This window comes from Equus caballus, chromosome 15, assembly GCF_041296265.1.
Source record: "Equus caballus isolate H_3958 breed thoroughbred chromosome 15, TB-T2T, whole genome shotgun sequence".
Taxonomy (NCBI): domain Eukaryota; kingdom Metazoa; phylum Chordata; class Mammalia; order Perissodactyla; family Equidae; genus Equus; species Equus caballus.
The window spans coordinates 85,781,852-86,040,624 of record NC_091698.1 but is presented as its reverse complement, the minus strand read 5'-3'; the positions used below and the strand labels follow the sequence as shown (position 1 = coordinate 86,040,624).

The 258,773-nt window shown below is 39.8% G+C and overlaps 2 protein-coding genes and 1 long non-coding RNA gene across 7 annotated transcripts; all 3 read right to left on the bottom strand.

The window, feature by feature from the left end:
* Nucleotides 1-15,216: 15,216 nt before the first annotated feature.
* Nucleotides 15,217-176,741, bottom strand: ASXL2 (ASXL transcriptional regulator 2). 4 transcript variants are annotated; one of them, XM_005600159.4, is made up of 12 exons: nt 176,383-176,741; nt 129,553-129,635; nt 80,896-81,004; nt 77,370-77,520; nt 53,878-53,993; nt 49,084-49,210; nt 48,168-48,311; nt 39,437-39,600; nt 36,411-36,507; nt 32,103-32,208; nt 29,503-30,217; nt 15,217-26,053 (listed from the first exon to the last, which is right to left on the bottom strand). In XM_005600159.4, exons 1-12 carry the CDS (start codon nt 176,437-176,439, stop codon nt 23,600-23,602), a joined length of 4,323 nt encoding a protein of 1,440 aa, XP_005600216.3. In that variant the 5' UTR covers nt 176,440-176,741; the 3' UTR covers nt 15,217-23,599. The 4 variants fall into 4 exon arrangements, with proteins under 4 accessions (XP_005600216.3, XP_070091873.1, XP_005600218.3 ...); XM_070235772.1 differs by lacking the exons at nt 77,370-77,520; nt 129,553-129,635; nt 176,383-176,741; XM_005600161.4 differs by lacking the exons at nt 77,370-77,520; nt 80,896-81,004; nt 129,553-129,635; nt 176,383-176,741 and adding an exon at nt 74,761-74,978.
* Nucleotides 176,742-213,961: 37,220 nt separating this feature from the next.
* Nucleotides 213,962-249,795, bottom strand: KIF3C (kinesin family member 3C). 2 transcript variants are annotated; one of them, XM_005600158.4, is made up of 8 exons: nt 247,137-249,795; nt 230,301-230,402; nt 229,485-229,607; nt 228,245-228,363; nt 227,650-227,766; nt 217,012-217,117; nt 216,670-216,842; nt 213,962-216,430 (listed from the first exon to the last, which is right to left on the bottom strand). In XM_005600158.4, the coding sequence occupies exons 1-8, from the start codon at nt 248,676-248,678 to the stop codon at nt 216,337-216,339; spliced, it is 2,376 nt and encodes a 791-aa protein (XP_005600215.1). In that variant the 5' UTR covers nt 248,679-249,795; the 3' UTR covers nt 213,962-216,336. The 2 variants fall into 2 exon arrangements, with proteins under 2 accessions (XP_005600215.1, XP_001502893.1); XM_001502843.5 differs by having other exon boundaries at nt 217,012-217,120; nt 247,137-249,568.
* A 4,237-nt stretch (nt 249,796-254,032) lies between these two features.
* On the bottom strand, nt 254,033-255,951 carry LOC138917756 (uncharacterized). The gene is made up of 2 exons (XR_011426201.1): nt 255,210-255,951; nt 254,033-254,797 (listed from the first exon to the last, which is right to left on the bottom strand). It is a non-coding gene; the product is annotated as an uncharacterized lncRNA (long non-coding RNA).
* Between the last annotated feature and the right edge of the window lie 2,822 nt (nt 255,952-258,773).

The following is a 258,773-nucleotide window of genomic DNA, read 5'->3' as shown; positions in this document are numbered from 1 at the left end:
CACAAGATAATTCTCTTACAGTTCTAGAGGTCAGATGTCCAGACTGAGTTTTACAGGGCTAAGGTCAAGGTCCACAGGGCTGTTTCCTCCTGGAGGCTCCAGGAGAGAATTCATTGCTTTCACTGCTTTTAAAGGCCATCCTTGTTCCGTGGCTCAGGGGCCCACAGCACATTGCCTTTTTCCCTCTGCTTCCATCATTCCGTGCCTTCTACCCATTCTAATCCCCTGCCTCCCTCTTATGAGGACTCTTGTGACTCCATCGGGCCCACCCGGGTAATCCAGGATCATTTCCCCAGCTCCAGATCCTTAACTTAATCACACCTACAAGCCCCTTTTGTCATATAAGGTAACACTCATGGATTCCAAAGATAGGATGTGGACATCTCAGAGGGGCCATCATTCAGCCTGTTACCACATGCTAAAGGTGAAAGTCTTCACCATAACAGAAAAGCCTGCCCATCCGAAGAGCTCTCACCTGGTGTCTCCAGCCTCCTTAACCATTGCAGCAAATCAATGACACAACAGACTCATCGATCGGGTATATAATTTAGCATTGCTGGGAAAAAAATGATATGACCAACAACTGGCCCATTGAAAACATAATAGCTTAAGAGCTACATGCCACTGCTGAAAGAGCAGGAGGACGCGCATTCAGGGTTCCCATGCTACCAAGGACACAGAGGAATAGGGAGTTATAACGAGCTTCAGAATGTTGTGTAAAATAATAAATATCACAATTCGGGAAATTGTAAGGCACTGTGTTGATTTCACAGATATGGCGCTCCCTATCTGGGATCATCTTATTTCTTCACATGGATGTTTCTTTCCCCCCAGTGCTGCCCCATCAGAATGTCAATGTCACAAGAGCAGGAACCTTATATGTCTGTCCTATGCCCCTACAGGCATAAGGAAGACGGAGTGACTGAGCCCTGTGTCTCTTCCCTGAATTAAAGCATCTTGGCTTCAACCACCTGCTAGAAATGGTTATGTGTTCGGCGTCTCCAGCCAGTTGGACTCCTGGTCTGTACTGTCTGGCACCACTGACTGACACATGCCAACAACCAGACTGGTGACATATAACTGCCCAAAGCATAGCATTTTTTAAAGAATGAGAGAACTCTAAAAAAAGATATGTGTGAGGAACACTAGCTTACTCCTGTACCCAGCTAGCTTTCTTCCTCTCAAACCTTTGTATACCTGTGTAATTTAACATGCACGCTTCCCAGCATGGCAGGCTGCCAAGACTCCCAGCTTACTGATACCAGCCATCCCGCTCAGGCCTCTGGGAGGCAGTGACCCACTCAGTGGTCCTGTCTACCACAGCAGAGGTGCACGGGCTCCTGATCTGGGTTCTGCCTCACCTTGTTTAATTCTGCAATAGATGCTGCATTTTTTGCCTCTGCCTGTTCTTACCAGGCCAGTCCAGTCCTGCCTGCTCTTCATCCTGGTATGCCTGCTGCACTCCAGCTTGCCATAGCTTAGAGGCTGTTGGCTCCAAACCAGGTCCTGCTCTTCCGCCCCTCCTGAGCCCACACAATAGAGAATACGACCCCCCACCATCCCAAACCGTTCAGGGATTGTAACGCATGGCATGCAGTAATGGCAATCACCAGCTCTGCCCTGGGAGACTGTGTGTGTACTGGTTGGTACTGCCTGGCAGAGTATGGGGTCAGCCCAACCTTGCATGGCTCGAATCTTGGATTACCTCAAAGCAGCTTTGTGATTTAACAAGTCGCGAAAACTCTTAAGGCCTCAGTTTCCTCATTTGTACCATAGAGATGATCCAGTAAAACCCCACCATAACGTGATGGATGGGACAAAAAGAGGTCCACCTTGTAAAATGCACGGGTGCATTTTTGAGAGGTTAGTGAAATGACTTGGATTGCCAGGGTTCTGTCCACGTGAGTCAAATCCTTTCCAGTGTCAGTTGGGGTTTGGTGCCACCTGGGTATCATATACTCTGGTTTAAATATTGATGGGAACAAGCATGGGTCCCGCAACTGGTTAAAATTCCCGGGAGAGCAGCAATAATGCCAGGAATCCCCTGGTTACCTGGCACCCATTGTGCTTTTGGATCCAGGGAAACTTGGCTGGAAGAATAGGGAGGACACAGGGGCTCGCTCTCTGCCTCCCCACTTCCCCAGAGGGAGGTGCAGCCCTCCCCACTGCAGGTGGTAAGAACGTTAGCCCATCCCATTTTCAAACAGAGGCTGAGGGAAGGACAGAAACTGGGAGGCAAATAACAATTACGTGGTATCTGAATTTGCTTTATTGAAGAGTTTAATGCCTATCCTATTTGTGTTGCTGTGAGGATTAGGGTTCATACATGAATGTGGTCATAGTGCTTGGCATGTAGTATTTGCTCACTAAACGGTGAATTAAGTTCACAAATGTTTATTAAGCATTTGGGCACTATACTACGTCCTAGGACAATGGCAGTAAATAAGACACATGTTGTGCCTGCCCTTGTTAAGCTAATAGTTTAAAAGAAATAACAGCTTAGAACAGTGCCCTGGAAGCTATGAAGGTTAAGCTATCATCATATTTTATCTAAGACATCATCTTTCCCCAAACACCTTCAAACACTTAAGATTTTACATGTATATTTTGGAGCAGAGTATTCCATCTCTTTTCTAAAGGAGTAGTTGCCAACGGGGGTCAGTTTTGTTGCCCAGGGGATATTTGGCAATGTCTGGAGACATTTTTTTGTTGTCATAACCTGGGGGGCTGGGGACATGCCACAGGCATCTAATGGGTAGAGGCCAGAGATGCTGTTAAACATCCTACAGTGCTCAGGACAGCCCTACAACACAGACTTACCTGGCTCAAAATTTCAATACGCCAACTCTGAGAAACCGTGGTCTACAGGCAACCTGTTTAGTCCACAATCAGTTATTTTTGGCTGCAAAGGGAGAGAAACACATTTCATCCTCACAAGTCTTAGAAAAACTGGCCCTTGTGTTCTGTGCTCTATGACACTCGCCTGTGTTAGACGCGGAGAACACAGGGGTGCTTCCAGCTTCTAGTCCTGAAACACGTTCCTCTCAGGGGCAGGGAGAATTCACCCGGGAGTCTGTTTTCAGAGCATTCAGCCCTATAACTGCATTTAGTGAGTGTTATGTTTGACTGATTCTCTTACAGAAATAAGTTTTCAAACAGAAAGCTCCTGGAAAAGACTCTGTCTTTTCTACCCTTTGAAAACCCTACTGAGATATGCAAATGAGCCAAATTATCTCAAGGCCTCTGAACCCAAGTTTTCAGTTCATTTGGTTTTCTTCCTTTCTTTTAAAGTGTTTTAAAAGGTTCCTTGGGCATAATTAATCCAATTTGGTCTTTAGGGCAGCCCAAAGTGACTGGTTTTTGATCTGCTGGTTTTCTCAGATCTTACAGCAAAGCAATAAAATTTTGGACAAAGTAGAGGATGAAGAGAAGTGGTGAAAAATAAAATGAAGGCAGAAGGAGAGGGAGGGAGAGAGGGAAAGGAGTGGGAGGCTGACAAGCACAGGAAGAGTACAAACAGCCAGTCTTAACTTTCTTGGCTTCAAGAGCCCTGGTTGCCCACTTCAACTTACTTCTTTGCCTTCTACACTGCTTCCCAGAAGCATTGCCTAGGATTCTAGCCTACTTCTCTCTCTTCCAGCCTCTGGGTAGAGGTGGGAGCTCCTGTCTCATAGCTGGGTTCTGAAGCAGAATCCTTCGTTGAAGCAGCATGCCCCTCTGAGGGGAAACTAGGATGTGTATGTGAAATTCAAGACAATTTTGTCACTGCCATTCACCTCATCATGGTGGATTATTAGTAACTACGTACTGTTGTTGCTGATGAAGCGCGAATATCCATTAGTTAGTACCAGACACAGGATGTATGAATCATGTCCCCGGGTTGATGATTCAAACTATGACATGAACCCTTTGAACTCTGTATTTCACGTCCCATTGGCTGAACGAGCTACATACCTTTTCTTAGAAACGAGATTTGATTTTAAAATGTGCAGGCATCTGACCTGAAAGGTGCAAACCATTTTTCCAGTGCAGTATTTTACTTGGAACTTGCTGCAGATGTTAGATGCGCTATTATAGGTTCTTTGATATAACAATTTGTTTAAGGCCACCTGCGCACGCTGTGCCTCTTTCACAGAGTCCTCCACAACGGAAAGTAACAAATTAATCAGAGTCGTTTACAATCCTCATGGTTCACAGGATTTTGTGTTCTGCTAAGCATCCTTCTTCACTTTAAAAACTTTGTTACTGGCTGATGCCAAGTCTTGGATAGCACACCCTAATATAAACAAGAATTTAATAAAAACTTCCTGAGATGGTATTTCTCTGCTAAAATTTGCCCCTGACATATCGGCCTTCGATAATGAGATGCTTCTTTACCCCGAGACTTACTGGTAACAAGCACATGTCGACCAAATTACCTTTCTTTCTCTTGAATTTCTCTAACTTTGGGTGTGAATTCAACTCTTAGGGATTCAGTAAGAGTTTCTTCTGGTTTCCTTATAGCATGATATTTAATAAACTCCCCACATGCCTTGCGCGCAGCCTGTGCTCAGTAAGCGTTTGTTAGATGGAAGAACAAGGAGGGCTTTCCAAAATGGGTTCTCAGGATATTGCGCAACTGACTGTCAGGCCTTATTGTTCACTGAAGGCCTCTCCTTGTTCTCTGTCTCTCATCTGGGCATTTCTATGACTGAGGGATCTCTCACCAGGCCCATCTCCCTCCAGTTCTAAATAGAGTCCTTGTGCTAGAGATTCAAGCAGTATCGTCATCGCCATGGGCTTCCTCGGCAGCCCAGACATTCCTCCGTCAGCCAGCCTGTCTGCTCTGCTAGCATTTGTCTCCAGGCCGGCAGGTCAGGCCAATTACATGGAGGCCCAAGCTGGTGAGAGGAATGGAAATGATGAAGCCTGAAAATCCTTCACTCTTTGTTCTCCTGATGGGTGACAGGATAATTAGTCCAAATGAGATGCAGCCTCTCCCAGACTATATTTAGTCTAATTGCAGAGCTTTCTTCTCCCTGGAGAAGCCTGGGATTCCTCCCTGGTAGGTGGTACTGCCAGAAGGGGAACAGAATCAAGCAGGCTGGCCCTAGGCACGGCAGAGCATGCGCTTGCCTCCTCAGAAGAGAGCGGTGGTGCAGCCGTGTCCGGGATTCAGGAAATGGGGTTCCACTCCCAACTCTGCCACTGCCTAGCTGTGTGACTGAGGACTCTTGATGCCCTCTGAGCCTCAGATTTTTATACGTTAAAGAAGCACGATAATCTTGCAGAAGAGTGATGAGGATGAAATGTGGTAAGTTTTGTAAAGCATTTTATGGATTGTAGATACATAATACAAATACAGCTATGTTGCCATAAATAATAGAAGTGCCCAGATTTCCCCCTCTACAGAGGGCCAGTGCCCACTTAATCTTGACATGTGAGGCTCTATCATATTTATGAACTAAGTTTGTCATCATCTTTTCTCCCTTCCTCCTCTCGGGGCCACCATTTCCCAATCCTCAAGCTCATGGTTAATGCTCAGTAAATATTTGATTGCTAAAATTACTATCTACAATTAAAATATTAAAATCGGGAAGTATTGATTCAGCAAACAGAAGAGATACATTGCCTATTTAATTGTCTATACGTATTTGCAAATAAATTGAGGAGAGGTGATGTTTGGAAGAGCATGCTTTTCATTCTGAAGTACACTAAAGAGTACATAATATTGATAAGCCTTTGTTTATTCCTCAGCGGCACACTTTTTTGAATTTAATAGTTTTAATATACTTTGACATCAAATTATTTAATTTGAAATTAGACTATTTAATGAACTCCTCCCTCTTTCTGATAGGATTTTTTACAAACTTCCTTCTCCTTCTTGTTTTCTGTTTGTCCTATTTCCCCACCTCTCAAAAGTAAAAGAATTTTAAAATTGCAAATGAAGAAGTTTAGTTAATTCAATATACTTACTGAACAGCTACTGTGCAGAACTGAAAAAGAAGATCGAAATCTATGGGAGTTTTTTCTCCAACTCACCTCATCATGAAACTCCGGTTACAACATATCCGGGGACTTACTGTTCCACACCCTGGTCTCAGTGTTCTCAACTTTTTCTTCAACCCAATTAACACCTGTAATCCATAGTTATTGACTAATAATGTACTTTCCCTTCTCATTAGTTCATCCTTTCCCACTGATTACGTCTTTCAGACAGACTTTGACTTTGGATTGGTAGAGCAGCAATGGCTGAGGGAGGTGCCTAAGGTGGGTGGGCCTGGCGTCAGCCTCATCAGACACCATATAATCAAGAGTGGTATGGAATGGGGTTCTCAAACTTTTTGGTTTCTAGAAGGCAGACCAAGTACCTACTGAGCCTGTTCTCTAGGGTGCGGTTTTCAAATTCTTTGGTCTCAAGATCCCTTGACACTCACAAATTATTGAGGACCCCAAAGAGCTATAGTATATATAGCTACAGAGATTTACTCTATTAGAAATTAAAATTGAGAAATGTTTAAGATATTTACTTCAAAAACAAACTCATTGATATTAACAAATATTTTTATGAAAAATATTTTCCAAGGGGCTGGCTTCGCGGCCAAGTGGTTAAGTTCGCGCGTTCCGCAGCAGGCAGCCCAGTGTTTCGTTGGTTCGAATCCTTGGCACAGACATGGCACTGCTCATCAAACCATACTGAGGTGGCATCCCACATGCCACAACTAGAAGGACCCACAACAAAGAATATATAACTATGTACCAGGGGGCTTTGGGGAGAAAAAGGAAAAAAATAAAATCTTTTAAAAAAAATATTTTCCAAGAAATTTTAAATGTAGTGAGAAGAATGGCATTGTTTAATATTTTTTGCAAATCTCTCTAACATCAAGCTTAATAGAAAGCTGGATTCTTATATCTGATCCTGCAGTAAATCTGTTATGAAATATTGTTGTGGTTGAAGGATGTGGAGAAATCCAGCCTCACGCAGATGGGTAGTTGGTAAGAGGAGTGTTTTAATAGACTTCAAATAACTGTGGTGTCCCTCTTTGATACCACAGCAAAATTCAACAAGTGGTAGTTTGGTAAGGTTCGTTGCAATATAGAATCTAAAACCACATTTATCAGTAAACTTTTTGTTCTCTGTTACACTAAAATTCATTGACCTATTCTGCACTTTGGATGGGTCTTTTACCCATTAGTGATTTTGTAACATCATTGTTATTTGGAAAATATTGGTTCACCATGTTATGCAGATGTTCTAAATGTTGACACATTCACATTTCACTATACAATATCAAATATATCTATGTCTGTCTATCTATTTATATCTATCTTAGTATTTTTAATTTTTCAGAAGTCTTGAAGTGTAGGGAGGCTGTCAAGCTTATGGTGGCAGATATACATTTTCCAAAATTCTTTTACTAGAAAGTTCAAATTTTATCTTTGTCAACAAATACTGTCAATTGTTTTTCTTAAGAGACAGGCTCATTTTGTTCATTTTCAAGAAATGTTTTCAAGAAATGGTTTCAAGAAATGGTTCATTTTGGTTACTCCAAAATCTGAATAACAAGAGTTTGTCAGTCGTACTCCTAAAAGGTTTTTCTTTATTTTTTTTTTAACTTTTGACTGCTTTCACTCATTTCTTAAACATGAAAAAAGCAGCTTTCAGCTCATCACTCAAATAACTATACAAATGCTTTTCCTCAAAATAACTACTATACTTCAGAATGCAGAAGTGTTTTATATGTAAATGCCCATTTTATCACAGATACTAAAATGACAGGTACTCAAGGATCAAGATTTAAAGTGAATCATAGGCATAAATGTAAAATACAAAACTATAAAACTTCTAGAAAATAACATAGGAGACAATCTAGATGACTGGATATGGTGACAACTTTTTAGATACAACACAAAAGGCATAATTCATGAGAGAAATAATTGATTAGCTGGACTTTATTAAAATTAAAAACTTCTGTTCTGTGAAAGACACTCTCAAGAGAATGAGAAGAGAAGCCACAAACTAGGAGAAAATGTTTGCAAAAGACATATCTGGTAAAGGATTGTTATCCAAATATACAAAGAACTCTTAACTTAGCAAAAGAAAATGAACAACTTGATTAAAAAGTGGGCAAAGAAATTAACAGACACCTCACCAAAGAAGATATACAGATGGCAAATAAGCATATGAAAGCATGCGTCCTTAGGGAAATGCAAATTAAAACAACAGTAAGATACCACCACACATCTATTAGAATGGCCAAAATCCAAAAACACTGATACCACCAAATGCTGGCAGAGATGTAGAGCAAAAGGAACTCGCATGCCTTGCTGAGAGAACGCACAATGGCACAGCCATTTGGCAGCTTCTACAAAACTAAACATACTCTTACCATGCAATCTAGCAATCATGCTCCTTGCTGTTTACCCAAATGGGGTGAACATTTATGTCCACAAAAAAGTCCTGCACACTGATGTTTATAGCAGCTTTATTTACGATTGTAAAACTTGAAAGCAACCAAGATGTCCTTCAGCAGGTGAATGAATAAGATAAACTGTGGTATGTCCATACAATAGACTATTATTCAGCACTAAAAATAAAATGAGCTATCAAGCTATGAAAAGACATGCAGAAACTTAAATGCATATTTCTGAAAGAAGCCAATCTGAAAAGGTTTACATACTATATGATTCCAACTACATGACATTCTGGAAAAGGCAAAACAATGGAGACAATACAAAGCTCAGTGGTTGCCAGGGGTAATGGGGAGGGAGAGATGAATAGGTTGGAGCACAGAGGATTTTTAGGGCAGTGAAACCATTCTGTGTGATACTATAATGGTGGATACATGTCATTATACATTTCTCAAAACCCACAGAATGTACAACACTAATGCAAACTATGGACTTTGGGTGATAATGATGTGTCAAAGTAGACTCCTTGATTTTAACATATATACCACTCTGGTGTGGGATGTTGATAGGAGGGAGGTTGTGAATATATGGGGGCGGAAGGTCTATGTTAACTCTCTGTACTTTCCCTTCAATTTTTCTGTGAACCTAAAACTGCTCTACAAAGTCTACTAAAAAAAAGCATGAGTTAAAAACTGATAGAATTGCAAGGAGAGACAACTCTACCATTGTAATGGAAGATTTCAATATTCTATGCTCAGTAATTGATAGAGAAATTAGACAGAAAAATCAGTAAAAATATGGGAGAAACAAACAACTTTTGTCAACCAACTTGACCTCACTGACATTTATGGCACACTACCCCAGCAGCAGCAGAATACACATTTTTCTTTTCAAAAGCACACAGAATATTATGGGCTATAAAACATATCTTAATACATTGAGAAGGATTCAAGTCACACAAAGTATGTTCTCTAACTATAATGGAATGAAAATAGAAACCTATAAGAGAAAGATTTCTGAAAACTATTCAAATACTAGATAACACGCCTCTAAATACACAAGTCAAAGAAGAAATCAAAATCGAAATTAGAAAGTATTTTGAACTGAAGAGAAATGAAACAACAACATATCAGAATTGCTGAGATATTACTAAAGCAGTACTTAAGGAGAATTTATAGTACTAAACAATTATATCAGAAAAGAATAAAGTCCTCAAATTAGTGACATCAGCCTCCATATTAAGATATTAGACAAAGAAGAACAAATTAAACCTAAAATAAGCAAAACAAATGAAACATAGTAATAAGTATCAAAGTGGAAATCAATGAAATAGAAAACAGAAAATCAATAGAGAAAATCAATGACTCCAAAGCTGGTTTAATATTCTGAAGTCAATCAATGCAATTCATCATATTAACAAACTGAAAAAGAAAACCATATCAAATTAATAGATGCAGAAAAAGCTTTTGATAAAATCCAACATCCATTCCTGATTAAAAAAACAAAACAAAACAAAACCTTCCAACTCTCAGCAAGTAATAGCAGGGAACTTCCTCAGCTTGATGAAAGGCGTCTAGGAAAAAGCTTTAGTTAACACCATACTTAATATGAAATACTAAATGCTTTCTCGGTGAAACTAGGAACAAGGATGTCCGCTCTCACCACTTCTATTTGACGTTGTACTAGAGGTTCTAGCCAGTGCAGGGGAAAAAAATAAAAGCATCCAGAGTAAAACTTTCTGTCTTTGGAGATAACACTGTCATCTATATAGAAAATCCAACGCAATGTACAAAGAAGCCACCAAAACTAATAAGTGAGTTTAGCGAGTGATTTTAGCAAAATCAGTATAAAAATATAAATTGAATGTTTATATCCATCAATTAACACTTAGAAATTGTGTTGAATTATAAAATTGAAATTTTTAAAAATTATCACAATATTGTTAAAAGAATTTAAATGTAGGGTTAAATCTGACAAAAGATGTGAAAGATCTATTCACTGAAACCTACAAGACATTGCGGAGAGAAATTAAAGAATATGTAGATAAATGGAAAGATGGATCAATGGCAAAATAGTAACATCTCAATTCTCTCCCAATTGCTGTATTCCTTAAACACAATCCCAATCAAAATCCTGTTTTTATAAAACTTGACAACAGATTCTACAGTTCATATAGTAATCAAAAGATCTAAAATAGCTTAACCAAAGTTCGTGCACTCCACTTTGGAGGCCCAGGGTTCCACTGGTTCAGATCCTGGGTGTAGACATGGCACCGCTCATCAGGCCATGCTGAGGCAGCATCCCACATGCCACAACTAGAAGGACCTACAACTAGAATATACAACTATGTACCAGGGGGCTTTAGGGAGAAGAAGAAAAAGATTGGCAACAGATGTTAGCTTAGGTGCCAATCTTTAAAATAAATAAACTAATTAAATAGCTTAACCAACTTTGAAAATGAAGAACAAAGCTGGAGGACTAACACTACTTGATTGTAAAATATTTATAAAGCTACAGTAATTAAGACAATGTAGTACTGGTGCAAAGATACACAAATAGATCAATGAAATGCAAGAGTGTAGAAGTAGACTCCTACGTATATGGACAATTGATTTTCAATAGATGTATAGAAGTCATTCAGTGTGTCATTTAATGTGATGGAAAAATTGGATATCAATAGGGAAAGAAAAAAACTTGGATCTGTACCTCTCACCATATACAAAAATTAACTCAAAATGGATCCTTAGACCTAAATGTAAAACCTAAACCATAAAGTTCTTGAAGAAAAATAGTAGAAAATCTTTGTGACCTTGGGTTAAGTAAAAATTTTTTAGAAATGACACCAAAAGTAAAACTCATAAAAGAAGAAGTTGATAAATTTCATCAAAATTTTAAAACATCTGTTTTTCAAAAGACAGTTTAAAAAATGAAAAGACAAACCACACAGACTAGGAGAAAATATTTGCAAAGCATATATTTTATTAAGTACTGGGATCAGAATATATAAAGAACTCTCAACATTTAATAATAATAAAAACATTTGAAAAATGGGAAACAGATTTGAACTGGCACTTCATAAAAAACAGATATGAATAACAAACAAGCACATAGGAAGACGTTCAGCAACATCAGTCATTAGGGAGATACCACTACACACCCACTAAAAATGGCTGAAATGTAAAACACTGACTGAAATGTTGATGAGTGTGTGCAGGAACCAGATTTCTCATACTGTTGGTGGAAAGGTAAAATACTACAATCACTTTGGGGAATAGTTTTGCAGTTTCTTAAAAAGCTAAACATATACCTACTATATTATCCAGTCATTCTACTCCTAGGCATTTTCCCAAAAGAAATAAAAACATATGTCCATACAAAGACTTGTACCTAAGTGTTTATAGTAGCTTTATTTGTAATAGTCAAAGACTAGAAACAATTCAAATGTCCATTGATAGGTGAATGGATAAACAAACTGTGGTATATCCACACAATGGAATACTACTCAGCAATGAACAGGAATGAACTATTCATACACATGACAACACAGATGAATATCAAAGTAATTGTGCTGAGTGAAATAAGCAAGGCAATAAAAAGTACATAATGTGTTATTTCATTTGTATAAAATTCTAGAAAATGCAAACTAATTTACAGTGACAGAAAGATTGGTGGTTGCCTGGATGATGTCAGGAAGGGCTAAGAGAGATGGTGGGACTACGAAGAAAGACAGAGACTTTAGAGGTGATAGACGTGTTCATTACCTTGAATGTGGTGGTAAAACATGTCAAATCGTATCACACTGTATGCTTTAAATATGTACAGTTTGTTATATATCCATCCTACTTTAATAGAACTGCTAAAAATGAAAAAAACCCGTAAACCATAGAACAACTAGAGGGAAAAGGGGGGATTAAATGATTCTATAAGCAATGTATAAGGGTTTGTTAAGTATATTATGAGAACAAAAATCTTAAAGGAAAATGTTCAGTCACAGAAAATTTAAAAGTTTCTGTATGGCAAAACAGACTAGAAACAAAAACGGGGGACATGAAAAATTAGGAAAAATAAGTGTAACACACATTGCAAGATATTAATATCCTTATTATATGATGAACACTTATAAGTCATTAAGAAAAAAATGGAACACTCCAACAGAAAATGTGACAAAAATTCTGATGAGACAATTCACAAAGAAACAGAAATAGTTCATATAAAGATGTGTTTGATGTTGCTAAAATTTTTTTAAATGCAAATTTAAAAATGAAGTATCTTTTTGCCTCTCAGATTAGCAAAGATGTCCACCACAAGAACTCTACTCTTCACTAGAATTGCTTAACATGTGGGAGGAGGATGGTTAATGGTTTTGCTTATTTTTAAAAGGTGCTTGCTCCTTGCTGACATCAATTCCTGATATCCTGGTAATCTTCAGCTGTGATGCTACAGTCTGGATTCCTAGCTGTACTAAGATGTTGAATTTGTTTCCATTCTCAGTTGTCATTTCTTAGGTCCAAGGACACGTTTCTGAGTCCTTGCTGGAGTGGTCTCCAAGAGCTTTGCTTCTTTCAAAGACAGGTGGCTTCTTCTTAACATCATAACTGGTTTCTCTAGTGCTGCAGTTTTTCTTAACTACACTGGTGGATCCTAAGTTCTTTATTTCCTTTAACAAAAACCACTTTTAAATTAACCTTCTCAGGTTGCTCAGAAAAGAAAATGTCACATAAGTTTTATTTCTATATCCACTTTGAGTTTCCTTTTTTTAAATTGTGGTAAGATATACACAAAATTTACCATTTTTAAGTGTACTGTTCTGTAGCATTAAGTACATTCACGTTGTTGTGCAACCATCACTAACATCCATCTCCAGAACTTTAAACACAAACTCCCCATTTCTCGCTATCCCCAGTGCCTGGCAACCACCATTCTACTTTGTCTCCATGAATTTGACTACTCTAGGTAACTTGTGTAAATGGAATCATACAATATTTATTCTTTCGTATCTGGCTTATTTCACTTCACATAATGTCTTCAAGGTCCATCCACGTTGTAGCATGTGCCAATTTCACTCCTTTTTAAGGCTGAATAATATTCCATTGTATACATATACATTTTGTTTATCCATTCATCTGTTGATGGACATTTGCATTGTTTTACCTTTTAGCTGTTGTGAATAATGTTACTATGAACATTGGTGTACAAATGCCTGTTTGAGTCCCTGCTTTCATTTCTTTTTGGTACATATCCAGAAGTGGAATTGCTGGATCATATGGTATTTCTAAGAACAACCATACTGTTTTCCACAGCAGGCGCACCATTTTACGTTTCCACCAGCAATGCACAAGGGTTCCAATTTCTCTCACATCCTTGCCAACACTGTTATTTTCTTGTTTTTTGCTAGTAGTTATCCTAATGAGTGTGAAGTGTATCTCATTGTGGTGGTTGGTTTTTTCTTGGTTTTTTTGCTTGGAAAGATTTGCCCGGAGCTAACATCTGTTGCCAATCTTACTCTTTCTTTCTCCCCAAAGCCCCAGTACATAGTTATATATTCTAGTTCTAAGTCCTTCTAGTTCTTCTATGTGAACTGCCGCTGCAGTATGTCTACCGACAGATGAGAAGTGTGGTTCGTGCCCAGGAACCAAACCCTGGCTGCTGAAGCAGAGCGCCAAACTTTAACCACTAGGCCACCAGAGCTGGCTCTCATTGTGGTTTTGATTTGCATTTCCTGTGATTTGTGATACCAAGCATCTTTTCATGTGCTTATTGGCTATCTGTATGTATCTTCTTGGGAGAAATGTCTATCCAAGTCCTTTATTCTTTTTTTTGTGTGTGTGAGGAAGATTGGCCCTGAGCTAACATCTGCTGCCAATCTTCTTCTTTTTGCTTGAGTAAGATTGTTGCTGAGCTAACATCTGTGCCAATCTTCCTCTACTTTATGTGGGATGCTGCCACAGCATGGCTTGAGGAGCAGTGCTAGGTCTGCACTGGGATCCAAACTTGTGAACCCCAGGCTGCTGAAGTGGAGTGTGTGAACTTAACCACTATGCAACCCAGCCATCCCTCTTGTACTCATTTTTTAATTGGTTGTTTTGTTGCTGAGTTGTAGGAGTTCCCTATATATTCTGAATATTGATTTTTATCAGATATATTATTTGCAAACATTTTCTCCCATTCTGTGGGTTGCCTTTTCACTGTTGATAATATCCTTTGATGCACAAGTTTTAAATTTTTAATGAAACCCATATTATCTATTTTTTCTTTTGTTGCCTATGCTTTTGGCATTATATTCAAGAAATCATTATTGGACCCATTCCTCATTTTCTGAGCTTTCTATTTTCAGCTCTTTGTCTCTGATCCATTTTGAGTTAATTTTTGTATATGGTGTAGGGGAAGGATCCAATTTCACTCTCTTGCATGTGAACATCAAGTTTTCCTAACAGCATTTATTGAAAAGACTGCCCTTTCCTCATTGACTGGCCTTGGCACCCTTGTCAAAAATCATTTGACCATACATGCAAGGGTTTATTTCTGGGCTATTTTATTCTGCTGCTCTGTATGCCTGTCTTTATGCCATTACCAAACTGTTTTGATTACTGTAGCTTTGTAGTATGGGTTTCCTTTTTACTTTTGAAATACATACACTCTCTGGCTCATCTTGAGTTCTTTAACCCTCTTCGAGTGTTGCCTGAAGAGACTGGCGCACTCTGTAGTACACACATTTAGCCAGGACTCAGGGACAACTGTGCAATCAGCCACAGGGGAATGGGCAACAAGCAGGTAAGTCATTTAATAAGGTGTCTGGTTTCTTTGGAAAAGAAAGGGCACAGTCGCTAGAGTAAAACTGTATGTCTTTATTCAACATAAAATGACTCAAGGTAAAATACACTTTGTCCATGTGCAGAAACATTATTATACATTCAATTCTGAAGAAGGTAGTTTTATACGACCAATAAAAAGAACAATCTAAAAGTGAGAATAAAGACGACAGTGAGAAGGAGCTAAAAGGCAGAGTTTTATCTGTCAAAGTGCTAAGGCCTATGTGCACAAAGATTTTAAAATGAACTCCACCAACCTAAGGCCATTTCTTCCATTCTGATTTCTCTCGGTGCTGGTGAAAGTCTTAAGGGGAGATGCAATGAGTCACAGAATTAAGATGGGGTTTAAAAAATAGGTCATAGCACTTATAGTTAAGAGAAAAGTTTTTAATTTTTAGAGTTTCATTTGTCATGTACTCTAGATCATTCATGGATTCTAGAAATTTTGCAAATTCCCTAAGAACAAACTTGCCCTTCAATCAGTAATTTATCATCAGAGAACACATTATCAGGTCCTACCCAGCTCAGAACCTATCCTCTTATGCAAGAAAGGGGAAACCAAATTTGAGACTCTGGAAGAGTTTCATTAATTTAAACTTCATGTAAAGTGATTACATATGGTTCAGCTGGGACCACCACTGAAGTTTTCAAGTTGCTATTGCCTGAAAACCTAAAATGAGAAGAATTACTGACTTAGGGTCAAAGCCCAACTCCATCGCTGCCAAGCTCTAGGTATCAGAAAACATTAGACGCTAGTTTTTGCAAAGAACTTACCCAAGAGATGTAAAATTTTATGTACCACTTTCCAGAGGAAGGACATAGGCTATGTGTTAAATAATAGTTCTAAAGCATCTTGAGATATGTTGACAACATTTAGTGCATTGCTTTTTTATTGGGCTAATCTGAATTTTAAATATTTAAAAAAGACCACCTATGATTAAAGTTAATAAAATTAAGCATTAACTCAAGTTGGTTTAATAGCATTTATGAGCCAATGTTTGGGTCACTTAACAAAAATACAGATGCACAACCCTAAAACCTGATCAGCAGCAAAAGTTGGCACTAGATAGTCAATAGAAAACCATCATTTAGCCCAAGATGTCTCAAATCAAATTTCATGATACACTCATGACAATTCAACATTGTTATGTGAACCCAAAAGCTAAAAAATAAAAAATTCAGTAAAAGAGTAATAATTCAAACTCTACTTAAATTTACTTTAAATCCAATATTGGGTTTACCTTTCTTCTCCCCTAGGCATTCTCTAGGTTTTGCAGTCAAGACGAAAATCAGGATATGGTTTGAAATTTCCTTTAGCTTCTTTCGAGCCTGAAGAACCAGGAAAATTGAGTTTGAAGTTACTCTTCAGGAGGGCCCACTATCTAGCCACAGCTCACCTTCACAGCTGTTCACCTCTGGTCTCTCTTCCAGGTTCAGTCTCTCCCTTCACGCTAACGAAATCGTTCTAGGGATTGTCTTTTCAGGTTCAGACTGAGAGCTACATCAAGTACAGACACTCCTCAGTTTATACAGTCTCTAGGAAAGAAACCCAACCTTCTGTTTAAGGTTACCAAGCATTAGGAAAATACAGGATATCCACTCTCCTACTGCTTGGACAGAGCTGAGACTTCACCACATAGTGGAATACACCTAATAGCTCTTTGACTAAACAGTGAACATGGGTAGTTTGCCATATAGAATTCAAGTTGCAAATCCAATAATCCAGGTTAAAGATAAACTTTAAAGAAAATTCCAGAGTAAGCACTGACAAAATACAATGACTTATCTTTTTAAAACCTTTCTACCAGAAAGTCTTAAAAGAACTAGGATTTAGGCCACTAAAAAAGGCTAGGGTCTTGCTGAAGCCTCTTTTAATTCAAGTTCTGTGACTTAGAGAAAAAAAAGCCAATTCTATTACTAGAATATTAGAATAAAACAGAATACTAACTGTATGCATTATGAAGAAAAAACAGGGAAGCAACATCTCTTTAGATACACTTCCTTCTCACAAGACTATAAGATGAAAATCAAGTTGTTTTTTTATTCCCTTTAAGTTTCTTTTGGGTTTGAACAGTGACAGGAAAGCTGCATTATTTACCCAAGTGTTATCTGAAAGGATTAGTTGACCATAAGATAAAGCAACTTTACTGACATAAGGAGCAGAATGAATCAAAAGGGATTGCGTCGGATTCTTTCTCTTCCATTCAGATTTTTACTAAAAGATTTCCTGAAATTTCTATTGACAACTTAGATCTTCCAATGATAGTTCTCAGAAAAGGTAAATTTTACTAACAAGGCTCCTCACTTCCACATTGTTTCATCTAGGGGTAATGCCTTTCTTTCTTCATGTCTCGCCACTGTGTATCTCAAGCGCTTCTGTTTCAAAACTCATTTACTCTTAAACTTCCACGTCTTGGGAAATATGTAGCATATATTACTCCTTGAGCCCTGAACTAGACACCTGCGGTATGGTTACTACTTTAGGAAGACCTTTTACAATGTGCATGGCTGCTTTTGTTTACCCTTGCATAACCAGAACTTTAGCACAGTGCTTAGCACATGGTAGGTACTCAATAACTATTTGTAGTGAATAACATGATTTATACACAGAAACAGCTAGAAATCTTATGCAAAATCTCTGGTTGCTGAAGACTATTTGTGGTCCCATAGTGTCAAAAGCGGTGAACACAGGTTTCTAAGACTCTGCAATGAGAATAAATGAAAGTTGGGGATCCAAGTTGAAGCTGTTTGTGTTCTGGTACATTGCTCTTTCTCACTCAACTGCAGACCATCTCCAACACCTTTAGGCTCCACTGTCATTACCTGAATATGAATTTTATTTCCAGTGAGGTAGGAGACCCATTTAAATAATGATAAATATGTACTAGAAATGCGTGTGTCTTTGTGAGTGGTCATTCATGGACTGCTTCACGCACATTTAAGTATTTCACCTTCATTCCTATCTATAGATATGGGAATTAGGAGGATGCAGAAGTTCCCTGAGACTTAAGAAATTTCCTCTGGAAACAGCGTACTTTCAGCAACAATTCAGGGTGCTGTTCTCTTGGATGGCTAAACTATCTCCAATGTCTTTGGGCAACCCTGATGTTTGAAATTTCAATTTTTGAAAAATAATGTCTTTCAAAAAGCATTCTATGTATCCCTACTAATTCCAAAATATGCTATTTTAATCAGTGAAAATAACCATAACTGGGCAATTATGGGGGAAACTAGTGAACTAGAATTAAAGTCAGTTTCATGGGTCATTAAGACATTCTTGAAATTCTGACCTTATTTTCTTTCAGGTCATTAATAAATCCATATATTTTTCATTTTTAAAGAATGGGCTATATATCCTTTATTTCCAAAGACTATCTAGGTGTCATTTTTCTTCCTCAATCATACCCTAACACCAAATATTTACAAGCACAAAATTACTTCTCTTGGACAGCAGGAATCCAGATTGTCTCTAGGTATGGGACCGTGGACAACCTCTCCTAACATCTGGCTTTGTCCTCATTTCCTGGCCCTACAGAGATCAAAATTCAAGTTCTGCTAGCTCACCTCTCCAGATCAGTCAGGAAGGACATAAAACTGGCAATGAAACTCACTTCTCAGAGAACTGGGAAACAGAAAAAGTTTTCTGTTATCTTCATGAGACCATTTCTTCACATACCTCTACAGCCTGGAAGGTGGTGGCAGTGAGTGTTTGCTAATGAATTATTAACCACTGTGGAGAAAGGAAAACCTATCTTTTCCCCTGAGATATTTTCTTACCATTCTTTGTTTTAGAAGCAAACAATGGGCACATTAAAATAAAGAATGTACCATGGTTTTTTCTTCCTTACTTTCCCAGTAACATTGGGTGGTTAGGAGACAACAGTTCAAGAGTGAAAACCTAGAGATGAGCAGATTAGGAGAATTTAACATTTACTAGAGTTCTGAAAGAAATACACTACCCTGATGTATTACCAAATGCCTCATTTTACTCTTTTCTATACAATGTGTTAATCTTCCAATAACAGTATAAGGCAACAACTGAGGACCCTCACCCACACCACTCTCAAACATATGTCAGACCTCAAAATTCACCAAAAACTCCAAGGTTTTTATTTTCACTTTAATTATCTTTTACTTAATAATAAAATGAAAAATAAGAATATATGAATACATACAATCTATATACATATATTTATTGCAAATACTTAAAATTCTTATGTAAAATGATTTTCTATATTTGTGAAAAAATATGACTTTTTAAATGGTGTTGACACCAACTTCTCTGTACATACCCTCAATTCCAATGTTAACAATTCCTTTAAAAAGGCAAAAGACACAAAAGTTTATCATTTACCAAACCAGTCTGTACAAACCTTATAGCCAGAAGGAAAAAAAAAATAGCTTGTGGCAAATAAGTCAATTTTCTTTCAAAATAAAAAATAAACTCCAAAGCTATTCCCCTTATTGCATTTTTTGGAAATAATCCGAGTGTCTCTAGAGTAACTTCCTTTGAAGTAATTTGTGCCTTAACAGTGAGGTCCTACATTAAAGATACCATATACGAGAAATTAAAAGTCTTCCATTGTCAATTTTTACATAGATATTAAAATATATATTACTTAAAATATATTACTGGAAAGCTATTTTTAAAATTGATCTTTAATAGTTGTATCAAATGTAAAGCATTAAAAAAAATAAAGTAACCAAGAATCTATGAAGCTCTTACTTCAACTTTAGGAAATGTTTCACCTATTGTTCTCTTTCAATAGGTATGTAGGTATTGAAACACGGTAGGAAAGATCCCTGCCTATCATCATGTTTCTTGGAGTCTCTTTGGACTATTCTATAAATTGAGCTGAAAACTACCCTTGGCCAAGTTTTTTACTTAGCGTTGTTGTAATGCAACGGGAAGACTTTTCCCTCCTTGCTGTGAAGCGAAACCTCTAGGTCACAGAGAAAACAATCCTGGTACTGCTCATGGACAGTGAGTTCTAGCAATAAATGCGATGTAGTGACCAGAGAAGACCTCCTCATTATAACAAATCATTTCACCCAAGAGTTCTTTAAGGACTCTAAGGTGGAGAAAGGCAATAATAAGCAATTAGGATGGTAAATGTCAGGTCATTATTATGTATAAATTTACTCCTTCACCTGGAAGGCATCGAGGTCTTCCTTTGGCTATTTAAATCTGAGATAATTCCTACAACATCTACATCTGTGTGCCTTTCCAGCTCATGCAAGTATGCTTCCCCTCCCCCAAGAAAAATTTCCCATTTGCCAGATCTTACTCTTAAGAACATCACATAGAACACCACAGATGGCTTCAGTATCTTAAGCACAGGGGTTAAGGAATAGAAGTAGGGCAAACAACTCCAGGTTATTTGGCTTTATTTTCTAATTGGATGGAGAATTTTAATTAAAATTCTTTAAGACTCAAGAGAGCCTTCTCTACTAGACAACTTAGAACATTCATAAGTAAGACTGAGATGATATATTGTTAATGTGAGCTCCCCAAGGTGCCCTGCAGTGGAAGGGTCTGAAGGCTCAAGAAGCATCCCTTGGAGGCAGAAGCATCAGGCACAACGCCTCACTGGTCACTGGAAATAGTGCAATTTAATACCATAAAAATAAGCTTAGCACTTACTAGAAACATTTCAGATTGAATTGAAAGGTAAAGTATCTGAAAACCTAAGATAAAAACTGCTTTAAAGGTACTGGAGTACATACTCTAATAATTTAGAGATTTTCTTGTTTCTATTGCTCCATCTGCAAAAGAGCCAGACTAATTTTTTTTTTCCTGTTCAGCTTAGATGACTTTCTACTTATAACCATTGTTTTGAAACAAACTGATAAATGGATTGTAGTCAATTTACTACCAACCTAAGAAAATCTAACTATTCTCTTATTTGGTCAAGATTGAGGCAGTATACCTAGTTGACAACTTCTGTTTTAGGGGTATTCATAAATGCAAATATTTTATTAGCTGGGTATTATTTGTTAAGAGAATCTGGTGTATAGTAATGCTCAGAATCTATCTGCAAGAGCCTGTGTCAAGATGAAGAGGCACAACATGGTTTGCTCTCTAAATGAATTTGAAAATCCCTGATGCCTTTCTTCCTTTCCTGGTTAGTCTGTCCACCCTCAGATTAAGGGAACCATGGAGGAGAGACTTTCTATGACAGGAAAGGTGCGAAGAAGAAAAATCACTTTGATCAATCCAAACTGGTAATTAATGTCTAGCATGGGCTCAGTTCTGAACCACTCAACCACTTCCAGCACGCAGACAAGCCCTCAGCCCTGCCACCAAAGTGGGGAGTGAAGAAGCTGGGCATGGAGAGTTTTAACCAGCAATTGGTCTTTTTAACTCCTCCTTAGATTACCCAGGGTACTGAAAGCTTGGGAACAGAACCACGGTTTCTGTTTCCTACTGGTTCTTCCTATTCCTCATCCCTGGATCCATGCAGCTTTCAACACTCTTAGCTATGTGCGTGCTAGAAGAAAAAGGGCAGTTAGAAGGACATCCTATTGTCTTGGCTGAAACTAGAACACAGATATTAATCCTGTATTTGCCTTGGGCCACATAAAAAACCAGACACGAAAAATGAAAAACAGTGAAGTAATAAGCTTCTTATGGGGTTTAAAAGTATTAAGTGTTTAATGCAGAGGGTAGGGTGGGGAGGAAAGGGTAACAGAATGGGGGTAAAGCGAAGATTATTACTGCCTACTTTATCCTAATCTGGAATGTGACTTAAATTTACACTGTCCTGCATGTTGTAAATATCACATCCTGAATATTAAGTACAATGACGACTGTACCAGGTTGCAGCAATATTTTTACTTTATACACTTGAAATTAGGAAACTTGAAATCAATATGCAAATGATGCACATTGACAAAACCCGATTTTTTAATACCAAATTCTGGTAAATTGTAGATTTATTTTAATGTCCTTTAACCATGACCTAAATATATGTACTCACAAGTCCTTCAGTCACTAAAGAGAGGATTAAAAATACAACAAAAAAGGAGACAAAAAAGAATTAACAAAAGCAAACAACGACGACGAAACTTTGGAGCTAATCTCTCTTCCTTTCTAGATGTTCTCTTAGCCATTCACTTGAAGACACTTTACATTAGAAATTTCTAGTGCATAGACAGTAGTAATCCAAAATGGGGGACATATTTTCTATAACAGAAGTGTCTTTTACTGTGTGTGCATACGTGTGTGTTCAAAGTAATATGTAATAAACTACTCCATATTCCTCAGATGCCTGGGAAGTCAAAACAGGTTTGCCAGAATGGGCACATGTGCCATGAATAAGCTTTTCTACCTGCAGCAACAGTTGACTATAGAACATTAGGTAACAGGTTGGGAGAAAAGAGAAAAAAGAGAGGCTACCTTGTTTCTAGTGTTACAATCATTTCCCAAGGTTCTTTACGTTCAGTTTAACAGTTTCTGCACCTTTACCCCTGCCCCCTGCCCAAGAAAACACTTGATTCAAATCACCCCATCACTAATACTTTTCTGTTAACTTTATACTAGTATTTCAAACCTGTCTGTAAGCTCCCATGAACGACTAAGTACTTGGACATTATTGCTGGCACTGCTGCCCTGCACAGGCTATGCTAACACAGGGCCCAGAGAGGGTACTCTTCGCGGACCACGTTCACTGACTCAGCGCAGGGGAGTGGATGAGGGAACAGCAGGAATCCCCAAACTGCAAGCAGAGTGCTTGGCAAGAGTACTGGTTTATGGAAGCCAAGAACCAAGACAGTTTTCAGAGTCTGAAATACTACTTGTGAAATTAATACCTTATCAAAAATTTGAACTTAAGAAGGTTCCATCTAAGGTAAAGGGACTGAGTAAACCCTGAATTCAAATCCTGCAAAGGCTGAAGGATCTATGTAAAGCCTGAAGTCAGACTGTCAAGACATAATCAGCATGAATGGTCATTTCTCCAGACCATTCCTTCGCTCCTTCCTTTTCCTAGCCTCTTAGGAAAGGACAGAAGGGAGACAGCTTCCTTTCACCATGCACGGCATTAAACTTTTCTCAGAGTCACGTCAAATAGGACACAAATCTGAATTCAAAGTAATACATTATTACCTAAACACTTGGAAAAATAATGTTAAAACAAAATGTGACATATTTACATGATTTTGTAAGTGCAAACTTGTCACAAATTCACAAAGTCTTGCTTGACTTAGACTTACTATACAAGGTGCTCTTCCTCTAAAATGTAAGATCTGTACTCTATATTCCTGATTAAGTAACATTTGTCTCTTAAGACAACTGAAACCTACTTGTTTATTTCTGTGATTCCAAAAGGACGCAAAAAACACATCTTGTCAACCCTTCCCTTCCTGCCTCCTTTACAGTGTTCTCTTTCTAGTCTCATTTACCGAACGACAAGGCAAGAGACACACAGTTTAGAGGGGCCAATGCAATCATCGTGGCAGAAAGCTCCACACCCCTTGCACATGATCATAGCTTTCAAACGGCAGTAACATTTCGAAGGCGTGTTATCTATGCTGTTTTCTTCAGGGAAGGCCTGAACAGGAATGGTCTGGCCGTGGCTACTGGGATTCATAGCTTGGCTAGCAGGGATGGTAGTGACAGTCACTGAAAAGGACATGACATCACCTATGTTACTAGATACCTGGCTACAGTCAGGCATCCCCGGTACAGCAGAGTTATGGTCCGTGTCAGATGAGGTGGAGACATTGATCATGCCTCTGTAGCTTGGCCCGATCTGTGTGGGGCTTCCATACAGCTTTGGGGTTTGCAGTGGTGGAAGGAGGAGAGGCTGATGTGTGGGACTGTCTGTAGGTAGAGGAAGAGCAGTAGAATTGAAAAGCTCAGGGCTGCTACGCATTGTCTTACCTCTTACTGCATGAGCCATTTGCTTCTGTGCTGCCTGAATAAAATCTCTGGCTAGGGTCTTTTCATCAAACATTTGGCCTCTGGGGAAGAGGTAATTCTCCTTGCTTAAAGTGGTTTGCTCATGCACTGGTGTCTCTGCCTTCACGTTCTTTTTAGCTAAACAATCATTGGTGGATAGGTTTTCTCTACTGTGGGGTCCTGAACTTGCTTCACACTTGCCAGAACTCTGGGCAGCCTGGGGCTCCTCCTTCACCATGATAGATTCTTGCTCATCACCAGTACTTTCCTCATCAGTATCTTCTTCTTTGCTGCTGCTACTATCTCCTGTTGCATTTTTACAGTCTGTATATCCCATTTTCAAGGCCTCAGTGGGGCTACTTAGACAAAAACGGTCTTCAGGGTTTACAGAATGGGTCCTCCTAAAGCTCTCTGAACCCCGGCCATAGGTGGAAATGTTAAGTAAGTAGTGACCTGCCATTGCAGGCTTTGATGTCCTTCTGCCAGCAAAACCCAGCATGAACCTCTGGCTTATGGAGAGGTCTTCTAACTGGAAACCTGAGTGAGTGAAGTTGAACTGAGAGGGCTGCGCAAACGAGGAAACGTTTTGCCTCTGAACCCTTTGGATGAGAGTCTGAAGGATCTGCTCTTGGGTTGCTTTACTTAGTCCTTCTCGGTATGCGTGTGTGTCAATGCTAGACTCCCTCAGATCCTTACCTGAAAAGAGCTGAAGGGGCCTTGGAACCTGGGGGAGCTGCTTACTCTGCAAGGTTTTCCCCAGCTGCTGTATAGCTGGATGAGACTGCCTCTCGTTACCTTCCTCTCTGGTGCTATTTTCTGTTATGTTGGTGCCTGTGAGTGCTCCTATCCCCTTTTCCTCTTTTGTAGTCAGTGGAACAGTTTTCATTTCAACTTTGGTGAGAGGTTTAGGCAGAATTTGCTCCATGGGAACATCTTTGCCCTGGAGCAGCTGAGTGACCAGAGGATTATTAGCAGGGATACTAGAACTTGGCCTTGAAATGGGTCCATTCATATTTGAAGAAATTCCTGGAGTTTTAAGGCTAGAAGCTGCTGGCAAAGTGCTCAAGGATAGAGCTGATCCGGTAGGTGCTACAGTTACACTGACCTGGGGTACAGGAAGCTTTTCTAAAGTGGCTGTTGTTAATAAAGATGTTAAAGGGGAGGGAGTCATATCCACTGAAGCACTAGCATTTGTCTCTGCTGAGGCTGAAGGGTTTGGTGGATTCTTACTAGAAGCTGCTTTGGGCTCAGCTGTGCCATCAGCAGTAAAATGAGCAGGATCTGCTGGAGTAGAAGGTGCTTTCTCTTGCCAGCAATTACTGGGCCACGGTGGGTGGCTTAGAGAGGCCATGGTGGCTGCTGCCCTGGAGGGATTCAGTTTTTCATTATTCAATTTCACTAAAGCTGGTGGGGGTGCATTAGTGTGGGCTGGTGATGGGACACTTGTGCATGCTCCACTGATGGCAGATATTGGAGGCACTGAGGGGGTTTGCTGTAGTTGTGCTCCAGAGACACTATGAGGCTGTGCCTGGCCTGGGGTCTTGGTCTCAGATTGGGGCTGAGTGTCTGGACCAGAGGGTAAAAGCTCTCTCGTACCTCCCCTGCTTCCAGTTCCTGCCAGTTCCAGTGTGGGGCCCTTTCCAGTTTCACTGACTCTTTCTGAGTTTGGACTCCCTCCTCTAGCAGTTTTCCTTTCACCACCCTCTCCTGGACCTTGTCCACCCCCTGGGCCAGGTCCTGGAATGGTCCCTCCAACTGAGGCGGCTGCAGCAGCGGCAGCTGCAGCGGCAGCTGCTGCCCTCTGTGCTTTGACCAGCTGGGCTTTTGCTTTGATGTCTGCAAGAGTTCTGGCTCCTGTTCTGTTAGGACTAGTGATGGAGACTGGAAAACGAGCCCTGGGAGAGACCTGCGATGTAGGAAACGGCATGGGGGAGATTCTGGAGACTGGGATCTGAAAGAAATGAGATGAGGGGGCAAAAGAGAATTAGCTTTCATTTATAACAATAACAAAACTTCATTAACACTTACATTTTTAGAGTAGGGTGAATGCTACAAAACCTGTGACAAAGATGGTAGTTTTGTGGCTGAAAGACCAAACCGTGGAGAGAGTGAACAACACAACTTTGTCTCTAGAGTCCTTCTACTTCCTCTATTGGTACCAAAGACTCTCCTCCCTTGACATCCACTCCCATTCCAAATCCCCATACCACTTTCCTCAACACAACCCTCTCCTAATGTCACTACTACTCACAACTGCTTATTATTTAAGATACAGAACTTTCTATGCTATCTGCATTTTCAAACGTGTGTGTGAGAGAAGAGAGAAACAGAAAGAAAGAAGTAGCACATCATTACTGTCTTTTACTTCTTAGCTTTACTACCAAAGTCCAGGGGAAAATTCTTGCTCTCTTCTGGTACACCACCAAGCTCCCACCCCACCCCGCCCCCTGTACGCACAGCAAAGCATAAAGGCTGAATTATCTCAAGTTACAAAGGCTTCTAAATAGCACTGGAAGGAAGACAGTGTGTGATCCACAGGTGAACTCCACTCTGCCCACCTACACCAGGGAGTACGTGTATGTTTAACAGTCATTCTTAATCCTAGCTGACATTATACTTACTTGTGGAACTTTTCAAATATATATATACTCGGACTCCTATCCCAAAATTTGCAATTTACAACCTCTAGGGAAAAAATGCTTTTCTAAAAAGCTTCTTGTGAGATTCAGATGCATCATCATGTTTGAAACCACTGATTTTAGTATCATAAAATATCACATCTGAAAGGAATTTGACTTCTGTTTGAAACAATACTTTGAGAGCTACTGGAGTTAATTAGAATGCATCAAGATCTAGACCCTTCTAGTAGCTGGTAGAGTTTAAAGGAGCAAATAACTGTTACAGATGTTCTAGGCCATTTAACTGAAAAAAAAAAAAGCCACTCATCTCCAAGAAAATGCATGTCATCTTTCTGGAACTCCTTAAATTAAGAATAATAAAGTTACTAAAGATTTTTCATTATTTGCAATAACCGCTTCTCAAAAGGTCAGCAGCCCTGAAAAATGATACTCTGTCGTTCAGAAGTTAGAGCTGTGGGGTCGTGTAACAGTTGTCCGAAGTCCACATATTTCACATCATGAAATGTAGCTAATCTCTCTCTTAAAGCTGAATCTATTTTACACCCACTTGCACACAGTATTTTAGAAGCCGCTCAAAGCAAAAAAAAGAAGCAACTGTTGCCCCTTAGTACTATCATTTAGAAGAGACCACTAATAAGGGGAAAAAATAGATAAAACTAAAAACTATAAGAAAGCAAAAGCACAGTTGTTTAGAGGAATTGTACATAGGGACAGTCTCACATTAGAATAATCTTGAGAGTAACAACACATCTAGACAATAAACGATATCTATCATAATGACTAAAAATCATTAATTATATGTTGACTAAATAAGGACAATCATTAAAAGTGGCTAAAATAAAAAGTTTTAATACTTAAAAATAATGTTTCAGTTATTTATGTAAATAGCTCTACTACCTGTTTATGTGGAATAAATAAGATGTTCTAGTTTTTCTAAGCACAAAACACTCAAAGCTGTTTAGGCACTGATGACAACTGAACAATTTAACTTACTGAGAAGTCCTACCCTGGGATAGCAAAGGAATCGACTCTTTTCTTTTTAAATGTATACTGAATGGAAAATATATAATGTGTGTGAGAATTTTCCATCTCTCTCTGCACATATTATATGTTATATTATATATATATAACATATATAATTTCCATATACATATACATGTGTAACACTGTAATAAAATTCAAATTTTGTTTTTCTACTTACATTTTGTTGGAAAGGCTTTGTTTGGTTATAAATTATGCTAGGCTTTGTCTGAGAGTGGGATTTGAAAGAGAGTCTAAGGTGAGAGAGGTACGAAAGCAGCTTCCGGTAGAAAGTCTTTTGGAGGGGATGAGGAAGGAGAAGAAAAGTAAAAGGAAAAAAATTAAATAATACTAATTTGGTCACAGTGGATTTAAGTTTTCAGTGTACAGCCTGCCTCGTTGGATCAGCAGGAAGCAGACTGAATATGATGTAATTCAGTCTCTTTACAGATAAGGAAAGAGAAATGATAGGTCTGACTCGGTGTCATTTATAAAAAGTAATCTAAACTGTAACTCAGCTTTCAGGTTTGGAGGTAGGTTCTGATAAACATTCTTTAAAGAAAAGTTTCTAATACTTTTATAAAAATAGTAAATGTGATTATCATAAAAATCAGAATCTACGCCAAAGCATGAATGTGTATGTTAATGGTAGAAAAGTATAAAAAAATAAGAAAAACAAGAGAGATCCTTAAGTGCTGAAACTACAAATCTTAAAATAAAAAAGTAATGAAGAACATCATACTATTAGTAATAAGAAGCAAAATGAACGAGAGAGAAGTCACACAGTGCATGAAATGGGCCAAGTACTAGTAACTGAGTGTTTCCAAGCATATTCCTAACAGAACTAACTGCTTCATCTAAGTTAAATAAAAAAGGGAAAAAAAGTATTTCTATTTGGTTTATTTTTCTATTTATATTCTAATGTGAATAAATGATACCCAGTGCCTAGGCTCATAGTAGACACAATAGTATTAATAAATACTATTTATTAAATGAATGAGTAGACTGCAAATTGATATTAAGCACAAACCCAAATATTAATAAACCTTTAGATCAGAAGAAAAAATGCGTTTAGGTTTAAAAGGGCTCACTACTGGTTGGATGCAGTCTTTCTATACTAAGATAGAGATACTGCTATGGGAATTTGAAAGATTTGATATGCAGCAATATAAGGCTGAAATGGAAGGTAATGACATATCCTAAGCAGTAGAGCAGAGTAAGGCTATTCCATCTTGCATCGGTTACTCAATGTCCCTTGAGTAAACAGTAGTGACTCATGGCTGTCACACACATTTTCTTTAAACGGATGGAACTAAAGGTAGTTCTAGATCCACAGAAAATCAGATCAGTTACGGCAGTAGGAAAAGGGCCAAAGGTATGCTTAAATATCATGGCTCTTGGTACAAAGACATGATCTCTTGATCACATCAAAGGCGTCCTCGTGTTTATTATCATACTTATTTTGTCATGAGACAGAATTTTTCATAACTGTCTTGGGATACAAAAGTAGCCAGCAGGGGGTGGGTGGAGGTGGTTTACATTAGCTATCCAGGTATCTTACTTATTACAACACTAATAAAGATATGCAGGAATGCAGTTCTAAATGCCTGTTTATTAATATCAAATATAAATAATTGCTTCTGCATTCAGAAACACCACAAATTACTTGAAATTTAGCAGGTATGACCAAAAACTTTGTGCTCCGAGCATGTCTCTTTTTCAATTCTTCCCATTCTCTTACCTTGAGAGGTGGTACTTTTCGCACCGGGATCCTGTCCACTCTATTGAGAAAGGGCTGTGGCGAGACCTGAAATGGCTGCTGGTGGTGGCGATTCTCTGTGACACGTGGCCGCTTCTCCCAGCTCATAGGGGACTCTTCTTGGGTGAGAGAAGCTTTCCTCTTGAGGCTTTCTGGGCTGTGGTCAACCAGAGCCGACGGAAGCTCTTTCATAGTGGCCTCCTGTGGACTTGCTTCTACTATGGGCTTCATTATTGGTTTTTCCACCTCAGGACTCTTGGATTTGCTCGGAGATGTAACTAAAGCTTCCTGGCTTTCATTTTTGTTATAATTAGAGGCTGTAGTGAGATGATTCTCCTTCTCAGACTCCTGTTCAGCAGAGGCAACTGGCTTCTGCTCCAAATGATCCTCGTCCTTTGGGCACTTGATGGAAAGAACACTGCTAAGCTCATTTGCATTGCTAGCTGAGGAAAGTAGGGGCTCTGTGGATTTGGAGCTTGGCTGCACCTTATCTTGGCTTTCGTGCTCCTCTTTTCTGACTGGTGATGGCATTGGTACTTCTTCTTTAGACTCTAACTGGGGAATTACTGGGACTACACTGACAGGAGAGGCCTCTGAAGGAAGCATGGATTTTGGTTGCTCAGCTGGGGTTTTCTTTACTTTGGAATCACTGGGTGAACCCGTTAATTTCTTTGAATCCTCAAGGCTCAGGCCAGAACTAAAAGGTAGAAGAAAGAAATGTTCTAGTTGAGAAATGACCCGTGTCACTGAATGCACTATGAGATAATGGTATATGGCAATGCCTAGAAGAACCTCTGACACATAGTAAGTATTATTCGCATATTCTCTTCACGATTATTATTAGTGAAGGTTCTGGAGTCAGAGTACCTGGATTCAAATGTGGGCTCTGATACTGACTATCTCTGTGATCTTAAGTAAGTCTTCAGTACCTCAGTTTCTTCAATTGCACACTAAGGTTAATCACTTCATAGTGCTGCTATGATGATTAAGTTAATGTATGTAAAGTACTTACAACAGTACTTAGCACATAATAAGAGCTCAATAATATTAATTATTATGATTACTTCTGCTTATAAAGGGCCTACATTGTCTAGAGGCATGCATCACAGACTACCCACAAGGGAAGGCCAAGACTCATGTACCCTGCGATGGTGAGTCTGGACTGTGATCAACTCTGTTCTGCAGTAGCTGTAGAAAGGCTGGCCCAAGAAATCTAAGAAACCCTGAGGAGACAGTAGGAGAGCTGGCTGTCAATGTTATCCAGAGGTTGCGAATTATAACTCTTGGTTTTTAGAAAATCTGTTTAAATTTCACTTGGTATAGCTCTAAAATTCTGAGATCGAGTGTCTATGAGCTATGCTGGGAGCTACCCTTCAGGCCAATTGGGACTTCCACAGCATGGGCTGGCTCAGAGCGAGGCTACTCTGTAGGGTCACTAGAGACTCCTCCTAATGTTTCGGAATACTGTTTAACAGGCAAAAACAATGTAGCTCTCTTTGGTGACTTCAAATAATCAGTACTGCACCTCTGAGATGGAATGGCTAAGGATAAAACAGGATAGTAATCAAAGAGTCCTGCTATAAAAGCAGGTGAAAAGTAACAGCTGAAAAGACAGACCCAAGAACTGCTGTAATGCTCTATCTGCCTAACAATGAGGGAATGAACAATATTCATGGAATAATAGCTACCCATAATAATGGTCTAAATGTATACACCATCATTTCCATAGAAGAGCTCAAAATTTATACCAAGAATGTAGAAAAATCTGTATGAGACTCAATCTCATTAGGAATCACCTCCTAAACGACCCTGAAGGCGATCAATGAATACTACTTGGAGATAAGAAAAAAGAGCCACCACTTCTCAAGCTGTAGTTACTGAGTCTCCTTCAGGGTTGGTAGTAGGTATGCAGAAGGAAGGAAGGGAGACTAACAAACAAGTAACACTCTGGGTGTTCCATCCTATTTCAAACAATATAGCTCCACTGTCATCTATTTAAATGTCCCCAGTAAGATTTCATTTGGATTTTTTGTTAGGAAAAAAACTGATTTAGACTATGGCTCCTTGAAAACAAGGTTTGTACACAGATCCAGCTATGCATATCTATCTCCTAGAGTGCCTTCTACAGAAGAGAAGCTGTTTGATTACATGTTGGATACAAAGGTCTGTATTACAGGATTCCTTAATGATTCTGGATAAGTTATATTGTGGGATAATTAACTATTATACAAAATATACAGAACTTCAGTATTCTTATATCTTATAAAGTTACTGGAAGAAAAGTCAATCTATTCAAAGAAAAGGACTCTAATTCAAGATAAAATCTCTTTTCTTTTTCTTTTTTTTTTTAAAGAAACCACTCCACCCACAATGGTAATGTGTTAAGAGTCAAGGATTATAAGTAATCCAATTCTGTGCACCTGAGATTCATAAAAAGAAAAGATTTTCTTGGTAAAGAAGAATTGGTGAAAAAACAGAAGGAAACTGAGGACTAGATTTTCTGGAAAGGTAGTAAGATGAAGCACCACATGACAGATACGTAGGAATTAACATTTGGTTTACAGAACCTGTCTTGATATTACCTCTGACCATAGTAGCTTTCAAAGAATTGTTCTTTCCATGGCTCTACTTTTTTCTCCTTCTCAATCTCTTGTCGAATTCTCACCTGCATCTCAGGTGTAAACTCACCTGTAATGTACCAAAAAAAAAAAAAAGATATTCAACAGAAATATGCTGTTTGTAACTTTTAACTATTTGTAAATCATGGAAGATTCATGCGAGAGTCAGAATACTACGATATGAAAGTAGCAGAAATTTCCCCAAATTCCTCACTGCAAAGAAGTATCTAAATGCCATTAAGCAAAATAAAAATACTTTTACACCACTCCATGTAGTTTTCAGTACTCAGCTGAGGTCAACTGGGCCTTTTCTCTGGGTATTCCTCATACCACTTCCTCCTGCCTGCTCCAAACATCTTATTTCCTACAGATTTCTTTTATCACCAACCTTGAATTTGTGATTTCTCTTCCAACAGAAAAACAGTCATGTGCTTTCAATAAATAATGCCACTGGGCATGTTATTAAAGTTCTGTTTCTCCAAGGAAACTTGTTATTGTAGGCCTTTTAACTCTAACTGCATAATGAACAGCTATGGCCCTGCTTAAAGACAGTTGAAGTTCCAGTAAAAAGGTAGGGAGTTATTTTGGAGTTGTCAGTTTTCTAATGGTTCCAGAAATTGTACCAGTCTAGTGCCCTAGCAACAAGACACTCAACACGCAAAAGACCCAGCTGCTCTGATTATGCCACTTATTTGCATATACTATCAACTACCTCAATCTTTCTCACTCCATCAGCAGAGAAGACTGAATGTGCTTGGTAGGCGATTTTCAAACTTGTGGCTCAGAAAGGCTGTTCCCTTTTATAGTACCCAGGACCTTAGGGAATAAGAGGTGGAAATGACAGACCTGAAGTCTAAGACTTCCTGGGGCTAAGAAGAGGGAAAAGTGTTAGAGGACAGTGGGTATTATAGTTCTGGGCATACGAGTAGGAGAACAGGAATTTGGTTGTCAGAATCCGACCCAGAACTTCTGCTCTTTTGTTGATAGAATTAGGAATAAAAAGTACTGAATTCTGTTCACATGTGTACAGTGTTTAAAGATTTTGCTGCTGATAAAATATCACATGACTATAAGTATAGCAGTGACTGCTCATATGCCAAAAAAAGTAACACTAATAATAATCAAGGTATCATTGTTGATAATATCTACTTAAAAAAACTGGGGGGGGGGGGGGGGGTGGAGCCATAAATCCTTTATCAAATTATTGGTAAAGAAAAGTACTGATGAGTATATTTTAAACAGCTTATGTGATTTCAGTTCTCTCAGGAAAAAAGGAGTCCCCGTTCAAGGAAATCTTTAAGAACGAGAAAGGACGAAAGTAATCAGCAAGAGATCTCTTCTACACAGAATTTGTTCTAAAAAGCAAAACAGGAGGGGAAAAGTCAACAATTACAGTGAACAATATAGATATTAATTAGCTGACCAATTAACTCTGTTAGTGATCTGACAAAAACTAAGCAATGAACAGCATTCCTAATGTTCTCCTTATAAATGTATTTATTTTAAAGCTTCTCATACTTGTTTTAAGCTATTCCTTGGCATAACTTGACATAACTTTACAAGTGTTAGTTTGTATTCCATGTGTACTGAAAAACAAGTGTAATATTTAAAATAAAAATAATAAAAAGAAGAATAAAGCTGGAGGTATCAGACTCCCTGTTTGCAAACTATACTACAAAGTTATAGAAATCAAAACAGTATGGTACTGGCATTTAAAAAGACACATAGATCAATGGAATCAAAGAGAGAGCCCAGAAATAAAACCCACACATATATGGTCAACTAATCTATGAGAAAAGAGGCAAGAATATACAATGGGGAAGAGACAGTATCTTCAATAAATCATACTGGGAAAACTGGATAGCCACATGCAAAAAAATGAAACTGGACCACAATCTTACACCATGTACAAAAATAAATTCAAAACAGATTAAAGACTTGAATGTCAGACCTGAAACCATAAAACTCCTCAAAGAAAACACAGGCAGTCAGCTCTGACGTCAGTCTTAGCAATATTTTTTTGGACTAGTTTCCTCAGGCAAGGGCAACAAATGAAAAATAAACAAATGGAATTACATCAAACTAAAAAACTTTTGCACAGCGAAGGAAACCATCAACAAAATGAAATGGCAACCTACTGAATGGAAAAAATATTTGCAAATCATACATCTGACAAGGGGTTAATGTCCAAAATAGATAAAGAAATTACACAACTTAATATCAAACAAACAACCCAATTAAAAAATGAGCAGAGGACTTGAAAAGACATATTATCAAAAAGACAAGAAATAACAAGTGTTGGAAAGGATGTGGGGCAAAGGGAACCCTCATACACTGTTGGTGGGAATGTAAATTGGTATAGCCACTATGGAAAAGAGTATGAAAGTTCCTCCCAAAATTAAAAATAGAACTACTAGATGATCCAGTACTTATCCAAAGAAAACGAAAACACTAATTTGAAGAGACGTATGCACCTATGTTCACTACAGCATTATTTATAATAGCCAAGATATGGAAGAAACCAAAGTGCCCATTGATCGATGAGTGGATACAGAAGATGTAGTGTGTGTGAGAGAGAGAGAGAGAGAGAGAGAGAGTGTGTGTGTGTGTAATGAAATATTACTCAGAAAAAAAGAATAAAATCTTGCCATTTGTGACAACATGGATGGACCTAGAGGGTATTACGCTAAGTGAAACAAGTCAGAGAAAGAGAAATACCATACGATTTCACTTATATGTGGAATCTAAAAGACAAAACAAATGAACAAACAAAACAAAACAGAAACGGACTCATAGATTAGGAAACAAACTGGTGGATACCAGAAGGGGAAGGGGTTGGAGGGGCAAGTGAAATAAGCGAAGGGGATTGAGAAGTACAAACTTCTAGTTATAAAATACTTGGGGATATAATGTACATAGGGAATATAATCAATAATATTGTAATAACTTTGTACGGTCACAGATGGTAACTAGGCATTGTGGTGATCATTTTGTAATGTATACCAATACAAACTGCTATGATGTACACCTGAAATTAATATATTGTCCATCAATTATACTTCAATTAAAAAAATGAAATAATAATATAGCCAGTGGTTTTAATAATGGCTGCACATTAGAATCACTTGCGGAAGCTTAAAAAACAAAACAAAACACTGAAGCTCAGGCACTACTCTAGATCAATTAAAAGAAAATCATTGAGAGTGGGGCCTGGACGCCAGTATTTTTAAAAACACCACAAGTGGGGCCAGCCCCGTGGCTGAGTGGTTAAGTTCGTGCACTCTGCTTCGGTGGCCCAGGGTTCGGATCCTGGGTGCGGACATGGCACCGCTCATTAGGCCATGTTGAGGTGGCGTCCCACATGACACAACTAGAAGGACCCACAAATAAAATATACAACTATGTACCAGGGGGATTTGGGGAGAAAAAAGCAGGGGAAAAAAAAAAAAAGATTGGCAACAGCTGTTAGCTCAGGTGCCAATCTTAAAAAAAAAACAAAAAAAAACACCACAAGTGATTATAATGAGCAGTCAGGGTTAAGAACTGCTAATAGTGACTGACATTATATGCTGCGCAAATGCAATCAATCAATCGCTTTTTTATACTTTCTAATTTACCCTCAGTAAATTTGTTAGCTCAGAATTAGAAACATGGCATACCTGGCAAAACAGTGACCATGGCCAGGAATTCTTGGTCACTATCTACCTTTACTCAAATTCTCTGTCACTGAACTATACACTTCAAAGGGATGAATTTTAGAGTATGTGAAACATGTCTCAACAAAGTTGTTTGTTAAAAAGTTCTTAGTGATTCTTTTTACTATTATTTTCATTGAGGGTGAGTAGTAATAAACAGGTTATCTTGCTGCTTATCAAACCATGATTCACAGCACCATAAAATAACTCTAATTCTACACTCTGCTTAGTAGGGAGCTTATTAAAATTCCAATTCCTAGGCGTTAAACTAGAATTAACTGAATCAGAATCTTTGGGAATAGGGCCTAAAAGTCTGTAATTTTTAGTTTTCCAGGTGACTTTAAATTTTTAAAGAACCACATTGCTGGGCTCCATCCAGAGCCCTGGTTACACAGGCTCCGGATAGTAGTCTACCAACATGTTTCACACAGGATAGCTAGTTCTACCCGATGGAAACATCCTATCCTTTGCTTTCCAAAACTGCTCAGACACTTTGAGGCACAGAAGTGTCAATACGCCCTCATGGTGGCTCCAAGTGCATACATATCCTAGGAGACACATAAAGTTGAACACTTACCTTCTGAGAGTCTTTCCTTCCAGCCTTGGGCTGCTGAAGTGAAGAACTCATTGTTAAGGGCTGAGCCATTTAACTTCATCAGACCATCTGGACCAATCTGGGTCAAAAAATAAGCCAACAAAAGCTTACCAAGAAAGCCAAACACAGCATGTGGAATTTGACTTTCCTTTCTTTTTTAGAAAAGAATGCATGTACATTTAATTTTATATAAACACGAATATATCATTCCATGCTGCTTATTATGGACACTTCTATTTTATAATATAATATCATTTTTTTCTAAAAAATGTCTTTTCTGTTTACCTCTCCTCCCTTCTTCCTCTCCTTTCAATTCCATTCCCCATTGATTAATTATACTCAAAGAATCATCTGCAAACAAATAAATACATATGTAAGAGTTTTTTTTCTGAGAGGTTTATTATTTGTTTTATAAAACGGTTACCAAGTTACATATACTGCTCTGAATCTTACTTTTTTCATGTAATACACTGTGGAAGTTTCTCCTAGTCAACCGGCATAGTTTTAGCTCCTTTAAACAACTGCAAATTATTTCATTGTATGAATGTACCTTAATTCACTTAGCAATTTCCTAATCATAAACATATTGTTTACAACGTTTTTCCAAAATCAACAAAGCTGCAATAAGCATTCTGGTAAAGATGAATATACTAGTACTTTTATTTTTATCGGATAGGCTCTGAGGGCAAAGAAATATTTGTGTGTGTATAACTAGATTTTGTTAATTACTTCCCAAAAAGGCTAACAATTCAAATTTCTACTAGAAATAAATAAGCAAACCCTTTTATCTCGTGAACAACAGATGTTAACACGCTATTTAGTTTTTGCCAATCTGATGGGTTTGAAATGGTAAAAATTTCCCTTATCCTGACTGTTAAGAGTTTTGTGCATCTTTTTGCATGTTTATTGACTAGATTTGCCATCTTGTGAAATGCCAATTCCTATCATTTGCTCATTCTTTTATGAGGTTGCTTATTTTTATTATCAATTTGTGAGAATCCTTTACATATTATTCATAGTAAAGCTGTCACATGTGTTAAGCATATTTCCCCCAATCTATACGTGTCTACTGACTTGATTTGTGATGTCTTGCCAAAAGGTTTTAAGATCCTTCTTTATATTAGAGATTTTGCATTTCCTATCTTGGTTTAAAACCCTAAAATCTTACTTAAGGACATAAGACACAAGATACGAATAAGGATAGACTGCACATACTTTAGGCTTTGCAGGCCATATGGCCTCTGTTACAACTACTTAATTCTGCCATTGTAGTACAAAAGTAGCTATAGATAAAATGTAAACAAATGGGAGTGGCTGTATGCCAATAAAACTTTATTTATAAACACAGGCAGTGGGGGGCCAGCCCAGTGGCACAGCAGTGAAGTGCACATGTTCCGCTTCAGTGGCCTGGGGTTCACCAGTTCAGATCCCGGGTGCGGACATGGCACCGAATGGCAAGCCATGCTGTGGTAGGCATCCCACATATAAAGTAGAGGAAGATGGGCATGGATGTTAGCTCATGGCCAGTCTTCCTCAGTGAAAAGAGGAGTGCTGGCCACAGATGTTAGCTCAGGGCTAATCTTCCTCAAAAAAAAATAAATAAATAAAAACTAAAAAAAAAAAAACAAAACCAGGCAGGGCTGAAATTGGCCTGAGGGCTATAGTCTGCTGACTGCTGATTCGTATTCTAGAGTTTGGCAGAGGGGTAACAGCCTTCCCTATGAGAACAGGTCATCCAACCTCTGCTTGAATATGCCAGTGATGAGCAAGTTACCCCATCACAAGTCAATCCATTCCACAGCTTAACAGCTCCCACTGTTAAAAAAAAAAAAAAGTTATTTTTTCCAAATCTGCTTTCTGGAAAAACAAATAAGTTTACCTCTTTCGTATGAGAGACCTTCAAATATATCTGAAGAGGGTGTTTTAACCCACACCCTTCCCTTATTCTTTTCTTTAGTCTAAAGCTTACTTACTTACCTACCATTAACCTCTTACTATAAACTAGGGAATATATCTCTTCTCTTACTGTAAACTAGGGAAAACACCCCTCTCTCAACTTGTCTTAATAATGATTAGAAAAAGGAAGTGGCTATCAGATTGCTTAGAATATACTAAGTATTTGGAAATAATAATGAACAAAAAATCTCAAAACTGAATAAAACTTAGAAAATCAAAATGGTCCTATCTTCTTTTGCAGAGGAGGAAACAGAAGATCACGAGGGGGGGATGTCTTGTCAGTCACTCTTTCCTTGATGAAAGCCCAAGTCTCAGACCTTTACCTTACTCCTGACCAAGCTAAGTCTCTCTGGTCCCTTCCTGGACTCTTCCCAAACCTTTGGTATTTCTTCTAGCTACCTTCCCCCAACCCAAGGAAGATTTACCCTAAGTTAACATCTGTTCCAATCGTCATTTTGTATGTGGGTCACCACCACAACATGGCCACTGATGAGTGGTGTAGGTCTGCGCCTGGGAACCGAACCTGGGCTGCTGAAGCAGAGCACACGAACTTAACCACTAGGCCGTGAGGCTGGCCCCCTAGCTACCATTTTGTAAAACAGTGTAACTTATATTGGGTTTTTAAAGTTCTTTATTACAAAAGCAACAAATGTTTTAGAAAAACTTAATGAAAGAATGAAAATAATTAATATTCTTAATCCTTTCAAAAAATTCCATTCAAAACCCCCTGTTCAATGTCTTAAACGACATAACTCTTCCTCCTGAACTGTATTCTATGGATGCCTACAACCTAATATGATAGCTATGCAAATTTTATTCATGATCTTAACACTCGGATAAGAGAGTTTTTTTCCTTGATAAGCCATACAGGGACAACCTATTAAGAAAACTTATATAAAAATATTCTTACTTCTTGTTTTGTATCTTTGATACCACTTCTTTATAGATACACATAAAAAAAACTATTTAAAAAGTCTTAAGGAGTTCTAAAGGAGATGAGTGAAGGAAGCCTCTGAAGGGTTATAAAACTGCTCATGCTTGAAATAACGCACCTGTCGATCCACCTCTGGAAGTAGTAAAAGCAATCGCTGTTGGCAATCTCCAGGAAGGACTGAAAAGGTGTGTTTGTTGATCAGTGCTCGTAGATTTGTATTAACCAGAATGGAGTCTGGTGTCTCAACATCAATTTCAGCACATTTAGTTCTTTTCATTTGCCCTACAAAAATACGGAAAAGAATCATTTGGGCCTCCATCACATTCCTGTTTCTATCTAAACTAGAGCTTGCTCTGCAGTGCAAAAAACCCACAGTTGTAAGTACTTTAAATATCACACTGTGAAGAAGTTAACACTTAAGGTTCTTGGAAATTTCTTCTGAGATTAACAAAGCAAGTTTTGTTTATTCATAAAGGATAAATGAATATAATTTGTCTTCTCTGAAAAAACAGACCAAGGTCTGTAAGGGTGAACCTTTTGCCATACTAAAAGTACACTGTACGTTTGAAACTTATTGTTGAAATTGAAATTATTTCCCAAATGGAATTGAGGAAGTTTGTGATAAGTGACACACAGAATGACTAAGAAACAGAAAAATTCAAATCTATATAAATCATACTGAGGCCCTTCTTCCCTTCCCGTGAGAATTTTTTTTCATCAATTTTAATTTGCATTATCTAAAAATATTATGAATGAATAGCTTAGCAGCTTCAGGAAATCTGCAATCAGAAGGTAGTCTTTCAAAAGACTGACAGATCTGAGTACACAAAGGTTTAAAGTGTAAAGGCAAAAAAAAATTATAAACAAAAGACTAACTTGGAAAAAATATTTGCAAGCCATGACAAAAGGTTACTATTCTTCATATTAAAAGTGCACTTATAAAACAATATGAAAAAGACAAACATCACCAAGAGAAAAATGACCAAAGAGAATTAACAGACACTTCATAGTAGACTAACCATAAACAGATGCTAAGGTATTAATATTTACAGAAATGCCAATTAAACCAATGAACATTTTTTGTCTATCAAAATGGCAAATATTGCAACACAGTGATGAGACTATACAGGGAAAAAGTAAAAATCACTTTCAAATACTGCTGGTGGGGCTGAAATCAGTATAACCTTATTTGAAGAAAATTTAACACTATACAGCAAAATTTTAATGTGCATAGTAATCTAGGATCCAGAAATTCTACATTTAGAAGTACTTACACAAAGCTACACAATCCTGGATGTGGGTGACCCCTGGCTCCTGGCCAAAGCACAAGCAAAAATAATCTCTCTTTAAGAGGAAAGAATTTCCCTTAAATTAGGCCCATAGAATTCTTACAAAGTAAAATCTAGCACTACCTCACATAGATTACTCTGATAAACCAGAAGGTATGCCCCTATGACAGAGTGTCAGCAGAAACCAGAAATAAAAGATTTAGACCCAGAAGCAGTGCTATCATCGAAACTGTCACATATATAGAACATTGAATAGCTAAGTATAAAATGATTAAAGAAATAAAGAATGTAATTGTAAAGATGAAGATAATCAGGAATGAAAAGAAAGACCTGAAAAAATAAATAATACAACTACAAATGTAGAATAAAAATTGGTGAAATCAGATACTATAAATGGATTAAATATCAGTTTAGACACTGTTAAAGAGGGAATTATAACCTAGAATATATAGCCAAACAATTTACTCAGAATACAGGAAAGACAGGTAAGATACAATATTTTGAGAGCTTTAGCAGAAACATGAGTGAGAGAAGGAGAAAGTCTAATATATGTCTGATTGGAGACCCAGAAGGAGAAAATTCAGAGAATGTAAGAAAGGGCAATATTTAAAGAATCCACAGTAGAATATTTACCAGAACTGATGAAAACCACAAACCTAAAGATCTAGAAGCATAACATGTTCAAGCAGGATAAAAAAACAAACTCAGGCTTAAACACAGCTTAGTAAAATTGCTTATCAAAGACCAAGAAAATAATTTGAAAGCATCCATAAAAAGTGAAAAGAGGGGCCGGCTCTGTGGCCGAGTGGTTAAGTTCGCGTGCTCCACTGCGGCGGCCCAGGGTTCGGATCCTGGGCACGGACATGGCACTGCTCGTCAGGCCACGTTGAGGTAGCGTCTCACATCCCACAACTAGAAGGACGTGTAACTAATGATATACAACTGTGTACAGGAGGGGTTTGGGGAGATGAAGCAGGAAAAAAAAAAAGATTGGCAACAGTTGTTAGCCCCGGTGCCAATCTTAAAAAAAAAAAAAAAAAGTGAAAAGATTTCACACAAAGGAAGAACAGAATAAGAGCAAGCTTCTTAATAACAAAGGAATCCAGAACAAAGTAGATATTAACTATAAAATGTTGAGAGAAAATAACCACCAACCTATAATGGCATATATACCAAACTCTCCTTCAAGAATGAACATGAAACAAAGACGGTTATAGAGATATACAAAAATTGAGAGCATTTACTATCAAGAGACCTGTTTTAAATAAAGTTCTTAAAAAACTGTACTACAGGAAGGAAAATCATTGCAGAAGGATGGACTGGAATACAATGGGGAAAGGTAAATATGCAGACAAATCTACATCAACATTGCTTGTGTAAAACGATAGTATACCAGTGTCTGATTTGTGAGATTAAACACAAAGAAGAGAAACGTCAGATAATATTTAAGTTCAGAAAGAAAAGATCAGTGGTAAATTGTTATAAAGTATTTCCATTGTTTTGAAAGAAAATCAAGATGGTTACTTTTTTGGATAAGAGAGCAGATTTTAAAGTTCGCATGACAAGGGAAAAAATGTGTAACTACGTGAGTTGATGGATGTTAACTAACCTTGTGGTAATCATTTAGCAATATATCAAAACATCATGTTGTATACCTAAAACTAATACAATGTTATATGTAAACTAAATCTCAATAAAACTGGGGGGGGGGGGAAGATGGTTACTTTTAAGAATTAAACATGCATGGTATCATTTAAAGAATCACAACTAACAGAATAGAAATAGAATGTACCGCAGTCCCTCCTTACCACAGGGGGTTCTAGGCCCCCAGTGGATGCCTGAAGCCTAGACAGCACTGAAACCTATATATATTTTTTGCTATACGTACATACCTATGATAAAGTTTAATTTATAAATTAGGCACAGTAAGAGATTTTAACAACAGTAATTAATAAAACAATTATAACAATATACTGTAATAAAAGTTAAGTGAATGCAGTCTCTCTCTCTTAAAATATCTTATTGTACTGTACTCATCTTTCTTCTTTTCATGATGTCTGATGACACAATGCCTACGTGATGAGATGAAGTAAAGTGAATAACACAGGCATTGTGATGTAGTGTTATTTTTGAATTGCAGTTGACCATGGGGTAATGGAAACTGTGGAAAGTGAAACCACAGATAAGCAGGGAGCACCGTATACCAAACTCCGTAGAGAGAAAAAGTGGACAAGGAAATTAAAATAGAAAACGTACAAAAGCTTGGTCAAGCCCCTCCCCCCAATTTTTTAAATTAAAAAACAAATTAAGAAAGAAAACAAGAAAAGTAGAAGCAAGACAAAGATCAACAAAAAAATAATACTGTAAAAACAAGTTGAAATAGATTAACAATCACACTAAATGAAAATGGATAAAACTCACCAAATAAAAATTGTCATATTAGATTAAAAACTTTTCAAAATTCAGCTAGCAAAACGCTGTGTAGAGATATACCTAAAGCACAAAGACACAGATGTGAACAAATAAAGATACGCCGAGCAAAGACTACCCATAGGAAAGCCGGCGTACCTCTATTAACACTGAACACAAGACACTTTACATAAAAAACGTAATCAGTGATTGATAGGGAAATAAATAATGATAAAGGGTTCAATCTACCAGAAAGATTTCAAACACGAAAATATCTAAAATAAGACAGCTTCAAAATACGTTGAAATACGCTTGAAAAAAGAACTGATAGAACAGTGAGAACTAGACAAAGCCACCATCAGGATAGGAGATTTCAATACATCTCTCTCAATTATTAATAAATCAAGCATACCAAAAACAGACCAAAAAAGAAGGAAAAAAAAGGTTGAACAATTTTTCAGATTAACAAGTTTGATCCAATGAACAGAATTCTGTGTTTACCAACTAGAGTACACTTATAAAAGTCATTATCATTATTCCAAAAATGCAAACTGCTGTAAATTTCAAATAATATCAGTAGTAATAATAACAATGATCAATAACAGCAGTAGTAAACACTTATATAGGGCTTCTGAAACACCAGGCACTATTTTAGACATTGCATGTATTAACTCATTTATCTTTCATGCAGGCCTATGAAGTAGTAAAATATTATTACTCCATTTAACACATGAAGAAAGTGAGGCCCAGATATAGTAAACAACTTGCCCAAAATTATACTATTAAGTTACAGTGTAGGAATTTGACCCCAGACATTGTGGCTTCAGAGTCTGTTGTTTATCACTATACTATACAGGCACAGGTATCACAGAGTGCATGATCTCTGATCACAAGGTATTTAAGTTAAAAGTTCATAACAAAAACATAAATGAACATATTTGGAATTAAAAAAAGAAAACTTCAAAATAACTTCTGGGACAAAGGAGAAATCACAACAAAAAATTTAAAAACTTTTTAAAGTAAATGATAATAAAAACAATACCTCAGAGATAAAGGTAAATGTTGTCCCCAAAATTGGAATAGTACCAAAATATATAAAATGAAAAGTAATGGTTTCTACATTCAAACCATGACTTTCTACCAGAAATGATATTTTTAATTTGAAGAAATGAAATCACAATATACATACTAATCATATTTTTTCTTTCAATGAATATCTTGAACATCTTCCCAAACTATCCTCTACAATTCACCTCTTTCTTTTATTTTTTTATTTTTTATTTTTTTAAAGATTTAATTTTTTCCTTTTTCTCCCCAAAGCCCCCCGGTACATAGTTGTATATTCTTCGTTGTGGGGCCTTCTAGTTGTGGCATGTGGGACGCTGCCTCAGCGTGGTTTGATGAGCAGTGCCATGTCCGCACCCAGGTTTCGAACCAACGAAACACTGGGCCGCCTGCAGCGGAGTGCGCGAACTTAACCACTCGGCCACAGGGCCAGCCCCCACACCTCTTTCTTTTAAAACATCTGCACCATATTTCAAAATATATACCATAGTTAACTTAACCCAATCCCCATTGATGATCTTACAGGTGGTTACCAGTTTTTTGTTTGTATAAACAATGTTGCAATGGCTCTATAGACCAGAAAGCAACATCCTAGTTTTCCTTTCTTGTAATAACTGATGGAACGGGAGCGTCAGTATTCTCTGATTAGTTTTTATAGTTTTTGCATTCATTGTGTACCTTAAGATGTGAATCAAATTTTAGTTAAAATTTAACTTTTTAAGTGAGCCTGAGTAGTAGCTGTAAATTATTCTTATCTATGATTGATGCAATAGTGCCCTGAAGATATTTTTAAGTGACTCAGATAAAGTGGCTTACTTTTAGAATTTAAAATTTAACTTCTCTAATTTTGGTAAAGTTGATCTTACTTTCAGTTTTGGTTGCCTTATATTATATTTGAAATCTGAGCTGTGTTTATTCTTCGAATTGAATGTAGAATGTAAAAATATATGATATACTATTAATTTTATTGAAGTTAAATTATACCGTTAACCAAAAAAACTTCATGTAAATTATCTAATTTAGCTTTAACATTTATGTTTTACATAAAATGCACAGCTTCTTCCATATGTTTTGAAAATATTCATTGTGGCATATGTTGTAAAAATTGCCATATTATTTCCTTTAATGCTTATTTGCATGAAAGAAGATGAACTTTCATTTACTTCTTGGCCATTAGGTCAAACTTAAATACACTATGTCTTCTTTTTTTTATGGGTAATTTTTCTTAGTTTTGTATGAAAGTTAGAAATTCTTAGTCCATAATTTCTCAATTTTGCACATCCACATTTCTACTGCAATTGAATGAAGATAACTAAAATTGTGACTTTAACTGAATTTACGTAGAATATAGGCTCCATAAGGAAGAAATTTTGTTCTGTTCATCACCACATCTCCAGGGCCCTAAACCTGTGCTTGGTATATTAGTATACCTACTGTATACTATTCTGGATACTATATTTGTTTAATAAATACATTTTTTTAATCTCTGGCAGTAGAATTGATGATCAAAGGGCATATTCAGTTTATGGCAGATACCGTCTCCAAGAAAAATGCACCAATTTACAATCCCACCTAGAATCAAACCAGATTTCTACAAAGAAGTTGTCTTAAAATATTAATTCTATTCTATTAATAGTTTGGAAGAGTCTGGAATATATAAATGAGTATAGAATAACTTTCTCCTAGAATTTTGTCAGCATTACTGCACTATCTTTTAGCTTCTATGTTACTCCTGAGGTGTCTGCCATCCCAATTCTTGAATCTTTGGGAAGTATTTTCTCCTCTCTGGAGGCTTTTTTGGAATTTTCTCATTATCCTGGATGTTTTGAAACTTCAAAAGAAAGTGCCTTGGAATAGGTTCCTTTTTATTCCTGTTTCTTAACACCAATTATGTATTTTCAGTCAGAAATCTGTGATTTTCAATTTTACAGAATTTTCTTATATTATTCCTCCTATCTTTACCTCATTTCCAATTTCTGTTCTTTCTTTCTGATGGTCCTACTATTTAAGACATTGGACAGCCTAGATTGGTGTTCCAATCTTCTTACCTTCTCTCTCCTTTTGAATCTCTCCTCTGAACTATGTTATGGCAAATTTCTTCACCTTTAACTATTAATATTTCTATTACAATTGTTTATTTCTGCTACCGTATTATTTAATATCCTGGAACTCTTTGTTTATTTTCTGATTTTTAAAAATAGTATTCTGGGGGCCAGCTCCGTGGCTGAGTGGTTGGGTTTGTGCGCTCTGCTTTGGAGGCCCAGGATTTTTCCGGTTCGGATCCCAGGGGCAGACATGGCACCGCTCATCAGGCCATGCTGAGGTCGTGTCCCACATAGCACAAATAGAAGGACCTACAACTAGAATATACAACTATGTACTGAGGGGCTTTGGGGAAAAGAAGAAAAAGAAAAAAAGAAGATTGGCAACAGTTGTTAGCTCAGGCGCCAATCTTAAAAAAAAAAAAAATAGTACTCTGTCCTTTGATGGATGCAATATCATCTTTTATTTCTTTTTGTGGATATTATTGTTTTTAAAGTTATTTGTTTTAAATTTTCTCCTTCCCGAATTGTCTGTTTCTTCTTAGCCTGTATTTTAGATTCTGTTTCTCATGGTGGAGGTTTTCCTCAAAGGTGATCCTTAGTAATCATAAGTAAAAGAGAGGCACTAAAAGGGCTGACTGGAAATTTTGGGTGCATGGGTAGGTCTTGTAGACTGGTAAGCTACACAGAAGTGTGATCAAGATGATCTCTGTTTAGTTGGGGATCTATAAATGTGCCTGCAGATTTTTTTCTGAGGCCATTCATTGTCTTCGAATGTTCAGCCAGCCCTTCTGGTCTAGTGGTTAAGATTCAATGCTCTTACCGCCGTGGCCTGGGTTTGTTTCTCAGTACCATCTGTCGGTTGTCATGCTGTGGCAGCTGCATGTTGCTGTGATGCCGAAAGCTATGCCACCAGTATTTCAGATACCAGTAGGGTCACTCATGGTGGATAGATTTCAGTGGAACTTTTAGACTAAGAGGGACTAGGAGAAAGACCTGGCCACCAACTTTTGGAAAAACTGGCTGTGAAAACCCTATGAACAGCAGCAGAGCATTGTCTGATATAGCACTAGAAGGTGAGAGGATGGCACAAAAAGACCACGCAGGGTCTGCTCTGCTCTCCACAGGGTCACTAGGAGTCAGAATTGACTCGATGGCAGTAACATTCAATTTCTTTAGATACCAATCAACCAATTTCCTGCTGGATCATAGGTGAGGAAGAGAAAGGAAGCAGTGGTGGTAGAAGTATGCCTCATTACTACTATTCCAGAAGCCAAGCAGTAGGATCACTATTCAGTATTTATATTTTACTTGATTTCCCTGATTTCAGTATACTGCCTCATTATCTGACCTCAGCTACGTGTGGTATCGCTGAATTTGAAGTCTGTAAGCTTTAATTTCACCTCAGAATAAAATCCCTATCTCCTGCTAAGGTGAGGCATCAAATTGCTTCTTATTAACTTTCAAAGAAAGCTTTTCTTTTCAACCCTATGCATTATCCTTCTCTACTATGACACATGAAATCTTCAATTCCTGCACCTTTCCGGTGTTCTGCAGCCTTAGCTGGCTTGTTTATTACTGGCATCTGCTCCTCAGCTCTGTGAAAAACTCCATCCAGTTTTCATCTTTCAAAATTTGTTGACATTGCCTGCCCCATCAGTCGTCTCGTTTTTTTTTTCACCCTCATGGATTTAATCTGTTGTATTTCCATATTCTAATTTTGGTGGGATTTCAGAGGGAGCAGAAAAAAAAGGTACAGTTTGCCATGTTTAATTATAAACCTTCCAACTTTCTATACACAGAAATAAAATGTAAATAATGCTGGACAAAGCAATCTATTATCAGAATGAGAAATAAATCCCAAAATGGCTGATAACAGATCTTATTCTGAAATAAAGTTTGATAATGGCAGGACAGGAAGAACATGCAGATAGTCAAGAGCTCATAAGTGAACAGGAAGTAACAAGTAAGCCAGCTGAGGGATTTCAAACACAGAGTTGACAAACTGAGGCATCAGAACTGAAGTCTCTGTAAATTAACTTACTTGTGTGGAGCCTGTCAGACCTCTGGAATGACTTCTTCCCCAAGCTTAGCAAAGGATTTTCCACTTTAACTGAAGAAGCAAAGCTAGAATTTGAGTTCTGAGGGCTGCTTGACTGTCCATCAGATTGCTTTCCTTCCCACATTGCTAGGGGAAAAAATATATAAAAGACTGGTGACACTGAGGTTGCAGACAGAAATCAATCAAACAATTAAATCATTCAATGCTAACCAAAAAGCAGTTATATATGAAGCAATGCGACCCTGCACATATGTTTTGAGTCTGAGAATTAAGTGTTAAAAGTAAAATAAAACCCCTTCTTTCCCAACACAATTATTTGCTTTTGGTGGTAAATTTCCTTCCTAACAAAAATGAAAACTTCTGTAAGACACAGTTTAAATCTGGCAGGCCCATATATTCAGCTGGCATGAAAGTGAATTGTGTAACAAAACGCAAAGTCTGTATCTAGACCAGTTTAGATTAAAAACAAAACAAGCAACAACAAAAAATCCACAGGCCCATGGATATATCCAGTGGAAACAAAGGTAGCATGTGTTCTTAGGAAAATCTTTCATTTTTAAAGGAGAGAACTGGTGACAAGTTCAATCTGTGTGTCACAGAAGCATCAGCTTTATAAGATTAGAGGCTTCAAAATATTATTAGGTTAGACATCTTGGAAGTTCGTCATTGATCTCATTCTAACATGGAAATCCCAGTGATGTATTTTTTAATAAATGCATGATTATTTTGCAAAAATATTCCCTTTTACCCTGGAAGGATTTATATTGGTGATTTGGCAGTACAAGAATTATATAAATATAGTAACTTAAACATAAATAATATAGTATACAAATTGGGAAAACCAAGATAAAAATACTGGGAAAAGAAACTTCCATTAAAAGACAGCCAGTCTGCCTACCAGGTTTGGCAGGTACGGAGTCACTGGCTGCTTTGACAGTCTTCAGAGACAGATGCTGGTTGGACGAGATGGACATGCTTGGCCTGCATTGCTGCTGCTGCTTCTTCTGTTGTTGCTGTTTTAGAGCCTATAAAGAGAATACCGACTTTAAGAAATAAAATAAATCAGTTTTCAGTATTAACAAAAAGTCAATGACTTCTTTTCATGTGGTGAGGAGCATGCTGACCATCCAATTTCTTTGAAATCTATCAAAGTAAACAAAAATCTAAATTAAAGCAATTAAACACGAGGCCTAAAAGAGCCTTAAGAGTTTGGATATTCTTTGCCAGTCTCACTCCCTCATACAAATATGAAAAATACTCATGAACACTTTCTAGAACTTAAAAATCTCCAGTAAGCCATGGACATCCCATACTTGTGGTAGCAGAGAATTAGATGTTTTCAATTATTTCTGGAAATAGAATTCTAAGCCCTACACCAAGAGTCCCATTTGCATCAACTCTATGTAGAAAAGTAAATATTTAGCTCACATATGTTTCAGAGGTGCTCCATTTGAACAAAAGGTTATAAATAACTACTTGAGTTTTATCTTGTGTAAGAGGAATAAGATTTGACCCAATGACCAGATCTCAGCAATTTACAGCAATGCAGTAAACAAAAGGGAAGGAAGATTAGAAAATACTGCTTCTAAGAACAGTGTGGTTCTTCCTGGCTATTTCAGAATATTTTTATTTCTATGATATTCTTAAGTTTATAGAAAACACTACACCAAACTATTTAGAATGAACAAAAAGACAATAACTTCCCAGATTTTAATCATGAAGAAATATGAAGGCAACTATTTTTCTTAATTTTAATTTTTATTATCTTTTTTTTGAGGAAGATTGGCCCTGAGCTAACATCCATGCCCATCTTCCTCTACTTTATATGTGGGATGCCTACCACAGCATGGCTTGCCAAGCGGTACCATGTCCGCACCCTGGATCCAAACTGGCAAACCCCGGGCCGCCGACAAGCAGAACGTGCGCACTTAACTGCTGCGCCACCGGGCTGGCCCCTGAAGGCAACTCTTTAACCCAAGGTTTAAAAAAACAAAAGACAAAAAAACTAAGAAAGCAAAGCTACATTTCAGGAAAAAGCTGAAAATCTATGCCCTTGCTAAATTGCCAATTTAAGCTTTAAACTTCAAGACTATCATGCAGAAAAATGTGGAATAACTGGCTACTCGTTTCCTATTCCCTCTTCACAATATAGTTTTCTCCCGCTTCACATCCACACATACCTCGGGCTATGCTACTCAGGCACAGTGGCAACAACTGATCTCCTTGATCTAAGCTGTCAATGGAGAAAAGCAACTGAGAGAGTCAGATATCTGACTGAGATTCACCTACAACGTTTATAATAGGTGAGGCAGAAGCGCAACGTGTAAAAAATATCAGTGTTGTCTGCTCACTGATTATTGCTTCTCTCTCATTCTCTGCAACCAAGAACAGAAAATGTTCATAGGCTTCCTGGGTGGCAGCCACTAGTATTCATCCCTTGCTACTCACTCTGTCCTGGTCATTCTAGGTTAACACAAAATTTATTAGAACTATTTGCTCTCATCCATTTCTGCTGTGATCATGTAAATTCAGACACTTGATGGAAACACAGTAACTTATAGTCTCTCTATTTAAGAACTATACTCAGTTTCTCCCTCCCTCAGTAGTCTACAAACCCTGTTCCTAATTCTATTTTAACATTTAAAAAACAAACAACAAAAGACCTTCCTTGTGGTAAATGATAACTTATATTGAAGTAATTTTTCTCACCTAATACTATGAAAAACATACATTGCAGGCAAGGCCTCACTTTACATACAATCTAATTTATATAATTTCCCATATTGGTATTCTCTAAAGAAAATACAGTATTTGACTCTTTGGATTACAGGAGTATAATACAGGAGTAGTACACATGTCATGAATTACCTAACAACGCTTTTAAAAAATATACTTCCCCTTTCCTGGTGGAAAAGAAGCACCTTATACTTCTTAAAAATCTTCCAAAGAACTTACAAAAATACAAGTGCTACAGGATATGCAGGCAAGCAGTAATTAATCTCACGAAATTTCTGGACATCTTCTAATAAAAGCACTTTCAGTTTAAATACTTTTAGACTTACATAATTTTTTAAATTTTAATTATACAGATAATATATGAATACACTCTTTCCATTTAATTCAAACATAAATCTAAACTCTCTTTTGGGGGCCAGCCCCGTGGCCGAGTGGTTGAGTTCACGCGCTCCGCTGTGCGCGGCCCAGGGTTTCGCCGGTTCAAATCCTGGGCACAGACATGGCACCGCTCATCAAGCCACACTGAGGTGGCGTCCCACGTGCCACAACTGGAAGGACCCACAACTATGTACCAGGGGCTTTGGAGGGGAAAAAGGAAAAATAAAATCTTAATAAATAAATAAATAAACTCTCTTTCGACTACCACTCAGTCTTGGTCCCTAATCCTCAGAGGTAACCACAGTCAGCAATTTATTTTTTCTTTTGTTGTTTAGTGCCGCTGAGTTGATTCCAACTCCTTGCGACCCTGTGTACAGAAGAATGGAACACTTACCGGTCTTTTTGTGCCATCCTCTCACCTTCTGGAGCTATATCAGACTATGCTCGCTGCTATTCATAGGGTTTTCATGGCTAATTGTTTTGCAAGTGGGTGGCCAGGTCCTTCTTCCTAGTCTATCTTAATCTAGAAGCTCTGCTGAAACCTATTCACCATGGGTGATCCTACTGGTATTTGAAATACCAGTGGCACAGCTTTCAGCATCACACAGCTGCCACAGTATGATAATCGACAGACAGGTTACCGGGAAATGAACTCAGGCCACGGCAGTGAAAGAACCAAATCTTAACCACTAGACCACAAGGGCTTATTAAGCTTTTTTTTTTTAAATACTTAACGTTATGTCTATATGTTTATGTGTGTATACATATTCCTGTTTCTATTAAAGATATAATATTGTTTTATTGGTATGTGTTATGTTTTTTTTTTTTTTTTTTTAAAGATTTTATTTTTTCCTTTTTCTCCCCAAAGCCCCCCAGTACATAGTTGTATATTCTTCGTTGTGGGTCCTTCTAGTTGTGGCATGTGGGACGCTGCCTCAGCGTGGTTTGATGAGCAGTGTCATGTCCGCGCCCAGGATTCGAACCAAGGAAACACTGGGCCGCCTGCAGCAGAGCGCGCGAACTTAACCACTCGGCCACGGGGCCAGCCCCGGTATGTGTTATGTTTTTATAAATGGTATCATGCCCTACATGCTGTGATATAACTTAATTTTAATGATTCAGGGGCCGGCCTGGTGGCATAGTGGTTAAGTTCTCATGCTCTGCTTCAGTGGCCTGGGGTTCACTAGTTTAGATCCTGGGCACAGACCTACACACCACTCATCAAGCCATGCTGTGGTGGCATCCCACATAGAAGAACTAGAAGGACTTATAACTAGGATATACAACTGTGTACTGGGGGTTTGAAGAGAAAAAAAGAAAAGGAGGAAGATGGACAACATATGTTAGCTCAGGGCCAATCTTCCTTAAAAAGCATACCTTGAAAAAAAAAACTTTAATGATTCAACATTATAGTGTGGTAATGTTTCCATGTCTATACATATAGAATAACTTTATTACAAAGTAAACTTTTAATCTTGTATAATTGTCCAGCACATGGACATGCCACAGTTTATGAGGGAATTCCCTAATTTATACATATTAAAATGTTCAACTGCTTAGTCATAGGGTATTTGCATTTAAAATTTTAATAAAATATTATAAAATTTCACTTCAAAGTAGCTATATTTCACCAGCAAACTACAAGTGGCTTTTTCCTCACACACTAGCCAATGCTTAATAGTATAATTAGGCTCTTTAACTTAGACCAATCTGAGGACAAAAATAGTCTATTATTTTAGTGTTTCCTCAATTACTAGTGAGTTTGTATTTATTGATCATTTGCATTTCAAAAAAATCATAAGCTAGTTCTCTGAAAGACCCAATGAAGTAGACTAACTGTTGGCAAGTAGCATAGGGAAAAAAGAAGATACATTATAAAGGAACAACACTGAGGAACAAAAAAGAGACAGAAGAACACTATGTACAACTTTATGCCAATATTTGAAAACAATCAGGTGAAATGGACCATTTTCTAAGAAAAATAAATTTCCAAAGTTGGCTCAAAAAGCAGAAACTCAAGAAACCAGTAACAGTAGATGAAACTGAAATGCTAGGAAAACAATTTTAAAAGGTGAGGTCTACAGAACTTTCAAGAAAAAGCTAATTTCTATAAGTTGCTTCCAAAAATCTAGAAAAATATATAGCTATATAACTTATTTTATGATTCTAGAGCAATCCTGATTTCAAACTGTATAAGGACAGCACAAGAAAACAGCAAAATCCAAGCTAAAATCTAAAAAAAAAATTCCATAACATATTAAAAAACATGTAACAAACATGTAGATTTTATTTCAGAGAGCTAAGTATAGATTAACGCTAGAAAATCTAGCCATGGAATATTAGATTTAAAGAGAAAAGCTACCTCGTCACCTCAATAAATGCTGAAAAAAACAAACTTGAAAACTTCAACACCTATTCATAATTTAAATACACACACACACACACACCTCTTAGCAAATTAGGAACAAATGAGAAACTTTTCACAGTGATAAAAACAGTCATTTTCAATGACTGCCAGAGTCATGCATTTTTAACGTAGGAGAATATACTTCTGAAAAACACAGACTAGTATGATTACCTGCTTTAGTGCCTTCTTGGTGTGCTTCTGTGATGGAGAAATGACTTTACCTGCTGGAATGGTGGGTGATGGGCAGCCTGACTGGGGAGAGGATGGCTGTGACAGTCTGGACGATACTAGGGGGGAAAAATGACAATGAAAACTTTTTATCAGAGTTGATATCCAGCACCATTCCTTCCCCAATCCCATGCTGCTACCTGTATTAAGAACTGTGACCAAACACTTTTGGGGAGGATCTTCTATGTTGGAGTTCTACTGCAAACAGCCTCCCTTTTCAGTTTATTTCCTCAGAAAGCTCTAGCGAAGGATGACAGGATGAGGAAGGGACGGGTGTTAGTATTCATTACTTTTTATTGTTTAATTTTTCAGTAGAATTGATTGAAGAAGCAGGAAGCAGAATATAAACCATGAGTCATCAAATTAGATAAAACTTAGAAAAGATTCTAGAGCCTGTCGGACGGTACGTATGTTCTCAAGGTAAATCTAACGACATAGTGGAAGAGCCCTGGATTGATAGAATGGGTCCCAGTTTTCCCTATCTTTAAAATGAAGGCAACAAGGCTATTCCACCTCAAAAATCTACCACAGCTTTAATTCTTATATTCCTTCATCTCTTAAATCAACAGTTTTAGGCCAGTGAGAGAGGCTTCTTTAGGATTTCTCTAATGGAAACAATGTAGGTTTGCACAGGATGTAACCACTCTCTACTTCATTGCTATTTTATACCCCATTAGAGCTTAGCTAAACCTTAGTCATATGTGAATAAGGGTTTTTCCTTCAAGAACCTATACCTCTTATAATAGAGCGCAATTAGATTTTTATGTTCTTAAAGTTTGACCATGTATTATTTGTGATAAGAGATAAAGAAATTGCTGATTCAGACCTCTTAATAATAAAAATAATAAAGTAATAATCACTACTGCTAGTGATGACTCTCGAAGAGTGCACCTTCCTAACGCATTCTTTTTTCACAGTAGTTGGACTGAAAAGGCCTAGACAGCAAAACGGCATCCCATGCTATGGCTAAAGAGCATTAAGATATCATATAAAGTATGTTGGTAGGTAGCTACCTGACATGAATATGAAGAAGCATGGTTCATTGGAATACACAAGTTTTGGAAGACAGCATTTCAACTGACTCTTAGATGTCCTAAGAAAGGAATACATAGTAGACAACATTGAAAGGGGACAATAGACAATACTAAGATGACATCATACTTAGCTTCAGCTTTGTATCCCAACCCTTACGATCAGGTTTACATATATGGGAAAGAACTGGCATACAGTAAGTGTAATATGAAAAAAAAGTTCATTGTAATAACTCGTACAAAAATGGAGTTGGATAATTCTTGAGATGGTTGAGTAATAAAAAGAAACCATATCCTCAGTGCACTTAGATATCGACCAATTTTTTAAAATAACAGCTTTAGTGAGATACATTTACCATACCATACAATTCACCTAAAGTGTAAAATTCAATGGCTTTTAATATATTTGCAAAGTTGTGCAACCATTACCACAATCCATTTTTATCATCCACCAAAAAACCCCATACCAGTTAGCTGCAACTTCTCTTCCTGTACCCTATGCCCCTAGTCCTAGGCAATCACAAATCCACTTTATGTCTCTAGGCATTTGCCTATGATTCCGGACATTTCATATAAATGGAATCAAACAATATATGCTCTTTTGTGACTGGCTTTTTTCACTTAGCATGTCTTGAAGTTTCACCCATGTTAGAAGATGTACCAATAAGTTTTTATTCCTTTTTATCACTGAATAATATCCCATTGTATGTATATGGCACATTTTGCTTATTCATTAGCTGATGGACATTTGGGTTGTTTCCACTTTTTGGCCATAATGAACAATAATATGAAGAACATTCGTTAGCAAGATTTTTGTGTTGGACATGTTTTCAACATCCTGGGTTCATATCTAAAAGTGGAATCGCTGGGTCTCACAGTAACTCTATGTTTAAGTTTTTGAGAAACTGCCAAACTGTTTTAAAAAATGGCTGTACCAGTTTTACAATTCCACCAGGAATGTATGAGGTTCTAATTTCTCCACATCCTTGTCAACACTTACTGTCTCTTTTTGATAAGATCAATGTTTCTAAAGGGACATAATGAAAAATTAAAAAACTATTAATATTTAACTATGTTTATTTTCTTTTCAATGGTTTGCACAAATCTGATAATACACATTTCCTCACCTGCCCTAAATATTGCCTGAAAATAAACAGAAAACAAACAAACCAAAATAAGCCCATTATGGAACATAAGAATTGTACTTTGCAGCCTGGAAAAGAGACAATAAAGCTATCTATAATTACCAGGGCAAATTGTTTGGACTATTTTCCCTTAAGGCAAAAGCCCTTTCTAAAAAATGAAACCATAAACATTATCTCAAAGCAAACTGAAATAAATCATGAAAACCCCAGAACCCACCGGTGAGGAACATCTCTCAGAGTTGACAATGTCAAGTACTGATCTCATAACTTATACGAAACTTAAACTTTGTTCTTACTTTGAAATACTAAAGGCTCAGAACTACAAACAGCAAGAAGATTTAAACTCAAAGATTTAAAGACATGTTGAGAAACTTCTCTCTCAGAATTCCTTTTAGTGGCTACACTGTCTTCAAAGATATATAATTTTATTAATTAGAGCAACCAAGAATTAAATATCTGGGGCCAGTCCAGTGGCGCAGTGGTTAAATTCACACTTTCCGCTTCGGTGGCCCAGGGTTCTCTGGTTCAGATCCCGGGTTCAGACATGGCACCGCTTGGCAAGCCAGGCTGTAGTAGGCATCCCACATATAAAGTAGAGGAAGATGGGCATGGATGTTAGCTTAGGGCCAGTCTTCCTCAGCAAAAACAGGAGGATTGGCAGTAGTCAGCTCAGGGCTAATCTTCCTCAAAAAAAAAAAAGAAAAAAGAATTAAATATCTTCCAAGTGCCTAACACTGTGCTAGATTCATTTGAAAAAGGCTTCACTGAACTCTCGTAGCTACCCTCTAAGGTGGGTACAAGTTCTTTCTACCACCATCCAAACTCTTCCAAGTCTACCCTGAAATAACTAAATAATCTAGTTGGGTTGGCATCCTTACTGAGTTTCCCATGCAAATAAAAATATGAAAAAGGACATATATTTATAAATTTTAAATATACACATGGATCTGCATATTTTGATGATATTATCTAAATTTTATGTATCAGGAAATTTAACTTGACAAAGGTCACAGCTAGTAAAGAGCAGAGCCAAGATTTGGACATAGTATATCTTCAGAATGAGTGAGTACCTGCAGTGGGCTGAATGGTGGCCGCCAAAAAGTTCTGTCCACCCCCCAATCCCCAGAACCTGTGAATGTTACGTAATTTGGAAAAAGGGTCTTGGCAGATGTAATTACGGATCTTGAGATGAGAAGATCATCCTGGACTATCCCAGTGGGTCCTAGGTCAAATGACAAGTGTCCTTAGACACAGAAAAGACAGTGATGTGAAGACAGAGGCAGGGACTAGAGTGATGTGGCCACAAGGCAAGTAAGTCAGCAACCACCAGAAGCTAGAAAATACAAGGAACAGACTTCTCCCCTAGAGCCTCTGTAGGGAGTGTGGCCCTGCTCACACCTTGATTTCAGACTTCTGGCCTCCAGAACTGTGAGAAAACAAATTTCTTTTGTTTTGAGATACCCAGTTTGTGGTAATTTGTTACAGCAGCCTCAGAAAACTAATATGGTACCTAAAACTGCTTTTATTTTTTAAAGTAGCAACTCACAGATGTTTGTACATTTGAAATGTTTAAACCAAAAGCAATTACTACAAATCTGCCACTCAAATTGTCCCCTTTTGGGATAGTGGGAGCTCCTTCAAGGTGTAAACCATCTTTGGGACATAGCCCCAGCAGTATCCGACTGCTTCCTTGCCATGTGGCACAGAAAGAGTCCCACGCAAATCTTGCATAATTTTTTGCCCAGACTTAGATCAGCTACTTCTTCAAGGAGCCCTGATACCTTTTCATTGAAAATGGTGTTAAAAGCCTATGTGCTGCACACTAGGAGTGCTCACTGCTGGTGGGTTACCTCTGGTTCTAGGACTTCTCAATGGCTGGAACAAGAATAGTCTTTTTTTCAGGAGAAACATAAACAAATTGGTGCTTGGTACCAAACTCAAATTTAAGATTATAGGACTGTCACTTAACTTTTCTGATTTTATATTTCTACGACTTTTCTTCTTCCCTGATAATCCTGGTTTCTAATAACATTACAGTAATTATTAATTTGCTTTCTATTACAAATCAAGTTTCAAAGAAACCATACCAACATAATTACCAAAAATGAGACTACTGAAAGCAGCTTAAGATTTCTTTGTGTCTGGTCTCCCACATCTAAGATATATCCCACAATAACTTACCTATGTCATTATGCCATAAATCTGACATATACTTGAGTTTTCTTTATGTTATCATTTTCCTAGAGTCAATCTTAAAAATTTAACAGTTTAATCAACTAAAACTATAAAACAAGTTATTTTCATATAAGTCTAGCTCCCTCTCCTGTCTACACCATTTTATTACCTTTCTTCCCCTATCTACAGAAAATCATTATATTTGTTTTTATCCTTCCAGTGTTTTTTTTGTTATTTTTGTTTTGATGAAAACACAGTATATGTATTTTAGTACTTTTACTCATTTCATTTTTTTTCAAGTAATTTTATTGGGATTATAATGGTTTATAATATTGTGTAATTTCAGGTGAACATTATTGTTTATCAATTCCTGAATACACTTGATCGTGCTCACCCCCAGTAGTCTAATTTTAATCTATCACCATACATACGTGCCCCTTTGTCCCTTTCGCCCACCCCCTAACCCCCTTCTCTTTATCCACATATTTGTTATCTTCCACATATGAGTGAAATCATGCAGTATTTGTCTTTCTCTGTCTGGCTTATTTCACTTAACATCACACCCTCCAGGTCCATCCATGTTGTTACAAATGGGACAATTTTGTGTTTCTTTATGGCTGAGTGGTATTCTGTTGTATACATCTTTATTTATTCATCTGTAGAAGGGCACTTGGATTGTTTTCACATCCTGGCTATTGTGAATTGTGCTGCAATGAACATAGGAGTGCATAAATCTCTTTGGATCATTGATTTCAAGTTCTTTGGATAAGTACTCAGTAGTGGGAGAGCTGGATTGTATGGTATTGCTATTTTTAACTTTTTGAGAAATCTCCACACGGTTCTCCACAGTGGCTGCACCAGTTTACATTCCCACCAGCAGTGGATGAGGGTTCCCTTTTCTCCACGTTCTCTCCAACATTTGCTGTTTTTTGCCTTGGTAATTATAGCCACTCTGACCAGTGTAAGGTGTATCTCATTCTACTTTTGATTTGCATTTCCCTAATAATTAGTGATGCTGAGCATATTTTCATGTGTCTGTTGGCCATCTGTATATCTTCCTTGGAAAGATGTCTGTTTATTTCCTCTGCCCTTTTTTCTTTTGAGGAAGATTAGCCCTGAGCTAACATCTGCTGCCAATCCTCCTCTTTTTGCTGAGGAAGACTGGCCGTGAGCTAACACCCGTGTCCATCTTCCTCTAGTTTGTATGTGGGACATCTACCACAGCATGGCCTGCCAACCAGTGCCATGTCGGCATCCAGGATCCAAACCAGCGAACCCTGGGCCGCAGATGTGGAACGTGTGAACTTAACTGCTGCACCACCGGGCCAGCTCCGCGTCTGCCCATTTTTTGATCAGGTTGTTTCTGTTGTTGTTGTTGAGTTGTATGAGTTCTTTATAATAATTTTGGAGATCAGCCTTTTGTCTCATAAATGATTTGCGAATATTTTCTCCCAGTTGGTGAGTCGTCTTTTCATTTTGTTCGTGGTTTCCTTTGCTTTGCAGAAGCTTTTTAGCCTGATGTAGTCCCATTTGTCAACTTTTTCTTTTGTTTCCCTTGCCCAAGTAGACGTGGTATTCAAAAAGATATTGCTAAGACCAATGTGAAAGAGTATACTGTCTATATTTTCTTCCAGGAGTTTTATGGTTTCCAGTCTTGCATTCAAATCTTTAATCCACTTTGAGTTAATTTTTGTGTACCGTGCAAGATAATGGTCTACTTTCATGTGGCTGCCCAGTTTTCCCAAGACCATTTTTGAAGAGACTTTCCTTTCTCCATTGTATGTTCTTGGCTCCTTTGTCAAAGATTAACTGTCCAGAGATGTGGGGTTTTATTTCTGGGCTTTCAATTCTGATCCATTGATCTGTTTGTCTGTTTCGGTGCCAGTACAATGCTGTTTTGATTACAATAGCTTTGTAGTATGTTGAGAAGTCAGGGATTGTGATGCCTCCACTGTCTTCTCTTTTCTCAGGATTGCTTTGGCTATTTGGAGTCTTTTGTTGATCCATATAAATTTTTGGACTCTTTGCTCTATTTCTGTGAAGAATGTCATTGGGATTTTGATTGGGATTGCATTGAATCCGTGGATTGCTCTGGGTAGTATGGACATTTTAACTATGTTTATTCTTTTTTTTTTCCCTTTTTCTCCCCAAAGCCCCCCAGTAAATAGTTGTGTATTTTTACTTGTAGGTCCTTCTAGTTGTGGCCTGTGGGATGCTGCCTCAGCATGTGCCTAGGATCCGAACCAGCGAAACCCTGGGCCACTGAAGCAGAGTGAAAGAACTTAACCACTCAGCCATGGGGCCGGCCCAAACTATGTTTATTCTTCCGATCCATGAACATGGAATATATTTCCATTTCTTTATGTCTTCTTCAATTTCTTTCAATGTCTTACAGTTTTCACTGTACAGCTCTTTCACCTCTTTGGTTAAGTTTATTCCTAGATTATTTTATTCTTTGTGTTGTGATTGTAAATGGGATTGTATTCTTGATTTCTCTTTCTGCTAGTTCATTGTTAGTGTATAAGAATGCAACTGATTTTTTAAAATTGATTTTGTACCCTGAAACTCTGCTGTAGTTGTTGATTATTTCTAATAGTTTTCTGGTGGATTCTTCAGGGTTTTCTAGAATCATGTCATCTGCAAATAGCGAAAGTTTCACTTCATCCTTTCCAAATTGGATTCATTTTCTTTCTTTTTCTTGCGTTAACTGCTCTGGCCAACACCTCCAGTACTATGCTGAATAGGAGTGGTGAGAGTTGTCTCCTTCCTGTTCTCAAGGGGATGGCTTTCAGTTTTTTACCATTAAGTATGATGTTGGCTGAAGGTCTGTCATATATGGCCTATGGCCTTTATTATGTTGAGATACTTTCCTTCTATACCTATTTTATTGAGAGTTGTTATCATAAATGGATGTTGGATCCTGTCAAATGCTTTCTCTGCATCTATTGAGATGATCATGTGATTCTTATTCCTCACACTGTTAATGTGGTGTATCAAATATTGATTGATTTGCGGATGTTGAACCATTGCTGTATCCCTGGAATAAATCCACTTTGATCGTGGTGTATGATCATTTTAATGTACTGCTATATTCAGTTTGCCAATATTTTGTTGAGGATTTTTGCACCTAAGTTCATCAGTGATATTGGTCTGTAGTTTTCCTTCTTTGTGATGTCCTTGTCTGTTTTTCGGATCAGGATAATGTTGGCCTCATAGAATGTGTTGGGAAGCATTCCATCTTCTTCAGTTTTTCAGAATAGTTTGAGAAGGATAGGTACTAAATCTTCGAATGTTTGGCAGAATTCTCCAAAGAAGCCATCTGGTCCTGGACTTCTGTGTTTTGGGAGGTTTTTGATTACTGTTTCAATCTCTATACTTTTCAATCTATACTCCTATACTACTTCAATCTCTATACTCCAAGTATGTGACTGCTCTGTTCAGAATCTCTATTTCTTCTTGATTCAGTTTTGGGAGAGTGTATGAGTCTAGGAATTCATCCATTTCTTCTAGGTTATCCAATTTTTGAGCATATAGTTTTTTGGTAGTATTCTCTTATAATGCTTTGTATCTCTGCATTATCTGCTGTAATTTCTCCTCTTTTGTTTCTAATTTTATTTATTTGAGCCTTCTCTTTTTTTTTTTCTTGGTGAGTCTGGCTAAGGGCTTGTCAATTCTGTTTATCTTCTCAAAGAACCAGCTCTTAGTTTCATTAATTCTTTCTATTCTTTTTTAATTTTCTATTTCAGCTCTGATTTTTATTATTTCCTTCCTTCTGCTGACTTTGGGCTTTGTTTGTTCTTCTTTTTCTAGCTCTGTTGGGTGCATTTTAAGATTACTTACTTGAGATTTTTCTTGCTTGTTGAGGTGGGTCTGTATTGCTATGAATTTCCCTCTGATGACTGCTTTTGTTGTATCCCATAAGAGTTGTATCTTCATTTTTGTTTGTCTTTAGGTATTTTTCAGTTTCCCCTTTGATTTCTTCAATGATCCAACGGTTATTCAATAGCATGTTGTTTAGTCTCCACATATTTCTGACTTTCCCAGTTTTTTTCTTGTAGTTGATTTCTAGATTCATAGCAGTGTGGTCAGAAAAGATGGTTGGGATGATTTCAATCTTCTTAAATTTATTGAGGCTTGCCTTGTTCCCCAACATATGGCCTATCTTTCAGAATGATCCATGTGCACTTAAGAAGAATGCATATTCTGTTGGTTTCAGATGGAATGTTCTATATTTATCTATTAAGTCCACCTGATCAAGTGTTTCATTTAAATCTACTATTTCCTTGTTGACTTTTTGTCTGGATGATCTGCCCATTGATGTGAATGGGGTGATGAGGTCCCCCACTATTATTGTGTTGCTGTTAATTCTCCCTTTAGGTCTCTTAATAATTGCTTTATGTACTTTGGTGCCCCTGTGTTAGGTGCATATATATTAATAAATGTTATGTTCTTTTGGTGGAATGTCCCTTTTATCATTATGTACTGTCCCTTTTTGTCTTTCGTTGTCTTTTTTAACTTGAAGTCTGCTTTATCTGATAAAAGCATGGCAACACCTGCTTTCTTTTGTTGGCCATTAGCTGGGAGTATCGTATTCCATCCCTTCACTCTGAGCTGGTGTTTGTCTTTGGAGCTAAGATGCATTTCCTGAAGGCAGCATATTGCTGGGTCTCGTTTTTCAATCCATCCAGCTACTCTGTGTCTCTTGATTGGAGAAGTCAGATCATTTACATTTAGAGTGATTATTGACATATGAGGGCTTAATATTGCCATTTTATCTTTTGTTTTCTGGTTGTTCTGTGTTTCCATTGTTTCTCTTCCTTTGTATTTCTGACTGCCATTTCATTTTGGTGGTTTTCTGTGTTACCCATTTCTTTACGCAAAAAATCATGTACTATAATGTCCAGCACCTTAATTTTTTAACTCAGTTTAATAAATATATCCTGGGGAATATCCTACAACAGAATATAGAGATCTTCCACATTCCTTTTAATAGCTGCATGGAATTCCACTGTGCAGATGTACCATAATTTCGTCAACCAAACTTTGATGAGTACTTTGCTTCTTTTTGGTCTTTTGCTTTTATTACTGCAATGTCTTACTCAGTGTTTCCTAAGGTGCTGTACCAAAAACACCACTATTATTATCTAAAAATCTGTTGGAAATGCAAATTACTGGATCCCAGTCCAGATAGAGTGAATCAAAAACTCTGAGGATGGGACCCAGGAATCAGTGTCATAATAAGTTCTCCAAGTGATTCTGATGCATGCTCAAGTTTGAGAAGCACTGGTCTTAAGCTATACTATTTTTTTGTTGTTAACAGTTTATCTGTGGATTGATTACCAGAAGAGGGTTTGCTAAGTCAGAGGATAAAAACATAAGCCTCCAGAAACAACAGTTAGTAAAGTTCCACTATTCTTGAGTTTTGAAAGGAATTCATGCTCTTCCTTTATTACTTGGTTTCATGTTTTACATTTATTATATCTCTAATTTGTTTGGAATTTATCCTGGAGTATGGTGTGAGAAATGAATCCACTCTCATCCTCTTGGCTATTCAGTTGTTCCAACATTTTAGTACATATCTTCTTACAAAGGTCGTCTTCAAGTTTTTGTTGTTCTTGATGTAGTTATTACAAATGTGTTCCTGTTTTCCTTGATTATTAACTATATTTATGATGGTTGGATGCTATCTATATATTAATTTTATTTACATCCTGCTACTTTACTAAATTCCCTTCTTTATCAATTTTTATCTCCATTGATTCTTTTGAGTTTGTCAGATACATAATCATATCATCTGCAGAAATAGTTTTCCCTTTCTCTTGTTGCTTATTGTTCCAACTGCTTTCTCTTGCTTACTTGTGTTGATAAATATACCTCCAACATAATGTTATATAAGAATTGAGATGGGGTCGGCCTGGTGGTGCAGCAGTTAAGTTCACACTTTCTGCTCCTGCGGCCCAGGGTTTGCTGGTTTGGATCCCAGGTACAGACCTACGCATAGCTTGTCAAGCCAAGCTGTGGCAGGTATCCCACACATAAAGTAGAGGAAGATGACCACAGATGTTAGCTCAGGGCGAGTCTTCCTCAGCAAAAAGAGGAGGATTGGCAGCAGATGTTAGCTTAGGGCTAATCTTCCTCAAAAAAAAAAGAGAAAGAATTGAGACAGTGGGCACCCTGTTCTTAACTTGTTCTAACTAAAGAGTAAGCCACTAGTGTTTCCCCATTAAGATGCTATTTTCTGACTAAGTTAGTATGTTAAAGAAGTATCCATTAATTCTCGATTTTATTCAATATTGAATTTGCTCAAAGGCCTTTCCAGCAAATAGAGATAATGACTTTTCACATTAGCTCTATTAATACAATGAATAATAGTAGATTCCCCAGTAATGAACCTTACTTGCAATCCAAAAACCTCATGTGTTTATGATATATAATTTCTAATGTATCGTTGCATTCTATACACTAACGTTTTATTTAAGATTTTGCCTCAACATTCACAAGACAGATGTGTACTCTCTGGGAAGTTTGGAAAATCTGCTTCCAAAAAAAACTGGATGATTTCTTTTTCCTGCTTTGGAATAGTTTAAAAAACACTAGAACGTTTGATCTTTAAACATATGGTTGAATTCCTCTGAAAAACCATTTAGGAATGGTGTTCTTTCAAAGGGGAGCTCTTCTACAGCTCTACTTGTATGGAAATTTAGTTTAGACTTTCTATCTCTATTGGGTTCAATTTTTGTACATTCTATTTTCCTAGAAAACTGCCCCATTTAAGTTTCTAAAGCATTGTGGAAAGTCTCGTAGTTTTAAAATTTCTTGTTTTGATTTTTATTTCAAGCCTAATTTGTATATTTATACATTTTCCTTTTTTTAAAAAAGTAGGTTAGTGGTTTGTCTACTTTCCTTTTTTATTTTAAAACCACTGTTTCTGATGTTTTTCTCTTTTCCAATTCAGTAATTTCCATTTTAATCTTTTCTCCAGCTTTCTATTCGCTTACTATGTTATTCTTTTTTTCCCCTAGCTTTTTTAGTTGTATGCTTATTTTATTTTATTGGTAAGAGGTATGTGATGCTATAAATTGTTTCCTGATAACTGCTTTGCCTGTAACTCAAATTGTGACACAATATATTTTTTTAACGTATTCCAGAATTATGGTTTTTAATCCTCCTTTGACCTAAAGGAAATTCAACAGCATGTTACTTAGGTGAAAGAGCCTTTTTCTTTTTTTTTTTTTTAAAGATTTTATTTTTTCCTTTTTCTCCCCAAAGCCCCCCGGTACATAGTTGTGTATTCTTCGTTGTGGGTTCTAGTTGTGGCATGTGGGACGCTGCCTCAGCGTGGTCCGATGAGCAGTGCCATGTCCACACCCAGGACTCGAACCAATGAAACACTGGGCCACCTGCAGCAGAGCGCGCGAACTTAACCACTCGGCCACGGGGCCAGCCCCTAGCCTTTTTCTTTTTTGATGTCATTTTCAGTATTATTTCATATACTATTTTAATTATTGGGGACTGATGTTTTTGTGGTGGTCTAAAATATGATCAATTTTTGCAACTGTTCTATTTGCACTTGAAAAGGTATATTCACTATTATAGAAATAAAGAGCATGATACATATCTATCAAGCTAGCTCACTGATTATGTTAAGTGTTCTATAGTCTATTTCTTTTTTGTTCACTTGACCTGTCTTGAAATGAAAGGAATATATAAAACTTTCTTATTATTAAGATTAATGCTCTTTCTTCTTGCATCTCCTGTAGCTTCTACTTTATGAAAATGATTGTCTTGCATAGATATTAATAACTACTGCCATCTGTTATGTTTTCACTGTGAACTGAAGCCTCTGATTCTTTTAATGCTTTTTTCCTGAATTATTCACTGTCAGATATCAACTCTGCAACTATGGCTTTCTTCATATTTACATTTGCCTACTGTATCTTTATCCTCCTTTTATTTTTATCCATTCCAAATCTTTATTTTAGGTGTCTGTTAAAGAAGTTTACTGATCCCTTCACTAAAGTGTGTGGAGTGATAGGGCATCTTACTCTCAGCTGAGCAATTTATTCTCCAAAGATTCAAGGAAAAAAAAATTCAATGTATTATATATGAAACTATCCTATTAGTTTGTGACTGTTTCAAAATTTTAAAAACTAAACATTAAAAATATGGACACAACAATTAGCCAACTCTCTACTAAGTGAGAGCTCAGAAAAAGCCATGGCCTCAAATACAAAACAGAAAGGAAGACAAGCAACATGGTGGGAAGTGGTTGAGGTTTTGAATCCCCCTACATTTCCTTGCATATGCAAGCCTCCTTGCCCTTCAGCTTCTATTGCAGGTCTCACTTAAGTAAGATGATTAAAATGTTAACAAAGAGATTACGGCATCAGAGGTGATGAACTATAACATGTTAAAAAAGATTTCACTGGAATATGCTTGTTTGTATAGCGGAGAAATGAACTTCACTCTTCATATTAGTTCCTTAGGGCTGCTGTAAAAAAGTACAATAGGCTGGGTGGCTTGAAAGAACTAACATTTATTCTCTCTCAGTTCGGGAGGCTAGAAATCCAAATCAAAGTGTTAGCAAGGCTGGTTCCTTCTGAGGGCTCTGACGGAGAATCTGTTCCATCCCTCCCTCCTAGCTTCTGGTGATGACCAGCAATCCCTGGAGTTCCTTAGCTTATATCATGTGGTGTTCTCCTTGTGTCTCCATGTCTTCACCTGGCTGTCTTCTTATAAAGATACCAGTTTTGGTGGATTAAGGCTCCAGCAGGACGTCATCTTGATTAACGAACTCGGCAACAATCCTATCTCCAAATAAGGTCACATTCTGAGGTACAAGGGGTTAGGACTTCAAAATAGCATTTTGGAGGAGACACAATTCAAACTGTAACACTTGCCCTTCTTTTATTTAGCCTATTTTTCTGAGCTAGACAGATGGTATGAACAGAATACTTTGCCATTCATTGAGTATAAGCTATTACAGTGTTATCTGGGCTACGAGGTCAGGGAATTTTATTGAGTACTTTCATTTATTCTGACATTCTCATCCATGTATGTGAACTGAGGACTTACAATATGTATATTTTACAGTATTTCTGTTAAGTTCTAAAGAAAAGTAAAATATCCCCACAAAGAAATTTTCTGGCTGTCAGCTTCCACCAGTGAATTCTTCCAAACTTTTTAAGGAAAAAAATCAACAATCTTATAGAAATTCTTTCAGAGAACGAAAAAACAGGGAATACTTACCAATTTGTTTCATGATACCAAATTTTGACAAGCACATTATATGGAGGGAAAAAAGCTGGCTAATCTTTCTCATCAATAAAACAAAAAAAATCAAATACAAAATATTAGCAAACTGAAATCTAGTGATACATAGGGTTAACAACATATCATGATCAAGTTGGTTTATCCTAGGACTACAAGATGGTTTACCATCCATTTAATGTATAAAACCAACATAATTCACCACACTAAAAGAATAACAGAAAAAAATATAATCATCTCAGTAAATGAAGGAAAAGCAACCGATAAAATTAAATATCTGTTCATTATAAAATCTCTTAGCAAACTACAAATAGAAGGGAACTAACTTTATCTAATAAAGAATATCTACAAACAACCTACTATAGTTACTATCATTCTTAAAATGGCATAATGTTCAAAACTTTACCTTAAAAATAGAGAATGAAAAGGATGATCGATGTTACCATTTCTATTTCACTCTTTACTGGAAGCACTAGCCAGAATAACATGGCAAAAAAATAAAACTACCATTATTCATAAATCACGTTTGCATATGTGAAAAATCCTAAGAATAAACCTATATACAAACCATCAGATTTTAAAAAATAATTTAGCAATGTTGCTGGATACAATGTCAATGTTGGGAAAGGCAATCCACCATGGGTCCTGACTGTTGCTACAAGTACTTGCTGGTTATACCAAGAATGCAAGTCCCTGAACACTCTTTACCTGGGTCATCTCTCAGGGTTATATTTGCAGTGACCAACCTTGAGAGGAGGCAGCGACTCTTCACAGATGAAGTAGGCTTATTTCTGTTTACTATTTAAAAGCACTGAATCCCTCAAGCTCTGTGTTCCTTGGCTAAAATACAAACCCACTGCATGACTAGCATGCATCTTGGCCAGTATCTCATCATCCCTGTGAGACTTGGGAATAAAGAGGAACTGACATAAAAAATACGCTAATGTTCATACTCTCCTATGCTGTGAGTAATAGTCCTTTTTCTTTGAACCAGGAGTTCTACATCTTCTGTCAACATGCATGAATCAATACAAAGCTAACTTGTTAAATTACGAATAGGATAAAATCCCAAACTCTTCACATACACTGACAGGCAATTTATAAAAATTAACTACATTTCTACATATCTGAAACAAACAATTATGAAATGAAAATATTTAAAATCCATTTACAATAGAATAAAAAATGTCAAGGAATAAATCTCTAGTAAAAGATGTGCGAGGCCTCTACATAGAAAACTACATAGAAAATGAAAAAAAAAATAAAGAAAAGTATAGAAAATGCTGCCTTTCAACACTTTCATGGATTGAAAGGCCTAATAATGGAAACACATCAATAGAACCTAAATTGATCTATGGATTAAATGCAATTCCAACCAAAATCCTAGCAGATTAATGGGAGAGGGGGCATGTGGGAACTGACTAGGTGATTCTAAAATTTACATGGAAATGGGATGAGCCAAAAGAGCCAAAAACCTTGAAGAACAAAATAGAAAAACAAACTATTGCATATCAAGACTAAATATAAAGCTACAGTAATTAAAACAGGGATGGTACTGGTTCAAGGACAGATAAAACATGACAATGGAACAAAACAGTTCAGAAACTGACCCATAAATGTGTGGTCAATTGACTTATGACATAGGAGACACTGCAATGCAGTAAAGGACAGAACAGTCTTTTCAAAAAAGTGGTGCTGGGTCATTTAGATATCCATATAGGGGAAAACAAATAAAATCATGATTCTTATTCTCACACACTCCCCCCAAAATCCCAGATGGTTTGTACATCTAAATGTAAAAGATAAAAGAATAAAGCTTTCATTAAAACATATACAAACACAGAAAAAACTGTCTTTAGTATACTGAGAGGTTTTTTTTATCATGAATGGGTGTTGGATTTTGTCAAATGCTTTTTCTGCATTTATTGATATGATGTGATTGTTCATTTTTAGCCTGTTCAATATGATGGTATACATTAACTGATTTTTGAATGATAAACCAGCCTTGCATACCTGGGATAAATCCCATTTGGTGGTGGTGTATAATTCTTTTCATATACCATTGAATTAGATTTGCTAGTATTTTGTTGAGGATTTTTGCACCTATGTTCACAAGAGACACTGGTCTGTAGTTTTCTTTTTTTGCCCTGTCTTTCTCTGGTTTTGGTATTAGGGTAATGCTGGACTCACAGAATAACTTAGGAAGTATTCCCTCTGCCTCCATCCTCTGAAAAGAAATCGCAGAAACCAGGTATAATTTCTTTCTTAAATGCTTTATACAATTCATCAGTGAACCCATCTGGGCCTGGTGCTTTCTGTTTTGAAAGGTAATTAATTATTGATTCAATTTCTTTAATAGATATAGGCCCACTCAGATGGTCTATTTCTTCTTGTTTGAGTTTTGACAGATTTTGTCTTTCAAGGAATTGGTTCATTTCCTGTATGTTATCAAATTTGAGGGCAGAGAATTGTTCATAGGAATTATCCTTTTAAGGTCTATAGGACCTGTAGTGATGGCCTCTCATTTCTGATATTTATAATTTGTGTCTTCTCTCTTTTTTTCTTAGCCTGGGTAGAGGTTTATCAATTTTACTGAACTTTTCAAAGAATCAGATTCTGGTTTTGTTGATTTTCTCTGTTGATACTCTGTTTTCAATTTCAGTGATTTCTGCTCTAATTCTTACTATTGCTTTTCTTCTGCTTACTTTCGATTTAATTTGCTCTTCTATTTCCAGTTTCCTAAGGCGGAAGCTCAGATTACTGATTTTGGATCATTCTTTTTTTTCCCATATATGCATTCCGTGTTGTAAATTTCCCTCTAAGCACTGCTTTCACAAATTTTAACAAGCTCTGTTTTCATCTTCATTTAGTGCAAAATACTTTAAAATTTCTCTTGAGATTTTTTCTTTGAACCATGGTTATTCTGAAGTGTGTTGGTTAATCTCCATGGATTTTGGGATTCTCCAGTTATCTTTCTGTTATTGATTTCTAGTTTAATTCCATCGTGATCGGAGTGCAAACATTACATGATTTCTATTCCTTCAAATTTGTTAAAGCGTATTTTATTGCCCAGAAGAAACTATTTTCATGTCAGTGGGAAAGTCAATTTTCTTACGGATGTACTGGATTATATTAAAATTAAGAAATTGTATTCATCAAAAGATACCTTTCAGAGAGTGAAAAGTTATTTGGAATATATATATTCAACAAGGGAATATATGAAGAACTCCTACAAGTCACCAAGAAAAAGATAACCCATAGAAAAATGGCAAAGACTGGAATAAGCACTGCATAAAAGATGACATCCAAATGACTAATAATGAAAAGAATCCAATTCTGTTAGCCTTCATGAAAATACAACTTAAAACAACATGGGATACTATTACATACCGGCCAACGTCTAAAATTAAAAAGACTGACAATACCAAGAATTAGTGAGCATGTGAAATAGTTGGAACTTGCATACATTGCTGGTAGGAGTATACACTGGTAGGACCACTTTGGAAAACTGTTTGGCAGTATATACGCTAGTTAATTCCACTCCAGAGAATATGCCCAACAGAAATGAGTACAAAAAGACAGACAAAAGCATTCACAGAATTAATATAACAGATGAAAATTAGAAAAAAACCTAATGTTCATCAATGGTAGAATGGATAAACAAATTGAGGTACCGGGCAATATTTATAAAATGGAATACTATACAGTTTTAAGAATCTGATGTACATACACAAGAACATGGATGAAATCTTACAAACATCATTTGAGCAAAGAAAAAGAGAGCATGATTTACATAAATCTAAAAAACTATTTCTGGACACTATTCTGTTCCAGATAAGTCTAGTCTATACTATCAGAAATTATTAGAGTGGTTATTTTGGGGTAATGGGTATTACCAGAAGGGCTGCTGGGGTACTGACAATGTTTTGCTTCTTGATCTGAGTTCTGGTTCATGGTGCTGTTCCATTTATGAAAATTCAATAAGCTGTATATTTATGATATGAGCACTTTTCTGAATATATATTATAATTTAATTTTAAAAGTTTTAAAATAGGCAAAATCTATATGGACAGAAGTCAAGACAGTGGTTACCTCTGAGGAAGGATGAGTAGTGACAGGGAGCTGGCATAATGCCTCTGCAGTGCTGGTAACGATTATTATAGTTAATTATTTACTCATGGAAACAGGTATTTTCTTTTCTCAATTCAAAAAACGGGGATAAGATCATTTTATTTTTCCTCCTTTAAAGGAGGAATGAAGGATTTTTCCTTCTTCCTTCTTTTTTTAAAGAAAAATAGCATTCCCAAGTTTATATGGTTGAAAAATCATCTAAACCATCGCTATTCAAATGTTGTCCATGTAAACTATTGCTATTCAAATACTATCCAAAGACTGGTCTGTAACAAGATAAGTACAAAAGTGAGAGGAGGCATTTAGTTACTTTCACAGAAATTAGATGCTCCTGGGCCATTTTTATTGTATTTTACCTAAGTATTGGTCCACAATGGATTGGGAAGGTATTGAGGGGCTGGTCCTTTGTGATGAATAGTTTGAGAATAAACCAGCTGGCAGTGGGGAGGGAGGGAGTGTGGGGGAATGGCATGGGAATAGTACCACAGTTACAAAATAAGGAACCAAGATTTCCTTGGGGTATATCTTAAAAAGGATAAACATACAAAAAATAAGACATTGTTTGAAAAATGAACATTAAGGCTGCATTTTAACTACATCAAGCTGCTGTTTATAATTTTTTCTTACAAAGTGGTACCTAGAGAAAAATAATCCTTCACGCTTCTGTATTACCAGTTTTAATTTTTACTTCAAATGAAACTAATGTCACCAATTAATATCATCCTGCACCAAAGAAACATACTATCACCAACCAGTGATTCGCAACAGTAGAATGGAAATGAATTCTTTTAACCTATATACCAGTGATTAGAAATAAACTGAGCTAATGTAAACTAATGTAATGTAACGTAAGCTAGTGAGTAGAAAAATGAACCAAAGAAGCTAATATATTCACTCAGATACTAAATGGACAAGAGGATGAAACTAACAGAAAAAGATCTATGAACAAAAATCTTGTTCTTCTTGGTATGTGGCTACGAAAATTTGGAGGAGTCTACAGTGCTGCCATACTACATTATCTTAATTTTCCTAAGATATTACTTTATGCACACCAATAACCTATAAATAATGGAGACTAGCCCTAAAGATTAACAGTCTGATCATGACTTCTTTTCCCTTCTTTCTTTCCACAAATCCCCTCTTCCAGCCAAATTTACCTTCCAATGGCTTCCTGAAAACACTGTACACACACACTTCCACCTTCTTGCCTTTATATATGTTTTATTTCCATGACATATCTGTCTTCCCTAGAGGTCACACTCTCAAGGAAAGGACAGTTTATTAAAATTTTCTATAGTTCATACAATACTTACTAACCCATCTAAAGTTAACTACTCCCTTCTCTGATGCTGCTATAGTATGATAAATATAAACACATGTTACTTACTAAGTCATTTGCTAAGAATTTGCTTATTTTTCTAAAGCTCTAGATATGGATGGAGCCCACACCTTATTCAAATTGATTTCTCAAATACCTGGCAAATACTGCATACTAGTCAAAGAATGAGTGTAGCAAGTAGTTTAAATAGAGATGTTTCTTTGGTTTAGCAAATAAACTAATGGCCTAAACAATGCTTCTCAAGCTCATACCCTGATCTACTGTCCTCCAGTATGGACTGCTCAACAGATTAAAAACACTCTCACTTTAGAACCGACTTAGTATACGATTAAAAACAAAAATGCTTGCTTTTATATAAAGATTAACAAATTCTGATCAAAAGATCAGCAGTTACTCAATATTTAAAAAACCAAAAAAGGTCACCAAAAAAACCAAACAGCAACCTAGTAGAGAAATGATTTTTAACCTTAAAATAAGTGTTTTCAGCAAACTATTTAAAACAAATTCTAGAACTTAAGGTTCATTAAAGCCAGTTTTACACAGTTTCCTGAAGTAGTTGTTTCAAGTTGTTGAACATTTACATACTACCCACTGAGTATACGTTCAGAAAGTACTACTTTTCAGATACATAATAGCACTGAGAATTTTCCATTTCAATGGATGATTATTATATTGAACAAGGTCAAAAGGAAATGGACTATTCATATTAGATGCATTTGAATTAAAACTTTAGTAAATAATCTCTCACTTTTTATTTTCTCCTGAAGACATTCAATGAGCCCCTCTGAAGTATCAGAGAGACTATCAGAAATAATGGAGAAGTAATATCAAAATTGAAACTTAGCTTTATATAGTTGAAGGATTAATAGTTGAAAGACTGATAACAGTTGAAGTTTCCAAAATTGTTTTACTCTTCAAAAACAGTAATCCTTCTCTTAAGGCAGAGTTTTTATTTTCACAGTAGTCGTTCCTTAGAGGAATTTCATTTCTAGAAGTAACAGACCGTGTTAGTTCTAAGTCCCTTCTTCCCACATCAGGTACAGATTACTCCAAGCTGGGCAGGCTGTAGCTTCCGATCATATTCAAACAGTGCCCTAACCAAAGATGGAGAGACCTCACCTGAACACCTTTCCTTGCTTCTGGGTACCCTAACTATCCAAGTCCCAATAGTGTAGACATCTTTTAATACATGACAGAGCTAAAGCCACCAACCACCTCAGACGAAAAAAGAACATCCTCTTCCAAAGGTCTCTCCCCACGTAAGTTAACTTTGCCCAAATGAGTTTTTCTAACCAGCATACTTTTTAAAGGAGACATTTCTATACATAACCATCCCCATTCAGTAACTTAACACATATATAAATGCTGCTAAAGAGCAGATAGGTCTATGATATTTTGAATAACTCCAAACACAATATGTATCACATTCTTGATTTAAAGTAGTTCTGAACAAGCAGTAAACTTAATACTAGTTCGCACTCCTGGAAAGAATTAATAATTCCTCATAAGTGAAATGGTTTATCTCATACAACCAATTTTTTCTTAAGACACTTCAGAAGTAGATCAAAATCTAAGAAAACTTTATCAGAAGATAAAAATAATACTTCTACAGTTGCTTCATGCTGCAATATTTATATTTTATTTTGGAGAAAAGTCAGAGACTTCACTTAGCTACGATCCTACAAAAAAAGCAAGAGAATGATTTTAATCATTTTCTGGAGTTATTTCACCTTACCTTGGTTTGGAATTCCATAAAGCTCTTCTTTGAACATTGTTTCCTGTCTGAAAATTAGCAATCAAAACTACAAATTTCTAAATTTTCCACTTTACATGAAAATCAATAAACTAGTTTTAATATTGGACTGAATTTCAAAGTTCTGTTCTCTGTTCCTACTTGGCTGAAAGATATACCTTTATCAAGAGAGTTTCTATCGATTTTCAACTAGAAGTATCAGTTTTGCTGTCAGAGCTCTTTATTTTTGTACATAAAAGGAAGTGGGTTTTGATACTATCTCAATGTTCTTCCTGTCTTACAATGCATTTGAAATAAAGTGATGTCACATTGAGAGTAAAAGCCCAAAATAAGAAAAAGGAATAGGCAAAATAAGTTTGCTTTACCTTTATTAATAATTGCAACTGATTTAGATCTGCTTTGCTGCATGCTGCTACTACCACTGCTAACTACAAGTTTTCCACTTTACTTTGCACTGGACTACAAAACATTGATAGCTATATACCTAAAAATTTACATATCTATACCACATGCCATATGTATGACCCATGAATGACAGAAAACATTCTATGAGAGACTAAATCATTATTCATTATTGGTACCTCATCATTCACCCATTTCTTAAGAATATCAGAGCTGTAAGAGTATATGTGAATTCTACATGACATCATGTGCACTTCTCATCTCCACCTTCCAAACACCATATATAGCCCATTCTATTCTCAGTTTAAAAGACTACCTACAATCGGAAAAAGTCTTTACAGAACTTCTCATCTTTATATAAACTGAGGATAAATATGCAATACTGTGACAATTTCTAGAAGAGGAATGAATCAAAGGCAGTTTAAAAATAATTTATCTGGACCACATTCTTGAATTTGCTCTTACCTTGCTGTTAATATTTTCTATTATTATACCAAGTGTAGGGCAAGGTTATGCTATTTTAATCTACCATTAAGCTATTGATAATGGAGTTCTATTGTTATTTCTTACATCCTCCTGTCTCACAATACATTTACCTTAAGTTCTTAGAGATAGCCTTTAAAAACCACGTAACAGCCACTACTCAAAACAGCCACTGCGGCATATGTGGCTATTGAAAAGTGAAGACCTCCAAGACCATGATTTTGTTTCGTTTACAGGTCTGACCACCTTTAATATCGATTTCCCTGTTTCCAGTCACATCCAGAAATTATGAATCTTGCTTCTCTTGCCTGATGACTTGGCTTGGTTCCTAATCTTAGACCAATAATTTCCAAACTTAAAAAGGAAAGTTTAAACTATGGGGGAAGCAGAGGAGAGACAGACCCCTTAATACTTTTGGTTCCACCCTTCCAAAAAGGGCCGTTGGTGGACTTTGAGGAATCTAAGGCCCTAGACCACACCTCCTTTCACTATTGAGAGGGATTACTCTAAAATATATCAAGAATATTGGTCAGAGGTCCCAGTTTTGTCTTGCCTTTGTTCCTAACATTTGAGCCCTAGGTTGCTCTCCCAAGTGGTTGTGATCTTAAAGCTAAAATCCTCTGGTTACAAAATTTGCCCAAATTGCATGTGTAGTAGTTATATACCAGAGAACACAGATAATGCCACTAATTATCTCAGTTCTCTCCAGGAGTCACACATACATTACCATAGGTACATTAATGAAGGAGACTATTTTTCTGACATAGTTCTATCAATAGTTCTAAAGGCACTTAAAATTAATGAGTCAAGTATGCCAACAAACATAACTCTAGCTTCTAAATCCAAAGACAGCTCACCTATAACTCAAACCTAAAAGGATATCCAAGCTAGGGAAACTCTTGGATGTTTATTTTGTTCTAGAATATCACTCTATCAGTCCTTATAAATGAACCATCATGACTTGGCTTAATATCTGCCTTGCCATGTATGGCACAACTTATAAATATTGGGGTAAAAATGATTTGCCCTCTTCAAGAAGACTCTGACAAGAAGCTGCAGATAATTAGCAAGGACAGGTAATAAAACACATCCTTAAGTAGAAAATCCATCCCAGGGAAGCTGCAGCAACAAACACTTTATTCCCTAAAGAAAGTTTTTTGGGTAAGCTATCAAGCAGACACCAAGCAGAGGATGAGAGCAAAGACCAGTAGACTAAATTTAGTCTTTGCTAGTAGAAATGAAAAGCATTCTCTTCCTAGTAAGGAGAGAGTTGTTAGAGCAATAAGTGCTCAAATTTTAGTAGAGAGGATTCAAGAGAAAATAAAATAAGAGCATCCTAAAAGGGCTATGGATGGTCAAGGTGAGAATAAACCCAGGTAAAACCTAGCAAGCCAGGTTGTCCAATGTGGTAGCCATTAGCCACATACAACTATTTATTTTAAAATAAAATTAAAAATTCACTTCCTCGGTTACACTAGCCATATTTCAAGTGCTCAATAGATACACGTAGCTAGTGGCTACTGTGTTGGGTTGGACAGCATAGATACAGAACATTTCCATCACTGTAGGAAATTCTATAGGACAGTACTGATGTAAAGGGTAAGGGAAAGAGACTGACTGACCTGGGGTCTGGAAAAGAGGAACTACTAACAAGGGCATTTGTCCTACAGCATTCAGTACTTTATTGAGGGATCAGGTGGATTTACCTTTCCTTTTCCACCTGCTCTTTTTTCCCTCCTTGTTGCTGCCACCATCACTGCTGCTGCTGCTGTTCTCAGAACTCTGGGAATCTGACTGACCATCACTGCTTTCTTCTGAACCTTCTGATAGCTCTTTCACCCCATCCGGCACATCTTTCTGAAAATGTAGGCATCCAATTAGGATTAATCATTACCATTTCAGCAAACAGGAATTAAATTTTTGATATGCACTACTGCAACTTAATTGTGTTGATTAATTTTTACTACTATAGGATTCAGCAGCAGAACCAGCAATGTCATCTCTCAGTGTCAACCAGAACTGTTATCTCTCTTCTTTGGGTCAAATTAGCTAATGTTTCCACCTAAATCCGAAGATAAAAATTATACATGACAATCATGGCACAACACAGAGGCTTAAATCACACAAAAACTGGGTATACATATGTCCAGGCAAAGGACAAAATATGCAGGATAAATAACTATATAATAACAATTTTGTAAAATGCATGTACATCGAGCATCCATGTTATATATATACATATATATTTGAGAGTATGTAAAGTACCATTACGTATTGTGAATTCAGTTCAGAGTCTCGACAGCAAGAGATAGTACATTATTTGAACCTAATCAGTTCCTGAATATTGGCTGGTAAGTAGCAGGAGTAAAATACAAAAGGAACCATTTTTTTAAAAAAATCACATGAATCTTTGGTTTCCGCATTTGACAGTGAGAATGCTAATCAGAAAGGATACTTGTGTCATCACAGTGTGTGAAAGATATAATAAGGTAGCTGCAAATCAAGCACTACGAAATTAAGACTTTCCAGGTTTGAATTCTAGCTTTATCATTTAATTTTGCAGCCTTGGTCAAAGTTTAACCTCTTATTCTTCAGTTTCCCTGTCTATAACATGGCAATAATAGTACCTAACTTAAAAGATTATTTGGAAAATTAAATGAGTTAATAAATGTAAAATGCTTACTGCCTGGCATATGATAAGAGCTCAATAAATATTAGCTACCATCTACTTATGTAGTATATAAAAATATGCACACATAGACAAACATTATTAGTGAATGTTATTTCCAAGTTATAAAACTTTGGATTGTGTTTTCCTCTCAATATATTTATTTTCCCACATAATTTATTTTTATAATCAGATAAAAAATGATTCTGGCATGTTAGCTTCCCAGGTAAAATTGGCACTCATAACATTACAGCCAAGATAGTAACCTCTGATCTAGGAAGAAACTGTTATTTTCCACTTAGTGATATTTCTCTCTCAGCCATTTCTTATGTTATATACTTTCTTACAATACACAATTCCATATTTTTCTATTCTTTCCTTCAAAATGCAGAACAACTTTACAGAGTTAGTTGCCAGCCAGACCTCTTGACCTGTGGGTTCAACAAGTATTTTAAATTCAAACATAGCTATCTTCTTTTCTTACACTTGTGATCCCTGCAGGATCAAATGCTCATGCCCCAAATCTTAGAACCATTTCACCTTCTCTTTTACTCACTCCAAATAGTACATAATTTATTTCTCTAATGTCCCTTGCCTAGATCTCTTTCACCAGTCTTGTGGTTCAGGCCAATCATCTGTTCCAAACAATCATAACCATCTCACAGACAAGTTTTCCTGCTTTACCCTTAAAGCTATCCTACTTGAACTATCTTCCTAACTTCCTAAACGAAGTTGATCAAGTTTTTCTCCTGGAAAACCTCTGCCATCTCCTCAACACAGTCTCTCTCTCTCTCTCTCTCTCTCTCTCTCTCTCTCTATAAAACTGCTTGGTCAGGTTTTCAAAAGCCTCCAATGTTCGATCTTTACTTAACGTTCACCTTGCCCCTGACTCCTTACACACTAGCCCACCACAGATTAGGGTCCCACCACTCCAATTTACTCTACTTTCAAATCCATTCTGAATCCCTCTATCTGTGCTTTTACGTAAGCTATTCCCTTGTCTTAAAGGCACTTCCTCCATTATTTATCTGCCATAGTTCAACTCAAATCTTACAAGTTTAAGAAAAACAAAAACTTTCTACATCCCTTTATTCAAAATGAATCTTTATTTCCCTATAATATCACAGTTCTTTATAGTTCAGTACTTTATATCACAGTATTTTGTCAGTAGGCAATTATTCCAACAACTATGTGAGCTTCAAGAGATCATGGCTCACAGTTTATCCTTCTTTATAGCCTCTACAATGTCCAGCATAGAGCAGGCATTTAGTAAATGTTATTAACACTTATGGAAGGTGTAGATCAGCTAAAACCTAAAAGAAACGCAGAATGCTCCATGTAGGACTAGAGCCCTGTGACCCCAAGAAGTTCAACAAGGAGGTATTATAGGTAAGTTAGATCTTTTTAATGTTAGTGGGCTATACACAACCACTGAGCATCATGATGACTACAGTTCAAAGCTGAAAAGGCAAGAGGGGACAGAGTCCCACATACACATGTACATAGTCACTGCAAGCGAAGCATTAATTCTCCTTCTGCTGATAAATTCCCTTTGGGAAACAACCCCTCTCTTCAGTTCATCTGGCCTCTTGAGAGGGCTTAATTCAACCCCACATCAAGGGTAATCATGAACCTAAAAGCATCCAATCAGAAGACTCAACACATTTGGCAACAGGAATCATTCAGGTACAGACACACAGGCCAAGCCAAACCAATCAAGCCAAATCAGAACTAACTAAAGGGCTCCTGTTTTAGTTCCTGAGACTCTTCTCTCCAGACTTACAGCTTGAAGAGTGGGGGTCATCAGGTACAATGAGGAGAGAGCCTGCCTGAGAATGGAGCCAAAAGAAAGCAGAGAGACCAATCCCTGAGGACATCATTTAAGCTCCTGGATCTAGGCTGAGTTTCCCTAGAATTTCCAGTTATATGAACTAATAAATTCTCTGTTTTACTCAAACTTATTTGAGTTGGCTTCCTTGTTTGTAACTGAAAGGACACTGATAAGTCAAGGTCCCTTCTCAGCGCAGGAATTAGAAATTAGCAAACCTGTTATGGCAAAAAGAACATGGACTCAGGACTTCAGTCAGATCTGGGTTCATATTCTGGTTCTGATACTATCTAGCCAAAGCTGGGCAAGAAAATCCAATCTTCTGAATTTGGGTTTTCTCTTTTATAAAAAAAGGAATAACAACCACAACTCTGAGTTGTAACGGAGAGTTAAATGAGGAAGTAATATAAAGCATCAAGGGTGCATGCTCCACAGTAATACTCATTAGTATTTGAATGTTGTGAGGCCCTTTAAAAAGTCACTGGAAGTCATTTTCACTTCATCCCTTCAAGAAAATATTATCATAAAGAATAAAAAATAAAGTTACTTCTCTGGTCTACCTATAGATGGTTACAGATTAGTAAAAAAAAAAAAAAAAAGTATTAGACACAGGGTTGAAGAGGTAACCCTCTTCCTGAAAATATCACTCTTCAAGAACAGAATTCTGTCTCTATAATGCAAATATATGTAGTCACTTCCTGGTTTTACTTTTCAAATGACTAACAAAAATATTTACCTTCAAGGTATATACTCCCATTCTACCTGGAACCTTATAGAAGATGCCCTCTTCACCTCGGGAGTTTGTGTGCAGCATTGCATTCAGGCATGCAAGAGGGGAAGTCCCACTGCAAAAAAGGAAGAAGAATACAATGATTAGCTTCTGTCTGAATATCCTTGTAACTTAAGATAAAATTAACTGGTCAACAGTCACTTGACATAAACACTTTATAAACTACATAAAATGTCTATCAATCTACAGAGAGCCTGCCATTAAGAAAATGGATGTAAAATTCACCCCCATATATCTAAACAAAAAATAATTCTTTAATTTTCTTAATCCTGATCCAGTATCTAATAACATTTAAGCCAAGAAAAATTTATCTCACAGAAGTACCACAAATCTATTTTGCAAAAATTCTACTTCACTTACATTTTGTCAATTATACCTCAATAACGCTGAAATTTTTTTCAAAAGACTAATTAATTCACTACAATCTGTAAATGTCCAGAAGTAAAATGGGGGGGGGGGGGGGACATACACAGATTCAAATAAACGATATTAATCACCTTGCATACTGTTGCACCAGACTGAATCCGAGCTGTGAAATGAACACATTTCCATGGTCTTGTATTTTTTTATTTTTTTTTTACTGAGATATAATTGACATATAACATTATATTAGTTTCAGGTGTACAACATGATTCCATATTTGTATATATTGCGATGGTCTCTTGTAGTATTTGGACCTATCACGAGATCACTTTAAAGCGTATAAAGTAGGCTTTGGAATATAATCTTCTATGTGGCAACTTGGCTAAATGTTAACAATTCTAATAGACATTTACCACATTTTCTAGAGTTTTAAGTACATAAAAAATTATCTGTAAAAAATATAAACATATTATTTTACTTTCTAATTGTAATCAGATTTCATTTTCCTATCTTTTCACACTTATTTAACAAAACAAAGAGCAATATAAATGGAGATGTGTGGCATTCTTAAATTAAAAATAATTTCTCACAATACATGAGGGATAAGGCAGCTTATTTGCACATTTCCAGCTCTTCTCCTCTCAGTTCTCTGCTGGTACTACTCAATAACTCAAATAAGCCTACTAGAAGACGCTGGTAGACATCTTGGATATATCTAAAGACAAAAGTTCTCTGTGGAGAGCAGAACCATGCGTCCAATGTCTTTCAGTACTGTGAAAGTGTTGAGGGAGTCAAAAACTAGAAGGAAGATGGAGGACAACAAAGAAAATAAAGAAAAGCGTTTGCTGAAAAAAGTGCTGAGTGTCTCCGGGTTGATTTTTCATAGTTATGTTTATCTAATTCGGATACTTCCGTGTTAAAAATACACATGATGCAATTCTACTCAGAATCTCAAAGTTTATGTCAAATAAATACATAAGAATTGCCAAGAAACTTCTGGGGAAAAATGATGAGAGACCTGCTTAGCAAGTTATTAAAAAGTACTCTAAGCCACTATTATTGAAGGAATATTTCTAGGACAGGATAAAGCGGCAAATGAGCACTCTTCTAGACTGCTGGTAGAATAAAACAGAAAATACAGAAACAGATTATAATAAATGTAAAAGGTATTATTTATCTGTAGTAGGAAGAAGATGGGGTCATGACATGATCACCTGTGGTCTGAATACCTGGCATCTGTTCCCGCATTTCCTGTGAAATATTATCCCTCTCTCACTCTCACTCATGTGGTTGAGACAGACTTAATGCCATGCTCATCACTCGTGCAAATCCAAACTATTAAACCAGAATTTCCTGCTTGGAAAAGCCAATCAGCAGTTCTGTTTGCACCCCACTCCCTCACCCCCACAGTGACAGATTCAGGAACAGACACACGACTTAATTACGGCCAAAAATCTAAGGAGCTATTTACTTGGGCATTTGGCAAAAGAAACTTGCTCTCCAGGGAAACTTCAGAAAGAGACCCTTCCCCTGAGTAGTATGAGGAAGTAATGCCTAAAACTTCCAGTCATCATGTGAGCATGTGGGAAGTATCTGGAATTGGGCTAGGTAAGGATTATGGGGAAAAAAATCAACACCCAAAAAAGCAGAACTGAGAAAAGAGGAAAACAGCAATTTTTTTTTTTTTTAAGCAATATTACTTTTGCTACTGTATCAAGCCTGGCCTTAAGTCAGTCCTACCTTTCAAATTTTGAGGTTTTAAGTCACCAGCAACTGAAACAGTCCTAAATAAAACAGTTTATTTCATAAGTAGTGCTGGCATAGCATGTTGTACAGCTGGGGAAAACAATTCTCACAGTATATACAAAAACATATTACAAATGAATTAAAGGCCAAAATGTAAAAAGTAAAAGATATTAAAGGAAAACAGTATAACCTACAGCATAGAGAAAACTTTTTACATAAGAGAGAAAACCTAAAAACCAAAAAAGAGAAACATATTGACTAAACAAAAACTTCTGTACGGGAAAAAAATATGATCAACAAAACTACAGAAAGTATATGAAGGTGGAATAAGCTATAAGTTACCATCGGAGGCATATATGGTATATATGGGACTATTTTCACAATTCCCTATGAGTCTAAAACTACATTTAAAATTTTTTAAAAAAACAACAAATGAACTGATAAAATCCATTGCTGGTAAGATTACGGGCAAAGAGGCACTCTTATCTACTGTTGGTGGAACTGTAAACTGCTACCTTCTCCCTCATTTCTCAAGTCTGCCTTAGGAAAGTAACATGGAAGTATCCATTAAAACTAAAAAATTAGGTGCCACTGATCCAACAGTCCCACCTCAATCTATCCAACAAAAATAAGGCCACAAGGACTTATGGACAGATATGATTCACTTAGGATTAACTCCAGCATTGTTAAAATGTCAAAGCACTGAAAATGACCTCAGAGTTCATTAATAAGAGAATGGTTGACCACATGTTAGTAAAATAACCAAGAGGATATGAATCAATAAGCACCTACATTAACGGCAAAAGGAGTGCTATCCAGGAAGCATTCTATTTAGCCGTCGCAACAATGCTTCCAGGCAGGCAAAATTATTATACTATTTTTACAAATGAACAAACAAATAGCTGTATTAAGTAAGCTGTTCAAGATCACATAGTTAGTAAATGGTGAAGCCAAGATTCCAGTAAGGGAAAGAAAACAACATATAATCAAGTGAAAAAGACAAGTTATAATCTGTAGTTCAATAACCCACCTGGTAAAAGTTTCCCCCAACTAACGGTGTTCAATTTCACCATTAAGTACCCACTTTGTATAGGCCAATAAACTAGGGTCTGTGGATCCAAAAAGAAAAGCTTTCTTAGCTCACAATCTCATAAGGAAGATAGACAAGGGAACAAACAGCCACAGTACACTGTAATCACGCCATTAACACAAGACACAGGTCCACAGTCCCTGACCCCAAACACCTGACGCCAAGTGTTTCAGACATAAAAATCTTTTGGATTTTAGAAAGGTAATACACTATTTCATATATTATGCACCACCACCAGGAGATTAGAAGCAGCATCCCCTAACCAAACACAGTGAAACATGAATATTCACACTAAGTAGGATAAACAAAAATTACATATAACTTCATGTCAGTTCAGGAGAAGTGTTATTGTCAAATGAGTTCTGGTACAGAATGCACAAAAACACTTTCAAGCATTTTTTATTTTGGAATTATGAAATAAAGACTACAGACTTGTATATATATAGTGCTTTAAGTCAGAGAGAAACAAACAAACAATCTAGTCTAGGGTCTAGTACCTAGAAGAAAAAAAACAAAAACAAATCTAACCCAAACCAAACCAAAGCAAAAAAAACTCCTCAAATTGAAACTCATAAAACGAAAGTAAACGATACACACATCTGGTAAAAAGACGTGGTAAAAGAGATATAGGACATCACTATCATATTTTCCTAGCAAATCTGGGTATAATTTTCCTTTGAAAGAAATAAGAAAGTTTTGAAAACCCACAAGATATACAGAACACTGTACTATTTAAAACAAAAATTTAGATTTGATTTCAGGAAAATATAAAAAGTCAGAAAACCCGGGCAGAGTTTATTTTTATGAATAATGAAGCAATGGCAGAGAAGTACAATAGGCCACACCGCCCATGATAGCAGGGATACATCTTCAAGGGAACTAACTCTAGATTTGTAAAATTAAATAAAAATAACTGAATAACTTGAAGGAAGAGGCATTAGCAGCACGGGTGATAAAACCTCGGGTAACTGGGGAGAGCAATACCAATGTAAAGTCAAGTAAATATAATATGGGGTAAGTTCTGACACCTGAAACAAGAACACCTCAAAAGATTACACAACTATCATGACAGGGCTAGTCCTATGACTGAGTGGTTAAGTTCGTGCACTCTTCTTTGGCGGCCCAGGGTTCAGTGATTTGCAGACTTAAACATCGCTCATCAAACCATGCTATGGCAGCATCCCACACAGAAGAACCAGAATGGCTTACAACTAGGATATACAACTATGCACTGGGCCCTTGGGGAGGAAAAAAATTTTAAAAAAGAGTAAGATTGGCAACAGATGTTAGCTCAGGCCCAGTCTTCCTCACCCACCCCCCACCTACACCAAAAAAAAGATTACATAACTATCATGACACACCACAGCTTGTAATGTTTCTTGTCCATGCTCAAGAGATTGGAGTTAAGAGGCAGGAGGGGTTCTTTTACGGAAAGGAACAAGTGCAGCAGTATAATTTTAAGCTGAATCTACCTCATGTAAGGAAATATAGTAAGATGTTTCACACACAAGGCCCAAGAACAGAAGTACCTTCAGTTATATTGCCAATGGCCTTATTTAGTTCTTTTTGCAATAAAAGTGGTTCCTTAGCAGTAGCTAACAGGGCTGAAAGACCTGAGGTCTACAATTACACTGCTCAGATGAAGTAAATACAGTAACTAACTCAGGAAAGGAGACATCAGTGTGTGTCAAAAAGAACCAGATTTATATATTCATAACAATCTGAATGCAGATCTGTGTGTTGCCATGGGCAAGTCACTTTCAAAATCCTTAATTTTTTCATCTGTAAAATGGAGGTTATACGACCCACTTTGTAATTTGCACAGATTACAATAATACATATAAAGTATATGTCACAGAGAAGAGATTCAGCAACTATGGCAGTTACCTGAACAACTTGCTCCTCCGCTCTAGGCTCATGGTGCTCCACACATTCCCTATCTCAAGTGACAACAATTTCACTCTCACCCCACCAGTTCTCCACTCTGAAGTCAGAGCGACCTTTTAAAAACAAACCCAATTGCGGCTGGCCCCGTGGCCGAGTGGTTAAGTTCACGCGCTCCGCTGCAGGTGGCCCAGTGTTTCGTTAGTTCGAATCCTGGGCGCGGACATGGCACTGCTCATCAGACCACACTGAGGCAGCGTCCCACATGCCACAACTAGAAGAACCCACAACGAAGAATACACAACTATGTACCGGGGGGCTTTGGGGAGAAAAAGGAAAAAATAAAATCTTTAAAAAAAAAAAAAACAAAACAACCCAATTGTACTACCCCTGCCCAGCTTAAAACTCATCCATGATATCATAATGTTCTTAGAATAAAGTCCCGAATTACCAATATGATCTGACCAAGACTACTGTCTCATACCCTCTCTGATTCAGCCTACTCTAGCCTTTTTTCCATGCTGTAACTTAATAATTCTTCTGCCTGCAATGATAACTTCACTTTTTCTGCTAGCAAACTCCAATTCACTCTTCAGAGTTCAGTCTTAATGTCTTTGTTTAAGAAAGCCACCCCAGGGGCTGGCACCCTGGTGTAGTGGTTAAGTTTGGTGCACTCCACTTCAGTGGCTCGGGTTCACAGGTTTGGATCTCAGGTGTGGACCTACACTATTTGTCAAGCCATGTTGTGGTGGCAACCACATACAAAATGGAGGAAGAGTGGCACAGACGTTAGCTCAGAGCTAATCTTTCTCAAGCAAAAAAAGAGGAAGAATGGCAATAAACGTTAGCTCAGAGCAAATCTTTCTTACCAAAAAAGAAAACCAAAAAGCCACTCCAATGTCCTAGAGAATCCAAAACTTATCTAAATACATATCATTTATAACTATGTATTATCACGATGAAAAAATTTTAATTTAATGTGTGATTCCATTGGGGCCAGCCAGAGTCAATGGCATGTGATTTCATTTAAGTTCTCTGGGAAGCAGATTCTCTCTTCTCTTGTATATTTGAAGCCAAAGGCAAACACAGGCTCCAGGACCTACCAGCAATAACCCTGCAATTATGATAACGAGCCTGATGAAAATAGAACAAAAATGAAGGAAGCAGAGCTGAGATACTGATCAACAAACTTCTGGAGCACCTGGATCAAGCTTTGCCTGCTTTTTCCACTTATATTAGATGATTAATTTCCTTTAATGTTTAAGCTGGTTTACATTGCATTTCCTGTTATTTACAACTGAAAATATCTTAACTGACAAAAAACACCTAGGTCAAAAGCATTCAATTGACAGAGATATGAAAGGGAAACAGAAGAAAGATAGAGAAGAATATTAAAAGGTAACAATTCTCTCCTACCAATAAGAAAATACTACATTTATGAATAACAAATATTGAATGATAATATAAGAAGAGGCAAGGTACTACTCAAACCTGTGGTCAAACCAGACTAACTCAAGTACTCAGATACCCAGAAACATTTGCCTTAATGTTTTTCTAAATCTTGAACTTCAAGGATTAAGAAAGAATCAAGCTGATGGGGCCAGCCCAGTGGCACAGCAGTTAAGTTCACACGTTCTGCTTCAGTGGCCCAGGGTTCGCCAGTTCGGATCCCGGGTGCAGACATGGCACCGCTTATCAAGCCATGCTGTGGCAGGTGGCCCACATATAAAGTAGAGAAAGATGAGCACGGATTATAGCTCCGGGCCAGTCTTCCTCAGCAAAAAGAGGAGTGGCGGCAGATGTTAGCTCAGGGCTGATCTTTATCAAAACAAAACACAAAACAAAATAAACTATTAAAAATTTTTTTAGAAAGAATCAATCTGAGTTCTAGGCATCAAAAGCAAAAATGGCAGATTCAATTACTGTTTTTAATTCATCGTTTACTCCCTCTAACATGTCACCTTGCAGTACCTTACAGTAAGTAAAATTTATTTCCCTGCCCGAATGATGTTGGGCTTGGCCACAAGATGTCGTCAATGAAATGAAACAGACATGGGAGAAACAGAGGCTAAAATGTGCTTGAATAGTCTGGCTTACTCCTGAGATGGCCAGAGAGTGGGCCACTGATTCCAGGAGAACAGAGAACAACTCATAGCCTAGAGCCAAGCCTAGGCAAAAAAAAAAAAAAAAAAAAACCCAGCTAATCTAAAGGCATGAGGAAGAAAAGGAACAACTTGGCTGTTAAAAGCCACTGAAATTCTGAGATTGTTATGCAGCAAAAACTGACCAACAAAATAAGCCCTGTATAACGCAGGGAACACCTGCTTTCTTAGCAATACTCAATAACAAAAGATAGTAAAAAAAAGTCCTTAAGAAAAGTTAACAGAAAAATTTATATCCAGTCAAGATATCATGCAAACAAAGAAGCAATAGAAAGATATCATTAAGCCCATCAGAACTCAGGGCAAAGATCACCTAGAAACTTAAATCCAGCCAACAAAGAAGTGCACTAAAATAAACAATTCAGGAATAGAGAAAATGGTTTAAAGAGAAAAAAGTAAACAGTTGCAATTATGGCAATGTAAGAGAAATGAAAATGTTTTCTATTTTTTTCAACTTGCATTTTAAAAATGACAACACACCTTCAGAATTTTTCTATTTTCTTTTCCATCAACTTCAGAGATCATTTAGGAATTAATATCCTAAAAGAAGTATATTAACACACTTCAGTGAAAAACCTGAAATATAACAATTCTCTTAGTTTCTTCAACTAAATGCCATAAACAACGGTTATTCCTGGTGAGTGAATTTCAGAATATTTTTTCCAGAGTACATTTTTTCATTATTGATTGACCTTTTTTGATTTTCCAGTTATCAAGTATCATTTTTACAAAAATATTAAACAGTCCAAAAATATATGAATAAATTATTAAAACAACGTAACTTCTGCAAGAGAGTAAGGCTCTTTTTCAAAATCACTTCTTTTGTCAAAGCAGTGACAGAACAAAACAGAACAAAACAAAAACTAGAACAGCAGCTGAGGAGTGGGAAACTGTATAGAGACTGAAGTGAAACACTTCCACTCATATTCCACTGAATAGCAAGATATTTGTTTACCAAGTACAAGAAGAGACACACTCAAAAAGAGAGTCAATCACAGATGCCCACAAATACAAGGAAAGGGGAAACCTACATGTAACATTCAAAGATCAAGAGACAAGTCAAAGATGAAGCAACTGGGAAGACATGGTGGTTTTAGAATTAGTATGTTTACATCATAGCACCCAAATTTTTAATCATTTCAGTTATATGGCAATGATCTTCAGGGGAAAAAATTAGCTTTCCACTTAAAGAGTGTCAATAAAAAAGCAATCGTGATCTGGGATGTCAGTAACAGGGCAGAGTGAACTGTTCCCTTGGTCTCTCCCCCTTCGAACTACAGCTAAATGGACCTTCACTCATCAGTGAAGGATACCCACACAGCACATCAGGACGCCTGAGAGAACTGCACAGCTATACATGTGAAGGGGGATGGACTACTCCCAGGGAGGTGGTGGAGATGGGTGAGCACTCTTCGGTCCCCTAGCAGCCCTGTACATGCATACGACTGCTCTCCTGGCTCGAGCACCCACAGTACCATTGCAGCCCCAAGGGTGGGAGCACACCTTAGCACCAATGTGGGAATGGATGCACACAACAGCTGGTGCAACCTAGGAGACAGCAGTGGATTTGTGCGCCTGAGCAAATGAGTACTCAGGTGCTGAGAATACCCATAGTACTACTGTGGCCCCAAAGGGGGAGTGCATCTTGGCAGGACTGTGGGAGCAGGAAGCAGCAGCCCTGAGCCCCTGTATGATCGCTTTCTTGTCTTGTGGGAGAGCCCACAGTGCTGCTGCAGTTCCAGGGAGTGGCTCAGGCTCGGACCCGGTGGGGAGGCCCTGCCACCAAGCACAACAGCTGGTGTGATCCAGCAGGAGACAGTGACAGATCTGCATGCCTGAGTGAACAAGTTCCCGGCTGCCATGAACGACCGAAGTACCATTGCAGCCCGTAAGAGGGGAGCACGTTTTGGTGGGAGTGTGCGAGCTGGCAGCAGCAGTCCTGAGCCCCCATGTGACTGCGTTCCCATTTGGTGGGAGAGCCCACAGGGCCACTGCAGTCCCAAGGAGTGGCCCAGGCTCAGACAGGTACAGCTGACAGGGACTGCAGCAGGCTCAGAATACACAGTTCCTGCGCCCCTACCAGTGGTGGCAGATGGAATCTGTAACCAGATACTATCACTATGTGAAGGCACAAATCCACACCATCAAGTGTACGGAGAAGTACATTAATACCCCAGACCAGAAGGAAAAAGACAAATACCAAGAAATCAATCCTGAAAGCACAGAAATCTACAATCTAAATGACAGAGAATTCAATATAGGTATCATAAAAAACTCAATGAGTTACAAGAAAACTCAGAAAGACAGTTAAATGAAATCAGGAACAAAACTAATGACCACAGGGAATTCTTCACAAAAAAGACTGAAACTATAAAGAAAAACCAATCAGAAATATTGGAGATGAAAAACACAATGAATGAGATAAAGAAAAATCCGGACTTCTTAAATAACTGAGCTGACATTATGGAGGATAGAATTAGCAATTTAGAGGACAGGAATATAGAAATGTTTCAGGTGGAGGAGGAGAAAGAACTAAGACTAAAAGGAAATGAAGAAATTCTCCAAAAAATATCTGACTCAACTAAGAAAAGCAACATAAGGATTATAGGTATTCCAGAGGGAGAAGAGGGGGAGAAAGGAGCAGAGAGCTTGTTCAAAGAAATAATAACTGAGAACTTCCCAAACCTGAGGAAGGAGCTGGAATTACAAGTAGAAGAAGCTAACAGAACTCCTAATTACATCAATGTAAAATGACCTTCTCCAAGGCATATTTTAGTAAAACTGGGAAAAGTCAATGACAAAGAAAAAATATTAAGGGCAGGAAGGCAGAAGGAAATAACCTACAAAGGAAACCCTATCAGGCTTTCACCAGATTTCTCAGCAGAAACCTTACAAGCTAAGAGAGAGTGGAATGATATATTCAAAATTCTGAAAGACAAACACTTTCAGCCAAGAATACTTTATCCAGCAAAAATATCCTTCAGATACGATGGAGAAATAAAAACTTTCCCAGACACACAAAACCAGAGGGAGTTCATTGCCACAAGACCCCCCACAATATATAATCAAGAAGGCCTTCATACCTCAAAAGAAAAGAAAGGGTTTACAAGGAGATAAATAGACAGGCAAAATCAGAAACCTGCAACTCACTATCAGAACAGATTAGCAAACAATTATAACACTAATGATAAAGGGACGAAAACATCAAGAATAAATATAATCACTTCATTTTAACCACAAACTCACAACACAAAATGGAATAAGTTGTGACATCAATAACTTAGAAGGAGAAGAGGATAGGGATGGAAACTGCCTATACTAAGGGAATAAGAAGCTATCAGGAAATGGACAAGCTCATCTACGAGATCTTTTATACAAACCTCACGGTAACCACTAAACAAAAAGTCAGAACAGAGATATAAATGAGAAATAAAGAGAAAACTGAGAAAATTATCACAGAGAGCAACCAAACTGAATTGGCAGTCTGAAACACATGGGGGGAGAAACAAGGGAAATACAGAACAACTGGAAAACAAGAGATAAAATGGCAGCATTAAGCCTTCATGTATCAATAATCACTCTAAATGTAAATGGATTGAATTCCACAATTAAAAGACACAGAGTGGCTGGATTGATTATAAACGTCTGCCTAGCGGCACAGCAGTTAAGTTCACGCACTCTGCTTTGGCAGCCCAGGGTTTGCTGGTTCAGATCCTGTGCATGGACCTATGCACCACTTATCAAGTCATGCTGCGGCAGGCGTCTCACATATTAAGAACACAGTAGAGAAAGATGGGCACAGATGTTAGCTCAGGGCTAATCTTCCTCAGCAAAAAGAGGAGGATTGTCAGCAGATGTTAGCTCAGGGCTAATCTCCCTTGGGGAAAAAAAAACAAAACAAGACTCAACAATATGCTCCCTCCAGGAAACACATCTCAGCTCTAAAGACAAACACAGGCTTAGAGCAAAGAGATGAAGACAATACTCCCAGCTAATGACAAACAAAAGAAAGCTGGTATTGCCATACTTATATCATACTAAGTAGACTTCAAGATAAAAAAGACAATGAGAGACAAAGAGGGGCAGTATATAATGATAAAAGGGACATTCCACCAAGAGGACATAACACTTATAAATATATATGAACCTAATACAGGAGTACAAAAGTACATAAAGCAATCATTAACCGACCTAAAAGGAGATATCAACAGCAACACAATAATAGTAGGGTACCTTAACATCCCACTTTCATCAATGAATAGATGGTCCAGACAGAAGGTCAACAAGGAAATAATGGATTTAAATGAAAAACTAGACCAGATGGACTTAATAGATATGTACAGAACATTGCATCCAAACTCAGCAGAATACACATTCTTCTCAAATGCACATGGAATATTCTCAAACACAGACCATATGTTGGGAAACAAGATGAGCCTCAATAAATTTAAGGAGACTGAAATCATATCAAGCATCATTTCCAACCATAATGCTATGAAACTAGAAATCAGCTACAAGAAAAAAGCTGGGAAAGTGACAAATACATGGTGACTAAACAGCATGCTACTGAACAACCAATGGATCACTGAAGAAATTACAGGACAAATCCAGAATTATCCAGAGACAAATGAAAATGAAAATACACCATACCAATTCACATGGGATGCAGCAAAAGCTGCCGTAAGAGAGAAATTCATAGCAATACAGGCCAATCTTAACAAACAAGAAGAATCTCAAATAAGCAATCTTAAACTACACCTAGCAGAACTAGAAAAGGAAGAACAAACAAAGTCAATAGAAGGAGGGAAATAACAGAACAGAAATAAATGAAATTGAAACCAAAAAAACAGTATAAAGGATCAACGAAACTAAGAGCTGCTGCTTCTAGAAGATAAGCAAAACTGACAAACCCTTAGCCAGACTTACTAATAAAAAAAGAGAGAAGACTCAAATAAATAAAATTAGAAATGAAAGAGGAGAAATTACAATAGATTCCATGGAAACACAAAGGATGGTAAAAGAATACTATGAAAAACTATATGCCAACAAATTAGAAAATCTAGAAGAAACAGATGAATTCTTAGACTCACATAACCTCCCAAAACTGAACCAAGAAGAAACAAGAGAATTTGAATAGACCAATCACAAGTAAAGAGATTGAAACAGTAATTGAAAACCTCTCAAAAAAATAAAAATCCAGGACCAGATGGCTTCTCTGGAGAAGTCTATCAAACATTCAAAGAAGATTTAGTACCTATCCTTCTCAAAATATTCCGAAAACTTGAAGAAGATGGAACACTTCCTAACACATTTTACAAGGCCAACATCACCCCAATCCCAAAGCCAGACAAGGACAACACAAAGAAGGAAAATTACAGGCCAACATCACTGATGAACATAGATGCAAAGTCCTCAACAAAATATTGGCAAACTGAATACAACAACACATTAAAAGGATCATATACCATGATCAAGTGGGATTTATACCAGGGACATGGGGATGGTTCAACATCCACTCATCAATGTGATATACCACATTAACAAAATGAGGAATAAAAACCACATGATCATTTCAATAGACTCTGAGAAAGCATTTAAGAAGATCCAACATCCACTTATGATAAAAACTGTCAATAAAATGTGTATAGAAGGAGAGTACCTCAACATAATAAAGGCCGCAGATGACAAACCCACAGCCAACATCATACTCCACAGGGAAAGACTGAAAGCCGTCCTTCTGAGAACAGGAACAAGGCAAGGGTGCCCACTTTTGCCACTCTTATTCAACATGGTACTGGAGGTTTTGGCCAGAGCAATTAGGCAAGAAAAAGAAACAAAAGGTATCCAGATTGTCAAGGAAGAAGTGAAACTCTCGCTGTTTGCAGACAACATGATTTTATATATAGAAAACCCTAAGGAATCCACTGGAAAACTATTAGAAATAATGAACAACTACAGCAAAAATGCAGGCTACAAAATCAACTTAAAAAATCAGTTGCATTTCTACACTCTAAAAACAAATTAACAGAAAGAGAACTCAAGAATACAGTCCCATTTACAGCAGCAACAAAAAGAATAAAATATCTAGGAATAAATTTAACCAAGGAGGTGAAAGACCTATACAATGAAAACTATAAGACAGTACTGAAAGAAATCAATGATGACATAAAGAAATAGAAAGATATTTCATGCACATGGATTGGAAGAATAGGCATAGTTAAAATGTCCATACTACCTAAAGCAATGTACAGATTCAATGCAATCCCAATCAGAATCCCACGGACATTCTTCTCAGAAATAAAATACAGAATCCTAAAATTCATATGGGGCAAGAAAAGACCCCAAATAGCTAATGCAATGCTGAGAAAAAAGAACAAAGCTGGAGGCATCACAATCCCTGATTTCAAAATATACTACAAAGCTGTAGTAACCAAAACAGCATAGTACTGGTACAAAAAGAGACACACAGATCAATGGAACAGAACTGAAAGCCCAGAAATAAAACCACACATCTATGGACAGTTAATCTTCAACAAAGGAGCTACGAACATATAATGTACAAAGGAAAGTCTCTTCAGTAAATGGTGTTGGGAAAACCGGACAGCCACATGCAAAAGAATGAAATTAGACCAGTATCTTTTACCATACACAAAAATTAACTTGAAATGGATTAAAGACTTGAAGATAAGACGTGAAACCATAAAACTCTTAGAAGAAAATATAGGCAGTATACTCTTTTACATCAGTCTTAGAAGGATCTTTTCTAATACCATGTCTACTCGGGCAAGGGAAACAAAAGAAAAACAACTGGGACTTCATCAGACTAAAGAGCTTCTGGAAGGCAAAGGAAGCCAGGAACAAAACCAAAAGACAACCCACTAACTCGGAGAAAATATTTGCAAATCATATATCTGACAAGCGGTTAATCTCCAAAACATATAAAGAACTCATACAACTCAAGAACAAAAAAACAAACAATCCAATCAAGAAAGGAGTAGAGGATATGAGTAGACATTTTTCCAAAGAAGATATACAGATAGCCAACAGACACATGAAAAGATGTTCAACATCACTAATCATTAGGGAAATGCAAATCAAAACTACAATCAGATTTCACCTTACATCTGTTAGAATGGCTATAATTACCAAGACAGAAAACAACAAATGTTGGAGAGGACGTGGAGAAAAGGGAAGCCTCATATACTCCTGATGGGAATGCAAACTGGTGCAGCCACGATGGAAAACACTATGGACATTTCACAAAAAATTAAAAATAGAAATACCATATGACCCAGCTATTCTACTACTGGGTATTTATCCAAAGAACTTGAAATCATCAATTCAGAGAGACTTATGCACCCCTATGTTCACTGCAGCATTATTCACAATACCCAAAACGTGGAAGCAACCCAAGTGCCCATCAACTGACAAATGGATACAGAAGATGTGGTGTATATATATAATGGAAAACTACTCAGCCATAAAAAACGACAAAATCGTCCCACTTGCAACAACATAGATGGAACTTGAAGGTATTACATTAAGCGAAATAAGCCAGATAGAGAAAGACAAACACCACATGATTTCACTCATACGCAGAATATAAACAAATATATGGACAAAGAGAACAGATTAGTGGTTATCAGAGGGGAAGGGGGTTAGGGAGTGGGCATAGGGGTAAAGGGACATATATATATGGTGACTGACAAATAATAGTGTACAACTGAAATTCCACAATGTTATAAACTATTATGACCTCAATAAAATTAATTTTAAAACAATAAATAAAATAAATAATATCATGATATTTGATGATAACTTGGAGGTTCGTTATATCAAAGTATATTTTCAATGGAACTAGAAAGGCTTTGGAAACCTACAACAGAATAGCTTTCATGTTAAAATTTACCTTTAAACTAAAGTATATTTGACAAATGACTCATTATACCTCAAATCTGTTTAGATACCCATGCTAAAGACTTAACGCTCTCTGAGTAGAGATTAAACTGCTACTTATCCTCAAGCAATAAAATAAATATTACAGTAGAAAATAATAACCCATAGAATAAGATAAGAATCTATGAGCTTAAATTGATATAAATAAGTGAACAAATCAATGACTGGGGAAGAATTTCCTGCAGCAGAATTCCAACTAACAAATACAGAAGAAATGATGGAATTAGAAAATCATCATATGTGGCAACCACATTTCAGGCAAGTATTATCAACAGATGCTGTGGCAGACATACTCTAAAATGACTCCCAATTATCCCCACTTCCTAGTACTCACACCCCTGTGTAATCCCCTCCCCTTGAGTATGGCTGGGAACTTTCACTTGCTTCCAAACAACAGAATACAGCAAAGGTGGCGGGATGTCACTTCAATGACTACGTTACATAAGATTGCAGTGCCCTGTGAGGTGGCTCTCCCTTGCTGGCTTTGAGGAAGCATGTAGGCTGGGGAGACCCAAGTGGTAAAGAACTCAGGGCAGCCTCTAGCCAACAGCCAGCTTGGAACTGAAGCCCTTAGTCTGATAAACCCCAAGGATCTGAATCCTGCCAACAACCATTCGAGCTTAGAAGTGGATCCTTCTCCAATTAAGCCTTCAGATAAGAACCGAGCCCTGGCCACCATACCTTGATTACAGCCTTGCAGAGGACCCAGTAAAGCCATGCCAAAGCTCCTGACACACAGAAACTGAGATAAGAAATGTGTGTTGTTTTAAGCTGCTAAGTTTGTGGTAATATTGTTAAGCAGCAATAGATAACTAATAATGAGATGCTAAAACTAGTGGGCAAAGGTACAAGGAGAAACAAGTTATGTACCTAGTCTCAAAGTATCCCCCTACAAGATATTAATTACAAAGGGGAAAAAATTATACCTTTACAGTGGAGAAACTTGGCAGACATCACATAAACCAAGGGATCAAAGTTATCAACACAATAATAGGATAAATTGAAGTCACATGCCTCCTGATATGATGTAGTGAAAATGACATTACTTCTGTGACAATCCTGCCCAAAACGCACAACCTGAATCTAACCATGAGAAAGCATCAGACATATCCCAATTGATGGACAGTCTACAAAATAGCTGGCCTATAATCTTTAAAAATGTCAAGGTCATGAGGGGCCGGCCTGGTGGTATAGCAGTTAAGTTCACACATTCACGTTCCGCTTTGACTGCCCGGGGTTCGCAGGTTCGGATCCCGGGTACGGACGTGGCACCGCTTGGCAAGCCATGCTGTGGCAAGCATCCCACATATAAAGCAGAGGAAGATGGGCATGGATGTTAGCTCAGGGCCAGTCCTTCTCAGCAAAAAAAGAGGAGGACTGGCCAAAGATATTAGCTCAAGGCTAACCTTCCTCAAAAAAAGAAAAAAAAATGTCAAGGTCATGAAAGAAAGACTAAACAATGATGCCACATTAAAGGAGACTATAAAGATAAAGTAAAACTAAATGCAAATGCAATGTGTGATCCTGGATTAGAACATCAGCAGAAGAATTACCAATTTGAATAAAGTCTGTTGATTAGACAGTAATAGTACATCAATGTTAATATCCTGATTTTGATAGTTATACTGTGGTTATACAAAAGAATATACTGGCCTTTAGGAAAAACTCTGAAATGTTTAAAGGTGAATGGGACATCGTGTCTACAATTTATTCTCAGACATTTCAGAAACACAAACTAGACAGATAGACAGAAGACAGACAGATAGATAGAAAGAAAGAAAAAGAAAGTATATAAAATGTTAACATTTGGGGAATCTACGTAAAAGCTACATAAAAAAATTCTTTGTGCTACTTTTGCAAATTTTCTTAGAGCCCGAAATTAGTAAATCAAATAAATAAAATAAAAAGCTAAAAACAAGCATTGTATATAAGTCTATAAAAACAATATATGACAAATGAAAAAGTATCAAGTGCTGATAAATGTTACAACATGGATTAACCTCAAAAGACCACATATTATATGGTTCCATTTATATGAAATGGCCAATCTACAGAGACAAAAAGTACATTAGGGGTTGGTAGTGGGAACTAGTATTAACTGTACACAGGTATGAGGCATTGTACTGGGGAGATGGAAATGTTCCAAAACTGGATTATGGTGATGTTTGCACAACTCAGTAAATTTACTAAAAATCACGGAACTGTACACATAAAATGGGTGAAGTTTATGGTACATAAACTATACTTCAATAAAGCTTTTTAATAAGGCAATGTGGAAAAGAAGCTAACTTGGCTTCTCACTTATTGAACATTTACAAAGGAGCTATCATGTAACAGCACAGTGGTAAGTGCCAGTGATATAAAAAAGGAAGTGGAAGTTTCCGTAAGTACACATTCTTGTATTTTAATGTAAAAATAACCAACTGGGTCTGAACAGAGACAAATGATATTGTCTCTTTATTTCTGAGTGCATAGATACACACTATAGTATCATTTATGATTAACCGACATTTCCCTCCCACCAGAGAGATGAGGCAAGTTTGTACAAATTTTAGATGTGCGGTAATATAAAAACTTTAGCCACATTTGCAATTTTCCTATCAGTTCAACAGAAAAAAAAAACAGAAATCTAGGTTTAGAAGTTACTATGTTTTCTAATTTGTCAGTGACCAATTCCCCTGGATTACAAGAATATATTCAACTGTATGTTAAATTAGCATAACTAATTAATGTTACTGAAATAATTATTTAATATAATTAACCAACACAATTAATATATTATTAAAATAACATAACTAATCATGCCTAATTGTTCCATCCAAAGTCTCAACAATTTCACTACTGTCTTCTTTCATTTTTATTTTCTTCCTGGAACTTAAAGATACAAACTAAAAATGTAAGTGAAGTTTGTAAAAGTGTTCATAAATATACCAGGCCCATCAACTCTCAGTAAAAATCATTAGCTTGCTTTATCTTGTCTATAGCCCTCTTAATTCTAAAAGCCCTTGCTGGCACTCAAAGAATTTACTGACTTGTTATACTAATTCTGTATACATCACACTGTAGATAGAAATTAATAAAAATTCATACTCTTATCCTTCACTTCCACAACCTTCTATCACTGCCTAGATTTTAAATTTAACAGGGCAAAATAAACATTTACTACTTTCTACAAAAATTTAAAGCAGCATCTCTCTGCTCAGCTTACCTTATGCAAATGTTCTATTTTTTTCTACTAATAAAACACGACGGTTGTTCCTCCCACATTGCCCTACTCAAATAACAACAAAATCCTACAACTTTTTTTTCCTGATAAAACACAGATAACATCAAATTTACCATCTCAACTATTTCTAAGTGTACAGTTCACTTACACTTAAGTACATTCGCATTGTTACCCAACCAAGCTCCAGAACTCTTTTCTTCTTGCAAAACTGAAACTGTATACTCATTAAACAACTCTCTACTTCCCCTCTACACTCAGCCCCTGGCAACCACTCTTCTACTTTCAGTCTCTATAAACATGACTACTCTAAATCCCTCATATAAGCGGAATCATACCATATTTGTCCTCTTGTGTCTGATTTATTTTACTTAGCATAATGTCTTCAAAGTTCATCCATGTTATAGAATATGTCAGAATGTCCTTTTTTCCAAGGCTAAATAATATTTGTTTGAATGTATACACAACATTTTTTTAATCCATTCATTCATCGATGGACATCTGGGTTGTTTCCACCTTTTGCCTATTGTGATAACTGCTGCTGTGAATACCGGTTAATAATGTCTCTTCAAGTCCCTGCTTTCAATTCTTTTGTGTATATGCCCAGAAGTGGAACTGCTGGGTCAAATAAAATCCTACAACTTTTAATCATTCTTTACCTTACTCTCAGTTTATGCAGCCATCTCTCTGGTACAAACATCTACAGACAAGAACCAAATAAATCCACAGGTTGACAAGGAGCTTCATAGGTAATCTAGTCCATTTATCTACAGGTGCTCATATGCCCTCCTAAAACATCATAAATAGGTAATCATCTAGTCTTTTGCACAAGCATATAATGTGGTTGAGACTCATTATGTCCTCAGGCATTTCCAATTATTCATAAATTCCTCCTTAAGCTAAGCCAAATATGTCTTTCTATAACTCCATTTATTGGTCCTGATTTTATGCTGAGATCAGTGGTTATAACGGTGGAAAAATCTGGGAGGATCTTTTCTTTCCTCTTTGTGATTTTCTGTACTGTCTGAATCTTCCAAATGAACTTGCAATAAATTATCTCTGTAAGTGGGGAAAAATTAACATTATTTCTTCATTATTCCATATGATAGCCGTTCAAGTACTTTAAGACTCTTCAGGAAACACTGAAGTCTACTGCATTTCAGATTTTCAGTCTCTCCTCACTGCTATCCCCTCCTGCAACCAATCTAAGGAAATTTAATATAATAAACTTTATAGTCCATCCTTAAAATTCACCAGTATCCTCTAATATTTATTATCCCATTTCAAGCCTTCGATAAAAAGCTTTAAGGGACTTCATAAGCCTAATTTACTTAATCCTAAAGATATTCCCCCTTTGCAATAGCAGATTACCCTGCCTAATCGCTACTTCAATCCCAATCTCTTATTCATTTTTCTGTACTCCCTCCTACAGAATAGCCTTGTCAAAACTAGGCCTTTATCAGCTTCCTTTTCTCTGACTGAATTCTTACACACTCTATATCTATCCTTCAAAGCTCAATCTCTTGAATTTCAATAAGATTAAATAACAGATTCAGACTTTCAAGGTTAAAAGAAGTGGAGAGTCATCTAGTTCCCAAAAACAGATGGCTGCATGTCTTATTTCAGGTCAATTTTAAATGTAAGAAGATAACAAACTTATAAGAATCTTTCACTCACATGATACACTTATACATATATCTATACACACACATACACACACCCTGTAATCGTTATCCACATATAAACTAAAAATTCAACACCAAATAACTTTAAAACCAAGAAATGGTTTTTACTGCATGCTTACCTGACAGAGCACACAGAACAAAACTGAACTCAGCACCCTTATGTTGGAAACAGTGAGTTTAGAAATCACTACATTAATAAATAGTCTTGGTAGGCTTTAAATTTTCTGAAGATTTCTGTATTCTTAGAAACTCTTTCATTAAAACCTTTGCTTCACTTTCCCTTGGTCATACTACCTGTAATTTTTCCAATGAAAAGTTCATTTGGGTTAACAAGTAATCTACTTTAAAAGAAATAACATAAATGTAGTTGTTAAACTTAAAAAGTAACAGGCACTTTTGGAGAAGTAAGCCCAATTGGGTCCCTAAAATGAGAGGTCTAGGTTAACAGAGTAGCAAAAGAGCACGAAACAAATAAGAAAGTAACGTAGGAATAGCCTGGAAAGGAAGATCATAGAAACAAAAAAAGATTCTTTGGAAAATCTGCTTGTATATTTTCTCTATCCTCTTAAGACTTCACTTTAAATCTTCACTCTATCTTCCCATTATTTTCTTTTTTTCCACTATTTTTTTTAAAAAAGCATCGTGTGTCCCCTACCAGGAAAATATGAGCAAAAAAAGGAAGAAAAAAAAAAAAAGTCCAGTGATTCTATGTTTTATTTTAAAGTGAATATACGGAACAACAAGGTTCAACTTTATTTAGATAATCAAAAACTCTTGGTATAGAGGGACCTTGATGAACACTGTAACTTTTCACCTAAAGAGAAATACGAAACAGTTCTTTAAGAGTCCTACCCAATCTCCTGATCCTACTCAAAAGCGAGGCAACAGAAGCAGCACTTATGTTTCAGAGTCTGATGGATGTGGGTTCAAGTTTTATCACTAACTAGCTATGCAGTTTCTCACTGCTTCAATGTCTTTATCCATGAAATAGACTTCAGAGGGTTTATTTAAGATTAAATAGATTATATGCATAAAGCAGCTGACTCCAATCTTAGTCCGTGGCCATTACCACTATTGGTTCACTACAGCATCTTACTTTTCAATCTTATAAGAAATAAGTAATAGGGGCTTGCCCGGTGGTGTAGTGGTTGGGTTCATGAGCTCTGCCAGGGTTTGCCAGTTTGATCCCAGGCACTGACCTACATGTGGGTCATCAAGCCATGCTGTGGCAGCATCCCACATACAAAATAGAGGAAGACTGACACAGATGTTAGCTCAGAGACAATCTCTCTCAAGCAAAACGAGGAATACTGGCAACGGATGTTAGCTCAGGGCCAATCTTCCTCACCAAAAAAAAATAAAAATAAGAATAGGCAAAAACGAGCATTTAAAGAAAAGGCAGACTTTAAGAGAAACATAATGCTTCTAAGAAAGGTCACTCTGTAACTACTGCATATAAAGAAATACCAACTGCCTTTATTTCAGCCAATCAGGATGCTAACATATTTTTAATGGCTGGGCCAAGTTCCTAAATAGCATATGTCTCTGAACTAAAGAGGTGTAGAGGGTTGCATATGAGGACATATTACTTGGGGTAAAAGAAGTATTAGTGAGGAAAACAGAAACTAAAAGCAGACTATTTGTTAACATAAACTATGGATATACTTCTCGAAAGAAATGAACTGGAGAGAGAACAAAATTCAAGATTGAACTAAGTACATCAAAAAATAATCTGTTGTAATTTTATATCTTTGTCCTATTTCATATTTCTTGTTCATTTAGCAATATAATTTATACATATAAACAGCCAAAACTATTTATTACAATTATTTTCTGCTTTTGAACAAGAGATGTCAATCTTGACATAGCCACTTACGTTGAGATTCAAGTTCTAAAGTAGTCAATTGATCCAATAATTTTACCAATTCCTGGCATTTTCCAACTCACAGAAGTAACTTAGAATATGGTAAAGATTATATAATTAAATGGCTGTGATTGCAAGTTATCTTCCCTCAAGCCTCAAAAATAGACTAAAATAGGAGAGTCAAGATGACACCAGCAAGTGGGATCAGACCACAAGAAACAGCCCAGCCCAGGAAGCCTCTTTGTCCTCATGAGCCTGAGACTATTAGCCCCCTCCCCTGAGATGCAGAGCAGCCAAGTGGCACAAGCAAGGTGGGGGGGGGGGGGGGTGGGAGGGGAGTGGAGGCGGCAAAAGTATCTCGCCTAGGAAGCCCTTTGTCCCCACAGGCTGGAGACTCTCTTTTCCCCAACATCTAGAGGCATCAATAAGCCTGGCCTATAGAAACTCATCCACCCGCTCAGAAAGAGGCAGCAGAGATCAGTGGGAGTCTCTGTGTCACCTTATAAAACAAGAAGACCAGAAGAGCACAGGAAAGGCTCTCAGAATTAAATTGTAATTGAACCAGAGTCCACCAAAGGAGTCCAGGACTCACCTGGTGAACACAAACAGTGTGAACACCTGCTTAAATAAAAGACTTAAACTTAATAGGACCCCACATTTCCTAACATAATAGCTAAAATATCCAGGATTCAAGAGAAAAATCACCTATCATACCAAGAACCAGGAAAATCACAACCTGAATGATAAAAGACAATCAACCAGTGCCAACACTGAGACAGATGTTGAAATTATAAGACAAGGATTTGAAAACAGCTGTCATAAAAATGCTTCAATAAGCACTTATAAATCTCTTGAAACAAATGAAAAAATAGCAAATAGCAGCCAAGAAATAGAAGTTATAAAAAGCAAATAGAAATGTACATTAAGCAATGTAAAAACTTGCTAGATGGGCTCAATAGTAGAATGGAGATGACAGAGGACAGAATCAATGACCTTAAGGACAGATCAATAAAATTTACCTAATATGAATAACAGAGAGAAAATAACACTGAAAAAAATTAACAAAACCTCAGGGGCTTGTGAGATAATAACAAAAGATTTAAAGTTCCTATCGTCAGAGTCCCAGAGGAAGAGAAAGAAAGAGCATTCAAAGAAATAACAGGTGAAAACTTCTCTTATTTGGTGAAAAATAAACCTACATATTCAAGAAACTCAGTGAACATAAACAGGATTAACTCAAACAAGTCCACACACCAAGATACATCATAATTAAATTTCTGAACACTAAATACAAAAAAAAAGTCTTGAAAGCAGTCAGAGAGAAAAAAAACACCGTATCTACAGGGAAACACTAATTAAAATGACAGATTTCTCATCTGAAACCACAGAGACCAGAAGGAAGTGGTACAACGTTTTACAAGTGCTGAACAAAATGAACTGTCAACTGTGAATTCTACCTCTGACGAAATACCCTTCAGAAACAAAAGAGAAATGAAGACCGTCTCAGACAAAGCAAAACTAAACTAAAGGAGCGTGCTGCTAGCAGACCTTCTCTCAAAGAACAACTAAAAAAAATGAAAAAAGAAGGAATATTGGAGCATCAGGAAGGAAGAATGAACAACAGAAAGAGCAGAAATAGGGTACACACAATAACTATCCTTCTCCTAAGAGTTTAACTCACATTTGATGACTGGAACAAAAACTATAACATCATCTGATAAGAACCTAAATGGAATGAGCTTCCACACTTCACTCAAAGCAGTAAAATGTTGACAGCAGCACACTGTGTACACTGTAATACCCAGAGCAAACATTAAGAAAATTATGCAGAGAAACAAAGAAATGCACTATAAATAAACCAATATGGAATCCTAAAAATAACCCATGGGAAGGCAAGAAAAGAGAAACAGAGGAACAAGAAACAGAGGAAACAACAGAAAACAAATAAAACAGCAGATATAACCTCTAACATATCAATAATTACCTTAATTATAAATGGTGTAAATATACAAATTAAAAGGCAAAGATTGGGAGAACAAGTTTTTAAAAAACCACAACCCAACTATTAACAAAAATTTCATTTCAAATTCAGAGAAACTGGATCACTCATATATTGCTGGTGGGAATGTAAAATGGTACAATTACTTTGGAAAACAGTGTGGAAGTTTCTTTAAAACTAAATATGCACTTAGCAACAACTCAGCAATTGCAATTCTGAGCATTTATCCCTGAGAAAGGAAAACGTATGTACACAAATTTTCATGGAAGCTTTATTTGTAATAGTCAAAATCTGGAAAACAATCCAGATGCCCTTCAATGGGTAAATAGTTAAATAAGCTGTAGGACATCCACGTCATGGACTACTACTCCACAGTAAAAAGAAATGAAATATTGACACACACCAAAACTTTGATGAATCTACAGGGAATAACAGTGAAAAAAAGCCAATCCCAAATGGTTACATACTGTATATAGTTCCATTAACATAAATTCTTGAAATGACAAAATCATAGAAATGTAGAACAGATCAGTGGTTGCCAGGGATGAGGGGAGTGGGAGGAGGCAGCACTAGGGAGGTGTGGCTATGAAAGGGCCACACAAGGGATCCTCTCGTTGATGAAACTGTTCTATATTTTGACTGTGATGGTGGATACATCAATACATACATGCGATAAGACTGCAAAGAGCCAAATACACATCCACACACACAAATATGTACAAGTGAAACCAGGTACATTCTATCAAAAACAGTATTCTGTTTGTGATACTGTACTATGGTATTGCACAATGTTACCATTGGGAGAATCTGCATAAAAGATTATTTCTTACAACTGCTTGTGCCTTACGTTTTCTTTTGCACTCTAATTTTCTACAGTGAGCAACGCAGTAGACATCTGCTGTTTCTGCCTGGCCAATATACAATTTCTCTTCTTCTGGAGAGAGTGTGCAATTTTGCTTTTGGGAACTACGCTCCACCCCACTGGAAATAGTCTTGGTAGGACTGTCCATCAAGATGTCCCACCATCCCACTCTTTCTGAACTTTAAGCATTAGCCGAGTAGATCTAGACTAATTCATCCCAGCTGGAGTGCCTTAATGAGCCTATCCATTAGTTTTAGCTACCTGATCTCTGAAGCTTTCCTAGTTCTCAATTTTAGAGTCTTTCTTTCCTTTGAGGCTGTGAGCTAGCCCACATTCTTCAAGTAAAGCCCATTTTGCTTAAGTTATTCACATCTGGTTTCTATTATTTATACATGAAGAACCTAATCAAATATAAGCCCCCCCCTCAAAAAAATTTTTTTTCTTTCCTAGCTTTAAATTTTTTAAATTATAATTTTAACTGTTTATACAATTTGAATTAAGATTTCCTCCATAAACTGAGATTCAAAAATGAATACATTCTTGTAAATGAACTTTAACAGAATGCAAATTTAACTGGAGTTAAAAAGATTTATTAAGCTCCAACTAGAAGACAAGCACACTATGTACAAGTGACATGAAAACACATGGATGTAGTTCCTGCTCTCAAGTCTCACAGGCAAGTCAGATAACCACAATAAGTAACTGTAACATAACACGGGAACTGCTAGAACAGACGTGTCTAAAATGCTAAGTCAACACAGATGAACAGCCAGTTCAGTAAAGGATCTAGACTATGAATTTTAACCTATTATGGCCTAGTTTTAAATTTAGTGTCATTCCCTTAGAGGATTTACCAATATGACTCTAAATCAGTCATAGCATAAACACGTTTCCAATCTTATAGCCATAAAGCAAATGTTAGCTTGCATACTGCCAATCTCTTAAATATTTTCATTATTGATCTGCAGAATACTGAGTATCCCAATGCTACTATGTCAAATGATGATTTTAATAAAACTAAATGTAGGTTGGGTTTCTAAAATTATTACCAAACAATAATTACTACAAACTCCAATAACAAAAAAAGCACATATAATAAACATTTACATAGTATTATCATTCTTAGTTTCTAGACAAAATATTTAATTTTATAAAGTAAAAATCATGCATCCAAAGGTAAATTCAACTAAACTTGTAAAAGAGTGCTTTATAACTGTATAATACTTTAGAATAAAGTAATATTTCTTACCTTCTGGAGTTGGAATACACCCCAAGAAAAAGAAAGGAGGGGAAAAAAAGAGATTTTAATTTTTCTTTACAAAGCAACAATGAAGCCAAAAAATAAACTCTCCCTTACCCTCCCAGCAATATCCACAATTCTTCAAATTAGCACCTTCCCCCCAGTTTGCTACATAAAACATTAACTTCTTCTTTAGAATTTAAAAGTCAGCCCAAAATGTCACTATGACTAAAAATACACAATTAAATTCAAATAAATAGTCTACACCATTTCAGATAACATTGCAGTACCTTAACTATGTGGCACAGTAAAACTATTACAGCAGTTCAGAGTTAAATGCGGACACCAATAATATTGCCCATTCTTTAATATTCTTCCCATGCATTTCAATTTCAAGGAGCCATCATAAAGCCATCAGCTATGGACCCTAAGATTTATTAGCTTCCCTTTGATCACACTGGAACTCATTGTGAAGCTGAATGACAATGGATAAAACACTTTTCAGCCAATATCCAACCATTTTGGGTTTTTTATTTTTTCATTATTAATCCTTTTTGACATCACCACAAGCTTTGCGGGCTTTAAAGGAGACTGCAACTAGCAGATAAAGAAAATACAGGCCAAACTCAAAGGTACCAGCCAACCTTAAATAAATATGGTATCAACTTAATTAATAATGTTCTTCATTCTTAAACTGACCTCTTTCTAATGAAATCACCTCAAGGCAATTCAGCTGGGCAAAGAGTCAAATGATCTCCTCTGTGGGGATAATGATTTCTGTTGAAAAGTAGTTGAGAATATTGACTTTATTTCCTTTGCCATATACTTTTACATAAAAAGAGGTGGGAAAAAATTAGGTGATCAGATTAGTTTTTTTGGTCTGAGGTGAGCTAAAACAAACTTAAAGACCATGTGAGAGAGATTATTTTATCCATAAGTAAATATATTAGCACTAATCAAATGTAATTGGGACTCCTCCAAAGAGGTAAAATTTTAATCTGGCAAATATTTATTGAGTGTGATCCTTTTGCTAGATGGTTCCCAGAGTTCTTTACAATTACAACTCTAAAGGAACTTGCTTGGGATACAAGGCTGAAAACATAAGAAAAACTGCTTGATAGATAATTTTGAGCTCTGAAAAACAATATAAAGATCTATTTAAATGTTCCATTAGGATAAGTTCTTTAAAAATGTACTAGCCTTTTCAGAAGCCAAGTTATTATCATGGCTGAGCTTTTTATTTCAAATTCTTCCAGAAAGCAATATACAGTTAGACAGTAACTACCCTAACGTTGTTATATGTCAGCAAATGATATAAGTTTGAGTTTAAAAACAATAGAGCAAATATACTAGTCAGAAGGATAGTGAGAACTATGGATGTAGAGGCAGCATGATATACAGAAAAGAACAAAACCAGGAGCAGTATGCTTGGATTTCCAGTTTCACTGAACTAGTTGTATGACCCTGGCCAGTCTCAATCTCCATGGGTCTTAATTCTTCAATAATAAAAAGAGATGTAACTATAATATCCCAATTATCTTTTCCAACTATAACTTCTACGACTGAAATAAAATGAGTGGTTTGGAAAAGGGGTTTGCGGAGGGAGGAGAGGACGAGGAATGCAATAGAGATTACCCATTTAGGGGTATTGTTAATCAAGGGCATCATTTTATAATATAACTAAACTTTATTTGCAAGGAATGTGTGTCCAAGTCATCTGCTTGTTCCCAAATATGCCAGTACTACCACATAACTAGCACTTAGTCTTCCTTTCCAGGTCTTTTCCCATAAGGAACCAATGCTTTTTAAATGCTTCTTGACTTCTTTCAGAGGTGACAAATAAGTAATGATCAACCCAATTTAAGAGCTAGGCAGTTGGCTACATTCATTTATTAGTTACATAACTTATTCACCCACACCAATCTTATGGTGTAAAAGATTCAAATTCCTGTCTCACCAAAATTACTAATTACTATATATCATGAACCCTTGGGACCACTCATGAATGGTCTAATTCAGAAAATACTCAATCTGTTGATGACAAATTCATGAACACAAAGAATCTTCCTATAAATTGTCTTTCCTTTTCTACTCATGAACAGAAAGACAAGAAAAACCAGTAAGAGAACAGGGTCTCAGGAAATGAATACTTTGCTATTTTCTCTTCTTTCCTAAAAACTCTTTTTCTCTACTAGCTGATGTAAGAGTCAAGATAATACAGCTAATAGGATGAACAAAGCAGGTTAAGAAAACTCCAGTGGGGGTGGGGTCAGAAGCACTAAAAACAATGGCTACTTTAGAAGGAAGGCTTGAAGTCCCACACTTAATGCTGTAAAAGCACTTTTGTAAACATTAATGGCAGCCAGAGCTGATGGAGGGGAAAAACCTGTTGTACAACAGACTAAGGACAGAAGTAGTAATAAGTGATAACAGTAGAGGATTAGCAGGAATGGTCTCAAAGTACACATAAGCACTTGATTTATGTACTATTCTGCTTGTGTACATTTTATCAATAGTATGTATGCTTAATGCCCATGTTTAGCTGCTCTATTTTTCATAGTAAGCTAGAATATCCAAATTGCACACAGTCTCTTGAGTTCTTATCTGTTAGATACAGACTGGAATGCTGAAGTAATAAAATGCCTGAGATTTACCTCATAACAGTCTGGGGTAGGACAACTATTTATAATTTATGCTGGAGGATGCATACTTTTCTTTTCGTTTGCAATTTTCCAAAAGTAAAAATTTATATTTAAAAAACTGTCTTCAGTACCTAACTTATAAACCTAGACTTGTAATGTAAGTGAAAGTCTATTATCACAAAAGGAAAAGGATATATTTTTAGATTCTATAACACACCAGGAACTATTTACTCATCAATGTCCAAAACAGGTATCAGATATTAATCTCTGCAAATAGATACCTACTCTCCAGCTTCAGATCATTGCTATCTTTTAATGTGTTATCTTGACATTTATAACAAAACTACTCCCCACATTTGAATACTTCCTCATCCCTCATGAGGTCCAAAACTTGTTTTTGAATCCACAACACACGCTTAATGAATCCTTTATTAATCTACTCCCCCCTCCCCATTACCAGTTTATTTCTCAGTTCTTCCTCTCTTCGGTAAACAGCAGCTATTCAATCAGGAAGCCTAGAAATCATTTTTTATTTCCTCCTTCCTTTCACCTTCCCCATACACGCCATCAGCAAGTCCTAAAACATGTACCTCAAATCTGTCTGCTCTCTCTAGCTCTATTACCTTCACTCTAATCCAAACCACGACCATATCTTGCCTGCTCCAGTACAACAGCCTCTTTATGAGTCTCTTTAATCTCTTCAACTCCTGACTGCTGCAGTCTATTCTTCATAAATTATACATATCTAAATATATTTATTTATCTAAACAGATGTATATTTATCTAAAACATAAATCAGACTACATATCATCTTATAATTATCAGATGCAAATGTTTGAGGTAGGTGTAAAATTATTTCCCCTTGAGGACTGACTACACATTTAGACAGAGCAATGCTTAAACATTTAACCATGCCAACAGATTCACACTTGTTTGTTCTATTCGCATCCACCTACTTATTTGGGAGAAAAAACAGGCTCCAATTATGGAAATAGTCAATAGTGAGGTTCCAAACACCTAGTCATAAAACACCTGTGTTAAACGCCCTATACCAATTTGTGATAACCTCCCTTTTATTGCAAGTTCAAAATGACTGGAATACAAAGTCTACACCAAAATCTAGAATTCTATTCTAAGCCAAAGAAAAACACACTGATTCTGACTTGAAATTTGTGGGTTAGTCATGGAAGGTTTCATGAATTTAAAGCTCAACCCAATTTCATAATTCAAAACTGACTGGGACTTCTGGTGCTCATGAGGACAGAGCAGGCCCAACAATAGCCTCTCTTTCTCTGGCTAGTTACAACTAAAAATTGTGGATAAAAATACAAAAAGCAACTTCCCACACAAAAACTTGCAGATGAAGTGATCATAGTAGCATTATTCATAAAAGCCAAAAAGTGGAAACAACCCAAATGTCCATCAATGGATGAATGGATAAACAAAATGTGGCATATTGCATACAATGAAATATTATTCAGTAATAAAGAATGAAGTAATGATAAATGTTACATGAATGAACTATCAAACACTATACTATGTGGAAAAACGCCAGTCACAAAAGACTACACATTGTATGATTCCATACAATATATATAAAATATCCACAACTGGCAAATCCATGGAGACAGAAATTACACTAGTGGTTGCCTAGGGCTGGGGCACTGAGGGAGGGGCCGCCCAAGGAAGAAAAGCGACAGCCAATGAGTACAGGCTTTCTTTTGGGGGTGATGAAAATGTTTTGGGCAAAAATACTAAATAAAGGGGCTGGCCCCGTGGCCGAGTGGTTAAGTCAGCGCGCTCCGCTGCAGGCGGCCCAGTGTTTCGTTGGTTCGAATCCTGGGCGCGGACATGGCACTGCTCATCAAACCACGCTGAGGCAGCGTCCCACATGCCACAACTAGAAGGACCCACAACGAAGAATGTACAACTGTGTACTGGGGGGCTTTGGGGAGAAAAAGGAAAAAAAATAAAATCTTTGAAAAAAAAATACTAAATAAAAATCACTGAACTATATGCTTTAAAATGGTAATTTTTATGGTATGTTATTTATATGTCAATTTTTAAAAAGCAACTACCCAAAACACTGATAATCAAGAAAGCTGGCACAATGAGAAGTCAAAAACCTGATTTGTATGGGGTTATGTAGTAAAGAATTTATCCTAACCCAAAGAGATGTCTACCTTTGCACTTGGCTTCTAAGAGATAATCACCAGGCCCTCTGAGGACCTCCAGATAGTAACACGGTAATTTAGAATGGAGGCTTTGAGCCACATCAACAATGTGATTTAGAGTGGGGGCTTGGGTCACATGGTATCAGTTGAACTCTAGAAGGGCTAGATACTGGAAACTGACATCAGCCATATGAGTAATGATTCATACCTACATGTGCCCCAGTAAAAATTCTGGATACCAAGGCTCAAGTGAGCTTCCGTGGTTGGCAATACTCTGTGCATACTGTCACACACTGATGTTGATAATTAACACTGTCCTAAGTCATGGGGAGAGGATGACTGGAAGCTCTGTGTTTGGTACTTTGCCTTGACTCTGCCCTACGTGTCTCTTCCCTCGGTTAATCTTAATCTGTATTCTTTCCATGTATGCCTCACATAACCATGAGTGTACCACTTTTTGGTGAATTATGCAAGTACTTCCAGTAAATTATCAAGCCTTGAGAGTAGTCTTATGGACCTCTAAACCATTCAGTTGGTCTAGTAAGTGAGGGCAGTCATTTGGACTGTTTCCTACACTTTGCAATTAGCTAAAGTCTTACAGGGTAAGTTTTCTGGGGTTTTCTCTCACAACTTTGACTGAAGAGCAGGCTCTAGTTGAGAAGGTGTACTACTGTAGGGTATGGATAAAATAATGAGAAAAGCCCTATCTTTCTGCCCAGATGACAGGGAGAAAGGACACTGGAGGCTACCACATTGGGCGGGAGGAAGGGGAAGCGGGGGGACAGGATGAAATTTCAGAGAGAAGAGAACTGGAGAAGGGAAGAAGGGAACCCCCTAATTCCCACACAAGGCCTGGGCTCATCCCTGAGCTATGCATATCTGGGTCATTCCAACCAACACAGCAAAGGCATTGAGAACTGAACCACTGCTCACGTCTAAGACTAACCCTGAGTGGCACATGCATGGAACAGATCCAAAACAGTAGAGCACAGGCTTTGAAAACTGAGTTGATTGTTGAACCAAACTCACAGAAGAGTAAGAGAGAACGTGCAGTCAGAGAACAGCTGGGTTGACTGCCTACTTAAAGAAATCACCATTCTCCAGAAATTTTTAACAGAAAAACAGAGCCTAAACCACAAAATACGCAAAATGTCCAGAATACAACCTTAAATTTCTCAATAAACAAAGATCCAGGAAAATGTGACAAATTCTCAAGAGAAAAGACAATCAACAGTTGCCAACCCTGAGATTACCCAGATGTTGGACTTATCAAACGAAAACTTTAAAGCATTCATTATTGCTATACTCCATGAGGTAAAGATAAAAGAACTTGAAATTAATGGAAAGACAGAAGTTTTCAGTAGAGAAACAGAAACTATAAAAAAAAGAACAAAACAGGAATTTGGGGATTAAAACACATAACATCAAAAATAAAAAATCTCTCTGGAAGAGCTCAATAGCTGAATGTAGAAGACAGAGAAAAGAGTCAGGAAATGTGATGACAGAGCAACAGAAACGATCCAGTCTGAAATACAGACAGAAAAAGGTTGGAAAAAAAATAAGCAGAGACTCAGAGAACTATGGTAAAATACCCAGAGGTAATCATGTCACTGGAAGAAGAGAAAGAGTGTGGTCAAGAAAAAACATTTGAAGAAATCACTGAAAATGTGCCAAATTTGCCAAAAGACATAAAGGTACAGATTCAAGAAGCTCAGTGAATGCTAAACAGATTAAACACAAAGAAATCCACACGTAGACACATTAAAAATCAACACGCTGAAAACTAAACATTATCTTGAGAGCAACCAGAGAAAACAATGATTACTTATAGGAGAACAATGATTCAAACAATCATGGTTTAATGGAGCAACCTTTTTAAAGTACTGAAAGAAAAGAACTGTCAACAGAGAATTCTATATCCAGAAAAAAAAAATCCATCAAAATGAAGACAAAACAAACAAAAAAAGAAATTCTCAAATGAAGGAAAACTAAGAGAACTCGTCACCAGCAGACCTGCTCTAAAAAAATACCAAAAGGGAAGTTCTTTAGACTGAAATGATACTAGAGGGAAATGAACTTAAGGGAAGAAGGAAGAGCAAAAGAAATGGTAAACATCTGGGTGAACACAGCTAGTCTGTGAACTATTTATGACCGGAAAGCAAAATTAGTAAGACTGTCTGGTGGGGAATTCCATACATGAGATGTAACACATATGACAACTATAGCATAAAGCGGATGGGAAAAGGGACCTAAATGTTTGTAAGTCTTCTACATTTTATTTAAGGTGGTAAAACATTAATTCTAAGGAGTTTGTAAAAGGTTTGGGTATATATTACAATCTCTAGAGAAACCACTTATAACAAAAAGATACAGCCAAAAGTCAATAAATATAATATACTGCAAAACACTCTAATAAATCAAAAGAAGGCAGTAGAGAGGGACTAGTCAAATAAAAAAATAAGAAGGAAAAACAGAAAACAAATAATAAAATGGTAAACTAAATCTAATTATGTCAATGATTACCAGATTGGATTTTTTTAAAAACAACACACATGCTGGGGCCAGCACCATGGCTGAGTGGTTAAAGTTCTGCACGGTCTGCTTTGGCGGCCCATGGTTCACAGGTTCAGATGTGGGGTGTGGACCTGCTCCACTCATCAGCCATGCTGTGGAGGCATCTCACACACAAAGTAGAGGAAGACTGCCACAGATGTTAGGTCCGGGCTAATCTTCCTCAACCCCCACAAAATAGAGGAGGATTAGCAATAGATGGTGGCTCAGGGCAAATCTTCCTTGCCAAAACAACAACCACCACCCTACATGCTGTCAATAAAAGCCCACTTTATTTTTTTTTATTGCATTAATGATAGGTTACAATCTTGTGAAATTTCAGTTGTACGTTAATGTTTGTCATTCGTGTTGTAGGTGCACCACTTCACCCTTTGTGCCCACCCCCTACCCCACCTTTACCCTGGTATCCACTAAACTGTTCTTAGTCTACATTTTTAAATTCCTTATATGAGTGGAGTCATACACAGATTATCCTTCTCTAGCTAGCTTATTTCACTTAACATAATTCCCTGAAGGTCCATCCATGTTGCTGCAAATGGAATGATTTTGTTCTGTTTTGCAGCTGAGTAGTATTCCATTGCATATATGTACCACATCTTCTTTATCCATTCGTCTGTTGATGGGCACTTAGGTTGCTTCCATGTCTTGGCTATTGTAAATAATGCTGCAATGAACATTGGGGTACACAGGACTTTTGGGATTGCTAACTTCAAGCTCTTTGGATAAATACCCAGTAGTGGGATGCCTGGATCGTATGGTAGTTCTATTTTTAGTTTTTTGAGGAATCTCCATACTGTTTTCCATAGTGGCTGCACCAGATTGCATTCCCACCAGCAGTGTATGAGGGTTCCTTTTTCTCCACAACCTCTCCAACATTTGTTACTATTAGTTTTAGATATTTTTGTCATTCTAATGGGTGTAAGGTGATGTCTTAGTGTAGTTTTGATTTGCATTTCCCTGATCATCAGCGATGATGAGCATCTTTTCACGTGCCTATTGGCCATCCGTATATCTTCTTTGGAGAAATGTCTGTTCACGCCTCCAGCCCACTTTTTGACTGGGTTGTTTGATTTTTTTGTTGTTGAATTGTGAGAGTTCTTTATATATTATGGATATTAAGCCTTTGTCAGATATATGACTTGCAAATATTTTTTCCCAGTTAGTGGGTTGTTTTTTTGTTTCAATCCTGTTTTCCATTTGCCTTGAAGAAGCTCTTTAGTCTGATGAAGTCCCATTTGTTTATTCTTTCTATTGTTTCCCTTCTCTGAGAAGGCATGGTGTCTGAAAAGATCCTTTTAATACTGATGTCAAAGAGTGTACTGCCTACGTTTTCTTCCAGAAGCCTGATGGTTTCAGGTCTCAGCTTTAGGTCTTTGATCCATTTTGAGTTTATTTTGGTGAATGGTGAAAAAGAATGGTCAGTTTTCATTCTTTTACATGTGGCTTTCCAGTTTTCCCAGCACCATTTGTTGAAAAGACTTTCTTTTCTCCATTGTATGCCCTCAGCTCCTTTGTCAAAGATAAGCTGTCCATAGATGTGTGGTTTTATTTCTGGGCTTTCAATTCTGTTCCATTGATCTGTGCACCTGTTTTTGTACCAGTACCATGCTGTTTTGATTACTGTAGCTTTGTATGTTTTGGAAGTCAGGGATTGTGATGCCTCCCGTTTTGTTCTTTTTTCTCAGGATTGCTTTAGAAATTTGGGGTCTTTTGTTGCCCCATGTGAATTTTAGGATTCTTTGCTCTAGTTCTGTAAAGAATGTCATTGGGATTCTGATTGGGATGGCGCTGAATCTGTAGATTGCTTTAGGTAGAACGGACATTTTAACTATGTTTATTCTTCCAATCCATGTACAAGGAATGTCTTTCCATCTCCTTATGTCGTCATCCATTTCTTTCAGAAAGGCCTTGTAATTTTCATTATATAGGTCCTTCACTTCCTTAAATTTACCCCAAGCTATTTTATTCTTTTTGTTGAGATTGTGAATGGTATTGTGTTCTTGAGCTCTTTTTCTGTTAGTTCGTTATTAGAATATAGAAATACCACTGATTTATGCAAATTGATTTTGTACCCTGCAACTTTGCTGTAGTTGTTGTTTACTTCTAAGAGTTTTCCAATGGATTCCTTGGGGTTTTCTACATATAAGATCATGTCATCTGCAAACAGCGAGAGTTTCACTTCTTCCCTCCCTATTTGGATTCCTTTTATTCCTTTTTCTTGCCTGATTGCTCTGGCCAGGACCTCCGGTACTATATTAAATAAGAGTGGTGATAGAGGGCATCCTTGTGTCGTTCCTGTTTTCAGGGGGATGGTGTTCAGTTTTTGCCCAGTGAGTATGATGTTGGCTCTGGGTTTGTCATACATGGCCTTTATTATGTTGAGGTAGTTTCCTTCTATGACCATTTTGTTCAGAGTTTTTATCATAAATGGCTGTTGGATCTTGTCAAATGCCTTCTCTGCATCTATTGAGATGATCATGTGGTTTTTATTCCTCAGTTTGTTGATGTGGTGTATCACGTTGATTGATTTGCAGATGTTGAACCATCCCTGTGTCCCTGGTATGAATCCCACTTGATCCTGATGTATGATTCTTTTGATGAACTGCTGAATTCTGGTTGCCAAAATTTTATTTAGAATTTTTGCATCTATGTTCATCAGCGATATTGGCCTGTAGTTCTTTTTTCGTGGTATCCTTGTCAGGTTTTGGTATCAGCGTGAAGTTAGCCTCATAGGATGTGTCAGGAAGTGTTCCATCTTCCCTAATTTTTTGGAATAGCTTGAAAAGGAGAGGTATTAAATCCTCTCTGAAAGTTTGGTAGAATTCCCCAGGAAAGCCATCTGGTCCTGGGGTTTTATGCTTTGGGATGTTTCTGATTGCTGTTTCAATCTCTTTCCTTGTGATTGGTCTGTTCAAATTGTCTGCCTCTTCTTGAGTGAGCTTTGGGAGATTGTAGGAGTCCAAGAATTTATCCATTTCCTCTAGGTTATCCATTCTGTGGACATATAGTTTTTCGTAGGATTCTCTTATAATCCGTTGTATTTCTGCAGAGTCTGTTGTTATTTCTCCTCTTTCATTTCTGATTTTGTTTATTTGAGATTTCTCCCCATTTTTCTTTGTAAGTCTGGCTAGGGGTTTGTCAATTTTATTTATCTTCTCAAAAAACCAGCTCTTCGTTTCATTGATCCTTTCTACTGCCTTTTCCGTTTCAATAGTATTTATTTCTGCTCTGATTTTTATTATTTCTCTCCTTCTGCTGACTTCGGGCTTTATTTGTTCTTTTTCCTCCAATTCAGTTAGGTGTAGTTTAAGATTGCTGATTTGGGATTTTTCTTGTTTGTTAAGGTGTGCCTGTATTGCGATGAATTTTCCTCTTAATACAGCTTTTGCTGTATCCCATATAAGTTGTTATGGCATGCTATCATTTTCATTTGTTTCCATGTATTTTTTTATTTCTTCTTTAATTCCTTCAATGACCCATTGCTTGTTCAGTAGTGTGTTGTTTAGTCTCCACATCTTTGTGCCTTTCTCAGTTTTCTTGTAATTAATTTCTAGCCTTATAGCATTATGATTGGAGAAGCAGCTTGCTATTATCTCAATTTTTTTAAATTTGTAGAGGCTTGCCTTGTTTCCCAACATATGGTCTATCCTTCAGAATGTTCCATGTGCACTTGAGAAAAATGTGTATTCAGCTCTTTTAGGGTGAAGTGATCTATATATGTCTATTAAGTCCAATTGTTTTAGTTTTTCATTTAGTGCTACTATTTCCTTGTTGATTTTCTGTCTGGATGATCTGTCCATTGATGTGAGTGGGGTGTTGAGGTCCCCTACTATTATTGTGTTGTCTTTAACATCTTCCTTTAGGTCTGTTAATAGTTGCTTTATGAATCTTGGTGTTCCTGTGTTGGGTGCATAGATATTTATAAGTGTTATTTCTTCTTGATGAAGTGTCCCCTTGATCATTATATATTGTCCCTCTGTGTCTCTCTTTACCTGTCTTATTTTGAAATCCACTTTGTCTGATATAAGAATTGCAACACCTGCGCTTTTTTTCTTGCTATTTGCTTGAAGTATTGTTCTTCACCCCTTCACCCTGAGTCTGTGTTTGTCCTTGGGGCTGAGGTGTGTTTCTTTGAGGCAACAAATTGTTGGAGCTTGCTCTTTAATCCATTTTGCCACTCTGTGTCTTTTTATTGGAGAGTTCAATCCGTTCACATTGAGAGTGATTATTGATGCATGCGGACTTAATGCTGTCAATCTGTCGCCCATTATCTTGTTTTCCTGCGTTTCTTTTCCTGTGTGCTTTAGCCTACCCATTTAATACTGCAATTTCTTATGATGGGTTTCTTAGATTTTTCCTTATTTATGATTTGTGACTCTGTTCTGTATTTTATTTTAGTGTCTACCCTAAAGTTTGTATTTAGAATCTCGTGTATAATATAGTCTATTCTCTGGTGGTCTCTTACTTACTTGGCCAATACTGATTTAGACCCTTTGCTCTTCCCCTCCTAAATAATTATTTTCATTTCTTATTCCAACTCATGTTATGAATTTGTAGTTAGAGTGATAAGATCACCCTTGATTTGTTAGTTTCCTTACCTTTACCCTAATGCTATAGTTGAATATTTGCTATCCTATTCTGGTTCTATTCATCGGTCTCCCTAGTCTGTGGATTGTGACCCCTTTCTCCCTTTTTTCTTTTTTCAGGTATGAGAGCCTTGTTGAGGATTTCTTGTAGTGGAGGGCTTTTAATTACAAATTCCCTTAACTTTTGTCTGTCAGGAAAAGACTTAATTTCTCCCTCATATCTGAAGGAAATTCTTGCTGGATAGAGTATTCTTGGCTGAAGATTTTTATCTTTTAAAGCTTTGAATATGTCACTCCATTCTCTCCTAGCTTGTAGGGTTTCTGTAGAGAAATCCGCTGACAGTCTGATAGGGGCTCCTTTATAGGTTATTCTCTTCTTTTTTCTTACTTCCCTGAGTATTCTTTCTTTATCTTTCCTTCTTGCCAATTGTACTACTATGTGCCTTGCAGTAGGTCCTTTTACACTGACAAATCTAGGAGATCTGAAAGCTTCCTCTACACACATTTCTCCATCAATCCCTAGATTTGGGAAGTTCTCTTCAATAATTTCGTTAAGCACACTTTTGGCTCCATTTTCCTTTTCCACATTCTCGGGAATTCCTATGATCCTTAAGTTCTTACTCCTCATTGAATCCACTATCTCTCGGAGATGTTCCTAGTTTTTTTTAATTCTTAGTTCTCTTTCTTCCTCTGTCTGGAGCCATTCAGCCTGTCTATCTTCAACTATGTTAATTTTCTCTTCTATGGTGTCTACACGGGCATTCAGGGAATCCGTATTCTGTTTTATCCATTGTGTTTTTCATCTCTAGTAATTGTGTCTGATTCTTCTTTATGATTTCAATCTCTTTTGTGAAGTAACTCCAGAACTCATTGGCTTGTTTCTCTATCTTTCTCTCTACCTCATTGAGTTTTTTGATTATAGCTGCTCTGAACTCATTATCACTTAGTTTACCTAATTCCAAGTCCTCAGGACTTAATTCTATGTTTTTATTGTTTTCCTTCTGGTCTGGGGCTTTTATAAATTGCGGGATGGTAGAGGAGCGGTTTTTTCACATGGTGGTAGAATTCAGTTGCAGTTACAGCCTGTCGCCACTAGATGGGGGTCGAGAGCCGCGTGTTCTGAGCTCTCCGCCTTCAGGCAAGATGGCGGCGCCCAGTGCGCTTTGCCCGGAGGGAGGGGCTGCTATTCTCACGCGCTGATCTGAATTCAGATCAGTTCTGTTCTCTGATCTCCCGAGGCTCTGGGTTTATGGGGTCCCCGCACACGGAAGCTTTCCCCCGTCAGCGGGTCTCCACTGAACCAGCGGCAGGAGTCCTGGATGATCCCCTGGTTGCACAGCCCCTCCCCCAGTCCTTCCTGGACCTTCGCAGCAGGGATCGCAGATTCTAGAGGGGGGAGCGACGTTCTCGCCTACCCGTTCCAGTGCCTCCGAGGCCGTCAGCAAGGTTTATGATCTCCGCCTTCTTGGTATTGTAGGTCTCTAACGTGTTGGCATTAGATTTATTCTCTGAAATTCAGTTTTTCCAATCCTTTGTTGTATTTTGGAGGGGAGAGAATCCCGGGTCAGCTCACCCTGCCATTTTGCTCCACCCCTTCTCCCTATAAAAGCCCACTTTAAATGTAAAAAGACATAGATAAAAGTGAAAGAATGAAAAAACACATACCACGCAAACACTAATCAAAAGTGGCTCTACTCAACCTAAGTGCCCATCAACAGACGAATGGATAAAGAAGATGTGGTACATATATACAATGGAATACTACTCAGCTGCAAAACAGAACACAATCATTCCATTTGCAATAACATGGATGGACCTTGAGAGAATTATGTTAAGTGAAATAAGCCAGCGAGAGAAAGATAATCTGTGTATGACTCCACTCATATGAGGAATTTAAAATTATGGACCAAGAACAGTTTAGTGGATACCAGGGGAAAGGTGGGGTGGGGGGGTGGGCACAAAGGGTGAAGTGGTGCACCTATAACATGACTGACAAACATTAATGTACAAGTGAAATTTCACAAGATTGTAACCTATCAATAACTCAATAAAAAAAAATTAAAAAAAATAAAGTGGCTCTACTGAGGCCAGCTCTATTGGGGCTCTATTGCCATAGTGGTTAGGTTTGCACACTCCACTTTGGTGGCCCAGGGTTTGCCAGTTCAGATCCTGGGCATGGACCTATCCACCACTCATCAAATCATGCTGTGGCAGCATCCCACACAGAGGAGCTAGAGTGACTTGCAACTAAGATATACAACTATATACTGGGGCTTTGGGGAGAAAAAAAAAGAAGACTGGCAACAGATGTTAGCTCAGGGCCAATCTTCCTCAACAAAAGTTAAAAAAAAAAAAGTGGCTCTATCAGTATAAAATAGACTTTAAAACAAAGGATATTACCAGGGATAAAGAGGGTGATTACAAAAGAACAGGGTCAATTCATTATGAACACTTAATGCCCGTAATGTATATGCACCTAACAAGAAATATTCAAAATACACGAAGCAAAAACTGAAAAGATAAACAGACAAATATAAAATTATACTTGGAGACTTCAACACCCTTCTTTCAATAATCAATAAAACAACTAGACAGAAAATCAATAAGAATACTGAACAATAAGAACAACTCTATTAAGCAACTTGACATAACTGACACTTTACCCAAAACTAGCAGAAAACACATACGCATGCTTTTAAAGCACACATGGAACATTCACATGCATCAAAATAGATCATATCCTGAGTCATGAAACAATAAAAACATAGCAACAAAAAACAGAGAAAAAACTGGTTTCTTTTTTAAAAACCTCAATTAATAAATTTAATAAATAAATTGAACAAATCTTTAGCAAGACTGACAAAGACAGGAGAGAAAACACAAATCGCCAATATCAGGAATGAAACAGGTGTCACGACAGATTCTGCAGCCACTAAAAGGAAAATGAAGGAACAGTACAAATAACTTTGCACTCATTAATTTAACAACTCAGAAGACTGGGACAAATCCCTCAAAAACCACAAACTACCAATCTTGACCAATAAGAAACAGATAATCTGCATAGTCCTCTAACCATTACAGAAATCAAATCTGTTATTGAAAAACTTCTGAAAAAGAAACCTCCAAGTCCAGATGGTTTCAACTGAGAAATCCACCAAACATTTAAAGAATACCAATTTTACACAATATTGTCCAGAAAACAGAAGAGGGAACACTTCTCAACTAATTTTATGAGGTCAATGTTACTTTGATACCAAAAGCACACAATACAGCACAAAGGTTAGAAAACTGCAGATCAACCAACATTCATTCATGATGAAACTCTAAGCTAGGGGCCAGCCCCATGGCCAGGTGGTTAAGTTTGCGCGCTCCACTGCAGCGGCCCAGTGTTTTGTCGGTCCGAATCCTGGGCGCAGACATCGCACCGTTCATCAAGCCACGCTGAGGCAGCGTCCCACATGCCACAGCTAGAAGGACCCACAACTAAGAATATACAACTATGTACTGGGGGGCTTTGGGGAGAAAAAGGAAAAAATAAAAAATCTTAAAAAAAAAAAAAAAACCCCAAAAAACTCTAAGCTAACTTGGAATTGTGGGCATTTGCGGTTGAAATGTGCCCCCAAAAGATGTATCTTCACCCCTGGTTCCTGTGAATGTGACGTTATTTGGAAATAGGGTCTTTCAAGATGTAATCAAGTGAAGATGACATTCTGGTGGCCCTAATCCAATGACTAGTGCCCTCATAAGAAAATGGAAATTTAGACACAAGGGAATGCTATGTGAAGACAGAGACAGAGATTGGAGTAATGAGTCTATAAGCCATGGAACTTCAAGGACTCCAGGCAACCACCAGAAGCTAGGAGAGACGCATGGAACAAATTCTTCCTCAGAGCCTCCAGGAGGAACTAACCCTGCCAACGACTTGTTTTCAGACTTCTAGCCTCCAGAACTTGAGAGATTAATTTCTGTTGTTTAAAGCCACCCCTAATTTGTGGTACTTTGTTAAAGCAGCCCTAAGATACTAGTAATGGAGGAGAACTTGCTCACCTTGATAAACAGCATCTACAAAAAACCTATAGTTACTATCATACTTAATGCTGAATGACTGAACACTTTCCCCTACCAATAAGGAGGCAAGGACCCGTGCACTCACCATCCTTATTCAACATAGTACTGGAAGTTCTAAACAGCAAACTAAGGAAAGTGAATGGGACAGTGCAAAAGCACAGAAGGAGCTCCAACAGTACTGGTGATGATGACATTTCACAAGTGTTTTTATTATTATGTTTCACAATTTATATATTTGTTACATATATTCTAAGTTTGAAATAATAAAATTTTACCTTAACTCAAAAGAAAATGAAAATAGGAGAGAATTTCAAGAAAGCAGAAATTCCAATTTGGAGATACTGACTTTTGGGAGGCCTTCCACCCAAAATTACAAGTTGGAATCAGATAATCTCTAAAGTCATCTCAGTTCTAAAATTTTCTTATTCTGTCTCCTATGTACAAATTTATCATTCTCAATTTTTTAAATCATACGCATAAAGAATTTGAATTCTCCATTTAAAAGCATAACTATGATATTCCTTGCCTATTTTCTCTGAAATTCTATGAATAAATAATTAAAATAGTGAAATCTCATTTGTCTTCAGTATTGAGTGCCTATTCTCCTGAAGGAAACTGATCATAAATCCTAATAAAAAAATTAATCTGGTAAGGGAAGTGAAGATATATTACGAAGTATAATATTAAAATAGAAGGTGACAATTCTCCTTTAAAAAATAAAAAATACTGAAAGAGGGGAAGATATACTGAACTGAAGAGGAAAAAGCCAGCTTTGGGAGGTAACATCTAAGTTGATGGTGAAAAACCGTCAAGATTTTTTCATAGAGAGATGAGGATAAAAGATTGCCCAATGTCCTGAGTAAAGCTGAGAAATCTTAGATCCTACACAGGGAACAGGAGTGTATCGATGGAAAGAAATCAAATAAACAAGTGGTATGTGGGACCAGTCAATGATCCCAGTTATTCTATGGAAAAACTACTGCAGGCTCTATGCCAGTTATCAATTTATTGACTTTTAGCTCCAAATCTAACCTTGTTTGCTCTTCTCTGTGATAGCAGAGCTGGACCCTATAAACATTTCTCCTTTGCCACCAGGCTCAGTGTTAAGTTTTGTCAGTAGAACGCTGAAGCAACAGAGGAGAAAGAAGGGGCGCTTTTCTTTCTGGTTTTAGTCTGCTCTTGCGGCATGCAACACCCAGCAACATGAGGGACATTCAGTGGCACTCACCCTTCTGCAAGGTTCAACAGAACACCTATGGGCAGCTTCCCAGAAAATTCTGCTATTGCCTCAGCTAGCTCCCTAGTGAGCTGGACAGGTGCCTAGCAGGAGCTTTCCAGCAAGTTCTTCTAGTACCCAGCAGGTGCTTCCCTATGTGCCACCCCAGACTACAGCACCAGTGAGCTTTGTCATCCATTGGACCAGAGCCCCACTTTCTCCAGGAGATCTGAATCGTAACCTAGGGATAAGAAGGGGCCTCCTTGAATGTTATTCTTTCCTGGGGCACAGTGCCTCAGCCCTAGAGGTAGTGGTTGCTCCCTGTACCTGCTATTACTGTACTCTTTTTAGTTCTCTTTATCTTTTAATAGTTAGTTAATTCCTGGTTAACCAGTTAATAACTTCCAGTTAACTTAATAACTTCCCCATTCAAATCACCATGTAGCTTCTGGCTGCTGACTAGACCCTGAGAACTATAGAACTATATAGCTCAAAAACTGCAGAGAACATCTCTTAAAAACTCTTAATTTTAAAAGATAAAAAAAATTAATGCCCCAAAGCCCAGAAACAGCTCCATGAAGCTGTATGGGAGTAGTTCTGTGACTGTCTTTGGGAGGCTGGGGTTTGAATTGCCTCTGTACTTCATGATCAATGGCATAGTCTGTAATCACAGGAAGAAGTATGGACTCAAGTCAGGAGAAAATAATAATGAAATGGGGCACTAAGTTAGTTTTCCTGCAAACTGTAAAATCAATATCTCAAGACAAAAAGAAAATATCTCGAGTTTTTGAAAGGCTATTTTAAACACTGATGGCTAACGACAACCATTTGCCATAAAAGTTACACTGATTCAAGGTAAAATAAAATCCTGAATAACTTCCCTTCAAGAGAAACTCAAGTATACAGCCAAAATGTACCAAGCAGACACATCTGTCCCTGAATCCTTAATCTCACGTCTAGTGTCCTGACAGGGAAACAAAAACAGCTAACTATTCTTTCAATATTTAGACTCATATAAATGCACAGCATGACACAGGATCAACTCATCAGCTATAGTGAGAATGCGAGTTTTTCAACCAAGTAAACCCAATAAACAAAATCTCTATTCAATGAACAATATCGATTTTAAGAAAAGGAAACTGTCTAGATAAAAACAAATGATTCAAAGCTTACAGAATTTTTTAAAAGGTGCTAACAGTACTTCAATTTAGAACAAGCAATTCTGTGTGAAAGAGCTCAACCCTAGGGAAATATCACCTAGTTATGGTTGGTACATAAGTTAAGAGAAAAAAACAGGCTATACTTTAGCCATGGGAAACTGAACAAGGAAGTGAAATGTCATAACAAATTTTTAAAAACCATTTTTAATTTTCTGAAAGAACTGTTTATTGGTAGAGTACAGAAATTAACTTCTTTTTCTTTACAAATGACCAAATATCACAATTAGAGCTTCTATCTACATTACCAATAACTGTTACAACCTATAAAAGTCCCAAATTATTCTTTTCTTTCATCTTTTAAAATCTTTTTATCTTTTCTTCCTCCTATGGGCTATTCCAAGCCCTTCTCACATCTTGTTATCTGTCCTAAACAGAATTAAGCTACTTTTAGAACATTCTAGAACATCCCTTTCACCTGAAACAACCCAACTGTATCTTCTTTCTTCCCTATGACTCCTATGGGAAACTCTAGATTATCTTTAAATAGGGTGCATTTGGGTGTAAAAGAAACATAATGGAATACACAAAGTCATACGTTACTGTGAGGGAAAAAATTTGAGGACCTTTTTCTTCCTGTTTTCTAAAATGTTGATATGCTTTACAGTTACAAAAGAGCTTTTAATTTAAATGTTCCAATTTCTGTTAAAGAATACATGTTTCTAACTAATTCATTCAGAATTCCATACTTCAGGTAAATGATTTTCAATCTTATCATCTAACTTCGTAAACGGACTAGTACATCAATCTTTCTCAGCTAGGAGCCAATCACTTAATTTTTAATGCTTTTTTTGTTGGTTGGTTGTGGGAAAATATACATGACATACAAATTACCATTTTAACCACTTTTTAAGTGTACAATTCAGTGGCATTAAGTACATTCCCAAGGTTGTGCAACCATTACCACTAACAATTTCCAGAATTTTCTCATGATCTTGAAAAGAAACTCTATACCAATTAAACAATAACTCTGTTTTCTCCCCTATTCTCAGCCCCTGGTAACCTCTATTCTACTTTGTCTATGAATTTGCCTATTCTAGATATCCCATATAAGTGGAATTGCATGATATTTGTCTTTTTTGCATCTGGCTTATTTCACTTAGCGTGTTTTTAAGGTTCATCTGTGTAGCATGTATCAGTATTCCTTCTTAAAGCTGAATAACATTCCACTGAATGTATATTCCACATTTTATATACCCATTCATCTGCTGATGGACATTTGGGCTGTTTCCACTTTAATGTATCTTAAAATAAGACAATATAGTATGGAATAATCAAAATTAAGTGAGATTCTTCAAATTTGGGAAGCAGAGGGAAACTACAAAGGGAAAAAGAGTTGAAAGCCATGTATCGAGGATTGAAGAATGAAAATAAAACTGTAAGAAGCAGTACATCTTCAATAAGCATAATATTTATTTCATTCTATAATCTGTCTAAAAACTTTAAATAAAAGACTATCATTTGACATATCATTGCAGCAAGAGAATAAGCTATAAGTACATTGGAATGTGATCTTCCAACCATTGATACTTCATATATTCATTAACAAGTAGGTTTTCAATGCTTGTAATGTGCCAAGTATGACGGTGGCAGGTGGGGGCGTAGGGGGATGTGAGGGGGAACAGATAATGTCACCCCCCTCACGTACTCAGCTTAATGTAAGCCATGGAGAAGTTACATAATTTTTTTAAGATCACAAAAATACATAATTGCAAACCTTAAGTGCTATGAAGAAAGAACACAGAACACTATAATAATTTTACAAAGGAAAATGCGATCTAGAGGGGAAAGTCAGACAAAATTCTCTGAAAAAGACATAGTCAAACTGACACCTGAAAAATAAGAGTTAACTGAGGGAAAGTACATTCCTTGCTAAGGGATCAGCATCTACAAAGGCTGATGTGGGAAGTATTCCCTACATATTTGGGAACTGACAAAACAAAAATGATATTTAAAGCTATAGGAATGGACAAAATTGCACTTAACCTGGAAAGAAGATAATGAGCAAAAGAACTGAGCAAAAAAGCTCATAAAGGAAGACAGGAAAGCAGGAATATCTGTGGTCACTTCAGGTAACAAAACAGTTTCAAGAAGGATGTGGTAGTCAGCTGTGTTAAATAATGCTGAGAAGTAGGAGAGACAAGAACTAAAAGTCCCATGGAGTTGAGAAAATAGAAGTCACTGGTGACTTAGAAAGAACTGCTTTGTGGTCACATAACTGCATCACAATATAGTTTAACCAAGAATAGCTACTTGTAAATTGTTGTCACTAAGTGAAGCCAGAAGCTATTTTTGATGACTGTCATCTTGCTAGCACTTTTTTTCTTTAAGTTCTTCCTTTTTTTCCTTGTGTTATTTACTATTCTTATTTACTGTCCTTGCCTGGTCCCTAGAAGTGACAACGACAAGTTTAAAGTCACTGAGCCTTACCATGTTAGAGCTGGATGAGACTGCAATTGGCATTTAGACCTAACAGACTAATGAAGTCTGATCTCTACATAACAGATTTCCTGGTCTATTTCCCCAGTGTGTAACAAAGTCTCATCTTACGGGAAGAAATGAAACCTCCGGTTCATTCCTATTCTATAAGACCCACTAGTGCTATAAAAGGATATTAGAATACCTTAGCAGAATTTGTTCCTCAGAGTCACAAAAATCACTATCCTTTTCTCCTGCAGCCTTATACAAATTGATCAGTGATTAAATGGGTATCGTGTTTTAATTTTAATCTAATTAATCTCAAGTGAAAATTAAGAATTCCATCAATAAATTAAGAGTGATTAATTTTTAAATAATTTACAAAAAATGTTTAAAGGCTATTTCTTCAAGTGCATTTTAATGTTTTAATTTACAAATGTTCACACAATTTTTCAGGGACTATAATTTTCACACTATATAAAGTGAGATATACTAATTTATACTTTACTATTTCATATTAATAAAGAAAACCTAATTTATTCCCAACTTACTGACATTTGGCCACAAATCAAAACAAAAATTTTTTAACTGCATTAGCAAAGAAGAGCCAATAAAAAAATCTCAAATTGAATTTCGTGTTAAAGAAAAGAAGAATTAAACTCTAGAACATGTAATAGCTAATTATCAAAAAAATACACTGTTGCCCATTTACAAATATTTCAGCATAGTTCACCATTTCTCAATAGAACACTCCTGGCATCTGAGCTGAAGAATTCTTCAGTGTGAAGGACTGTCCAGCACAACGTAAGACATTCACCATCCCTGCTATCTGCCTATTAAACATCACAGTGCTCCCTCCTTTCTGGTTACTGTGACAATCAAAAATAGCCCCCCAAAATTCTGAACACTTTCCCCAAGGTCGTTACACAACACGACCCCCAGCTGAGAACAACTAGTAGCAGTTTTAAAGTAATGCAATCTTTTTCTATTGTAATGAAAATATGTCTAATGTAGACTCCCAGATTTCTGCCTTAACATACAAAACATGTTGAACATAATTTTAAAATTTCTTCATGACAGAGGGTCTTGATTATGAACAGCGACTATTATGCACTATTCTAATACAATAAGGTTCCTATAAATTAAAGCGTGTTTTATCTTTGGTTCTATCTTAACTGATCCCTGGCTGTTTTATTTGAACAAAGTAAGACTATCACTTGAAATATATACTGCTTTATATATCTTTTCCACTTTAGGATTTTTGGCCAAGATTATTTCTTCCTAGACTGTCTACCTCTAGCACTCTCTCTGTACTAGATGACTTTTTATCTGCTCATGACCAAGTTTATTAAAAGCCTGAATTGAGAGATGAAGGCTTGAAGATGGCTCCAGGCCTTCCTAACAATTAAAGCGCATGGGTGTGAAGATAGCTACCTTCTGAGAATTTTTTTTAACGTAATTTTGGTTTTGTAAATGTGCTATGACTGAAAACTCCAAAGACCTGACAACTAAAAACATCAGAAATTAACAAAGCAATTCTTACTAAATAATCAATTTCAGGACTAAAGTATGCTGCTATGTACTATGAAAAACTCTATTCAAGTATTATAATTATTACTAACACTTAAATAACTCACCTGATTTCTTTTAGTCCTTCTCTCTGGATAACTTGAAGAATTTCTTTATGACTCATGGGTGTGTTGGGGTATTTTTCTAAGACCTGAGAAACAAGTAGATAATAAATTATTATTCTTATTTTAAAGTTCTTATTCTTATTATAACTATATACGCAATCATATTTCTTACTCTTATTATAACTATGTATTAATTTCATCCAGCAAATACATATCCAGAGACTTTTCATCCCTTATATTTTGGGATAATAAGAAAAGTGGAAAATTAACAGAATATAAATAGGATTTTCTCTCCTTTAGTCACAAACAGTAAGTCAAATCCTGAAGCAGAAATGGATCAAAAAGGCTAAGATTAGGGGCCAGCCCAGTGGCATAGTAGTTAGGTTTGTGTGCTCTGCTTTGGTGGCCCGGGGTTTGCAGGTTTGGATCCTGGGTGCAGACCTACACACTGCTCATCAAGCCATGCTGAGGCAGCGTCCCACATACAAAATAAAGGAATATTGGCACAGATGTTAGCTCAGTGACAATCTTCCTCAAGCAAAAAGAGAAGGATTTTAGCAACGGATGTTAGCTCAGGGCCAATCATCCTTGCCAAAAAAAAAGAAAAAAAGGATAAGGTTAATAAATCAATTATTCATTATTAATTCATAAAATGAAATTATGTTTACTTTCTACCTCCACTCCCACATCACATGCCTACCAGTGGACCTACTATAAGCACCTTAAAGATTATCCATCTTTAAATTTCCAGCAAAGCCTAGTACATGGATGCTCTTGACCAAACTAACATAAATTCTTAACCAAAACAAACAAACAATATTGTTACAATAAAATTAAAATGCTATCTGCGTTCTGGTTCTGATAAAGATGGAGTAAGCATAGTTTACCCTGACTCTCCCATATGGAATGTGATTAAAAACCTGGGGTTCATAAGTTAGGATCCCAGGTGCAGACTCATCACCACTCATCAAGCCACACTGTGGCGGCATCCCACATAAAGTAGAGGAAGACTGGCACAGACGTTAGCTCAGCGAGAATCTTCCTCAAGCAAAAACAGGAAAACAGGCAACAGATGTCAGCTCAGGATTAATCTTCCTCACATAAAGGAAAAAAAGGAAAAACACCTGGATGGAATACACGGAGCAGCTATCTGAGGACTCTGAAAAATACAGCCGTTGGAGCTGGCCCCATGGCATAGTGCTTGAGTTCGGTGCACTCTGCTTCAGCAGCCCGGGATCATGGGTTGGTCCCAGGCGTGGACCTATACCGCTCGTCGGCCGTACTGTGGCAGTGATCCACACAGCAAGTGGAGGAAGACTGGCACAGATGTTAGCTCAGGGCTGATCTTCCTCAGCAGCCCCCCCACTCCAAAAAAACGACAGCAGTTGGCTTAGGAGAGGAAACTGTAACTAGAAGTACTACTAATCCAGCATGCGTTTCCTGGTTTGGTTTCCTCTGGGACCATTCAGCCCAGACTCTAAGGCAGTCCAAACTCAGAACCGCACACTAAGCACAGACAGAAATGGCTCCAAGGAAGTCTTCTCTTTTTTGGTCTGAAGAGCAGTAAAGGGGCATCCTCCGGGGGTTTTTTTTCCCCTTTCTCTCAGACCTGGTCCCCAGACAATCCAAAGGCAGCAGCAATGGCTAGACAGGGAGCTAAAACTACAAGAACGTGAAACCCTTCTGCTCCCTTGAGTGTGAAGGGAATCCCCATGGCTTATATTCTTTCTCTACCATCCTGCTGCTTGGCATTGAAGGCAGATGCAGTTGTGGAAGAGTGTGGCAAAACGAGAAATGAAAACCCCAGTTGTCTAGTCATAGGACAAGGAAGAAGGGTCTCTCTAGGAGCCAGAAAGTGTCAGGGAACTTGCAAGGAAAAAGGAGCTCAACAAAGTAATACCAGGAAGTTCTATAAACACTCCTGGAGTCACCCCAGAGCTATACAGATGTGGATCTGACCCTAAATATACTATCGGGTTCCCAAATTAGTCACTAGGTGGTGGACATGCAGAACGGATCTGAACAGCTGTGCAAAGGCTTTGAAAATTGGACATTGGAATTTCAGTGCAAAGAAGGTGGGCAGAAACTTGTGACCTGAATCTAACAAGGTTAAATGCCTGCTTTAAAAATCCTCCCATCCTTCAAAAAAGAAAAATTAACATTCTCCACAGAATTTAAACAAGACACAGAGTATCAAAACATCAGAGTGTCTGATAGTATCCAAAATCACTTGACATATGAAGAACCAGGAAAAAAACAATAACTCACAAGGAAAAATATAACCTAAACACAACAAACCCAAGATGACACGGATGTTGGAATTACCAAAGACTTTAAAGTAGCTATTATATAACCATGCTTCAAGAAGTTAAGAAGAATATTCTTGAAAAAAATAGTGTCTCAGCAGAGAAATAAGATTACATTGTGCGTGTATGTGTAAAACAAAATAAAATTTTAGGATTAAAAAATATAGTAAAATAAAAACAAAATTCGCTGGAGGGGCTCAATTACAGAATGGACAACAGAGGAAAGAGTCAGTGACTCTGAAGATAGAGCAACACAAATTATCCAATCTGATGGATAGAGAGAAAAATGATAGAAAAAATAAATGAACAGAGCCAATGAGGCAATATCAAAAGGCCTACCATTCGTGTCATCAGAGTCCCAAAAGAAGAGGAGAAAGAGTAGAGCGGAGAGGGGCTGGCCCCATGGCCGAGTGGTTAAGTTCGCGCGCTCCGCTGCAGGTGGCCCAGTGTTTCGTTGGTTCGAATCCTGGGCACGGACATGGCACTACTCATCAAACCACGCTGAGGCAGCGTCCCACATGCCACAACTAGAAGGACCCACAACGAAGAATATACAACTATGTACTGGGGGGCTTTGGGGAGAAAAAGGAAAAATAAAATCTTTAAAAAAAAAAAAAAAAAAGAGTAGAGTGGAGAAAACGTATCTGAAGAAAGAACAGCAGAAAAACCTCCCAAATTTTGTGACATTCAAAACTTCAGGAAGGTCAATGAATCTCAAACAACACAAATTCAAAGAAATCCACACCCAGATACATTACAATTTACTGAAAACTAAAGACAAAAAAAAAAAATCTTGAAAGCAGCCAAGGAAAAACAGCATTCCTTTTCAGGGAACAACAATTCAAGATGACTGTAGATTTCTCATCAGAAACCAAGGAAGGGAGAAGCAGTGGGAGAACATTTTAAAGTACAGAGAGACAAGAACTATCAATCCAAAATTCCTATCTAACAAAAACATCCTTCAAGAATGAAGGGGAAATCAAGACATTCTCAGACGACGGAAAACTAAGACTATTTGCTACTAGCAGACTTGCTTTAAAATGACTTCTTTTAAGTCAATTCTGGTTCCCTTGGATTTTTTTAGATCCAAATTTTAGGCAGACACTCTCATATCTAAATCACTTTCCATTCTTACCACTTAAAAAATAAAGAACCCTTGGTGATTAAAAGATGTCAATGAAAGCTAAAATGAAACTAATTCCCAAGAATCTATACTATCACAAGAGTATTAATTAGTACAACGAGTTAATAACAACAGATACAGAACTTGTGTAATAGAAATCATTAGTCAGGGGCCAGCCCGGGGCCGAGTGGTTAGGCTCACGCGCTCCGCTTCAGCGGCCCAGGGTTCCGCCAGTTCGGATCCTGGGTGCAGACATGGTGCCACTCATTAGGCCGTGCTGAGGCGGTGTCCCGCATACCACGGCTGGAGGAACCCACAGCTAAAAAATATATACAACCATGTACTGGGGAGATTTGGGGAGAAAAAGCAGAAAAAAAAAAAAGACTGGCAGCAGTTGTTGGCTCAGGTGCCAATCTTTAATAGAAATCATTAGTCAGATATCCTAGATGAGCCATTAGGTATCACAATGTAATATCAGCAACTACCATTTATGAAGAAGATACAAACAAGTACCATATATTCTCTCAAACGTCTCAGCAATCTTAAAAGGGAAGCATTAATACCACTTAAAAAGAGAGAAACTAATGTTCATTAAGTAAATTTCCAAACATAATACAGCAAGATAAGCGGTGGCCAGAATTCAAACTCAAGTCTATCTTGCACCACTATAGCACACTGTGTCCTGTGTCTGCCATCTATTTTCCCATTTGCTTAATCATAAAATCCAACAAACATATTTCTATTTATCATGTTCTTTGATCTCTCTGCTACATGTGACAATGTTATTAACCTTTCCTTCCTTAGATAGATATTGCTCTCTGCAGACTTTCTTTTTTCCAAAATGTTTCTTCTTAGTCTTTGTAGATGTCTTTCTCTATGCCCATTCCTTAAATACTTTATAAGCATCAATTTGCAGCCTTTGCTTTTCACTCCACCAACTCTCCCTGAATAACATAATCCATTCTCAACTCTTCATCAATCACCCTTATTTTGATAAATGAAAGCAGCAGCACAGTCTGCACATAACTGCCTTTCAAACATCAATATTGGATGTTCCATAAGCATGTCAAACTTAGTATGTCCAGAACTTAATTTATTATTACCTTTATCCAAATTAAAGCCTGTAGAGAAAATTGCGCCCTTATTGTCTATATACTAAAAATGTGTAAAATTACTGAAAATGAAGAAAAATACACCACGGAGAGAGAGTTCATAAAAGACTCAATACAGGGGCCAGCCCGTGGCCGAGTGGTTCAGTTCGCGCGCTCCGCTTCGGCAGCCCAGGGTTTCACCACTTCAGATCCTGGGTGCGGACATGGCACCGCCCATCAGGCCATGCTGAGGCAGCATGCTACATACCACAACTAGAAGGACCCACAACTAAAAATATGCAACTATGTACCGGGGGGGCTTTGGGGAGAAAAAGGAAAAATAAAATCTTTAAAAAAAAAAAAAGTCAATACAACTGGATAATAACCATATGAAAAAGTTTTGCACACTGAAATACTTACAGATGAAAGTATTTGATGTCTGGGATTTGCTTCAAAATTATGCAGGAGGAAATTGGGATAGTGGTTTAAATATAGCAAGATCGGCTATAAGTTGATAATTATCAAAGCTAGATGATGAGTACAAAGATATTCAGTATATTTTTGTCTACTTTTGTGTACACATTCAACATCCCATAATAAAAATTTATGAAAAAAATAGAATGTTTGACTTTACTAACAATTAAATACAAAAATCATTATTTCAATTTTTTTTCCTAATTTGGATAGCAAAAACATGGCAGTAATAAATGAATACCATGAAATAAATATGTACATATAACGCAGTACTTTATTGAGAATATAAGAAAATATTCATTATGCTACTCAATAAAGAAAAAAGTTTAAGGCTACTTATCCAATAACAGAATATTAAGGAAATGTATATCTACACAAGTGAATATTACATGGCCATAAATGAAAAGGGAACATGACTTGGGGGTGGGAGAGAGGTATCCTCTCTCAACCTCCCTCAAAACTAGGTATAGAATACAAGTTCTGGACGACAGAAAGTGAGGAGGAGTGATAACTGCAACAACCCAGATTTTCGATGGCAGGGGTACGCTCCTCTTTGGCCCTTCCTCCACCCTGCTGCTTTGAAAATAGAGGAGGTGACAAGCCATTCTGAACCATACAGATAAGGACACACCCTAAGAATGGTGGACCGACTGTACCTCCAGACTGTTAGGTGAAAGAGAAATAAACTTATAAATCACTTAAGGAACTGCTATATACAGCCAAATCTATACCTAACTAGTATGACTCACTCACATATTCACATGACAGTAAGTGACCTTCTCAAAACTTGAATTACATTATTTCTCTGATTTGAAGCTCCCTATCACTTTTTTAAAGATTAACTAAATTTCAAATAAAATCTAAATTCCTTTATACAGCTTAAAAGACTCTACTACATGAAACTCTCTCTGTCACTTCTCTCACATTACTCTCTTGCCTTTCCTTGACCATAACAAATTCATTCCTAACTCAAGGCCTTTGTACTTGGCTCTCTCCTCCTGCAATGCTTTTCCCCAGAAATGCACTTGACACTCCCCTTTACTTCATTTCTTCAGATATTCCTGAGCACTCTAAAATACAGTCAGTCACTCACAAGCACCACCACCCCTAAACACACACACACACACACACACACTTTATTCCCTTAGCCTCGTTTTTTCCCCAGCTTTATAACTGACAAATAACATTGCGTTTAAGTTTAAGGTGTACAATGTGATGATTTGACATAGGTATATATTAAATGATTACCACAATAAGGTTAACACATTCATTACCTTACATAGTTACCTTTTGGGGGCAGGGCAGGCAGTGAGAACATATAAAATCTACTCTCAGCAAATTTCAAGTATACAGTATTGTTAACTATAGTCGCCATGCTGTACACTAGATCTCCAGAACTTATTCATCTTATAACTGCTAGTTTGTACCCTTTGACCAACATCTGCCCGTTTCTTCCACTCCCCAACTCCTGGTAACCATCATTCTTGTACTTGGCTTGTACGTTCTGTCAAATACTGCATGATCACGCAGTCTTTCTGTCTACTCTGTTTCTGTGAGTTGGACTTTTTTAGATTCCACATATAAAGGAGACCATGCAGCGTTCATCTGTCTGTCAAATACTGCATGATTTCACTTAGCATAAGGCCCCCGAGGTTTATCCATGTTGTCACATATGGCAGATTTCCTTCTTTTTTATGGCTGAATATATTCTATTGCATATACATAGCAATTTCTTTTATCCAATCATCTGTTGTCAGACTTAAGTTGTTTCCATGTCTTGGCTACTGTGAATAATGCTGCAATGAACACAGGGGTGCAGATATCTCTCCAAGATAGTAATTTCATTTCTTTCGGACATATACTCAGAAGCAGGACAGCTGGCTCATATGGTAGTTCTACTTTTAATTTTTTAAGGAACCTCCATACTATTTCCCATAATATCTGTTACCAATTTATGTAGCATAAAAAGAGCTTTTATATAGACAGATACACACAGAAGATGGTCAAATAAGAATACTAAGGGCTGATATACCTATTTAAAAAAAAGCCTGAGTTCACAAAAAACATTAAGGACACATATCCTCCTACAGTACTTCCCAGATAATACATACATAAAAAATTTCACATCTCTCCCTTAATTCCTACATATTTATAACTCCCTTACAGTTTACAAACATTGCATAACCATTGTATTTCATTTGATCCTCACAACAATCCAAAAAAGAGCATAGCAGCTTTAGTTACATCTATTTTACCAGGAAAAAAAGTAAGACTCAGAAAAATTATATAGCATAGCCTGAACTGAGATGGCAGAACTCCTGATTTCCTAAGCTAAAGAGGGTAGTAATAAAGCTTTATATAAAGCAGAGTTCAATGAGGAAAAAAATTTTCTTTTGTTAACTAAAATACGCATTGAGGGGCTGGCCCAGTGGTGAAGTGATTAGAAGAAAGTGGTTAGAAGTGGTCAGAAGAAAAGTTTGCACGCTCCACTTTGGTGGCCAGAGGTTCACACGTTTGGATCCTGGGCACAGACCTACACACTGCTCATTCAAGCCAGTCTGAGGCAGTGTCCCACATACAAAATAGAGGAAGACTGGCAGAGATGTTAGCTCAGGGACTATCTTCCTCAAGTAAAAAGAGGAGGATTGGGAACAGACGCTAGCTCAGGGCCAAGCTTCCTCACCAAAAAAAACTGCATTGAAATGATGAAAACTATACCTCTGCTGAATGATGGGTAGGTTCTTCCTTGTTGAGACAGAAAAACTAACAGGATTACAGAAATACTACTTGCTATTTGATTAAGATGGGGATGGGACCACCTTAATCAGATAGATAGAGACCTTTTTCTCACAGGTCCATTTTTAAATGTGACAAAACTAGCTTAATGAAAATTTCAGCCCTCACGTATGTTCACAGTTAAGTCAATATCCTAAGAGGTGGGTACCTGGCTCCATCTGTTAATGAACAAGAACATAAAACTGAAAAACAAGATCCTCGTGGAGCTTAGGAAGACTGTATTTCTCAAACTGTGTTTCTCAAACTCTAGTGTTAACCAGGACAGACAAAGGTGTTCCACCAACTACCAATGATTTAAAACAACAATTTTAAATTAAATTCCAAAACATCACATTCATATAAAGTCATTTCTCTGTTCTTTAAATCCTATTTACATTACAGATACATAAATATAAAGACTAGATATTGGATTATTCTGCAAGAAAAAACAAGAGTAAAATATCACAGATAATGCACCTGCATTCATATGCAAAAATATTTGGTTAATTAACCATAATGAGACAGAATACCTGAGTTCAAATGCCAACTACCAGAAAGTGCTGATGAGCAAACTGGAAGAATGTGGCCGCCCTACTGTTTGTCTGAAACAGTGGCTTTCTGTCCAGGAAACTAGGAAATGGAAATTAATAAAAATTTCTCTGGCATATCAAATCTTAATTGAAAGGTGACTATTAAACCAATATCAGAATAAGCCATATTCAGAATTTAGGACATTATATTATCCATGGTAATGGTAATGATAAAAATCAATATTTTTTCATTTATTACCTAGAGAAAGGAATTTTTTTAACATGGTTGAATTTTACTATTTATATAAAAATACTTAAGTGTACTGACACAAGACATTAAGTTATTAGAAATGGGGACCTAAAATCTTTGTATGCCTTTTTAGTGAGGACTTCATTGACTTTTCTAAGTGTACTGTCCTCTAATGAAATAAAATAGAAGAAACCAATTAGTTAAAATTGCTTATGGGATGTTTACTTTCCTTTAAAAAAAAATGTTTACCACTAGTTCCTTTAAATACTAGGCGCTTAAAATTAATTTTAATTTAGAAATTTATGCTAAATTTTCTCAATATTTAGAGCTATAAATCATTTATTTGGGGAGAGAAAAAGAAATGTTTTCAATTAAAGACTGAAGTACTCTTTTAACTTTCTACTATAACAATTTTAAAACATACGCAAAAGTAGAGAGAATATTACAATCAACAATTATCAACACATGGCTTATCTTGTTTCATCTATACCTCTAGCCACACCCTCTCCACAAACTGGATTATTCTGAAGCAAATCTCAAACATTTCGTTCAGAAATACTTCAGCATATATCCCTTAAAAAGGACAGAGATTCATTTAATAAACAAAAACACCATTTTACACCTCAGAAAGTAAACTATATTTCCTTAATATCAAATTATTTAGACAATGTCCCCAATTTTCATGGGGGGAAAAAAAACACTTAACAGTTGGTTTGTTCAAATCAATGTCCAAAGAACATCCATATATCACATCTGGTTAACACGTGTCATAAAATCTCTTTTAATCTATGAATTTCACCTTTTTTTCCTCTCAATGTATTTACTGAAGAAACCAAGTGGACTATACAGTAGTTTCCCACAGTCTGTATTTTGTTAATCGAGTGGTACTCTGCCCCTCGTATTTCCTGAAAATTAGAATTAACACCTAGAGGCTTGCTCAGATTAAGATTTTACTTTAGCAAAAAAAATTCATAGTCAGTGTTGTATACTTCTTATCACACAACATCAGAACACAAAATATCTGTGGTCTCCTTTTACGAGATGCCACGATGTATCAGGAGGATCAATGTTATAAAGTCTCCCATCAGCATTCCCACCTGTTTTAGTAGCCACTGATGATCACTCCCTAGACTCGTTATTTTATTTAGGTGTTGAAATGAGGGTTTAGAATCCTTCCAAAACGAAATGCTTTCCTCAATCTACTATTTGGTTACCTGAAGTACAAAGAATTCATACAGAAAAAAACAGGATAAGTGCTTGAGTCTGTCCTTCTATTTACTAATTTCAGAATAATAATTAGCTGGTTTTTCTAGTATGTTCCAAAGGTGACCAGTGACGCTAGCTTTTTTGTTTGTCTGAAGTACCATTAGGAATATTATGAATACCACTTTATAGAACACTATCAGGGATTTTAATATATTTTTGTGCTTTAATTACTATATTTCCTCACTTGTAAACTGGTTATTCATAACTATTGTCCACTTACGCACATACCATTTGTATGAGCTCTATTTTTCATATTAATTAAAACTTTTACTGTCACATCTACTGCAAATACTTTTTCTAGTTTATCCTTCATCTTTTCATTACTGTTGTTTTTCTGTGGAGGTTTTTATTAATTTCATAGAACTGATTGGTTTTTTCTTTCAGCACTTCTAAATTGAAGTGTAACTTCCCTCCCTTCAACAGCTTAATGTTTTTCCATCTTTTCATTTACATTTAAACTCTTTCAATTCCCTTAATTTTTAATAAGAGAAATGTGCACAAACAGAATGAAAAAAAAATGTGCAGACACACACTACAGAAACCCAAGAGGGAGAGATGGAGAGAAAAACAAAGTGGCCATATATTTTTCTGCAAAAATACTGTATTCCATTCCATTACTATTACATTGTTTTTCTGCAAGTTCATCTAAGTGGACAAACTACAGTAGTTTTACAAAACATTTAGCTTACTATAACCACAAGAGGGCAACATTTACCAAACAAAATATTATTCCATTAGAATTGTTCATGGAACTACAAAACAATTTTTAGAAACTACTTTATGACAATCTGAATAAGGAGAATTAAAATCAACACTACAAAGAATTAAAGCATGATAAAATATTGTTTTTTAAAATGTGTGTAACACATCTATCTCTTTACTTGTAGATTCTCACATCCAGCTAATTAAAAGGATATAAAAATTATACTTTCTGAGTATTCAAGAATAATCTAAATAGCCCCTAAGATTTGAGTTTGACTCTAGCCTAAAAGTAGTATTTCATGATGAGTTCATTCCAGACATGTATAGTTATGTATAGCCTGAATTTTGTGTAATCTAGATCACTTTATTTTACATTTAAAATGTACAGATAAAAACATGGTAATCTTTATAGATTTATATCAGTATTATATGGCTTATTTACTGTCCAAAAGCTTTAATTAGGGTAACTAATGTCACAGTAGTGAATGAAGTCACCCAGGAAATAAACAGAATGAGAAGTGATGACAGCCCATGCTACAGAAACAATATACCAATGTTCAAGAATTAGAGAAAAAAAACTAGCGAATAAATTTGGGACTGGCCAGAGCAACAGGAAGAAAACTAGAAGAATATGGCACCCCAGAAAAAACAAAAGCATTCTAAGAAGGATGAAGTCGTCAACAACATCAAAAACTGCCCAGAAGTTGAGTTAGCTCAACAACAAGGAGCTCTATTTAACAACATGCAGTTCTTTAATTAGCTTTACAAGTTCGGATTCCACTTCATCAGGAGGGAAGAAATCAAACTTGAAGGGGTTTAGCACTGAATGGGAGGTCCAGAAACAGCGAGAGGAAGTGAAAGTAACTCTTCCTAGAGCAGTGAGGCAATGTAGAGCCAAGGAACAATCATTTTGTCAAACGGACTTGAACAGATTTCACTGAACCAGGATGAAAGGAGACTGAAGTATCCCTAGCTATCCCAACTCTCCCCATCCCAACATGAGAGGCAAATAGATGCAGATACAACTGACAAATTCTTCATTACCCAGACTTGTGCTACTTACAATTTAACATTCAGGTACTAATTGAATTCACAGGATTCAGTATCCCTCACCTGCCCAACTCATGTTACAAACACTCACTGTGTGAGTTCAGGAGGTGAACAGATAATAACAAGAAATACATGGAATTCAGACAGAAGGAATAACTAATAGAGCCAAAAAGGACCCTACCTGGCTGCTTAGCAGTATCTGCTGATCACTACCTCTGTCCTGAGATGCACTCCTCTGTTCAGCTTCTCTGACACCAGACTCTCCTTGTTTCCCATCTATCTCTCCACCAGCAACTTTTCATTCTCCACAGTCTTTTAATGTCCTTCCTCAGGATTCTCTTCTTGTCTCAATTTCTACTCTTCTTGGGCATTTTCATCCTCCCACGATTTGAAAACTAATTATGCTCCTACAGCAGCACTCTATAACCCTAGCAGTGTTTACCAGACTGTATTTAGTATAGTTGCATTTTAAATCATCTGTCTTGCTCACTGGTATCTAAGCTCCATGAGTGCTGGGACCATCTGCCTTGTTCATCTAGTATCCCTTGTGCCTAACATATGGTAGGTTTAAAATGTGACAGTTGACTGATGGAATTAGGAACACAGGTGGTCAGACTAGTTTTAGACAATTGTGCAAATGTCTTTCTCTAAAAAAAAACCAAAAAACAACAAAGAAGAAGGATGAAAGGAATGCAAATGCAAATAAGTTCGTAGATTCGGGGGCACAACCTTGAATGTAAGAAGTGGCTGAAAATATTTAAATACAAGTCTATACAGAGAGGCAGTTATGGATATCCAGAAGATTACAGAGGCTGGCTTCCTAAGTGCAAGGGTATAGTTTTACCTAAAGGTCTCTCAATTCTGAACAGCTCCATCAAGTCATTCTGATCTAGTTCATTCCTAGCTTAGAGTCTTTTTACCTGATTATCCAAGAAGTCTGGATGTTATACCCACTCCCTAATTCAAACAAAAAGAGTTCTTAAAACCTAATTCTCCCCAAAACTCTGAAGAATTAATAACAATAACAGGTAATATTTATCTAGCATTTAAGTGTCAGGTACTATTCTAAGTGCTTTACATATATTAGCTCATTTAATCTTTACAATAAACCTATGAGGTAGATACTACTATGGCACTTTTTCAGATGTGAAAACCGAGGCACAGAGAAAACAAGTAATTTGCCCAAGGTCAGCTAATAAGTAATGGAGGATAAGATTCTTAGCTCCTAAGCATTAAGCTATACAGCCTCTCAATCACTTACACATCCATACTACTCCTAAAATTAACTCTTAACAATAACAAACATTTACTAAGTGCTTCATAAGTGCCAAAAACTGGGGATACAAAGATGAGTAAGAAACAAGCCCTATAGTTCACAACTAGGGTAGAGAGAGGGTAAGGGAAGCAAGAGACTGACAACAATAATATGAGAGAAGAAATACTGAAAAGATATAAAGAACTCTGGGAACGAAGGTAAAGAACATTTAAGTCTTCCTATAAAAAATTATCCAACATTTCAAATGCAGATGAAACTACAAAATAATAAAACACTTCCGCATCAACTAACAAGCTTTGTCAAATCTGCAAAGGGAAATGAAGGAACTTTCTGAAAAGATAAAAATGTTTTATACCTTGACTAGGGTGGTGGTTACACAGTGTACACATTTGTCAAAACAAATTCAGCTATATGCTTAAAATATATGCATTGTATTACATGGAAATTACACTTCAATAAAGCTGGCATCTACCTCAATAAGTTGATTTTTAAAGAAATTAAGCAGGGCTCTGCTTTTAGGGAAGTTAGTATTCTAATGGTAGAAACAGATAATAAATATGTAAGCAAAAAATTTTTTCAGATAGTGATAAGTGCAATAAACAAAATAAAACAGAGTGACAAGGCTGACAGTGAATGGGAAGAGAGACAATTCAATTGAGTAGTCAGGCCTCTGACTACCCAACATTTAAGCTGAGAACTGACTGACAAGTTGCCAAGCATGAGAATATGTAAGGGCAAACCAAGAGCAAAGGCCTATTCGAAAGCCATGAAAAATTTTAGTGTATTTGGTCACATGGGAAATAAAATTCAAACCCAATAATAAACACTTCAGCATTTACTTAAAAGACAAACAACAGGTAATACATTAAAAGAAAACAAAATGTCTAAAGTGAAAAGTTTCATTCCTTTCTCCCTTCATCTTCCATCTCTCTCATTCTCCCTCATCACCTCCCCCATGTCCCACCTCCCTGCCATTCTCACTCTTCCCCTCCTCACACTTATTTCTTATGTATCCTTCTAGCATTAAAGCAATCATTTAAAGCAATCATAAACACAAATATATTTTTATTTTCTCACTTTTGTACACAAAAGGCAGCAAATCATACACAATATTCAATACATGACCTTTTTCATCTAACATATATATATGTAAATAGAAAGCATCTATTACTTTTTTACAGCTGCAAAATATTCCATTGTATGGATATACCACAATTTATTTAACCAGTCTCCTAAGCAATGGATTTGGGGGCTGTTTCCCATCTTTTGCACAGTATATGGCAGAAACAATTGGTGCCTTGTATCACATTCCCTCAGCCCACAAATGAATTCAACCACAGTTGCTGTGGACAATTCCCACTTACACTGACAGTGTTCTACCTCATGCTGATAGTAGCCTATCTCAAGATTCATCAAGTCTCTTCACTTTTCTGCCTCAGGGCCTTCTCCAAAGTCAAGAGAGACCAAAGAGCAGTAGGGCAGCCCAGAATCATAGGGAAATTAGCACCCTTACCAGCAATCCTAAACCAACTGCTGGAGGATGAGGGTGGAGTTGCTGATGAATAAATGCTCCAGACTCTGTCTTAAACTACCCTGTATGCATGCAATAGGCCCACAAATGAAGTCATGGTGACAGGGATGAAGGCTATGCATGAGACCAACAGCACAGCCTTCCTCTCACCAAAACTGATATAACTTAGCTACTAATGCTGCTGAGTCCAAAACTTGTCCTCAGCAAAGGCTAACCCTCAGTCCCCTATGTTATAATCTCTCAAAGACATGAGCCAACCACTTGGATGGTTGATTACACTGGAGCTCCTCCATCCTGAAGGGAGCAGCAATTTGCCCTTACTAGCACTGACTACCATTCTGATAAGCTTGCCGTCCTGCCTTCAATGCCTCCGCCAGCACCACTACCCAAGGGTATCTGGTTTACCAACATGTGGCATATCTAGACCAAGTGACTCTTTTTACATATAAGGAAATGTAACAATGGGCACTAAGCACAGATCTCACCCTACACTATATCACCAAGAAGTGGTAAGCCTGACAGAACGTTGAAATGGCCTCCAAGATGCAATAAACACATCCTAAAAGTACAATACAGAGGTGTGAGCAGAAATAGAATTGGTTCCTATGATCCTAGTGACCAAATAAAACAACTTGTTCCCCATCCCTGCAACTTTAGGCTCTGCTAGGATTAGAGATTCTTGATCTCAAGGGAGAAACATTTTTAATTAGAGGACTTTGAATCTGAATGTGAAGTTAACAAGTGTTGGTCACTTTGGGTTCCTCATGCTGATGGACCAGAAGGCAAAGAAATGTGTGATTATAAAGTCAGGGTAACTAACCCTGGTAGCTAGATAACCTCTTGGTGCCTCCAAGCCTGGTAATAACAGGCATGTGTAGCATAAGGCAAAGGCATGATAAAGGAGAGACAAACAGGGGCTCAGACTCTTCAGGAATGATAGTCTGGATCACCCTACCAGGCAAGCAACCTAGACCAGCTGAAGTCTGGCAAAGGGTGAGGGAAATCTAGACTGGATGGTGGTTAAGGCGAACATCTTAATATACGGCCGTGGAACCAGCTGCAGCACAGACCATAGCTTATTTCCATTAAGTCGTTTTAAGAGACTGCTGCCAGCCTCTATCTTGAGAAGTTGGTAACAAGAGTGGGCTTAATATGGAGTGCTAGTTGTGTAAAGAATAAACTACAACGGAGTCTTTCAGAGTTCTGCAACACAGACTGCCAACATCCCACCTTTGCTCATGCTGCTCTTTGTATCTGACATAACTTCCCCACTCCTTTCTATACCTGAAAGTTTATCCGTCATCTAACAAAACAGCAAAAAATTTTCAAAACTGATAATATTCAATCCTTCAAGCGTTAAGACAGGCACTTACACACTACCCAGCTGGGAAGGTAAACTGATACACCTTTCTGGAAAGCAATGTGGTAACATGTAACTTTAAGGGTCTTTCAAAGACTGACATCGTCTTATCCAGCAACTTTTCTTCTAGCAATCTCTAAAAGCAAAGTAACAGAAATACACACAAGACCTAAGCACAAAGATGTTCACTGCAGTATTATTTATAACAAGTGTAAAAATAATCTAAATTCTCAATATTAAGATAATAAAGTAAATCAATTTAACTCCACTCCCAAAGAGATCTTTAGTTCAAGAGCAAAGCAGAAACCTCTTTATCTTTATGGCCCTCCAATTAGACAATACCTAATAAATTATTTCTAAATTGAAAGCAACGATATCTTATGTCATCATTAAAAATATCTTTAAGAAGAGTTTTCAATGATGAGGAAATGCTTGTGAAATACAAAAACCACATGCAAAACTGACTACACAATAAGATTTCAATTAAGGAAAGAAAAAAACAGGATTAAAAATAAATGCCAAGGGGCTGGCCCCGTGGCCGAGTGGTTAAGTTCGCGCGCTCCGCTGCAGGCGGCCCAGTGTTTCGTTAGTTCGAATCCTGGGCGCGGACATGGCACTACTCATCAGACCACGCTGAGGCAGCGTCCCACATGCCACAACTAGAAGAACCCACAACGAAGAATACACAACTATGTACCGGGGGGCTTTGGGGAGAAAAAGGAAAAAATAAAATCTTTAAAAAATAAAAAATAATAAATAAATGCCAAAATGTTGACGGTATCACCTTAGATCAGAGTTATTAACTCACAGTCTAGGCCCACAGGATACACAGCTGCCTTCAGGATTCCAAAAGCCCTTTTGGAATTATGTACAAGATTTAGTGCTTGTATCGTTTTCTGGAGATAACATCCACAACTTTCATCAAATTCCAAAAGGGAACTTTAACCCCAAAGTGACCAAGAATAATCTATGTAGTAGAATTAAGATAATTTTTTTCCCTGCTTCTTTACACTTCTTTTTTAAACTTTCCACAAAGCACATTATTAGCCTGATAATCAAGGGGAGAGAGAAGGAGGGGAATTAGGTAAAAGTGTCCATAGTTCCCAAAAATAAATGATTAATCTCTAAAAAAAAAAAAAAAAACCACACACACACTAAAGGACCTGCATATGAAGACATTTCCTTAAAATTTCTATTGACTCAAAACACACAGTTTTGTTCGTCTCAACATTTCTAGGGGCCAGCCTCGTGGCACAGTGGTTAAGTGCGCACGTTCCACTTCAGCAGCCCAGGGTTCACTGGTTCGGATCCTGGGTGTGGACCTACACACCGCCTGTCCAGTCATGCTGTGGCAGGCGTCCCACATATAAAATAGAGGAAGATTGGCAGCAGATGTTAGCTCAGGGCTAATCTTCCTCAAAAAAAAAATTTCTAATTTGCCCAACTCTTGTTCAGACAGAGGATCAACGTTTCACAGAGTTCAGCCAACAAAGGAGAAGGAAAATGAGTAAGAAACCAATGCTGGTAGTGCCACTCTACAAATACAATGTGTTAGAAGAATTTCAGTAGAAGGATTCTATGTGTAAACTAAAAAGTAAGTTCCAAATTCTAGGGTTGTTAGGCCATCTCTAATAAAAATTCCCAATAAAAGGAAGTGGGCTAAACCATACACTGACAAAATGGGGTTAGTATAGCAACCAATAATTACAAAAACCATAAAGCGTTCAAACTTATGACCTGATTGTAACACAATAAAACCATTAATTACAAAAAATTAAATAAATCCTTAAATTTTTTTTAATCTCTACCCAAAAAAATCTTAGACAAAGAAGGAAATTACAACTATAATAAAATCTAGACAACAGAAGTAAATGAAAGGTATAATTACAGAAAACAAAGAAGCAATTTATTATTTGTAGATGTGTTTCTCTTATTAAACTATTTAATTTCTTCTTTTTACCATATTTGATTTCAAAAAATATCTGAGCACCTTCTACAGTTTTATCATCTAACAAGTCATTTAAAACATCCAGATTTATACTCTACTATCAACATATTCTCTTCACTGGTTAATCCAATTCCACTCTCTCTCAAAAATGATTTTCATGTATGCCTTTGGTACTGTATCTATCCTCAGTTAAAATGCCCTCTTCTCCCCAGACCCATATCAATACTTATCCATTTTCATGGGTGCAGACCAATTTGAGAGCCTGATGACAGCTTTGAAGACTCTTCTCAGAAAAAAAAAACAATTTTTATGGTTAGTTTCCATAGGTCCACAGATCTCACAAAGCCTAAAGCAGACTTACGTTTTTAGCAACTTACCCACCATTCAACATTCATTCTTCTGGTCAAAAGGCCCTGATTTTCCTTTGGAGATCCAACCCCCTCTTGCATTCAAATCCATATGGTAGGAACCAACACTAGCAATAAAGCATGAAACCAATTAGCATTCTCCAACCTCTCGGCAGGAGTAATCGGTTTAGAAATGGCTGACTCAAACTGAGGCTAAAGGAGCAGATTAACAGGTAAAAGATGTCTTTTGCCTCAGCACGTACTGGACTTAAACTTGAATGAAATGAGACTGAAGCTAACAGCTTTCTAACACCCCACAGACAGACAAAAAGAGAGAAACAAAATGTTGATAACGCCTATATTTAAACACTGAATCCAACCATACCTGAAGCTCTTCCTCCAGACTTTTCAGTGACAAACCAATAAATTCCCTTTTCTTCCCTCTACCACTGTGGGATAGGTTTTCTACCACTTTCAAAACAGTCCTGAGATAGAGCCCACTCCTGGATTAAGATTAAAAACTCCTGAAGTAGATGTCAAATCTATATTCTGAATCCAGACACATGGGTTCAGAATAGTAAAGCTAATTATGGTGAATAGACGGGCAATAATTAGAGCCCACTAGTCACAAAAAGCTTTTAACCATACTAGCAAAAAAAGAGAAAATCTTCACGAGTTTTTTATTTCAGCTTTGTAAATTATTGAACTATATGACAAAATATTCCCAGAAACCAGCCGAAGCAATGCCTTGAGGCTACCAAGACAAGGCAATTGTTTTAGGACTGCAGTTTCCCAGACGTCAAACAAAATCTGGACTTCTACATCCTTGCTCAAAAGAACCAAGCTCAGATACAATCTCACCTCATCCATGAAGCTGGCCCCCACCCTCAATGACACCCTTCCTTTTTCTTAACTACTTTAGGTACTTAAAATGCGCAATTTCAGCAGTTAATTATATATATATATATTTTATCATTCCTAGTTATTTTAGTCTCTTGTCTCCACACAGTGAAATGCACTTATTTGCTGAGACAAAATAGTTAACGTTTTAATCAAAAGAACTAGAAGAAAGCCTCCTGAAGAGGACAGATAATCAGGTAATCCTAACTTACATTTCCCAAATTTCACCTTTCGTTTAGGAGAAAACCGTTTTCTCACTGTGATTAATACCAGCACCATCATAACAGTCCCCCAGAAGTTCACTGATTTCTACTTAAAACTCCAGTTCGAAGGTGGATTAAAAGATCCTTTTTTTCCACCCTTGCATAGTTTAAGAAAAAAAAACCTGCAGGCGCTGTAAAAAAGAGATCCTCACTAAATGATGAGGGAAAGTTGCACAATAGAAGGAAGCAAAAGAAAATACAACTTGCAGTCACTTTTATATGAACAGATTTCTGACTCTCATCATGATGACCTTCTAACATCAATACTCCCTCCTCAAGCTTTCGCCCTTCCTAACTCCTTACTTGCTGACAAGAGGTCGAGTGAACTCTGCAGTTCACCCAGGAAGTAAGAGGCATCCATTCCTCCACAATCAGTCAACAGTGTTATCTCCTCAAGGTTAGTGACCATGTTACATACTAATGATTCTCCACAAACTGAAACAAGCTAAGGTAGGGGGAAAAAACTGGAAAGAAATTATGCTTAACTATCAGTGGTAGTTGTCACTGTGTGGTAGGACTGTGGGTGATTTTTTTCCTGTTTATCCTCCCCACATTTTTATCATGCGTATTATTTTGACTCAGAAAAGTTTCATCCTTATGCAGTCAAATCTTATCCTTTATGGATTCAGCTTTTATTAACAATGACACAAAACCCAGAGCAATATGAGGAAAAATATTACCAAAAGTGACTACATAAAAACAAAACACTTGGTACTGCACGTATACATGAGCACACACACAAACCCTTAAACAAAGTCTAAAGAAAAACTAGGAAAAAAAATAATTGGAAAATATTTCACACATAGAAAAGATGTTATAAATCAATGAGAAAAACGCCAACAATTCAAAAAATATTTTAAAAACCAGCAAAGGCTATAAAGAGAGAGTGCAGAGAAACAGAAATACACGTGGTCAGTAAACATCTAAAAAGATGCTCCACCACAGCCATACAACCATAAATACAGAAACTGAGATCAAAACCAGGTTTTTTTCATCTACTGAATTAGCAAAGGTGCCAAGGACTGAAAATCCAATATTCAACAGGGTGTGGGGAGCAGCTGCTGTCAACCACTGCTGTAACATCATACAACTCTTTTGACACACAACTTAACCCTCTTTCAGCCTTGGATGGACACATCTTGGATCCAGCAACTCCAATATAAAAATTAATTCTATGACTATATTCTTATAAGGACAAGTAAATACGTACAACAATATTTACTGAAGCCACGTTTGTAACACCATAAAACTGGAAATGGTCTAAATTCCAATAAGTAAATGGTAAAACAGATTGCTAAATAGCCAAATAATAGAAGAATATGCCACTATTAACAAGAGCAACGTGGATAGCAAAAGCAAAGATAACGAAAGTAAAAATAGACAAATTTTTCTACATCAAAATTTAAAACTTTTCTGCATCAAGGGACACAATCAACACAGTGAAATGGAAACCTACAGAATGGGAGAAATCTGCAGCTATGTTTGCAAATCATATTTCTGTTAAGGGGTTACTATCCAGAATAGATAAAGAATTCTTACAACTCAACCAAAAAAACTGAACAACTCGATTCAAAAACAGGCAAAGGACTTGAATAGACATTTCTCCAAAGAAGATACACAAATGGCCAACAAGCATATGAAAAGATGGTCAACATCACTAATCATTAAGGAAATGCAAATCAAAATCACAATGAGATATCAGCTCAGATCTACTATAGTGGTTGCCATCAAAAAAAAAAAAAAAGAAGGAAACCCGGTGCACTGTTGATGGAAATGTAAAATGGTGCAGTTGCTATGGAACATGGTATGGTGGTTTCTCAAAAAATTAAAAACAGAATTACTGGGGCCAGCCCAGTGGTGTAGTGGTTAAGTGTGCTCTGCTTTGGTGGCCCGGGGTTCACAGGTTCAGATCCCAGGGGCAGACATAGGACTGCTTGTCAAACCATGCTGTAGAGGCATCCCACATAACAGAGAGGAAGACTGGCACAGATGTTAGCTCAGCAACCATGTTCCTCAAGCAGAAAGAGGAAGACTGGCAACAGATGTTATGTCAGGGCCAATCTTCCTCACAAAACAAAACAAAGAAGAACTATTACATGATGCAGCAACATCACTTCTGGTTATATATGCAAAAGAATCAAAAACATGGTCTCAAAGAGGTATGTGTACACCCATGTACAGTATCATTATCAAATAGCCAAAAGGTAGAAGCAAGCCATGGGTCCACCGACAGATGAACAGATAAACAAAATGTGGTATATACATACAATGGAATATTATTTGGCCTTAAAAAGAAAATTCTGACACATGCTGCAACATGGATGAACCTTGGGGACAGCATACTAAGTAAGTGAATCATGAAGTGACAAACATTGTATGCTTTCACTTATATGAGGTATCTAGAGTAAACTCGTAGAAATGGAAAGTAGAAGTGTGGTTGCCAGGGACTGTCAGGGGAGAGGGGAATGGGGAGTTGTTTACTGGGTACAGAATTCAATTTTGCAAGATGAAAAAGTTCTGGAGATTGATTGCACAACAACGTGCATATACTTAACATCACTGAACTGTACACTTAAAAATGATTAAGATGGTAAATTTTGTTATGCGTATTTTACAATTTTTTTAAAAAAGCAATGTGGATACATGGATGGGTAAATGTTAATGCTAGAATCTAGGTGGTGGATATATGGGTATTCTCTGTAAAATTCTTTCAACTTTGAGTGTTTTAAATTTTTCATAATAAAATATCGTAAGGAAAAAGAACAATGTAGCGCTCTATCTGCATATATGCAAAGACAGTCACATTAAGCGAAAATTGCAAGCTGCAGAATTGTATATATAATTTAAGTCTTTACCCATTAAAAGGAGGGGGGAGTTATACATATGCAAAGAAAATTTCTGGCTGTGTATCTTAAAAACCATTATCAGTGTTTACTTCTGGAAAGAGAGTTGAAGATTTAGAAGTCTTTACTTTCTAACCTTAACTATCTAGGATTTTTGCCACAAGCATCTATCACTTGTATTGTAAACATACACATGTATACAGCCCTAAACCTAGCAGCCCCCCACCACAAAGCAAACATTCACCTTATTGACAGCTAGTTCTATGGTTTGATTTTTTTGTACATGTTTAATAATTTCTTTTAATTAAAAGATTTTAAGCAGATACTGAATTTTAATAATTGCCTTTTTGACATGTGAGATGTTCATACTAGTTAGGTAACACTGGGTGCTATAACCAAATCCCAAAATTTCATTAGCTTAACATAATACAGGTTACCATTTTGTTATGAACAGGTTATTAACAGTTCATCATGCTGAGGCGGCGTCCCACATGCCACAACTAGGACTCACAACTAAAAATACACAACTATGTACCAGGTGGCTTTGAGGAGAAAAAGGAAAAATAAAATCTTTAAAACACATCAATGCATCTGATTCCTAGTCAGTGAGCAGCTTTTCTCAACCAAGCAATTCAAGAAACTAGACTCTTGAGAGTGACAACATCAACATGGCGGTGTGAGCTTACCTGGGACTCTCTCCCCTCCAAATTACAACCAAAAAGAGCAACTGCTTTCCAACCAAAAAAAAATTCTAGTAACAGAAATCGTCAGAGACCCACAGCAGCCAAACGACAGAAGGCAGAGAGGCTGGAGCCGCCTTCAGAGGAGCTGGAATGGGGTAGAAGAGAACTTCACTCTCGCCCCTAGAGACTGGGATCACTGCCACGGGTGAGGGAAGGAGCAGGGGAGGGGCCACGCATCCAGGGATCGTCCAGGACTCCCATCACCAGTGCAGTGGAAACCCTCTAAGGGGGAAAAGGTTTCACGTGGGGGAACCCCAGCAAGCCACGGCCCCAGGAGACCAGAAAGCAAGAGCTGATCCAATCCAGGTCGGCATGAGTGAACGTGCCCCTCCTCCCCCAACCCACGCTGCACACCACCGTCCCAGCTGAAGGCGGAGGGCTCAGATGGCAAGGCTCTCAACCCCCATCTAGCGCCGACAGGCTGGAATTGCAACTGAATAACAGCAGCATGTGCAAAAACCGCTCCTCCACCACCCAGCAATTTATAAAAGCTCCAGTCCAAAAGGAAAACAATAAAAATACAGAAGTAGGTCCTGAGGGCTTGGAAATGGGTAAACTAAGTGAAGATGAGTTCAAAATAGCTATCATCAAAATATTCAATGAAGTAAAGGGAAACATAGAGAAACAAGTTAACGAGTTCTGGAGTTACTTCACAAAAGAGACTGAAATTATAAAGAAGAATCAATTAGAAATACTAGAGATGAAAAGTACAATGGATCACATAAAACAGAATACGGATTCCCTGAATGCCCGTGTAGACACCATAGAGGAGAAAATTAGCATAATCGTAGATAGACAGGCTGAATGGCTCCAGATGGAGGAAGAAAGAGAACTAAGAATTAAAAAAACTGAAGAAAATCTCCGAGAAACAGCTGACTCAACGAGAAAATGCAACTTAAGAATCGTCAGAATTCCTGAGGGCGTGAAAAGGAAAATGGAGCAGAAAGTGTGCTCAACGAAATAATAAAAGAGAAATTCCCAAACCTAGGGACTGAGAGAGAAATGTATGTGGAGGAAGTTTTCAGATCTCCTAGATTTGTCAATGTAAAAAGACCTACTGCAAGGCATATAGTAGTAAAAATGGCAAAAATAAATTACAAAGAAAGAATGCTCAGGGCAGCAAGGCAAAGAAAATAACCTACAAAGGAACCCCCATCAGACTTTCGGCAGATTTGTCTACAGAAAACTTACAAGCTAAGAGAGATTGGAGTGACATCTTCAAAACTTTAAAGCAGAAAAATCTTCAGCCAAGAATACTCTATCCAGCAAAAATATCCTTCAGATATGAGGGAGAAATTAAATCTTTTCTGGACAAACAAACGCTAAGGGACTTTGTAGTCACAAGACCTCCACTACAAGAAATCCTCAAGAAGGCTCTCATACCTGAAAAAAGAAAAAAAGGGAATAAGGGGTCACAAAACACAGAGTAGGGAGACAAACAGATAGAATCTGAATAGGATAGCAAATATTCAACTATAGCATTAGGATAAAGGGAAGGAAATCACCAAAGCAAAGACAATCTTATCACTCTAACCACAAACTCACAAAAGAAGTTGGCATAAGAGATGAAAATAATAATTTAGGAGAGGAGGAGGAAATGGACTGAAACAGTCTAAGCTAAGGAAGTAAGAGACCACCAGAAAATGGACTATGTTATATACGACATTCTGAATACAAACTTCAGGGTAGCCACTAAACTAAAAAACAGAACAGAGACACAAAACATAAATAAGGAAAAAATCTAAGAAACCCAGCATAAGAAATTGCAGAAGTCAATGGGTAGCCTAAAACACACACAGGACGAGAAACAAAGTAAACACAGGAAAACGAGATAACGAGCCACAGATTGACAGCATTAAGCCCTCATGCATCAATACTCACCCTCACTGTAAACGGACTGAACTCTCCAAAAAGACACAGAGTGGCAAAATGGATTAAAGAACAAGATCCAACAATTTGTTGCCTCCAGGAAACACACCTCAGCTCCAAGGACAAACACAGGCTCAGAGTGAACAGGTGGAAGACAATACTCCAAGCTAATAGCAAACAAAGGAAAGCAAGTGTCGCAATACTTATATCAGACAGAACAGACTTCAAGATAAGGCAGGTAAAGAGAGACATAGAGGGCCAATATATAATGATCAAAGGGACACTTCATCAAGAAGAAATAACACTTATAAATATCTATGCACCCAACATAGGAACACCAACGTTCATAAAGCAACTGTTAACAAACCTAAAAGAAGACATAAAAAATAACACAATAATAGTAGGGGACCTCAACACCCCACTCACATCAATGGACAGATCATCCAGACAGAAAATCAACAAAGAAACAGTGGAGCTAAATGAAAAGCTAAAACAGTTGGACTTAATAGACATATATAAACATTCCATCCAAAAACAGCAGAATACACATTCTTCTCAAGCACGCATGGAACATTCTCAAGGATAGACTGTACGTTGGGAAACAAGGCAAGCCTCTACAAATTTAAAAACATTGAAATAATAACAAGCATCTTCTCCAATCATAATGCCATAAAGCTACAAATTAATTACAAGAAAAAAGCAGAGAAAGGCACAAGGATGTGGAAACTAAACAATATGCTATTGAAGAAGCAATGGATCATTGAAGAAATTAAAGAAGAAATCAAAAAATACCTGGAGACAAATGAAAATAATAACATGCCATACCAACTCATATGGGATGCAGCAAAACTGTATTAAGAGGAAAATTCATCGCAATTCAGGCACATCTTAACAAACGAGACAAATCCCAAATCAGCAATCTTAAACTACACCTAACTGAACTAGAGAAAGAAGAACAAACAAAGCCCAAAGTCAGCAGAAGGAGAGAAATAATAAAAATCAGAGCAGAAATAAATGCTATTGAAACAAAAAAGGCGGTAGAAAGGAACAATGAATCAAAGAGCTGGTTCTTTGAGAAGATAAGTAAAATTGACAAGCCCCTTTGTAAGCCAGACTTACAAGAAAAAAAGAGAGAAAGCTCAAATAAGCAAAATCAGAAATGAAAGAGGAGTAATAACAAGACTCCACAGAAAATAACGGATTATAAGAGAATCCTACGAAAAACTATATCCCAGGAAAATGGATAACCTAGGGGAAATGGATAAACTCTTGGACTCCTACAATCTCCCAAAGCTCACTCAAGAAGAGGCAGACAATCTGAACAGACCAATCACAAGGAAAGAGATTGAAACAGCAATCAAAAACATCCCAAAGCATAAAACCCCAGGATCAGATGGCTTTCCTGGGGAATTCTACCAAACTTTCAGAGAGGATTTAATACCTATCCTTTTCAAGCTATTCCAAAAAATCAGGGAGGATGGAACACTTCCTGACACATGCTACGAGGCCAACATCACGCTGATACCAAAGCCTGACAAGGACAGCACGAAAAAGAAGAACTACAGGCCAATATTGCTGATGAACATAGATGCAAAAGTTCTCAACAAAATTTTGGCAACCCAAATACAGCAATACATCAAAAAGATCATACATCATGATCAAGTGGGATTCATACCAGGGACACAGGGATGGTTCAACATCTGCAAATCAATCAATGTGATACACCACATCAACAAACTGAGGAATAAAAACCACATGATCATCTCAATAGATGCAGAGAAAGCATTTGACAAGATCCAACAGCATTTATGATAAAAACTCTGAACAAAATGGGCATAGAAGGAAACTACCTCAACATAATAAAGGCTATATATGACAAACCCAGAGCCAACATCATACTCACTGGGCAAAAACTGAGTGCCATCCCCCTGAGAACAGGAAGGAGCCAAGGATGCCCTCTATCACCACTCTTATTTAACATAGTACTGGAGGTCCTGGCCAGAGCAATCAGGCAAGAAAAAGGAATAAAAGGAATCCAAATAGGGAGGGACGAAGTGAAACTCTCGCTGTTTGCAGATGACCTGATCTTATATATAGAAAACCCCAAAGAATCCATTGGAGAACTCTTAGAAGTAAACAACAACTACAGCAAAGTTGCAGGGTACAAAATCAATTTGCATAAATCAGTAGCATTTCTATACTCTAATAACGAACTAACAGAAAAAGAACTCAAGAACACAATACCATTCACAATCATTACAAAAAGAATAAAATACCTCGGGGTGAATTTAACTAAGGAAGTGAAAGACCTATACGATGAAAATTACAAGGCTTTTCTGAAAGAAATGGATGACGACATAAAGAGATCTATCTCTTCTTCCATGCACATGGATTGGAAGAATAAACATAGCTAAAATGTCCATTCTACGTAAAGCAATCTACAGACTCAACGCCATCCCAATCAGAATCCCAATGACATTCTTTACAGAAATAGAACAAAGAATCCTAAAATTCATATGGGGCAACAAAAGACCCTGAATTGCTAAAGCAATCCTGAGAAAAAAGAACACAGCTGGAGGCATCACAATCCGTGACTTCAAAACATGCTACAAAGCTACAGTAATCAGAACAGCACGGTACTGGTACAAAAACAGGTGCACAGATCAATGGAACAGAATTGAAAGCCCAGAAATAAAACCAGACATCTATGGACAGCTAATCTTCGACAAAGGAGCTGAGAGCATACAATGGAGAAAAGAAAGTCTTTTCAACAAATGGTGCTGGGAAAACTGGAAAGCCGCATGTAAAAGAATGAAAACTGACCATTCTTTTTCACCATTCACCAAAATAAACTCAAAATGGATCAAAGACCTAAAGCTGAGACCTGAAACCATAAGGCTTCTAGAAGAAAATGTAGGCAGTACACTCTTTGACATCAGTATTAAAAGGATCTTTTCGGACACCATGTCTTCTCAGAGAAGGGAAACAACAGAAAGAATAAACAAATGGGACTTCATCAGACTAAAGAGCTTCTTCAAGGCAAGGGAAAACAGGATTGAAACAAAAAAACAACCCACTAACTGGGAAAAAATATTTGCAAGTAATACATCTGACAAAGGCTTAATATCCATAATATATAAAGAACTCACACAACTCAACAACAAAAAACCAAACAACCCAATCAAAAAATGGGCAGGAGATATGAAGAGATATTTCTCCAAAGAAGATATATGGATGACCAATAGGCACATGAAAAGATGTTCATCATTGCTGATGATCAGGGAAATGCAAATCAAAACTACACTAAGATATCACCTTACACCCATTAGAATGACAAAAATAACCAAAACAAAAAGTAACAAATGTTGGAGAGGTTGTGGACAAAAAGGAACCCTCATACACTGCTGGTGGGAATGCAATCTGGTGCAGCCACTATGGAAAACGATATGGAGATTCCTCAAAAAATTAAAAATAGAACTACCATACGATCCAGCCATCCCACTACTGGGTATTTATCCAAAGAGCTTGAAGTTAGCAATCCCAAAAGTCCTGTGTACCCCAATGTTCATTGCAGCATTATTTACAATAGATGTGCAAGCAACCTAAGTGCCCATCAACATATGATTGGATAAGGAAGATGTGGTATATATATACAATGGAATACTACTCCGCCACAAAAAAGAACAAAATCGTCCCATTTGCAACAACATGGAGGGACCTTGAGGGAATTATGTTAAGTGAAATAAGCCAGATAGAGAAGGACAATCTCTGTATGACTTCACTCATATGAGGAATTTAAACACGTGGACAAAGAGAACAGATCAGTGGCTACCAGGGGAAAGAGGGGAGGGGGGTGGGCACAAAGGGTGAAGGGTTACACCTACAACGCGACTGACAGACAACAATATACAACTGAAATTTCACAAGATTGTAACCTATCATTAACTCAATAAAAAATTAAAAAAAAAAAAAAAGAAACTAGACTCTTTCCAACACGTGCTTCACCACGCCTTAGGCCATGGAGTTCTCTGCATCCAACCTGAGAACACATGGAGAAAGCACACCCTACTCTTAAATATGTTGACCTGGAAGTAACACACATCACTTCTGCTCACATTTCCCTGAAAAATAGTCACTTGGCACCACCTAGATACAAGGGGGTCTAGAAAATAAAATCCTTGTCTGGGTAGCTGACACAAATACCCATCTCTACATATAGTTTCTCATCTTTGACCTAATAATTTGATGAATTAATAATTTCCTAGAAATAAAAGAGCTCTGCATTCCTAGAATAAACTATAATTGATCATGGTGTATTGTTTTATTATATTGCTCTACTTACAATTTACACATATATACACTTAGTAAAATTAGCTTTTCTTTTTTAGTGAGGAAGATTTGCTCTAAGCTAACATCTGTTGCCAATCTTCCTCCTTTTTTGCTTCAGGAAGATTAGCCCTGACCTATCATCTGTGCCAATCTTCCTCTATTTTCTCTGTGGGTTGCCACCACAGCACAGCTTGATGAGTGGTGTAGGTCTGCACCCAAGATCCAAACACGCAAACCCAGGCCAGCAAAACAGAGCCCATCAGACTTAACCACTACACCACAGGGCCAGCCCCTTTAGTCCTATTCTTAATCAGGTTTTAGTAGGAGTTAACTAGCATTATGTCTACTACATACAGGGTAGGTGTTCAATACTTTAATAGTAAAGCTGCTATCCTCTCAGAAAGGAAGCCAGACACAAGTTCAACACTAATTGATCCAACAGACATATAGTTCCTAGTTGCCACAATACAAACAGAAGTACGTTACTGTAGAAACACACCATAAAGAACGATGAACAAACCAGGAGGCTGACATATCCTGAAAAATTGTCTTAAAACTTAAAAATGTCATAATTTTCCCAAAGCCCTAGAAGGACTTTATAATTTTTGTGTTGAAGGCTTGGCCATTCCCTGTCACAGTGACAAAGGATGATACCCATGTAAATTACCTTTCATATGCCAATGCCAATCTAGAATCATTCGAGAAGATCTTGAGTTCTCTAGGTAGGGCATTCAGCATGAGAGGATCTAGAGAGTAAACTGAGACAGGAAGAAGGTAAAACCTACGAAGAATTCCAGGGAACAGGGTTTGGTGACAGTAATGAACACGTTACTTCTCTGAATTCATCTCCTACATCTCTCCTCTACTCCACTACTCCTCCTCTACTCTCACACTACTGCAGCCACACTGGCCTCCTCACCATTACTAGATCAAGACAAGCCATTCCTGCCTCGGTCTTTGCACTGACTGCTCCCTCTGTATAGAATGCTCTTTCCCTGAGTATCTACAATGCTTGTTCCTTCACCTACTTCAAATGCTTGGTCAAAAGTCAACTTCTTAGCAAGGCCTTCCCTGAACAGTCAATTAAAATTGCAAACTACTCCAACCCCAGCTCAGCATTCCCCAGCCATCCTGCTTTATTTTTTCCCCATAGCACTTATCACTAACATAATATGTAATTTATTTATTTACCACTTTGTCTGTCTCCTACCCCCACACATATATTGCTAGGTTCCATGTGAACAAGGGATTTTTTCCTTGCCTGATTTGTTCACTGTTACTATCCACAGATTCTAGAATGGTACCTGGCATATGGTAAGACCTCAATAAATACCTGGTTAACTACATTAAATGTTCCATATATTGAATGTCCAAAGAAATGACATTTTGAGATTTAGTGTTTGCAATTGATCCTATCCTAAGCCAACCTAAGACATCCATCAAAGAACTGCTCCTTCCATTCGCTTAGAAATTTAAAGACCTGATTTTTTTAAATTGACAATGTTTATAATTATATGATCTCCCTTGGTCTCTGCCTAAATTTCTCAGTCTACATGGAGGAGGCCAGAAAAGGTTTCAGAAGAAAATGCTCTCTCCACCCCACCCCAGAGTAAGTTAGTTTGGAGCCTGCCTTCACTTCACAGCAGCCATGTCTTCTTCATCTCCATTTTGTCTACTTTCCAAAGGAAAATTTTTTAAAAAACAAAACTAATATTAAGAGGGGAGTTGGTAAAGGAAGGAAGTGGACACAAAGTTTCAGGTAGAAACCTGAATTTTACTGGGAAAACTTCAGATTGATATATATGTTTAATTACTTATATTTTAAGGTTTTCTAGTCATGTAAGGCATTATTTAATCATAGCTGAACTTCCCAGCTATCTCATAACTTCTAAACAAAAAATGTTTGCCTTAAAACGTATCCACTATATGGTAAAACTGGTGATCTCATACATTGCTGGTGATATTATAAATTGGTACAACCCTTAAATAAAGCAATGTATCAAACAGAAAATTACAGTAATCATATTTCTAATCTTTCCAGAGGAAATACTCCAAAATCATAGGGATGGGTTGCAATTCCAGGTAAGATGCGAGAAGCATATTTCACCTTGTCACTCACATTGAATATAGCTATAAAACCTAGGCAGATTGCATGGAGCAGCTGAGGACTCTGAAAAGCAAACAGTTTCTTCTCAAGCTCACATGGAGCATTCACCAAGACACAGCACATTCTGGGTCATAAAACACACCTTAATAAGTTTAAAAGAATAGAAATCATGCTTTGTCTGCTCTCACACCACACGGAACTAAACTAGAAATCAACAACAGGGGGCTGGCCAGGTGGCACAGCAGTTAAATTCGCACATTCTGCTTCTCGGAGGCCCGGGGTTCGGCATTCAGATCCCGGATGCGGACATGGCACTGCTTGGCAAAAGCCATGCTGTGGTAGGCGTCCCACGTATAAAACAGAGGAAGAGCAGCATGGATGTTAGCTCAGGACCAGTCTTCCTCAGCAAAAAGAGGAGGATTGGCAGTAGTTAGCTCAGGGCTAATCTTCCTCAAAAAAAAAAAAGAAATCAATAACAGAACAACAGCTGGAAAATTTCAAAACGCATGGAGATTAAATAACATACTTTTAAACAGCACATGGGTCAAAGAAGAAATCTCAAAAGAATTTTTAAAATATTATGAACAAGGGGCCGGCCCAGTGGCACAGTGGTTAGGGTCGCAAGTTCTGCTTCTCGGCAGCCTGGGGTTTGCCAGTTCAGGTCCTGGGTGTGGACATGGCACTGCTTGGCAAAAGCCGTGCTGTGGTAGGCAACCCACGTGTGGAGTAGAGGAAGATGGGCATGGATGTTGGCTCTGGGCCAGTATTCCTCAGCAAGAAGAGGAGGATTGGCAGTAGTTAGCTCGGGGCTAATCTTCCTCAAAAAGAAAAAAAAAAAAATATTATGAACAAAATGAAAATAAGACATAAAAATTTGTGATATGCAAGAAAAGCAGTAGTTAGAGGGAAATTTATGGCAATGAAGGTATATATTAGAAAAGTAGAAAAATCTAAAGTCAATAATCTAAACTTCCACCTAGGAAACCGGGAAAAGAACAAGTTAAATTCAAAGTAAGCCACAGAAAGAATAAAAATTAGAGCAGAAATCAGTGAAGTTGAAAACAGGAAATCATAGAGGAAAAGAATCAACAAAACCAAAAGCTGGTTCTTTGAAAAGATCAATAAAATCAATAAGCCTAAGTTTAAGAAAAAAAGAAGACATAAATTACTAGTATCAGAAGAGAAAGAGGGGACATCAGTACAGATCCCATGACCATTAGAAGGATAATAAAGGAATATTATGAACAATTCTATGCCCACAAATTTGATAAGCTAGATGAAATGGACCAATTCCTTGAAAGACACAATCTGTCAAAACTCAACAAGAAGAAATAGACAATCTAAATAAGCTTGTACTGATTAAAGAAATTGAATTAATAATTAATAACCTTCCAAAACAGAAAGCACCAGGGCCAGACAGGTTCACTGGTGAAATCTAGCAAACATTTAAGGTAGAAATTATACCAATTATCTACAATCTCTTCTGGAAGATAGAAGTAAAGGGAATACTTCCTAACTCATTTTGAGACGAGCAATATCCTAACGCCAAAACCAGACAAAGACACTACAAGAAAATAAAACTACAGACCAGTATCTCTCATTAACACAGATGCAAAAATCCTCAAAAAATATTAGCAAATTGAATCCAACAAACGGTAGCAAGCAGATTGGGGAAGATCAGAATTCAAAGTACCAACAAACTGACTGTGAGTTTAGCAATTTTTTACCTCCAGTATCTCTCAACCTGAACTCAACACAGCCCAATGCCTGGAAATGGTCACCAGTGTGGCTAGAGAGAGTTCCATTAGGATAGGACTCTCCTAATGCTCAGGGACAGAGCAGAAATTTCCCCACTTTCTTCCTTTTATTTTTAATTTTCCTTGTTCTCTCATATGTCAAACCCCAAGTAATCCTGTGGCAACGACAGCAACAGAGCAAGCAGATACCTAAAACTCTGAAGGAGGGAAACTTTACCCTCCAATCAAAGGAGCTGTCGTCCCAAGAGAATGAAACAAATCCCCATTGCTCTTCTTCCTTCTCATCTCCTGCTGCTTGGCCCAAGGAGGGCATAATTGTGGGAAGCACACAGTAGAGGGGAAAAGAGAAAGCCCCAAATTTCCAGCCAAAGATGTGAAAAAGAGGAGCCCCAGGGAATCAGAAAGTACTGGGAAGACTGCAGATGAAAGCCACCCTTTAAAGTTGCTTATCAACTCCCCAGCTGACACCTGAGCTGTGTATACATGGATGGGACCCTAAAACAGTGTAGACAGGCTTTGAGAACTGAACTATGGGACAGGTCAGGGGTCAGCAAACATTTTCTATAGAGGGCCAAATAGCAAATATTTCAGGTTTTGTGTGCCAAAGAGTCTCTGTCGCAACTGCTCAACTATGACCATTATAGTATGAAAGCAGCCACAAAAAACACATAAACAAATGGGCATGGCTGTGTTCCAATAACATTGTATTTATAAAAATAGGCAGTGGGCTGGATTTAGCCCACAGGCCATAGTTTCACAACCCCTGGGGAAGGCCACCACCCAAATCCCAGACAGTCTGATGGTACACACAAGGAACAAATCCAAATAGCACTAAAAAGGTTTTGAAAACTTAACTGACATTGAAACAACCACCCAGAGAAGGCTGGTCAGAACATGAAGTCTGACTCCAATTCAGTCAACTGTCTGCTAAAACAAACTATTAACCTTCTCCATATAACTTAAACAAGACCCAGAGTGTCAATTATGCAATATTCAAAATGGCCAGAATACAATCTAAATTTACCTGGTATACAAAGACCCAGGAAAATCAACTTGCTTGGGAAAGGAAAATCAAAAGACAAAAGCAAGACCATAACACTGATATGGGAAATGTTTCACAAAGACTTTAAAGCAGCTATTATAAAAATGCTCCAAGGTAAACACTCTTGAAACAAAGGGAAAGAAAGTCTCAGCAAACCTGAAGATAATATAAAGAACCACCAAATGGAAATTCTAGAACTGAAAAGTAACCAAAACAAATTAAAAAACCCCATCTCACTGGACGAATCAATAATAGAGCAGTCAGTGAACACGAAAATAGAGGAATGGAAATTACCTAATGATCGAATAAAAACAAACCCATAGTCAAAATCTGAAATTCTTTTGTGTGTATGAGGAAGATTGGCCCTGAGCTAACATCCATGCCAATCTTCCTCTATTTTGTATGTGGGACACCGGCACAGCACAGCTTGATGAGTGGTGTGTAGGTCCACACCAGGGATCCAAACCTGTGAACCCCAGGCCACCAAAGCAGAGCGTGCAAACTTAACCACTACACAACCAGGTGGCCCCCAAAATTTAAAATTTTGGGGCTGGCCCCGTGGCTGAGTGGTTAAGTTTGCGCGCTCCACTGCAGCGGCCCAGGGTTCACATCCTGGGCGCGGACATGGCACTGCTTGTCAGGTCACATTGAGGCGGCGTCCCACATGCCACAACTAGAAGGACCCATAACTAAGATATACAACTATGTACTGGGGGGGGGGGGGGGGGTTGGGGAGATAAAGCAGAAAAAAAGAAAAAGATTGGCAATGGTTGTTAGCTCAGGTGCCAATCTTTAAAAAAAAAAAAAAAAATTTTGTACACCAAAGGACACATCAAGAAAGTGAAAGAACAACCCACAGAATGAAGAAAATATCTGCAAATGATGTATCTAAGGAGACACTTATACAAAGTATACATAAAGAACTCTTATAAACCAACAAATGACAAATACTCCAATTAAAAAATGGGGAAAGGATATGAACAGACATTTCTCCAAAGATACACAAATGGTCAGTAAGCACATGAAAAGATGCTTTTTAAAGTATCTTTTTAAAAAATCACATGAATAATATAATTATTCATTAGGAAAACACAAATCAAAACCACAGTGAGATACCAGTTCACACCCACTAGAATGGCTATGATCATTTAAAAAAACAAAAAAGGAAAACAAGTGTTGGCAAAGATGTGGAGAAATTAAAACCTTCAAACACTGTTGGCAGGAATGTAAAACAGTACAACCAATATGGCAAACAGTTTGGCAATTCCTCAAAAAGTTAATCATAGAATTAACATTATGAACTAGCAATTCCACTCCAATATATACACCAAAAAGAATTAAAAACACACGTTGATACAAAAAGTTGTACATGAAATGTTCATGGCAGCATTATTCATAATAGCCAAAAAGTGGAAACAACCCAAATATCCAACTGATGAATAGATAAATAAGAGGTATCCCCATACAATGGAATATTATTCAGCCATAAGAAGGATACATGCTACAATATGAATGAACTTTAAAAACATTATGCTAGGGGCCAGCCCGGTGGTGTAGTGGTTAGGTTCATGCACTGCACTTTAGCAGCCCAGGGTTCGCAGGTTTGGATCCTGGGTGCGGATCTACACACCACTCATCAAGCCATGCTGTGGTGGTGTACTACATGCAAAATAGAGGAAGACTGGCACAGATGTTAGCTCAGCAACAATCTTCCTCAAGCAAAAAGAGGAAGACTGGCAACAGATGTCAGCTCAGAGCCAATCTTCCTCATCAAAAAATAATAATAATTATGATGCTAGGTGAAAGAAGCCAGACAAAAGGCCACATATTGTATGATTCCATTCATACGAACCATCCAGAATAGGCAAATCCACAGATACAGAAAGTAGATTAGTGGTTACCACAGGCTTGGAGAAGGTGAGAAGAGGGAGTGATTGCTAATAATAACAAAGAATAAATATCAAGAAATTGAAAACAGAAAAATTAATGAAAACAAAAGCTAGTTCTTTCAACAGATCAATAAAATTGATAAACTTCTAACAAGAGAGACAAACAAAAAAAGAGAAAAGACACAAATTACCAATATCAGGAATAAAGAGGGGATATCACTACAGATTCTGCAAACAGTAAGGGAATACCACAAAAAACTCTACAAACATAAAATCAACAACTTAAATGAAATAGACCAATTCCTGGAAACCCACAAACTACTAAAACTTACCCAAGAGGACATAGATAATCTGAATAGTTATATCACTATACAAGAAAGTGAATTCATAGTTTAAAAATTCTGCAAAAGAAATCTCCAGGCCCAGAAGGTTTCACTGGTGAATTCTATCAAACATTTAAAGAAATAATGCCAGTTCTACATACAGTCAATTCTCACTATTCATGGTAGCCATGTTCTTTAAGGCACCATAGCACTAAATTAGCAAATACTGAACCACTGTTCCTAGAGGAAATACAGAGTTAAGTTCCTGCAAGCCTCCAGACACATTTCTGTCAACTAATTAATACATAACCTTGTTTTTATGTATGTTTCTGTTAAAAGCCATCTTTTTAAATACCTATTATTGATTTATTAACCTTGAACTCATGGCCAACAGCACTATAACTCACGCCTAAACAAAGCTTATTTAATACAATTATTTTCTCCATAAGGCATGTCACAGCTTTCCTGCACTTAAGAATACTAGACAGCACTTCAGCAGTATACTTCGGGGTCATATTAAACAGTGAGAGCACCAACAAAAAGCACAAAAAATGCAAAAACCATGGTACTAAACAGACCACAAAAAAGACACATTTTCACTATGAGAGCTTGAAATGAGAAGGCAGAACCTCACCTTGTTTGACCTCAGCTGGAAATGTGTACATTGGGTGACTCAAATTTTTTGCCACTCTGCACATGTCCATGAATGACTGCAAAAGCGTCATGAGTACTGATTTTGGGGGTAAGCGTAAATTTTAGCAAGTAGGTGAATTCACAGATATTGGACTCCACAAATAACGAGAATCAACTGTAATCTCTCTCAGGAAAGAAGACTTCCCAATTCATTTTCACAACACCAGCATTACCCTGATACCAAAACCGAGACAAACACGTTACAAGAAAACTACAGATTAACATCTGTCACGAATGCAACTGTAAATGCCCTCAACAAAATATTAGCAAAGCCAGCAACATATAAAAAGTATAATACACCACAACCAAGTGAGACTGTTTTTCTCCAGAATGTAAGGCCAATTCAAAATTTGAAAATCAATGTCATCCACCATATTAACAGTCTAAAAAGTAAAAGCAAATGAGCATATCAGTTGATTCAGAAAAGGCATTTGACAAAATCCAACACCCATTCATGACAAAAACTCTCAGCAAACTAGAAAATAAAAGGGAACCTCCTCAACCTGATAATAGGTATTCACAAATAACCTACAGCTGATATACTTAATGATGACTGACTGACTGCTTTCCCCTATAATTAGGAAAAAGAGTATCTGCAAATCACATATCCAGCAAAGTACTTGCATCCAGAATATATAAAGAATTCTCAAAGCTCAACAGCAAAACAAACAACCTGGTTAAACAGTGGGCAAAAGACTTGAAGAGACTTCATCAAAGAGGATACATAGATGGCAAATAAGCACATAAAAAGATGCTCAGCAACATATGGAGCTGGCCCAGTGGCATAGTGGTTAAGTCTGCATGCTCCGCTTTGGCGGCCCAGGGTTCCTGGGTTCGGATCCTGGGCGCAGACCTACACACCACTCACCAAGCCATGCTGTGGCAGCATCCCACATATAAAATAGAGAAAAACTGGCACAGATGTAAGCTCAGGGATAATCTTCCTCACCAAAAAAAAGACGCTCAACAACATAAACCATAGAGAAATTAAAATCACAATGATATACCACTACACACCTATTAGAATGACTAAAATAAAAAATGTTAACAATACCAAAAGCTAGCAAGGATGAAGAGCAGTTGGATTTCATAATGTTACTGGTGGGAATGTGAAATGATATAGCCACTCTGAAAAACAGTTTCTTAAAGTTAAACACATACTTACATATATTACCCAGCAATTCCACTCCTGGGTATTTACCCTAGAGAAATGAAAACTTACGTTGAAAGGAAAATCTGCCCACAAATGTGTATTGCAGCTCCATTCTTACAGTTTCTGTGTTGCCAAGATTCTGGGCATGGGTCAACTGGGTCTTCTGCTTTGGGTCTCAACAGGCTGAAATCGAAGTGTCAGCTGGGACTGTGAATTCATCTGAGGCTTGGGGTTCTTTCCCAAGCTTACTACCAAGCTTCCCTGTTGGCAGGTTTTGGTCCCTTTCTATTTTCTTGCTGGCTCTTGGCAAGGAGTCACTCATCTTGTACAGGCTGCCTGCCATTCCTTGCCAAATGGCCTTCTCCACAGGCAGTTCACAAAGTATTAGTCAAGAGAATGGGATTTTGTGTAGAATCTCCTGAAACAGGAGATGGATCTTTCAGTGGGTTCCCAAACTTGTTCATAGCTAGTTTAGGTCTCTGTGTGATTCCACACCAGCTCTGGGAAGCAGTGGCAAACACAGGCCCTGAGGTTAAAAGGCTTTTCATTAGAACTGTCTCAAACCTCTACACTTCTTTGCTAAGAAATAACATCTTTACAATAGTTTTCCCACTCAGAAACATAAAATGATCTACATTTATTCATTTTTAAGTAATATTAACTAACAGTGTTTACAACATACTAAGCACTGTACACAGAAGTTTTCATACATTCTCACCTAGTCACCTAACACCCCAAATGGTAAGTTCTATTATTATCTCTATTTTAAAGTTTGGGAAATCGAGAAAGCTTAGATAGTATAAAACCCTACAACTCCAAACGTGGTCCTTAGACCAAAGCGCCAGCACCATCTGGGAACGCAGACCCTCTGGCTACGATGCAGACCTAGTGAATAAAAATCTGCATTAGAACAAGTTCCCCAGATGATTCTTGTACACTTTAACGTTCGAGCACTGGTTTAAATAACTTGTCCAAACTGACACAATAAATGGTAGAGCCAAGATCAAATCCAGATTGTTAAGGTTATTCCCAAGTTGCTATTAAAAATAGTCCTATTTTCTCCATTACGTCTTTCATGGGTGATTAACGATATATATGAAAACTGTTTTTCTATTATCTTTATCTTATAATCCAGCTCTTTTTTACATCTTTGTGCACACACACGAACACACACTATAAAAGAGAAAACCCTTCCAAACACATTAAACTATTTCATGGGTACCATCCATTTAAACTGAAAAAACTTGGGAGAACCACTCAAATCATATACGAAACTAATTTCTATAAATCAATAGCAATACATTTAAATTTTTATGTTCCTATATACAAATAAGTTACTAACATCATTAAGCACTTTATTTGAAACTGAATATGGCTAAACCAGCTAGTGAATAATTCAGACATCAGTGAGTTAAAGATTCAAATGATTTGGGCCATCCCAAGCTGTGAACTCCAATGAAAGTCCATTCTAAACATGGTATCAACTGCTAAATGTCAGTAGCCAAAGAATTGTCAAACGAAAGTCTTTCACAAGGTAATTTTTACCAAAAGATGGATCAAATTACTCAGAAGACACTACAAGTAAGGTTTACAGTGTCCCCTGATGCCCAGAACTAAGAACTTGTGTATTTACCACTAACCAATTTTAGTTTTGTCAAGCAAGTCCAGAAATAAGAATTATCACAGAAATTTCCCAATGTCTAAAGGTAACTTAAAAGGGTCTTTGGAAACAAATACCCTGGGCGTGTCTTAGAACAATTTTTTTTCACAAACAAGAGAGAGATACTCAGCCAGTCTTCCATGGCAAACAATACTTAAATACAGTTGACTAACTTTATCCAAATAGTGCGCTCTTGAAAATGAGAACAGTGTCTTCTCTTTTACTTCCAATAAAAAAAGGTGAAAAAAGAAGATTTAGCACTCATGTGCAAGAAAGTGAGTTAAGCTCAGCAGGTAGAAACATTTAAAAGAAAAGTCTCTGCCTTCAAGGAACAGTCTTAACTAATATACAAACTGAGTTTCCTCTTACTCGTCCATAATAAAATATGCGTTTTATTTAGGGAAGATATGCCTTCAGGGCTAAACATTTTTCAAAAGCACTCAATTTATAATCTTTGAGTGAGGAAAGTTTTTCTTAATACGATTCAAAACCTAGAAAAGCATAAAAGGTAAAGATTAATAAATTTGTTGATGTTAACATCAAAAATGGCTGGGCAGCAAAAAAAAAACTGCATAATCAAGTCAAAAGACCAAAACGGGAAACAGATCTGTAACACCTATCACAAAGGGCTAGTTACCTTAACCTACAAAGGACTCTTAGAAATTAGCATAGGGGCTGGCCCCGTGGCCAGGTGGTTAAGTTCATGCGCTCCACTGCGGCAGCCCAGGGTTTCACGGGTTCGAATCCTGGGCGCAGACATGGCACCGCTCATCAGGCCATGCTGAGCGGCATCCCACATGCCACCACTAAAGGGACCCACAACTATGGACTGGGCGTCTTTGGGAGAAAAAGGAAAAATAAAATAGTTTAAAAAAAAAAAGAAATTAGTATAAAAAAGACTAGGAAGCACAAAAAAAAAGGAAAATGGCCTGAACAGACAAGTTTACTGAAAAATATACAAATAGTCAATAAGCATAGGAAGTTACTTTACACCTGCCCTGTCCAATAACGGTAGCCGCTAGACAAATGAAGCTATTTAAACTTAAATTACTTAAAATTAAACAAAATTCAAAATTCAGTTCCTTAGTCACACTACCCACATTTCAAGTGCTCAATGGCCACATCTGACTAGTGGCTACTGTACTGGACAGCACAGATATAGAACATTTCCATCAAATTCTATTGAACAAAACAACAAAAGAAATGCTTTATTAACATATCAAAATGGCAGAGTAAAGACTGATATATTCCTTGGATTACAGAGAAAAGTAGAAAAATAACAGGAACCTTCAAAATTTTGGAGAGGAATATAAATTAGCACAAACTCAAGTTTACAAACTGTTTAACTTAACTATTCCATTCACACAAATACACACACACACATACACATGACATACACGCAAACAAACATACATATCCAGATATATACACTGAAGTTCTTGTTAGAAAGGAAGCAAACTATAAATAACTTACATGTCAAATAATCAAGGATACAGTCAAAAACAATGGAATATTTAGAAGCCATTAAAAAGAATAAGGGAGAGGCCAGCCCAGTGGCGCAGTGGTTAAGTTCACACATTCTGCTTCGGCGGCTTGGGGTTCACCAGTTCAGATCCTGGATGCAGACCTACCCACCGCTTTGTCAAGCCATGCTGTGTCAGGCATCCCACATATAAAGTAGAGGAAGATGGGCACTGATGTTACCTCAGGGCCAGTCTTCCTCAGCAAAAAAGAGGAGGATTGGCGGTAGATGTTAGCTCAGGGCTAATCTTCCTCAAAAAAAAAAAAAAAATGAGAAAGATACATAAGTAATGGCATTAAAAGGCGTCCACAACATTCATAAAGAAAGCAAGTTGCAGAACTGTATATAAAATATATATAGGTATAGATGTTTATGCATATTTCCACATACAAGGTTAAAAGTCTAGAAGGCTATACTCAAACTATCAACTATAGTTAAGTTCAGTATGGCAACTCTAAAATATTTTCAATATTTCAGTACGCAGACTTTCACTTAATCCCTGTTTTCAGTATAGTGACTCATCAAAGATTAACTCTTTACAGACTTCTGTTCTACTTGTTTTTTTTTAAATAATGAGCCTATGCTACTTTAATAGAAACTATTTAAAGCAAGTAATACTATTGTTTTTACCATATTTAAAGAATTCTAAAATTTAGTATATTCACTAACCTTTTAAAACAACACTAAAAACATGATAAATCAAACTGCATTAAAAATACTAAATTGCACAATGCTATCAACTATGAGGATGGCCTCTGAAATACAAGAAGAAAGAAAACAGAACTAGAGGGGCATTCAAAAGATTTCTGAAAAAAGGGCAAAGATAACAGGTTTTAACCAACCTTACTGATCAGTTCCCTGCAGTTAGATCTTCCACACACCGGCCTCCTTCCAGATAGCTTTTGTAGTGAAAACACAATGCCCTTTCACTGACAGCAAAATTGCACAGCCTTTTAAGAGTCAATGGATTCTGTGGATGAGGAAACAGCAAGGACTTCCGCAAGCCTGACGTTATTTTCTGCACCCCTGTCAGAACTCTAAGGACATGCAGCAGGAGCACCTTTCCCAGAAATTTTTAACTTACGTGTTCAAAACAGATTTTGGTTTTTTTTTCCTTCAACAAATTAGGAGGCTTGTGGGTTTTCAATACAGGACCATACAACAAGACAAAAGGAAGGATGAACTGAAAATAATAATACAAAATTCAAGAAGCAAAACATGGGAACTTTGCTTCAATATTATGGCAAGAAGGAAGATCACTCAAGCAAAGAGTGTTACACTGAATCACCTAGCACAACCACACCTGCAGATAGCAATTTCACAAGGATATCAAATATCTTACGATTTTATGTCAATTATACCTCAATAAAGCTGAAATAAAAAAATAAACATAAATATGCAGTTAGTGTTTCGAAATTATGGACCAGAGCAGTTTCTCAATTTTCAACCCATGCCCCTTACAATGATTTCTCACTCTATTTTTTTATGTATTCCACAAACCAGAAAGATTTTGCCCAGTTTTTACTGTCTACAGTCTATATTATAAAAACAACACATTTGTTTAATACATTTGTCCAAGATGCATATTCTCCCCTAAAGACTACAATACAACTACAAATATAATACAAATACAGACTTAAAAGGCTCTGGCCTGGTTAATATATATCCAAGGTGACATAATCAGGCCTGGCCGTACTCCTAGCCTTGAACAAAATTACTCATGGTAAAGATTAAGAGTACTGAAAATTTCTAAGATAATAGGTCTGCTTTTTCTGAAGTGCATTTTGTTAAAATTTTTTCTAAACATCTTTTTAATCATTACATCTTTTTATCACTATATTTTTAAGTAATTATTTTCCATTTTCTATACTTCCTACATAAAAGTAATTAGCCTATGTCTATTACTCCTTTAATAGAAATTTTCTAACTACCATCTTGTTCCCCAAAGTTAAATGACTTTAAGTAAATAACAAAAATAAAAAGCCATGTAGGGGCCAGCCCGGTGGCACAGCGGTTAAGTGCCCATGTTCTGCTTCGGTGGCCCAGGGTTCGCCGGTTCCGATCTGGGGTGCAGACATGGCACCGCTTGGCAAACCATGCTGTGGTAGGCATCCCACATGTAAAGTAGAGGAAGGTGGGCATGGATGTTAGCTCAGGGCCAATCTTCCTCAGCAAAAAGAGGAGGATTGGCAGCAGATGTTAGCTCAGGGCTAATCTTCCTCAAAAAAAAAAAAAAAAATGCCACGCATATTCAAAATAATATTAACCACCAAGTGAAGCCTATACAGATAGCCTCCAAAGATAAAAAAGCCACTTTTTCTTCAGTCTACAAATCACATGCTAAGGATCTACAATATAGACTGCTGTGCTCCTCATCTCTAATACCGACACTTCACTTCTCCTACTTTGACCACTTAACTCCCAATAGGTGCCCAAAGGCTCCTCTAGTGTACAATCTCTAAGGTCTGCCCCTCTGTCCCTTCCACCTACGGTTACAACAAACTTATCCTTTTAGGGCATTTCTCCCTTTTAATGCTTCCCTAGTTGTGATGGGTAACAAGGGTAAGGTCAAAAAGAAAACAGGATCAAAAAGATTATACTATTTTGAAAGCTCTATTTTGCAGAAACGGTTAAATTCCTCAGAGATGTCATCAAATATTTAGATAATACAATGTCTTTTTTTTTTTTTAAGAATGAGCATAATTTTGAACATAGTTCTAAAGTCAATGTAACGGTTCTCAATATCTCTGGCTTACTACAAATTTTTCTATTTAAATTGCACCAAACTCTATACTCCAGATGTCTCATCCAAATCATTTCATTACCATCATCATTGCCACCCTTACAACTTAAAACATGTGAGACTGTTAACTAAATACTTGAATAATGCTTTTTATATCTAGCGTACTTACACAGGACAAATATACAATCAGTAAGGACACAGTCCAGTGCAAGTGAATGAACTTTCAAGTTCAGTTGAATCTCAACTCCATTATCCCTCTCTCTGGTGTCCCTAGTTATTGGAATCTGTCTACACTCTACATTTAATCAGCCTTTGGGCATAATTTTACTACTATACAATAATTATGAATCATAATTTTGCTTTTTCAGAATGTTCATAGCAACTTTACATCAATCGTGTAGCTCTCACACGTACCCGCACAAACCCCGTATTATATATGTATATATACATACATGTATACATATGTATATAACTGATTGAATAATTTTACTTATCTGTTGCTATATTATTGGTCAGGAATACAATCCCATTTTAATAGGAATACAACCCCAATTTAATAGGATAGCTCTAAAATGCAGGTACCAAGAACACAAGGAATAAGGAGCAGATATTACCTGTATTCGTAAATAATTTTATTATTTCCTTGCTGGAACTGTGCTCCTAAAACATTTGACCTCAATGCCTATGAAGTAGGTTTAAGACTTAATTCTCCTAGTCCTCTTGATCTTATAAATAAATATACGCACCATTTCTTAATTTAGATCAAAGTTACTTCCATTTGTCAAATCACTAATTTTCTGATCTCATTCTGCAGCCTGAAATATTAAAGAATGTGCTTTTGTCTATGCCACCTACATTTACTTCTATCTATTCCTCCTACAAACAGAAATCTTTGAACACAGATTTAGTTTAATGCCTCACTTTATAGATGATAAATGAAAAAGAGTAGAGTGTTTTCTAGATTTTGGCTACCAGAAAAGAAAAAAAGTTTTAGCGTCACCATTCTCTTTCTAAAATTCATTTTTACTTAGACTGAGGCCTTAGACGTTTGTCAGAATCAAACAAAAATACCAAGACACTAATAGACTGATCAATTCAGGAACTCACTCAGAACCCAAACTAGTCTTCCCATCTTTTAAATACTTTTTTTCACATAGCTAGCTAAGGCATGAAATGTTTACTATGAATGAGAAAATATACTAATTTATTATAGGAAATCTAAATAGTAGATGTAGACATATTTCTCCTATTTGCATAATCTCCCAAAGATTATTTTACCCTGAGATCATAATTCCAAAAGTACTCTTAAGAGTCTAGAGACTTAAAATTAATTAACATAATTAGAGTTGGGGTCTGCCTACCTATAATTAAAATTTACCATCCTTATTTGAATAAAAGGAAGCAGTCTTGAGGTATTTATCAAGCAGAAGAAAGCAAAATCGTCTGCCGTGAAGGAGCAAAATTCCCTACCCCAAAAAATTATTTGAAGAGTTTTACCTTTTAGAAGAAAACGACCAGCAGTCACAATTATGAAGATATACTGTCAGTGAAAACACTTAATAAAGAAAATGTGCTATTATTTATTCACTTTTTCACATTTCCAAATAAAACCGACACAGGAGTTTAAGACTCATCAACCCCCTTAACGCATAAAGTTTACAAAACAAATGCACAAAGTTTACAACACAAATGCACAAGAGTGAATAAACAGTAGGACCCAGATTTGGGAAAACAAATAAAAAAAGACTGGATGGTAAGATACTAAAATGGTAACAGCTCCGAGGGGGTGAAACACGTGCTTTATTATTTTCTTCTTTACACATTTCTATAATTTTCCAAATTTTCCCACGGTGAACATTTATTACTTTTATATTCAGAAAAATCTCATTTAAAAAATAAACCTTACAACGTATAATAAAGGTTCATATAGAAGGGTTGTCCATGTTGTACGAATATTACTGACAAGATTCACTATTAAAGATAATGCCTACACGCCTCCTCACTTCCCAACACTAAAATGCTGCTGTTTTATGTCCTATTACTTTTCTGCTGCACCCTCAAAGACGGAATGAACCTCACTTTCTCCTAACGTCTCATTTCTACATACATACACACTTCTAATTTTTTCACAAAATACAGCAAGTTCTCACTAACCCTAAACAGTCCGTTTTTAAAAATCCACCTCTCAATTTCGTTATAACAAAATTAAAAAGAAAGAGATGGTTTTTCCCCCACTAGTTACAACTTCGTGAGGCCAGGGTCACTTTAGCTACGGAAAAGTCAAGGCCGGGGAAACTACACGTCCCACCATGCATTGCTGCCTTGTTCAGAGAAGGTCTCTACGGAAACAGAAAAAAAAAAAAATTCTACAAGTCCCACCTGTTACTTCGTTTCTAAACACCTCCTGCACTTTCAGCTCCAGCAGCAAACAAAAACAAGAGCCTCGTGATCTCACGTCGCCTCTGGGAGCCCAGCCTAGCAGAGGGCCCCGGGGTCAGGCGACAAGGCGGCTCTAGCGGGTAAATTCTACCCAGCTCCAGCGCTCCCCTCGTCTTTCCGGGGCTGGGTGCACGCACAAGCCTTTTCCTATCTGCATCCAATGGGGGCTCTTCAGCCGCACAAGGGAGAAGAACCGGTTACTGTGCAAGCACAACACACTTCCCCGTGCCGGGGCGGGGGCTCCCACAGAGTGGGGGGGAGAGCGACGTGACCCCAACAGGCAGCTTCGAAACACCAAGGGGACTCGTCGCAGACGCAGGGAGAAGCCGCAGCCCTGCGGCGACCCTCTTCCGCTGGGCGCCTCCATTCCCACAGGGATCACAAGCCCGACACCAACCGCCGCCCTCTCCGCGCGGTTTTGTGCCCCCTCAGCCGGGTCGCTGGGCCAATGACCTCCCTTCCCCTGCGACCGGCGGGCGGCGAGGGGACGAAATCCTCCCGGCCTTCCCCTTCGCTCCCTCCCCCTTACCGTCTTGGCGGCCTCCGCCCAGGTCCTGCCCTTCTTCCTACGGCCCTTTTCCCTCATGTCGGGTCTTGAACTGACTGGGAGGCTCCCGTGTCCGGGCTCCGGCCGCCCTCCCTGCCTGCTCTGCCCTGCGCTGCTTTTCCCGCGGTGCTGGGAAAGGTGGGAGAAAGGGGAAGTCAGGCCGGAGGAGCACCCAAACAGAGGAAGCGGCGGGGGTAGTGCGCGGGGGGGTCTATGGGGCGGCCGGTCCTCCTGCTGCCGTTGCCACTGCTACCGCCGCTGCCATATTGGGTCCTTACTGTACAGGCAGCCGCTACGGTCACGTGACCGCTCCCGCGCGGCCGTCACTACTGTACGCAGCCGGCCGCGGGAACGAGCGCGCGCGCGTCCCCGCCTCCCGCGCGAGTCTGCAGGGCGAGCAAGCCGGCGGGCCGCGGCGCCTCGCCACACCCCCGCACTTCCGCTCTCCGCCCCTCCTCGGAGCATGCGCGTGAGAGAGGTCTGGCGCTAGCCTGCGTCAGGCGTCCCAGCGCGCTCGCCCGCTGCGAAAATCTGCCTGCGGAAGCGGAACTTGATCCATCCCGGAAGGCTTATTGAGCGGATTCTGACCGCGTGCTAGGCGCCGCGGTGGCTATAGAGACTTGGAAGAGCCGGGCTCTTCCCTCAAGGGGCAACCCTCCCAACTGCCGCTTTCAATAAGCCTCGGACTTGTGTTTTTTCATTTGTCCAGGTTCATTTTGACAAAGGTTATGTTTATGAAGATTCGCAACCATTTTCGTCTGCTTGTTAACCCCACACGATAGATGAGGTAATTTGAGATTGAGTGGACTTGCCAAGCTTACGAGTCTAGGATGTGGAGAAACTGAAAATCAAATTGCCACCTCAGGGCCCTTTCCATCTCCCCAGAAGGCCTCTCAAACTTAGGTGACCTTTTCCTAAAGCCGCCAATAACTACATTCGCATTCACGCTTTTGCATGTGAATCGTCTCATCAGGGGCACGAATGGTGTCTTTTTTATCTTAGTGAGCTCAGTCCCTGGCACAGTCCCTGTACGTATCAGGCGCCCAGTAAATATTTGCTGAATGATTCAGCTGTGTGAGTGGTCAGAAACCATTTTTTGTAGTGTCCGTAACAGCCTCCTGAAATATCCAGAATGTGGTATCTCCCGTCGCATTAGCCACGTCTTTATACTTTGCAAAGTAAGAAGGATGCCTAGTAACACCGACTGATCTCCCAAATCCACCGGCTTCCAGAAGCTGTTTCCAATCCGCTACACTTTCTATATTCTAAAATAGAACTGAGAGTCGGGCTGCCTCTTGGGAGGAGAAACAGGTGACAGCAATACTTAACATGGAGTAGATGGGTTTCAGAAGTTCGTGGACCTCCTAAAATTATGGACAATATTTGGTGAGTGTTAATTGTGCAATTTTTGAGAAGAGGATTCATAACTTTCCCTCACTTTTTCAAATGGGGTCTGTCACACCGAAAAAAAAGTCTTGATAGGGAGTTTGAGAGGCCGTCTAGATACTTCCTTAAGTTTCTCCTTCAGTCATTGATCAAACAGCCTCATATCAGCAATTGATACAGATAGATTTTCACAAATTCCTTTTGGTAACTCATGGTGCTATTCATAACACTCAAGGTATGTGCCATGTCCCTCTAAAGCCTAGGTGTCTCTAGTCAGTTCAGGAAGGCCCTGTATATCCCCAGCTGCTGACTGGGGCTAGCCATCCTGCCCTGTTGCCTGGGCCTGGCACTGTACCTCAACTTGTTTTGACACCCTCCTGGCCGGATATTCCCACTGTCTGTCCTTTGCATTTCTGGAGCTCCATCCCCATTTTTTTTTTTTCTCTCCAAAGCTCCTCCCCCCCCCCCCCCCCCCCCCCCCCCCCCCGTGGCATGTGGGACGCTGCCTCAGCGTGGTTTGATGAGCAGTGCCGTGTCCGCGCCCAGGATTCGAACCAACGAAACACTGGGCCGCCTGCAGCGGAGCGCGCGAACTTAACCACTGGGCCACGGGGCCAGCCCCAACCATCCCCATATTTTAATTTCAAGGATAGGGTCTGTGGTATTGCATTCCTACTTTATCTTCCAGAGATCAGATAGTTTATTATTATTAAATTATGATTCCCCAGAGAATATTTTTGTCCCAGTGTCTATTAATTCAATTTGTTATGCCTGTTTGCATCTCTCACATCATTTCCACTCTAGTTCTGGATTTCCTTAAATATTCTATCTCTACTCCCACCCTACTCAAGCCCATCCTTCAAAGGATACCAGATCTTTTTTCTTAAAACCCCACCCATCCCACCACCATCACTCTACCCTCCATCGTTCCTGATTCAGTCAAAATGTCTTAGCTCTACTTCTACCTTGCCTCTTCATTTGGCTAATAACATTGATTCATACGTCATATAAAAATGAGTGACCACACGATGCAGTCTCATCTTGCCTTCCTTCAGCCTCTAGATTTATCTATAAATGTGCTAGTCCTAACCTCCTTCTCCTTACTGTTGGTCAATTCCTCCTCCAGTACTCTGCACACCATACTGTATACAAGACTCCATCCCTTCTCATCTTCTTTGGAATGTTGCTCCATAAGCCACCCCTATTTTTTCCATTATTTTCTAGCTCTGACTCCTCTCCACGCCCTTCTACAAGCATACTCAAGACCCTTCCAACTTAAAGTGAGTCTCCTTTCGCTACCACCCTACCCTAACAAATTATTTTTCTCTCTCTTCTTTGCCCCTAAATATCTTGAAATGTGACCTACACTCACTGTCTCCACTTCCACAGCTTCCACTCACTCTTCTGCTCTTCTAAAGGTAACAGCACTTTCCTCTACATTAAGAAATAGAGATCTGACTCTGGCATGGTAAAGTGAATGACCCACTTTTACAAATTTTGGCTTAGTATACTATAGAAAATGAAGTCAAGAATTTTCAGGCTACAAATATCTAACCCCAAACCCTAGCCATTCTATGTTTTAGAATACACGCGAGATTTTTATTTTCAAAATAAAAATAACTTTTTTTCATGTTTACAAAAATTTCTTGTAATTCCATGGATATTCATTAGGTCTGTAGAAGCAAAGACTGAGACTGGACTCTTTGTGCAAGTAACTTATTGGAGCAGTCTCAGGAGAAACCCATAAGGATGTGAAGAAGCATGATAGACAGGAAAAGAAGCAAAGGAAAGATGTGATTTCAGCTCAAGTCTAGCCTCAGCCTGATACCTCAGCTGAGCGTGAACATCCCCACAGAATTATCCCACTTTGAGATATGAGGCTAGGCTTTTGTATCTCCTTCTCAGTCTAATACTCAGGCATTCCCTAGTGGTGAGGGGGGTCAGTTGTAACCTTCCAGGCATTTCTAGGAAGGATGGCTCTTGTTGACCAAGGGCAATTCCCCAGAGAAGAATGCAGCTATGAGCCCTTAGCTGCCAATTCACAGCAGCTGGAAGCTATATGCACTGGAAGGGGGTCTGGGCAATGCAGCAATAGGGTACTACAAGATATAAAGAAGAAAATTTAAGTTGTACTGCAAAGAAATCACCCAGATTATTTTCATAGTTTATTTATTACAAAATAGCATATATACTATGACTCACTTTTATATTTGTTTTTAAGCTTATGTATATACCTTTTTATGAAAATAGAATTATATTTTGCATGATGTTTAATTATATTTTTATACTTAATTACAGACTATATTTCCATTTTAATAAATATGGATCTCATAATGAGATATATGAATACAATACACCTGATATTTCCATGTGGAAGAACTGCCCGAGATTAACCATCCTGGCCTCTTGCTCTACTCCTTACTCATTCCCTAGTCTGTAGAGGGATGAGGTGCCAGCATGGTTGGGGAGTGACAGCCATTGATCCACATTTCTTGATTGTTAAAGCTAATCTGTTGAAAAGCTCCCTAGACCAGTGCAAAGTTAAGACCACTCTACCTGGCTAAGCATGTCTCCTCTATACAACCCAAGTTTTGCTCAGATGAGGTATCCTCAAGTCTAGACATGGGGAAGTTGGGGACAGGAAGTGCTAGCAGACCCATTTAGCCCACACACTGGAACTGTTTTATCTTCAACAGTTTTATCATTATGAAAGGGGTATTTGTATTTCCATCTGCCTGCCTCCTCTTGTGTATCTTTCAATTTTTTGCCAAATGTGGGTAGGTTAACACCCTCAAACGCCAATATATAGCATAATTTTAAATATCTATGTATAATTCCATTGCTTGGGTTATGTACAGTGATTTTAACCATCTCCTATAGTTAACATTTCAGTGCTATATAAACAGTACTGAGAAATATCCTTGCTACTCATCCGTGGAAAGGGATCTAAGAAATACCAAAGTGCAAAAGGCAAGGTATGGAATCATATGCATGGCATGGCCTCATTTGAAAAAGAAAAAGGGGGGGGGGGATAAAATAGACATTATTTTTGGCTACCAAAGGATGGTTGTAGACCACCACAAAATCAATCAATTGCCATGTGTGGTGAAGAATGACACACTGAAAAAATTGCTCCTGATGTGATATTAAGCCCCAGTGGAGATAGAGCTCCTGACCATGCAGCCAGAAGACTGTCTACTGTGAGCTTGGCTCTGTAAATCAGCTCTACCAAATCATAGTTTCAGGTGGACCCCATAGCAACCCGCTGTAAGATGGAAATGGTACACCTGGGATTGGGCACAAGCAGGCCAGAGAGCATAACTAAGCTGCACAAAACAGGTGGTCCAGGTCCCCATGTTATGCACCACTGCTGCACTGACACCTCGACTTCAGTTCACACTATGGCTGCATGGGAGGTTTCCTTATGACCAGCTGACAGAGGAGGAGAAAAACCAAGCATGGTTCACGGATGGGTCAGCTTGGTATGTAGGAGCAAGATGAAAATGGACCTCAGCTGCATTACAGTTCGCTCAGGGATGACCTTGAAAAACAGCAGTCAGGGAAAATCTTCCTATTTGGAAATGCTTAGGATAATGTACTGCATTACCCACTTTGTGTGGAAAGAGAAAGGGCCCGAGGTCAGAGTATAATCACATTCATAGTCAGTGGAGAATAGCTTGACCAAGTGGTTAGGGGCCTGGAAAGAAAAAGACTGTAAGATCAAAGAAAATGAGGCTGAGGTAGAGATAGGTGAATGGACCTACAGTCACAAAATATGAAGATATTTATATCTCATGTTAATGCTCACCAGAAAGTGTCCATTACAGAGGAAGCCCTAAGCAAGCAAATAGATAGGATGACTCAGCCAGCTGACGTCAGCCAGACTTTGTCATTGACCACTCCTGTGCTTGCATAATTTGTTCGTGAACACAGTAGTCATGGTGACAGAGATGGAGGCTATGAATGAATCCAACAGTATGGGCTCTCATTCACCAAGGTTGATCTACCAACTGATGCTGCTGAATGTTCAACCTGCCAGCAAGAAAGATGACAACTGAACCCCTGATTTGACACCATCCCTCAAGTAGATCATTCAGCCTCTTTGAGGTAAATTGACTACATTGGACCCCTTCCACCTTAGAAAATACAATTCACTTTTACTGGAATATATTCAAGATATGAGTTTGCCTTTCCTGCTCTTAGAGCCTCAGCCAGCACCACTTTCAAGGGCTTACAGAGTGCTTGATCCGCTGACATTGGATCCCATATAACAGTACATCAAAACAAAGGGCCCATTTTACAACAAAGGTATGCAGTGGACACATGACTATGGGACCTTCTGGTTCCAGGAGCTATTTTTTTTTCAAAAAACATAATTCTTCACTTCAAGTAGCAATCAGGACTACTAATTGAATGAATTTGTGGTAGTCTACCATCATCCTGCACTACCCAGAAACTGCTGGCCTGACTGAGCAATGCGATGGCCCATGAAGTCACACTAAGACACCAGCTCAGAGACGATACCCTATGAGGATGATGTACCATCCTCAGGAACACATTTATACTCTAAATCAATGACCTATTTATTGTGCTTTGTCCCCAGTAGGTGTAATACATGAGTCTGGAAATGAAGAAGTGGAAGTAGGAATGACCCTGCTTTGTGCATCCCATCCCCTCAACTCTGGGCTCTATGAGTTTAGAAATCCTGGTTTCCAAAGGGGAATGCTTCCACCAAGAGACACAACAGGAGTCCCATTGAACTTCAAGCTACAGTTGCTGCCTGAGCATTCAGACTCCTATGTCGAGAGATCAGCAGACATGAAGAGAAGTCACCATCTTGGCGGGGGTAGTAGACCCCAATAATCAGCAGGAAGTTGGGATTCTGTTACACAGTGAGAGCAGAAAGGACCAGGTTTGGCACCCAAGCAATCCACTTGGGTATCCCGTGGTGCTTCCTTACGTGATTTTGTAAATGGATAAGTACATCAACCACAGCTTAAAAAGAGTATTGGTACCAGGGCCCAAGATCCCTCAGGTATAAGGGTCTGGGTCACCTCACCGGGTAAACCACCTAGACTAGCAGAGGCACTAACTGAGGATGAGAGGAATCTATGTTTGGATAGTAGAAGCCAGAGACAATGAGTATAGTTGGGGCCTCAAGATCAGCTGCAGTGGTGGAGGCTGTATTTGGTCCCACTCTTCTCTCCTTACAAGCTTCCCTCAGGAAAAGAGGCCCACCAGAACCTGGAAGGCCTGTGTCCGCTTACACAACTAAGTGATTCCAAAGGGCACAAAAAGTGGACTGTAGAGGACACAGTGATTCACTTCCCATATGGGAAGTGAAGGACTCATTCACCCAAGCCACTGGGACTTTTCTCTAAGAAGCTTCCTCAGCTGAAGAGAGCGATTTTGCCCGAGGTCACTTCTCAGGATAGCTTGCATCCAAAGACTGGTTGATATTGTGGTATAAAGGCCTGGCCACCTCACTCCAACTCAGGACACCTCGGAAGTGCTAACCTAGCTTCAGAGCTCCTCATGGAATTGGTTGAAGCATTTGTTGAAACTGCATCAGAGCCCAACTTCTCCCTCTCCCCAATCCTGCTACCTTTGCTTTCCCACATGTGTTGATCCTGAGGGCACTCTCATAAACGTCCTGCGCGCCAACCTCCATCTCACAGCCCACTTCCTGGGAACCCCACCCTGCAACAATGCCCATGTGTACATACAAAATTTCTGGAAGAATACACAAGAAGTTGTTAAATGTAATTATTGCAGAGTAGTAGGACTGGTGGTTGGGGATTATGGGAAGAAGACCGTTTCTTTTTTAATAAAAAAATATTAAGTATGATTATTAGTGAAAGCTAACAAAGAGTCAAAGAAAAAAAAGAGGGAGATTTTACTTCACTTTCTTTTCTTCCTAGATTGCTCTGCTGCCACATGGTAAGCAATCTAAAATTTATTGAAGTAAATTATTTTTATCCCTTGGGAAAAAGCACACTATAGTGCCACTGCTAAAACATCACAGTGTGCCCCAAAAGAAAAATGGACAAATATGAACAGACAATTCACAAAAAAGGAAATTCAGTTAGGTAATAAATAGTTAAAAACAATATTTACTTCATGAGTATCAGTGAAATCCCAATTAAAATGTGATTAACTAATAAAAGAGTTCAATTAAGAATCCTAATCAGGGACCAGCCCTGTGGCCGAGCGGTTAAGTTCGTGCTCTCCGTTTCAGCGGCCCAGGGTTTCGCCGGTTCAAATCCTGGGCACGGACATGGCACTGCTCGTCAAGCCACACTGAGGCAGTGTGCCACATGCCACAGGTAGAAGGACCCACAACTAAAAATCTACAACTATGTACCAGGGGGCTTTGGGGAGAAAAAGGAAAAATAAAATCTAAAAAAACAAAGAAAAGAATCCTAATCAGAGGCCAACCCTGTGGCTGAGTGGTTAAAGTTTCGCATGCTCCACTTAGGTGGCCTGGGTTCATGGGTTTGGATCCCCATGTGGACCTACTCCACTCATTAGCCGTGCTGTGCAGGCATCCCACATGCAAAATAGAGGAAGATTGGCACAGATGTTAGGTCAGGGCTAATCTTCCTAAAACAAAAAAAAATAAAAATAAAAAGAGGAAGATTGGCAAGGGATGTTAGCTCAGGGCAAATCTTTCTCACCAAAAAAAAAAAAAAAATTAAAAGCAAACAAACAAAAACAGTGTAGGGAGGGGTAGAGTAGGGCAAAAAAGAAAAGTCTAGGTGATTCATGACATATTAAATTAAAAAAAAAAGACTCCTGATCAAACATACTTGTATAAAAATTAACAGGTGTTACCCAAGGCTGGGGGTAGGGGAGAATGGGGAGTTAGGGTCTAATGGGTACAGAGTTTCAGTTTGGGGTGATGAAAAAGTTCTGGAGATGGATAGTGATGATGGTTGCACAACAATATGAATGTACTTAATGGTACTGAATTGTTCTCTTAAAAATGATAAAAATGGTAAATTTTACGTATCTTTTACCACAATTAAAAATTATTTTAAAAAATCAACAGGTATTCTATATAACAGTAATAACTGATTAGAAAGTTCAAAAAGTTCTGTTCCAATAGCTACACAAGAGTGTGTGTGTATATATATATGTGTGTGTGTGTGTGTCTGTGTGTGTGTGTGTCTGTGTGTGTGTGTATACGTCCATACATATTTATACACTCTTACCTAAAATTAGGACTAAAGTCAAGGAAAAATGTGTGGACTATTCAAAACCTATATGAAGTAAACAACTCACTTCTGAGGTAACTAAAATAAGACTCTTAAGAGTAAATATAAAAACTGTCTTCTTAGATAAGAAAACTTACTCATCCAAATGCTTTTAATTCCAATTAATATCTTAGTGAGATTTATTTGGGTATATTTTGACAAAACGAAATTAAAGTTCATATCAAATAATAAGTTAAAATTAACCAATACAATTTTTTAAAAAGAAGAGTGATGTGGGGAGATTTGCCTCACCAGATATTAAAACATACTTTTAAGAACTAACAATCTGGTTAAAAAAAAAAAAGTATTAGTAATCAAAGCTTTGGAAACTGGTTCCAAAGCTGATGGAGGTTAGTGAAGAGAATACCATAGATAATTTAGAAACAAGCCTTAGTATAAACAAAACTTAGTATACAGTAAAAGTGACATCATCAGTGAAGAAGCAAAGTTTAATAAAACAAACGGTTTATATAATTCATTTATAACTATTTAGAAAAAATAGAGCATATTCCTCTTCTAGTCTTGGTTTTTCAGGGAGGGTAAATCAGAGCCTGCATGTCTGCAGCCACTAAGTTTGCCTCTCTCTATATATATTTATTTATATAATTATATTTTATATAAATAAATATGTATTATTTATTATATATTTAATATAATTATATAAATAATAATGTATATATATATATCTCCTTGTTGATCAGACCAGGGTCCAAATGGGCAATATCTGCTGAGGGCACCATGCTGGAACATGACATCCATTATGATAGCCAGGGGCCACATGCCAGGCCCATCAGGGGTAGAGATGATATTTGCAACATCTTTTATGAGGCAAACATTGGCCCAAGTGTCCCCAGAGCACTTTTGTAGAGAATCAACTCTTTTTCATGAAATTCTTACTGGGAATCTTATCATTGTTGAGAAAGATGGCACTAGTTTTTATACATCTGAAGGAACCCATCATTGACCAGGAAATCAGTCTTTGGCTTTCCGCTGCCTGGCAGGGTGGCATGAGGAAGGAGTCACTCTGGTTTCACCTCCTTGCTCACAGGATTTTCCATTAAACCAAGAAGTCAAGGCTGGCAACTCTTGAACCATTTCCTCAGGTTTCCACAGTTGTAGCTGTTGATCCCTACTATCCCATCCTCTCTACCCATATGAACTGGATTTCTGATTGTCCCTTCAAGGTGGAGGATAATGCTATCTGTTATATATTGGAGTGAATCCTGGACATTGAACCCCCAGTTTCCATAATCCTTAACTAGCTCATCAAGGAGCAGCCCTATTGTATAGCCAAGTCTGTCTGAGGCCAGACTCACTCTCTATCCAGTTTTCCCTACACCATTTATCAAAGAGACTATCCTTTCTCCAGCGGATATTCTTGGCTCCTTTGTCATAAATTAATTGACATATATGCATAGGTTTATTTCTGGGCTCTCTATTCTGTTCCACTGATCTATGTGTCTGTTTTTATGCCACTACATATTGTTTTGGATACTATAGCTTTGCAATAAAGTTTGAAATAAGGAAGTGTGATGCCTCCAGCTTTGTTCTTCTTTCTGAAGATTGCTTTGGCTCTTCAGGGTCTTTTGTGGTTCCATACAAGTTTTAGGATTGTTTTTTCTATTTGTGTGAAAAATACCATTGGAATTTTGATAGAGATTGCGTTGAATCTGTAGATTGCTTTGAGTAGTATGGACATTTTACCAATATTAATCTTTCCAATCCATGAGCACAAAATATCTTTTCGTTCATTTGTGTCTTCTTCAATTTCTTTCATCAGTGTCTTATAGTTTTCAGAGTACAGATCTTTCACCTCCTTGGTTAAATTTATTCTTAAGTATTTTATTTTTTATGCTATTGTAAATGGTATTGTTTCCTTAATTTCTCTTTCCGATAGGTTATTGTTAGTATATACAAATGCTATTGATTTTTGTATATTGGTTTTGTAATCTGCAACTGAATTTATTAGTTCTAACAGTTTTGGTTTTTTTCTGGTGGAGTCTTTTGGGTTTTATATATATAATATCATTTCATCTGCAAATAGAGACAATTTTACTTCTTCTTTTCTAATTTGGAGGCCTTTTATTTCTTTTTCTTTCTAATTGCTATGGTTAGGACTCCCAGTTCTATGTTGAATAAAAGTGGCAAAAGTGGACATCCTTGTCCTGTTCCTGATCTTACAGGAAAAACTTTCAGCTTTTCACTCTAGAGTATGATGTTAGCTGTAGATTGTCAAATATGGCCTTTATCGTGTTGAGATACATTCCTGCTATATCCAGTTTGTTCACAGTTTATGTCATGAAAGGGTGTTGAATTTTCTAAAATGCTTTTCTGCGTCTATTGAGATGATCACATGATTTTTATCCTTCATTTTGTTAATGTGATGTATCACATTGATTTGTAAATATTGAGTCATACTTGCATCCCTGGAATAAATTCCACTTAATCATGATGTATAATCCTTTTAATGTACTGTGAAATTTGGTTTGCTATTATTGTGTTGTGGATTTTTGCATCTATGTTCATCAGGGATATTAGCCTGTAATTTTTCTTTTCTTGTAGTGTCCTTGTTTGGTTTTGGTATCAGGGTAATACTGGTCTCAAAAAATGAGTTTGGAAATGTTCCCCCCTTTTCTATGTTTTGAAAGAGTTTGAGAAGGATTGGTATTAATTCTTCCATAAATATTTCGTAGCGTTCACCAGTGAAGCCATCTGGTCCTGGACTTTTCTTTGTTGAAAGGTTTTTGATTACTGATTCAATCTCCTTACTAGTAATCAGTCCGTTTAGATTTCTATTTCTTCATGATTCAGTCTTGGCAGGTTGTTTGTTTCCAGGAATTTATCCATTTATTCTAGGTTGTCAAACTTGTTGGCATATAGTGATCTCTTATGATCCTTTATATTTCTGTGGTATCAGTTGTAATGTCTCTGCTTTTATTTATAATTATATTTATTTGAGTTCTCTTTGTTTTTTTTTTTTTTGAGGAGTATTAGCCCTGAGCTAACTGCTGCCAGTCCTCCTCTTTTTGCTGAAGAAAACTGGCCCTGAGCTAATATCCATGCCCATCTTCCTCTACTTTATATGTGGGACGCCTACCATAGCATGGCTTGCCAAGTGGTGCCATGTCCGCACCCAGGATGCGAACCAGCGCACCCCAGGCTGCCGAAGTGGAATGTGAGCACTTAACCGCTGCACCACCAGGCCAGCCTCAAGTTCTCTCTTTTTTCTTGGTTATTCTAGCTAAAGTTTTGTCTACTTTGTTTATCTTTTCAAAAAACCAGCTCTTAGTTTTATGGATCTTTGCTATTGTCTTTTTAGTCTCTATTTCATTTATTTCTTCTTTGATCTTTGTTATTTTCTTCCTTCTACTAACCCTGAGCTTAGTTTGTTCTTCCTTTTCTAGTTCCCTGAATAAAGTTAGGTTGTCTATTTGAGAGCTTTCTTTTTTCTTAATGTAGGGTTTATCGCTATAAACTTCTATCTTAGAACTGCTTTTGCTGCATCTCATAAGTCTTGTATGTTGTATTTCCATTTTCATTCGCCTCAAGATATATATATACATTTATGAGGAAGATTGGCCCTGAACTAACATCTGTGCCAGTCTTCCTGTATTTTGTATGTGGGACGTTGCCACAGCATGGCCTGACGAGCAGTGTGTAAGTCTGTGCCTGGGATCCAAACCTGAAAACCCCGGGCCACCAAAGTGGAGTGTATGAACTTAACCACTACACCACCGGGCCAGCCACAAGATATTTTTTTATTTCTTTGACCCATTGATTGTTCAGAAGCATGTTGTTTAATCCGGCATATTTGTGAATTTTCCAGTTTTCTTCTTTTAATTGATTTCTAGTTTCTCACCATTGTGGTTGGAAACGATGTTTGATAGGATTTCAGTCTTCTTAAATTTATTAAGACTTGTTTTGTGGTCTAATACATGATCCCTCCTGGAGAATGTTCCATGCACACTTGAAAAGAATATGTATTCTGCTGTTGTTGGATGGAACGTTCTGTATGTCTGTTAAGTCCACGTGGCCTAACGCGTCATTTACGTGCAATGTTTCTTTATTGATTTTCTGTCTGGATGATCTCTCCACTGTTGAAAGCAGGGTTTTGAAGTCCCCTGCTATTACTGTGTCGCTGTCTACTTCTCCCTTCAGCTCTGGTAATATTTGCTTTATACATTTAGGTGCTGCTATGTTGAGTGCATAAATATTGACAAATGTTATATCCTCTTGATGAATTGATCTTTTATCATTATATAATGACCTTCTTTGTGTCTTGTTACAGTCTGTGGCTTAAAGTTTATTTTATGTGTTATAAGTAAAGCTACCCCTGCTTTCTTTTGGTTTCCATTTGCATGGACTATCTTTTTCCATCCCTTCAGTTTCAGTCTATGTGTGCCCTTAAAGCTAATGTGCGTCTCTTGTAGGCAGCATAAAATTGGGTCTTGTTGGTTTTTTTTCTTTTTATTCATTCAGTCACTCTGTATCTTTTGATTGGAAAGGAGAAAAAACATTTTTAAAGTCACTTACGTCCATGTGTTAAAAAGATACTCAGGCACGCCTTGTATTTCTGTTTTATGTTTCAGTTTGGGCCTAGATTAGGTAAATAATGTATGGGTAATCAGAATGCATTACAATTAACTTAAATAAAAACCCTAGTTTGGTAGAATTTATTCAATTCTGCCTAATGGCAGTCCAAACACGTTTTCCTTTTTAAGAAGCTTCTTTCTGTAGCCTCACGGATTAAACATTAATCCCAGGAGGAAATAGATTGATTCAATTGTTTTAAAAATGGAATATTAAATAAACAGTATAATATGAATGCACCAGAGCACAGGGCTGCTGAGGCCCTCATTAGCTCTGACCTAACCACAGACTTCAGCCTTAACCAGTTTAGCATCTCTGACATGCTTGCCTTGAGTTAGGTCATGACCAGGAGGCAGGCTGTAGGTGGATCCCATTCAAAGTCCTTGCCTCTGACCCTATGTCGGTCGATAGCAGTGGCTGCAGAGGAAGAGGTGCTAGACTCAGACTGGCTGGACTGGAATTCCCCAACCTGAGTACATTCTACCTATCGGAAGTTGGGCAGGCCACTTAATCCCTTTAAGCCTCAATTCTCTCCACTAGGATTATTGTGAGGTCTGAATGAGATAAGACACGCAAAGTGCTTAGAACAGTGCCTGGTACATTGTAAGCCATTGATAAATGTTAGCTATTGTATCTTATAGATTGTACTTGACCAGAAGAGAGGGCAAAAATAGACCCTCTCAACTTTTCTTCCCTTCTGAAAAACTTATAATACCTAGCTAGTCCCATTTCTCTACTGTGCAACAAGATTTAGCTTACTCGGTGACCAGGCCAGCAAGAGCCTAGAGGAAAGGAACTGACCATTGAATGTCTGCTATATACCTGGCAATTTATATGAGGATATGAAGATTGAAGAACTTCTCAAGAAATATTTCTTTTAGGGAAAAATTCTGACAACTAGTAATGTGACCTTGAAATGCTCGATCCAATTCAATTAAACATATTAATTTAGCGTCTTTCAACCATGAGCCAAATACTAAGGACCAGAAATGAGTGCAAGACTGCAAAGAAGTGAGGACAGGGACTGTGTCTGCCGTGTTCATTATTATATTTGCAGTGCCCAGAATAGCACCTTGTAATAGGAGGTGCTCCATACAATTTATTGAAGGAATAAGTAGGTAAATGAATGAATGAACACAACACAGTCCCTACTCCCAAGTAGCTCATATTAAAGTAAGAAAGACCTATAAACAAATTAAATACCATGCATTGTTATACATGTAATCATAAACATATATGCAAGATCCTAAAGTGACATAGAGGAAAAGATGATAAACTCTATGGGGATTAGGGATGGGGAGGGTGTCCAGCAAGGCTGCAAGGAGGAGCATTTTAGATTGTGGTTTAGAATGACAGCCAGGGAAGAGAATGGCTGGGGCAGGGGGAGCAAATGCGATTAGAAGCAGGGATATCAGTCAGGAGGTCTTTGCAACACTTCAGGGAGCATTATGTCCTCAGGTTCTAGATCAGGTTTCCTAACCTGAGCTCCAGGGGAGGAGTCCATTAGCTTAAACAAAATTACATCTTTATTTTCACTAACCTTAAACTAATTTGTCACCTAGCACTTTGTCACCAACAGAAGTCACAGATATTTTCATATTATATTACATTTAAGATAGCTGGAAATATTTTTACATTTATCACAACTTCACAATTTCAGTATTATTAGACCTGCCACTAGAACTTGTTGTCTGATGCGTTAATAATGAAACATATGTATCACTATATCACACATTTGTTTTTCTAATAAGCTGACCTGATCACTGTATTCCAATATAAATGTCTTTCTTTGTAATCCTATGTATTTTATTCATGCATTGAAAGACATTGTGGGGGCCGGCCCCGTGCCCGAGTGGTTAAGTTCACGTGCTCTGCTTCGGTGGCCCAGGACATCACCGGTTCCAATCCCGGGCGCGGACTTGGGACCGCTCGTCAGGCCATGCTGAGGCGGCATCCCACATGCCACAACTAGAAGGACCTACAACTAAAAATACACAACTATGTACCGGGGGGCTTTGGTGAGAAAAAGGAAAAAGAAAATCATAGAAAAGAAAAAAGAAAGACATTGTGAAATGGGCTTCATAAGCTTCAACAGACTGCCAAAGGAATCCGCAGCAAAACCAACCAAACGAACACAAAAACAAATGGTGAAGGTGGTTAAGAGCCCCTACTCCAGAGCCAGATCAAGTGGATGAAATCCTAGTTTCTCCACATAAATGTGTGACTTCAAGCAAATTTTTTAAAAAAAGTCTTTCTTGGCTTCAGTTGTCTCATGTGGAAAATGGGTGTAATATTGGTAGTATTTATTTCATAAGTTTGTTATAAAGATAAAATATATACTCACAAAGAGCTTAGAATAATGCCAGGTATACGGTAAACATTCAATAAATAATAATGTTATAACCTGTCTGGATCTTGATTTCTGAAGAAAATCCCACAGATGACCCCTGAAATCCAGCATTCCCTGAAACTCTAGACTATTTGTAAAGATTTCCCTGAATGCTAATTGAGGGAACAGCCAAAGGAGTCCTCATTTTCTCTCCTTCCCCTTTCGTTTATTAGTCACTTCAAGGATCAATGAAGTGTCAACACAAAGTTCTCATTTTCTGCAAAGAACTAAAAAGGCAACTTCCTGAGAATTAAGGCTGATGTGTAAACACAGATTTAGAGTTGATAGACACCCCCCACAGAGGAAATATCCTATTCCAGTTTCTCTAAAGCATGACTCTAGATGCTATGGACAGGCATGCGCTAGCTCGCTTCATGGGCATAAAGGGAAAACCAGAGTCCGACTTAAACTGTGCTGTACTGCAGGTGGCCAGCGGCTCAGAGATGTAGGAAGCAGGAAGGAAGGCGGAGGAATTGGAAGCCAGCCAGGAGCGAGCTGGGAATAGCCAGGCTGTGCTGCTCCTTAGTTACCGCGGGCTTTGTCCAGCCAGATGTCCTCAGCATCTCCTTGGTTTTCTGCCTGAGGAATTTGACTATTCATTCTGAAGTTGTCTTAAATGCTGTCCACATTCGCAAATACTCTTCACAGGCCAAACACATTTTTAAATGTTCACCCTAGCAAGAGATTTTTTACATAGATGGGGATACAGCCTTGTATCTAAATAGATTTAGGTTCAAGTCCCAACTTTGTCGTTTATTACCTGAGTGAATTTAAGCAGTTTATTTAGATTCTCTATAATCTTCAGTTTCCTCATCTGCCACAAAGTAGGATAATTTATTCAATAAGTATTCATTTTTGAGCACCTATTGTGTGACAGGCTTAGATTTGAATATCGAGAATATGAAAATAAACCAGATAGGGAAGGCCCTGCTCTCATGGAGCTTTATTCAAGAGGAGACAGGGGAGAAGTAAATAGATGACAATATCAGATCTTGATAAATGCTTGGAAGACAAACAAGGTGATGTGGAAGAGAGCGATGGAGTGGGAGCATCATTAGATAACAAGGAGAGCCTCTCCGAGAATTTGACATTTGAGCTGAGACCAAAAACAAGACAGACAAGAAGGAACTGGCCCTGTGAAGATCAGGGTGTGGAGCATTCCAGTTAGAGGGGAGGGGAATTTCAAAGGCCCTAAAGCAGAGGAAAGGGTTTGGAATGTCAATGGAATATAAAGAAGGTCTAGAATGGAGTGAGGTGGAGAGGGGTCTGGGAAGAGGTGGGAGAGGTAGGCAGGACTGAGGAAGCAGAGGAGGATGCGGGAGATCTGAAGAGAGCAAAGGATGTGTGCAACAGTTGTTTCGGAGACTGGAGGCGAGAACATTCTGGGGCGGCGGAGCAGGGTTGCTTGGCAGCGTTGAGACTCCTTCTGAGATGTGTGGTGGGGAATTTAAACTAGCGCTAGTTGGCATAGTGGATGTGGCTCTGAGAATTAGATAAAATTAATGGTAGTTTTTGATACCTGGTAGATGCTCAAAAATGTTAATTAGACGCTCAAAAACGTTAACTATCATAAGAGGTAGAAGGAAAAGATGAGGAAAACTAAACAAAGTCATTTATTTTTGCCACTATTTGCAATTCATAGGAGAGGTAAATAATACACTGTGTATTCTGATCTTTGGTTTAAGACTAAGGTTTTCTTCTAAAGTGAGTTCTTTTTTTGCATGTGGATATTTTAAACCTGAGTGTTTTTGCATACCTAATACAAAACTGTGATTTTTACTCTTGTGGTCTCAATAAACTGGAAGTAAATTTCTTTTGTCAGTCTCTTATAGAACCACTTCCTTATATTCCAAATACAGGAACACACCTCATCTTAGTATTTACACAAAATTTGCTTCTCTTCATCTTTCTGAGTGTTCAGACAAAAGAACTATTTCTTCTGGTAACCTTGCAAGATGTTTTGAAATGTTAATTCACAACATTTGGTACCTGGGAACAACTCTGCAGCCTAGGACAGCACATCTTTTGCAACTTTAAATATAATCTCCCTTGCAACGCAGAAATGGAGAAAATCCCACCTGAGATTTTCCATAATTTCATCTCACTGATGAAATCTTTTTTGACAAATCCCTTTTTAAAACTCCTTAAGGTTTAGAAGACCTGATACTGATGTGGGATATAGCAGAAATGCTGAATGAATTAGATTTAAATGGGACAGAATCTGGAGCTGGTGGGAACCTCAGAGGCAGCTGCTGGGATACAGGTAGGTGCTGAGAGGTAAGAATGACGACTGGGTTGGTAGGAGGCTAGTGAGGAGTCCAGCAAAAGGAATGGTAACTGTGCTCACCCACTAGGAGGCAGAGAGCAATGGAGAGGAATCTGAGAGCAAGCACAATGTGGGCTTCTAGGCATGCAGTCTGACAGCAGGCTGTGAGAACTCCAGCTCCTAAACAGCCAGAGAAGTTGAAAAGGACAAGGTAGGCCCCCAATCTTAGTCTTTGGTAGCCCCACTTCTATGTTCTGAAAAATCTTCCCACCAGGTGGTGGTGTCTCCCAGAGGCACCATCCACTCCAATGTTCTTGGTTCCTCAAAGAAACCTCCTTCTCTCCATCTCCTACCCCCACTCCACATAATGTTTACAAGTTGGAGAAAATGAGGTTCTGAGGTTGTGGCAAATGCAGCTGGTCTCCATCACATCCACCCAACACTCAGTGTTCCTGTATATGCTGACGGCTCCTTCCTGCAAGCATCTGGGACTCTCTGCCTGAGAGTTTTCCCTGATCACTGGAACAACCTTGACTCATGAGCAGAGCAGACCAGAAAAGCCAAGGTCTTAATGCCCTTAGGAGCAAGTGTCAAACAATGATTGGCTGGAGTTGGTATAGACATACATCTTTCAGTAACCCAGGGCTGTGTAACAAACCACCTCAAAAGCAGTGTCTTAAGGCAACAAACATTTGTTACTTATGATTCTGTGGGTGGGCTGGGTGGTTCCTCTTCTGATTTTGCCTGGCCTCGCTCACATAGCTGCATTCAACCGCAGAGTTAGCTGGGCTGAAAGGTCCGAGCCGGCGTCACTTACATGTCTTGCAATTGGCGTTGGCTGTTGGCTTGGGACACTTTGATATTCCGCCACATGGCCTTTTTTCCTTTACTAGACTAGACCAGCTTCCTTGTAAAGTGGAGATAGCATATCAAGAGGGCAAAGCAGAATCTGCAAGGCGTTCCAAGGCTTAGCCTCTGAAGCTGGCATAATATCACTTTTGTCATTTTTTTGGTTAAAGTCAGTCACAGATCATTCCAGATTCAAGCAGCAATGACTAATAGACCATGGTACTCTTAGGAACAAGATAGATGGGTAGACAATAAGGGGATTGCTTAACTTATATAATTAAAAAAAGGTTAAGAATGAAAGTGGCAAACACACAGATGCACCCTAAGGTGAGTCCCTTACCCCAAAAGTCACACTCTTGTACAATCCCCTGTCCTTGAGAACCTATGTCTAGAGTCTAGTCAATAGAGTATGGCAAAGGTGATGGGATAGTCACCTCCTCAATTACGTTACGTTATAAAAGATTCCATCTTAGCTAACTGGACGGAGAGATCCTCCTCCCGGCCTTGTAGAAGAAGCTGCTAAAAGGGGAACTGCCTGTAAGAGAGAAGGTTGTATGTCAAGGAGAAGGTCCCTTTGCCCTACAACTACAAGGAACTAGATTTGACCAACAACCATATCAACTTGGAAGAGTACGCTAAGCTCCAGAAAGGAGCTCCATCCAGAAAGAAGTTCCAGAAAGGAATGTAGCCCACCTGACACCTCGATTGCAATCTAGTGAGACCTTGAGTGGAGGATCCAGCTAAGCCATACCTAGACTTCTCATTCATGGAAACTGTAAGATAATAAAATAAGATTTTGTTTTAAGCTGCTAAATTTGTGAAAATTTGTTATGCAGCAATATAAAACTAATACGAGTGAGCAAAAAGCTGAGGTCAGCCACTACGATGGAAAATCACAATCCCTCACTCAGTTTCCAGACCTGAGCCGGTTCTCACACCTCAAGCTCATCGATTGAAGGAGATGCTGAGTCCCCTTGAGGAAGGATCTTAAAATGCTTCAACAGGTCTATACAGCAGTGAGTCCCTCCATCCTTCCACAAAAGGACGATGCTCATTTACTAGAATAACTGACGAATGGGGGAAGGGAATATCCAGATCTTTCAAGAGCTCTGAATTGACACTGGTACCAGGCGCTCAAAACACCAGCATGGCTCCCTGTTAGAGGATCTCCTGGACTGGGACACTTGGTTCTCAGGCAAGGGCTGAATAACGGAAGACACAGGCTCCTCAACCCGGAAGACCTGATACTCCTCAAGGCTGAAGGCGAGTGACAGAGACCTGGCTGATGCTGAAGGGGGATCCAGAATGAGTGGTATAGGAAGGAGAAGATAAATAACAGTACAGCCACAGGACCACTGCAGTAACAGGGACTAAGTCTTGTTCTATTAACTCATCTCAATTCAGTTTTGTTTTAGATATTGTCTCTGGTGGCACCTTGAAGAGTCAGTGATAAAATGGACTTAATGTGGGATGCAAGTAGATAGGAGTGGAGAAAAGTGAATTGGCGCCCTGCACCTATCCCCTTGGCATGGACCTCTCTCCACTCTCATGGCTTTTTCCTGCCAGCAGCTGCAACCCTGTGCCTGCTGGTTTCTTTGGCCATAGGTACACATTTAGCCCACACTTGGGACAGGCTGTGATTGCCAGGGTGTTAATGTCCTCAGCTCTCAAGCAATAACTGAAAGGAGTTGGTGTATGAATACGCCAGCTTCTTAGCTTCTCTGGGGACAGCTCTGAAACATGTTCTGCACAGTCTCCTCGAGGTCCCCTGTGGGACTGAACTCTGGTTGCTCATTAACTCCTCTGCCTGGCTTCCTCTCTTCTGTGTTTCCTTCCTTACTCCCTGCCTGGCGCTTCCTGAGATCAACTCCCAGTAGACTACTTGCACGTATGTTCTTGTCTCAGAGTCTGTTTTTGAAAACTCCAACCTAAGACAGCAATCAAATAAGCTTAGGAAATATGGCACATTTCAGAATCTTGGGATAAGGAGGCCTAAAGTTGAAAAATCTGCAGTCTACCACAAAGCATAATAACGTGGATGAACTCACAAACATGATGTTGAATGAAAGGAGCCAGACACAGAAGATACGTACTGTGCAATTCCATGTATATAAAGTGCAACAACAGGCAAAGCGAATCGGTGCTATCAGAATTCAGGCTAGCGGTTACCCTTGGGAGGGGTAATGACTGGCAGGCAGGGTTGTGGGGGGGGGGGGGTTGGTTCTGGACAGTTAGAACCATTTTTCTTTCTTTCGTTCTTTCTTTCTTTCTTTCTTTCTTTCTTTCTTTCTTTCTTTCTTTCTTTCTTCCTTCCTTCCTTCCTTCCTTCCTTCCTTCCTTTCTTCCTTTCTTTCTTTCTTAAAGATTAGCCCTGAGCTAACATCTGCTACCAATGCTCCTCTTTTTGCTGAGGAAGACTGGCCCTGAGCTAACATCCGTGCCCATCTTCCTCTACTTTATATGTGGAACGCCTACCACAGCATGGCTTGCCAAGTGATGCCATGTCTGCACCTGGGATCTGAACCAACGAACCCTGGGCTGCCAAAGCAAAACATGCGAACTTAACCGTCAAGCTGACCCCAAAACATTTGTTTCTTTATCTAGATGCTGATTACATGGTGTCTCTGTGAAAATTCATCAGGCGGTATGCTTGAGGTTTGTACAATTTTCTCTACGTTTGTTATATGTATTTTTTAATTTTTTAAAAGTTCTGTTCTATTTCTTTAGTGTAGTGCCATAGATTATAAAAATGGCTCCCAAAACTTTGAGCAACAAAATAAATAACCCAAAGTATAAAGTAAATGTCATGAGTTCATAGTGATATAAATTAATGATTGAAAAATAAATAAATGGGGGAGAAGAGACAAATTTCCCATGCAGGAGAATTCCAAATAATTTATGTAAATGATGCTCCACCCTCAAGGAGGGGAGCATAACTTTCCACCACTTGCATGTGGGATGCATACAGTGACTTCCTTCCAAAGAGTACAGTATGGAAAGAGGGTAAAAAAGAGTAACTTTACAGTGGAGAAACATGACAAACTGCCTCAGCCAGGTGATCAAGGTCAAACCAGCAGTAATAAGTCAAGTTCAAAATATGTACCCTTAGGCCGGCCCCATGGCATAGTAGTTAAGTTTGCACTCTCTGTTTGAGCAGCCTGGGGTTCACAGGTTCGGATCCCCAGCCCAGGCCTACACACCACTCATCAAGCTATGCTGTGGCAGCATCCCACATCAAAGAGAGGAAGATCGGCACAGATGTTAGATCAGAGCCAATCTTCCTCAAGGAAAAAGAGGAAAATTGGCAATGGATATTAGCTGGGGGCCTCACCAAAAAATAAAAAAGACAAAAGCAAACAAAGAAACAACAAGAAAAATATGTGCCCTTAATATGATGTGATGAAAATGACACTTTACTTCTGTGGTCTTCTTTCCAAAAACCCATAGCCCTAGCCTCCCTCAAACCCACAATCTAATCACGAGGAAAATATGAAACAAAGCCCAATAGAGGGACCATTCTACAAAATACCTGAGCGGTATTCCTTAGAACTATCAAGGTCATCGAAAACAAGGAAAGCCTGAGAAACTGTCAGCCAAAAGGAGCCTAAGGAGACAGGCCGACTAAATGTAAGGTGATGTCATGAATGGGATCCTGGAACAGAAGGACATAAGACAAAATCTAAGGAAATCAGAATAAAGTATGGACTTTAGCTAATAATCATGTATCAATACTGATTCATTAATTGTAAGAAATGTATCCTACTGTTGTGAGATGTTAATAGTAGGGCTAACTGACTATAGAATGTAGGAGAACTCTGAACTATGTTCACAATAGTTCTGTAAATCTAAAACTCTTCTAAAAAATAAACTTTATTTTAAAAAAGAAAGAAAAATGGTTCCTAATGAGTCACGCCTATCTGTGTCCATACCCCTTTGTAATATTTCTTGCCACTCTTCCCATCAAGAGAGTCTGTTTCTCTCGTTGAATCTGGGTTGACCTTTTGTCTTGGTTGGACCCATAGAATGTGGTGGAAGTGATGTTCTGAATCTCCGGATCCCGGGTGGGAAGAGGCCTTACAGCTTCCACTTTTGTTCTCGGAAACTGGATGCAATGTAAGAAGTCCAAGCCACCGAAGACCACCAGGCTGGGAAGAAGTCCGAGCTGGCCACAGGGAGAGGCCGGGGAAGCAAGGAGGCCAGCAGACAGCCACGGCCGAGCCTCTAGTCGGATGCAGTCTATGAGTGACTCCAGGCAAAACTAGAACAACTGCCCAGGCACTTACAGAAGTGTGAGAATTAATAAAGTCTGGGGTAGTTACACAGCAATAGTAAACTGAAACACTCAGGGAAGAGCTTTATTCTTAGAGTTAAAAACTTTGAATTTAAGCCCCACTAGCTATAAGATCTGGGGGAAAATGAAAAGAATATTACCTGCTAATGTGGAGGTCCCTCACGAGAACAGGATGAGGCAAATGAAATGTTTTGTAAACCTCAAAATGCCACACGAATTTAAGACATTATTAGCAGAAAATTATTAATAATAATTGTAACTGATAGTGCACAATGTATTTCCCATCCTGTATATTTTAATACCAAAGAAAGACTCTCTAATGGTGTATTTCTAGTCTCTGTGGTGTTTAGGGAGGTGTTTTTGGAGAGAGACCCTGTTCTGAGGCCTCTCAGATCAGCCAAGAGAGGGTCATCCATTCTACCTATAAAGTAGCTCAGCCCTGCTTTGGTATTCCCATTTTCCACTGAGACTTCTTTTGGAGAGAAGCAGTGGTTATATTCCACCTGCACCTCCTCCCACAGTCTTTTTCAGTTTTGTCTGAATGGTGCATCATAGGCCCAAGAGTCAGGAGAAAGGAGCTTCCCCTTCCGCTATGTTCTGCTGAATCTCCCTGCGGATTCTTTCCTCACTGAGGTCCTGTATTCCAGCTACACCCCTGTGCGGAAGATTCCCTAGGGATGCTGCTTGCCTGCCTGAGCTCAGTCCTTATAAAAGAGACAGGCAGCCCCTGGGGAGGCTGATCTTTCTGCCCCTCTGTGAGCCCAGGGGCTAGAGCTCCAGCAGAGCCCTTAGCAAAGACGTCTCATCTCTCAGGTTGGCCTTCAGCAGGATTCCCTGCAAACAAACCTGCACACACTTTGGAGACCAACAACCCCTCCCGTGCATAACAGTAAGGAAAGGCAACTCTTGTGGCCCTTGCTTCACACAGTGGGTAACCCAGTACCTTTGCAAAGTAGGACTTGGGGTAGGAAAAGCATCATTGACTCACTTAGCTTTCCCTTCCAGCTTGTGCCTATGAGTGGCATGGTGGTCACAACTAATGACACATCAAAGAAAGCAAGGAAAGAAAGAAACACTTGTTGAATGCTTATTATAAAGGTAGCTACTGTGCTAGGCAGTGTTTCTCTCCCTCTCAACTTTTATTATAAAAAATCCCAAACATATACAGAAATGTAAAAAATAGTATAATGACCTCCCACTTATCAATCACCCAGTTTCAACACATATTCAGGGCCAACCTAGTTTTGTCTTTATCCCTACCCTCTCCTGCCCTCCCCTATATTATGTTGAAGCAAATTCCAGATATCATATCATTTCATCCAGAAATAATATTTCAATGTGTTTCTCCAAAAGATACTCTTTTGTAACATAACCACAAATCATTAACATATCTTAAGAAATTAACAATAACCCTTAATATCAAATAGCCAGTCAGTATTCAAATTTCTTTAAATGTGTATATATATTTTTTAATCAATTCAGTCGTTTCTCTTATTTATTTATTTATTTTGAGGAAGATTAGCCCTAAGCTAACATCTGCTGCCAATCCTCCTCCTTTTGCTGATGGAGATTGGCCCTAAGCTAACATTCGTGCCCATCTTCCTCTACCTTATATGTGGGATGCCACCACAGAATGGCTTGATGAGCAGTGCATAGAACCCTGGGCCGCTGAACCAGAGCACGCGATCTTAACTGCTACGCCATCAGGTCAGCCCCCATTTCTCTTATTTTTGAACCCTTCCCTGCCCCTTCTCCTATCTGTGCTTTCACATTTGTTGCCTCCTCTGACTAGACTGCCCTTTCTGGCTCACCATGCAAGACACAGCCTTCCCGATCTGTTCAAATATCACCTCCTCCAGGAATCTTTCTTTTGCTAAACTAAGCAGTTAGTCATTCGAACATCACTAACACTCTGGGTACATACTTGTCTCTCTTCTAGACTGTGAACTCCTTGAAGACGCGAGCTAATATTATTCTCATGGTCTTTGTAACCCCGGTAGCCAGCATGGGGCCTGGCCCACAGTATTTGCTTCAAGCCAGCATATTATTTCTAAGGAGGGGTTCCCAAGGCCTTTCCATTGTTCTCGGTGTTGATCTAACCTTTTCCAAAGTTCAATGTCTTTTCCAAAGACAGTGTTTTTCCTCCCTGATCTGGGCTGGGAGTTGACCTGGTGTTTTCAATCTGAAAGCTTTTAGAAACCACTGGAGGCAGGATTAATTGGTTTAGAGCCTTTTTTTTTTTTTTTTTAAGATTCCAGGATTGATATAAAGCAGAAAGACTGAACGAAGAGAAAGCCACTTTGTCAACCAGCATCCTGCTCTGGGATTAATGCAGTAAGAGCTGCACAGAACTGAAAAGAGAAGGATATTAGCCTTGCCCTCTAATTGGATATAATCAACAAACCTTCTGGTTCTCGGAGAGGGACCTGGGAACATGCTGGCAGTTTGCAAACTATAATTAATAACAGTTTGAACCATAGTTTTCAAGCCTTTCTTTAACCTCAGAACCCCTTCTTCAGGCTTATCTAGCCTGCAAGGGCAATATTTTACACAGAGAAAGGCTCTCTGGAAAAGCAGACCCCAGGGGCCTCATTCTATTGCGCTCTCTGTTAAGTCTCTCCCACATGGCCCCTGAGAGACAGAGCTTGGCACCAGACCAATCATTCATTCAATCTGTCAGCATTCAACAACTTTTTATTGAGCGCCTGCTATGTGTTTGGTGCTGGTAGCACCATGCTGAACAAGACAGATGGACTTCCATCCTCTTGGATTTACATTCTAAGGGGGATGAGGGAGAGAAGCAAAAATCATTGTAAGCCAGTGGTTTTCAAACTTTAATTTTCATCAGAATCACTTGGAGGGTTTGTTAAAGTGCAAGTGTCTGGGCCTCATCCCCAGAGTGTCTGATTCAGTAGGTCTAGAGTAGGGCCCAAGAATATGCAGTTCTAGTAAGTTCCCAGGTGATGCTAAAACTGCTGGTCCTGGGACCAACTGAGAACTACTAATGTCAACAATCAAATAAATAAAATGCCTTCAGATAATGCTAAGTGCTATGCTTTCAGAAAATAAAAAAGGGTAGTGGAGTAGGAAGGTACCTGTGTGGGCAGCCACTTTCCACTGGGTAGCCAGGCAAGACCTCTCTGAGAAGGTAACATTTGAGTGAGACCTGAATGACGAAAAGGAGCCAGCCATCTAAAAGTCTAGGGGGAGTGCATTCCAGGAAAAGGACGCAGCAAGTGCAAAGGCCCTGAGCAGGAAACAAGCGTAGCACATTTGAGGAACAAAAGAAGACATGTGAAGCACCAGTGTAGCTGCAGAGTGTTTTGAAGGGGGAGAGTGACACAAGATTGTCATTGAAATAGACAGGAATTGGATCATGCAGGACCCTGTCAGCCACTGTAAAAAGTCCACTTTTTAAAATGCAACATGAAGCCATTGGAGAGTTTTAAGCAGGGGACTCGGTGACCTTAGCTTGCATTTTAAACATAAACTCTTTGCTATGAAACACCTCTTTGGCTGTTGGGTGGAGAATGTAGCATGGGGGGCAGGAGGGAAGGTGGAAGCAAAGTTAGAAGCTGACAGTCCAGTAAGGAGGCTCTTGCAGTATCCTGGGCAAGGTTTGATGGGGAGGAACTTAGCAGTGGAAATGGCGAGAAATGCTAAGCCAGACAGTGGTGAGGACTTGTGATGGGAGCCACACTTAGCATAATGCCTTTCTCCTTGTAGGTGTTCAGCAAATAGTCATCGAATGAATGAAGGAAGGAAGGAAGGAGTGAAGCTCCCTTCCTTTCTGAAATGCCATGATGATAACCTTTCACTGATGAATTGAAGAATATTGTAAATTATCGTTCCCCAAACTGGATTCCGTTTCCCAGCTGGTAACAGGGGTTTTGTATAGGTGTGTGTGTGCGCGGGTGCGTTCGTTGAATATTTTTGGATATCCTAGCCCCCTCCACTCTCTAGCTCTTTTTAAATATTTCACAGCTACCCTCCCCTCTTTTTTTTTCAGATAGAATGCAAGTTTCCAGCAGCTCACTAAGCATTATTTTCCCTTTGTAAAGCAAATTGAATGGGGGCAGCCTGGGAGGCCACAGTTCCTCCGGGAGGCGGGAGGGTAAGGAGTTGGTTGGTCCCTGGGGATTCTGTCGCTGGGAGAGGCTCGGCTGATGAGCGACTATCCCCTGCTGCACTGAGGGCAAAAATCAACTTATTCCTTTCAGTCGTTTTCACTGAACTGTTTTTATTATCGTTCCCACCGCATCTTATCCTACTAGAACGAAATGCAATCAAAATATGGATTTAATTTGACGAGGGAAAGGGCCACGAACAACTGTGAATTGTCAGTGCTGTGGCAGGCGACAGCCCTGACTTCTGCAAGAACAAAGATGAGTCAAGCAGCTTTTGCAGATCAAAGGGAGCTGTCATACTGCTCCACTGACAAGGCTCGTTAGGTAGAGAAGAAAATATCCGAAACACAAGTCACGCCTTCCAACGCTAGCAAACTTGTAGAATTTCCTGGGGGAATGAATCATTGTTTTGGCATGAAGTTTCCAAAGTTAAATAACAATAAAAGCAGAAAACTTGTTTTTCTTTGCAAAGATGACATTGAAATTCTCGCCCTAGTTAAAAGGATTCAAAGGTCAGCCTTGACTTGCTTTAGCTCCCAGGCCCCCGGACGGCCGGAGCGGGTGCTCCAGCACAGAGCGCTTCCGACTGGGCTCCTTCTCCAGCTCCCGCCTCTTCATTGCTCTTTGCACGTCGTCCTTGCCGAATACTGTGTTTTCTAGATGACGTCCCTGGATAGCTCTCTCACATCTTTCTTCCTTTATCTCTTTCCTGCAAACCCATTTTTTCTCTCTAACACATATCTTAACCAGCCAAAAACAAAACCAGCTGAACTGCAGAACTAAAAATGTTTCTTTTTAAATACGTTTAAATATTAGTTTTACATATAAACTAATATAAATATGGAAACTACATATAAAACATATATAAAAATATAGATAAAATATTTATATACAAAAATTAAAATTAAAAATATATTATATATACAAAACGTATGTTTTTTATGTAAATATGTAAACTATTAGTTCTTTGTTCTTCATCAAAAATGTAGACAGGTAAACTATATTTTCACTCTTTCTCAAAAATAAGAAATATCCTATGTTTTCTTTTTAAATTGTTCCCCTGGTTCTCCAAAAAGAGAGAGAGGTGGAGAGCAAAGAAGGGGGACAGGGAGGAAAGAAGACTCTATGCACTTAAATTCCCTCCTGTGAGAGCAGACTAACTGTGATCAGAATTTATGCCTATTTTTGAATAAAGTTTATTTATTATTTTTTTTTTTTGAGGAAGATTAGCCCTGAGCTAACATCTGCTGCCAATCCTCCTCTTTTTGCTGAGGAAGACTGGCCCTGAGCTAACATCTGTGCCCATCTTCCTCCACTTTATAGGTGGGACGCCTACCACATCATGGCTTGCCAAGTGGTGCCATGTCCACACCTGGGATCCAAACCAGCAAACCCCAGGCTGCCGAAGCGGAACGTGCGCACTTAACCACTGTGCCACCAGGCCGGCCCCATAAAGACGTTCTTTAATCAGCTACATTCCAGGGTTGCCACAGGTTTGGGAAAGGGAAGTCACATAAACTGGGCAGCAAAAATGAACGTCTGCGGCTGGCTCAGTGGTGTACTAGTTAAGTTCGGCATACTCTGCTTCTGTGGCCCGGGTTCACAGGTTCAGATCCTGGGGCAGACCTACACCACTCAACAAGCCATGCTGTGGCAGCATCCCACGTACAAAAACAGAGGAAGATTGGCACAGATGATAGCTAAAGGCCAATCTTCCTCACCAAAAAAAAAAAGTCTGTGTGAATATGTGGGACTCTAGAAACCCTTCATCCTTTCCGGGGAGAGAACAAACACACGACTGTGTGAGGAAGCGTGTGTTCAAAAAGCATCTTTGAAGGAGAAAAGAAGAATGCCAGGCAAATAGAACAGATTCCATACAGTACCTGATGTGTAGAACGAGTGTGTATACCTGTGTGTGTGCAAATAAGAGTGTATGCATGCGTGTGTGTGTGTGCGCACACACACACCCCTCATGCTAAGCAGCAACACTCTGGAGAAGGTCAGCCTCAGTGAGTGCTGCCTGAGAACAGGGGCTGGCAGCTCTTAGCCACTCATTCTTAATAGGTCTCAAAATACACAGTTAAAAAAATTAAAATTATTTATCTAGGTATTGTTTAATTTCTTGTGTGCGTGTGCATGCATATGTGTGTATATGTTTATTTCAAATTTTCCGATTCAGCATGTAGTGATCTTATAATTTAAAAAAGCTTTACACTAATTTTTCCGTGCTGATACTTCCCCATTTATGTTCTCTTCCTCAGGAGGAGAAATCTTTGGGATGGGGGTCGGTGGTGCAGTGGCATGCAAACGAGGGCAGAAAAAGCAGGGCTCAGATACCAAAGGGGACGCAAAGTTGCTTTCTACTTTGAATCACCGCCATCCAAGCTCTGCCCTGCTCCTGGGGGGCTGAGGTGGATTTACTATGAAGCTACTGACGCTGAAACCCCAGGACACCCTGCTTGCGGGACCCAGTATTCAAGGTCATATGGTTCTTAAAAAGTTCTGAGGGCCGGCCCGGTGGCGCAGTGGTTAAGTGCTCACGTTCCACTTCTCGGTGGCCCGGTGTTTGCCAGTTCGCATGCCGGGTGCGGATATGGCACCGCTTGGTACACCATGCTGTCGTTGGCGTCCCACAGATAAAGTGGAGGAAAATGGGCACGGATGTTAGCTCAGGTCCAGGCTTCCTCAGCAAAAAAGAGGAGGACTAGCAGTAGTTAGCTCAGGGCTAATTTTCCTCAAAAAAAAAGAAAAATTAAAAAAAAATTCTGAAAGTAAGGTATTTTAGCTGCAGCCACTTAAGACCACTGTCTCTTTCCACTCCTTCCTTCTCACCCCCATGACATGGCTGCATGCATTTTTGAGATGTAGCAAAAGGGAAGTTGAGCTAGGGACTTATTTAATTTGGTTTAGTGGAATATATTTATGTGGTTCACAGCCACTTGCATGTATAGATAAATTATTGCGAGCTGACCTAGCGTAGGAATGGCTGCCAGAAATACTCCCATCACCCATTCTTCCAACTCACTCACTCTGGTGGCAAAACATGAAGCTGCAGGGTCAGACATCATAAATTGATAACAAAGAGTCCTACAGTGCCTGGCACCAGACATCGGTGGGTAGTGAAGGAGAAACGAGATTTGAAATTTACAGAGTCAAAAGATGGTCTGTGGAAAATTCTTCCAATGATCAGACGTGCAAAATAGTAAATGGCATATTTGCTTTTCATCAATGCCTGATCAAAACGGAACGTCCCTCCTGGCAGGAATGTCCATGACACGGTGTATATAATCATAACCCACAATTCAATTTTTTCCTTCTTTTTGATGGAGATTGTGCAAAAGAGAATTGATCAGAATTCTGGTATTTACAGGCACAATCTTGTAGCAGTGCTAGAAGAGCTGGTAAAATCTGTGTGTATGTTACGTGTTTTCTGCATCCCCACAAATACTGACATACGAAATATAAAAAACTCCTAATAAGCCATTACAATTAGGACATTGTCAACAAACCAGTTAATGAACATTATCATTTCAAGCAGTATTTAAGATTAGTTACTGCACATACACAAAAACTTGAAATGCCCTGAAATCTTATAGCTCATATATGAAAAAGTTTGAGAGGTGTCCCCAAACTTAACTGTAATTCAAAAAATTTATAAGACATAACCAATAATGAACTGAAGCATATAGAAACTTTTCTGAACTCTCAACAATAAGAAAAATTTTCAGGGGCAGGCCCAGTGGCGTAGCAGTTAAGTTCTCACGTCCGCTTGGGCGGCCCAAGGTTCACCTGTTTGGATCCCAGGTGTAGATCTATGCACCGCTTATCAAGCCATGCTGTGGCAGGCATCCCACATATAAAGTAGAGGAAGATGGGCATGGATGTTAGCTCAGAGCCAGTCTTCCTCAGCAAAAAGAAGAGGATTGGAGGAAGATGTTAGCTCAAGGCTAATCTTTCTAAAAAAAAAAAAAAATTTGTCAACCATGTTAAAAGAAAGACTGAATTATTTTTCTTCTTTTTGGATAGAAAATATTACAAAATTGTTGCCATACGCAGAGGCAACCAAAAAGTTCACAGTTGGAAAATGCAGGGCACAAAGTTTTAGAGAGGTCTCGCGGGTACTTAAATAATAAAAATATTATATTATTTGTCTGAATTTTGTGGTGTGGTATTTGTCAGCTTTTAAATTGTGTAATTTGTTGTGATTTATTTTCTCATTCTAAACAAATCTTCACTTTTATACCTAATTTTTTGGGGGAATTTTTCATTCTTTTTCTTAATAAGAGCTCTCCCTCTTCTCCCCAAAAGTGTGTAAGATCCAAGTCCTGCAAACTGTGGCCTGTATCGAGGGAGACACATCCTGACTTTGCAGAGGCCATTGTGAAGAGCCCAAAGAATACAGGGTGTGTACCTTGTAAACAGGAACGGGGCCAATACACACAGTTGCATCATAATAAAACCACTGATTATTAGTCACCCATAATAAATACACAGATTCCCACCTTGAAGGTAGGTGTGACAAGGTTCTGGCCAGTAGGATTATGCAACTTCCAGGGTCCCATAAAGGAACAGGGCATGCCCTCTACTTCTCCTTTTCTTCCTCCACTGACTGGAATGCAGACGTGGTGATTAGCAGCTTGGCCACGTGGACAAGGACAACACTCTAAAGGTGTTGAATCAACCAGATGGAAGGCGCGTAGGTCTCTAATCCCGTGGAACAGCCCTATCAGTCTCCAACCAGCCCTGGTCCACTTACACCCATATTACCGTGTGAGAGAGTAATAGAACTCCTGTCTTATTTAAGCCCCAGTTATTTTGGACCTCCATTAGGCAGCTGATCTTACGTCCTAACTGATATAACCACAATGATAACCCATGGCATTTATAGGGCTCTTTATTCTTTGTCAAATTCTGCAGTGTCTCTTATCATGAGCAACGGCTGATGAGAGGTGGGGTGGAGAAAGATCATCACTTTGACCTTTTCTGTGAGGAATCTGAGGCCCAGGGAGTTGACTGACTTGCTTGGGAGGATACAAAAGAGGGTCCCTGATACTGGGGAGGACAAGTACCAGATGGAAGCCAGATGTGTGCACAGTGAACAGCAGCATGGGTGATGAGCACACTGGGTTTTTTTCTCTTAGCATTCAGAAAGAATTTCTCCCTGACTATTCAATTTGTCAACCCCTAGCGTAGGGACAATTCACATCCTTTCTTTTCTCATCCTCTTGGGCTTTTCTAAACTTGCTGAAGTACACAAGGAGGAACATAAATAGAGGCGGGTTCCAGCTCAAATATAATGTGTTTCTCCTTCCTTTTCTTCTGTCCTTCCTTAGTAATTCAGTCAAAAAGCCACTAGGCATGGCCACGCAGAGCAGGGGCCTGGCAGAGGTCAGTGCCCACGTGAGGAAGGGACCGAACAGGGTGGCAGCCCTGTGGGGGTCAAGAAATTAGCCATGTACAAGGGAATTGGGCAAATAAGTAAATATATTGAGGTTAATAAGAGCCAGGTTTCTCAACTGTCTGAGAAAGGAGTTATAAACACAAAAAACAGGGACACCAGAATAAACCCTGAAACGCTCGGGTGGAACCTGAGGAAGTGTGAACTCATAGATAGATAGGCAGAGGTAGAGTAAATACAATTGTAAAGTGTGTATGTATGTGAAGTATGTGTATACGAGATATATATGTATACATTTCCAAGCTCTGTCCACCGAGAGAGCCTGGGAGTAGAGACAGCCATTAGCAACAAGCGCACCATTCTCCACTAAAAGGAATCAAGACTCCTTGGACAAGTCTGGAACATCTTTTTGTGTCACAAAGTAAGGAAGTGCTCAAAGAATAATAGGAACATTTCAAAAGGACACAGAAGCCAGCTTGAAGGCACGGCCACTGACCAAACCTGGGGTAATTAGAAAATCGAAACAAATAATGTACTAATGGATTATCACCCACTGAATAAAATAGGAATCCATGAGTCCACATTGATATAAACAAACAAACAAATAAGGAGAAGAGAAAGCTGTTTCTCAGAAGTTAATGTGAATCAATAAATGTAGAAGAAATAATGCAATTAAAAAGCCATCATTTAGCAACCATATAGAGATAATTAATTTAAGCAGGAAGCATCAATGGATGTTAAAACTAGTGGGTGAAATTTAGAGTGGGAGATTTACTTGGTTTCGCGATATGTCCTCACAAAATGCTTATTAATTACAATGGGATAAAGAGTAACTACTTTACACTAGAGAAGCCTAGCAGACATTACCTTTTTCCTTTTTTCTTTTTTTTTTTGTGAGGAAGATTGGCCCTAAGCTAACATCTGTGCCAATCTTTCCTCTATTTTGTATGTGGGACACTGCCACAGCATGGCTTAATGAGCGGTGTGTAGGTTCACGCACAGGATCCGAACCTGTGAACCCCAGGCCACCGAAGCAGAACACGGGAACTTAACCACTAGACCTATGGGCTGGCCCCAAGACACTATCTTAATAAATGATCAAAGTTAACGTCACCAGTAATTGGACAAAGCACTGTCATCGTGTGCCACCTGATGGGATACAGTGACCACAGTGTCACTTCTGAGCATCACTTGAATCTAATGAGGAGACAGACAAACCTGAATTGAGAGACAGTCTACAAATTAGCTGGCCTGCAATATTAAAGAATGTTGAGGGTGTAAAGGTCCAGAATGGACTGAGGAACTCTCCTAGAAAAGATACTAAGGAGACAGGAGAACTAAGTACAATACACGATCCGGGATTGGATCCTCTTGCTATAAAGGTTGTTCTTAGGACACTTGGCAAAACTTGAGCGGGGTCTCCCAGTGAAGAGTATGTGGGAGTTCTTAGCACAATTTTTGCAACTGTTCTGTGAGTTTAAAAGTATTTTTTAAAGTGAAAATAAAATAAATAACAATGAAACAGTGTGTCTGATTAGTAAGTCCTTGTGCTTTCCAGGCCCATCTTGCCTGCTAACTATCAGTGTGACTTAGAGGAAATCCCTTTGCTTTTCTGGGTCTACTTTTCCTTATTCCAAAATAGGAGCTTTGGATGTTAAATCATCACTTTGGTTTTCTGGCTCAAACTGTCCCCTCCCTCCCCCAGCTGTGAAGAAGCAACATGTGGCTGAGCACAGGGGCTCCAAGGTGCCCTGAGTGGCTTTGGGCCCTGTGCCCCTTCCATCCTGGAGCGCAGTCCTGCTGTTTGCATAGGCAGGTGGCCCCAGTGTTGGCCCTTGTCGAAGGGCAGGCCCACAGTGATCATGACTTGGAATCACAAATGGCTGGGATCCAGATTCTCAGGCTTTAGCAAGTGTTCACTGGAAACGCCTAGAGGTGCTTGTTTCAAATACAGATTCCTGGCAAATCCCCCTAACCCTGGCTTAAATCTCTAGGGCTTTTTCTGGCACCATTACAAGTCCAGATGTGGACAGACCCAGGCTGGTGCAGCAGCACAAACTCCATCAGGAACTTGTGTCTCCCTTCTCTCCACTCCATCAACCTTTACATGTAGTACTTGTTGCTTTGAAGTTGCAATATGGTGGCTGCTCCTTGAACAAGCCTGACAAACTCTTACTCACAAAGTCTGCGTTTGCTTTCCCTCTCATAGAGTCCACTTCCTTACCTCCTTCAGGAATTTGCTCAGATGTCACTTTCTTGGTAAAGACTTTAAAACTGCACCCACGCCCGCTACCATTAGTACTTGGGACTCCCCATCTCCCTTCTCTGCTTTATTTTTCTCAACCATGCTTATCATCATCTGACATGCAATATGTTTTCCTTGCTTAATGTCTTTCTCTCCAGCCTAGAATGTAAGCACCATGAGGACAGGGACTTCTGTCTGTTCTATTCACTGCTGTATTCCCAGCTCTTAGAACAATACTGGGAATGTATGGGTTACAGGTGCTCAATAAATATTTGTTCAATGAATGAATGCACTTCTAGGAGGTGCATTTGAGTTCTAGGCAGGAAGAAGAAAGGAGAAGAGGAGAAAGGAGTAATGTCTATACAGAAAAGCAAAAACATTTCCAGAAATCCCTAGTCAACTTCCACTTACATCCCCTTAGCCTAAACCATGTTACACGGCCACCACTGCTGCAAGGGAGCCTGGGAATGAGTACTTTTAGTTGGCTGTGCACTGCCCTCCTTGAAAAAAATTATTTTGTAAGTAAGGAAGAAGGGGAAAATGGATATCGGAAAGGCAACCTGTAGTGTCTACCACACGCATCTCTCCTGGACCTAATGAAACAGAATCTCCGAGGGTGGTAATTTTGATGCAGGTGATCTGCTGTAAGAAAGATGGCCAGGGGCCGGCACCGTGGCCGAGCGGTTAAGTTCGCGCACTCCACTTTGGCAGCCCAGTGTTTCGCTGGTTTGAACCCTGGGTGCAGACATGGCACCACTCATCAGGTCATGCTGAGGCGGCGTCCCACATGCCACAACTAGAAGGACCCACAACTGAAAAAAAAAAAAGAAAATGCACAACTATGTACCGGGGGGCTTTGGGGAGAAAAAGAAAAAAAAAATCTAAAAAACAATAAAAAGAAAGTTGGCCAGAATAATAGGATAAGCTCAGAGCAAATTTTCCTTTAGCCATTGGGTGATGGACACACTGGTCACAGACATCTGTTTTGTTGACTACCCAGAGCACACCTCATCCCGACTGCTACCCCCATCATCTTTTTTGAGAAATATATTTTCATCTCCCCCATAAACATGGTTCCAGCAGTAGAACTCTTGGAGATCTTGTTCGTATATCGCGTTCCCAACCTGTTCATATATTATGTTCCCAACCAACTGACCCAAACTGCTGAATGGGAATCACATTCCCATCAATTTGGCATTGGGACTGGGATTCTAAGTCTCCCAAGATCACTGGACCGTGTAAACAGAGAGCTGCTGGCAGACGTGTTTCCTACATCACGAAGTGGAGCAGCTGAGGAAAGAGCACGCATCCCACACAGGAAGAATTGTGAGAAACAGAGAGGGTCTCTGTGGTGTTCGAGTCCCCAGCACCAGGTCCTTCCAGAGCCCTGGCTCTGTCCTTGCCCTTGGGGTCGACTGCACGCTTCTGGGTCCTTACTTCCCTCAGGCCAGCTTAATGGAAACTTCAGTAGTGGCCAGGGATTCTAACTAACACCCACCCCCTCCCCAGCCCTGGGCATCTGAAAACAGAAAGAAGTGACTCTGTGGAGCTCAGGAGCCAAGTCTTGGAGGAAGAAGTGAAACATGGCAGTTGCCTTATCTGCAAACAGTCAACAATGGACCCTGCCAAGGGTGAGCCCCTACCCTCTGGCCAATTTGTGGAGTTCTACCCATCCCAGCCACACGAGACCCCCTGCCAATGGGAGGAATGGTGGTTTTAAAATAGGCCCCCCAGGTTGTGGGTCTGGAGATTTGGTTGTATTTTCAACCACTCTGCCCTTCTGCCCCTGGCTTTCTCCTATCAGTTCTCCTGAGATACAAATGGGCTAAAGGTAGCGTAGCCCAGAGAAAAGAAATATGGACTTTAGAGTCTGGAAGTCCAGCTTCATCACTAACCACACATCTTTACCTAAGTTAATTAATTTCCCTAAATCTCATCTGTAAACCAGTGACAATAATTCTCACCAGGGAGGATTAAATGAGTGTTTGTGTCTAAGTTTCCTAACACACCTGGCAAACCCCTCTCAAACAGCAGAGCTCTCCAGCCCTGCCAGAACTCAGGGCCACAGCCTAGCGCAGAGGCAGGGAGCTCCTCCAAAATCATCAGTGCCCAAAGACGGGCTCACTGCCATGCCTTGTGCACCAGGCCAACCATGGTGCTCCCCTGGAGTCAGGGGCTTTGTGTTTGTTTGTTTAGCAGCAATTACTTTTCATTTCCTGTAAGACCTCCGTGCTACAGGGAGCCAACAGCTAGAACCCAGAGGGAGGGAAAGAGGCTCCGGGACCAGAGGATAAGGGGAAGCCAGTCTTTTATTTTAATTCAGCACCCACCGTGTGCCAGGCACGTCTATGTGCTTTACGCACCATTATTTCCTGCTTTAGTCTCTCTTCTGATAAATGGAAGAGCAAACAGGGCGGAGCTGCCAAATGATATTGACAGCTGATCTGGACAGCATCTAGGCCATTCTGAAATTTGCTAATAGCTCAAATTAACTGGGTGGGGAGCCCTCGCCTAGGACTCAAGCAGCTGCTGCCATAGCTCTGGCACAGACTTCACACTGGAGCCTGGGCCCTCCCCTCAGCCCTCCCGGGCAGATGGATCCCCTTTTATTAAGCAGTCAGTTCTTTTCCAGGTGGTGATAACTGCAGCTGAGCTCCATGTCCTCCTGAACCCCTCTTGGAAAAACAAGGAGGCGAGAAGGGAGAAAATGAAAAAGGGAGTGAAAGTAGGAAGAAACAAAGGGAAGAGAAGGCAGGCACCCAACTCTGTCCGATACTCATTCCTTTATTGTCGACTGTGTTAATTTGAACAGGGCTGGGGCCTGCAGGTTGCTGGCAGCACTGAGCTGCAGGTGCATTTCAGCTCAACAGAGAGGCCTCATCCTAAGCCAAGGAGACAGAGGGTAATGTTATATATATATATTTATATATTACATATGTCCTGTATAGTCATATGTATAGAGTGACAAGAATGGGCCACTGCATTGTTAACTGTCGTCCTAAATAAAGACCATAGCCACAGACATGGAAATTTGGTCCTAATCAAGGCCCTTACTTTGTCAATCAAAGGTTTGATACATCAAAAGGAAAAGAGAGAGAGAGAGACAGAAACTGAGATCCAGCCACCCCGGTGGCCCTGTTCCCAGCATATCTTACGCTGAGTGTAGAGTGTCTTCTGTGGAGGTACACACACACACACAAACACACACACACACACACACATACACACGTACACAAAACCGCAGGCAGGAGCTCCTCCTCCGACCACACCTTGGGCCCAGCCCTCAGACTGGGGGTGGTGAAGTTGGGTATCTTGTGCTATAAGACTGTGGGGGTTGAGTGACCAGACAATGCAGAGTCCCAGTGATGAATGCGGGTGACATGTACTGCTGCATCCACAAACGAGAAAGAGGTCAGTGGGGGAGGCTGCTTGACGCAGGCCCAGAGGTGCCCCTGTGCCCAGGCCACCTGGGGGATTTCTATACACAACTCCTGTCTCAGCCACAGCTGAATCCTGAGTCTCAAATAATCTCTTGGGCTCTGAGGAAAATGTTATCTCCTCGATGGACAGGAGCAAATGGCAACTGAGTTGCCCAACCACGTAGTCCAGTAATTACAGCAGAAACGACAGCATCATTGAGTTGAACCAAACCAGAGCTTGGTCCTTAGAGCAGAACTTGACCAGTGCAAGAAGAGTTCATTTCCTGATGGAAAGAGAATAACCAGGTGATCAGGTCCACTGCCCCCTCCCACACACCAAATTTCAGGCAGATCTGTCAGTTTCATGCCTTTACCCCAATGACTAAACTTCTCATATGCTAGGAACTGGAGATCCCACTATTACCGCCTTTTGAAATCCTAAACCACATGTTTTCTTTCTTGATTACCTCTTTACCCCTCTACCAAAATAAACACTTAAAAAGTAAGTCAATGAAAACTAATCTCTCTCTCTCTCTCTTTTTTTTTGGTAGAAATTTACTTATCACGTGAGATACCTGGAGACATCTTGGGATGTCACAAAGGCAGGTGAGGGGTACTTGCCTAGGGACCAATTTGCACAATGTTGAAGAAAGGGTCAGATTTCAACAAGATAGTGCCCAACAAACGTGATGCAGAAACAGCGGTAATGGGCAAAGTTGAAAGATTATGCCTGAGTCGCCGTCTCCTGTGCTAAATGAGGGGAAAAGCAACAGATTCAGATCCCTTGTTTAGCCAGGGGGAGAATGGCATCGATCTCTCCCACTATGAACTGGGATCCAGCAGCTGCAGGGAAAATGATCAAAGCAGGAAGGAGCAGCATCTTGAAAGTGGGGAGTTGGCTTGACCGCTTGTCGACTAAAGTTACCTCTCAGAGGGGACAGAAACAAAGGGACCCAGAAGAGGGACTTCCCCTGATGACTGTCCACGTTGTCTCCATTATTGTTCCATTTCCTGCAGGTCCCCAGGAGGCAGCAACTGGTTGGTTCACAATTCCTATCCAAGGACTGGGAAGGTGGGCAGGAAGCAGAGTTTGGGAAGCCATGAGTTCTTGCCAAAGCTGAAGAGCATGGGCTGTGTTGGTGAGGTCTTTTAAGTCCTTGAAAAGGAGCCCGAGAAGCCAAAAGAGGTTGTCTGAGGCCCAGAAAGTGGAGAGCGGGGCTCTCTCTGCTGGGAGCACTGTCACGATGTCTCTTGTCCTCAGGGGACACTAGCATTTTTCTAGTTCCAGAAGTGGTTAGGAGCGGCTCTCCTTCGGCATAGGAGGAGATGGAAATTATGCAGTGAGACAGGTAGAAAAAGCACTCTCTTCTCAGGCACTGGCCACCTTCCCTTCTTGGGGCAGCTGACGGGGAGGAGCTTGAGGTCTGACTTGGGGGAGAGGGGTCTAAAGTCAGAAGAAAAGGAGGCTATGCAGTGACCACGGCAGGCTCAGGCGAGGGCATCTCTCCCACACTAACTGAGCTCCACGAATAAATAACATTAATTAAATAAAGGAGGCTAAGAAGAGCAGGCAGAGGCACGGTCTGCCAGATTCTCACCCCCTCACACATATGCACACGCACATGCACACACACACGCACACTGAGCGGCAGGGGAGATGATCCAGGGTTGGCTGCCCCATCCCAGGAGTCTGTCAGATGGGCAGCCTGACTGAAGGTTGTCACTCGTGGTCTAGCACTGTCGTGGGGCGCAGAGCAGCGGAGGCCAGCGAGGCATGTGTGGTGGAGGGCGGAGGCTGCTGAGGACTCTGGCACCTGCAGGGGGTAGGGATAAGGTGGGTGAATGGGGAGGTTGGGGAAGTGCAAAAAACAGAAAAGTGAGGACTTCCTTTTCCCTTATCCTGTTGCTGTAGGAACTCCTCCCCCACAGCCCCAGTCATCACCCTCCCTTCATGCCCTTTGGGTACGACCAAAACCCTCTTCATCCTCAACCAGGCCACGTGGTTTCCATGCCTCCTGAGTCCACTGTCTACCCTGACCAAGGTGGTACTAACCAGGACCTGGACTTTCGGACTTTAGATGTAGAAGGTCTTTCCAGAAAGCTGTCCAATCGCATGAGCCTCTCCATGTGTAGTGCACGGGGGTCTTGTTCTTGGTCATGAGAAAATTCCATCTCAAAGACAGCCGGAGGGGACACATCCAACTCCAGAAACATTATGTTTTCAGCCTGTGGTGGGAATATCAGGCCAGACATGATGACTTTATCTTCTAGGCACTCAGTAAATACCAGGTGTAGCAAGATGAGGAGGTACGTAGAGGAAGAAGAGGCTATGAGCATCACCTCCCTTGGGCTCTCTCTCCCCTCCCCTCCCCCCTTCTACTTCCCAGCTCCTTACCCTGTATCTGGGGTGGGACCCCATGGCCATGGCAACCCGAGCATACTGGCTGATGGGCCTCTTGTAGCCCACTGCAGACGTTGGCCGCTTCTTCATTTGGCTGCTACTGCTGAACGGAAGAGGCTATATTAGAATGAATTTCCTTTGAACACAAAGGAAAAGTGATAACATGAGGAATTAAGTATCATTCAGGTAGCCGGGAGGGCCTGCAGACCACAGGTTCTGGAGTTTTCTTCTCTTTGCTGTAATACAACCTGACGACTAAAACTAGTATAACACAAGGAGGCACATATTTCCTCATTCTTGTTGCTTCAATTTTTTTCCACAATAAAAAGATTTGACCGAGGGCTGAGATGAAGAAAGTCAGTCCAATCTTATTTTAGCTTTCAGATTCATATACTGATTTCACACACTACACAAAACCATTGGTAATCTGTGGTTCTGCTTTTCATTTTCCTTCATAGGAGTTGGCACAATAAAATGATTAAAAACTCAGACTTGAAACCTAAGGGTCCCCAAATAGTCAAAACAGTCTTGAAAAAGTACAGAATTAGAGGACTCACATTTCCAGTTTCAAAACTTATCACAAAGCTACAATAATCAAGGCTGTATGGTTCTAGCATAAAAACAGACATATAGATCAATGGAATAGAATTGAGAGTCTAGAGATAAACCCTTATATTCACAATCAATTGATTTTCTATAAGGGTACCAAGACCATTCAATGAGGAATGAATAGTCTCTTCAACAAATCCTACTGGGACAACCGGATGTCTACAGGCAAAAAAATGAAGTTGGACTCTCACCCTGCATCCTATATAAAATTAACTCAAAATGAATCATGGACTTAAATGTAAGAGCTAAAACTATAAAACTTTTAGAATAAAACATAGGGGTAAATGTTCAGGACCTTAGATTAGACAATGGTTTCTTACATATGACATTAAAAGCTCAAGCAGACAAAAAATAAATAGGACTTCATGGAAATTAAAAACTTCTGTGTTACAGAAGACGTAATAAAGAAAGTGAAAAGACAATCTGAAAAACGGGAGAAGCTATTTTCAAATCATATGTGTGATATGGGACTTGTATCCAGAATATATAAATAACTCGTACAAAACAATAAAAAGACAAACGACCCAATTTTAAAATGGACAAAGCATCTGAACAGCCATTTCTCCAAAGAAAACATACAAATGGCCAAGAAGCACATGAAAAGATGTTCGACATTATTAGTCATCATGGAAATGCAAATAAAAGCCACACTGAGGGGCTGGCCCTGTGGCCGAATGGCTAAGTTCGTGTGCTCCACTTCGGCAGCCCAGAGTTTCACCAGTTTGGATCCGGGCGCAGACCTAGCACCCATCATCAAGCCATGATGAGGTGGCATCCCACACAGCAGAACCAGAAGGACCTTCAACTAGAATATACAACTATGTATTGGGGAGTTTTGGGGAGAAGAAGAAGAAGAAAAAAAAGATTGGCAACAGATGTTAGGTCAGGGCCAATCTTTAAAAAAAAAATCCACAAAGAGATACCACCGCACACTCACTAAGATGAATATAACCTAAGAAGACAGATAACACCACATGTTGGTGAGGATAGAGGGAAATTGGAACCTTTATATATTGTTGGTGGGAAGGTAAAATGGTGCAGCCACTTTGGAAACAATTTGGCAGTTCTTCAAAAAGTTTTTAACATAGAGTTACAATATAACCCAGCACTTCCGCTACTAGATACATAGTCAAGAGAATTGAAAACATATGCCTGCACAAAAACCTGTATGTCAATGTTCATAGCAGCATTATTCATAATAGCCAAAAAGCAGAAATACAGTCATCCCTCAGTATCCGTAGGGGATTGGTTGCAGGACCCCCTGTCCCTCCGCCTTTGTGGATACCAAAACCCAAGAATGCTCAAGTCCCTTAGCTGGCCCTCCATATCCACAGATGGGGAACCCGCGGATACAGGACCTGCAGATATGGAGGGCTGACTGTAACCCAAATGTCCATCAACTGATGAATAAACAAACAAAATGTGGTATATCCATAAAGTGGAATATAATTCAGCAATAAAAAGGAATGAAGTACTGATACATGCTACGACAAGGACGAAACCTGAAAACATTTTGCTAAGCAAAAGAAGCTAGACACAAAGACCATATATTGTATGATTCCCTTTATATGAAATATCTGGAATAGGCAAATTCATAGAGACAAAAAGTAGATTAGTGGTTGCCAGGGCTGGGGACATTGGGAAGAATGGGGAGTGACTGCCAATAGGTTAGGGGTTTCTTTTCAGAGTGATGAAAATGTTCTGGAATTAGATAGTGGTGATGGTTATATAACCCTGTGACCATGCTAAAACCCACTACACATTTTAAAATGGTGACTTTTATACGTGAACTACATCTCCATAAACTTGTCATTTAAAAAACAAACAAAATAAAACTCAGGGTTGGCTTTTCAAAAGTACATATTCTTTTTTCTTTTCTTTTCCTTTTTTTTTGGTGAGGAAGGTTGTCGGTGAGCTAACATTTGTGCCAATCTTCCTCTATTTTGTACGTAGGATGCCACCGCAGCATGGCCTGATGTGTGGTGTGTAGGTCTGAGCCCAGGATCCAAGCCTGCGAACCCTGGGCCACAGAACCAGAGTGTGTGAATTTAACCACTATGCCACCAGGCCAGACCCAAAGTGTCTATTTTTTAACCCAAATTCTCGCTCCTAGGAATTTTCCTAAGGAAGTAATTAGAGAGAGAGACAAAAATTTACATGCAGGGATGTTTGCTGCAATATTATTCACAACTGCAAAAAATTAGAAACAAACCAAACGTGCATTGATAGGGACCACTGAAATCATTATTCAGCCACGTGAAGGAATATGATGTAGTCATTAAAATCATGTGTGGCTCTATGTAGACATGAAAAGATTTCCACGATATATTAAATTAAAAAGCAAATAAAAAGATGAGGTTTTTTTTCTTGTTTTTAAAGAAATCTGTGTGTACATTTGTGCATACATGTGCATAGCTTAGAAAAAAGTCTGGATATTCTACAAAACGTTAATAGTTATTGTGTTTGAATGGTGTGATTTTAGGTGATTTTTATTATCTTTACGTCTTTCTGCAATATCTGAATGTTTTTACTATGAATATGTATAACTTTATATCTAATGAATTATTTCAAAAATTCAGAAAAGTATAGAAAATAATATATACCTGTATGCCTACCATCCAGTTTTGTCAAAACTGAACATTTTGTTATATAACATTGTGTTAACACCAAACCTTTTTTTTTTTTGAGGAAGATCAGCCCTGAGCTAACATCTGCTGCCAATCCTCCTCTTTTTGCTGAGGAAGACTGACCCTGAGCTAACATTCGTGCCCATCTTCCTCTACTTTATGTGTGGGGTGCCTGCCACAGCATGGCTTGATGAGTGGTGCCATGTCCAAACCCTGGGCCGCTGAAGCAGAACGTGTGAACTTAACCGCCGCGCCACCAGGCCGGCCCCCAAATCTTTTTTTAAGAAATAAAACACAGGGCTGGCCCCGGGGCCGAGTGGGTAAGTTTGCGTGCTCTGCTGCAGGCGGCCCAGAGGTTCATTGGTTCTAATCCTGGGTGCGGACATGGCACGGCTCATCAAACCACACTGAGGCAGCGTCCCACATGCCACAACTAGAAGGACCCACAACGAAGAATATACAACTATGTACCGGGGGGGGGGGGGCTTTGGGGAGAAAAAAAATAAAATCTTAAAAAAAAAAAAAAGAAATAAAACACAGACAGTTTTTTAAGACACCCATCTCTTTCCCATCCAAGTCAATCACTCTCTTGAGTTTGGTGCTTACTAATGTCATGCATGTTTTTATACTTATTTATATATGTGGGTATTTATAAACATAATATATATAGTATTTGCATGCCTATTTCTAAATTTTAAACTGTATGGTGTACTTACTGCCCTTTTTTTGTGTTCAACACACATGTTTTTCAGATTTATCCATGTGGCTCTAGGTTATATTATTAAAGTTTAACTATATTGAGTATTTTAAAGTTTCAATATAGCATTTTATATATATATATGTTTCATATGTATTGTTTTGTTGATGGACATCTAGGTTGATTCCCTTTTTTCCTCTCTCTATTAACACACTGCTGTTGTGAACATTTCTGTACAGGTATCTTCAAGTACATATTCAACAGTCTCCCTGGGGTATACACCCAGGAACGGAATGTTTGTGTTGGAGGGTGTGTTCATTTCCAACTTTACAGGATATTGCCAAATTGCTTTTCTAAGTGGTTATACCTAGGAAAGTTTCCATTGCTCTACATCCTAGCCAACTCATAGTATGTCAGACTTTTTACTTTCAGCAATTTGATGAGTGTGATGTATCACTTTTATTATTCAAAACAAACAAAAAAGATAGGAATGAAAACAAGAAAGTTATTTCCATTAAAAAAAAAAATACAGGTTTTGGAGTAAGACAGACGGGAGTTTGAATGCTGGCTCCACCCCTCAGAGCTCTGTTAGGTCAGGAAGTGGTTTAACATCTCTGAGCTTTAGCAACCTCATCCCTGTCCCACAGAACTGCTGAGATGAAACAAGATAAGCACTCAACACAGGGCCCCGCAAGAGTTCGACGGGTGGCAGCGGTGATGATGGTTTATCCTCAGTTCCACACGTCAAGCAGGGATACAAATAAGCAATGAAAAAAGCCAAAAGGCAGAGACAAGACAGAAGATGAGAAGAAACCAGCCGAGTAATTCACAGATAGGACATTCTGTCCTTGAAGAGGAGAACAAGGCGTGAGGAGCCACCAGAACAGTGCCTGCCTTCTGCAGTGGAGAGTACTGAGAAATAACATTCTCACGGTTCGTTCTATCAGGGTATAAAAGAGTGCAGGATTCCACATGGGGGTCCCTGCTGACCCTTCTTGATAGATGAAAGCAAGGAAGGAGGAGGCTGTGGAAACCCCAGCTCGCTCTGCAGCTGCATAGCCTCCGGCAGGCGGGGAGGCTGTGTGCAGGGAGAGTGGCAGCATCGGTCACAGCTCTTAGAAGGGAGGGGGAAAATTAGTAAAATAACATTTTATCATTTATAAGGTGCATCTATGCACCCCATCTGAGCTTTACAACAACCTCTCGAAGTGTAGACAGGGCAGACAAGGAGATGGAGGCTCAGAGAAGCCAAGTGCCTTTCTGTCCAAGGTCATACAATTAGGAACAGACTCAGAATTGGGCCTTCCCAAATACTCTTTTTATGATGCTGCACTGTCTTTCAGGAGTACACATGGAACAGTCTGGCACTGAAGTGCGCCTTGAAGGCTGCGGGCTCTGGGAACAGGACAGAAGGACAGGGCTGAGCGAGCAGGGCAGTGGATCAGTGTGAATTGGCAGCCTGACCCAATAAAGATGCCAGGGCTCTTCTGGGTAGCATGTGGGAAGAAGGGGCTGGGGGAGGGGAGTCTATAATTGGGACACCAAACTTCCCATCTACTCCCTCTTCTGCCCCAGGCCTACTTTCCATGATTGATCCCTTTGTAAGAAGCAGGTGGTGAGCGACAGCCCAAAGCGGAGGCCTGGCTCTGTGTGGATCTACTCATCCCAACAGAGACCCACAACAGTTATCACGTGTTTAGTAGATCCTAAGAGTTCTCCTAGGATCCTCCCTCCATAGGGCTGTTAGCACATTTTTTCCCCGTAATACTAAAAAGTCATCTCAGCTCCATCTCAGGGGCTGACTCCATTCTCATCACCAGCTTTGTCTGATCATCCCCTTTCCTCTCCTGTTCTGAGAACAGGCACCAACATCAGAGGGTGTGTTTTCCTTCCAAGGTCCTTCATAAGCAACTGCCACAGTAAACCTGACTTTCCTCCACGATCTGGTCCTCTGTGCCCGCAGGGCAGCTGTCCACCTGGCAGCATTCCCCAGCAGGTCTAAGCTCTCACTCCTCCCGTGCCCCTTCGCCCTGCCCCACACCCCACACCCCACCTGGGAAGGCCGAAACTTCTCCCCGTTTCAGACTCTCTTCACTTGTCACAGGCCTGGGACTAAATCTGGGACTCAACCCAGAGCTGAGAATGCTCTCACTGAGGTAAACTTTGCCTCTGTAACAAAACCAGTTTAAGGTTCTATCCTGATTCTATTGAGAGCCAGGAATGCTCTCTCTCTAAACTCGGAGGCAGCCTGAATAAAAAATCAAAATCTAAAACAAAAGCAACAAACCAAACAGCCCTTCTATGGCACTTCTAAGGGATGAAGGCAAACTGGTTTCTCTGGAGTCCCTGTAATTAGGATATTGGCATATTGGTATGATTGCCACCATTTATGGATCATCTCCCCTGGGCCAGGTACCGGCCTGAAGCCTCCCACAACCGTCTCATTTCAACCTCAACAATCCTGCAGGGCGCATTTACTATCTCAACTTTATAGGTGAAGAAACTTAGGTTCAGAGAGGTTAAAAAGCCTTCTCAAGGCCACAAGAAAGAGGCAGAGTAGGGACTAGAAATCAGAATGTTCTAAATCCAAAGGCCAGTCTCTTTCTACTACTGCACCACCATGCCTTTGAAAAGAATCTAGCGTGGCTGGGCTGTGAAGGTCCGAGGGCTAAAGTTACAAGCAGAATTTGTGAACTGTAAACCATGGACCATAGACATTGCCAAATACCCAACCCTTAGAAGACAGTTTTGTATAAACACAATTAAAAATAAATTTAATTATAAGAAACTAAAAATAAAAGGTCACACTTGTAAAATAGTTATTGCTAGAGCTGGCTGCAAAAATGTTTTTTCAAACTAACTTTAATACAAAATCATTCGTGATTGTGGAAGGTGCCTCACCTGAAGTTATTGCGTGTCAACTGGCGGTGGCATAGAGAGAGTAGATGGAGAAAAAAGATAAAGGGGTAGGCTTCCAAAATAAGTCCATATGGGTGTGTTTCAAGAGTTGCCTGACAATAACTCTTTGTTTTAGGGAGAGACAAGGGGAGGAGTGTGGGGGTAGATACTAGAGGAGGAGAAGGGAAAACGTTCTCCCAACAGAAGCTTTCTAAAGGGACAGCATGACTTTGGGTAATTGCTTTCCTACAATGCTTTTTCCCTCTCCCTTTGAGCAGCCGTCAGTGTTCTCCTCCCCAGAATACCACAGGCCAAAGTAAGACAAAATATTCCACACTTGAATTGAGCAAATGGAACAATGCCCTGATTATTTAAACATGCTTTGGGAGGAAAGAGTTTTTCAGCCCTGATTAAATTATGCGGCAGATAGTGGGACCCAATGCTCCCTTTCCTCATGGGAGGCAGCCTGTTGCACAGCCTCAGACCCCACGGCTCCCTGAAATGGGGAAAGCTGTGGTCAAGGGGCTTCCCACCCTCAATCTTCCACTGTGAAATGAGGGGCTTGGGGCAGATGAGCTGGGAGGTCCAGGCCAGCGACTCTTGCACCACCATGCTAGCCTGAGGCTCTCTGTGCTGAGTCAGAGTCACAACTGGGATTCTAATTATGAGGGAATTGTTTCTACTTTATTTTAAGCACCAATTGCTGCTAAAAAAATTTTTTTTAAGTTAAAAAAATTTGTTTCATAGAAAAACTTCCTAGATCTATTTTTCTTTTATATTTTTGTGATTTTATTTTAAAGTTCTGAGCTAAATATTACTTATTAGTTATCAGATACAACAAAATGGACAGTGATATTAAAAAAAGAAAAAAACTTATAGCAGTAGTTCAGAATCGCATATAGTTGATTACCCAGTATTTATTAATAATCTTTTTGAAGTAATTCATTTATTGAAGTTTTTTCTTAGAGAAGTCTATAATATGTGTTTATATAATTTGTATTTAAATATAGTAGAGAACACTGGTATGTCATAATTGCCTTAATACCTTTTATCCTTACCCAGATATATTTTGATATTTTCTATATGAAATATATACTCTGTATGTATTCCAAGCAGGTACACTCATATTCTGCATAAAATAGCATGGCTAAGTTGTGAATATACTTAACCATAATTTTGAAAAAGCTCGTGAATATATTTATATCTTTATATTTTTAATATAAACTTTTTAGGGAACGCAGTCCAACTGGGATCCAGTTAGAAGCGCCACTAACATAGCCCTGCAAATGCAGGCTGGGAGCAACTCTGCAGATTTCTGTCAAAGGGGTATGTATGGTCGGGACTGACTCTTGCCAAAGAGTTATGGAAGAGAAAGCACTACAGAGTAAGCTAAAGCCAGACGCTTTCAAGGAATGATCAGAGTTTTCAGGCTTTCCCAATGGCAAAGAAAACACTGATTCCTTCTCTCTTTGCATTACTTTCCTCCAGCAAGAAGGATGGTGGAGGGAATCAGAAGAGAGAGGAAAAGTGGGGAAAGAACATCACAAGGAACTAGCCCCACTGTGTCCAGCTCAGAACCGTAGCCAGGTGCCTTTGAAGCAGAAGAGAGGGATAAGAGACGATGGGCTGGGAAGGGCAACACTTAAACAGTAAAGACACAGATCCATACTTTGGAGGACTTCTTTCTTTTTAAAAGTCATTACCGGTATCTACTTTAAAAATTATTTAAAGTGTGCTATTTTAAGATAGCTGTTTTAATTTTAAAAATCTGTCCGTGGTTTTTCATTGCATGCAAACCATTTTATTTTTGAAAAAAAAAAAAGTTATTTAAAAGTTATTTTAAAAGAAGAATGTAAACTTAAAGAAAAACAGAAAAAAAGATTGGAAATGCATAATCATTAAGCAGAAGGCTCATCTCAGCTTCAGGCAAACCACTCGCCATGCTTTGAAGTCTGGATCGTGTGCTTAGGCAGTCAAGTCGAAATTGCAGGAATAATGTTTTGAGAAATGAATAAACTCTGAAGCATGACACTGCAAAACTCAAATCAAGATCCTTTCTCATTTCCAGATTAAAGGAGACTAAAGACGTGTGACAATTAATGCAATGCATGATCTCAGATGGGAGGCACGGGGGAGAGGAAGGAAATTGCCACAAAGGACTGGCTAAAATTGAATTTTGCCTATATAATAGTATTGTGTCAATATAAAATTTCCTGAATTTTGATCATTGTACTGCGGCTATGTAAGAGAATGTTCTCCTTCTTAGGAAATACAGGTAAAGGGTCAGGATGTCTGCAACTTAAATGGTTGGAGGGGGTCGGGAATTAACACAGCAAGATGTAGCAAAAGATTAACAACCAGTGAATTTGGGTGAGGCACATACGGGAATTCTTTGTACTATTTTTGCAATCCTTATTTTTCAAAATAAGAAGTTTAAAAAGACTCATGCTAAAAAAAAATAATTAAAAAAAAAAAAAAAGACTCATGCCTTCTCAGAGCCTCTCTCATCCCATCTCTACCCAATGTGAAGAAATTCCTGCACCTGCAAATTTCAGCTCAAGAACTTTTCTAAGCACGAAATAACCCTATAGAGCAGAAGCCTCATCAGCATCTCCCTCCAGCAGAGGGCACTGGAGATGTGGTTTTCAAGCTTGGCTTCCATGCAGAAGCACCTGGAAGCTTTGGGAAAAAAAATTAAGTCCTGGGATCCACCCGTGACCCTTTAAATCAGGCTCTCCGGAGCCAAACTCACAGGAGATTCTAGCTGTGGCCAGAGGGAGAAACTCTGCATCAGACGCTGTACTCTACTGTGGGTCTCTACCTAGACTGGAAAGGTGGATTTTAAGTCCAAAGCGACACCATTGAAAAGTCTTCTACTCATCAACCTATTTACAAACATGTGTAGTGTCACTGTGGGTAAGACCAGCCTTTCAGAAAGTCAACAGATTAAGTAAGCATTGACGCTCCAGTAAGAAGCTGTAGACCTCCACAGCTAGCTTCCCACCCCAGCTCTGGAGTCTCCTGCCCTACCTTGGCATTAATATTCCTAGGAGAGAGAGAGCAAAGAATCTCCAGGGAAGCCCACTGGTATCTGGCCTCCTAACTACCCATGGATACAGATTTTCAGTTAAGGCACAGTGGTCCAGCTGGATGAAGCAGTCCTTCCGCTGGGCTGGAACATCTGGGCTTATTCTTCACGGGAACCAGCAGAGGGAGCTGCACACCCAGCCAACGGACACACTGTACCTAAGGGCTAGGATGTGGAAACAGGTGGAAATGCTAACTCACGCAGCTGAGGGAGGCTGTAAAGATTGGATCACAACTCTGTCACTTCCTGATGTGATTACCTCTCTGTATTCTCCACTGGACACACTGGAGCTCACAGTTCTGGCTGTGTCGGATTTACCTTCTGTCTGCAGAGTCTTGCACAGTGCCCGACACACAGTAGCGCAAATATTTGTTTCTGGCTGTTTTTGGCACCCGAAAAATGAAGATTCACCAGACTGGCCAAATGTTAGTATTCCCTGGGATCGCCAAGAAGCTGAGATGCTCTTCCTTTCCTCCGGAGGCCTCTCATGGGGTATTCTCTGCATCCCAGGCCAATGAGACATTCTGTTTTTGTCAGAACACCCTTCCTTCACGAAGACGCCTCCCTTAGGTCCTCAGAAATCCATCCCCCATCTGCATCCTCCCACATTACCCCAGTCCACAAAAACCTCTGTCTCCCCACAGGCTCCTGGCCACCCTCAACTTGGGGTGGGCTCGCAAGTCGCTAGGCCCAGACAACTGAGAGGGACTCACACTCCGGCTGACACAAGTGGCTGGAACTTCCACTGCTCCTCTTCACAGTCCAGGAAAAGCCGGTTCATGATCTTGTTCTTCTCCTCAGGGGGGATGAAGTTCTCGATGATTAGGTACCTGGGATCAGGAAGGAGGCAGAGATGGGGATATGGGGAGGGAGAGACCGCATGGTGCATCTGAAGGCTGAAGGATTAGAAGTAAGGAGCAAAGAGGCAGACGGAAGAGAGGAGGTGGAAAAACCAGAAAGTTGGGGATCCCTATAGAAACAACAGAGCTTGAAAAACACTGCTTCTAATGCAAAGATTGTAGGCTCAGGGCCTTTGGGGTTACTTTTGGTTAGCACCCAGCATGCACTTTGGGGGGTTCATCAAATGCAGGCAGAGGAAAGGAAGAAGGAGGAAACAGCAGGTAGAAGAAGCTCCAGAACTTGGGCCTCTCCCTTGTCCCTTAGACTCATTCTATCCCTAAGACACACAGACTCATGGGTGAGTGGACAGGCAGAACCAGCCTTCAGGAAGGAGAGGAGCCCGTCAGGGAGAGGCCCAGAATGAGGGATGGCTGCAAGGATGCAGAATGGGAAGAGAAGGGGCCCTACTTGAGCTTGAGTTCCCGGGTCTGCTCATTCTGCGCCTCCTCCAGGTCCTGCCGCACGCGGATGTACTCATCATGCTGGTCCTGGATCTCCGCCTTCACCGCCTGCAGCTTGGCGTAGAGCTGGATGCGGACACGCGCAGCTCAGAGCCAGCACAGTGAGGTCAGGAGACCCCGGCCACCCAGCATGGGCCTGACAGCTGCAGGTTCAGGGTCCGCCAGCTCAGCCCAGGTTGAGGCCATGGCCTGGTCTGAATCTCCCTCCTGCTGCCCCACCACGAACTGGGTGCGGCCCCATCCCTCCTACACGGTGGCCTGTTCCCTGCTCTCTCTCAGCTGCTGCCAGCCTAGTGGAATGTTCAAAATGAAAGGGACTCAAGGGACCTGCTGGTCTAATACCCTCTTTTTATAGATGAGGAAATTCAGGCACGGACTTGCTCAAGGTCACATAATAGTTAAGAGAAGAGCCAGAATCAGGACAAGTACAGAACTGCTGGTCCAGCCTCAGGCAGGGAAGGAGGCTAAGCTAGTTTGCAAGATGATCCATCCCATCCCTGCCTCTCCAGGTGCTCTCAGAAGTGGGGGTGTGGAGGACAGCACAGACCCTGGTGCACTCCTAACCCACTGAGAGGTGTCCCTGGAAACTGCCACTGTGGCTGGGCCTCTGCCTGGCCTGCTCCGGGGCAGCCACATCGGCAACTCTAAGGGCTCCCCAGGTTCTTCCCAGCATCCAGACCCTATATCCCCATCTAATGTATGGCTTTCCCCAACAATGGACTTTGCAGGGTCCTGGTGACCAGATATTCTCATCCCTTCACGTGTCCTGGAGAGCCCTGTGCTCCCTCTCTGAGCTCCCTCAGGCTTGAGTCTCCTCGGGCCTCCTCGCCACTCCCCTGGCCCTGGTCCAGGCCCAGCTATCCAAACTGCGACTCACTGGTAACACCGTAAAGAGAGAAGTTACCCAGGACCTCGAGGTTGGCAACCCTGGAGACTGGAAGTGCCAGCCTTCCCAGCCTCTCAGGCCCAGCCTGGCACAGGAGAAAAGGCTCCATTCCCCCCAACGCCAGACCCCTGCTTTCCCCCACTCCTCCCCTCAGCAGCCCGGGCCATGTGAGTCAGGGGCTCAGCAGTTCAGGCAAAGTGGGGCAGGGGGCCTAAGGCACACAGCCCTTGGGCAGGTGACTGTCTTCGGCAGAGGCCGCCGGCCCGCACACACCCTGCCCGCTCCTCCTGTGGCATCTCACCTTCTTGAGCTTCTTGGTTTTGACCTCCACCTCCTGCTGCAGGGACGTGTAGGTGCCCCGGAGCTCCATGGTCTCCTCATCTCGGAGCATCATCTCCTGCTGCATTTCCCGCTCACGGCGTTTCTAGGCCAAGGCAGGGCACAGGGGCTCAGTGGAGCAGCATGTACTGGGGCGGGCCAAGGGGGCGCGGGAGACAGGCTCACTCTGCCTATCATGGGACCTGGCTTCACTAAGGCCATAAGTGCCAGGAGAGAGAGGTGAGGGTCCCATGGCCCACACCCACTGCTCCTGCCCCGTCCTCAGTGGAGCCTTCTGAACCTTCTCAGCTCATAAGGCCACGACTTTGCCAGACATTACCCCGTGTGGATGGAGACCCCAGCCCTAACAGCTGGCACATCTTTGGGGTGTCAACTACACATACGGATGCCCATGATACTGGCTTTTCAGCTGCCTCACTCTCTCCATGTAGTATCACAGTTGACTGGTAAGACCAAAAATTGTGGTTCTTGATGATTTAGGACACCGTCATACAGTTAGCAAAGAACACCCTTGTGGACGGCCCCAGAATTGGTAGCAGGTGCCTTGTGGAGGCTGACATCACGAGGAACCACCACTTCCTCTCACCACCAGCCAGCAGTACCCCTGCCAGAGGCAGGCCCTGGGTTGGTAGACCCATGGGATCCGGGGCGGCGCGCCTTAGGCTCTCAGCACGGTAATTCCAGGGATCCTGAGTCCAACATGGCTCGGTGCCGTATGCCCCGCAGACATGACCTCAAGGCCACACACCCACAGGGGACCTGAAGGCCCCAGCCCTACCTGCTCAGCAATCTCCTGCCTCTTCAGTTCCAACATCTTCTGCTGCTCATTGGTGTGATCCATGATGTTCCTGCCCCCAATGAGCAGCTTGCTCTCCATGGCCTGGGGACACAGAAGGGTTAAGAGAGAGGTTTTTCAAAGGGCCACAGCATCCCCAGCTGGAGAAGTCTGGCTTCCCTGCTCTGTGGCCCTTCCAGGAGTGGACACAAGATGTGTCCCAGACGGGGCCTCGTGGCCCTCACTGAGAGTGAGGTTTTCCCCTCCAGCCTCCTGGGCCCCAGCACAAGGCTCCCATTGTCAGCAGGACCATTAGGTGAGACAAAGAGAGGGAAGCCCTCAGGGAATCTAGGACACCTGCTCTGTTTGCTTCAGGTGCAGGGGAAAGGTTGGTTCACTGTGCCTGGGAGGTGGGTGCAGTGCAATCTAATCCTGGCAAGCAACCCCAGCTGGTGGTTTAAGAGGGGCAGACAGAGGACATGGTCACTGGGCAGCCCAGCCCTTTAGCTAACTGACCCTGACTCAAGAAGAGGGCTCTCAACACAGGCAGCAGAAAAGGGTGTTATCTGTGGCTGACGCAGAAAGCAGAAGAAAAGCCACAAGGAGAAGACGGCAGCACTAAGGGGTAACATGGGGTCCCAGAAGCAGCATGAGCTTTAGAGACGGCCAGAGAGACCTGGGTTCTACCCACTGACTGCAAGGCCAACTTACCCGCTTCAGTTCTCACACCTGTGATATTGGAGTCGCCTCTCTTCCAGGATGGCCAGCAAACATCTGCTGAGCACTGTCTGCTGGGGGCTGATCTAAGTAAGCCCAACAGACACTATCTCCATCCTCACTCAGAGAGAGGTGCTATTCCTCTCCCCACTTAACAAATGAAGAAACTGCAAGTAACCAGCCTAAGCTCATGCAGTTGGTCAACAAAGAGGAGAAATTTGAACCCAGCACCCCCAGTCTCACTCTGGGTGCCCCTGTGCTGTGTGAAAGCCCCTAGCCCAGTGCTGGGCGCAGACATTCTGTATAGTCCTTGTTGATTCTGAAGCTTAAATGGTAACAGATTTGTGTAACCGGTGTAAACTGTGACTACCTAAGATGCATTTTCACTATTGCTGATCAGAGGGTGCCGCCCCAGGACAACCACAGCTGTCCTCTGATTTCATCCCTCCCGGAAGGCTGAAATCACCTTGAGCCACCTGAAGAATCTGGCGGCCTCCCCACTGGAATTTTTCCCAGTGGAACCAGCTGACCTGCCTGAGGGTTCTCAAAGCAGGGGTTGCTGTCAGAATGGGGGAGCAGAGGGCCCCTGTGCCACCTGGGAGATTCCCATCACTGGGGACAGAGCAGGCCAGGGGCTAAAGGTTGCTTTTGGGAGGTCAGAGGTCAGGCTGTGTGAGGGTGCCATCGGATGTTGAGCAAAGCTGGGCCAGGCACAGCAGCCACACACAGCCTCGGAGGCCGAGGAGAGAGGTGCTGAAAACGAAGGGGTCCCAACAGCTGCCTGTCCTCCCAGCCACACCACAGTCACCTGCTGCCCTCATACCTGGGCATACCTCATACCTGGCCTGGGCTTTTCTCCGAGTTAATGTCCCACCATCCAGCCCACCACTACATCACAGACCCCAACTCATCCTAGACTCTTCCTTCTCACTCAAGGTCAGCACTTGCACCACACTTTGAGTGACTCCTTAAATTTTGTGCCTTAGGCAACTTACCTAAGTCATCCTAGTCCCCGCCCTGCATCTCATGCACCCCCTACATCTGGCCAGTCATTAAATCCCATCAAGTCTGACTTCTTGGTATGGCTCACACCATTCCCTCCTTTTCATCCCCATGACACCTGCTGACTCACTAAGATCCTCATGACTCACCTCGATTATTGCAATGAGCTCCCCACTGTCTCAGTTTCCCCTTCTATGCATCTCTACATGGAACCCAGGGGATCTACCAAAAACACAAGTCTGAGCATGCCTCTCCTCTGCCACAAACTATTCAATGGGCCTCCATTCCTTGCAGGATAAAACCCAAAGTCTGTAGCAGCTACAGGCTTCGTGGGCTGTCTCCTCTTCCCGCTGACTCCCCATGTGTGCCCTGCATTCCAGCTCCGCCAAGAGTTCCCAACTCCCTGAATGTGCTGTGCCTTTCACAACACTGGGCTTCTTCCTCTTCTCACTCCACGTCCACCTGGAAAGCTGCTGCTTCTCCTGCAAGACGCAGCCTGAGCATCCTGGGACGTTTTCTCTGCTTCCCTGAAATCTGCACATGTCCTCCTTTGGGCCTCCTCAATACCCAGGACACATTCCTCCTATTTTCTCATAATAGACCATTATTTGTTTACATCCTGTCTTCCCTGTGGGCTCCTTCAGGGCAGGAATCATGTCTTACTCGGATCTCAGAGTCCTAGGGCTTAGGACAGTGTTTGGCACACAGACGACCTGAAAGGAATCCGGGGGTTGTCCCAGCGGGGCGTTCGGGGCCTTTTTCCTGGGCTCTCTAATGCAGAGCAAAAGTAGCTCTTTATCGCAGATTCCCCTCCTTTAATTGACCAACCTTCACCCACTGTTGCAGGGTAAAAGGGCAGAGCGGCAGGTCTGAGCATCTGGGAACTGGGCAGGAGGGATGGGTTGGGTGTGAGAAGGGAGGAAGGAGAGGAGGCAGTCTGTCTCTCTTGCACACGGAGGAAGCCCCTACTGCCGTGGGCCACGGACAAGCAGTCCCTCTAACCACCGGGTAATGGAATCTTTGGGGACCTGATGTCTGGCTTGGTCCCCCATTCTGGGACACACTTGTCCACTCCAGCCCTGAGTCCTTGCACTTCCCTTGGCATTTTATGTGACTCTAGTGTCCTTAACTCTTCCCCACCTCATAAAAAGACACTAGTTCTAAAACTTGGTTGCGTATTAGAATCATGGGGAGCTTTTCTAAAACTCCCAGTGCCTTCCCTAGGGACTAGCTGTGAAAACTCCCAAGCCGGATGCTCTGGAGAAGACTGCAGTAAGGAAGGCTGGGGCAACAGGTGATGCCCTGGCTTTTCCTGCCTGATTTAAACACTGGGGACCAGGGTGGCTCGAGAAGTACAGGGCAAGGAACCAAGAGGAAGAAATCATCATTTTCCTTGCACCCGCTACACGCCAGGTATTTCACATTTACTCCTAATAACTTTGGGGGCGGGGGGGGGGGTGTCTCAAACTTTAATGTACAGTAGAATCACCTGGGGGCGCTTTTAAAAGACCCGGGGCCCAGGCCATACCCCACTGCCAGTTAAACTGGAATCAGGGAGGGAGGCAGGTGGTGAGGCCCAGGCATTGGTGGTTTTTAAAGGTTCCCAGGTGATTTCAATCAAATGTGAGAATTTCAGTCATTGAGAATCACTGCTTTTTGAGGTCCCCAGAATCAGCATTACCTGTGAACTTGTTAGAAATGCAGACCTTGGGCCCTATGCAGACCTAAAGCATCAGAATCGCATTGTAACGAGATCCCCTGGTGACTTGTGTGACATGCTTTAAGGAGCATAATATTAGCACCATCATATTTCCAATGAAAGCTCAGAGGGGTTAAGTAATCCATGCAAGGTCACATCATGACCATCAAATTTAAACAGAGAATCCAGACCCAGGTCGGCCTGGCTCCAAAGCCCATGCTCTTCCCATGGCAGACACTGTGTTGAGTGTTTGAGGAAGCAGAACCTGCTGAAAGAAGAGCAACATGTCTCCAGCAGGAGGAAATTGTCTGACTCATCTCCAAGGTTATTACAGTACATGGCATCTCTCTAGATGGAAAACTGTTCAAACGTTAAACAAAAGACTGATCTCCACCAGAAATCGTGCAAGAAAGACCGCACTGGTGAAATACCCACCTCCACAGATGCCCCCCAATCCTCGCAGGTGGTAAAGTACAAGAGCATTTCTAGGCCGTGTGAGCTGACAAAAAATGGCAGACAAGCTTCAATTATAGCTTTACGTTTTGGGAAAAAATAATCCTAGCTCTATTCAGTAAATGATAGCTGTGAGCAATTAGTTATAAGCCAAAAAAAGGGGAGGGGGGAGTAATTCTCTATTGTTCCCAGAAGACATTGGCTTAATATGCTGCCACAGCTAAAATAGCCAATAGCATCTGGCCAGGCACCATCATGAAGGCTTTTTGGAAACAAAACAAAAATCATTCTACCCTAATATAAAACCATGATGCAGCTGAATCTGGAGTACTGTGTCTAGTTCCCTCACTGCATCTCCGGGGACACGAAGGAGAGAGAAGATCCAGAGAAAGGCGGCTGAAGCCATCCAAGCGCTATTATAAGAGACTTAAAAAAATAGGACTCTTTCTGCAAAGACAAAGAAAGGTTAAGAGGATGGGCCTGCAAACTATACAATCAAAACAGGTGTGAAAAGGAAAGATCCAGACTTTTCCAATCAATTCTGGATCACAGAGTAAGAGCTTATACCTTCAGTTTTTAGGACAAATAAAGGAAAGTTCTACTGTTTATAGAAGGTAATAAATTTATAGAATTTGTTATCTCAGGAGAACTGGATTAAATACTTAACAATTTATTAAACGATTCTGGGCACACATTTTTAACCTTTTATTGTCTTTCTCTCCTTTCAGAAAACAAAAATGGCACTAACATCAAAATAACCACTGAAATAAAACAAAATGAGAAAAGATTCCACATTTTCCTCACCAGAGCTAATCAGCTTCTTTTATTTTCCCTGTTTTTTCCAGATTTTCCCATATGCACACGTCATTTTTTCACATCTATAGACATGGAATAAATACAAGGTTATGTCCTATTTCTACTTTATCAAGTATCTCAAGCCTTTTCTGTTACTTCCATAGGTTTATGATTACAAGTTTAATGACTGCACAATATTTAGAGTGGGTAATTTATAACATATTTCATTAACCCCATTATAAGACATTTGGTTGTTTATAATAAATACCATTGTGCACGTAATTTTTGGCTTCTTTTTTTTTTTCTCCCCAAATTCCCCCAGTAGATAGTTGTATATTTTAGTTGTGGGTCCTTCTAGCTGTGGCATGTGGGAGGCCGCCTCAACATGGCCTAATGGGTGGTACCACGTCCGTGCCCAGGATCTGAACCCTGGGCCACCGAAGCGGAGTGTGTGAACTTAACCACTCGGCCACGGGACCGGCCCCTGGCTTCTTTAGATGACTTTCTTGGAAGGAAATTTCAAGAATTGACAAAGGATTGTAAACATCTTATCTATCTTAGAACATAATGTCAAGTTACCTCTCTAACGGTTTATACCACTTAAACACTGCCACCCATAAATAGTGGAGCCACTTTTATTATAGTCATAGGCATCAAGTATTATTATTTTAAAAATTTGCTATAATAAGGGATATGAAATTGAGGCTCCCCGTTTATTTTATATTCTCTATACCTTCTAGGTAGTCTTGTGGAGGCCTGTTCTCTCCTTTCACAACATACCCTTTTATGCTTTTTTTTGGTGATTTTTAAGTGATTTAAAACAATTCTTTGTTTATTCGGCTTCCACCTTCTCCAGCTACCCATACCTAGTCTCAGGCTCTCTTCATTCAAAATTCTGCCTGACAGCGTCGAAATGGGTTCAAGAAGCGCATTTGGACACTGTTAGACAGAATGTGAGCTGCCAATTAGGCCTGGAATCTGATGCATCAGGCAAGACTATCAGGGTCCCCAAGTCCCAACCCTCCTCCCACCCCCACCCCCTTGACATGATTCCCAGGACTGGTTTCTGGGTTGGTTCTTCCCAATCTGCTTCCACGTTAGACTCCTCCTTGGACCTAGAACTCTGCTTCAGGACATTGCCTAGTGGCTGGGCCCCAAACTCCATGAAGAGAATTCCTGGACGATGCCTGACTGCCCATTATCACTCCATTCCGTCTGCCCACCGCCCCTGTGCTTCTCTGCCTGCCCTGCCGGGACCCAGCACAGACGTGGTCCGAATGACAACTGAACTTGCCTTATTGATTACTCGCCAAGTCTCGCCCACTTGCCCAGTCCACATTATCAGCCAAGCCCTGCCTGACAGAACCTGACTTGTGCTGGAAGAGGGGGCTGGCCCCGGCACAAAATCTGGGGGTGGGCCTCAACCCAGGTGCAAGGTCTTAGGCCCCTCCTCCTCCCCGGCCTCAATCCATGCCGTCTGCCTCACCCCCACGCTCTGAAATATGTCAGGCACGACTTCAATTCTTTGTTTAGAAACAGTTTTTTTTTTTTGCTTTGGCTTTTCATTTTCCCCATTTCTCTGAGGACACCAGCAGCCATCTCCTCCTTTTCCTGAGATCTCTCTTCTTAACTGTCACCTCCGGAGGGCAGGGAGGGACACTTCAGGCTGGGGGCACTAAGCAGAGGGGCTGGGAATACGGGGTTCCGAGCCCCCAGGAAAAGTTCCCTGGAACTCTCGGCCACCTGAGTTAATGCTGCTTTTGTGATCTCTCAGGGCAAAAGAGTAGAGGTGGGTGGGGCCTGTGGACAGGACTGGGTTTGGTCCTACTGGTTCTAAATAACTCCAGTGTAACTAAAAGGCCAGCAGAGGCTGTGGGGGCAGAAGAGACAGGGCTGGGAGCTCTAGGGCCGTGGTCTGACTCTTGAGAGAGGGACATAAATCACAGGGTAACTAAGGTAACCTCAGGGAATCATTGACCCCAACGCCTTGGCTTATGGATGAGGAAACTGAGGCCCAGAGATGGAGTATTCTGAGCCCAGAGTCTCATAATCAAGGAATCTTTATGTGTATCTGTTCCTATACTGATAACACACTTTCCAAATAATTCCCCAATTTGATTGGGGTCTTAAATCCCGGTATTAGAGGCAAGTCATAGCCAAGATCACCGCAGGGACCACGTCAGCTTGCAGACACAGCTTGGGGTGTTCAGAGGCTCACCTTTTCCTATGCGAGGAGCAATTGGAGTGCAACACCAGAAGGCAGAGAAGAGGCCCCAGTACTCATTAAGTGCTGATCTGGAAAGCCAGAAAGGAGACAGCCAGGCCCAGCCAGCCACTCTTCTGAGAAGATACCATCAAGGATGATTTTACAGAGAAGCCAAACAGGCTGTGCCCAGCCACTAATCTGTCACATTCTGGAGCCAATGGGAGTCTCAGATGCAACTTGCTATGTGCCTGTGGCTGGGCTAGATCCTTTTTACATTAATCATCCTATTTAATCATCACAAGAACCTTATGAGATAATGAGTATGATCCCCATTTGAATAAAAGAAAACTAAGACTCAGACAGGTGAAGTGACTTGCTCAAGGTTTTTTGTTAGTGCTCTTGAGCGGATTCTGACTCCTAGCCACCCCATATACAGCAGAGGGGAGCCCTGCCCGGTCTTTCTGTGCCATCCTCTCACCTTCCAGCACTATATCAGACAATGCTCTGCTGCTATTCACAGGGTTTTCATGGCCAATTTTTTCAGAAATGGGTGGACAGGTCCTCCTTCCTAGTCTGGAAGCTCTGCTAAAACCTGTCCACCATGGGTGACCCTGCTGGGTGGCATAGCTTTCAGCATCACAGCAACACGTAGCTGCCACAGTATGACAACCAACAGAGAGGTGGTGTGATTCCCTGACAGGGAAACGAACCCAGGCCACGGTGGTGAGAGAGCTGAATCTTAACCACCAGACCACCAGGAGTGACTTGCTCAAGATTATGGAGCAGTAAATGGCAGAAGTGATAGCTGAACACCAACCTCCTAATTCCGAGTCCAGAGTCCTTTTCCCTGTTCCGCAGCCTCCTCCTGGGTTCAGGTAGGAAGCTGCCTTGGAAAGAAGCAGCAGTTAGCATGTGCACCTTTGCCAACCTGGGAACTATCAAGAAAGCTCAGGGCACCATTTCTTTTTCTTCCAGCTGAAACAGGCAGGGGTCTGCTGAAGATGCTTCTGCCTGGGTGAGGATCTTACGGGGGCCTCCGACATGAACAGGTCAGAGCTCTTAACTGCATACTTGTGGGGACATTGTCAGTATCACTAGAGTCCCCCAGAAAGGCTAAAACCCAGATAACTCATGAGAAGGGCCACCTCACAAGTTCCACAGGGGGATGATATAAAGAGCACTTCGAATGTTGGTCAGAGAGCCTGAATCCTGGTACATACTACGCCACCCTGTTTCTGCCAACCAAAATCTGGAGCACTAGCCCCTGGACTTCAGTTTTCTCATCTGTGAAATGGGGAGAATACCTAGTAACCTTGCAGGCCTTTGGTAAGAATGGTGAGTTGGATAATAGATGGCGAAAGTACTTGGTAAGTGATGAGGTACAATCAGCAAGTGGTTATTTGCTGTTTTAGTTGCTGACGGACATTTACCCACCATTCGTCACAAACAGCAAAACAAAACAACTAGTACACCAGTCCTTGCTTCCATCTCCTAGACAGTACAGCCACACCTAGTCACAGACTTATTTCTCCCTTTGTGGCTCGCTGGTTGCAGATCTTGAGGAGCCAGCAGTAAGGGAAGAAGAAATGAAAGATGCAATGGTGACGGGAAGAAGAGCGCTATTTTGAACGATTCTCTGCCCTGGGGACATACATCAGGAGACCGAGTCTGAGCATCTGCCTTGAGTCTCCTTGGATGGCTCAAAATACAACATAAATGACTGGTCTTTCAAATGCTGGGAATTCTCTCATCAAGAAGAAACAACAATTAGAGATCAGGGAAAACCTTGGCTGGAGAGTGAGGTGAGCTGAGCTGGACGCCACTCCCAGCCTTGTACTGGACAGAGTGCGGAGGCCCAGATGTGCTTCAGTCCACCTTGGAGAAAAGCAGGAAGAAAGAAATCAGCCCATCTACTTCAGCGAGAAAACCATGGACACCTCAGATCTGGTCCTTACCTTCGTCTTTCTCCCCTACTTCCCTTCCTTATTTGTGGTGTTCTAGAGAGTTTCTCTCCAGCACCAGGGATGCAAATCCAGCCAAACAATAGAATGCTGCAATGTCAGAATGGGATTAGACCTAAGGATGCATAAAGTGCCGACGTGGCATTTTCCAGATGAGGTACAGGGCCCGGAGGGCTGAGATGGGTCATCCTGGGTCACACAGCCTCCAGCTCCAGGGCAATGCTCAGTCATTCCTCTCCAGGCCTCCCTGCCCCCTATTCAGGCTGATCTCTAACTCTGGGCTCCTGACCCGCTGCTTCCAAGGTGAATTGGCAAATGGTGCAGAAAGCAAGGAATCATCTATTGACCATTTTTTATAGTCCCTTGTGCGGGGGAGTGACTTGTCCAAGGTCACAGGATTACCAATAACTGGGTAGCACCGAGGATTATTATCAACCTTGGATTTCCCTCAATTTGTCAATTCCTTTGGAATCTAATCTAATCAACATCTTCCAGGTGTTAACACATTTCTTTTATATTTTTTCTCCCTTAGAAAACTGAGATTAGTTTTTGTTTAATTAACAAAGTAATATATGCTTGCTGTAAAAAGAAAAAAGTAAAGAAAGTATAAAGTAAAAAATAAACACCCCCCTCCCTATTAAAATCCCTAGATAACCATTATTAGTGAGTTCTCATGCTTCCTTCCAGAAATTAAATAATGTAAAGACAAAGTTAACTATATCTACTGATTTATGTTCTTGGCCATGGTTACTCAAAAAGATTTGTTGATTAAATGAATGCATGGCGCTAGGCTGAGGTCAGAGGCTGGGGGTTTGCATCATACGGAAGGACAGAGATGAGCTCAGGAGACTAGAGCTCCCCCTGGGGCTTATTAGCCAGGGATCTGGCATGAACCCTCCCTTTCTGAGTTGGTATCACAGTGTGAAGCTGAAGATCACGGCTTTGGAGTCAGACAGACACAGGCTCTGATTCAGGCCCTAAGACTTCCTAGGCTTGTGACCCCAGATTGTTCCCTCCTCAACATGCCTCAGTATCCTCATTTGTCACATGGAGATTGAAACAGTACTACTTCATGGTGCTATTGTGAGGACCGCATAAAACAATGCACGTAAAGAAAACAGCAGAGTGCCTGGCATTACACATGCACTAAAAAAATGGTAGCTACCATTATTATTACTATTGTTGTTATCATTATTCTGCTGGCCCACCTCAACAAAGGAGAAAGCCTGAAGGTTCACTACCTAGTGCTATAGAAACAGTTCAACCCAGGGCTTGGTACATCTCTGCTGAGTGCATCTGGGAAGCCAGGGAGACAACTAGAAAGTAACTCTTAGTCTAGGAGTTAATGCCCAGGAATTTCTCAGGATACTAAAAATTCTAGATACACCAAACCACAAGTGTAGCTGTCCTATAAGCTCTGAGCACAGGGGTCTGCCTTGCACAGCCCCCATGGCTGAAGGGCTGGATTTGTGGGAAAAGGGACCATTTTCTTATCTCCTCAGGCCACCTGGTTCAGCAGCTCTCCATCCCAGCCGGATCCAGAAGTGCCCAGACTGGCCAGGCACAGCAGGCTGGCAGGGCACAAGGAGGAGAAGGGTGCCCTTCTCTAGCTGAATTCCAGGCCTTTCCTCTCAGTCCTCAGAGTACAATGAAAACATTATCACGGCCACTTCATCCAATCTTGTGCTATCTGGGGGCTGGAAATGGCTAAGGGCAATATGATAATACACTCCTCCAGCCAACACATATCCAGGGAAACCCAACATTTGAGCAAAAGGCCTGCTGAGCCTCAACATAACTTGAAGCCCAGATCTCTGATGGAAATGTATTAGTCTTATATACTTCCTGCCCATCAAATCTTTCCATTATGAAATGCCTCCAGATCGTGACAATTCTGTCAACGGACCACACCCGCCAGGGACAGGAAGGAGTATAAGTCACGGCTCCTTTCAACGCCAAGAGACCATGGACTCTGACTAGATGCCAGACCCAGCTGGGTGCACTGGTCACTTGTCATGGTGAGGCTCCTCTCAAGGATAGGGGAGGATTCAGCCTGGATGGGGGTGGGGATACACACAGTCTCCTGATCACCCAGCCCCATAAATCTGAGAGAGTCTGGCATGGGGCTGGTGTTCTTGGGAACATGCGGAAAGATCCAGACCAGCTGTGGCAAGTAGCTGCTCCCCAGATGATCAGAAAGTCTCTGGAGCCTGGCTACAGCCCTGTTTGGAGACTAACATCAAGATCAGGACAGTACGGACCCACAACTAAAATATACAACGATGTACTAGGGGGATTTGGGGAGAAAAAGCAGAAAAAAAAAAAGATCAGGACAGTGGAAGGATACTGAGTATTTCATTCTCTCCTCTATAGCACTTTCTCTCCCAACTGGGGTTTCTTCTCCCCAGAAACCCTGCTATCCACCTAAAGGATCCACCCACTCTCTCTCCTTCTTTCTCCCTGCCTCTGTGGCTCCATTTCTCTTTCCCCTCTTCACTGTCCCTCTCTATTTCTTTGCTGTCTTTCCCCCATTTTCTTCTCTCTCTTTTCTTTTCATTATCTTTCTCTAATTGGTCATGATACAGAGCTGAAAAATATCTTTTAATATTGGCTGAATTCATACGTTAAAATTTAAACCCTCTGATCTTAATTTTCAAAGAGATGAACTCAACATTTTACATTTTGCTCTAAAAATACTATTTTTAACAATTAAGGACTTCTGAGAGGAGGGGACTTTAAAGATCATCTAGTTCAATGGCTTTTCTGATACATGAATCCCTCTAGAGCACGCCTGACATTCAGTCTCTCCTTGAACACTTCCAGGGGTCCGAGCCCATTACCTCTTGAAGCAGCCCAATTCTAACTGTCAAGAAGTTCTTTATATTGAGCTTAACCTGCTCCCACAATTCCCACCCCCAGGACTATCTAGGATACAAAAACAGTGCTATCAGCAGAAGGGCAGGGAGGTACATACTGGGTTCAAAGGTTGGAGGTAGACCAGCTGGCTGTGAGGTTTTCCTTTTGGAGTAGCTCACTCGAGCAGGCAAGATTGAAGAGATATATTGCAGCCTAATTCTGGTAGGCCTTTGACGCCAGACTAAAACATCATGTGTCTGACGTATCAGGAAGGTGGCCAAGTGAAAGCGTCCTTTAGGCAGTTGGAGACAACCGTAATAAACAGTCATTATTTACTGAATACTTACATGCCAGGAACTAGGCAAAGTGCTTTAATGTTGATTATCTCAGTTAATCCTCTCAATAGCTCTATGACACAGGTACTATTACTATTCCATTTTATAGAGGAGGAAACTGAGGTCTCAGACCTAGTAAGTCACTAAACCCAGGCCTGCCTGACTCTGATGCCGTGCTCGGAATACAGCACTCTACAAAATGAGGTCAGCAGAGAGACCAGGCCAGAGACCTCGATTTGGGAGTCACTTACATAGAGGGAGAGAGTGTCAAGGACAGAGGGCCATGGGTCTCACTTGAGTCCTCTTCTAAAGATGAGCCCCTAGTCTCCATTTCCAGTCTTGTGTTTGCTTCTGAACTCCACTGATCCATCTCCAGCAGCCCACTGGATTTAGTCACTTCAAGTCAACATGTCTACACCAGCTTCCGTCATTTTTCACCGTGTTCCCAGTAACCACTTCCCAACCTGATATTCCTAATTCTTTAAGCATAAAAGACGATCAAATTTTGTGTCAAACCAACCTGGGCTTAACTAGATTTGCCATATTCAAACCACAAAGCCTTGGACAAGTTACTTAACTTCAACGGGCCTCAGTTTTCTATAAAATGGGAACAGTTACAACACCTTTCTTAAAAGGTGCTTGTGGGGATTAAAGGAGACAAATTTGCATATAACATATAGTATGGTGCTTGACACATAGCAAGTGTTAAGTAAATGACATTGTTATTGCTCTTACTATTGTTTCTCAGGCTTGAAACTCTCTCTCACACTCCTATTTATGGTTAATCCCAATGCTGAGAGGGGAAGAGGAAGAGGGACCCACCGAGTGGACAGGACAAATTCAGTGCAGTTTGTGGTCTCTGCAGTGAGCTCATGCCTCTGGCTTTTGGGGCTGCTTCTGCAGGGTCTCTTTTCTACACTCACCACAGAGCGAGTTGGGCTCTAGCCAAGACTCCCCTGCTCTTCTCGCTCCAGACCTACGGACTTGGGGATCAACCAGTAGTGCCGTTGTTTCTGCCTCTTCCACTCCCTCTTCAGTTTGAGCCTACATTTCGGGTCATCTGTAGCCCTTGCCTCCCCCACACACTCTTCTTTTCCCCTAAGTACCTAGAATCAAAGTATTAGATATCATCTAGTCCAATCCCTCACAAACTTAAGTTCGAAATCAAAGCTGTCATTTAAAAAAATTCCTCGCACAATTAAATTTGAGTAAAGTGGGCCCTTTCCCAACCAATCTATATGCGTTCACCAGTCCTCATTGCAGAGTGTGCACTGTGCACCAACCGGTGAGTTTTCACCACGCAGAGCCATAACCTCAGTGGTGGGTCTGTCTGTGACTTGACCTACCCCCTACCCCCACCTCATAGGCCTAGGATGCTCTCAAGCCCCTGGAGACACTACATAAGTATGGATCGCTAATGATTAGTGAGAAACAGGGCACTGATCACAATCACAAACCCTCACACATTTGCACACCCTAACACTCCCTGAGGCCCACAGTAGATATGAAAGGAGAGATGAAAGGAGACTCCAAGGAGATGGGCATGGTGTTTGTACACAGTGAGGGGAGAACAAAGGGAACGGGGAGCCTGGAGGTGGCAGGCAGGGAACGCAAGCGAGACAGACTGTAAGATGAGTCAGAGAGAGTGAATGAGGGCACTGGGTCACATCAGCTACCACTTAGCTGCCCCCAGAGGGTGGTGGGAGCTGCAAGAGGGGAATGTGGGGAAGTGAGAAGGGGAGTCGATGCCATATCTCAGAAAGTGGGAACTGGAGTGTGCTGCAGATAGGGAGCAAAAGCTCAGCTAATTTCCAGGAGGGACCCAAGCTCCTGCCTCCTGAGGTCTCCTAGATCTCTCTTGCCTGGCTCTGCTCCCAGGCTGCAGGGTTATGGCGAGGCAGCTGGGATGGCAGGGGAAGGACAGAGCTACGTTAACAACAAAGATGTCAATCCTGGAGATCACTAGACCCCTGCTTGGCAGACACAAGCCACTCCATGGCTGCTAATGCCCTCCATTTACTCGGTGCTTTCAACTTATTTCAAATGCCCTCACACTAATGATCTCACTTAATCTTCAGCACAACCCTGTGCAATAGACAGGCCTGGGGTTCTCTCTAACCTGCTCCTCCCCTCTTTACCCTGTGGATCCCTCAAGAGCCTCAAATTGGTTCCTCCATCCTGGAAACATCCACAGTGAACCGGGCAGTGCCACAGGGGCTATCGGGAGGTTGGGGTCATCTGTGTAGGCTCCATTCTGGGCTTGCTAGCTGTGTCTGTCCTGGGCCAGGCCTGATGAGAAGTCATAGGATATGGAATCATCCCCTCCTGGAATTTCCCAGGCACCCCTCCCCCTTCGCTTATATCTGGAAGCCTGGCACACAATGACCATTTCACCCGGTCCCCAGGGAGCTATGTCAGACTTCTTGTCATTAGGCGAATGGAAACCTGAGGCCTAGAGAGGCAAAGGCCTTCGCCCTGAGTCACACAGGAAGCAAACAGGGAGGGATCTGTGACGACCTGGAAAGAGGACAGGTCTGGGGGAATCAGAAGACCTGTGTTCCAGTCCTGGCTCTGCCACTTATCAGCCAGGGTCACGGAGACAGTCATTCAACCTCCCCAGCTTTGGTTTTCATAACTGTCATACCCATCTCTTGGTGTTACATGAGATTGAGGTGTCAAAGTGTTATAGAAAAACAAATTATTCTGATTATCAAACAGTATAGATAAGATCAGGACTCCGTGTGAAGGACAGAGGCTGGCCCTAGTGTAAAGAGTCCAGGCTCTCCTTCACTCACCTGTGTGGCCCCAGGCAAATCTGGGCCTCAGTTTTCCAAGGCCCCTGCCAGCTACAAGACGGGGGGTTATGTGAGCTATGCCTCTGTTCAAGGATTCAGGCACTGGCCACCTGATCTCTTGACTGTCCTATTATCTGTACCCCACATTGCCTTAGATCTAAGAATCTTACTGAGCCAGTCTGTTGCCAACAATGGGTGATCCCATTGTTCCCAGTGGGAAGGATCCCATTGGATCCTTTGCTCCATCCCTTCTACCACTTCCTCAGGGCTGAAGTGCGCTTCTGCACTCTATTCTTAGCCTCCAGTGCCTTCCAGCTTTAAGGTGGAGAGGGGAAGGGGAGCAAGGGGCATGGGGGGGGGGGTGCTATTGGTAACGAAACTGATGACAGATTGCCCATGTAAGATTTCCCAGTGGAAAGCACCAGACTGCCTGGACTCCCTTCCTCCCAGGGAGAGCCGAGTCTAACCGTCCTGCCTTTAAAATCCTGCTTCTTCCAGGATGGCCCCAAATGTGCCAGGCCTCTGATCCTTTCCTTGAGGAAAGCAGCTTGGGATAACCCTTGCTGAGTTCATGGAGGTGAATTAAATATTAAACATGCGAGGCCAGAGCCTCTGGTGCAGCAGCACGTTCCCACAACACAGACAATGGCACACAGCTCATCTGTCCCTCTTCCTGTGGAGTAGCTCTGTCCAGGCTGGGCTTCCCTGCTCCCAGCCCACACTCCTGAGAGGGAATAAGAAACGGCAATGTTCTGCTCTCCCCAGCAAGCCATCAGTTCACGGTTCCCTGCCTCCTTCCTCCAACCCCCGGTGTTGAGGGCTCCAGGGACCCGGAAATGCCTGGAATATTGAGTTGTGGCATCTGCAGCAGTGAAATTTAGCACGTCTGTGGCTGGCCAGGTGGGAGCCTCTGTAGCTTAGCCCCACCTAGGGCCCGGAGGCTCCCATGGGGAAGGGAACAGCTCAGGAAGGACAGTGAGGCCCTGACAGATCTCAGGGCAAATGGGGAATTGGATCTTATTGGGCTGAAGCCTGGGTGTGGGGGCCAGTTGGTTGCTTCTCAGATTAGCAGGTCATAGAATTGTCAGGTTGAAAGAGTCTCAGAGATCACCAGACCAACGCTCTATTTTACAAAAAGGGAAACTGAGGCTTGAGGAGAGAAGGAAAGGTCACTCAAAGAGCTAGGCCTACACTCCAGGTCTCCAAAGTACAGCCCAGGGTTCTTGCCACTCTCCCCTGAATCGCCTTCCTAATGGTACCAAGCAATGGGCCCTGCACCACATGGACCCACTGGACCATTTTCACAGGGAGCAGGATCCATTCATAGTCCCGCCTTGCCATCCAAGAAGTGAAAGAGCAGGAGGTCTGTGGTTCCAGCTCAATTCTGCCACATCGTAGAATGGAATCTTGGTCATGTCACTTCTCTGAGCTTAGTTCCCCACCTGTAAAAGGGGGATTTAAGAACTGGTACCCTGGATGGCTACTGTAAGGATAAAATGAGATCATGTATGTGGAGCATTCTGGAAAGTGTGAAGTGCTATCCAAACGTCAGATATTACTAAAATGGTGTGACGTTTGACGGTGCTGCAGAGGGAGGAAGTCACAGGGGAGGAGACAATGCAAGAGTGAGAACCCACACTCATGAGAGGCTGAGGATCCGCGTGGCTGTCCCGTAGGCCGGACCCATACTAGGGGCCACTGGCAGAGACTGACAGGCAGCAGGTCAGACCAGCCCAAGCTCACTGCCCTGGGAGACCTCCTGCCTGCTTTGCTCTGTGTGTGTGTGTGTGTGTGTGTGTGTGTGTGTGTGTGTCCATCCTCCTAGACGCTCCTGGGAGGCTCTGCCTGGCAGCCCAAAATAGCAAGAATTTGCCTGGCTGCTCCAGGGGAGCATTTGGCAGGAGGGCAGTGTGCGATGCTGAGGGAGGACACCTTGCTTCAGGCCAGGTCACAGACACTCAAAGAAAAGCCTGCCAGCTCAGATCCCTCTGGGGACCTCTGGAGTGCCCCTGCTCCTTACCTTGTACTTGGCCGCAAGCAGCTCTGTGGCCTGCTGCTCCCGCCGCAGGTCTTCCAGCATCTTCTCCTTCTCCTCCAGCAGCTTCTGCTTCTCCTCACTCACCAGGCTGCGGTCATCCTGGATGGCCGCCTTCTCCTCCTCCAGCCGCTCCTTCTGCTCCTGCAGGTAATTCTCCATGTTCTTATCCAAAGCTGACTCCAGGATGGGCTGGGGCGGGCGGTGGTTGTTGTTGTTGTCATCCTCTTCTTCGGCTACCCAGGCCTCAATCACCGGCCCCTCAGGGTACCCAGGGGGGGCTGACACAGCCTTCTTCCTACGGCTGCTCTTCCTCCGGAGCCGTTTTCCCAGCATCCCCTTCTTCTCCAACTGGGCCTTCAGGCGGGCGATCTCCTCCTGGAATTCCCGCAGCAGTGTGTCCTTGGGGTCCTCATTCACCCGGGGCTTGTTCTTGATGTTCTTGGCCCGGTTGGCAAAACGCAGGGTGGAAAGGCTCTCGTCATAGCTGTGAGAAGCTGGCCCCAGGGTAGCTACCATGATGGTCTTGGCATTCCCCCCCAGAGAGTCCTGGAGCAGCCGCGTCAGCTTGGAGTCCCGGTAGGGGATGTGGGTGCTCCTGTTGCCTGCTAGAGCGGCGATCACATTGCCCAGGGCAGACAGCGAGAGGTTGATTTTGGAGGCTTCCTTAGGCCTCTCTCCACCACCACCACCACCACTGCCTCCACCACCGCCACTACCCGTGGACTGTGTGGCTGCCCCTCCAGCTGTGTTGGGACCTGCCTTGTTCTGCCTCTCACTGCCAGCCAGGTCCACCAGGTTGAGCTTGCCCACACGGATGTGGTCCTGGCCGTCCAAACCACGCTCACTGCACTCCACAGTGATGACGAAGATGGCATGGGAGCGGGAGCTGACCTCATTCATGTGTGTGCTGCCCACCGCCCGGGTCTGGTTCCCCAGGTTCATCACGTGCTCGATCTCCTTGACATTCTTGGTGACGAAGGAGGAGAGGTCCTTGATGTAGACACCAGTCTCAGGGTTCTCCTTCAGCTCCAGCCTCTTGCCGGGCTCCTTGGAGAGGAGGTCTCGAATCTCCTCCTGGTAGATCTCCAGGTAGGAGGCCCGGACCAGATACTGCTGGTTCTGGGAGCGCGAGATGTGGGTGAAGATGTGCTCAAAGGCATTGGGGATGACCCCACGCTGCTCGGGCTCCACCCAGGTCCCTTGCATGGTGTAGGTCTTGCCAGTGCCAGTCTGGCCATAGGCAAACACCGTGCCATTGAAACCCTGAAGCACTGAGTCCACCAGGGGCCTCACGGTTTCATCATATAAGTCTGCCTGCTTGGAGCTGGCATCATACACGGCATCAAAGGTGAAGGTCTTGGGCAGCTCTCCCGGGGCAGCACGGGGATTCTGCAGGGTCACCTGGCCCAGTTTCACGTCCATGGTCAGGATCTGCTCGTGACCAGCAGCCTCCTCCTTCCGGCTGAGGGGGCGGCACCGGGCCACCACCTTCAGGGCCTCGCTGGCCTTGGTTTTACTGGCCATCTTGCTGCTCTGTCCTTCCTGCCCGCTCGACCCCCTCCCTTGGCAGCCTGGGCGGTCCTGCTGTCCTCCCTAGGTCCGGATCAGCGGGGCCGGCCCAGCCCCTAGGCGCCGCTCTTCAATCCGCATGCAGCCTCCTAGGGTGGGGATGCTGGGAGGTGGCCCCGCCGCTGCTGCAGTCCGGGCCTCCACCGCCCTCCGGTCCTCACTGCACCGACTGGGCAGGGAGAATTAGGCAGAACCCCGGGGCAGCCGAGGGAGCCGCAGGAGCAGCGCCTGCCGAATGGCAGTGCCGGGAGCCCGCCCCATGCTGGGGCAGAGGGAGCCTGCTGTAAACAGCTACGGCAACAATGAGATAAAGGAAGAGGAAAATGGGATGGGGGTGGGCAGCAGAGCTGTCTTCTCCTCCTCTTCTTCCTCCTCCCCCTCTAAGGATCCATGGCGGGGGGCTGCAGGTCCCGGGTGGCCGGGGCTCCCGGACCTCCCAAGGGCAGAGGCTCACCTGGAGTCCTCCTCCCCAGCTGAGGGATCATTCATTGCAGCCACCGCGGCTGCTGCTGCCTCTGCCTCCGCCTTCCCCGCCGCCGCCACCGGAGAATGAGAGAGAAAAACAGAAGGGGATGGGGCGGAGCAGCGGCGGCGAGAGTGATGTTGCCGCCGCGCTGCGGCCCCAGCTAAGCCGCCCGGCTGGGGTGGGGCAAGGGGCGGGGCCGCGGGGCGCGAGGCGCGAGCCCGGCGCGGCCAGTGCGCGGGGGACACGGGTGCATCGTCGGCCTGCACCCCCGCAGACCCCTCCGGAATGACAGGCTCCGGTCCCGATCCAGATCCTGCGCCCACCAGGCGGCTGCAGCGCAGCCACCGCCCGCCGTCACCCCACTGGGCCCGAGCATGCTGGGAGTTGTAGTCCTGCCTTTGTTAACCCGGTTCTGGCAGGTTGCTGATGCCTTCTCCCGTCCCGAGGCCCCTCCCTCTCTGGCGTGCAACCGCCGGAGTGACAGCTAAGGCTGCAGACTACCTAGGTAGGGGAGAAGAGGCTTATCCACCACAGACACTTGTTCCCTCCACAGCGACCATCCTCTGTCTCTTCACTGCTCCTGCCTTTCTGCCTGCAGACGGTTACATGTCACCCTCCCCTTCAGGGTATAGCCAGGCGCCTTAACTCCTAAATGTTTCTTGACTCTGTCCTTTCCTCTCCCTACCCTGGTTTACTTCTGACCTTCCTCTTCTCTCTCTAGAGACCACCTTCCAGCTGATTCTCTCCTCACCTCTTCTCTGCACATATACCCTGGTCCCCTCCCCTCCTCCTCCACCAGTCTTCCATATTGTGTAAAAGCCTGCCCATGTTTGGACTCCTGCCTAGCTTCCCAGCCTCCCCTCCAGCTACTCTCCAGTACAGAATCTGTGTTCCAGACATTCCTGCACCTGCTAAACCCCTGGCCCCATCGGAGAACTGGAACTTCCTCTCCTCAAGGAGCTCACATGTTCTGTTTCCTTAACTGGTTGTGCTGTGTCACATTTTTGTACCTTTGCCCAGAGGACCCTGTCCCGCTTCTGCACTTGGTGCCCTGCCACTTGGGGACATCCTTTGTGAAGCCTTCCCTAACCAATTTCTTTTCCATAGCAGAAAGAGACACAGAATTTGCATAAAACAAAACTTGGATTCAAGATCCGGTTCTGATCTCCACCCAACCGTGTAACTTTGGGCAGTCACTTACCTTGCCCCAGCCTTAGTTTTCTCATCTGTTTAAAAAAAAATTGGAGAGAGGAGGAGAAATAATACCCACTTCAAGGAGTAGTTGTGAGACTCAAGTGAAACAATGACTCATGAAGTATTGTACCAATGAGAAGACTTATTTTTAAGCGAGCCCTTAATAATGCGCACAGCCTGGCTTGGATGGCCTGATGGCTGCTGCTTCCTTGAGTATTCTGGATAGGCCAGGTCTGTGTGAAGTTGGGGGCCAGCTTGCTTTAACTGTGCTGAGTTAGTTCTCTGTTTGCAAAAGTAGTTAGATAATGCATTACTAAAGCCCACCCTAGAGAGAACATCTCTGACACTCTGGTCACCATAGTAATGGGTGCTTGAGTTTTTCAGGAATTGAGAGTCTACTCCTTGTCCACTTCACGCCGGTTGAGACCACCAACTCATCAACTGGGCCTGCATGGATAGATAACTGATAGGAGACCCTTTGAGGTCAAGGAGCTGAAAACTCCACCCTCAGATCATGACAATGCTGCCATTTTGTGAACATGTGTCCTGTGAAGAGCCATGAAGCTTGACTACGCTTGCGCGGATTATCAATTACCTTACTTCTCCTTACCCTCAATCATCTATTCCCACACTGCAGACCACCCCGCCCCTTTATCTCATGAATATCCCTAATCCCCATTTTCCAGGTGGCAGATTTGAGATTTGTACTCCCATCTCCTCACTTGGCTGCCTTGTTAACAAACCTTTTCTCTACTGCAAACTTGTCGTCTGGGTGATTGGCGTAATCGTACAGCGGGCAAAATGAACCTCGTTTGGTAACATGTATTTGATGTTCCTCTTTGGGGTCTTATATTTTTTCTTTAGGATACAAATTAAGTGTAATTTCTCAAGTCCAAGGACCAAGCCAGTGTCCTATCCATGTTCCGCTCTACAGAGGGGAGTGGAATCTGTGGGCTGAGCCCCAGTTGTCCTTACTCTCCGTATGAGGGCCAGATCAAGGAGGTGCTATTATCTGAAACCTCAAGGCCCTTCTTCATAGGGGCACCAGAAGAATCTTTCCACAAAACATTTTCAATCATGTTTTTCTCTAGAGGGCCCAATCCTGCAGTTCTTCAGCTCTGCAGAACCTACCTCCTCCCCGCTTCCCCATCTTCAAGTCCCCAGGACCTGAACGCCAGCTCAACTGGAAGTTTGAGGCTTAGCTGGTGGCTTACCCCCTTCTAGAGTTACCTGGCCTTCCTCAGCCCTCTCTTTGATCAAGCTCAACTACTTGTGAGTAACTTGGCTTTTGGACTAATTACTGGGTCAGGTTTTGGTTTTGTGGACTAGCCTCTCTTGGCTCTGGCAACCTGACTTCTGGATGGAACATTTGGCTCTGGAACTATTTTCTTGCTGCACTTGGCTTTGGTTTTTGGAACACCCTTTTTCTGCTTTGGCTAACCCTCCTGACACTACAGCGCCAGATGAAAGGGATCCCAACCATGTTCTCCCCACCCGATGTCACTACCTGGTAAGGCACTTGCCCAGATCCTCCTGTATGTGAGGGAGACTGGAATCCCATTGCTTACAAGATGTGTGACCCTGAATAAGTTATGCAAACTTCTCTGAATGGCTATTTTCTCATTGGGAGAAGTGAGGATAGGAATGCTTACCTTACTCACAGGGTTTAGATAAGGATTAAGTGAGATAATATATGTAAAAACTCCCAGAGCATAGAAGCCATTCAAGAAATAGTAGCTTTCCTTCCTTTTGTCCTTTGCATTCAAGGTTGTTCATATTCTGTCTCCCTCTGCAGCATTGTCTTCAGCCATTTTTCTTCCCCTCGCAATCTTATACACTCAAGCCCCTGGATATTCTGGTTTGTTTAAGATTCTCCAAACACACTAGTTTTTTGTGTCTCTCTGCCTTTGCTCATGCTGCTCCTGTGCCTGAAAAGTCCTCCTAACTTTGTCTGTCCCTGTCTACACAGCCTCACTTTCTATTCATTCCACCTCTCAATCTTATATGGCTTCTACTCCTACTGCTCAGTAGAGATTTCTCTGACCAAGGACATCAGTGAACTCCATGGTCAATTCTAGTAGGCCCTTTTCAGCAGGAGCACTTGACATAATCCATTTCTCCCTTCTTTATCCAACTCTCACTGCCCATGGTTTCCATGACTCTGCAGTTTTCTGGTTTTCCTCCTCCAGCTCCTGGGAGCTCTGCTTGCTCATTTTCAGTCTCCTTAACTGGTGGATCTCACTCAACCCCAACATTAAATGTTGGAGTTCACTAAGGCTCGGTCCTAAGCCTTCTTTTTCTTCCAACGCCAACCTCTAATAATGATCACGACAATTTATGGCTTCAATTATTGTCTAAATTTGTATCTTCAGTCCAGACTTCTCCTCTGAGCTCTAAATCTATATATCCAATTCTCTAATGGACAGCGCCATTTGGATGGCTCCCATGCATCTGAAATTCACTTGTTTACCCTGGACTCATCATCCTCCCCACCAAACATGGTCCTCCAAAAATGGCCCCAACTCTGTACACAGCTCTTTCCCCACCCTCAATATATCTATTCAAATACTCAACTTCCTAAATATTTCTCAGATCTATCAACTTCTTCTCCACTCCCATGGCCAATATCATGACCCAAGCCGTCATCTTCTCTGGCCTGGCCTTTCACGATAGCCACCAATCTGGTTTCCATAGGTCTGCTCTTGCCTCCAGCCACCCATTCTCTACAAAGTAATCTTTTAAAACTCGTCTGATCATGTCACCCCATGCTTAAAACCTTTCAATGTTTCTCACTGCTCTTATGGTAAATTATAAATCATTAACATAGCCCCCAAGGCCCTATACAATCTGGTACCTGCCCATATCTCTTGTCACATCTCATGCCACTCTCCACCTTGCTCCCTGGGCTCTAGTGACGATGGCTTTCTTCAGCTGCCTTCCAGCTTCCTACCACAGGACCCTTACACATTCTGTTTCTGCTGCATAGAACATTTTTGCTCACCACCTTTACCTAGATACCTGCTCTCATCCTTCAGCTCTCAGCTTAAATGCCATTTCCTAAAGGTACGTTTCTTGACTTACCCACCTACTTTATGTCCCTTCGTGATATGTTCTCATTGTTCCCTGTACTTTCCTTCATAGAACTTAGCATCATTGTAATTAAATAATTATTTGTCTACGTCTCCTGTTGTTCTGTGAAGACATAACATGTCTGTTTTGTTCATTTTTGTATCCACAGTGAGTAGTCCAGTTCCTGACACATTGTATGTGCTCAATAAATATTTTTATAAATAAGTGAAAGCCCTGTATGAATATCACCTTTTCTGGAAAGCCTTCTTTGCCTCCTCTGATTCTATCTTCTAATTAATCTTTCCTTTCCTCGTGATTCTATAGCTCACTGTTTAACTAGTCTTAGAGTACCCATCATGGTCTGACTTATACTGTGGATAACTGAGTCAGTCTCCCTCCCTCCCTACCATAATGTGTGCCCCTCTGAAGATGGGAGCTGTGATTTTTATCTTTGTGTCTCCTTCCCCTGTGCCTAGAACGGGACTCTATACACTCAAGTCATCAAAATGGGTTGCCTCAGCAAATTAATGAATGTTCCAAGACCTTCAAGGCAAGAAAATGGAGAGGCAAGACAAAGAAATGACAGTAATAAACCCTTACATTTGTAGAATGATTTACAGTTAATACAGTATTATCACATATATTACTCACTTGATCCGCACATCAACCCCAAGAAAGGGGAAAATATTAATATCCCCATATTGTAAGGAGGACTCCAAGCTTCAGGCTGATTAAGTGACTAGAGAGGGAAACCCAGCCACTAAGTGGCATAGTCTGTCTTCAGACGCCAAACCTGCAACCCTGGTGGTCTTTCCCCTCTGCCGGGGAGAGCTTGCCATGGAAATGGCAGAACAGTTGCTTTGCAGTCCTGATTTGAATGACAGTCTCATAAGGGGCCAGGGCCATCCACTGTTGGCTTGGTGAGAGGAAGAAGCTCCCTTTGCTGCATTTTCTTCAACAATGAAAGTTCTGCTCTCCCAGGGGATTCCCATACCAGCATCTTCTTCCAGTATGGTCCCAGTAACAGTCAGGTTGAGATTATACCAAGAAGACACAGTTAGCTCTTTAGTCATCCCCGAGCCGGCAAATTTTCCAATGCAGGTAATTCAGGATTTGAGTTTACACTGCAAAACCAGGTTCTGCCAGCAGAGGGAGTCATGATCGTGTGACAGAATCACTGGATGAGGTCCAAGCTTCTGGGCTGTCAGTGGCTGTGAGATTAACCCAAAAGACCTCCAATTGTGTCCAAGTAGAGATTACTAATAGCTCCTCTTTTCTCAATAGCTTATTTTCTCCTTTCTCTGCTGTAATTTCTGGCGAATGGGATTTGAGTCAACTCCCCAACCTCTCCCCAAAAAGAATAGAAAAATATGAAAATTTTTAAAAATCTGAATATTAAAAAGGCACCATCCTTAGTAGCTACCCTTCATTGAGCACCTAATAGGTGGGTTACAGATGTTTTCTCGAACCTTCACATTAACCCAGGTAGTAAATGGCACTACTGGGACTTGAGCCTAATTTCTCCAACGCCAAAGCCAACGCTCTTTCTACAACCCTGTGCTGGCCCCGGCCCCCCCCCCCCCCCGGACTAACTCCACCTTCTTTCAACACCCATTTCAACTCCTGCCTCCTCAGTAAAGGCTTTCCTACCCCTCCCACCCTCCCCTTCCCCCCCTTCCCCGTCCCCCGCGACCCTCCCTTTCTCGCCCCGCCCCCTCCACCCTGGCCTTGGGAGGGGGGTCTCTTCCTTTCCTTACCTCCTGTGGCCATTTGTACTATGTGCAATTAGCATCTGCTTTTTTTTATGGTCTTATCCATCCATCTAAGAAAATATTCTGTCTCCTCAACTGGATTTCTTCTTTTGCTATACTTATGTTTCTCATTATTTAAAAAAAAAAAAGTAATCTAAGACTGTTTTGACCATACTATCTATAGAATTGTGTATCCTAACTTTTTTTTAATATTACGCACATTGTTGACTCTTCTTCCTCTTGCTCTACATGCAATCCATCAACAAATCCTCTCCAGGTTCAAGCTACAAAATCTGTCAATCCCGACTCCAAAACACTGTGCGCCATGACCACGGCCACCCTAGTCCGTGCCACCTGCATTGCTTGCCTGGACACTGCGGTAGCATTTTAACAGGAATCCCTGCTTCCACCCTGACTCTCCTCCTCTCCCCCCTCCACAGAACAGCCAGAGTCTGCCTTCTAAACTGTAAATCAAATCATACCACTTCCTGCTCTCAACCTTCCAACGGCCTCTCGTCACTCAGAATAAAATCCAAAGTCCCTTGCCAGGCGCGTAGGCCTTCCGTGATCCGGGCCTGGTCACTCCTCCCGTTTCATGTCTTCATACTCTCCCCTTCCCTCACTCTGATCCAACAACACTGGCCTCCTTGTTCTCCGTCCTGCCAAGCGCATTCCGGTCATAGGGCCTGTGGCTGGCTCCTTCCTCTGCTGCGGGCTTTCTCCCACGGCCGCACATGGCTTCTCTGCCTCACTTCATTCAGCTGTGTTTTCAAATGTCATCTCCTCAGAGGAGCCTTTTTGGCCACGCTTCCTAAAATATCTCTTCCTCACTCTCTAACTCTTACTATCCTCACTCAGCTTTCTTTTTCTTCAGAGCTCTTACCACAATATGTCATTCTAGATGTTTCTATATCTGTTTAGGGATTATCTTCCCATGAGAATGTGAGCCCCATGATAGAATTTTGTTCTGTATCCCAGTGCCTAGAAATATGCCTGGTTCATAAGAATCGACTAGAAAATATTTGTTTAGTGAAGAAATGACTGAATGAAGTTATTAATAGAATTCACAGTCATCTCTTTTTAAAATTATTTTACTGGGGTCATATTTACTTACAACACTGTGTAAATCTCAGGTGTACATCGCTATATTTCAGTTCCTATATAGGCTGCATTGTGTTCATCACCAACAGTCCAGTTTTTATCCGTCACCATATATATGTGCCCCTTTACTCCTTTCACCATCCCCCCACCCCCTCTCCTCTGGTAACCGCTAACCTGTTCTCCCTATCTTTGTGTTTGTTTGTTTATCTTCCACATATGAGTAAAATCATATGATCTCTATCTCTGTTTAACTTATTTCACTTAGCACAATACCCACAAGATCCATGCATGTTGTCGCAGGTGGCACGATTATGACTTTTTTATGGCTGGGTAGTATTCCATTGTATGTATATAGACCACATCTTCTTTATCCATTCGTCCATTGAAGGGCACTTGGGTTGCTTCCACATCTTGGCTACACAATAATCATTTTGAATGGCTGCTTAACTTAGTGTAAATTATTTTTTATTGTGAAATATTAGAAATATGAAATTACTATTTTGTAGGTTAAAAATGGTTGAATGTTGACAATTTCACATAGTTCGGCTGAACAAAATACACACTCAGAAAGTTGCATTACATAAATATACCGCTTAAAGAATTGTTATAAAACAACATCTCTCTACCGACCACTCAGGCCAAAAATAGGACATTGCCGGCCTCCCAGAAATCCCCTGCAGGACCTTTCTCAGTCACAATTCCCTCCTTCCTCTCTAAGGTAACCACCCTCCTGGCTTTTATGATAATCCCTTGCTGGCTTCTCTTTGTTCTTTTACCACCTAAAGAATACAGTTTTGTTTTGCTCATTTTTGAGCTTTATATGAACTCATACAGTATGTATTCTTTTGTATCTGTTTTTTTCTCATTTCTTTTATTTGAGAGATTCACCCATGTTGCTGTGGCCGTTGTGTGTCGTCTTACTGCTACATAATGTTTCTTTGTATGACTGTAACACCTCTCGATGGACACGTGGGTTGTTTCCAGATTGGGGTTATTACAAGTGATGCTGCTGTGAGCCTCCTTGTTCATCTCTCCTATGCACATTGAACACATCTCTGTTGCATATATACCTGGGAGTGAAATTACTGGGTCATGGGGAATGCATACTCTCAATTTCAGTTGACCTCAAACTGTTTTCCAAAGTGGATGTAACAATTTGCACCACTAGCAGTGTAGGAGATTTCCAGTGGCTTTACACCAGAAACACAGTTAATACTGGCATTCTTAGTTTTAGATATTAAGTATCACGTTTTGGTTTTAATTTGATTTCCCTGATGATGAATAAAGTTGAGCACCTTTTCATATGCTTATAGACATTTCAATGTCTTCTTTTGTGAATTGCCCATTCAAGTTGCTTGCTCATTTTTCTATCGAGCTGCCTGTCTTTTTCTTATTGCTTTATAGAATTATTTTATACTTTGGCTTTGAGCCTTTTGTTGCTTATACACATTGCAAGCATCTTCTCTGCATGGTGCCTTTTTTATAACCAAGATTCCTTATTTTATTTTATTTTATTTTTTTGGTGAGGAAGAGTGGTCCTGAGCAAACATCTGTTCCGATCTTCCTCTATTTTGTTTGTGGGATGCTGCCACAGCATAGCTTGATGAGCAGTGTGTAGGGATCTGAACCCACAATCCCTGGGCCACCGAAGTAGAGTGCTGCAAACTTAACCACTATGCCACCGGGCCAAGCCCAAGATTCCTTAATTTTAATGTAGACATATTATCAATTTTGTTTTTTGATTGGCACTTTGTTTTTTTTTTTCTGGGGAAGATTCACCCTGAGCTAACATCTATTTCCAATCTTCCTCTTTTTTTCCCCCTCCCCAAAGCCCCAGTACATAGTTGTATGTTCTAGTTGTAAGTCCTAGTTCTTCTATGTGAGCTGCCAGCACAGCATAGCTACTGACGGACGAGCGGTGTGGTTCTGTGCCCAGGAACAGGGCCCAGGCGGAGCACACAGAACTTAACTGTTAGGCCATCAGTGCAGGCTCCGATTGAAAGTTTTTTTTTTCCTCCCCAAATTCCCCGAGTACATAGTTGTATATTCTTAGTTGTGGGTCCTTCTAGTTGTGTCATGTGGGATGCAGCCTCAGCATGGCTTGATGAGCGGTGCCATGTCCGTGGCCAGGATTCGAACCGGCAAAACCCTGGGCTGCTGAAGCTGAGTGCACGAATATAACCACTCGGCCACAGGGCCAGCCCTCTGATTGACACTTGTTGTGTTTTGCTTAAAAATTCTTCCTCTACCCCAAAGTCACAAAAATATTCTATACTATTTTTAAAAGCTGTGTTGTTTTGAATGGCTGCTTGACTTTATACAGTGATTTATTTCAGATCGTTCTCCTTATTGTTGCACATTTAGGCTATCTCTGATTTTTTTTTTTAACTGTTATAAATGTTGTGGGACCAACTCCCATCACTGTTTCCAGTCTCATTCAGCCCCTCTGGGACTCAGGAAAAGGAAGTG

Coding starts and splice junctions, on each gene's coding strand:
- ASXL2 (XM_005600159.4), bottom strand. CDS start 176,439: ATGAGGGAAAAGGGCCGTAGGAAGAAGGGCAGGACCTGGGCGGAGGCC. Junction 129,636..176,382: donor GGGCGGAGGCCGCCAAGACG/GTAAGGGGGAGG, acceptor CTTGTTTCTCAG/GTCTTAGAAAAATACCCCAA. Junction 77,521..80,895: donor TGGGAGTATATACCTTGAAG/GTAAATATTTTT, acceptor CTACATTTTCAG/AAAGATGTGCCGGATGGGGT.
- KIF3C (XM_001502843.5), bottom strand. CDS start 248,678: ATGGCCAGTAAAACCAAGGCCAGCGAGGCCCTGAAGGTGGTGGCCCGG. Junction 230,403..247,136: donor TGCTTGCGGCCAAGTACAAG/GTAAGGAGCAGG, acceptor CTGTGTCCCCAG/GCCATGGAGAGCAAGCTGCT. Junction 216,843..217,011: donor GGTCCCACCCCAGATACAGG/GTAAGGAGCTGG, acceptor TTCCCACCACAG/GCTGAAAACATAATGTTTCT.